Source organism: Callithrix jacchus, chromosome 1, assembly GCF_049354715.1.
Source record: "Callithrix jacchus isolate 240 chromosome 1, calJac240_pri, whole genome shotgun sequence".
In the NCBI taxonomy this organism is placed as follows: Eukaryota; Metazoa; Chordata; class Mammalia; order Primates; family Cebidae; genus Callithrix; species Callithrix jacchus.
The window spans coordinates 76,944,087-77,187,879 of NC_133502.1; the positions used below are offsets into that span (position 1 = coordinate 76,944,087).

The 243,793-nt window shown below is 41.9% G+C and overlaps 3 protein-coding genes and 6 pseudogenes across 22 annotated transcripts; 6 read left to right on the plus strand and 3 right to left on the minus strand.

Annotated features, from left to right (window-relative positions):
• Positions 1–107,134: 107,134 nt before the first annotated feature.
• LOC100386704 (TBC1 domain family member 2B pseudogene) lies at positions 107,135–107,880 on the plus strand (annotated as a pseudogene).
• Positions 107,881–116,373: 8,493 nt separating this feature from the next.
• Positions 116,374–134,363, plus strand: LOC128931746 (uncharacterized). Of its 2 annotated transcripts, XM_078348376.1 has the most exons (4): positions 116,377–116,724; positions 118,282–118,440; positions 131,709–131,764; positions 132,983–134,363. In XM_078348376.1, the coding sequence occupies exons 1-4, from the start codon at positions 116,424–116,426 to the stop codon at positions 133,058–133,060; spliced, it is 594 nt and encodes a 197-aa protein (XP_078204502.1). In that variant the 5' UTR covers positions 116,377–116,423; the 3' UTR covers positions 133,061–134,363. The 2 variants fall into 2 exon arrangements, with proteins under 2 accessions (XP_054109863.1, XP_078204502.1); XM_054253888.2 differs by lacking the exons at positions 131,709–131,764; positions 132,983–134,363 and having other exon boundaries at positions 116,374–116,724; positions 118,282–120,635.
• On the minus strand, positions 128,131–134,514 carry LOC100386349 (spermatogenesis-associated protein 31A6-like; annotated as a pseudogene). The gene is made up of 3 exons (XR_013526043.1): positions 134,276–134,514; positions 133,089–133,181; positions 128,131–131,725 (listed from the first exon to the last, which is right to left on the minus strand). The product of XR_013526043.1 is annotated as a spermatogenesis-associated protein 31A6-like (transcript).
• Positions 134,515–139,189: 4,675 nt separating this feature from the next.
• On the plus strand, positions 139,190–178,039 carry ZNF484 (zinc finger protein 484). 16 transcript variants are annotated; one of them, XM_035300156.3, is made up of 7 exons: positions 139,190–139,402; positions 139,822–139,897; positions 142,410–142,454; positions 145,918–145,968; positions 162,851–162,977; positions 163,265–163,357; positions 169,425–178,039. In XM_035300156.3, exons 3-7 carry the CDS (start codon positions 142,440–142,442, stop codon positions 171,746–171,748), a joined length of 2,610 nt encoding a protein of 869 aa, XP_035156047.2. In that variant the 5' UTR covers positions 139,190–139,402; positions 139,822–139,897; positions 142,410–142,439; the 3' UTR covers positions 171,749–178,039. The 16 variants fall into 16 exon arrangements, with proteins under 16 accessions (XP_035156047.2, XP_078221778.1, XP_078221779.1 ...); XM_078365652.1 differs by lacking the exon at positions 145,918–145,968 and adding an exon at positions 161,040–161,068; XM_078365653.1 differs by lacking the exon at positions 145,918–145,968 and adding an exon at positions 161,040–161,068 and having other exon boundaries at positions 163,265–163,318.
• Positions 178,040–186,477: 8,438 nt separating this feature from the next.
• LOC128931755 (cbp/p300-interacting transactivator 2-like) lies at positions 186,478–187,534 on the minus strand (annotated as a pseudogene).
• Positions 187,535–192,604: 5,070 nt separating this feature from the next.
• On the plus strand, positions 192,605–193,947 carry LOC100384909 (40-kDa huntingtin-associated protein-like; annotated as a pseudogene).
• Positions 193,948–199,709: 5,762 nt separating this feature from the next.
• LOC100894270 (cullin-3 pseudogene) lies at positions 199,710–201,430 on the minus strand (annotated as a pseudogene).
• An 18,481-nt stretch (positions 201,431–219,911) lies between these two features.
• Positions 219,912–231,100, plus strand: PRXL2C (peroxiredoxin like 2C). 3 transcript variants are annotated; one of them, XM_008992525.5, is made up of 6 exons: positions 219,912–220,137; positions 220,439–220,507; positions 223,811–223,864; positions 224,028–224,133; positions 226,189–226,320; positions 229,393–231,100. In XM_008992525.5, the coding sequence occupies exons 1-6, from the start codon at positions 219,946–219,948 to the stop codon at positions 229,518–229,520; spliced, it is 681 nt and encodes a 226-aa protein (XP_008990773.3). In that variant the 5' UTR covers positions 219,912–219,945; the 3' UTR covers positions 229,521–231,100. The 3 variants fall into 3 exon arrangements, with proteins under 3 accessions (XP_008990773.3, XP_035156130.1, XP_054109899.1); XM_035300239.3 differs by lacking the exon at positions 226,189–226,320; XM_054253924.2 differs by lacking the exon at positions 223,811–223,864.
• An 8,499-nt stretch (positions 231,101–239,599) lies between these two features.
• LOC100415046 (nuclear cap-binding protein subunit 3 pseudogene) lies at positions 239,600–242,617 on the plus strand (annotated as a pseudogene).
• Positions 242,618–243,793: the final 1,176 nt, after the last annotated feature.

Below are 243,793 nucleotides of genomic sequence, written 5' to 3' on the forward strand. Positions count from 1 at the left end.
TGAAAGACTTACACAAACAAAAATTGAGGAAATCTGTTGCCAAGTAGACCTGTCTTGCAAGAAATGTTTTGAAAAAGTTCTTAAAAGGATAGGAAAATCATATAAGCCTGAAACTTGGACCTACATAAAGAAAGGAAGAGCACTGAAGAAGGAATAAGAATTAAATGAAGGTAAAATAAACACTGTAATTTTCTTATTCTTAATCTGATAGATGATAGTTTGTTCAAAATAACAATAGCAACAATGTATTTAATTATATGTGTGTTTTTATGTTTATGTGTAAGTGAAATGAATGATAATGATACAGGGATGAGAGGGAGAAACTGAGATTATTTTATCATTATAAAGTACTTGCACTAACCGTGAAGCAGTGTAGTGTTATTTGAAAGTGCACTTGGTTTAACTGTAAATGTAAATTGCAAACTCCAGGGCAACTACTAAAAAAGGTAGAAAAGGACATACAACTGATATGCTGAGAAAGGAGACAAAATGGAATCATATAAAATGTTCAGTTAAAACCCCAGGAGTTTTAACTGAGGAAAACTCAGTTAAAAGGAGGTAAAAGAGTAGAAAATAAAAAAAGGAATAAATAGAAAACAGTAACTAATACAGTACATATTTATCCACTGATACAATTAATCACTTTGAACATCAGTGTTCTAAATGTATCAGTTAAAGAAAATGATTGTCAGAGTTGAGCAAAAAGCAAGACCCTGCTGTATATTGCCTATAAGAACACACTTTAAATATGAAGACACATATAGATGAAAAGTATACAGATGGATAAATATATATGTGCCAACCCTAATTTTTAAAATCTGGAGTAGCTATGTTAATTTTAGCAATAACAGGCTTCATCATACATAGAAATTTATTGGGGATAAAGAGTGGCATTAAATTATGATAAATGGGTTAATTTCTTAATGTGTATACACCTAATAACAGAGGTCAAAATATGTGCGACAAATCTGATAGAACTGCAAGTAGAAATAGATGAATCCACTATTATAGTTGGAGAATTCAATACCCCTCTTTCAGAAATGGACAGATCCAGCAAGCAGAAAATCAGTAAGGACATAGCTGAATTCAACACCACCACCATCGACCAACAGGATATTAATATAATAGGCATCTACAGACTGCTTCAATCAATGGCAGCAGAATACACATTTTTCTCAAGCCCACATGAAACATTCACTAAGATAGACCACATTCTGGGCCATAAAACACACCTTTTTTTTTTTTTTTTTTTTGAGACAGGGTCTTGCTCTGTCTCCCAGACTGGAGTACAGTGGTACGATCTCAGCTCACTGCAACCTCCACCTGCCAGGTTCAAGTGATTCCCCTGCCTCAGCCTCCCAAGTGCCTGGGAATACAAGTGCCTGCCACCATACCTGGATAATTTTTCTGTATTTTTAGTAGAGACCGGGTTTCACCATGTTGGCCAGACTGGTCTTGAACCCCTGACCTTAAGTGATCCACTCACCTTGGCCTCCAAAAGTGCTGGGATTACAGGCATGAATCACCATGCCCGGCCTACCTTAACATTTAAAATGATGGAAATCATGCAATGTCTGCTCTCAGACCATAATGGAATTAAACTAGAAATCAATAACAGAAATATAGCTGGAAAATCCTAAAATATTTGGAGATCAAACAACACACTTCTAAATAACTCAGAGGTCAAAGAAGAAATTTCAAGAGAAATTTTAAAATACTTTAAGCTGAATGAAAATGAAAACAGCTCATTAAAATGTGTGGGATAGAGTAGAAATTGTGCTTAAAGGGAAATTCATAGAATTGAATGAAAACATTAGAAAAGAAGAAAGATTTAAAATCAGTCATCTAAGTTTCCATCTTAGGAAACTAAAAAAAAAAAAGCAAATTAAATTCAATGTCAGCAGAAGAAATTAAATAACTTTGAAAAATGGAGCAGATATCAATAAAATTTTTAAAAGGCTGGGTGCTGTGGCTCACACCTATAATCCCAGCACTTTGGGAGGCTGAGGTGGGCCGATCATGAAGTCAAGAGATCAAGATCATCCTGGCCAACATGGTGAAATCCCGTCTCTACTAAAAAATACAAAAATTAGCTAGGTATGGTGGCGTACACCAGTAGTCCCAGCTACTGGAGAGGCTGAGGCAGGAGAATTGCTTGAACCCAGGAAGCAGAGATTGCAGTGAGCTGAGATTGCACCACTGCACTCCAGCCTGGCACCGGGCAACAGCACGAGACTCTGTCTCAAAAAAAAAAAGTTTTTAAGAAATTGATATAGAAAATCAATAAAATGTAAAAACTAGTTCTCTGAAAATAAATCAATAAAATCAATGTCTTTGGCCAGCTAACCAGGGAAAAAAAGAGGACAAAAATGACTAATATCAAAAATGAAAGAGGTGACATCATTACCAATCGCACGGACATTAAAAGGATAATAAAGGAATATTATAAGCAACTCTATGCCCAAATTTGATAACCTAGGTGAAATAAACCAATTTCCTGAAAGACCCAATTTTCTAAAACTCACACAAGAAAAAATAGACACTCTGAATAGATGTTTATTGATTGATTGATTGATTGATTGAGATGGAGTCTCCCTCTGTCACCCAGGCTGGAATGCAATGGTGCAATCTCAGCTCACTGCAACTTCCACCTCCTAGGTTCAAGTGATTCTCTAGTTTCCCAAGTAGCTAGGATTACAGGCATGTGCAACCATGCCCATCTAAAAAAATAGTCAAATGATTTATTTACTTTTTCTTTACATATATTTGTATTACCTCATTTGTGTCAGCATGCACATGTTACTTTCACAAACAGTAGCAGTAGCCATAATTGAAAATTAAAAATAAGACAGAGAACACTAATGAGGTGCCTGTGGAACTGAATCCATGGTTCAGATTTATGATTCATTATCTTCAAGTTTTGTTTCATGCATAGCCCTATGGGTTGACTGTCTAGACGTGAACACCCACCATATGCTAAGAGTGCTGCACAGAAATGGGAATTAGCTGTAAAACTGTATCAATAGCTTCTCAAAAGGGAACAATAAAAATAGTTTCATAACACTTGAGATAAGACTACTGGACAATTGCCTTTTATGTAAGTTCCTTGGGACAAAGAAGTCCAGAAGTATTTCATGTGCAGCTTAAAATGTGGGTTAGGAAATCAGCAAAGATAAGATTTTAGTTCTCTGGTGTATTCAATAGATTCCACTCATTCTCCCGAACTAAATTCCAGACATTTGCTTCAAGTCTGAAAGAAACTTAGAACAGCCTATGTTGTTTTTTAAGAAATTACTTTGTCCCCCCCCCAAAAAAAAAAAAAGAAATTACTTTGTGTGTGTGCTGCTTCTCCTGAGCACCCACAAACAGTAGCAGTATCGTAACTTGCAAGGCAGTATAATATCATGGTTAAAGGTACACTCTCTTTACACAAAATTCCTGTGTTCAAATCTCAGCTGTACCATTCACTGACTCAGAAAACTCACTCAACCTCCACACACAATAAGCTTCCCCATCTACAAGGGGGTGATCTATAATCACCTCTAGGGATGGTTATGAAGATGAAATGGGTTAATATAGGTAAGGCATTTGACATTGTGCCTGGCATTAAACCACTTAAGTTTTTGTGCATTAAAAACTTCTCATAGCCTTGGCACACTTTTTCAGAACTGAATATAATATGATTTTTCTCATTCACTCAACACGCATGTGTTGACTGAGTGCCTCCTGCCTGCCAGGCATTGTGCTGGGATTTAGAATAACAAATGAATGAATGAATAAAGCTCATCATCTCTGTGATGAACGGTCCATTGCACATTTCACAATGTGTAAAGAAGATCCTTTATAACTACCATCTCTTTTCAAAGCACAGGACAAATGGAAGCTTGTTATTATTATGTAATTAGTGGTGGAAGAATGCACAAGCCAGAAACAGGACAGCTCAAGCTGGGTTCTCAAGGAGGAATACCACTAATAGGAGTGTGGCCACAGGGCTTGACACCCTAACTCAGCATTGGTGGCGTTACCATAAATTATTGAGTCTAGAACCACGACAGTTTGATCCTGTTACCTTAGAAATGTGGTGAGTTCCTTCAATGCCTGGTCAAGTTTAGAGCGCTATGTCTGCAGGTAACCATGCAAATTCACACTGGCCCATTTGCATAGGCCTGAAAGAAATCAGATCTAACCTAGAAAGAACCAGAAAATAAATCTAACCAAAAACAAATGCTGAAGCATGCACCACTCTTTTTATACCTTTCTTTTGGGTTTCATGGGATAAAGAGGAGAACTCTTCCATGCATATAGTTTGTGATTTTTTAGCCTTTGGATAGGCAAAGAAAGAAAGAGATAACCATGGAAATGCTCATTGACCATTGAAAGCTTATGTCCTCTGCAGCGTTTTTGTGGCTCAATGATTATCCCAAATCCGTGAGTCTAAACGCAGTAGCTTTTCAAGCTGTGGTTTTGATGAGACTTGACAGTAATGCAGCAGTGTCCAAACAGTACAATGCTCAGTGGACCCCAAAAGCATGAAGGCCAATCCATTCATTCCTTCATTTATTCTTTCTGCACTTACAGCCCTTTCCATGTGATTGATAGGATGCTAAAAACTAGGGTGACAAAGATTGTTTCTAATTCAGAGGAAAACAAGAGACATACTAAACGGCATTCGTTTGTTCTTGGATTACTATAAAGAAATACGGGCAAGGCGTGGTGGCTCACGCCTGTAATCCCAGCACTTTGGGAGGCCGAAGCGGGTGGATCACGAGGTCAAGAGATCGAGACCATCCTGGTCAACAAGGTGAAACACCGTCTCTACTAAAAAATACAAAAATTATCTGGGCATGGTGGCGCGCGCCTGTAGTCCCAGCGACTCGGGAGGCTGAGGCAGGAGAATTGCCTGAACCCAGGAGACGGAGGTTGAGGTGAGCCGAGATCGTGCCATTGCACTCCAGCCTGGGTAACAAGAGTGAGACTCCGTCTCAAAAAAAAAAAGAAAGAAATACGGGGACTAGGTAATTTATAAAGAAAAGATGATTGATTGGCTCATCATTCTGCAAGCTGTACAATCATGGCTCAGGCATCTGCTTAGCTTCTAGAAAGGCTTCAGGGAGCTATTCCTCATGGTAGAAGTCAAAGCAGGAGCTTGCCCTTCACATGGCAAAAGCAGGAGCCAGAGGGAGGAGGAAGGTGCCACACTTTAGAACAACCAGATCTCCCAAGAACTCACATCACTAGGACAGCACCAAGAGGTCAGTGTTAAACACTCATAAGAAATCCGCCCCCGTGATCCAATCTGCTCTCCCGGGCTCCACACGAGATCTGGGCAAGGACAAATATACAAACCATATCATAATCTCAAACGTTTACAAGGGTTCAGTCACAAAAGAATTAAACTTTCTGGAAAAATAAATATGCAATTCTGTGTTGCTTTTATGTAGGGAATCACTGGCCTAATTAAAAGTCATTATGTCAATTGACCGCAATTTACGTGCTAATTTCTCAGAAGATGGTATAATCCAAAAGGGAAGTCTTGGGACACTAGTAGATAAGTAACTGAAGGTAATCTTTCCCCATCATTGTGCCTGAAGGAATGCTAGTCAAGATTATCCTTAGAAATGCTGCAGCAATTGAGGATGAATAAACAACACCTAGCTGGAAACACTGCGATAACAATATGCACCTTTGTGGTTTCTACAATGCCAAGTTCAGATGTAAGTAACACATTCCCCAGCAGGTACTCCTCTCAGCTGGTTTTTATCTGCTCTCCTGGGGGTGGCCCCCAGGAGCAAATTTCCTCATTCGAAGACATTTTCGTATGCCTAGGGGACTCAGAGTCATAGTGTCACAATACAACTTATAAAATTTTTATAACAGCAGGAATCTATTGACCAGTGAGTAAACCATAGATGCAGTAAAAATTCTGTGTGTCAGAATTTAGAAGCCAGGGCACAGCAGGTCGTGCCTGCTGCTCAGCTGCTGGTGTAGTTTCCTATGGCAGACCATCTTTTCATTAGTGCATTTCCACCTGTTCACTTACTGCCCCCAAGAAAGATGAATAAATAACCAACCAAAACGTTAAATGAAGACAGCCATTTTAAAAACTATTCCATCAAAATACAAAAATTAAAACGACAAAGAGGTCCTGTTTGTTTGAGAACTTAAAGGATCAAGATATAATCCTTGATCTGTCCAAGAAAGATGAAAATGGAGGGAGTTGGGATGTGGAAGGGAAATGAATTTATCTTGGTTACAAGACTGTGTGGGGAGGAGGAAGGGAGGGCCTCCTTTTCAATGCAGGATCACTTGTTTGCACGGTTGCATTGTGAAAACAACTGAGAATGCCCCACGTGGTCTAATTCTGCCATTCACAAAGAGGAGTTCTCTGAGGCTTGTCTAATAGTCCACCCATCCTAGGCTCACAGCCAGTCTAGCCCAAGCTGGGCATTATCAGGAACCTCTGGGTATTAGGAAAGAACCTGCTCTAACATGCCTAGCCTAGCAGGCGTGGTGTTACAAAAGATACAGGATGAAGAAAAGATGCTTCCTCCTCCAAGTTCTCCATTGATTATAACTAAGATAAGGAACACAACAGGTTCGGTGCACACCATTCCATCTGAGAGAGTGCTAACAGGGTGCTTTTCAAGCCCTTGAAAGCGAGAATCCATTTTCCCCAACTCCTCACTGAACAATGTCTGGGCTGGATGAAAGGGAAGCGGCGTTCTGCAGCTGTACTGCTCTGACGGTTCCCAATCAGCAAGTCAAGCCATGGCAGAAATCTCTGCCTGGTCTAATAGGACGCTAAGATGGCTGCCTCTGCCACACCCCTCTCCCAGGACTCTACTTGGCATGGAAGGATGATGACATTGGAGGTTTCCTCCTCCCAGCTCCCATGAAGGGTGCCCTGCCTACATAGAGGTATATTTCAGAGAAATGAAAGGTGATTACTCCTCACACAAGGGTTGGGAGTAATTGCTTCTAAGGAAACATAATACTCAGGAAAAAGAGGTGCCAAATGAGAACTGTGCCTAACCCCTGACCTCTGTGGGGAGCTGCAGGGCCACAGTGAGGCAGTGGTGCAGGGTGACCAGGCACACATGATGGGATACCTGCCCTAATTCATTCATTGAAAAAACACTTATCAAGCACCTGCCATATGCCTGACATCGCCAGTACTCAGTTTTCCTCACCAAACGTTTTAAGAACTGTTTCTCGAGTTATGAAGTGCTAACAAAGAAAAGCACAGGAATGACACAAAGTTGTGCAAGTTGTGACTGCACAAGGAGACCCAACCAGGGAAGGGAGCGGGAACTAAAATCCAACCCATGCTTCTCTTGCTAATGTAGCTACCCACACAGAGGGCTGTGTTTGTGCGGGGGATGCACCTTTTTCTAACGTGCAAAAAATACTGTGTAATCCAGCAGAGACCCTGTGCAGGAGATATGGCACACGGTCAGATGCCTGCAGGCTGCAGTTGCCCATTATTAACTCTTCCCCTAAGAACAGATGAATGAATATGTCATTGCCTCATTTTCCTCATCCGTAAGATGCAGGCAGTAGTGTTTGTCCATGCCTTATGCCTTGAGATAGTCATTGTAAGGAGCAGACTGAGCTCATTAGAAAGAAGATTCTTGGCTGGAGCAGTGGTTCATGCCTGTAATCTCGAGGTGTTGACCTTGAGAGGCCGAGGTGGGTGGATCACCTGAGGTCAGGAGTTTGATATGTTGACGGTTTCCTCCTCCCAGCTCCCATGAAGGGTGCCCTGCCTACATAGAGGTATATTTCACAGAAATGGCCAACATGGCAAAAGCTCATCTCTACTAAAAATACAAAAATTAGCTGGGAGTGGTGGTGTACTCCTCCAATCCCAGATGCCTGGGTGGCTGAGGTGGGAGAGTCACTTGATCCAAGAAGTGGAGGCTGCAGTGAGACAAGATTGTGCCACTGCACTCGAGCCTGGGTGACAGAGTGAGACCCTGTCTCAAAAAAAAAAATAAAAAACAAGAAAGAAGATTCTCAAAGAATATAATTATATTAAATAATATGTAACATATTATGTTAAATAACAGAATATATTTTCTTGATTTCTCCCAAGAGAGGGCTACCTATTAGCTATGGATCATCCTATAATCAGAAAAGAAACCCTATTGTGTAGTCCCTGCCAAGAAAAATTAGTGGAAACTCTTATTTTGCCAGGCAAGCAACGGAGCTGAAAAGACCTTAGCAAGGCACTAGCTACACTAGCCTATTCAGGGATCGAACTAAAACTTCAGTTCTTCATCAACCGTACTCTCAAATTTTATATGGAAACAAAGTTCACAAATAAGGTTACCAACTAACTTTTAGAAGGAGATGGAGAAGGGACTTTCATGCCTTCAGGGCTGACAATGTGTTTTTCTCGTCCTCGAATTTCAGGACCCACATTGAAATGTGAAAGCTCAATCAATGTCTGCTGGCATTTGTGGTGAGTGGTCAACATGCGCTTCCAAGTACCTGAACCTCTCACTTCCAAGGACATGTGGACTCAGATATGGGATTAGAAGAGCCCTGAATAATTCATACAAAAGAATCTAATTTGCTTAGGCCTGTGGAAGAGGAAATTCAATTCCCACGTTTAGAAACACTTTATATCTAACCTAAATCTTGCATGTTCTTCTTGTTCTAGTATGAATGGAGTAAAAAAAAAAATGCTATGAAATCATGACCCTGATTCTGCTTACCCAAGCTGTATAAATGGTCTCAGTCTATTTTCTATTGCTTATAACAAAATAACTGAAACTGGATAACTTTTTAAGAATGAGAATTTATTTCTTACAGTTATAAAGACCGAGAAGTCCAAGGTTGAGGGGCCTCATCAGGAGAGAGCCTCCCTGCTGGTGGTGAAGCAGGATAGTTCCCTGACCCCTTCACAGGACTCACAAAGGGGATGCCTCGTTTACTTGGCCTGCAGCTCTCAACTCCTCCCGTGCACACACACACACACACACACGAGAGAACGAGGTGGGAACTGGCATGTGCTGTGTGTGTCCCCTGGAACTAGCTGGCCGCTTCAGCACCAGCAGGGGTGAAGTCCACCTCTCAAGGGAGAGAGCACACAGGTGAGAAGGTGTAGGAGCTGGGGTGAGTGCCTTTGGGCACCAACAGGTGTGTAAACTCTGTGCCAACTCACGGCTATGTCTGGGGGGGGGGGGCGCGGTGCTCACCACCCCTGAAGCCCCAGAGGGAGTGTTACAGTGCTCTTTTAGCTTTGCCATCAGTGTGCAGCTTAAAATGTTAAAAGCTCAGGACCCTCTGCCTTTTCATTTAAAGTGGCTGCCTTCCGCCAGCAAGGGCAAAGGGTCAGCGTGACAGCCTTTTGCAGCCACACTCATGGCACCCAAGCTCTTGTCCAGCATCCAGGAGAAATGAGATAACACAAATGAATTGAAGAATGGTAAATGTGGGGGATTTTATTGCTGATGAAAGTGGCTTTCAGCGGGAAGGGGAGCTGAAAGGCGGATGGGAAGGGAAGGTCATCTTCCTCTGAAGTTCAGCTGTCTCTGGCTGAATTCTTCACTGTCAAGCTGTCACTCAGAAATCAAATCACTTCTCTCCAATGTCCAACTGTAGTCTCCAATGTCCAGCTGTTTCTCCTCTCTGCCAGCTGAGTTCTGGGGTTATGATAGGCACAGGATAAAGCACAGGGAAAGCCATGGGTGGCTTTCAGACAACATTTGAGCAGGGAAACAGGGGTATAAGTTCTCACTTTGGGCAGGGCAGTGGTTTCAGACTTTCTGGCTTGAGGGTGGGGCCCTGGCTGGGGACCCACCCTCTTCTGCCCAGAATTTCCCTGTCTCCTGGAAGTCCCCTATTAGTGGGGACTCTGCAGAGGCCCGATGCTGCACAGGGCATCACATAGTGAGGGTTGTTAGCTCATGTCTCTCTTCCTCTTCTTACTAAGAAGCTACCGGTCCCACTTTAATGACAACTTATTAATCCATTAATCCATGAATAAAATCCAGGCACCACGTAAAGGCCACACCTCTCAGTATTACCATATTGGAGCTTACATTTCAACATGAATTTTGGAGGGGACATTCAAATCATAGCATACAGAAACTAAAAGATTGACATGTGAAGCCGGTCTAATCTAACTACTCTAATATGCTGTCTCTGAATTACCAATGAATTTATCTTTCTGGGTAAAAATCTAAATAAACTAATACTACTGTCATTAGGCCACTCTGGCCACTTGCTACAAGGACACTGCTTCTGAATTTCTTTTTGCCCAACTTATCTTTCAGTTGATTGTATTTTCAGCCTTGAAAGCCAACAGGTTGGTTGACTTCTTATCTAATTTTAATAAAACCTACAGATTGTAGTAGAGAAAAAGTAGATTCTTAGGTCTCCAGCTCAAGGTCCCATTGTCATTTCCCTCCTGAGAGTTAAGGAAGGGGTTTACAGAGGAAAATTCTCATGAGCCATGCTCAGTCTTTAAATGTGTTTACTCTGGATTCAGCGGCGTCAATTCCCCCAGCACAAAGATTAGATACTACTTTGTCACTTCATTCTTTTCCCAAGCAGATGGCCTTAGGAATGTATTTACTGCCACCTTGTGGAATAGAAATAAACGTATTTGCAAAAGGCCTATTCTAGTCGATTTTTGGTCACAACTTGAGAAGAGTTTTCTCCTGTTTTGATCATTTTGCTTTCTCTGGGAAGGAGCCTCTGTGCTGACCTTGTTACAGGAGCCTGTTGTACCTGGTGGGAGGTGAGGGGAAAGACTCAGTCTTCTTCTTACACTGTCATTCTCTGTCAAAATGGAGCTATAGCATATGAAAATCAAAAGCTTTCAGTCCTTGGAAAACTCCTAAACCTCACTGACAGTGCCAGGAATTGAACCATAATCCCAGATAATTATATTTACAAGAAAAGGCCTCCCCCTAATCTCTACAAAAGATAATACTATTCACGTATGTTTTGTATAGAAATCCGCATATATTATCTTAGCGTGTTTGGATTTTGATCTTAGACTAGAAAATCAGCCTGACCTAACAGAAGTGTCTAAAATTGTCTGCCCTACAATATATCACTCCATTTGCTTTTCATGCTGTGCGTGGTCTGATTTATTTTCTATTGAATTTTTCTGTTGCAAAGACATTTCTATAGGTGTATGTATCTCTTGAGATGGCTCTAAAAAAAGGACTGACTTAAAAACAAGACTGTACCCATGTTGGGATAAACATATCTGTTTTACCTCAGAGTGAATTATCTCATTATAGGAAAGTGTACATCTCATTAAATATACACCAAATTTTTTGTTGGTGGTGGTTTGAGACTGGGTCTCACTCCATCATCCAGGCTTCAGTGCAGTGGCCAGATCATGGCTCACTGCAGCCTCAACCTCCTGGGCACAAGTGATCCTCCCATCTCAGCATCCCTAGTAGCTGGGACTACAGGCATGCACAACCACAGCCAGCTGATTACTTTGCATTTTGTAGAGCTATGGTTTCATCATCTTACCGAGGCTAGTCTTGAAGTCCTTCACTTCAAGCAATCCATCAATCTCAGCCTCCCAAAGTGCTGGGATTAGAGGCATGAGCCACTGCACCTGGCCTACATCAAAATGTTTTAAAGGTTTACTTATAAATAATGCATCTTTTAATTTTGAAAACACACAGTCTTTTCACTTGGAAGAAGATGGTTTTGTACAGCTCTTCTTCACAGTACCTGAGTAATAACTCATATTGCTCAGCTGTAGCCTGAACCATCACGTTAGTTATCATATTGCACAGCAAGGACATTAAAGCTAAACAGAGGAAAGGTAGGAAGTAGCTAAAACTATCCTGCAGCAAAACTTCTTCGTTCATGAAGTCTTTTTTTTCTCACCAAAAGAAGAAATGAACTCTACCTAGGGTTGTGATTTTTGCCACACAATTCTCTTTATGTGCCAAAAGTTTCTGGAGCTGAAAGTTCAGGGGAGGAGGGACAGGTGACTATGAGGCTCTCTAGGGAATGCCTGGGAGTCTGGAATCCTGAAGTATGAATATGTGGGAGAGAAAAGGTGTGACACAAGGCAGGACCCAGAAAGGGAGCCAAACCAGATTCTCCGAGAGCCATGTAAGTCCCCAGACTCAGGTTTTTGGAGTATTGTCAAAGCTAGAGGGAAACAGAAAGGGTCAGGAGTCGGAGGATACAGTGAACTATGATAATGCCACTGCACTCCAGCTTGGGCAACAGAGCAAGACCCTGTCTCTTCAAAATAAAAAAGAGGCCAGGCACAGTGGCTCACCCCTGTAATCCCAGCACTTTGGGAGGCTGAGACAGATGAATCACCTTAAGTCGGGAGTTCGAGACCAGCCTGACCAACATGGAGAAACCCCATCTCTACTAAAAATACAAAATTTGCCAGGCATGGCTGTACATGGCTGTAATTCCAGCTACATGGGAGGCTGAGGCAGGAGAATTGCTTGAATCTGGGAGGCAGAGGTTGCAGTGAGCCAAGATCACACCATTGCACTCCAGCCTGGGCAACAAGAGCAAAACTCTATCTCAAAAAAAAAGAAGGAAGTCAAGTCGGTCACCAAATATTTACTCAGAATGTTGGGTCACTGGTGTTGTTCACCAAATATGTCATCTCTCCCGCACTCAGGAGGAAATTGTACTTCCTGGTCCCCAGGTGCCTGAGCGGGGCCATGTGACTAGTTTTGATCAATGAGTAGAGAACAGAAATGACATGTGTCACTTCCAGGGCAGAACATTTGATTGTTGCAAGACTTAGAGTTCTTTATTGTCCATGGGGCAGTGGCCTGAAATTCATGGTGGCTCGGCTCACCTGGACTTCTGAGAGAATGCCATAGCACAGTATCTGTGCTGGGCATGTGATGTAAGTGAGAAACAAACTTTCATGGTTTAGGCCACTAACGTTTTGGAGATGTTTGTTACTGCAGCATGACAAGGCCAATCCTGAGACGTACCTGCGTTAGGGAGGCAGTATTGATTGTCTCTCTGAAGTATACAAAATAGTAACATGGTCCTTATGCTTGAGCTTTGAGTGGCTAAAGCTTGTAGTGGACGTGAAGAGAAGGTGTTAGATAGTGCCAAGAAAATCTTATATTTTAAAAGCAGTTTTCTGGCCAGGTGCAGTGGCTCACACCTGTAATCCCAACACTTTGGGAGGCTGATGCAGGCTGATTACTTGAGGCCAGGAGTATAAGACCAGCCCAGCCAACATGTTGAAACCCCATCTCTACTTAAAATACAAACATTAATAGGTTGTGGTGCCACATGCCTGTGATCCCAGTTACTTGGGAGGCTGAGGCAGGAGAATTGCTATAACTCAGGAGGCAGAGGTTACAGTAAGCCAAGATAGTGCCACTGCACTCCAGCCTGAGTGACAGAAAACTCCAACTCAAAAATAAATAAATAAAATAAAAATAAAAGCAATTTTTTGTCTTCTCAAAGGAACGTTGATTTCACCTTCCAGGCAAACATTTATTTGAGAACACCAGAATGTGCCCTTTGGTCATTAATGTGAATCAAGAATACTCACAAAGATTCTTAGCAGAGCGTGTGGAAGACCCCATGGATTAAATTTGGCTCTTTTAGAACAGGAGGCAAAGCCTTGACTTGGAAATGTAAATTGTTACATAGACTTGAGTCAGAGTTGTGGCTCAGGAGCTTTCTTGCTTTCTTGACCAAGGAAACATATCACTCTGTCTTGGTCTTGCTCAGATATTCTCAAGGGGTAGGCAGCTGAAAATGACCCTAAGGAGAGTCTGGGTCCCTGGGGTTGGAGCAGAACCGCTACAAAGAGCTACACAAGCCACTTTCTCTCTTGTTCATCTCTTGCTTTATTCCTGGGCCTCAATAAAGACCTATCAAAAGTTGTGCCCTGGCTTTCATTTTGTGGGGGTGAATGCAGGGAAGAGAAAATGAGATACAGTGGTAAGCAGGACTGTAGTGCCTGGCCTTTCAGGTCAAGGAATGATGCAAGGCCCACTGCCCATTAAAAAAAGCGCCATCTGGAGAGAAGTGGAGCTCATGCCAAGGAGGCTATAACAAGGAATATGAGGAACCTGATGCACCCACGTGTTAACATTGGTGATGATGATAGTTAATGTCATATAGTGCTTACCATGAGCCAGTTATTGTCCTAAGCAAAAATTTTAAAGGTATCCATACACACACAAAGTGTCACACGATGACACCATGTCCCACCATGTTGGCCAGGCTGGTCTCGAACTCCTGACCTCAACCTGACAGCAACCTGCAAGGCTTTCAGAAATACATTGGAAATACACTGTAGGAGTGGGTGGAGTTTGACTTCTACAACTCAGCAGAGAGGGACTGGGAGTAAGGGGTTAATGACTGTCTTTTGAAATAACATGCTGGCAGTATCTGGACACATCACATCCAACTGTTTAGTTGAGAACGTCTATAACTGTGCTTATATTATAAAAATCATAAGATGTTTGTTTTACTCATTGTCTTAGTCCTTTCCTCCTTCCATGATTACTCACAGTAGAGGAAGTCACTAACTCCCTAATAATTGATTAACTTTACGTCCTGACCTCCTGGAGGCTGCCTACAAGATTAATAAACTTGCTTTTTCCAAAGGACAATGATCCTTAGGTCATACAGAACTTCTTTGTTTTTCTTGAGACAGAGTCTTGCTCTGTCACCCAGACTGGAGTGCTATGGCACGATCTCAGCTCACTGCAACTTCCACTTCCCGGGTTCAAGAGATTCTCCTGCCTCAGCCTCCCAAGTAGCTGGGACTACAGGCACCTGCCACCGTGCCCAGCTAATTTTGGATTTTTTAAATTTTTTCGAGATGGAGTCTTGCTCTGTCACCCAGGCTGGAGTACAGTGATACTATCTCGGCTCACTGCAACCTCTTCCTCCCTGGTTCAAACAATTCTTCTGCCTCAGCCTCCTGAGTAGCTGGGACTACAGGCACTTGCCACCACACCCAGCTAGTTTTTGTGTTTTTAATAGAGACAAGGTTTCACCGTGTTAGCCAGGATGGTCTTGACCTCCTGACCTTGTGATCTGACTTCCTTGGCCTGCCAAAGTTCTGGGAATACAGGCATGAGCCACTGTGCCTGGCTCAATGTAAGCCACTTTACAGCATGAGCCACATTACTGTGTGAGCTACGTGCCGGCTCAATGTTCATATTTTTAGTAGAGATGGGGTTTCACCATGTTGGCCAGGCTGGTCTCAAACTCCTGACCTCAAATAATCCACCCACCTCGGCCTCCCAAAGTGCTGGGATTACAGGCATGAGCCACTGCGTCTGGCCCATACAGACCTTCCTGATGACGTCCAGAAGTTTGATTGGCTGTGGGACACAAGTAGCTTTGATCATCAGAGATCTCACCTCCCACATACCTGCCTTATTTCTTAAAGTCCTGTTATGTTCAAAGGCAGTTTGGATTTGAGAGATTGCCACTCCTGTGCTTACGCTTTGGCCAAATGGAAGAAACCATTTTCTGCCCCTAAGTACTGATATGTTCGTGTTTCATTTATGATGGATTGGATACCTGAACCTAGTTTTTGGAGTTTTACGACACTTCTACCGTAAAACAATCCTCTAATACAAGCAGTCCCCAACCTTTTTGGCACTGGGGACTGATTGCGTGGAAGATAATTTTTTCATGGACTATGGGATGGGAGTTGATTTCGAGATGATTTAAGTGTATTACATTTATTGTGCACTTTATTTCTGTTATTATTACATTGTAATATATAATGAAATAATTATACAACTCACCATAATGTGTACAATCAGTGGGAACCCTGAGCTTGTTTTCCTGCAACTAGACTGTCCCTTCTGGGAGTGATGGGAGACAGTGACAGATCATCAGGCATTAGATACTCATAAGGAGCACGCAACCCAGAGCCCTCACATGTGCAGTTCAAAACAGAGTTCACAATCCTATAAGAATCTAATGCCATTGCTGATCTGACGGGAGGTAGAGCTCAGGCAGTAATGCTCGCTGGCCCACCGCTCACCTCCTGCTGTGCGGCCCATTCCTCACAGGCCACGGACTTGTACTGGTCTGCAGCCAGGGACTTGGGGACCCCTGATCTACCACTTCCTGAGGGCTTACTGTGCACTGGGCACCATCATCCATTCAACAAATGCACTTTAATCCCCCACTAATGCCAGGACCTGGGAGGAGCCTTGGAGATGGAGCAGTGAATAAGGCGGATAAAGTCCTGTCCTGGCGGAGCTGCTCACTTTGTAGTGGGACAGAAAATAAACAAGTCAGTCAGTTAGTTAACTTTTACAAATAATGGCATAGGCTACGAAGGAAGCAAACAGCACGTGTGATAGAGAAAGACAGGGTGGCGCACAGAGTGTGCCTTAGCCACAACCTCTCTGAGGAGATGACTTGAGCTGAGATGTAAGAGAGAAGAAAGGGCCAAAGACCCTGGGGTCTCCGGGAATGGTGGCTTGTCCCACAGGACAAGGACAGTGAGGCTTGGTGAGGGAGGCCAGGCAGGGTGAGTTTCAATTTTACTTTAGCAACAATGGGACGTCTTTGAAGAGATTTAACCAGGAAAGCAAAGGGATCTCATTTACTTTTTTAAAAGATGATATGGCCTCTAAAGTGACCTGACATTTATTGAGTCCTTACTATGTGCCAGACAGTTCTAGGCACTTTGGGTTGTCATTTAATCCTCACTTCAATCCTAGGAAGTAAATTTTTATCCCACTTTATACACAATGACATTGTTTGCCTAAAGTGATGCAGCCAGTAAGCTGAGTAGATTTCACTCAGTGTACACATGAATGTGATGTCCTGCCAGCATAACTGCATCTCAGATAGAGTTGATGACTGTGTTTCCAAAAAGAGAGACCCCTGAGGGGCCCCAGAGGCCATGCACGGCACCTGAAATTCACAGGTACACCAAGTATCTTATGCAGACATATAAATACTATGCTGTGCTCATTTCATCAATGCTTATTACCAATAAGATATACATTCCTGAAAGAATCACTGAATTTACTGTACCTTTGTGTCATTTTGTGTCTCTTCATGCAACAGATATTGAGTATAAGCCACAGCATTTGAAGTTCATTAAATTGTCTGCCTTTGAAAAGGAGTCCTCTCTACAACCACTAAGGAACCCCTAGTGTTGAGCAGCAGTTTTCTGCTTTATTTCTTTCTTTTTTTTTTTTTGAGACAGAGTCTCACTCTGTCACCTAAGCTGGAGTGCAGTGGCACATTCTCAGCTCACTGCAACCTCTGCCTCGTGGGTTCAAGCGATTCTCCTGCCTCAACTTCCCAAGTAGCTGGGACTACATGTGCACACCACTATACCCTGCTAATTCTTTGTATTTTTAGTAGAGATAGGGTTTTGCCATATTGGCCAGGATAGACTCGAACTCCTGGTCTCAAGTGATCCACCCACCTCTGCCTCCCAAAATGCTGGAATTACAGGCGTGAGCCACCACACCCAGCCTTCTACTTTGTGTCTTGGATGCGAGGGTGCCAATGAAATCTTCTCTACAGTCACCACTCCTGCTCCACCCATTGCTGCAGTTCTGAATTCCCTGTCCTCACATCACTTAATATTGGCATGCACATGCATGCACAGTGCCGCATACAGGTTTATCTTAAAGGTGGACTTGAGATGACCCACAATGAGACAAAGTTGGAAGACCACAGGCAGGGTCACCATAGACAGACCAGCCCCTGGTAGGCACATTTGATAGTGAAGGTGCCACTTCAGTCTGATTCTTTCATTTCAAGGAATTCTACACCAAAAAAGCAAGGCTCCCAGTACCAACCCCAGCTAGCCACATGTGAGTGAATGAAAGTAAGAGTTTGGTTTACCACACTGTGTGAATGTGTTTAGAACTTGGCACCAGCAAATTATATTCTGCTTTCCCAACCCAGTCTGTAAAATATACTCTCTACTTGATCCAGAACGTAATGATATCTATGGCTAAAACTGCCAATGAGAGAAAGGTTTAAGGATTTCAGACATAAACAAGCTGTTGCTTTACTGGATTTTTGAATGTACTGCTTTGTTGTATTGGGTGCCTACCTCAGAATGGGCACTATTATTAAATGCCTTATCATTATTGCCTTTATTATTACACACAACAATCCTTATAAAGCATAAGATGTTATTGTCCCCATTTTATGAGGAAAATAGTACTAGAGAGGTTAAGTAAATTGCCTAAAGAAATGCAGCTAGTTAGCGTCCTGGCCAAGATTCAATGATAGGCCTATTTTTGAAGCCTGTGTATATGTTCATTCACACAATTCTACCTGACTCTCTTCTAAAAACTACGATCATCTGATTTGAGGCAACATGAAACAGATTTTGATTGTTTATAATATTTCTCATTTGCAAATAATGTTACTATTAGTGTCACCTTCAAATAAAGGAATGTCAGGGAAATTTGAATCCTGAAATTGCAGACTTAGAAAGGGACTTAGAACTGAACAGTGGTGGACTGGGATCACTGTGTAACCACGAGCGGTGGACTAGATGCAACTAAAGTCAGTGCAGCTGTCTCAACAAACCAGCAGATGACAGACACTCAAATAAGTGTTATCTACTAGGAAGCCATCATGTGACACTATACCCTAATTTCATTGGTGCTTCCAATACTCAGCACATATATGGAACATTATATTTAAAACTGCTTTAAACTTCATTTACAAGGCACCTAAGAAAAGATCTCGTTACGCTGTAATCACTCCCCTCTTTGTCGAAACACAGTATTATCAGGCTTGATTACCCTCTCATTTACCAAACTTGGTCCTAAATGAGTCTCGGTTCTTCTCAAAAAACTAAATAGGCTTCTAAATATGAAGACTGACCACCAATCAAGGATATTCTGTAGAAAAATGTAAAGAAGAAATACCAAAAATTCTTGGAACAAGTCTGCATTTTAAAATACACAAATGGTCTTCCAAGGTGCACATATATTTTTTCCAGCTGAATTGAGGTATAATTGACAAATAAAAACCGTATGTATTTACAGTGTACAATATGATATTTGCATATACATATACACCATTTCACATAGTTACTTATTTTGGTATGTGTGGTGAGAACACTTAAGATCCACCCTCTTAGCAAATTTCAAGTGAACAATACAGTATTTTTGTATTGTTGACTATAGTTACCATGCTGTTCATTAGATCGTTAAAATTTCATCAACATCGCCAAGCACAGTGGCTCACGCCTGTAATTCCAGCACTTTGGGAGGCTGAGGCAGGTGGATCACAAGGTCAGGAGTTCACGACCAGTCTGGCCAAGATGGTGAAACCCCGTCACTACCAAAAATACAAGAAATTAGCTGGGCATGGTGGCGGGTGCCTGAAGTCCCAACTACTCTGGAGGCTGAAGCAGAGAATTGCTTGAACCCGGGAGATGGAGGTTGCAGTAGTGAGCCGAGATAGCGCCACTGCACTCCAGCCTGGGCGACACAGTGAGACTCTATCTAAAAAAAAAAAAATTGATCAGCATCTCTTTTTGATGAACATTTCGCCATTTCCCCAATCCTCAGCCCTGGCAACCACCATTCTACTCTCTGTTTCCATGAGTTCAACTTTTTAGATTCTACATATAGGTAAGGTCATGTGATATCTGTCTTTCTGTGTCTTGCTTATCTCATTTAGCATAATGTCCTCCAGATTCACCCAAGTTATCACAAATGACAATATTTCCTCATCTGAATAATAGTCCATCATACATATACCACATTTTCATTGTCTCTCCATGTATCAACAGACACTTAGGTCATTTTCATATGTTGGCAATTATAAATAATGCTGAAATGAACATGGGAGTGCGGCTATCTCTTCAACATACTGATTTCACTACCATTGGACATATATACCCAGAAGTGGGATTGCTAGATGATTCAGTAGTTCTCCTTCCAGTTTTTCGAGGAGCCTCTATGCTGTTTTTTATAATTACTATACCAATTTACAGACCCACTTTTCTTGCCAACACTTACTGTCTTCTCTTTGTGATAATAGTCATCCTAATGGATATGAGATGATATCTCACTGTGGTTTTGATTTGCATTTCCCTGATGATTAGTAATACTGAGCACATTTTCATATACCTATTGGCCATCTGTATGGCTCCTTTGGAAAATGTCTATTCAGGTTCCCTTGCCTATTTTTAAATTGGATTCTTTGGGAGTTTTTTGCTACTGAGTTATATGATTCCTTATGTATTTTGGGTATTAACCCCTTATCAGATATATGCATTACAAATATATTCTCTCATTCCCTAGGTTGCCTTTTCACTCTAGATTGTTTCCTTTCTGTGCAGAGCTTTTTGGTTTGATGTGCTCCCACTTATTTATTTTTGCTTTTGTTGCCTAAACAAGCATTTTAATGTGTGAATTCTAGGGTGTTTATTTTTCAAACTAACCACTTTATCATCACGCCTTATATATGCCTTATAATTAATAAATCTAAATATCAATTAAGGAGTACAACTACATTACTAATTGTACCATTGCCAAGATAAAACAATCTTCATTTGAAAATTCTTTCCCATATTCATCTTACTTATTTTTTCAATGAATATAGTATTAAGTTTTTCAAAGTTGACATATATTTACATATGCTCATTTTATAAATATTTGATTTGGTGGACTTTCTTTTCTATTTTTACTGGTCAAGTTCATTTTAAAAATCACCAGGCAGTTTTCTATGTTTATCTTAGAAGTGCTAGACAACCCCCACACCACTGTGGTTATTCATCTACTAGACATTGGGTGTTTGACGGTTAATGGCCACATTTTGTAATAGTTGGCCCTCACGGCAGATTTCACATCTTTAACCGTCACCAATAGAAGTCTTAATGTGGTAAATACTTTTCAAATAAAAACTTACTATATTTTCTTCCTTTCTAAAAAAATAGCCATTTACTTTGAATTAATCAGTTAATCAATTTCTATTATTCTTACTCAAGTAATTAAAAAAGCAAAATTCACTAAATATTTGCAATAAAATGTGATCATCATTGTTTCATGCAGTCTCCACCAAGCAGTAAAAAATTACTCAGTATGTAAGCAAGTGAAAATATGAACAAATAAAGCCAAAATCTTAGATTTTATGCATTCAAAGTGTTTGTTAGAGAGCAAATCAGATGATACTAAACACAGCCTTCAGGTTAGAGATCCTAATTTTACAGATTAAATAGGCATACATAATTTCTCAAATTTTCTTCTCGAAACCTAAATTTAAGAAATGTGTTAATATATGTTACAATATCCAATTTTTCTCTTTTCTTGTGAATTCTATTCAGATATAACATACATAAAGGAAAGTACATTTTAAAAAGAAAAAGTACTTAAACCATAAGTATGACACTTCAGTGAAGACACTCGTGTAACTAGCAGATCATGAAACAGAACGTGACCAGGATCTCCAAAATCCCCTCATGAACCTTCCCGGTCACAGCCTTCCACAGTGACCACTAGGCTGACCTAAACCCATAGTTTAGTTTTGCCTCTTTATAAACTTCATATAAATGGATTCACACAGTATGCACTCTTTGTGGCTAGGACCTTCCTTCAATATTGTTTCTGAAATCCATTCCTATTGTTTCGTGTAGGTGCAATTTGTGTCTCCCCATTGCTGTAGGGTATTCTAGGGTATGAATATACTACAATTTATGTATCTACTATATTGCATGGGACATATGTACACTGAAACATTGTGTGTTGTTTATCTGAAATTCAAATTAAACTAAGATGCCTGTATTTCATCTGGCAATCCTAACTCTTGCCAACACTCAACATCATCTGTACAAGCACCTATTTTATGTTAAAAACAAAAATAAACAAATCAAAACCACTTGCCACACTTGCAAAAGTTGCATCTACAAAAATAAAAGTGAAGATTTAACAGTCATTCAGTCCCTCTGAATCCTGCAGAGAAACTGGCTCAAGAGCACCTCCTCCTCCAGGGGGAAAAAGTTCCCTTTATATAATGAACTATCTTTCAGCTGTTTACATTTATTAACTCACCTGGAACACGGCCAAATCTTCACTTTATTTTTGATGTGTAAATAGCCTCGATTGTCTTAATAGTTTGCTTACAAACACAGAAGTTGTAGTTATTATAATGTTTAGTATTTTTAAAGTCCTTTCATTCTTCAAAGCATATTACAAATTACAAATTAATTAAGCTCTATAATAGCCCTTCACTCCAGGGAAGAAACAAATTTCTATACTTCATTTAAAGCTCAGAATCCCAAAGTCAAGATAAGAACCAAGTGGCCGTGAACCACAGAGTAAATTTCAAACCTAAAAGTGAAGATCTTGGCTCCATGTTCCAAACACCAAGCTTACATCAAGGAAAACATTGACATTCTACCAAGAGAAAAACTGTTGCCATTCTTCTCCATCTAAAAATAGGAAGGAGAGTTGGGGGTTGAGGAATGCTGAACTTTGGACAAAGTGTGAATCTCCCTTCTCAGATATAAGCCTCATCAGTAAGATTTCAACCTCAGTAAAATTCTGATTTGTGTTTTTGATTCTAAAAATGAGTACTCATCAAGAACACAAGGTTCAGACAAATGATAACCACAGAAAGTCAGAAACATACAGAGTTAGGAAAATCTAGTGAGGTCCAGAGGAAATTCTAGGAGTAAATTCCAAATGATTATTTGCTGAGGATATCCTGAATTATAATTGTTCTGTTTTATCCTCGAATGTGATTCCTGAACTAGTACTGAAAATTACCGAACTAGTACAATAAAGCTGTTCTAAATTTCTCTCTTGACCTTTCCAGCCACAAAAATGTTGGCATGAGAGAATATTTGTTCTAAAATGGCTGTTGTCCAAGCCCAGTCCTGATTGAAAGTGAAGCTCTGAGGTTCTGTTGGGAAACAGCTGGGATATTTCTGTGGGAAGCATTTCAATCTAATTCTATATTTGTCTTCAAATATTAACCAATGATTTATGAAACCTTCCTTGACAATCAACATTTAAAGAAATAAAAATTGTGTTATTTTCCATAACAGCTTTCCCCCTGAATTATCCCCTTAGTACCTCCAGAAATGTCTCCATCAAATTGCTTACAGTTAAGATCTATGTTCCTTTATCTGCGCTTCCCTTCTATTGAATGAAGGACGTATAAAGTACCCTTGTCATCAGTAACCCCATCTTAGGAAAAGACTCCGTCTTACATTTCATAGGGCACTTTGCCAACAGAGGCAAGATGCTTTGCTTAATAAATAAATGAATAATAAAGACCCCATCCAACCAGATAAGGAAGCCAGCAAGCACATTCTTGCATAATCGGTCCTCACCAGAGGACTCTGTGGCCATAAAAAGAGAAGGGTTTCCGCAGCTCGAAGCAGCCATATTAGCTGACACTGTGTTGCTGTCACTCATGATGAGTACTTGACCTCTGCCACTGAAGACTCTGCCCACATCCAAGACCCTTCCATGCAAGGCAGTCCGACCACCTGGCTCACACCAGGAGATTCTTTTTGTCTTAGTCACTCTCCCCAATTAATGAAAAATGGTCCATTAACCATTTTTCTTGGCTCCATGTTTCATTAACCATTTTTTCCTATGTCTTTTTCTCTTGAAGTTAAATGTTACTTCATTTGTTGGGGAATATTTAATCTGTAATACAAGCATACAATTGTGTATGATTTGCAATATTGACTGACTGGTGGGATGGCTTGAGCCTGTGTGCCCACAGCTCTGCGTACTAAGTGAATGTGAAGTACTAAGGAGAACTGGCTTCTTAGGAACTCCATGTAGCTCATGGCTTTTGTGATTTAAATATCATCAATAAAAGTCTGACATTATGGAAAGATATAAATGTGTGTGGACCTGGTTACCTCTGACTTTGCACCACAGGAAATTTAAAAGTAAAAATGCAAATAGGGTTGGTGGCTATGTACTGAAAAATAAAAGTGTGGGGTCTAGAAAATACACTATTGGTGATGATAAAAGATGAAGTTCAGTTCACATGTGCAAAAAGTAAAAAAATACATTACTTAGGATGAACCAAAGATATACTACTGAAAACAGAACTCCTTAACAGATAAGGAAGAAAAGTTGGCAAAGAGTCATAAAATTAAAGAAGGAGCGGTTGTCTAAGTGACTGTCAATACACAACAGTCAACCGGAATACAACACAGACATAGAAAAATAACCTTGTCTTCAGGTAGAGAGTTATTTAGCTAAAAGGGGATTTTTAAGAGGTGAAGTAGTGATGTGTCTTCAAGTTCTTGAAGGTTTGAACCATTCCAATTTACCATAAAAACCTGGTCATCCTTGCCAGGCATGGTGGCTGACGCCTGTAATCCCAGCACTTTGGGAGGCAGAGATGCGTGGATCACCTGAGGTCAGGAGTTTGAGATCAGCCTGGCCAACATGGTGAAACCTGTCTCTACTAAAAATACAAAACATAGCTGAGCATGATGGTAGGTGCCTGTAATCCCAGCTCCTTAGGAAGCTGAGGCAGAACAACAGCTTGAATTGGAAGTGGAGGCTGGAGTGAGCTGAGATCACTCCTTTGTACACCAGCCTGGGCAATAAGAGTGAAACTGCATTTCAAACAAAAACAAAACAAACAAAAAAACCTAGTCATCCTCCCGGGCCCCAGCCCATCCTTATCTCAGTAAATCTCCCCACCCCAATTTCCTCACATCACAAACCCAGGAATCACTGTTAACGCCTTCCTTTCCCTCATTCCTCCTCTCATCCAGTCTGATACTGAACCAGGCTCGTTCTGCCCATGTACAGTCAACTAATCACTGTGATGATGAGTTTGGCAAAAAGAGAAAAAATGTATTCACAGAACAGCCCTTCAAGTGAAATACCCTAGCTTGGCTGTAATGAATACGTTTTTTTTTTTTTTTGAAATGGAGTTTCGCTCTTGTTACCCAGGCTGGAGTGCAATGGCACGATCTCGGCTCACCGCAACCTCCGCCTCCTGGGTTCAGGCCATTCTCCTGCCTCAGCCTCCTGAGTAGCTGGGATTACAGGCACGCGCCACCATGCCCAGCTAATTTTTGTATTTTTAGTAGAGACAGGGTTTCACCAAGTTGACCAGGATGGTCTGGATCTGTTGACCTCGTGATCCACCCGCCTCGGCCTCCCAAAGTGCTGGGATTACAGGCTTGAGCCACCAGGCCCGGCCTAAGTAGAACTTTTTTTGTTAGGCACCCCCGCTTCCCCAACCTGCTCCTTCTGTTTCTGTAATAATCTGTTTACCCCCTCGACCCTAAACTGGTATAAAAATGATGACCGCCCTTTGTTCGTGGCCGAGTGGTTTGCGCTCTAGCTGACTCTTGAACAGCAGCATTAAAAGTGGACTAAAAGTGGACTCTCGGCCCTGGCGCGGTGGCTCGCGGCTATAATCCCAGCACTTTGGGAGGCCGAGGCGGGTGAATCACGAGGTCAAGAGTTCGAGACCATCCTGGTCAACAAGGTGAAACCCCGTCTCTACTAAAAATACAAAAATTAGCTGGGCATGGTGGCGCACGCCTATAGTCCCACCTACTCGGGAGGCTGATACAGAAGGATTGCTTGAACCCAGGAGGCGGAGGTTGCAGTGAGCCGAGATCACTCCATTGCATTCCAGCCTGGGTAACAGGAGCGAAATTCCATCTCAAAAAAAAAAGTGGACTCTCGGTCGGGCGCGGTGGCTCACGCCTGTAATCCCAGCACTTTGGGAGGCCGAGGCGGGCGGATCACGAGGTCAAGAAAACGAGACCATCCTGGCCAACATGGTGAAACCCCATCTCTACTAAAAATACCAAAAAAATTAGCTGGGCGTGGTGGCGCGCACCTGTTGTCCCAGCTACTCGGGAGGCTGAGGCAGAAGGATTGCTCGAACCCAGGAGGCGGAGGTTGCAGTGAGCCGAGGTCGCACCACTGCACTCCAGTCTGGCGCCTGGTAGACTCTCAACAAACTCAGAGCCTGGCGCTCCTGTTTAAACTCACTCAGGTATAACACAAAGAGCCAGGAGAAGAGCTCTCAAATGGGCCTCCCTGAAGATCAGACTTAGGGACATTTATGGGTTAGAGAAGTTGGGTGGTCTAAGGCATGAGGAAAGACAATTTGCCGTGGGAAAAAATAAGGCAATTCATGATCTGTACAAGCATAGTCGGGGTCCATGGCTCTTCACAGGATGCATATTCAGAAAATGGCAGCGTTAGCATGATCTGACGGAGTTTGGGGCTCTCTGACCTCAAAAAGTTAATCATGCTGTTATAGTGAACCCCAAGTTTCTCTTCAAAGAATCAAAAGTGCTGGGATACAGGTGTGAGCCACTGCGCCCCGCCAAGCAAGTAATGGTTAAAGTTTTCATCTTGTTTTCAGTTACCCAGTGCTATGCCTGACATCCCAGATCCCCAGGAGGCTGAGGCGGGAGGACCTTTTGAATTCAGAAGGTCAAGATTGCAGTGTGTCATGATCACACCACTGCACTCCAGCCTAGGCAACAGAACAAGACCCTGTCACAAAAACAAAAACAAACCTCTAAGATCAAGTTACTCTTCCTTTCCATAATGTGTAAAGATATCCAAATTTCAAACATATTAAACTGGATTTTGATTGAGGAATTTGAATAGGAAATGTTTTGTCCTTTGAGAAGGACTTTCTGAACTATTAATATGGAATGGGTGAATATTTCACATTTATATACACAGCTCATTAAAGGGATCATCCTAATCACTATATTGATGTTTAGCCCAGGATTATCCAAGGAATAAAAGTTCATTTCCTCACTTAGTATTATCTTCCTTGTCATTGATTTTTAAATTCTATATACACTTTCCCATATATTTCTCCTCTGGTTGTTAGGGAAGGTCCATGTCTCTTTGAACACTTGAGAAGAAAATGTACCTTTTCATTTCATTTTAAATAAAATGTACATTCTACCTTACAATTTACAAATCATTGTTTATAAGAGTTTGCCCCATTTGGAATAGTTGTCTGTGAAGGTCAGAAACAGTCGAGGCTGGAAGTGGTAGCTCACACCTCTAATCCCAGCACTTTGGGAGGCCAAGGCAGGAGGATTGCTTGAGCCCAGGAGTTAAAGACCAGCCTAGGTAACTTAGTGAGATCCAGTGTCTATCAAAAAAAAAAAAAAAAAAAAAAAGCCAACTGGGCATGGTAGCACACACCTGTAGTCCCATGTACTCGGGAGGCTGAAACAAGAAGATTACTCGATCACTGAAGTACAGGAGTTTGAGGTTGCAGTAAGCCATGATTACACCACAGCATTCCAGCTTGGGTGACAGAACAAGACCCTGTCTCCAAAAAAAAAAAAAAGGTTGACTATTGAATATTGGTAATTTCATACACTTTTATGTAGTGTTGTCTCATTGCATCCTCACAATGACCTATGAGGCAGGCATTATTATTCCTGTTCTACAAATACTAAAACAGATTCAAAAGAGTCACTGGAATAACTGGCACAAAACCATTCAGTAAGTGCATGCCAGTACTTAGCGGCCAAATCTTCTGAATTTAAATCCTATTTCTTTTTCTTATTATAATGTGTTGAACTCAATACATAGTTCAGGGGTTCTGAGGGATCTTGTTTAGAATGTCCAGGATCTAAACAATATATTTTCCCTGAACACACTGAGGTATTAAAAGGAAGAGATGGAAACCCAAGAATTGCTGAGATTACCTTTATTTAAGCTCTGGAAAGCAAATTATGAGGATAAGGGAAAAAGAAGCAGAAGGAATAGAAAGGGTCCTATTGTACCTGATAGGCTGGGGCTATTAATTCATCTTTTATTAGAGAATTAATGCATGGGACTACATGGCCTCCCAGACTATCTGCTTTTCCTTTAATTTAAAGTGTTTCCCTTTTTCAAATCAGATTTTTTTTTCTAACTGATATACAAGGGTCAGTTCTTCATAGACAAAGAAAAGCCAGCATTACCTAATTCATAGCCTGGATCAAGCCACTGTGAATTTCACTGAAAAATTCTCACAGATCTTGACCCACGCATCACTGGCCCTCTCAGTGCTCTGAGAGTGACTGAGCAGTGCCAGTATTTATAACCTGGAAGGTAGCAACACCTGCTTTTGTAGACTGCCTCCCAAGATTCAGGACTCATGGGGAGCAACAAGCACCTGAGTGCTCAGAAACTGGAAAATAGGGGATCTGATTCAATCTGACATCCTTTTCATATGGCCGCCAAACTGTCAGCCTCTTCTCTAGTACATCTTCCGTACCAGAATTCCAGGATTGCACAGGAAACAAAAAGAAAGCTCTGATACATGTTATCTATCCTAACAAAAGACATCCTTATTGACCAGGCCGTTAAAAGCAAAATTTATGCCAAATTAAATTTAAAGGAGTTTAATTGAGCAATGAAAGATTCGTGAATTGGGCAGCCCCCCAGAATCACAGCAGATTCAGAGACTCCATGGATGCCTCATGGTCAGAACAAATTTATTGACAAAAAAAAAAGGAATTGATATACAGAAATCAGCAGCAAGGTATAGAAACAGCTGAATTGGTTCCAGACTGATGTTTGCCTTATTTGAACATAGTTTGAACACTTGGCAGTGTATGAAGGATTGAAGTATGGCTGCTAAGATTGGCCGAGACTCAGCTATTGTTACAGGGCATACTCCTAAATTAGGGTTTCAATCTTGTCAGCCTTTTAAGTTAGATTGCGGGTCTTCCACAAGGACTCAGATATAGAAATACGGAGTCCTTCTCAGACCATATTTAGTTCATTATGTGAATAACATACTGCATTCCATTAAGAGATCCGTGCTCTGAAGAAATTTTAAAAGTGAAAAAAACCTTTCACATCTGGACAGCACATCTTTGAAATGCAACGTGAGAGACTATTCCCCAGGAGACGGAAACATATTTATAATCTCCAAGTTATAGGTGAGTAAAGCAAGATAGGAAAGACCCAAATTCTCTTTGTAAACATAATTGGTAAAATATGTTCTATGGAGGTGGGGAGGAATAGTATATACACACATACTCCCTAAATCTTCTTGAACTTTCCAGGGTTGTTAAGGTGATAGAGTCAAGATACAGAGAGTGCTGATACATCGGAAGAGGAATGGTATAAGTACAATGGGTTCTATATCCAGTTTTCATTTTTAAAAATATCCTTGGCCTGGTTTTTTTTCAGATCTGTCTAAAATTGTCTTTGGGCCTGGATCCTGGGATGAGCACCAAATGTTCATGGCTGGATAAAGCAACTCTCTCTGTGTAGGACGTTTTTCCTATTTCTTATTTAAGGCACTAGTAATTAATCTGAACTGTGTTTTTTTAGACATCAAGAAACCAGATTTTTAAATTGTCTCCTTTCTTTTTCTGCCGTCTCCCCATCCTTTAAGGAGAAACAGGAAACATTTTTCCTGTCATCATAACCTTTTTGGAGGGTGGGTAGGGGATTGTATATTCTAACGAATCTGTTGCTAAGCTTCAGGCAGTTTGAGTTCTGAGGTATCTGAATGGAAGGAAGTGATTTGCCAACATTTATCCCCGGAGAATAAAGATTGGAACACAATAGTGATTTTAATACTATAAAAAGAGATTTTCTACATATAAATCACATTGACATATGTTTCTAGGTTAAATGTCCATAAGGTTCCAATTTGAGCTAGAAAGAAAAAAAAAATCATACTCAGCAATCTCATATTGTAGGTTTGATATGAAATGTGATTTTTACCAACAAAACTATTTACCTCTTTTTAAAAAAAGCAAAAAAAAAATCTAGCCTGAGTTGACTAAACCCAAAACAGTCATGTTGTCAAATAGTTAAAATATTTTCAAGGAAAAACTTTCAGGGGAAAAAAAGTATAAGAATTCTCTCATAAAACATTAATCTTAAGTTAATGCTAATTCATAGAGAGTTTGGCATTTAATAGGACATTTCTAATTTAGTGGCTTTACCAAAATCTCCCTCTTGCCAAATGTTCACAGATAATGTATTCTTTACTTCTTTGTCAAAGAAGGGAGGAAAGAAAAAAAATAAGTCTGGCATCTAGATTTTTTTCAAATTATTTCCTAAAAATGTTTAAGCACCTTTGACATTAAGGGACCTGAGTTCATTCATTCACTTATTAAGAAACATGCGAAATGAACCTACAAGATGTCAAAGACCAATCAGGCCCTGGCTGCCCTTAAGGAGTTCCCTGTCTAGTGGAAGAAAATGGCATGTAAGCACTTAGAGAAGAATGCATGAGTGCTATCACCAGTACCAAATTCTCCGCAAAAAAAAACTCCATTTATGACTGTTTTCATCCTTTCCGGGGACAAAGAGATTAATAGTAGGATCTCTATACAGAAAAAGCACAGGAATCTATCATAAGCACTTTATGATCCATCATAAGTGTTACATAAAGCCTAATTTTTGCAATTCACATAGGTATTATGTGCTTCATTAAGCAGATTAGGAACACTGGGGTTCGGAATGTTGAGGTCACATAGGTCACAAAGCTATTAGGCAGGAAAGCCACTCCCTGAAGCTCCTCTGGCTCCATGGTCCATGCTGCTTTAACTAAGCCCTGTGCTATCACCTCGTTGTAGATTAAATCAACCTTCATTAGTCCTTTGTTATACTACCGCAAACTAATATTGCTCCAATAAGAGAGGGAACCCCTTACTGAATTCTCAAGATAATTCAGTAAGGGATAATTTGGGAAATTATGACTTTCTATTCAGCCATGGTGTGAATTATAACAGAGGATATGGAGTCTGGAGACTGAAGAGCTTCATATTATTGTGAGAGCTAGAAGTAAAACGCTAAACATTTTGGAACGCCTAAGACATTTTTTTACCTTTTTCTAGAGTGGCTCACTTATACATCCTAGTACATCTAAAACCTCATAGAACCTTCTGTACTCACATAAAATTCTCCCTATAGAGCCCATCAGGGCTTGCAGTAGAAATTTAGGAGCTCGTTGGTTAGATTATCTAGTTAAATTAGATGTTCAATTGGATAAACTGTTAATTCACAGGCTCTAATGAAGAAAGTCTTTCCTCAATGGGTTTGTCTGCCACCCAATTCCACACTAAACCAAACTTACAGGCAAGACAGAGCCCACCATAACACCCTTGATATCCAATCCCAGAAAATGTGGAAGACTGTCCACAGCCTGCACCTCAGGGTGCCTGTTATGTCTTGGAGACTCAACTTCAGCTGACCAAGACAACAGTCAGCAAATAGTAGATTTATCTTCTATTTTAGCTGATTTGTTAAGGGGCATTTACAAATGAGTCACCTTTTCTTTTCAATACTATAACATGTTCTAAGTATAGAATGCAGAGAATGGTCACCATTTTTAACACAATTACACATAGTAATTTCCTTATTGTGTAGTAAATGGAAATTTACAGCACCCATAGCAAAGTCACAAAATCTGTACTCCCCAGTTGTACTTATTTTTAGAACAATATATTCTTTCTTCACATCCCAAATATGGCCAGATTAAAGCCTCCCTTGTTTTGGCTTTTGAAGATAATAGCAAACAACAGAAAAATCATTTCTACTGGTGTCATCCCATAAAATGTATAATGGAAATCTCTTCCTGTTGGGATAAGGAGTATTAGTAAAGTTTCTATATTATATATTATTAGATATATCTATTATTAAATACATCTATTAGTAGATATTATTTTTCAGGAAATTTTTTTTCCAAAGAAAAAAACAGATCCCATAATACTTACTCTTCTATCCCTCTTGACTGATGTAAGAATTATCAGAGATTTTGTGTTTGATTTTGTAATTGATTTGTCAGGTGTGCAGGGGTGAAAGGATGTAAGGATGATTCTAGCTCAGTAGCTTGGGTGGATGGTTCATTAATGGAAGCAGGAATTAGAGGGAACGATGAGAATCAGAAACATGGGAGAAAGATCTAGATAGTAATCATAGATTTGTGAGCTATTCCACAAAAGAATAGAAACAGGCTATAGAAATTTTATCCCACAAACAAACATAGGCCTGTCCTTGCCTATGGAGGTGAACCAAAGACCTCATTCCAACCAGTGTGTTGGACAAATTTGCAAAATGCCATGCTATTAGTTCACATTTGTGTCCTACATAGAATGAAGTCAAATGCACGCAGTCATGCTAATTGTACCCACCCTTAGACTCAGACATCTCTCAAGCATATCAGGCATACCTGGGCATGGCTGAGAACAGAGGCTGCACACACGAGGGACGAAAGAACCACCAGGGAAATAACCAAGGTTCATTGATGTAAGCCCCCTTCCAGGATAGCAAACCAAGGAAAGATTTCTGAATGGTACATGTACCTGTCACTCATCTTACCCACCGAGTCCTCAGAGACACAGCCCCATGTCTTCAATTGAGATGGCTTCATTAAAAAGAAGGAAACACAGATATTTCCATGGGGCTTCGATAGCAAGAGACAGAGCCACATTGGGACAATGGCTGTCTCCAAATACTCATGGCAGAGTGAACATCATGAACAAGAGCCTTGGTTCAAGAGACTTGGAGTGAGCTTTGCCAAGGCCTGGCCCCTCAGTGGGCATCCTGGTTGGCAGTGGTGTCTTGATGAGTGAGGATGCCAATGCCCCAATATCAGGTGCTAGGATCACCAGGAGACTAACTCCTCACCCTGTTGACTAACTTCCTATCCTCCTTAACTCAGCAAAAATGGACCACACTATAGTCCCATATAAACCACACCTGGAAAAGTGGAAAATGAAAGACGCCACACAGTGCCCAAGAAGCACATGTGAAATTGTTCCACATGTACTCCCAAAGCTATGTAGGAAGAATTCGAGAATCTAAAATTTCCACAGTTTGTAGAGGCAAAGCCATAGAAATACTACTGTCTGACTTATTTTCATCTTAATGTTTCCCATAGTCTAGAGTGACTTCAGAAACACAACGTGTACTGAAAAACAGGGTTATACAAGTAAGGAAAGAAAAAGAAAAGAAATGTATAATTCCCATCATTCCCTCATATGTGAAGATATGTCTGTATCCAAGCACTCCTCGTAAAGCAGAAGTTTCTGGATTTTTTCCTAAGAAAATATTTTTGAATTACACTGCAGTTCCCTTTTCAATCCCCGGCAGTAAAATGCTTACAGCAGCTATTCTTCTCTGAACCTCTCTTGTAGTCCTTTGGGCCTCTTTTGCTCCAATACAAGAAAGAAGAATGTGAGGGCTCCTACTTTCTAATATTCACAGAGATCAGAATGAATGTTTCTTTGGAAAATTCAAGGTAAACTTGAGACACAATAGCCGGCACTGTTCTCACAGCTAATTGGGGAACCTGGATGGTGCCCAGGTCTGAATCACACAGAAGTAATTATTCCTTTCCCTTCACAGATAACTTTGCAAAAGCATTCCCTTACATTCATGAACTTTTCCCACTGCAGCATGAGAAACACAGGAATGTAGCTCAGTCTGCCTTGCTCAGAGGAAGATCTGTTTCCCAAAACTGAATGCATTTGTTTAAGCCTGTTTCAAAAAGGAAAGTTGAAAGCTTACCTCAAGATTCCCTTTTGTGAAGGTGGATCGATGGAATTTTATCATATTACTAAGAGAGTAATGGTGAGTTTCTGCCAAAGAATCAAACTTCTTTCTTTTTCTTTAAAATGACAACATCAACAACAACAGCAAATCTCATGTGACTTTGCAGCGGGAAGCAGCCCACACAGCCAGTTAGCCAAGATGAAATGCAGTAGTTTGTCATTTCTAGAAATTCAATTCTCAGATTTTGAAAAATCTGAAGAAAACAAGAAATCTTATTGTTAAAGTGGAATAAATTAGCAGAGTGGCAGCAACCACTCTGTAAGAAATGCTGGTTTGCAAACAGGAAAGAACATTTGAAACAGAAATGTTGTCTGTAAAACAGCCATTTAAAATAACTATGTGGAGATCACCTCAAACATGCTAAGAAGCAGCGCAGCAACAAACGCCCAAATCAATACATGGAGAGAATTTCAAACATGGAGGAAGAGAAGCATGGCAATAAATGCCCAGTAGCAGGAATGAGAAGCTACACAAATGTCAGGAGGAAAGCACCCAGGTTCCTTTGACTGGGACTTTAAACAGAACCAGAACAGCAGACCAGGGTTAAAAATATACACCTATATATTAAAATTGGAAGCAAAAGAGTATCAGAAAAGAGAAAGCAAGGCTAGGCACAGTGTCTGTAATTCCAGCACTTTGGGAGGCCAAGGCAGGAGAATTGCTTGAGCCCAGGAATTCAAGACCAACTTGGACAATATAGAGAGAGCCTGTCTCTACCAAAAAAAAAAAAAAATTATAAAATTATCCAGGCACAGTGGTGCATGCCTGTTAACCCAGCTACTGGAGAGGCTGATGTGGGAGGATCACTTGAGCCTGGAGGTGGAGGTTCCAGTGAGCTGAGATGGGGCCACTGCATTCCAAACTGGATGACAGAGTGAGACCCTGTCTCAAAAAGAAAGAGAAAAGAGAAAGCAAAGTCTGGAACAGAAGACATGAGAGCCAAGCCATCAAGCCAAGATCAGGAAGACTCCAAGTCAGAGTGAAGAAACTGAAAATCACAGGAGTTCAGCTGACTTACTGAAAAGGGGCAAGGTTAACGAGACCAAGGAACACCCTAGCATAGGGCTCTTCAGACTTCTCCAGGGAACTCCCAGTGATAAAGGAGAGTAGCTCAAATCTACCCTTGAAGATTCGGAAGGCATGACTGAAAACAGGCAGGCACTGGGGCAGCATTTGTAAATATTATATACCTTAAAAACTAAAAGACAAGTTTGCATTTTGCTCTGAGGTAGCTTTGTTTTTTTCACAAATTATATAAGATGAGTTTCTCACCAGCAAGTAAAATGGACTGCTGAAGACGTAGCACCATATGCAAAAATACAGTCTAAACCCTAGCCTTGTGCAGGTGGGAGAATAGAAACTGTGTTTGAAAAGCCCCAGGCTCAACCATTACCTTGGTTGTACCTCCCTGGGATGTCGGACCCTTCCATCCCTAGGGACTCAGGATTAAATCCTGCTTCCCCCCACAGCCTTCAGGGTAGCCAGAAATTACAGACTCAAATGGAATTGCTTAAATTATTTGTCTCAAGACCAAGCATGTCTGATTATTACAGTATTTTTCAAAATGCTATGGAAGCCAAACAAGAGCCAAACAAAGCAAGACATGGGGCCATATGAAGCCCTAGCATCATCGTCATGGTCTGAATGTTTGTATCGTCCCCCACATTCCTCTGTTGAAATCCTAACCACCAAGGTGATGGTATTAGGAGGTGGGGCTTTAGGAGGTGATGAGGTCATGAGGATGCAGTCCTTGTAAAGAAGATCAGTGTCCTTATAAAAGAGGTTTCATCCATGTGCGCCAAAATGGCTGTTCTAAAAAGAGACCCCAGAAAGCTGCCTTGGTTGGCCCTTCTACCATGTGAGGACACAGAAAGAAGCAGCCCTCTCTGGACCAGAACAGGTCCTGACCAGACCCTGAATCTGCTGCCACCCTGATCTTGGATTTCCCAGCCTCCAGAACTTGAGAAATAAACTTCTGTTGTTTATAAGCCACCCAGTCTACTGTATTTTATTGTAGCAACATGAATGGACTAAGACAACTAGAGTTTACCAACTTCTAGCAGTCCATGCAGCTGTCCCTTAGTAAAAACTCAAGTATTTGAATGAAGGACATAGAAACTGAGAGCTAGGTAGCAGATTTCTAAAGGGAAAGAAACTGAGTGCAAGAAAGAGGAAGTAAAGTAAACAAAATTGTAACATATATTATCATTAAAAAGTCTATTTTTTGGCCAGGCACGGTAGCTCAAGCCTGTAATCCCAGCACTTTGGGAAGCCGAGGCAAGCAGTTCACGAGGTCAAGAGATTGAGACCATCCTAGCCAACATGGTGAAACCCCATCTCTACTAAAAATACAAAAAAATTATCTGGGCATGGTGGCGTGCGCCTGTAGTCCCAGCTATCCGGGAGGCTGAGGCAAGAGAATTGCTTGAACCCGGGAGGCGGAAGTTGCAGTGAGCCGAGATCGTGCCACTGCACTCCAGCCTGGTGCCTGGCAACAGAGCAAGACTCGGTCTCAAAAAAAAAAATCTATTTTTTGTGCAGATTATTCATTATAATAAAGGACAAAGTTAGGCTGAGTATGCAATGGAGTTTTGGTACAAGTTCCCCAGAAAGATTTAACCTAAACACAGGTCTCATTGTTCAAAAAGTTTACTGGGGAGTGTGATCCTAGGAGCAGGAAGGAGGGACAAGGGAACAAAACAGGGTCAGGGGAAGCATCAGTCCAAGGAGGCTTTGATGAGCTGGCCACCACTCCAGGGAACTAATTGCTTGATCTTGTAGGATTGTCTCAAGAGTTGTATGAAATGATCTTTCCAATACTGGGTTATGCAGCAGTGGCAGCTGAGTAGTTTTGTTGCTTTTTAAAAAGGAGAAAAGTGAGAAATTGTTGAGCTGCATAGGAGTGTAGCTGGCCAGAGGCACTGTGAAACTGACTGTTACTGGCATTGGTACATGAGGACTCTGAACTCAGAACTTCTGGGACACTAGGCCAGTATCCAATGTCTGGAGCAGAGAGGAACTGGGTGTGGCTAGAATGGAGAACTCTCCATTCTACATGAAAGCGGCAAATAGCATACCAGGTATAAAACTCCCCCTGAAAGTAAAAATACATAGATTATGAATTAGTAAAGAAAGAACAAGGGAGAAATGGGGAAAGGGAAGCACACGATAGCCAAATTTTTAAAAAAGTAACCAATAGAGTTTGTGTTCCTAAGATACCATTGATACATATTTACATGGGGTCCTGAAGAGCGACCATTCTGAGGTTTTATCCATCAAGATTAAAAAGCTACATCAGGGCCGGGCGCGGTGGCTCACGCCTGTAATCCCAGCACTTTGGGAGGCCGAGGCAGGTGGATCACGAGGTCAAGAGATCGAGACCATCCTGGTCAACATAGTGAAACCCCGTCTCTACTAAAAATACAAAAAATTAGCCAGGCATAGTGGCACGTGCCTGTAATCCCAGCTACTCAGGAGGCTGAGGCAGGAGAATGGCGTGAACCCAGGAGGCGGAGGTTGCAGTGAGCCGAGATTGCGCCATTGCATTCCAGCCTGGGTATACAAGAGCGAACTCCAGCTCAAAAAAAAAAAAAAAGCTACATCATAGTTATGTCTTTTTTTAAGATAGTGTTTTTCGGACTCTTCCAAAATAATATTCACACATTGCTACAGTTTGAATGTGTCCCTTCCAAAATTCATGTTGAAACTTAGTCCTCATTATAGTGCTATTGAGAGATGGAGCCTTTGGGGAAGTGAGGAAGTCATAATGGCTCTATCCTCATGAATAGATTTGTGCCTTATAAATGGGCTAGTGAGAACCAGCTTAGGCCTTTTTTGCCCTTCTACCTTCTGCCATTTGAGAACTCAACATTTGTCCCTTTCAAAGGATGCAGCAAAGGCACCATCTTGGAAGCTGAGGGTGGGCCTTCACCGAACACCAAACCTGATGCACCTTGATCTTGCACTTTCAGCATTCAGAATGGTGAGGAACAAATTTCTGTTCTTTATAAACTACCCAGTCTCAAGTCGTTTATTGTAGCAACACAAACAAACTGAGACACCCACTTATTCTTCAACATGATCATAAATCAGAACACACTCCTGAAATGTGTCTTTGGATAAAGCAATGTCTTCATTTGCTCTGGGTTCCATAAACAGAGTACAAAAATTTAGTTTTTCACCGTTCTAGAGGTTAGAAGTCCACAAATAAGATACTAGCATGGTCTGTTGCTGGCTTGCTGTCGATGGCTTCCATCTCTCTGCATGCTCATGACCTTTCCCCAGTGCCTGCATTCAGAATCAGAGAGACAGAGACAGAGGGACAGGCAGCACCAGTACCTCTTGGTTCAAGGGCACTAATTCCACCACACCAGAATCTCGCTTTCATGATTTCAACTAACCCTGACTACCTCCCAGAGGCCCTATCTCCAAATATGGTCACACTGAAGTTTAGGGTTTTAACATGATTGTGTTGGGGGGACACAAATATTCAGTCTACAGCAGGCATTAGTTTGTAAAATGAAAACCAGCATTTTAACTAAATCGCATTGAATCCATTTGGAAATTCTTTTTAGCCCACCTCTCAAGCATAACAACAAGCCAGTTTCCTGCATGGGCACAGGAAGCACTGAAGGTCACTTCATCTCTCAGTTAAACGTAGGTCTTTTATTGTATACAAGAGCAAAGGATATTTTATGCTGTGTCAGAAAATGCCAGTAAACATTCATTTAGTTCCCATAGCATACACAGCACATGGGAATTACAACGTGAAATTCAAACCAACATTTACTTTGGTGGTTTTTCATTCTTTTTTTTTCTTCCTCCCAACTCACTCTAGCCTCACCATTTGGTTCTCCTTATTCTTCATCGAGAAGTCAATTGCAAGAGATAGAAAACCCTACTTGAGAGAACTAAATATTAGAAAGCTGTGCTGAAAGGTGTTATGTGGTGTTTTTATTCCTTTGTGCTCCAAATAGAGACACCAATTGTGTTTATCCTGATTATCTTCTAGACCTGCAAGTTCCATCTGTCTCCCTTAGCAACTCAGAGACAATGGGGAAAAAATCTGAGCAGGAGATGCAGGAGATTTGTCATTGGATTGTATACCACTGGCAAATCCTAACCTCAAGAGCAAATTAAGACCAGGTAGGAATAATTTAAACTACTTTACTTATTTATTTATTTATTTATTTTACTTTTTCTTGAGATGGAATCTCATTCTTTCCCCCAGGCTGGAGTGAAGTGGCACCATCTTAGCTCACTGCAACCTCTGCCCCCTGGGTTCAAATGATTCTCCTGCCTCAGCCTCCCAAGTAGCTGGGATTACAGATGCCTGCCACCATGCCCAGCTAATTTTTGCATTTTTAGTAGAGATGTTGTTTCACTATGTTAGCCAGGCTGGTCTCAAACTCCTGACCTCAGGTGATCCACCCACCTCAGCTTCCCAAAGTGCTAGGATTACAGGCATGAGCCACCATGTCAGGCCAAACGATTTTTTTTTCTTTTTTTCCAAAACCCACTCAGAAAAACTATTTTTTATAACATACTTTAAAATATGAAGACAGCTGGAAAGATAGCAGCTTGAAGTCAGCATGTCCTTTAGTCTCCTTTCTAAAGTAATATAACAGCTTAAAGGGACAGAGCAATATGAGTTGCTATGACTCTTAGGGAAGACAATCTGCCACTCTCACACAGTAAAATGTACATGCCCTCTAACTCGGCAACCCCACTCAGAATAATGCAGCTGTAGATAGGATATATGCACTAGTATTTTGAATGCAGGTTATTTGTAGTGGTTTAAGTATTGTGAAAGGAAGAGCTAACCAAAGACACAGTCTATTGTCTCTCAGTTTATAGGAAAAAAAAGTTGTGTTTTATTTTAAATATGTGGTTTCAGAGGAAGAATTAAATGTTTTTTAAGATATTTGCTACAGCAAGTCAATATCAAAGTGCATTGTTCATTTTAACCCACCCAAGGCAAAATGAATGTCAATCTATTTTTAATACAATGGACTTCTAAGAAAAGTTTAGTAAGCTTTCTGATGAATCCTTTACTTTGGCTGTTACATTTTTAAATCACTATTAATTCTCACAACAACCATGCTTCTTGTATGACAATTGTCTAAACAGTGTTCCCAAAATATTTAAAACAACTAACCTCTGTAGAGAATCTATATGTACACAAGAGAAGCAGAGTCTACTAGCATTGAGAAAATTCTTGGCTGCTTCTTCTTGTATGTCAGGAGCTTGAGAACAAAGCTGAAATGCATTCATTTTTCAGATCCTCTTTAGTTTTGAAAATCTAGGGGGCAACAACTTTATTGTTTAGTAGTCAATCTTCCTTCTTAAAAAAAGAAAATTCATATCTCCGACCTCATATTTCCCCTAAAATGAGAAGAAAATATTCACTTTTTGTACAATGTCTATCAATTGGTTGAATACTTTGTGATACCCAAACAATATGAAATATTACACAGTTCTATTCTCAGATGCTTAATATTTTTATTGAATTAATTTTTTATAACTATACCGATTTAACCATTGACATTAACAGTAATAAATACAACCTTTGAGGGGAAAAAAAGGAATGCAACCATACTTCTTTTTATTTGTATTTTTAAAGAAATAAGAGGATTAGATAATGAGTTTTATTTTTGTACTGATACAAGTAAAAAGAAAACACTACTATAAGCATGCTTAGAAAATTTTCTGTCATTAGTATCTTCAATGACAAGTGTTGAACTTTAAATAATTGCTTAGAAGCAACTGCTTTAAAAAAAAAACACTTTATTTTTCATCAAAGCATAGCAAACTGGATAGTGGTTTTACTATTATCCTGGATCCCCAGACTTTCAGCCTGTGTCATCAAGATATGGCTCTGTTACTTCTTAATACACTTACTCTGTTTTTGTGAGACTGCAATTGGCAATCTATGTTTATTTATCTACGTGCGTTTCTGTTCAGTGTTAGCTTTAGATGTGCTTTCATTTGTTGCTTTGCTTGCATGTAATGAATACATCAAGCTACCTGAAGCAAAAAGTGGGCTTAATGTAAGCGTGAAAACACCGAAAAGTTCCATCTAATTCAGGCATCTCTGAACAGAGAAAAATGAAATATCTGAGCCACATTCTTAATTTCAAATTCCTGAGAAAAATATCTAATTGATTTAGTGATCCAGTCCATCTTTACATGAGGGGTCATACAATTTTGTCTGGTCTACTTATTGGCTACTTTTAGTCCAATCAACTGAACCTAGGGTGAATTGGTTTCTAATAAATAAAATATGCCTGTACAAAACTCACAATTGAGTTTTCCTTAGAGACGGATGTGAAAACATTTGATCTATAGTATATACGGAATATGGGAGGTGGCATTACTAATACTTGAGTACTTGTGGATATACTAATTTATTCATTCGTCTACTCCACAAATAGTTGTTGAATCCTCTTAGCAGACATTGCATTAGGCATTAGGAATGCATGACTAAGTAAAAGAAGACCAACTACCTACTTTTCATAACTCTTACAGTGTTGGGAAGGGAGAGATATCAACTGAAACTGTGAACAAGACAAACAAAAGAGAAGTTGTATAAAAAAATAAACAGAATAATATTATAAAGCAAGGATCAGCAAGCTTTTTCTTTAAAGGGTCAGATAGACAATACTTTAGGCATTCCAAGACATACTGTTATTGTTGTCACTACTTAACTCTGCCATCGTAGGATGAAAGCAGCCATAGGTAATATTGAACAAATGAGTGTGGCTATGTTTTGATAAAACTTTATTTACAAAACCAGGCAGTGGACAGGCAATGGGCTGGATTTAGCCTGAGGTTATAACGTGTTGACCTGTGTTATAGAGAATAAAAGAGTAATAGTGGATGGGCAAGTATATCACTGTAGATAGTATAGTCAGAAGAGACCTCTCTGAAGAAGTAACATTTGAACTAAGATGCAAAGGATCAGAATGAGCCAGGTATAGGTAGAACTGCAGAAACTGATTACCAGACAGACAGACTATCAAGCTCAAAGACTTTGAGGAGAAGGAGCTTGGAATATTCAGAAGAGAAAGGAGACTGAGAAGGCTGGAGGTTAATTAGAAACTGAGAAAACACTGTAACCAAGTTTTGAGTAGTAAATAGATGGCAGCTTATGTAGCTCATCAAACTGAATACGGAAATGAATAACTTGGAAGAATCAAAACAAGTCTGGTCAGAACTAATGAACAGTATGCATGGGGCATTAACATGAATTAGTCAACCATTCACTCTCTTCCTGTCCCTCCCCACAAATATTTAGATTTTTTGCAAAAAAAAAAAAACAGTTTTCATTGAGTATACATACTGATTTATACTCTACAAGACAGCATAGAATGGAAGAGAGGACATTTTTCAAAATGAAATTGACCTTCTATGACGAAAAGAAGGAACGATATATAATGAAGATGGAAGTATCCAGGTAGATACCCACTGCAATTATTCAGAGAGCTTCCAGAATGGTGAAGAAAACTTCAGTCCTCATTAGACTTACCTTAACTTTTGCTGATGGGCAGATGCAGCCAGAAAGATGATGACCTGAACCATTTTTTATTATGAAATGGCTTTCTTGATTCCTGAGTATATTCTTTGGTCTAAAATCATTTTACCTGAAATTACAGCCATTTTAGCTATCTTTTTGCCCATAGTAGCTTGGTATAACTTTTCTGTTTACTTTTTGCTTATTTGTGCCTTTATATTTAAAGGGTATATCTTGAAGACATTCTATAGTTGAGTGGTTTTTTTTTTTTTTTTTAGCCAGTCTTACAATCCCTGCCTTTTAATTGCTCAGTTTAGAGCATTTATATTTATGTAACTTTTTACTTATTTTTAATTGAAAAATAATAATGTACATATATGTGGGATATAATGTAATGTTTTGATCTATGTATGCATTGTAGAATGATTCAATCAAGATTGTTTTGGCTATTCATATCCATTGCCTCTCCAGCTTACCATTTTTTGTATTGAGAAGATTAAATATCTATTCTTTTAGCAATTTTGAAATATACCAAACATTAACTGTGGTCACCATGCAGTGCAGTAGATCACTAAAACTTGTTCTTCCAATCTAACTAAAAGTTTATATACTTTGATTAGCATCTTTCCTTTCCCCATTCTTCCTTTCCCACTCCTCCCAGCCTCTGATAACCACCTTTCTACTCGCTGTTTCTGTGAGATGAACTTGTTTAGATTCCACATATAAGTGGTATCATACTATATTTGCCTCTGTGCCAGGCTTAATATTATTAATATTATTATGCTTCGCATAATATTCTTCAGTTTCATTCATGTTGTTGAGAATGACAGAATTTCCTTCTTATTTAAGGCTGTGTAGTGTTCTGTGTATATATAACACATTTTCTTTATTCATTCACTGATAGACATGTAGGTTGCTTCTATATCTTGGCTATTGAGAATAATGCTGAAATGAACATGAAAGTGTAGATATCTCTCCTACATATAAATTACAATTCCTTTGAATGCATACAAAGAGGTGGAATTGCTGGATCATATGGTAATTCTATTTTTAGTTTTCTCAGAAATCTTCATATTTTCCAAATGTCTGCACTAATTTACATTCCCACCAACAGTTTATAAGTTTCCCTTTTCTCCACATCCTTGTTATCATTCATCTTTTTGATAGCCATTCTAACAGGTGTGAGGTGATAGCTAATTGTCATTTTAATTCCCTGATAATTAGAGAAGTTGGGCATTTTTTCATATATCTTTTGGCCATTTTTTATATATCTGTTGAACATTTGTATTCTTCTTTAGAGAAAAAAAAAGTTAACATCCTTTGCCCATTTTTCAACTGGATTATTTGTTATCATATTGAGTTGTTTGAGTTTCTTATATATTTTGGAGATTAGCCTCTTATCAGATGTATGCTTTGCAAATATTTTCTCCCATTCTGTGGCTTCTGTCTTGCCTCTGTTGATTGTTTCCTTAGTTGTACAGAAGCTTTTCAACTTTATGTAATCCCATTTGTCTATTTTTGTGTTTGTTATCTGTGCTTTTGGAGTCTTACCCAAGAAATTATTGCCCAGACCAATGTCAAATAGGTTTGCCCCTATGTTTTCCTCTAGTAGCTTTACATTTTCAGATCTTACATTTATGTCATTTTACCATTTTGAGTTGATTTTTATATATGGTGTGAAATAAAGGTCCAATTTCATTCTTTTGCATGTGGATACCTTGTTTTCCCAACACCATTTATTGAAGAGATTGTCCTTTCCCCATTGTTGTGTTCTCAGCATTTTTATCAAAAATCAATTGACTGTAAATACTTAGGTTTATTTCGGGCTATTTTGTTCCATTGGTTGATGTGTCTGTTTTCATGCCACTACCATGCTGTTTTGATTACAACAGCTTTATAACTAATTTTTGAAATTAGGGAATGTGATCCTTCCAGCCTTGTTCTTTTTGTTCAAGATTGTTGTGGCTATTCAGTGTATTTTCTGGTTCCATACAAATTTTAGAATCTTTTTCTATTTCTGTGAAAAATGATATTTGGAATTTTGACAGGAATTGCATTGAATCTTTGGATAGTATAAATATATTAACAAAAATAATTTTTGAACCCATGAACATGAGCTATCTTCCCATGTATTTGTATCTTCTTCAATTTCTTTCATCAGTGTTTTATAATCTTAGTGTACAAATATTTCTCCTCCTTGGTTAAATTTACCCATTAGCTTTTCTAATGCTGTTATAAGTGAGATTGTTTATTTAATTTATTTTTTGGATAGATTATTGTTAGTGTACAGAAATGTTACTGATTTTTGTATATTGATTTTGTAATCTGCATCTTTACTAAATTTGCTTATCAGTCCTAATGGCATTTTGGTGAAGTCTTTGGGGTTTTTTATATGTAAGATTATGTCATCAGCACACAGTCACAATTTCATTTTTTCCATTCTGGTTTGGATGACCTTTATTGCTGTTTTTTGCCTAATTGCTCTGGCTAGGACATTCAGAACTATGTTGAATAGAAATGGTGAGAGTGGGTGTCCTTATCTCATTCCTGATCTTAGAGAAAAAGCTTTCAACTTTTTGCCATTGACTATGATGTTACCTCTGGATTGGCATTTATGGTATTTATTGAGTTACATTTCTTCTATGCCAATTTAATTACCATTTTAAACATGAACAGATGTTCGATTTTAGTAAATGCTTATTCTGCATTTATTGAGATGACCATGTGGTTTTGGGCCTTCATTTTGTTCATTGGTGTATCACTTTTATTTACTTATGTATATTGACCCATCTTAATATCCCCAGAATAAATTTCACTTGATCATGATAATGCTTTTAATGTGCTGTTGAATCCATTTCCTAGTATTTTGCTGAGAATTTTTGCATCTGTGTTTATCAGGAATACTGGCCTATGGTTTTCTTTTCTTGTAGTGTCTTTTTGGTATCAGTGTTATGCTGGCCTTGTTAAATGAGTTTGGAAGTATTCCCTCCTTTCCATTTTTGGAAAATGTTTAAGATGACTTTGTATTCATTCTCCTTTAAAGCTTGGTAAAATTGAACAGTAAAGCCATCAGGTTCTAGGATTTTCTTTGATAAGAGAGACGTTCTATTACTGATTCAATCTCCTTATTCATTATCTGTCTGTGCAGATTTTCTGTTTCTTCCTGATTCAGTCTTTGTAGGTTGCATGTTTCTAGAAATTCAGCCATTGGATAAACAATTGTTGGTGTCTAGTTGTTCATTGTGGTCTCTTCTGGTCCTTTGTATTTCTGTGGTATCATATATAATGTTTCCTCTTTCATTTCTTATTTTGTTATTTGAGTCTTCTCTCTTTCTTTCTTTGTTAGTCTAGCTAAAGTCTTGTCAATTTTATCTTTTCAAAAAGCCAACATTTAGTCTTGTTGACCGTTCCCATTGGTTTTCTCTATTTTATTTATTTCTGCTCTGATCTTTGTTACTTTTTTCCTTCTGCTAAAATTTAGGCTTGCTTTGTCTTTGTTTTGTAGTTCCTTGTGGTGTACTATTAGGTTGCTTATCTGAGCTCTTGTTTGATATAGGTGTTTATTGCTATAAATTTTCATCTCAGGACTGCTTCTACTGGATCCCGATGTGTTGGGTTTCCATTTTTGTTTGTCTCGAGATATTTTTTGATTTCTCTTTTAACTTCTTCTTTGGCCCATTGGTTATTCAGGGGCCAAAGACCTAACATAACAAAGAATTTTGTTATTTAATTTCCCTGTGTTTGTGAATTTTCCTAGATTTCCTCGTGATTCATTTTTAGTCTCATGGCATTGTAGTAAGAATAGATACTCAACATGATTTCAATCTTTGCAAATTTGTCAAGACTTGTTTTGTGGCCTAACATACAAGCCATTATGGATAATGTTCCATGTGCCAATGAGATGAATGTGCATTTGTTGTGGTTGGATGAAATGTTCTGCTAATGTTTTAGGTACATTTGATCTAAAATATAGTTCAAGTCCAATGTTCTCTTATTGCTTTTCTGTCTAGTTGGTCTGTCCAGTGTTGAAAGTGGAATATTGAGCTTTGTGTGGTGGCCGCTGTCGGGCTTCGGCTTCCAGTCCACCAAAGGCAAGGCACTGTGGACAGCGGCCCCGGCATCCAGCGCCCAGCCTTCCGCAAGGCACGCGCCCCTTCGGTGCGCCCCGAACCCGCCGCTTCCCGTCTCAGTGCCCTGCCGCTGCCACGGCCCAGCGAGCGGCCCAGATGCAGGCCATCAGGTGTGTGGTGGTGGGAGACAGAGCTGTAGGTAAAACTTGCCTACTGATCAGTTACACAACGAATGCATTTCCTGGAGAATATATTCCTACTGTCTTTGACAATTATTCTGCCAATGTTATGGTAGATGGAAAACCGGTGAATCTGGGCTTATGGGATAGAGCTGGACATTTGACCAATACTGACCCTCTTGACCTCGCCCACGCGGACACACACCTCCTGTAGTTGCTTTGCCTAATGATGTTCCTTTGGGTCTGTGAGGTTCTGTAAACTGTGCTAGTGCTGACGATGTTCTGTACAACTTAACTCACTGGCAAGAATACAACATTGGACCTTTCAACCACTACATTTTTAAAATTGTCAGTTGCAGAATTGTGGAGTGTTTTTACATTGATCTTTTGCTAATGCAATTAGCACTATGTTTTGCATGTATGACTTAATAAATCCTTGAATCATAAAAAGAAAAAAGTGGAATATTGAAGTTTTCTATTATTGTGTTGCAATCTATCTCTTCAGATTTATTGGTATTTGCATTCTATATTTAGGTGTGCTGATGTTGGATGTGTGTGTGTGTGTGTGTGTGTGTGTATTTTAAATTGTTATAAATTATTGATGAATTGACACCTTTATCGTTATATAATGACCATCTTGTTCTCTTTTTACCCTTTTTTGCCTAAAGATTATTTTGGGTACCATAAATATGGATACTACTGCTCTCTTGTAGCTTCCATTTGTGTGAAATTTTTTTTCCATTCCTTTACTTTCATTCTGTGTGTCATCAGAGGTGAAGTGAGTCTCTTATAGGCAGCATGTAGTTGGGTCTTTATTTTTTTTAATCTAGTCAGTCAGTTAATGTCTTTTTATTGATAATTTAATCTATTTACATTCAAATCAATTATGCATATATTATGCATGCATTTTTTATTGTTTTCTGGCTAATTTGTATATCCTTTGTTCCTCTCTTCCTTTCTTGCTGTCTTCCTTTGTGATTTGATGATTTTCTGTAGTAGTATCCTTTGAATCCTTTCTTTTTATCTTTTGTGTGTCTGCTAAGAGTTTTGGGTTGTGGTTACTACCAGGCTTACATAAAACATCTTATACTAATAACAGGCTGATTTATTTAAGCTGCTAATTACTTAACTTTAATCACCTGCACAGACTCTGTACTTTACTCCCTTCCTCATTTGTTTTTGATATTTTGTATCCTTGATAGTCTGTATCTTTTGACAAATTATTATAGCTATAGTTGATTTTGATAGTTTTTTGACCTTCATACTAGAGCTGTAATTGATTTTCACACTACCATTACAGTATAAAAGTGTTCTGAGTTTGACTGTATACTTACTTTCACCAGTGAGTCTCTATTTTCATATATTTTTATGTTGCCACCTGGTGACATCTTAAGAGTTATGCCCAGGATGGTGTTAGTACACAAGTGTATCTTTACCTTTCCTACCAATTTTGATGTGGACATTTTCTCAGTCATCCAGTATGTAGGAGTCTTTCAACTGGATTCTGGCTTTCTGTTGAAATGTTGGTGTTTACTCTGTGTCTGTAGGAGGAGGGAAAGTCAGGAGCCTCCCATTCCATCATGTTACTAACCCACAACTTTATTTTTTTTAATGACTTTGGATCTATGACTATTATTCCAGGAGGAAACCTACATTATATAAAGTAAGAAAATAACTCTGCAGGCTGGACATGGTGGCTCATGCCTATCAACTCAGCACTATGGGAAGCGAAGGTGGGAGGACTGCTTAAGGCCAGGAGTTCAAGACCAGCCTGGGCAATGTAGTGAGACCCTGTCTCTACAAAATAATAACAATAATAATAATAACAATAACAATAATAAAAAAGAAAAGAAATTTACGGGATAGCCTGTGTATGTTAATCATAGTTTTACAAAAACAAATTACCAAAAATAACTCCCATGTAGGTGTACATAGAGCACATGTGGGTGCATATGTGTGTGTATTAGTATTCCCTGCTTTCTGATGCTTCCATAAGCCCCTCACAGAAAGGAGGAGAGAAATGGAAACATTTATTTTAGACCATTAACATTTATTTACTGCATACAGAGTTGGGGAACATCATTGACTTGTTCCTTATTTTTATGTTGTTATATTAGTTATAATGATTATGAATCCTCCTTGCAAATAACAACAATACAAAAAAGAATAAATAAAAGGAAAACAGAGAGGGAAAGGGGTACGATGGTGCTAAAAAGCTCTTCCCAAGTTTTAATTGCCAACCATTTAGTTCTAGTGACTTAAATTGTCTTATTGTTTTACTCTTTTTTTCTGCTGACAATTTAGTGAACTTTTTCTACCTTGAATTCTTTTCTAAGGAATATTTTTGAAAAATTAAATTTATCTAATTTAACAAGCAGTTACCAATTTTATAAAAATCATCTATACATATTCAGGAATAATGTAGCATTAAATAATGCTGTGTAAAAACGAAGAGCTGGGCTCATGTCTATAATCCCAGGACTTTGGGAGGCCAAGGCAGTTGGATCACCTGAGGTCAGGAGTTCGAGACCAGGCTGACCGACATGGAGAAACACTTTCTCTACTAAAAATACAAAAATTAGCTAGGCATGGTGGCGGGCATCTATAATCCCAGCTACTCAGGAGGCTGAGGCAGGAGACTCATTTGAATCCTGGAGACAGAGGTTACAGAGAGCCGAGATCGCACCACTGCACTCCAGCCTGGGTGACAGAGCAAGATCGTCTCAAAAAAAAAAAAAAAAGAAGAAGAGCTATGTAGTAGTAAGCCATCATAGTTTAAATGTTTCTGATGGGAAAGAGAGGACTTGAGAAAACAACACAAGACCTAGGGCTTTGACTTAATTAAGGGCATCTGTAACTTGCCAATGCCTTCAGACCAATCCTTGCAGGAATGTATCAAGCTGCTGAGATTCATCAAGTAAAATCACCCTCCAAAGTTCAAGTAAATATATATAAATGTGCCCTAGTGAAAAAATATCAAATAACACTTTGATAGGACTGTAGAAAAAAGTGAATACTACTTTAAGTACCATAGTTTGAAAGTGCATTCTTTGGAAGACTGACCTTGAATACTGGAGTAAAACAACATAGGAATAAGTGGAGATAAAGAGGCCTACGAACTTCAGCACCCTCTTTTTTTTATTATTAGTATTTTTTACTTTTTTAGATAGCATCTTGCTCTGTCTCCCAGGCTGGAGTGCAGTGGTGTGATCTTGGCTCACTGTAACCTCCTCCCAGGTTCATGTGATTCTCCTGCCTCAGCCTCCCAGGTAGCTGGGATTACAGGTGCCTACCATTATACCCGGCTAATCTTTTATATTTTTAGTAGAGACAGGGTTTCACCATGTTGGAGGCTGGTCTCAAACTCCCGATTTCAGACCACCTTGGCCCCCCAAAGTACTGGGATTATAGGCATGAGCCACTGTGCCCTGCCAGCACCCTCTATTTTATATATCCACATTACCTTTAGGCAGAGCACAAGCATAATTCTGACACCATGTTCTGCCACCTGCTCCAGGAGGCTGTGGTGTGCTGGTAAGAGCAGAGAAAGCAATCTAGCCACAGATTTCCTGGATGACCAGAACCATGGGTCAAAGACTCCGGACACCCGAGAGGGAATTTCTACATGTTCCCAGGCCCTAATTTCTTTCTGTTGAGTAGAACACACAAAACAATGTGGATAAATAACTCTATGACTTGATCAAAGGCAGTGAGAGCAATAACAGGAGCTCTCTGGGGCCTACAGCCTCAGGTCGACCCCCTTTTAATAAGTCAAATTCCTTCTCTTCATGATCTCCTTCTTTTTCTTTCTTTTTTTTTGAGACAGAGTTTTGCTCTCATTGCCCAGGCTTGAGTGCAATGGCGCTATCTCAGCTCACTGCAACCTCCATCTGCTGTGTTTAAGTGATTCTCCTGCCTCAGTCTCCCCAGTAGCTGGGATTACAGGCATGCACCACCATGCCCAGCTAATTTTGTATTTTTAGTAGAGATGGGATTTCTCCATGTTGGTCAGGCTGATCTCGAACTCCTGACATCAGGTGATCCGCCCACCTCGGCCTCCCAAAATGCTGGGATTACAGGCATGAGCCACTGCCCCCTGCACCTTCTTTAAGGAGCTAATCCTTCCAAACACCTCCCCAGAATTTTCTTCAAGGTGGAACTCACTAGACCACATATGGCTCTAGATCTGCATACAATATTTTCATGTGGTTTTACTCATTATACAATAATCCTATTTCCAGAATGAACTAAGGCAATCAGGGTCAGACAAAACACAAGCAGATGCTTAAGTCTACTTGGTCAGATATCTACCAGGTGAATGATAGGATGTAAACCAGTTCAGGCATCTGCCTAGTTTCTGTCTTTCTCCTTCACGCACACACAATACTAATAGAATCCTGATACACTGTCTATTATAATTCTCTATTCTATGTTACGTAAGACATCAACCGCACCTATTCCTTCTTCCTAAGGTGACATACATCCTCTAAATCAGACCCAACTGCTGTATCCATCAACCTAGTTTTGACTATTGTTGGTAATTCTGAGCTATCTCAAATTGTCCCATTTTTCTTAATGTTCCGTGTTTTGTGCTGCTTCTATCACCCCTTCATAGAATTATCTGGATGCATCGTTCAGGATCATCACTCCAAGTCCCAGTTGGTGTAGAATATTTCTCATAGCCCTGAAAGAAGCCCAAATCACAATTACACATCCCTGATGACTGGGTTTTATCTTTCCCCTATTCCATCTCAAGCCCGGTACCCATAAAGTGTCCGGTCCCAAATAGCACTGGTCATGCCTCAGGAAATACAGGGAATAGCCCAGGCCCATCAACCTCTGTCATATATAGGCCAACACCTAGTTACCTAAGAAGTGCATGCTGAGGACCACCCTGAGGAGCACAGTTGGGTAACATAAGCCATAGGAAGCACTATCACATTACCCAACACATAGCTGTTGTGTAACAGGGCTTTGGGATTCTCTTTGGGACAAATGGGAGCTTCCCCGTGCTCCATTTACTCACTAAAATGAGCTGTTCCATCGTATATGAAAGCCTACATTCCTAACTCGCTTTGCCATCTTCTCAGCATGGCTAGAAAGTGCTTACCAATCTAATACTTCTTCCTTTTGGAACAGACATGACTCCATTTTTTCCTTCAACTTTCCATGGACAACAAACGTCTTGAGCTGTTGCTATGCTAAGGAAGAAGTGATGTTGGCTTGGATTCTCTGCCATCCCCTCAAGAAAATGTGCCAGTATTCACAACAAACAAACAAATGTGGACGTATGTAAAATATTTGCCCATGTGTGGTTCATGCTTTCCTTTCCTCTGCAAATGGGAGCTGTCAAGAACAAATTAAGTAATGACATGATGTGGCTGCAGCTGTGTGTATCCTTCATCACTCTGTATGGCTGTGGTTAAGGGATGACTCTCTCCTGCCTAGTTTTAAAATATTTATAATGGAAGGTGGGTTGTCAGGGCATGCCCAACTGTTGCCAGAAAAAACAAAAAGTAAATGAAAATAACATCAATGGCACAGCACAACTCTGTGGACTGTGTGTATGTGCATGTACAGTGAATGTGCTGTTATCTTGGAAAAGTTATCTGTTAACTTTTTTTAACTGTTAATTATTTTTTTCTAATTAACAGAAAAATCCCATTACTATGCAAACAGAGTTTCTGCCAATTGTTAAATAATGAAAATAAAACATCCTTAGTACAAACAGAATTTAAATGACCATAATTTATCATTTCTTTTAAAAATTAGCAATCTTCCATCCTGGCCAACATGGTGAAACCCTGTCTCTACTAAAGATACACAAATTAGTGGGGCTTGGTAGTGGGTGCCTGCAGTCCCAGCTACTTGGGAGGCTGAGGCAGGAGAATCACTTGAACCCGGGAGGCAGTCATTGCAATGAGCTGAGATTGTGCCATTGCACTCCAGCCTGGGTGACAGGGTAAGACTCCATCACGAAAAAACAAAGGAAAGAAGGGAAAGAAGGGAGAGAGAAGGTGGGGGAGTTGAGGAAAGAAAGAAGCCAGTATAGCAATATTGGACAAAGAGACATTAAGACAAAAAAAAAATTATTATTATTACAGATTGAATAGGAGGGTCATTATTTAATGATAAATGAAACAATACAGCAGAAAACATCCTTGCTTTGAATCTGTATGCACCTAACCCTGTAGCCACAAAATACATTAAACCAATAGCTGTGAATAAACACAGTATAAACACAATTCTACTCAGATTACTTGTTCAGCCAATTTGCCCAATGCCTAAGGGTTTCTCTGATCATAATATTGTTAAGAGATTGGTTAATTTATGAAGGACTCCACTCTGTTGAACAAGCACCATGGGTTTGTTTACATATATTTGTTTCTCACTTTTACTTAGTACGATGATAGAGCTGACACCCACAAGTTGGAATAATAAAAGAATTACCTAAAGTTAAATATACACAGTCTCAAAACAATCAGATGTAATTGCCAAAGTGTGCATGTGGCCAATAGTTATAAAAATAATGATTTCATAATTACTGATTTGTTACATGAGAAGTGTAACTGAAAACTTGGGAGATTCACCATGGTTCATGATTTAAGCAGTATAAATAGCAGACAGCAGTTGGGCTCACGTTTTCATTTGTTTTACTCTACTAGGTAAACCATTGATTTACTTACAATTCTTCCTTTACTTACAATTCTTCTTTGTACTTATGTGTCTCTTTTGAGTCATATATTAGGACAATATAAAGATGTAAATTCTTAAATCTTCATGAAATGTTTCTCTTTTCATTAACTGCCAAAGTATACATAAAATATTCCAAAAGAATAAACCACCACAAAATTATTTTAGATATGGTCAAAATCTACTTGGCATAAGTTACCAGAAGAAATGTACTCACATGGCAAGTGATATTTAATTTACATCCTGAAATGTTTACAGAAACTATTAAGTATTGCTGATGAATAAGACTGCACTTACAAATTTCTGCCATAAATAATATGCACAGTTTAAGCCAGTATAAATACAATTTTAATGATTAGAAAGATTAAAGGATTGAGATTACATCTAATCCTTAAAAAAAGTCAACTTCATACACACACATAAAAAATTGTACTCTATTTGTTAGAAAGCTTACCTAAAATAGAAACAAGAGTTTCTAATTTGTAGAGCCCCATTCTGCTGTATGATGATGGTATGTCGAGTTCGAACTAGCACACCTGAACTAGCAGTCAATTCTAAAAGTCCATGGTTTTCTCATCAAAGGAGAGTGTCAAGGAACTCTGAGCTACATTCAGGAATCTATGTCCCCCAAAGATTCAGTATCTGATTGGAAAAGGCTTTCATTGGTGTACTAGGCCATTTTTGCATTGCCATAAAGAAATTCTTGAGAATAGGTAATTTAGAAAAGAGATTTCATTGGCTGGGTTCTGCAGGCTGTACTAGAAGCACGATGTCAGCATCTGCTTGGCTTCTAGGAAGGCGAACAGGGAGCAGGTGTGTCACATGGCAAGAGAGGGAGCAAGGGCAGTTGCAGCGGGGAGTGCCACATACTTTTAAACAACCAGATCTCGCAAGAACTCACGATCACCAGGACAGTACCAAGCCATTCATGAAGGATCCGCCCCATGACCCAAACATCTCCCACCAGGCCCCACCTCCAACACTGGGGACTTACATTTCAACATGAGACTTGGGGGAACAAATACCCAAACTATATCACTTGGGTTTAATTTTGTGATAATCAGAGCCTTGAAATCACTCACTTCTCCTTTGCTGGTTTTAATCAACTAAGTTCACCCAGAATCTCTGTACATATGTCACTTAACTTGCCAGCAACTCTTGATGGAAGGGAGTAGACTTCACAGAAGTTCTCTGTGCATCCCTAGTCATTGAGTTTCCACTTTCATGTCTGCAAGTGGGTGGTGGCCATGCAATAAGAAAGACAGGTGGTGGAGCCCAGGACCTGCCTGGTACAAAAGTGATGGAAGATCCCTGCTTGACACTGAGGCCCCAGTAACACCTGTCCTGGAAGGGAAAAAGAGGAAATGGCCTATCCTATCTATCCTATCCTATCCTATCCTATCCTATCCTATCCTATCCTATCCTATCCTATCCTTGATGCCAAAGGAAAGGAAGAGAAAGGAAAATCTCCTCTAAGAGCAAAGGGCCACGTGGCCCTCCTAGGGTCTATGGTACCAATTCAGAGTTTTGATAGTCCAAAATAGCTTCAGTGGAGAATTTGGATTAAAGTATTTGCAGAAGCAATTCTGAGAGATCATAAAGGAGACATTACTTAAACAGAAAATGACTGCATGATGGCTGTAGTTAACCTGAACCCAGAAAACCTGAGACAGGTCTCAGTTAATTTAGAAAGTTTATTTTGCCAACATTGAAGATGCACCCATGACACAGCCTCAGGAGGTCCTGAAGACAGGTACCCAAGGTGGTTGGGGCACAGCTTCATTTTATACATTTTAGGGAGACATGAGACATCAATCAATATATAAAAGAAGGACATTGGTTTGGTCTGGAAAGGCAGGACAAGTTGAAGCAAAGGCAGGAAGACTCAAAGCGGGAGGGGGTGCCAGGTCACAGATAGGTGAGAGAGGAACAGTTGCATTCTTTTGAGTTTCTGATTAGCCTTTCCAAAAGAGACAATCAGGTATGCATCTATCTCAGTGAGCAGAGGAGTGACTTTGAATAGAATGGGAGACAGGTTGGCCTTAAGCAGTTCCCAGCCGGACTTTTACCTTTAGCTTAGTGATTTGGGGACCCCAAGATTTATTTTCCTTTCACATTTATAATAATGTATCGTATACTTAAAAATTGCTGAGAGAGTACATCTTAAATGTTCTTGCCACAGAAAAAAAATGTGAGGTGAGGTGATGAATATGTTAACTAGTTTAATGGCACAAGGTATGCATATATTGAAACATCAGATTGTATACTATGAATATATGCAATTTTTATTTGTCATTTTTTAAAAGTTAAGAGTAAAAAAAAAACAAGAGAGATCATGGCTGAGATTTTTTTATAATTGCTGAAACATACCAATCCTCAAATTATTGCACTCCATGAAACCCAAAAATATGGGTACCCAAGATAGAAATAAATTTTCAGTGATGCAAAAGAAATAGCACTCCAATATAAATTTTCTCAGCAAGGCAATTTACTTCTATAGAAGGGCATACCCTTCTCACGGATGGAGCAATGGCAAAAGCACACCTGAATAAGGGAGGAGAAGGGGTTCCTTTTTTTTTTTTTTTTTTTTGGAGGCAAGAAGGAAAGGAAAAGACAGAAGAAAGAAGCTCCCCGCTACAGAGACAGTGGGAGGGGGTACTCCAAAGATGAAAGAGGAGGTCCTCTGGGTGCAGGTAGCCCCAACTGCTATGTTGTTCCCGTTGGCTGGGGTTGGGCTACACAGTCTAAGCTAATTCCAACTGGCTATTTTAAAGAGAAAAGGATATGCACCAGAGTGGCAGTGTGAACCATTTCAGCTAGAAAGATGGTTACAGAACAGATGACTAAAGGTGATTCAGGTCAGAGCAGGTGACCAGGGGCGACTCAGATCAGAGTAAGTGACCAGGGTTGACTAAGGTCAGAGCAGGTGACCAAGGGTGACTCAGGATGGAGCAGGTGACTAGGATGAGTCAGGACTCTAACTATGCAGGTTAGGAGGGGGACGTGCAGTTTCATCAAGAAGAATAGGTGCAGGTAACCAGGGAAACAGACATGAACACTGATTAGAGCTGGTGGGAAGGTTGTTTACTGAAACTAGGGGCAAGGAGACAAAGAGAATGAGGAAGTTAAACTTAAAAATGGAGAGCACAGAACAAGGAAACCAAACATACTAACATACTGATTCTTTAAAGAGAAACTTAAAACTCACTGTATTTAACACTAGACATAGCATAGTGAAACTAAAGAACATCAAAGAAAACAAAGTGCTTAACTCAGCCAGAGAGAAAAGACAGAACTACCCACAGAGAAATGAAAACAAGACTGATGGATTACTTCTTAACTGGACACCAGAAGAGATGAAGAACTAAAAGAAAGAAGATAACCAAAAACCTGGAACCCTACTCCTAGCAGCTATTATTTTCAAATTTAAGTGGTAGAAGCCACATGACAGGCACAGATGTGTTCACCATAAAACTCTTTCAATGTTGTTATATGTTTGAAATTTATTAAAATAAAATATCAAAAAACTTTCTTTTCAGGAATAAGGTGTAATAAGAACATTTTCAGGTAAACTAAAGCATTGTGAGGAGTGTACTTGGGGGAAGAGAATTAGATAAAATGGAAGAGTCTGTGAAAAAAATGAGCAAAGATACTGGAGTAGTAAATAGGTAAGTAAATCTAAACAAATTAAGTGTCTAAAACAATAATAATTATTTTTGGAGGGGAACATTCTAGAAATACAGCAGCAGTAGTGTATTTGGTAAAAGAGAAATGAGCAGAGTTTAAACACTGGACAGTCTTTGCATTTTATGAGAACAATAAGGATACTGGTTAATTCAAACTTTAAGTGTAGACTATATGTTAAACTAACTTTGCTAGTGACTAAAAGAGAGACAATGACTTTCAAACCAAAATAGAATTAGAAAATAAAATCTTAAAGCAAACAAATAAAAACTAAATCCAAAAGATGTCAAGAGGAAGCCTTTTCAAAAAAGAAAGGGAGAGGACTTTTTAAAAATGAGACAAAGGGGGAGAGATGGCGCTGTGAGAACAACCCAGGATTGAAGCTCATGGTCAATGTGCGGAAGGGGTGAGTCAGGGCCGCATTTCCAGACGGATCTTTGTTGCCCACAGAACGGGGAAATTCCTAGGTATAGAGGAGACGCGGGACGCCAGGCAGAGGTTTTGGCTGGCACAGCCGGCAGCCGGTGCGGCAGTGGCCCACGCTGTGGCGGCACTACACAGCGGTCCGGACAAAGCGCGCTCGTCTGGGTGCCCTGTTGGGCTGGCAACCTGAGACTTGGGTGGGCTGAACTTGAGACTGAATGGGACTTGGACAGTGAGCCAGCCCAGGAGATTCCAGGGTGACAGCGTTTGGGGTAGCGCAGTGGGACAAACAAAACGGCGATTCCAAACGCTCCCTGTGGAGGGGTTGCCTGAGGCCGCAGCTCCGTGGGGGAGGGGCGCCCGCCAATACCGAGGCAAACCGCCCCTACTGAGGTACACGCCCATTGCTGACGCAGCCTGCCGTTGCCGAGGCAACCCGCTACAACAGAGAGACTCCGCCACACGGCGTAGCCCATGGCAGCAGGGCGGAGACCACAACAGAAGGGCAGAGCCCGCAGCAACAGGGCGAACCTCACACCAGCAGGGCAGAGCCTTGGCAGGCAAATAGTGACTAGACTGCCTCCTAGCTGGGCAGGACAGCGAGGTGGACACTCACAAGGAAAGCCCCAACCCCCCCCCCCAGAAAGAGCATTTGAGAAAAAAAGGTTTTTTTAATGACCTCTGTTGCAGCAGAATCAAACATAGCAGCCTAACAGCCCTGAATGAACAACAGAGCTCACAGCTCAGCACTTGAGCTCCTAAAAAGAACAGACTGTCTCCTCAAGCAGCTCCCTGACCCCTTTATATCCAAAAGACTGACATTTGGCAGGCATCATTCTGGGACAAAGATAGCAGAAAAAGAAACTGGTAGCATCCCTCGCTGTTCCGCAGCTGCTATAGGTGCACCCCAGACAAGCAGGGCCTGGAGTGGACCTCAGCAGTCGTACAGCGAAGGGGCTAGACTGGTAGAAGAAAAACCAAGTAACAGAAATACTTCATCATCAACAATCTGGGCATCCACTCAGAGACCCAATCGAAAAGTCAGCAACTACACAGACGACAGGTGGATAAATTCACAAAGATGGGAAGAAACCAGAGCAAAAAGGAGGAAAACACCCGAAACCAGAACACCTCGCCTCCTAGGAAGGACCAAAACTCCTCACCAGCAAGGGAACAAAGCTGGATGGAGAATGACTGTGATGAAATGATGGAATTAGACTTCAGAAGGTGGATAATGAGAAACTTTTGTGAGCTAAAAGAACATGTTTTAAATCAATGCAAAGAAACTAAGACCCTTGAAAAAAGATTTGAGGAAATGATAACAAGAATGGATACCTTAGAGAGGAATATTAATGAATTAAAGGAGCTGAAAAACACAATATGAGAACTTCGCGAAGCATGCACAAGCTTCAATAGCCGATTGACCAAGCAGAAGAAAGAATATCAGAAGTCGAAGATCAACTCAATGAAATAAAACAAGAAACCAAGATTAGAGAAAAAAGCACAAAAAGGAATGAACAAAGTCTCCAAGAAATGTGGGACTATGTGAAGAGACCTAACCTATGTTTGATAGGCGTACCAGAATGTGACGAAGAGAATAAATCCAAGCTGGAAAATACTCTTCAGGACATTATCCAGGAAAATTTCCCCCACCTAGCAAGACAGGCCAACACTCAAATGCAGGAAATACAGAGAACACCACAAAGATATTCCACAAGAAGAGCAACCCCAAGGCACATAATCGTCAGATTCAACAAGGTTGAAATAAAGGAGAAAATACTAAGGGCAGCCAGAGAGAAAGGTCGGGTCACCCACAAAGGGAAGCCCATCAGACTCACAGCAGATCTCTCGGCAGAAACTCTACAAGCCAGAAGAGAGTGGGGGCCAATATTCAACATCCTTAAAGAAAAGAACTTTCAACCCAGAATTTCATATCCAGCCAAACTGAGCTTCAGAAGTGAAGGAAAAATAAAATCCTTTGCGAACAAGCAAGTACTCAGAGATTTTGTCACCACCAGGCCTGCTTTACAAGAGCTCCTGAAAGAGGCACTACACATAGAAAGGAACAACCAGTACCAGCCATTCCAAAATCACACTAAATGCTAAAGAGCATCAACACAATGAAGAATCTACAACAACTAACAGGCAAAACAGCCAGCTAGCATCAAAATGGCAGTATCAAATTCACACATAACAATATTAACCCTAAATGTAAATGGACTAAATGCACCAATCAAAAGACACAGACTGGCAAATTGGATAAAAATCCAAAGCCCATCAGTGTGCTGTATCCAGGAAACCCATCTCACATGCAAGGATACACAAAGGCTCAAAACAAAAGGATGGAGGAAGATTTACCAAGCAAATGGAGAGCAAAAGAAAGCAGGAGTTGCAATTCTCATCTCTGATAAAATAGACCTTAAAGCAACAAAGATCAAAAGAGACAAAGAAGGCCATTACATAATGGTAAAAGGATCGATACAACAAGAAGAGCTAATGATCCTAAACATATATGGACCCAATACAGGAGCACCCAGATACATAAGGCAAGTTCTTAATGACTTTCAAAGAGACCTAGACTCCCACACAATAATAGTGGGAGACTTTAACACTCCACTGTCAATATTAGACAGATCAACCAGACAGAAAATCAACAAGGATATCCAGGGCTTGAACTCAGACCTGGAGCAAGCAAACCTGATAGACATTTACAGAACTCTCCACCCCAAATCCAAGAATATACATTCTTCTCAGCACCACATCACACCTACTCTAAAATTGACCACATAATTGGAAGTAAAGCACTGCTCAGCTAATGCAAAACAACGGAAATCATAACAAACAGCCTCTCAGACCACAGTGCAATCAAGTTAGAACTCAGAATTCAGAAACCAACCCAGAACCGCACAGCTTCATGGAAACTGAACAACTGGCTCTTGAATGTTGACTGGATAAACAATGAAATGAAGGCAGAAATAAAGAAGTTCTTTGAAACCAATGAGAACGAACACACAACATGCCACAATCTCTGGGACACATTTAAAGCAGTCTCTAGAGGAAATATATAGCCCATATGAGAAGAATGGAGAGATCCAAAATTGACACCCTATCGTCAAAATTGAAAGAGCTAGAGGAGCAAGATCAAAAAAACTCAAAACCCAGCAGAAGACAAGAAATAACTAAGATCAGAGCTGAACTGAAGGAGATTGAGACACGAAAAACCCTCCAAAAAATCAATAAATCCAAGAGCTGGTTTTTTGAAAAGATCAACAAAATAGACAGACCACTAGCCAGACTGATTAAAAAAAACAGAGAGAACAACCAAATAGATGCAATAAAAAATGATAAAGGGGAAATCACCACATATTTTACAAAAATTCAAACCATCATCAGAGAATATTACAAACAACTCTATGCACATAAACTAGTAAACCTGGAAGAAATGGATAAATTCCTGGACTCCTGTGTCCTCCCAAGCCTAAACCCGGAGGAAGCTGAAACTATGAATAGACCAATAACAAGGTCAGAAGTCGAGGCAGCAATTAAGAGCCTACCACACAAAAAAAGCCCAGGTCCAGACGGGTTCACAGCCGAATTCTACCAGAAACACAAAGAGGAGCTGGTACCATTTCTTCTGAAACTATTCCAAATAATCCAAAAAGAAGGAATCCTTTCCAAATCATTCTATGAGACCAATATCATCCTGATACCAAAACCCGGCAGAGACCCAACAAGAAAAGAAAACTTCAGGCCAATATCCATGATGAACATAGATGCAAAAATCTTCAATAAAATTTTGGCAAGCCGATTGCAACAGCAAATCAAAAAACTTATCCATCATGATCAAGTAGGGTTCATCCCGGGGATGCAAGGCTGGTTCAACATACGCAAGTCTGTAAATGTAATTCACCACATACACAGAACCAAAAACAAAAAACCACATGATTATCTCAATTGACGCAGAGAAGGCATTTGACAAAATTCAACAGCCCTTTATGCTAAAAACCCTCAATAAACTCGGTATCGATGGAACGTATCTCAAAGTAATAAAAGCTATTTATGACAAACCAACAGCCAATATCATACTGAATGGGCAAAAACTGGAAGCATTCCCTTTGAAATCCGGCACTAGACAAGGATGCCCTCTTTCACCACTCCTATTCAATATAGTACTGGAAGTTCTAGCCACAGCAATCAGGCAAGAAAAAGAAATAAAGGGTATTCAAACTGGAAAGATGGAAGCCAAATTGTCTCTATTTGCAGACGACATGATAGTATACCTAGAAGACCCCATCGCCTCAGCCCAAAAACTCCTGAAACTGATAAGCAACTTCAGCAAAGTCTCAGGATATAAAATCAATGTGCAAAAATCACAAGCCTTCCTCTACAACAATAACAGACTTAAAGAAAGCCAGATCAAGAACGAACTGCCATTCACAATTGCTACAAAAAGAATAAAATACCTAGGAATACAACTCACAAGAAACGTAAGGGACCTCTTCAAGGAGAACTACAAACCACTGCTCAACGAAATCAGAGAGGACACAAACAGATGGAGAAACATTCCATGTTCATGGTTAGGAAGAATTAATATCGTGAAAATGGCTATACTGCCCAAAAGTAATTTACAGAATCAATGCTATCCCCATCAAGCTACCATTGACTTTCTTCATAGAACTGGAAAAAACCACCATGAACTTCATATGGAACCAAAAGAGAGCCCGCATAGCCAAGTCAATTCTAAGCAAAAAGAACACAGTGGGGGGCATCACACTACTGGATTTCAAACTATACTACAAGGCTACAGTAATCAAAACAGCATGGTACTGGTACCAAAACAGAGATATAGACCAATGGAACAGAACAGAGGCATCGGAGGCAACACAACATATCTACAACCACACAATCTTTGATAAACCCGACAAAAACAAGCAATGGGGAAAGGATTCCCTGTTCAACAAATGGTGTTGGTAAAACTGGCTAGCCATGTGCAGAAAGCAGAAACTGGATCCCTTCCTGACACCTTACACCAAAATTAACTCCAGATGGATTAAAGACTTAAACATAAGACCTGGCACCATAAAAACCCTAGAGGAAAATCTAGGCAAAACCATCCAAGACATAGGAGTAGGCAAGGACTTCATGAACAAAACACCGAAAGCATTGGCAACAAAGGCCAAAATAGACAAATGGGAGCTAATCAAACTCCACAGCTTCTGCATGGCAAAAGAACCAGTCACTAGAGTGAATCGGCAACCAACAGAATGGGGAAAAATTTTTGCAGTTTACCCATCTGACAAAGGGCTGATATCCAGAATTTACTAAGAACTCAAACAGATTTACAGGAAAAAAAACAAACAAGCCCATTCAAAATTGGGCAAAGGATATGAACAGACACTTTACGAAAGAAGGCATATATGAGGCCAACAATCATATGAAAAAATGCTCATCGTCACTGGTCATCAGAGAGATGCAAATCAAAACCACATTGAGATACCATCTCACGCCAGTTAGAATGGAGATCATTAAAAAATCTGGAGACAACAGATGCTGGAGAGGATGTGGAGAAAAAGGAACACTTTTACCCTGTCGGTGGGAGTGTAAATTAGTCCAACCATTGTGGAAGACAGTGTGGCGATTCTTCAAGGCCTTAGAAATAGAAATTCCATTTGACCCAGCAATCCCATTACTGGGTATATATCCAAAGGACTATAAATCGTTCTACTATAAGGACACATGCACACGAATGTTCATTGCAGCACTGTTTACAATAGCAAAGACCTGGAATCAACCAAAATGCCCATTGATGATAGACTGGATTGGGAAAATGTGGCACATATACACTATGGAATATTATGCAGCAATCAGAAATGATGAGTTTGTGTCGTTTGTAGGGACATGGATGAATGTGTAGAACATCATTCTCAGCAAACTGACACAAGAACAGAAAATGAAACACCGCATATTCCCACTCATAGGCGGGTGATGAAAAATGAGAACACATGGACACAAGGAGGGGAGTATTAAACACTGGGGTCTATTGGGGGGAAAAGGGGAGGGCTGGTGGGGGGGGAGGTGGGGAGGGATAGCCTGGAGAGAAATGCCAAATGTGGGTGAAGGGGAGAAAGGAAGCAAAACACACTGCCACGTGTGTACCTATGCAACTGTCTTGCATGTTCTGCACATGTACCCCCAAACCTAAAATGCAATAAAAAATTAAAAAAAAAAAAAATGAGACCAAGTTACAGTAAGGCTAAATGAGTCTACAATAGGGCTAAGTATAAAAGAAAATGAAAACAAAACTGTTTTTTTAAAAAGAAGAAGTGGTCAGGTTTACCTGAAACCAAAGCACAAACAACACCTGAAAAACATGGGAAAATATAGACTAAGCATGTACCAATGAAACAAATGGTAAAGTGGCTATAAAAATATCAGATAAAATAGTCACTAAGGCAATAGTAGGATCTCAATGCTTCATTGAAGTTATTTCACCAAACTTGAAACTCTCAAGTCAATATTAACGATTCTTCAGACATGGCACCTTCATCTTTTGTCCTCACTCTCCGTAACTCCTTAGACTTCTGTCTTCACTTTCCATGGGCATCAGCCACACTTGGAATCCACCTCCCATCATCCCATCCCTCATTCCAGGCTCTCTGCCTCAGTTCTTCCATCGCTAACCACAACAGCCTTAATCTTGGGCTTTCTCCACTCTGCTCACCAGACTTACCTGACCTCCCCAAATCCTCAAAACTCAACCTTTCCCATCTTATCTTGGCATTGAAGGGTTTGGGAGGCACCAATAAACAGTGCCTTCTTGATCTCTGAATAGAGCACAAAATAAGAGTAAAGCAAGTGAGTGCACAGACTAACACCTTTTTTTTTTTTTTTGAGATGGAGTCTTGCTCTGTCTCCAGGCTGGAGCACAGTGGCACAGTCTCAGCTCATTGCAACCTCCACCTCCCAGGTTAAACCGATCCTTCTGCTTCAGCCTCCCGAGTAGGCTGGGACTACAGGCACATGCCAAACGCCTGGCTAAATTTTGTATTTTTAGTAGAGATGGGGTTTCACCCTCCTGGCCAGGATGGTCTCGATCTCTTGACCTCGTGATCCACCCACCTCGGCCTCCCAAAGTGCTGGGATTATAGGCGTGAGCCACCACGCCCGGCCACTAACACCTTTTTAAAGGATAAAGCTGACTTTCCAAAATTCTTATATTTAGTATTTTTTCTGAATAAGGTAGGCAGAGGCATTCATAGTGATTTTATCACTGTAGCTATACTGTAGGAATGACCAACAGTCTCACTCACACAGAGTGTCACGTGAGTGATTAGTGATTGAGTATTGGAGCAAGCACACTGACCTGGAATAAGCATAGGGCAGATACTGACCTGCAAGAGAATGTGTCTCCCTCCTTTCAAAAAAGGCCTCAAGTGACAGTAAAAAAAAGAGCCAACAAGAACAAGGTAAAAGCAGAGTTTACTTACTTTTTAACCAAGATTGACTCTAAAAATGTTAAGGTATTATTGGAGTTGCACATTTACCAAAACCCGACATAGGAAAAAAGGAAATAAATCTCAAATAACAAATCCTTTTTCTTTCTTCATAAGAGTGGAAAAGGGAATTGCTGATTGGTCCTGAATTTCTTTTTTTTTTTTTTGAGACGGAGTTTCGCTCGTTACCCAGGCTGGAGTGCAATAGCGCGATCTCGGCTCACCACAACCTCCGCCTCCTGGGTTCAAGCAATGCTCCTGCCTCAGCCTCCCGAGTAGCTGGGACTACAGGCGAGCGCCACCATGCCCAGCAATTTTTTGTATTTTTAGTGGAGACAGGGTTTCACCATGTTGACCAGGATGGTCTCGATCTCTTCATCTCGTGATCCACCCGCCTCAGTCTCCCAAAGTGCTGGGATTAGAGGCGTGAGCCACCACGCCCGGCTTTGGTCCTGAATTTCTCTTTCTTTCTTCTCTAAAACACTTTCAGGCAAATGAGAATGGTCTTGACTGTTATGCAGATGACCAGGATCCTGAGTCAAAAGAGCTTCTTTTCAGCCACAGGTATTATTTCACATTCTAGCTGGAGAGAGTAAGGCATGAACAAAAACAACCTTAAAAGAAATGGAGGCCGGGCTCAGTGGCTTACACCTGTAATCCCAGCACTTTGGGAGGCTGAGGCAAGCAGATCACGAGGTCAGTAGTTGGAGACCAGCCTGACCAACATGGTAAAAGCCCGTCTTTACGAAAAATACAAAAATTAGCTGGGCGTGATGGCGGGTGCCTGTAATCCCAGCTACTCAGGAGGCTGAGGCAAGAGAATCTCTTGAACCCAGAAGGCTGAAGTGGCAGTGAACCAAGATTGCTCCACTGCACTCCAGCCTGGGCGAAAGAGACTCTGTCTTAAAAAAAAAAGAGAGAAAGAAAGAAAGAGAGAGAGAGAAAGAAAGAGAAAGAAAGAAAGAAAGAAAGAAAGAAAGAAAGAAAGAAAGAAAGAAAGAGAAAATGGAAAGATGTAAACACCCGTTGAAGAAATGGAAGAGATATCACAAGACCAAGAGCGGATATCAAAATTGAATACCAGGCTGGGTGTGGTGATTTACACCTGTAATCCCAGCACTCTGGGAGGTCGAGGCGGGCAGATCATGCGATCAGGAGTTTGAGACCAGCCTGGTCAACATGGTGAAAACTTGTCTCTAAAAATACAAAAATTAGCTGGGCGCAGTCCCAGCTGCTCCGGAGGCTGAGGCAGGAGAATTGCTTGAACCTGGGAAGCAGAGGTTGCAGTGAGCTGAGATCATGTCACTGCACTCCAGCCTCGGTGACAGAGTGAGACTCCACTCAAACAACAACAACAAAATTGAATACCAAAAAAAAAGTGCTTAGCAAAGATGGGCTGATAGTATTGCTAAAGCATTTGTTTAAATGGCAAAAGGTAAGTGAAGACAAAGAACGTCCACCTAAGCTATGAGTGGTAACTAGAAACATGGGGAGAATCCAACCGTGAAAAGACAAGTAAAATGTTAGATAAAGCAACAGTTGTAGAAAGGGTTGAGGGTAGGGTGGTGAGGCCTCCTTTGCTCAGCCATGGCCCTGTTGCTAAGGAAAAATAAACGTGGGGGTGAGTCAGATGAGATAGAACAGGAGGGGTCCTAGCTCTGCTAAATCGGCTGGGAAGACAGTGCAGGAGGGACGCTGGAGTCTTGTGGAATGGAAGCCAGTGAGTCAGGGAGGAAGAACTCATCCCAGCTCACTCTGCAGCCACATCAAAGGTTGCAGGGATTAGCGAAAATGCCCACCCGGTTGCGCAAGCTAGCCTGAATACCGAGAATCTAATCCACTTGATGAGTTTACTCAGCCAGCTTTTTGTGGACTTGATACAAAATGCTCAAATGACTTTTTAGCAAAGCAAGCGAAACGGAAGAACAGCACTCACGCAGCAACCTCATCAAAGCTCCTCAGTATAATAAAGCAACTCTGTAACTCTGCAATTCCCTAAAATAAAGCCATGATTTAAAAAAAAAAACATCGTATCCAGACTCCTCTCTCTGGATAAAATAGTCTTGGTTATCTGGACTGTGATTTAGTCCATCCAAGTAGCTGCAATTCCAGAAATTAAAGAATAGGTACACTGCTCCCTCTAATGGCCTTGTAGCTGCAGGTACAGATGAATTTAAACCAGAAAGCAGCCTTTTAGCCTTTAGCTTTCTAGCATTTTAGCTACAAAGTCTCTAATGCCCCAAAAAATAGAAGGGTGGTGCAAGTCTCTCAAAGTAAATCTTAAGTAAAGATATACAGTACCTGTTGTCAAAAGATCACATTAAAGAACGAAAAAAGTCTAACTTCTTAAAAATAAACTCTTCATGTGATAGTTCTTGAAACTATTGAAATTTTCTGAGGTTGACTACCATGAAGAGTCAACAATTAAATATAGGGGGGAAAAATAGACACAGGAAACTAAGGAAAATAATAAAACCATTTTAGATGTTTCACGTAATGTTTTTGATGCACTTCCTAGCATCTCTTCTCTCAGTATTTGAAGAACTTTTGTCACTCTGCTCTTCCATTACTGAAATGTACAAACTCATAGTGTCCCTATAAGTCCTTTTTCTCTGAACTCTCTGAAAAAGAGTATAGATGCATAGATTTTTAATTAAAGATGAAAACTAAGGCATACTCTGATTCTCAAAAACGAACAGGAATAATGACAGTGGCCGAATGTTACCAGCAATTGAACTCTTAAAAAGGAGCAAGCTGTGACTCAGATGACTTACCAGCTGTTTCCCCCTTATCGATCACCTAACAAATGGTCCAAAGCTCATGCTCCAGCATATATGTTCTCTCTTGCAAAGCTCCCATTCCACACCTAATTTATTTATTCAACCATATGTATTCATTTGATCATTTGATGAATTTTTTTTTTCATGTGTAAGGCAATGTTGTAGGTGCTGTGGATACAGAAGTAAACAGATGTCCTTACTGAAAAGTCAGAAGCTAGCTTGGTGAGTTCCCATTTATTTTCTTACATATCAATGAGTTTGTATACTTCCACAGACACTAAGATCAAATTCCCACTCTATGAAGTGTTTCTTGACTAACTTGGGCCACGGGTTTCACATCAACTGATCTGAAATATCCTGTCATGAAGCCACTACACATTTTCTGTCTAGAGTTGGTGGTACCTCATATCTGTCATTGCCTTGAATTAACATTTAAAGATTTGACTGGCATCTGACTTTTCACATGTTTGCTTTTCCCCTCAACTAAATTAGAAATTATTTGAAGTATGAAATACATGACCTAACACAGAATTTTATGAAAATTAGCTAAAAAGGTATAAAAAATAAATCATATTTAACAACCTAATTTTCTTGTAGTATTTTCATTAAATACAGTCTATCAGCAAAGTTTTATATACTATAAAATTTAATTCGTTTTAATCCAAACTATATTATAAATTCATATTAATTATAATCCTCAGTGCAACTTCTAATAATTCAAAAAATATAGCAAAGAATAGCAAGAGAATTAAAAGATATTTTTAAATATACCCTTAGTGATATATCCAAAATTGTGGATTCAAAAATTTTTAACACAAAAAAGGCAATAATGGAGAAATAGTGGAACAAAAAGGATAAAAGACATATAGAAAATATTTTAAATGAAAAGCATAAATCCTACCTTGTTAGTAATTATATTACATGTAAATGAATTAAACACTCCAATCAACAGTTATTGACAGAATGGGTTTTGTTTTGTTTGTTTTTGAGACAAAATCTCACTCTGTCGACCAGTCTGGAGTCGCTATCTTGGCTCACTGCAACCTCTGCCTCCTGGATTCAAATGAGTCTCCTGCCTCAGCCTCCTGAGTAGCTGGGACTACAGGTGCCCACCTCCACACCTGGCTAATTTTTGTATTTTTAGTAGAGACAGAGTTTCACCATGTTGGCCAGGCCAGTCCCTAACTCCTGGCCTCAAGTGATCTGCCCACCCTAGCCTCCAAAAGTGCTGGGATTACAGCCATGAGCCACCGTGTTTGACGGATTTTTTTAAAAGATCCAACTCTATTATGTCTACAAGATACACACTTATAGATTAACAATACAAAGCGGTTAAAAGTAAGAAGATGTAAAAGAAATACCATGCAACAGTAACCAAAAGGGAGCTGGAGACCCATATTAATAGAAGGCAAAATAGACTTTAAGACAAAGACGTTTTTATGAGATAAAAGACATAACAGTTATAAACATGTAAGCATCTAATACCAGAGTCCCAAAATCCATGATGCAAAAATTTGGACAATTCAGTAATCCTGGTTGGAGGTTTCAGTTACCCACTTTCAATAAGAAAATAGAAGACTTGAAAAATACTTCAATAAGTGAACATTTGTTTCCTCCCCAAATTTATATGTTGAAATTCTAAACCCTCATGTGATGGCATTAGGAGACGGGGCTTTAGGCAGGTAATTAGATGATGAGGGTGAGGTCCTCATGAATAGTATTAGTGCCATTATAAAAGGGATGCCAGACACTATGGCTCATGCCTATAATCCTAGCACTTTGGGAGGCCGAGACAGGTGGATCACCTGAGGTCAGGAGTTCAGGACCAGCCTAGCCAACATGGTGAAACTCTGTCTCTATTAAATATGCAAAAATTAGCCAGATGTGATGGTGGGCACCTGTAATCTCAGCGACTTGGAAGGCTGAGGCAGGAGAATTGCTGGAACCTGGGAGGCAGAGGTTGGCAAGCAGAGACTGTGCCATTGCACTCCCACCTGGGCTGACAACAACGAGACTCAAAGAAAAGTGGGGTGGGAGGTGGGAAGACACCAAAGAGAGCTCATTCTCCATCTTTCTGCCACGTGAGAGTACAGCAAGAAGTCAGCGTCTTCAACCTGGAAGAGAGCCCTCACCAGACTCAGTCAGGCTGGCACCCTAATCTCAGACTTCCAGCTTCCAGAACTGTGAGAAACATACTTCTGTTGAAAGGAGTTGAGAGTCCAGAAATAAAACCATACATCTATGGCCAATAGGCTTTAGTTTGACAAGGATGCCCAAGACAATCAGTGGAGAAAGAAGAGTCTCTTCAACAAATGTTCCTGGGACAACTGGAGTTCTAACTGCCAAAGAATAAAGTTGGACCCCTACCACACAGCATATGCAAAAATTAAAATGAATCATAAAAAGTTTTAATGTCATAAAGAAAAAATTAGAACAACAGGAGTGCTAATTTATAAAAATATAAATGGATCAATGACCTAAGAATAAGAGCTAAACTCATAGAACTCTTAGAAGAAAACTTAGGGGTAACTCTTCATGACCTCAAATTTGGCAATGACACCAAATGCACAAGCAACAAAATAAAAAAATAGATAAATTAGGCTTCTTCAAAATTAAAATATTTTGTGTATCAAGTACATTATCAAGAAAGTGGAAAAGCAGCCTACAGATTGGGAGAAACTATTTCCAAATCATATATCAAATAAGGGTTTAGCATCCAAAATAAATGAAGAATTCCCACAACTCAACAGTAAAAATACAAGCAACCGAATTAAAAAATGGGCAAAGGAAGCTGGTCACAGTGGCTCATACCTGTAATTCCAGCACTTTGGGATGCCAAAGCAGGTGGATCACAAGGTCAGGAGTTTGAGACCAGCCTGGCCAAGATGGTGAAACCCTGTCTCTACTAAAAAAAAAAAAAAAAAAAAAATTAGCCAGGTGTACTGGCAGGTGCCTGTATCTCAGCTACTCAGGAGGCTGAGGTAGGAGAATCGATTAAACCCAGGAAGTGGAGGTTGCAGTGAGCCGAGTTCACACCACTGCACTCCAGCCTGGGCAACAGAGCAAGACTCCTTCTCAAAAAAAAAAAAAATGGGCAAAAGGGTTAGAATAGATATTTCCTCCAGTGAGATACACAAATGACCAACAAGCAACTGAAAAGATGTTAACATCATTAAGCAAATCATCATGAGGAAATGCAAATTGAAACCACATTGAGTTACCACTTAGCATCCACTAGGACAGCTATAATGAAAAAGATGTAGAATAACAAGTGTTGGCAAGGATGCAAAGAAATTGGAACCATCCCTTATTGCTGGTGGCAAAGTAACAGTACAGTCACTTTTCAAAATGGTTTGACAGTTCCTCACAAAGTTACAGAGTTGCCATATAACCCAGCAATTCCACTCCCAGGTGGACTTTGATTTCTTAAGAGAATTCCGTTTCTTAAGAGAAATCAAAACCTATGTCCACACAAAAACTGATACATGAATGTTCATAGCAGCATTAGTCATAGTGAAAAAGTGAAAACAACTCAAATGTCCATCAACTGATGAATTCTATTATATGAATAATCAACAAAGTGTGATTATTCATATAATAGAATATTATTTGGCTCTATAAAGGAATGAAGCACTGACACGGGCTGGAATAGGAATAAATCTTAAAACATTATGCTCAGTGAAAGAAGCCAGTCATGAAAGGTCATACACTGCACTATTTAATTTACATGAAATGAACAGAATAGGCAAATCCATAGATACAGAAGGTAGAGTAATGATTGTCAGTAGTTCAGAAAGTTGTTATGCGGGGGACAAAAAAAGACTGCTAACAAGGATAGGATTTCCTTTTGGGGTAATGAAAATGTTCTAAAATTAGATAGTGGTGATGGTTGCACAAACTTGTGAAACAAAACCACCGAATTGTACAATGAATTGAAAAGGAAAAATGGTATAGTATCTGTATTACATCTCAATAAGCTTTTTTTTTTTTTTTTTTTAGAAAATCCAGTCTAAGCCTGGGTAACTTAGCAAGACCTTGTCTTTTTAAAAAAAAAAATTAACTGGGCATGGTTGTCATAGACTATGAGGACCTGGTCCTCATAGTCTCGGCTACTTGGGAAGTTGAGGCGGGAGGATCACTTGAGCCTGGTGGGCCAACGTTGCAGAGAGCTGTGATCATACCACTGCACTCCAGCTTGGACAACAGAGTGAGATCCTGTCTCAAAAGAAAGAGAAGGCCGGGCACGGTGGCTCACACCTATAATCCCAGCACTTTGGGAGACTGGGGCGGGTGGATCACGAGGTCAAGAGATCGAGACCATCCTGGTCAACAAGGTGAAACCCCGTCTCTACTAAAAATACAAAAATTAGCTGGGCATGGTGGTGCAAGCCTGTAGTCCCAGCTACTCGGGAGGCTGAGGCAGGAGAATTGCTTGAACCCAGAAGGTGGTGGTTGCGGTGAGCTGAGATCGTGCCATTGCACTCCAGTCTGGGTAACAACAGCGAAACTCTGTCTCAGAAAAAAAAAGAAAGAGAGAGTGGAGAGAGGGAGGGAAGGAAGAAGGAAGGAAGGGAGAAAGGGAGGGAAGGAAGAAGGAAGGAAGGGAGGGAGGGAGGGAGGGAGGGAGGGAGGGAAGGGAAGGAATCTATTTCATCCTAGAACACTAGGATGGTATAGTTAACTGTATTTATTTATCTTTTTAATCCCTCACAACATATAGCAAGATGCCTTGTACCCAGAGGCGCCAAAATATATAGAGAGAGTAGTTCCTAATACTTTACATCATTCACAAATCATTCCAAATAGTAGTTGAAGTTTCTCAAGTGGTTCACAAACTCCTTGAGGCAAAGTCCATGTCTTAGATTTCATATACATCCATCACGATTAAACATTGTACTGCAATTACACTGAGCCTTGAAATACAACGTAGAAATGCCTTCGTACCTTGATTAACCTGTAACTCTTTTTTTTTTAGACAGGGTCTCACTTGGTCACCCAGGCAGTGCAGTGGTGCAATCATAGCTCACTACAGCCTTGACCTCCTGGGCTCAAGCAATCTTCCTGCCTCGGCCTCTCAAATAGCTGGGCATATGCCACCATGCCCAGCTAATTTTTTAATTTTTTTTGTAGAGACAGGAGCTTCCTATGTTGCTGAGGCTGGTCTCCAACTCCTGCACTCAAGCAATCCTCCTTCCTCAGCCTCCCAAAGTACTGGCATTACAGGCATGGGCCACTGTCCCTGGCCTAATTCATAACTTGATTATTCAGGAGGCAGCACCACCCAGTAGTTAAGGGGGAGGATGCTGAGTCAGACTATCTAGGTTTAAATCCAATTTCTACAACTTATTAATAATATGACCTTGGTATCATTTCAATGATGCATTAAAAATAATCATAATAGTAATATGATCTGGACAAATGGCTTAACCTTTTTGAGCCTTGCTTTCCTCATCTGGAAGGACAGGACTAACAAGCGGTAACCACAGGCCAGGCCAAGTAAGTGCCTTATGCACCTTCTTTCTGCGTGAAGGTGGGTGATAGGCTGCGTGAAGGCTTAAATGAAGGAAGGTGTGTAAGGTACTTACTTGGCCTGGCCTGTGGTTACTGCTTGTTATTGACTTAACCAACATTTATTGAGCACTAATTTTAATTCTCTGTCTCAAGGGAGAAAGGTTGAGAAAAAAAAGACATGTAAACAAATCAGTACAGTAAAGGGGCTCTCTTGCTCTGAAAGACATCCAAAGATTGCCCAGGCGTGGGAAATCCTGTGTGTATGTGGGCTGGAGCAGGGCATAGAATATCAAGGGACATTTTATACACGTAAAGTACTGCTACAACACAGCGTTTACATTTTTTAAAAGTATTCATTCCCCTGGTGGAGAAAGAAGGGGAAATAAGGACATTCTGGGGGGAGCAGGTGATGAGAGGAAACCCTCATTTGTTCAGGAATCTAGGGTTAGCTCAGGAGGGCAGGAGCATACCTGAGGCTGAGGTGAGGCGCAGTCACAGGAGCCAAATCTTCACCAGGACTGATTGAATCACCAGACCCCAATGTGTGATGTTCCCCTCCCTGTGTCCATGTGTTCTCATTGTTCAACACCCACTTATAAGTGAGAACATGTGGTGTTTGGTTTTCTGTTCTTGTGTCAGTTTGCTGAGAATGATGGTTTCCAGCTTCATCCATGTCCCTGCGAAGGACATGAACTCATCCTTTTTTATGGCTGCATAGTATTCCATGGTATATATGTGCCACATTTTCTTTATCCAATCTATCATTGATGGACATTTGAGTTGGTTACAAGTCTTTGCTATTGTGAATAGTGCTGCAGTAAACATGTGCATATGTCTTTATAATAGAATGATTTATAATCCTTTGGGTATATACCCAATAATGGAATTGCTGAGTCAAATGGCATTTCTATTTCTAGATCCTTGAGGAATCGCCACACTGTCTTCCACAATGGTTTAACTAATTTACACTCCCACCAACAGCGTTAAAGTGTTAGTGGAGGCACTTTCTTTGGTTGGTTTTGTTTGTGGCATGTTTGTGTCCAAAGGCCATAGAGCAGAAGAGAGGAAAGACAGAACGAACTTTTGCCATGCTCCAGGTGGCTTGAATATTTCCAGAGTATTCTGGTCCTTTTACTGCTGGCAAGGCCCGCCCCTGTTCCCTTCTCAGTCATCACTGTGCACCCAGAGGCTACAGTACAACTGTTGGGAGTGACACATTTCCTTGATGAGTGCATCTGCATCTTGCACAAGCCCAGTTTCCCATGTGTGCTCCCAGCCCGCAGTATTCCCACACTGGGCACCAGACGGGCTGCAACAGGACGGCAGCTCCCAGAGGAGTCCCCTCAATTACCGACAATAAGCCTCTGTACATAAACCCTCATCAGAGGTGATTATGGCCGCAGGTTAATCTAGCGGTTCCTCCTAATTAATAGCCTGGAGTATGGAAGAAGCCAGAAGTGACCACAACACTCCAAGTTTTTGAAAAACCCCAGCTGGCTAAGTGTCAGCCTTCCTTTCGTCCAAACCTTGGTCTGTTGTTTAACCACATCACCCTTTCCTGGAATCCAGCCCTCTGGCTGACACCCTTGTGTGGAGACAGAGTGTCCCTCTGGCGGCTCAGAAATACCACTTAGGCGTTTTTCTGCCTCCACATTCTCATTCCTCGGTCTTTCAGCTTCTTCCAATCCATTCTTATCATCTCTCGAAAATATGCTACGTCCTTCCCACTCTTGTTTCAGTTTATTATCTCCAGGGGTGTTTTATTATTTATTTTCCTTCAAAAAACCTGAAGCACCTTTCTTTCCCCACTCCTTGATTTCTGTTTCTCTCTTTCCCTCTGCCCCCATCTCTCTTCTCCTACTCCGTTTTTTTTTTAGATTGGCCTCAGATGAAAACAAACAAATTAATCACATTGTGTGTGTCATGGCAGTCTCACTAGGTCCTATGCGTGGTCCTCTATCAGCTGGTTCATGTTTTTTTCTGATTTATTAATTTTAATTGTGTAATAAGCTTCCATGAATCTAACAACCACTGAAACAAAAATGAGGATCTCAACAATATCCTCCAGCAATCCATTTAGTGAATGGCTATCACACCCACAAGCGCCCCACCCAGAGTTAACCAGCGAGCTGATTCTTGGGTTTCGTGCCAAGACTCGTTACACAGCTTACTTCCAACTATTCTAACTTTCTATGTAAACTACTCTAGATTTTTAGGTTTGTAAAAAGGTATAGTGCTGTATGTACCCTTTTTCTTTGTTTCTAGTATTATTTTATGGATTACTTTTTACCTTTTATCTTCAAATAATTCAGGCCAGGCATGGTGGCTCACACCTGTCATCCCAGCACTTTGGGAGGCCGAGGTGAGTAAATCACCTAAGGTCAGGTGTTCAAGACCAGCCTGGCCACATGGTGAAACCCCGTCTCTACTAAAAATACAAAAATTAGCCAGGCGTGGTAGCACATGCCTGTAATCCCAGCTACTCAGGAGGCTGAGACAGGAGAATCGCTTGAACCCAGGGGCGGAGGTTGCAGTGAGACAAGATCACACCATTTCACTCCAGCCTGAGCAACAAAGTGAGACTCCATCTCAAAAAATAAAAATAAAATAATTTCAAACTTACAGAAAACTTGCAAGGATAATATAAACAACTCTGTAGTAGCTTCACCACAATGTACAATTATAATGTATGGTAAAATATTATAATATAATATAGTATTATAATATATGTCATAATTATTCATATTTATAATATATATTATTCTACAAATCATTTGAAAATAGGTTGCATATATGTTGCTTTTATACTCCTTAATATATCCATGTGTATTTCCTAAGAACGAGGAAATGCTTATATAACCACAAACGAGGAAATGTAACATGGATAGCATACTTACATCTTACATATAGTCCATGTGTACGTTTTGTCAATTATCACAATAATACTGTTTATAGCAATTTTATCAAGTACATAATCTGGTCCAGAATCACATACTGTGTTCAGTTGTTGTGCTCTTCAGTTTTCTTAATTTGAAACATTTCTCCAGCCTTTTTGTGACATTAACACTGTGAATTTCACGAGTTTTAACATGTCTGTGCCTGATTTTTTATTAATATGCCTCAATTTATGTCCTCCTGATGTTTCCTTTTGCTGGAAATCAGGTTGTACATTTCAGGCAGAAATACCACAGAAGTAGTGCTATGTTCTTCTTAGTGGATCACGTTTAGAGGCCCTTGCAGGTTGTATTAGCTTTGATCTCTTGGTTACAGTGTTACCTCGGGTCTCCAGACGGTAGGTTTGCACATGTTCTTGGGGGAGTTACTATTTCACTTAACATTACATTGATAAGATTTATCCATATTGTTACATGTCATTCTGTCTCCCTTAAGCACTCTCTCTCTCTCTCTCTCACACACACACACACACACATATACAAATTCACACACACGCCTACATTTTCTCATCTTTTTCTTTTTTCCTTATCTTGTTGCTATTGTTCAGATATTTGACCCCATCAAGTGTCATGTTGAAATCTGATCCTCAGTGTTGGAGGTGGGCCTGGTGGGAGGTGTCTGGATGATGGAAACGGATCCCTCATGAACGGATTCCATGGTGCCATCCTCATGGTAGTGAGTGAGTTCTCACTTTGTTAGTCCTCACAAGCACTGATTGTTGAAAAGAGCTGACACCATGCTTCTTGTAGAGGCTGCAGAACTGTAAGCCACAAAAGCATGCTTTCTTTATAAATTACCCAGCCTCATGCATTCCAACAACACAAAATGGGTGTGATGGCTCACGCCTATAATCTCAGCACTTTGGGAGGCCAAGGTGGGTGGATCACTTGAGGGCAGGAGTTCGAGACCAGACTTGCCAATATGGTGAAACCCCATCTCTATTAAAAATACAAAAAAATTAGCCAGATGTGGTAGCACATGCCTGTAATCCCAGCTACTCAGTAGGTTGAGGCAGGAGAATCACTTGGTTGCAGTGAGCCAAGATTATACCACTGCACTCCAGCCTGAGTGACAGAGCAAGACTCCATCTCAAAGAAAAAAAAAAAAATTCTACAGACTAGCTCTCCAAAAATTGATATATGATGTGCCAAGAATATATGGTGCTATGAAAATAGGTGGCCTAGCAAAAAAGCAGATATCAAAGAGATCAGAAAGAGATCCTTCAACTTTTACTCACTCAAGCTGTCAGTATTTATTAACTGAGTAACTATTATGCTCCTAGCACCTCACTTGGTTAGATTGGAGCATGATAAAGAACAAAACTACGAAGGGCTTACAAGCCCAAAGCTCTCCTTCCCAGCAGTGGACAGCCTTCTCATGATTCAAGGCACAGCTCAAATATCAACTCCTCTGTGAAGCTACTGTTCAAAACCTAAGTCTTTAACTGGGTACTTACTATCTTCCAAGCACAGCACTAGATGCTTTCATCACGGTTGTGCTGAAAGGTGGGTGTTACCATCTTCACTTCTTCAGTGAGTAGTTTGAGAATCAAAATTTTAAAGGACTTAGATGTAGCCATACACTTGTTAGGGGACAGCACCAAAATTGGCCCAGGCCTGACTTCCAGGTTGATTGGTTTTCTCATCGTTCCATGATAAGTACTAAGAGAGTTAAGTGCTTTTTCCCGAAAACTCATATAACATTTTGCTTATAGCTCAATTACAGTGGTTATTGCACTGAATTCTATTTAGGTATGTTCGTACCCTTCCTCTGAAATTGATTTTGAGCTGCTTGAGCATAAGAATTAAGTCTCGTTCGAGTTCCCAGAACCTAGCAAAGTAACTGCAAATATAGCCAAACCCTCATTATTCACAAATTCCATATTTGAGAACTCACCAAAATTGATTTCCCACTTTCAAATCCATATTTAGGGCACTTTTGTGGACATGTGCATGCACCTAGCCATGAAAAGTTGAGTCCCTCAATGTGCAAGTTTCCAGTGGACGTAAAGCAAGGCTTTGTTCTGCCTTGTTCAACTCTCATACCACAAACAAGGGTGCTTTCTGCAGTCTGTCTATTGCCATATTTTTTACATTTTGTGCTTTTGGTTGGTGATTTCACTATTTTAAATGTCCCTAAGTATAATACTGAAGTGTTGTCCAGCCTTCCTAAGCACAAGAAGGCTGTGATGTTATTTACAGAGAAAATACGCGTGTTGGACAAGCTTTGTTCAGGCACAAAGTTACAGCACTCCTGGCCATGAGTTCAATGACAGTAAATCAAACAAATATTAAGTGAGATGTCATTAAACAGAAACACAAATAAAACAAGGTTATGTATTGATTAGTTGACAAAAAAATGTGACCAGAGACTCAAAGAAACCTAACTTTGCATTTCTCCTGTGAGCAATTGTTTAGCATTCGCTCATAACTACTACAAATAAAATCAACTGTAGTGAGTGATCAATAAATGTATAATGAAAGAATGAAGGAAGAAAAGACACGTTTTAGAGAAATGACATTAACAAGTGAAAAGCTGCTTCATGAACTCATTATGAAGCCAAACAGAAAAATATAATTGTATATTGATATAACAAAGACGAGCTGCCGGGCACGGTGGCTCATGCCTGTAATCCCAACACTTTGGGAGGCCAAGGCGGGTGGATCATGAGGTCAAAAGATCGAGACCATCCTGGCCAACATGGTGAAACCCAATCTCTACTAAAAAATACAAAATTAGCTGTGCATGGTGGCTCATGCGTATAGTCCCAGCTACTCAGGAGGCTGAGGCAGGAGAATTGCTTAAACCTGGAAGGCAGAGGTTGCAGTGAGCTGAGATTGAGCCACCGCACTCCAGCCTAGTGAGAGAGCGAGACTCTGTCTCAAAAAAAAAAAAAGAGCCAAATTGCATAGCTTAGGCCAATATTATATTATCATAAAATAAGGATAACATACAAAGAATAATAAATATACACTTCCTACTCAATCAGAAGAAAATATTTTGCCACAACTTTTCAAAAAAATGAATTATTTTTATGCAAAATCAAGTACATCCTGCTGCTCTGGATTTAATATTTCATAGTAACTTTTCTGTTGATATCACATTGAGCATATTAAAAACCTATATGTTTTATATTTGTAAAAATATAGTACTACATTTTGAGCCATTAGAGTTCTCAAGGGCTCACTATCACACTTTTCCAAATGTTATATTATCAAATGTTTACTTACTAAATAGTTAACACAGCATGATTATCTCCACTTTATTATTATTTTTTTAAATAGAGACAGCTATTTTGCCCAGGCTAGTCTTGAACTCCTGGGCTCAAGCTATCCTCCTGCCTCAACCTCCCAAAGTGCTGGGATTACAGGCATGAGTGCTGCACCTGGCCCAATCACCACTTTTAAAAAAATGTGTTAGAATGTTTATCTTTGAGCTCTTCTTAAAGCAATGAAAAGAAACATATTGAATCTTTCCACTGACTTTATAAAACAGACTCTACACTGTAGCAAGCTGGGAGAGGGTCTGACCTGCCAGTTCCACAGCCATGTGATTGTGGTGAAAGCAGACATAACATTATGGCTCAAACAGAGCAAAGATGAGCTTACAAAGTACATGGTTTAAGTAGCTCCAGAGCTCTGGGACACAGATCTCTTTCTTCAAGACACGTATCTCATGTAACCATAATCATGATTGGTGGTGGGGAATTTTAAAAACAGAGTATCCCCAAAACCTTCCAGACTTAGTTATACCACAGCTAAATCAGGTGATTCCAACACATGATTCACATTCCACAAAAAACTGAAATGTTTACAAAAACAAGACTCCCAAAGGATAAAGTAACCTTTTCTCAAAATCCATTCAAAATTTAAGCCAATCGTTCTTTGTGTTTTGTTTGACAACTGCTGTTACTGATTCTAAAAAAGATTCATACATACGATTTTCACACACAAATACATATGCAATTTTTGCATCTAAGTTTCAGGGTTCTGACATATTTTAAATGCTGTTGTCTTAGTAAATGTGGGTCATAAATCAAGTCTATTATTATACTGATGTATACATACTTTATTATGGAATTTATAATCATACATCAAAATGGTAGAAAGAATAGTAAAACAAACTTCCAAGTATAAGCCACTCAGCTTTAAAAATTATCAGGGTTATTAGAGATTACTTTTTTTAATACAAAGAAAAGATTACACAACAACCCGAATTGTACTGCCAACATCTACAGCAAACTGTATTCACCACTCCCGGTATTAAATGCTTTATAGAATATGAGCTTTTTGACCTGAAAATACATTAAGTTTTCATTTGAAATGCCCATGGGATCAGCTGGTTAGAGCAGCTTTCCTAAATCCCTCAGATAATAAAATGGATGCTAAAAATTCATATTGATTATAAAAATGGCTTTTATTAAGAGATTTGTTATTTCTTATTATAAAGTTATGCGTTTCATTTTGTAAAATTTGCAAACACAATCACATAAATTTGCATATAGATGGGTATTTATGATATTGTGAAATCATAGTTCGTTTTCTTTGGTGTGATAGTGTTATAGTTAAGTGGGAATATTACTTTATTTTTAGGAGATACATAATGAAGTATTTGAGGTAGAAATATTATAATATTTGCAACCTGCTTTCAAATGGCTCAGTAAATTTTGGGAGGTGGGTGGGCATATGTGTGTAGATCAGAGATTAGCAAATTTTTGTAAAGGACCAGATGGTAAATATTTTAGGCTATGAAGATCAAGAAGCAAATTCAAAGCTATTTTGTAGGTACCTATACGACCAGTTAAAATGTTGCTGTTTCAAATGTAAAACTCCTTAATTAAGAGCTGTATGAAAACAAGTGATGGCCCAAATATGGCCTTGAACCATGATTTACCAACTCCCAATATGGATAGATGGATGGATGGATAGATGAGAGAGAGGGAGATGATAGACAGAGAAAGTATGAGATATGAGATCTTCTTGGGTCTATCTGGGCTGTTAAAAAAGTATTATGGGAAAACATTAACAATTGTTGAATCTAATTGGAGGGTATATGGATGTTTACCAGTCTTTCAAATTTTCTGTAGGTTTTTTATGTATTTGCAATTTCTCCATTTTCATAATAAAAACTGAATGCAAATACATAAAATTATAGTGAAAATAAGTATCATCCATAATACCGCATACTTAGAGATCAGCAACATTTGCATCTTGGCAAATTACCTTTTATTTTCAGTTCCTGTGGAATATGTTTTTCTTCCAACTATGATGAGATCCTACTCCATATAAAATTTTATAGCTTGACATTTTAACTTAATATTCATTCATAAGCATTTTCACCTGTCATCATTATGTTAATGGACACATAATATTCTACTAAACAAATGGTTAAAAAGTTTTAACTATTTCCCAATTTGTGGATGTTTAGTTTGTTTCCAATCCTTCACCCTTATAAATAAGTATTTCTTAATATGATTTTAATCTATTAATGTATTACCTTCTTAAGAAAAGGCTCTTGGTGATAATGAGTGTAGATAATGCTATTTTGTTGTGTCGGTATGTTTTTCTTTTGAGGGGAAGAAAGAGAAAACATGATAAAAACTGATGGTTAATATTGCTGGAAAAAGTATTTCATCCTTCAAGTCCTTGTAAATCAGTTACCTTGAAAGGATAAAGTAGATAATATGAATAAGAAAAATCAATGCAGTCTTTAGTTGTGTAAAATATGCATAACATAAACATTACCATTGTAACCATTTTAAATGTTCAATTTAATGGCATCAAGTACATTCACAGTGTTGTGCAACCATCACCACCATCCATCGGCAGAACTTTTTCACAACCCCAAATAGAAACTCTATACCCATTGAACACTGATCCCCACTGCCCACCTGTCAGCCCTTGGTAACCTCCATTCTACTCTCTGTCTCTACAAATTTGCCTATTCTGGGTACTTCTTATAAGGGGAATCATACAGTATTTGTCGTTTTGTGTCCAGCTTATTTCACTTAGAAAAATGTCTTCAAGTTTCCTCAATGTTGTAGCATGTATCAGAATTTCATTCCTTCTTAAGGCTCAATAATATTCTGCTGTATGTCTGTATCACCTTTTGCTTATCTACTTGTTCAGTGGACACTAGTTTGCTTTCTCCTTTAGGCTTTTGTGAATGATGCTGCTGTAAACGTGGTGTGCCAGTAATTGTGTGGGATGCTGCCTCTTTTGAGTATATATATCTAGAAGTGGAATTGCTGTTTAACTTTTCAAGAAACCACCAAACCATTTTCCAAACAAAGCTATGTGATAATAAATGGCAGGTATTAGTGATTCTTTTCTTTTCCATATGTGTTGACTTGCTGGCCCACACAGCCAGATTTGGGTCTAACGCTTGTCTGTCTTTAACTTCCACCTGACTCCTGCCCACACTTCATTGACGTCACACTCGCTGTTTGCCCATTTCTGGCTCTTCAGGCACATGCTTTGCTTGGAACATTCTTCCCAGATATGCACAAGGTCCACATACCTCACTTCTCAGGGCTCTGCTCCCATGTCCCCTCCTCAGAGAGGCTGTCCTACTTTCACCACCCTATCTAAAGTAAAAGTAATACCCTGTCACTCTCTATCTTAACTTCCTGCTTCTGTTTTCTTTCTAGTACTTATCACCACCCAATCTATTATATGTTTATTTGCCTTTTTCTCTCTTTCTCCTTTCATGTAAGGAAAGCAGAGACTTTGTCTACAATGTTCACTGCAGTAACCCCTTCTCATAGTCTCACACTTAGTAGTTTTTCCATAAATATCAGTTGGATGATGGAACGAATCCAGACCAGGGCCCAGTCACTAGTTGAGACATGGCTTTGACTTTCTAGAAAGACACATCTCATCCAAGACTCCTTAGACTCAAGGGTTTGGTGCATTTGCTGTCGTTGTGATTATGCTACACAATAATTCCTTCTCTACATCTATTGTGTTAAGCTACACATTCTGTGACTTGTTTCTATTTTCTATTTTGAAAAAAAACTAAAATTATGGAAAATGTTACGACAATAGTAGGATGAACACCATACACTTTTTACCCAGGCTCACCAATGTTAGCAGATGGACCCAGTTATATTATCTCCCCTACCCCATATAGTCATTATTGTTAGTGTTATTCTGAGAATCTTTACAACAGTACTCTTAAACTTCTTGCTAAAACATTTGAAAACCACCAAAGAGTTGACTTCTTCAGTTTCCAATCTTCACACTAAATGTCCTCTGAGACCTAACCAATCTTGAGTGGACCAGTTAAATGGCACCAAAAAAAGTTAACAAACCCAGAAGCTATTTTAAAGGATTAAGTTAAATTAATTTGGCCAGGTAAGGTGGTTCACGCTTGTAATCCCAGCACTTTGGGAGGCAGAGGCAGGTGGATCACCTGAGGTCAGGAGTTCGAGACCAGCCTGGCCAACATGGCAAAACCCCGTCTCTACTAAAACTACAAAAAATTAGCTGGGCATGGTGGTGCGCAGCTATAATCCCAACTACTCAGGAGGCTGAGGCAGGAGGATCGCTTGAACCCAGGAGGCGGAGGCTGCAGTGAGCCGAGATCATGCCATTGCACTCCAGCTTGGGCAACAAGAGTGAAATTCTGTTTCAAAAAAAAAGTAAAATTAACTTTTCACCACCCTAAAGTTAACATCATGTATTAGGAGTCAGAGTTAATGGTTCTCTAATGCTGTCTAGGCTTACCCTGTAAAGACACACAGGCAAAGAAAGACAGAGAGGGAGATAGAGTTCTGCCCCAAACATATTTTGCCAAAAGGAGCATGTGACATGTTAAAGTGTCATTTCACACCTTCATTGTAATTTAACTTTCTATTTATATGGCTTTCGCTCTGAACCTATCCTCCTTGCTACTTTAGGGGAAAAATCACCAAATCCCTATGAAGAGCTGCTGGGGTTTTTTCCTTTAACTCTACTGCCATCTAGTGTGGAGAAAAGAGAATTCTGGACTCTGCAAAACGAACAAATGTGTATATTTGCTTGTATATCTAGATTCGACACGTTTTATTGCAGAATAAACTTGGAAACTATATCTACCATGACTTTCTTGTTTTGTTTTGGATTCAGTAAAATTTCTTTTTTTTTCTTTATATTTATTTATTTATTTTTTTATTTTTTTTTCCCTTTTTTATTGCATTTTAGGTTTTGGGGTACATGTGCAGAACATGCAAAATAGTTGCATAGGTACACACATGGCAGTGTGTTTTGCTGCCTTCCTGCCCTTCACCCACATTTGGCATTTCTTCCCAGGCTATCCCTCCCCAGCTCCCCCTCCCCGCTGTCCCTCCCCATTCCCCTCAATAGACCCCAATGTGTAGTACTCCCTTCCCTGTGTCCATGTGTTCTCATTTTTCCTCACCTGCCTATGAGTGAGAATATGTGGTATTTCATTTTCTGTTCTTGTGTCAGTTTGCTGAGGATGATGTTCTCCAGATTCATCCATGTCCCTATAAAGTACATGAACTCATTATTTTTGATTGCTGCATAGTATTCCATGGTGTATAGGTGCCACATTTTCCCAGTCCAGTCTATCATCGATGGGCATTTGGGTTGCTTCCAGGTCTTTGCTATTGTAAACAGTGCTGCAATGAACATTCGTGTGCATGTGTCCTTATAGTAGAACAATTTATAGTCCTTTGGATATATACCCAGTAATGGGATTGCTGGGTCAAATGGAATTTCTATTTCTAGGTCCTTGAGGACTCGCCACACTGTCTTCCACAATGGTTGAACTAATTTACACTCCCACCAGCAGTGTAAAAGTGTTCCTATTTCTCCACATCCTCTCCAGCATCTGTTGTCTCCAGATTTTTTAATGATAGCCATTCTAACTGGTGTGAGATGGTATCTCAATGTGGTTTTGACTTGCATCTCTCTAATGACCAGTGATAATGAGCATTTTTTCATATGTTTGTTGGCCTCATGTATGTCTTCTTTTGAAAAGTGTCTGTTCATATCCTTTGCCCACTTTTGAATGGGCTTGTTTGTTTTTTTCCTGTAGATCTGTTTGAGTTCTTTGTAAATTCTGGATATCAGCCCTTTGTCAGATGGGTAACCTGCAAAAATTTTTTCCCATTCTGTTGGTTGCCGATTCACTCTAGTGACTGTTTCTTTTGCCGTGCAGAAGCTGTGGAGTTTGATTAGGTCCCGTTTGTCTATTTTGGCTTTTGGTGCCAATGCTTTTGGTGTTCTGGTCATGAAGTCCTTGCCTACTCCTTTGTCCTGAATGGTTTTGCCTAGATTTTCTTCTAGGGTTTTTATGGTGCCAGGTCTTATGTTTAAGTCTTTAATCCATCTGGAGTTAATTTTAGGGTAAGGTGTCAGGAAGGGGTCCAGTTTCTGCATTCTGCACATGGCTAGCCAGTTTTACCAACACCATTTATTAAACAGGGAATCCTTTCCCCATTGCTTGTTTTTGTCAGGTTTATCAAAGATTGTTTGGTTGTAGATATGTTGTGTTGCCTCCAATGCCTCTGTTCTGTTCCATTGGTCTATATCTCTGTTTTGGTACCAGTACCATGCTGTTTTGATTACTGTAGCCTTGTAGTATAGTTTGAAGTCCAGTAGTGTGATGCCTCCTGCTGTGTTCTTTTTGCTTAGAATTGACTTGGCTATGCGGGCTCTCTTTTGGTTCCATATGAAGTTCATGGTGGATTTTCCCAGTTCTGTGAAGAAAGTCAATGGTAGCTTGATGGGGATAGCGTTGATTCTGTAAATTACTTTGGGCAGTATAGCCATTTTCACAATATTGATTCTTCCTAACCATGAACATGGAATGTTTCTCCATCTGTTTGTGTCCTCTCTATTTCGTTGAGTAGTGGTTTGTAGTTTTCCTTGAAGAGGTCCCTTATGTTCTTTGTAAGTTGTATTCCTAGATATTTTATTGTTTTTGTAGCAATTGTGAATGGCAGTTCGTTCTTGATTTGGCTCTCTTTAAGTCTGTATAGGAATGCTTGTGATGTTTGCACATTGATTTTATATCCTGAGACTTTGCTGAAGTTGCCTATCAGTTTGAGGATTTTTTGGGGTGAGGCGATGGAGTCTTCTAGATATACTATCATGTCGTCTGCAAATAGAGACAATTTGGCTTCCTCCTTCCTATTTGAATACCCTTTATTTTTTTTTCTTGCCTGATTGCTCTGGCTAGAACTTCCAGTACTATATTGAATAGGAGTGGTGAAAGAGGGCATCCTTGCCTAGTGCAAGATTTCAAAGGGAATGCTTCCACTTTTTGTCCATTCAGTATGATATTGGCTGTTGGTTTGTCGTAAATAGCTTTTATTACTTTGAGATACGTTCCATCAATACTGAGTTTATTGAGGGTTTTTAGCATAAAGGGCTGTTGAATTTTTGTCAAATGCCTTCTCTGCGTCAATTGAGATAATCATGTGGTTTTTGTTTTTGGTTCTGTTTATATGGTGAATTACGTTTATAGACTTGCGTATGTTGAACCAGCCTTGCATCCCCGGGATGAATCCTACTTGATCATGATGCATACGTTTTTTGATGTGCTGTTGCAATCGGTTTGCCAGTATTTTATTGAAGATTTCTGCATCTATGTTCATCATGGATATTGGCCTGAAGTTTTCTTTTCTTGTTGAGTCTCTGCCGGGTTTTGATAGCAGGATGATGTTGGTCTCATAAAATGATTTGGGAAGGATTCCCTCTTTTTGGATTATTTGGAATAGTTTCAGAAGGAATGGTACCAGCTCCTCTTTGTGGGTCTGGTAGAATTCGGCTGTGAACCCATCTGGACCTGGGCTTTCTTTGTGTGGTAGGCTCTTAATTGCTGCCTTGACTTCAGACCTTGTTATTGGTCTATTCATAGTTTCGGCTTCCTCCTGGTTTAGACTTGGGAGGACACAGATGTCAAGGAATTTATCCACTTCTTCCAGGTTTACTAGTCTATGTGCATAGAGTTGTTTGTAGTATTCTCTGATGATGGTTTGAATTTCTGTGGAATCTGTGGTGATTTCCCCTTTATCGTTTTTTATTGCATCTATTTGGTTGTTCTCTCTTTTCTTTTTTATCAGTCTGGCTAGTGGTCTATTTTGTTGATCTTTTCAAAAAAAACAAGCTCTTGGATTTATTGATTTTTTGTTTTCGTGTCTCTATCTCCTTCAGTTCTGCTCTGATCTTAGTTATTTCTTGTCTTCTGCTAGATTTTGAGTTTTTTTGATCTTGCTTCTCTAGCTCTTTCAATTTTGACGATAGGGTGTCAATTTTGGATCTCTCCACTCTTCTCATGTGGGCACTTATTGCTATATATTTTCCTCTAGAGACTGCTTTAAATGTGTCCCAGAGATTCTGGTATGTTGTGTCTTCATTCTCGTTGGTTTCGAAGAACTTCTCTATTTCTGCCTTCATTTCATTTTTTTATCCAATCAACATTTAAGAGCCAGTTGTTCGGTTTCCATGAAGCTGTGCGGTTCTGAGTTAGTTTCTGAATTCTGAGTTCTAACTTGATTGCACTATGGTCTGAGAGACTGTTTGTTATTATGTCAGTTGTTCTGCATTTGCTGAGGAGTGCTTTACTTCCAATTATGTGGTCAATTTTAGAGTAGGTGTGATGTGGTGCTGAGAAGAATGTATATTCTGTGGATTTGGGGTGGAGAGTTTTGTAAATGTCTATCAGGTTTGCTTGTTCCAGGTCTGAGTTCAAGCCCTGGATATCCTTGTTAATTTTCTGTCTGGTTGATCTGTCTAATATTGACAGTGGAGTGTTAAAGTCCCCCACTATTATTGTGTGGGAGTCTAGGTCTCTTTGTAAGTCGTTAAGAACTTGCCTCATATATCTGGGTGTTCCTGTATTGGGTCCATATATATTTAGGATCATTAGCGCTTCTTGTTGTATTGATCCTTTTACCATTATGTAATGACCTTCTTTGTCTCTTTTGATCTTTGTTGCTTTAAAGTCTATTTTATCAGAGACGAGAATTGCAACTCCTGCTTTTTTTTTTTGCTCTCCATTTGCTTGGTAAATCTTCCTCCATCCCTTTATTTTGAGCCTTTGTGTATCCTTGCATGTGAGATGGGTTTCCTGGATACAGCACACCAATGGGTTTTGGATTTTTATCCATTTTGCCAGTCTGTGTCTTTTGATTGGTGCATTTAGCCCATTTACATTTAGGGTTAATATTCTTATGTGTGAATTTGATACTGCCATTTTGATGCTAGCTGGCTGTTTTGCCGGTTAGTTGATGCAGATTCTTCTTTTTGTTGATGCTCTTTAGCATTTGGTATGTTTTTAGAATGGCTGGTACTGGGTATTCCTTTCTATGTATAGTGCCTCTTTCAGGAGCTCTTGTAAAGCAGCCCTAGTGGTGACAAAAATCTCTGAGTACTTGCTTGTTTGCAAAGGATTTTATTTTTCCTTCACTTATGAAGCTCAGTTTGGCTGGATATGAAATTCTGGGTTGAAAGTTCTTTTCTTTAAGGATGTTGAATATTGGCCCTCACTCTCTTCTGGCTTGTAGAGTTTCTGCCGAGAGATCTGCTGTGAGTCTGATGGGCTTCCCTTTGTGGGTGACCCAACCTTTCTCTCTGGCTGCCCTTAGTATTTTCTCCTTCATTTCAACCCTGGTGAATCTGACAATTATGTGCCTTGGGGTTGCTCTTCTTGCGGAATATCTTTGTGGTGTTCTCTGTATTTCCTGGACTTGAATATTGGCCTGACTTGCTAGGTTGGGGAGATTTTCCTGGATAATATCCTGAAGAGTATTTTCCAGCTTGGATTCATTCTCTTCGTCACATTCTGGTACACCTACCAAATGTAGGTTAGGTCTCCTCACATAGTCCCACATTTCTTGGAGACTTTGGCTCATTCCTTTTTGCACTTTTTTCTCTAATCTTGGTTTCTTGTTTAATTTCATTGAGTTGATCTTCGACTTCTGATATTCTTTCTTCTGCTTGGTCAATTCAGCTGTTGAAACTTGTGCATGCTTCGTGAAGTTCTTGTGTTTTTCACCTCCTTCAATTCATTCATATTCCTCTCTAAGTTGTCCATTCTTGTTATCATTTCCTCAAATCTTTTTTTTCAAGGTTCTTAGTTTCTTTGCATTGATTTAGAACATGTTCTTTTAGCTCACAGAAGTTTCTCATTATCCACCTTCTGAAGTCTGATTCTGTCATTTTGTCACACTCATTCTCCGTCCAGCTTGGTTCCCTTGCTGGTGAGGAGTTTTGGTCCTTTGTAGGAGGTGAGGTGTTTTGGTTTTGGGTATTTTCCCCCTTTTTGCACTGGTTTCTTCCCATCTTTGTGGATTTATCCACCTGTCATCTGAGTAGTTGCTGGCTTTTCGATTGGGACTCTGAGTGTACACCCAGATTGTTGATGCTGAAGTATTTCTGTTACTTAGTTTTCCTTCTAACAGTCTAGCCCCTCTGCTGTACGACTGCTGAGGTCCACTCCAGTCCCTGCTGCTCGGATTCAGTAAAATTTCTAAGAAAAAAATCATACTTAAAATATTAGGCCATATTTCACATTGTCCTGAAGGCAAGGTGAATAATAAAGCTTGGTTTTCCCAGTGACCTTTTGGCCCATTTGGCCTCACAAAGGAGTTCCCGTCTTCCTTTGCTTCCAAGTTACTTACCTGGTTCTTTGGCATGACTTCTTTGTGATGCTTACTGTTCATTGGTTGTTCCTGTCACTTCTGCAGGAATGTGAGCTCCCAGAAGGCAGCAATTTTGCCTTTTTTTTTCTTCCCCATTTTGTTCACTGCTGTATCACAAATTACTACAACAAAACCTGTCACATACATGACAAGCATTTACTAATTATTTATACAACAAATAAACAAAGGAATAAATGAAGGAATGAAAGGAATAAACTCCAGAAGTGGGTGAAAAGGCATACTATGGGACTTCAAAAAGGCCATGGGTTCCAGGCATGGGGCCTCACACCTGTAATCCCAGTACTTTAGGAGGCTGATGTGGGATGATCACCTGAAATCAGGAGTTTGAGATCAGCCTGGCCAACATGCTGAGATCCCGTCTCTACTAAAAATACAAAAATTAGCCAGGTGTGGTGGTGCACACCTGTAATCCCAGCTACTCAGGAGGCTGAGGCAGGAGAATCACTTGAACCTGGGAGGCAGATGTTGCAGTGATCTAAGATCGTGCCATTATGCTCCAGCCTGAATGGCAGTGCTAGGCTGTCTCAAAAAAAAAAAAAGTTCATTGGAAAAAAATGTAATTAAAAGATAAAAATACCAGCCTGAGCAACACAGCGAAACGCCATCTCGACTAAAAGCACAAAAATTAGCTGGGTGTGGTTGTATGTGTCTGTAATCCCAGCTACTTGGGAGGCTGAGGCCTGAGAATTGCTTGAGCCCAGGAGGTGAAGATTGCAGTGAGCCAAGATCGTGCCACTGCACTCCCGCCTAGGTGACAGAGCCAGACTCTGTCTCAAAAAACAAAATTAAAAATAAAAAATATAAACTTTGTCAACATAACCTTCATCAAGTTCAAGACACTCTGTAAGTGATGATACCAACCATTTTGTTCATCCTTGAAGAACTGAGGAGCCTGGGAATTTGACCATGCTCACGTTGTCATTTTTACATTATTAACTGAAGAAAAATGGGTCCTCCATAAAGATTTTTTAAGAATAGAAAACAAAAAGAAGTCAAAAGGAGCCAAATCAGGACGGGAGGGTAGGTGCCTAATGATGTCTCATCAAAACTCTTGCAAATTGCCCGTTTGCTGAGAGGAATGAGCAGGAGCATTGTCATGGTAGAGAAGAATTCTCTGGTGCTTTTCCAGGAGTTTTTCCACTACAACTTTGGCTAGCTTTCTCCAGATGCTCTCATAACAGTCAGATGTTATTGTCCAGAACAGCAACAAGCAAAATACCTTAAGCATCCCACAAAACTGTTGCCATGATCCCTGCTCCTTTGCTTTGACTGGACCACTTTCACCTCTTGGTAGCCATTACTTTGATTGCACCTTGTCTTCAGGACCACACTGGTAAAGCCATGTTTCATCTCCTGTTACAAGTCTAAAGAAATGCTTCAGGATCTTGATCCTGTGTATTTAAAATTTCCACGGGAAGCTCTGGTCTTGTCCACAGCTGACCTGGGCACAACTGTTTTGGTACCCATTGAGTGGGAAGCTTGCTCAACTTTAATTTTTTAGTCAGAATTGTATAAGCTGAACAAATTGAGATGTCTAGGATGTTGGCTATTGTTTCTGCTGTTATTTGTAAGTCCTGATAATGATGTTGTCCTGCCTATGAGGGTTATTGTTTGTGTTATTAATTGGAGTATGAACAAGAAAAATTTTTCCTTGCAAATTGACGTGGATGGTCTGCTGCTGTGGTCTTCATCTTCAACAATGTTGTCCTTCTTTTTTCTTTTCCTTTTAAGAGACAGGGTCTCACTCTGTCACCATGGTGGAGTGCGGTGGCACCATCGTAACTCTCTGCAGCCTCAAACTCCTGGCCTTGAACAATCCTCTTGCCTCAGCCTCCCAAGTAGCTTGGACTACAGGCACGCACCAGGTAAATGTTCTATCTTTTTAAAAGAAAGGATCTCACTATGTTGCCCAGGCTGGTCTCAAACTCTTGGCCTCAAGCAATCATCCCACCTTGGCCTCCCAAAGTGCTGGGATTGTAAGCACAAGCCACCTCACCTGGGCCCCGTCTTTTCCTAAAACAAGTTATCCATTTGTAAAATGATCATTTGAGGAATTTTCCCCATAAACTTTTTGTAACGCATCAGTGACCTTACCATTCTTCCACCCTAGCTTCACTGTAAATGTGATAGCTGTTCTTGCTTGAATTTTAAGCAGAATCCATGTTTCTGTTTCTCTTACAAGAACTCTTTCCAAACTGATGCCTTATCCTTCTTAGTGCCTCAAACTAGACCCTGTTCAGACATATTATAATAAATTAGTACGTTTATCTTGGTGTAAAAAAAAATTGAAATCCATGCAGTTTTTTCATAATACATATTTTTCATGGACTTTTTGAAGACCCCTCGTATTTGCAGTGTTAGTTTCCTTTTGTGACTGACATCTTTTCTTGTAGGTAGAGCACATTTTCATTCACAGGCTACTCCTTGATCTTTAACTCATGATTCCCTCCTGGGGAGATAAGCACTGTCCATTCTTTGAAATCACTGACTATATTTCCACTCAAAAAAAAAATTGCTTCTGTTTCTCAAAAACAGAGATATGGACAGGAATCATGAATACTAGATATTACATGAGTAGACATTACAGCACATTATCTGTGCATCAAAAACAGAAATACCAATAGGAACCACATAACTTTAGAATCCAGTGATTTTTTAGAAGCCATAAAGCAAACCAGATAAGCTCTTGATTCTCACTTTCAGGCTAAATCTTGAAAATAATGTTCTAGGTTGGGTGCAGTGGCTCACACCTGTAATCCCAGAACTCTGGGAGGCTAAGGCAGGCAGATCACAAGGTCAGGAGATTGAGACCATCCTGGCTAACATGGTGAAACCCCACGTCTATTAAAAATACAAAAAATTAGCCAGGCGTAGTGGCACGCACCTATAATCCCAGCTGCTCAGGAGCCTGAGGTAGGAGAACCGCTTGAACTCAGGAGGCAGAGATTGCAGTGAGCCAAGACTGCACCACTGCACTCCAGCCTGGGTGATAGAGCAAGACTGTCAAAAAAAAAAAAGAAAAAAGAAAGAAAGAAAGAAAATACTGTTCTAAAGCAAGAAAAGCAAGTTATAAAGGTTTTGCTTTCTTTCTATTTAATATCTAGTTAAAATTTCTTATTTCTTTACATTTTCCTCCTTGTAAATTATACTAAATGTCTTTCCAATCCTTAGCTAAAACAGATAAAGTGATAACTTTGAATTTCTTAACTCCTACTTACGGTATAATGAAGAACTCTAGAGAACTCATTTAAAGAATTACTTGGGAATAGGAACATTACATGAGATGATATCAAAATCTTTAAAGGGAGATACTGAAAAAAAGCTTAAGGAAGACAGCTTCCCGTCTGAAATTGGAAAAATATCTTTGTGGAGTAGTAGAAAAATCTCAGTTCACTACTGAAAAATCAAGAAGATATTTTCTCCAGTACTGAATGGGTCAGTTTGCTTTGGATGGAGATACTAAGGCTGATGTGAAAACCTGGCCCATGAAGCATTAGAAAATGATGATGCTGATTCCACACTTGGCCTGCACAAGTTTGTCTCAGTAGCCTGCTGCTAACATTGCTTTCAGATTACACATCACAATTTTTCAAGTACCCGCATCTTGGTTAGCTAATTTGGTCCTCCTGAAATGCCCGTAGTGTAGATGAGACCAGGATTGTCCTTGACTGCACTGTTTTGTGGCTTTTGAGTAGGGAAGCTGGACTCATTTTACTTTCCTCTCTCCATCTCAGCCTGCCGGTGTCATGAACAAGGTAACTGTGCCAGCACAGCACAAGGGATCTCTCCCACCTTCCCCCAGACCACTGTAGGTCCTGGGGCATTTCACACCACTGCAAATCCTAGGAAGTGAATGTGGCAGGGGCCCTCATCTCAGCTGGAAGCTGCTAACAGGTTTGATGAAAACAGTTTGCAGCTCTGAGCACAGCTTGGTCACCATCTGTGCCCATGAGTAAGTTAACTCCCTGGGCTTCACATTCCTCTTTAAAAATGAGCACATAGATTTGCATGATCTTTAAGGCAGTGGTTTCCAGAAGATGAATCCATGGTTCATTTTGAAAAAAAATTAATTCTGGGAATTCACATGGGCTTGCCAATTCTTTGTTGTTTGAAACATGTTAAAGAGCTGGGCACGGTGGCTCATACCTGTAATCCCTGCACTATGGGAGGCTGAGGCAGGCAGATCACTTGAGGTCAGGAGTTCAAGACCAGCATAGCCAACATGGTGAAACCCCATCTCTACCAAAAATACAAAAATGAGCTGGGCATGGTGGCAGGTGCCTGTAATCCCAGCTACTCAGGAGGCTGAGGTGGGAGAATCGCTTGAACCCAGGAAGCAGAGGTGGCAATGAGCCAAGACTGCACCAGTGTGCTCCAGCCTGGGCAACAGAGCAAGACTCCATCTCAAAAAAAAAAAAAAAAGAAAAGAAAAGAAAAAAAGAGATACATTTAAGATAACAACTCTGATCAACCCTCCTCGGACCATGCTGGTTCCAACTAGTGGAGAACTGACACCGAGATCCAGATGAAATCAAAAAAACAACTTTATTAGTGGATTGGTCAAGTACCTAATGGCCACAGAGTAACAGAGGGTCTCTTAAGGCAGCGTAAAGAGACATTAGCTGGCATCTCTCCATCAGTGAGATTTAACAAACACACCTGAAGCCAGTGGGCAGAGTAATCTCAGAGAAGTGCCTCCTGACTACCACCTGAGTACCACCTCCACAGAGCTACTCCCATCCCATCCTACTCCTTCTGTCTGCTTCTGGGATCTGTAAAATGGGCAGCTCAGCTACTGCCCCAGAAGGCTCTGAAATCAGTAAGGACAGAATATTAAGATAACTTTGCTGGGCATGATGGTACATACCTGTCTGTAGTTTTAGCTACTCAGGAGGCTGAGGTGGGAGGATCACTTGAGCCCCGGAGTTTGAGACCAGCTGGGGCAACTTAGCAAGATTCTGTCTCTAAAAACTAAAATTAAAAAATTTTGGTTGCACACACTGAAGGCCAAAATTCATTGCTTTTTAAAATTTTCATTTCCAATTATACTCCACTTACTACCCAACCTAACACATGGCATTTTACAATAAACACCACATGAAAGTCTAAAGTGCTCCAAACGAGGCAAAGCCAGCCACACAAAAATGCCCAAATTTACCTAAACTCACATCAATGATAAGTTTCAAAGAAAGGCTGAAGTCTAAAGATGAAATCCTTTGACTTTGGTACATTAAAGTCTGAAGACATGAAGGTTCAACATTTTCTCTCACTTGATTTGGGGCATAGTAAAAACTTCTCAAGAACATAATCCTGACAGCAGAACTGTCTCTTTCATAAGTGCTGCAGACAGAGGATTGTAGGATCCCACCAGGACAAAAGGCATTTTCAAGAGCAAACCCAGTAGTCTGAGGTACAATCCACATATGAGCTTCCAGTGGGTGGGATCCTAAGCAAGGAGGCACTGAAATGGTCCCCAAGGACTGGGTACTTGATTGCAATCGCTGTTTCTCAGCAGAGATACAGAATTTACCCTAGGCCTCCACGCAGTCTCCAGCTCTGTGCTCAGGAAGATGTTAGAACTGCTCGTGCAACCTGAGGCCATTCCCAGAACTATTCATACTAACGTGACAGGTACTGGCTGCCATCTTGAGGATCTAGCTCAAATCCCTTAGAGAACAAAGTTAAATACACACAATAGAATATGGTTCAGCCTTTAAAAAGAAGGACATTCTAACAAATGCGACAACATCGATGAACCCTGAGGACTTAGGCTAAGTGAAATAAGCCAGATACTAAAAAATAAATACTGCCTAATTCCACTTAGATGAGGAACCTGAAGCAGGTTAGTCATAGAGATGGCTAGGCATGGTAGTATATGCCTATAACCCAGTACCTTGGGAGGCAGAGGCAGGTAGATTGCTCAAGCTCAGGAGATTGAGACCAGCCTGGGCAACATGGCAAGACCTCACCTCTACAAAAAATACAAAAATTAGCCAGGCATGGTGGCACATGCCAATAGTCCCTGCTACTCAGAAGGCTGAGGTGAGGATCACTTGCACCTGGAGGCTGAGGGTTCAGTGAGCCAAGATCATGCCACTGCACTCCAGCCTGGACGACAGAGTGAAACCCTGTCTCAAAAAAAAAAAAAAAATTCATAGAGACATGCAGAAGAATGGTGGTCAGGAACTGGGAGGAGGAGAGAATAAGGAGTTATTGTGTAATGAGCATAGAGTTTCAGTTTGGATACTGGCAATGATAGCACAACAATGTGAATGTACTTAGTGCCATTAAACTGTGGATTTAAAAATGATTAACATGGTAAATTTTATGTTGTGTGTATTTTACCACCATTTAACATTTTAACCTTCAATTTAAAAAAAAAAAAAAAAGTCCTTCTTAGCCTGACTGTGGAACCAAGAACACCTATGATTGTGTGCATAACTCTAAGCTACCCAATGCTGGCAGTTTGCAATGAATTTCAAGGCTTCTCAAGCCTCTTTTAGTAAATACCACAGCTTATCCAGCCCCCCTGCACTCCCCACGCTGATCCACGGAGGAAAGGTCTTCCTCTCACACTTCTACCTCTAGACCAGTGCTTGGAGGAGAGCTTCCACCCCACTTCCCTGCCATCCAAAGGGAAGAGAAGTACTGAATCTGATGGGTGAGGGCTGGCATCACAGGCCAGGGCTTCCCAGTGGACAAGGTTCAGGGTGAGTTTTACCTGTGACAGTCTTTATCTTTGTGTGCCCAGCAAACTGAGCAGGGCCCACCTCAGCAAATGCATAATTCACTTCCTGCTCCACCCTCTCTGCTTATAACCAGGGATGAGTCAGAATGGCCTCCTAGCAGGGACCTGTCTGAAACTGGTTTCAGGGGAAGGTAGAAGGCCCCCTCAAGACTGCCAACTGAAAGTCCATATCTCAGCTTCGCGATAGCTGGCCTGGACACAGGGCTTAACTAGGTCAAAAATGGGACTTTGATTCCCATCTGGATGTCAGTTTCTTGAGCTTCTTCTCCTCTGGCAGGAAAGGGAGCAGAATGAGAGGGTAAAGGAGAATGGTCTTATTCCCCTCAAATCACCATGAAACTGTCTTTTAAAAATAAGAAGGACAGACATTCTAAAGAAAAAAAAAAATTCTTTTTGACTGAACACATTTAGCTTTATAGAAAGCTCACCTTGTTTGTCTTTAGTTTTGTCTAAACTGTTAATTTCACAATTATCACTAGTCCATGAACCTGCATTTGAGAAATCTTTGAGGAGCATTCCTCTGAAGCAGTTTTTTGCTGTCAAATTCTACGACACTAATAACTATCCATTACCCCTCCCAGAACCCCAGAACCCCCAGAACTACAATTTATTGCCTTACAGAATGCTTTGTACAAATAAATACTCAACAAATTTTTTAAATACAGCCTGTCCCCTGTGTTGGGGTGACTCAGGAACCTATCTGACCTAAAGTTCCATCTGTTTATCTAAATCCAGAGTCCAGACACTCATGAAGATGAAAAAAAAGTATCAGGAGTGGCACATCACCGAGCCAAACTGCACCAAAGATGATTTCACAATAGGTACCCAGTTTATTTTTGCTTTATGAGGCTGCCTGCAAATTCAGGTTTCTCTGGTTCATCGCCTTTGGATTAGTGTGTTTTAATTAAAGTGAAATTAGCACATCTTCCTGAAGCTCTTGCCAGTCCTTGGTATACACACCAGGACTAACAGTAAGCTGTCTTCACTCCGTGCTTTCTAGGCACCAGGGCTCTTCAAGACTCATATTTTTTCTCTGAGAATTATTATCTCATTCTGCCTACCATGCTCCCCAGCAGAGAGGGAAGAAGAGAACTCTCTGTGTCCCCCACTCCCACACAAAAAGCCATTTTCTTTGCAAGCAGCTAGTACATGTTTTCAGCTGACATGTCCTAGATTGTTATAAAAAGAGCAGCGGCAAGAGAAACTGCAAGAACAGATGATTCAAAGACTCCCTGGGAACTGCCACAGCCAGCTCATAATTACAAACACAGGGTAGGCGGAACATCTGTATCCTGAGTCATTCTGCTTTTCTAAAAGGGAGAATATCATTAGCCCTCCTGCTGCAGGAAGCTTTGAGATCTGTAAGTAGGCTCCAGAACTGGTTGACAGTGTGCTGTGTCCTCTTGAGACTGCAAGTGACCATCTCCACTCCCGTACAAATTTAACATATGTTGAAGTTATTATAATTAATTATCAACTGAGGGTAGCCCAGAGAGCTTTTAAGTCTATATTTTGAACAATAACTCTGCAAAGGTAATGTGCATGTGTTTTAGGGGAGAATTATACCCTTAAAATCTTACAAACGTTTCTGATCTTGGTTGTCTAATGCCTGAAATGATACAAATTTAGGGGCATTGCCTTTTGTGGGAAGAGATACTAGGAAAAAGTGTAAAGGGAAATTCTTCTTATAGTTTCTGGAAAACTGTAAGAACAATTATCTTAAACAAGAGCTGGTTGAGGCTCTGGGCTTAATGAATAACAAAAAAGATGATGACAAAAGAAACAGAAGATATTGATAACTGAAAACAAGGCTTAATAATTTGGCAGAGCCAAGTTTACCAGTGTGTTGGCAGGAGTTATTGTTCCTTCTTGTGTGACTTCGTTGGGGACATTTCACTGTTTATACAGAAAGTGTAAACATAGCTGTTGATTTAACAAAACACTGTTTTTTATTCACTGTCTCCCCCAGCCATGGTAAATAGCCCAACATTTAAGCTCACAAGGCTTTGATGTGAGTTAAGGTAAGATTCGGTTGTGCTGGTCATAGCTGTGTACCTTAGGACAAACTTCCTACCCTCTCTGGGTCCAGTTTCCAGATCTCTATAGGAATCACAATCCTATCAGTCTCAAAAAGCAATTTTGAGAATACAATGAGGCAATGTGTATAACCACCAGAGCATAATTTTGGGACACAGCAAATCCTTAATGAATGTCAGGGTAGAATGGGGTGGCACTTTGCTGTTGTCAATCTATCTAAATAAAATCCCCACTTACAAATACCTGGTACAGAATAAAATGAACCGTCTCCAGGGTCAGTGCTAAAACCTCAAACTCTGAACAAGTATCACACAAAATGCTTGCGTAAGGTAGCTTTCCATAAAGAAATGTGACAAACCTTGAAAGAAAAACTGAGGATAACAGAAATGTCCACTTAAGACAGTTAGACAGACATACTCAAGTGTTTGTGAAGGGAAGATGACATATTACCGTCAGGTCTTTTTGAGCTGGTGGCAGGTTCTATCTGAGGATTCTAGAAATTCAAATGGCCTGACATGAGTTTGAATTTGCCAAACCATCCTCATAGGACCTCTTGAGAATGTAATCAAAGACTCCCTGGGAGCTGCCACAGCCAGCTCAAAATTACAAATGCAGGGTAGGCAGAACATCCCCTTGTTTCCCCATTTCTACTCTCAGAGTAGAAACAAGGGGAAGCTGGAAAGTGATTGTAGGAAGGTCCCATAACAGGACCATGGTAGGAGGAATGTGTCTCAGGACGGATGAAAAAGTTATTCTACTTCCTCTCATCCTTCTCTTCACCAACCTCTCCCCGGATAGCATGGGCTAGGGCAGTGGACATCCTCCAAACTTGACCAGTTATATGACATCACTCTAATATAACATAATGTTCTTAGTCTATTTTGGTTGCTATAACAAAATACTATAAACTGGTTGACTTATAAACAGGAATTTATTTCTTACCGTTCTGGAGGCTGGACTGTCCCAGGTCAAGGCGCTAATAGATTCCATGTCTGGTGAGGGCCTGCTTCCTGGTTCTTCTCACTGTGTCTCACATAGTGAGGGCGTTCTATGAAGTGTCTTTTAAAAGGGTACTACTCCCATTCAAGAGGTCTTGTTATTGCTTAATCGCCTCCCAAATCCTCTACCTCCTAATACCATCACCTTGGGAGTTAGGATTTCGACATACCCATTTTAGAGGTACATAACATTCAGCCCATAGCAATGATGAAATTGTATCCTTTTAGCAGCAGGTACAAGATCCATTACCATTGGGAAAAGACCCTGGGTCAGCCCACTTTCGCCAGGGAAGTACCCATGTGGTCATGGATGCTGGCTTCCACAAAATTATCCTGTGAAGGGTGAGATGTCTGCGACACTCCTGAAGTGAAGGAGGAAGAAGAAGAGACAGGAGGAAAGAGAAAGTTAAAAGAGCAAGAAAAAAAGAAGAGTCAATGCAGTAATGGAGAAGACAGCCCCTCAAATTCTCACCAAAGCCACTACACCCATAAAGGCTTAGAAGTGGATTAAGAATATGAGTGGTATTCATGTCCAGGTTGACAGATCACAAAACAGAAAAAAATACAGGCAGAAGTAGAGCTAGAAGGCAATGTGACCTCAGCTGCTAGCTGCGTTACATAAACTATCATATGATTAAACATGCAGTAAGTCCTCCTTTAACACTGTTGATAGGCTCTTGGAAACTGCAACTTTAAGCAGAACTATGAGCAGCAGGTCCTCAAACGACATCATTTCATTCAATATGGTTTTATTATAACATTGACTAAAAAATTGGCTTTTCTCACACATCATTTTGCTTAAAGTCATAGTTTCCAAGCATCGATTGAGGACATTAAGTGAGAATTTATTGTATATATTTTTACTAAGGGCCAAAAATATTAAGGTGAATAAAGATCTCGAGGTGAGACGGTGTATAAGTGGCATGCCAAGCAGAGGGAACCCCCATGCAGATGCACAGAAACTACCATGCACGGAGTCACGCACCCATCAATATTTGTTGGACTCCTGCCATGTGCAAAGGAATTATATCAGGCTGTGGAGCCCCATGTTGAGCAAAACCAGAGTCCTGGCATTCACACACCAATGAGAAAGATAAACGCTAATCAAGTCATTGCACAAAAGTCTGTAGAATGACAGTAGTCAGGAGGGCTATGAAGAAGGGTCACATGGTAAAATGAGAGAATGAACAGGGAGACTGGCCTCATCAGGGGGATCAGAGACCTCTTCCCCAAATAAGCAATGCTTGGCCTGAGAACTGAATGATGAGACCTTAACTAGGTGAAGAAAATAGAGCAAAGAATCCCAGGAAGAGGAATATGGGTGGCAAATTGCAGGACTGAAAGAATGCAACGTGTGTTTAGGGCAAAGAGACCCCTAGAGAGAATGAGCAGCATGAAGCCAGAAGGCTGGAAGGAGCAAGCTTCTCAGGGGCTGCAGACCATGTTACTAGTTTAGTCTTTACCTGCAGGGAGAGAGGAAGTCACCGACAGGAAAATTACAGGAACACCCAAGAAAGTCTGAAAATGGCAGATGAGTTCTCTGTGTATGCATAAAGTGTGTCTCCACTTTACTTAGCATCTCAATAAACTATATATTTGGGTTACCCTGAGTAGCTGGGCATGCCCCAAATGAGAGAAAATATTTAATTAACATCATTAACTTAGGTTGGGCACGGTGGCTCACAACTGTAATCCCACGATTTTGGGAGGCCGTGGTAAGTGGATCACTTGAGCTCATGAGTTTCAGACCAGCCTGGGAAACATGGCAAAATCCCATTTCTACTAAAAATACAAAAATCCTGGTGCATGCTTGTAGTCCCAGCTACTTGGGGGGCTGAGGTGGAAGGATCTCTTGAACCTGGTAGGTGGAGGTTGCAGTAAACTGAGATTATGCCACTGCATTCCAGCCAGCCTGGGTGACAGAGCATGACTCCACCAACAAACAAACAAGCAAACAACAAAAAAAAGACAAAAAGTAATAAAAGAAAAAGCATGTTATCTTAGTAATTGCATTCCCATAATCAGTATTTTTAAAATGAATTTTCTATCAACACATAAGAAAAACCTCTAAATTCTGAACTACTACTGAAACGTAAATGCCCGGGATATAAATTCACAATTCAATGTTCAATTTTTAGTGACTTGAAGAATACTGGTCAAACAGCGGAGTTCTTTTTTTTCTTTTTTTTTTTTTTGAGACAGAGTTTTGCTCTTGTTACCCAGGCCAGAAGGCAGTAGTGCAATCTTGGCTCACTACAACCTCTTTCTCCCAGGTTCAAGCAATTCTCCTGCCTTGGCCTTCTAAGTAGCTGGGATTACAAGCACCCACTACCACACCCAGCTAAATTTTTTGTATTTTTAGTAGAGATGAGGTTTCACCATGTCAGCCAAGCTGGTCTTGAACTGCTGACCTCAGGTAATCCACCCTCCTTGGCCTCCCAAAGTGCTGGGATTAAGGCATGAGCCAACACGCCCAGTCCAGAGTTCTAATTCTGACTCTCTCTTATTAGTCATATGGCCTTGCACAAGTCTCCAAATTCATTGTGCTATTATCTGTAATAGAAAAATATTAGAAACACCCTAAAGGCCCATACATCGGAGTTTGGTTGATAAACTCTGGTACAAATACAAAAAAGATTTCTGTTAAACTATATAAAGTGATATCCGGACCATATTACTAAGTAAAAAAAAAAAAAGGACGATATATAGTATGCTACATTTTGTGTGATAAAGACAAAGTGTTGAGATTCACTGAGGGTGGTTGGCAAAATATTAAGGAAATTATTAGGGAAAGTTATAAGATTATAGTCTCAAACCTTTTGGAAGGCTGAAAGGTTTTCATAAACTTGTAATAATGGAACAGACTGAAGGCAGCCAGTTCTCACCTTAGAGCATTAGGTCATAGGATGAAGATTAGGGATAATAGAAGCTTCCCCAGTTAAGTCTGTTTACCCCACATTCCTTTGTCTCTACTCTAATTGTTTACTCATGTAAAGTTTGTGCTGGACAGTCCTCTTAGGGGAAGGTTGAAGAGGGATTACCCATTAATGGTGTTTGTTCTGGGCCCTGGAACCAAAGGTCTTATCATTTATAAAACCACTTTTAACCATGTTAATTATTCATAAGTGTGTTGACTTAGAACCTCTGTCATTAAATCTATACTAAATAAATGCAAGGAGGAACAGCTAGTAGGGGGTCGGATAGCTGTAACTGCCCTCTGAGAGTAGCTGACGACCTCCCTAGCCCACTCATTCACTGTACTCGGTGTGTGAGTGCATTTTATTCATTTGTCGTGGAGTCAGAGTTTGCTGGACAGACCCCCCACAGGTGATGATCAACATCTCAACAAAATATATATTCATTCATTTATTTAAAAAAGAGAAATACAGAATATATGATGAATGAATATATATTCATTTATTTATTTTTTAAAAAGAAATTCAGAAAGGATAAATAAGAAATAAATGAATTTGGTTACACAAAGAGGGTTAATAAGGAGATGGAATGGAAAAAAATAAAAAGGGGATGGGACCTGACTTGGTGTAACTTTCCTATTGTTTTGAATTTGAACCATGTTGGTATTTTACATATTCAAAAAATAAAGTTAAATCAACAAGAATGGGGGAACAGAGACTTGAAAGTGAAAGAAATGAATAAACTTGATTATAATCAAATTGGTAACACAATTGGAAAGAAAAAATAATCCAAACAACTTTTGGACACAGCAACAAAGTATTCTAAGTTATACACTTTCAGTGTAATAGAGTCTGAGAGTCTAAGACCACCCCCGTCCCCCCCAGAAAAAGAATCTTAAACTTACTTGCTAGGTTTGCTTTTGGTAATGGTGTTGGTGAGGCAGTTCTGGAACTATTTTGTGTATATTGCAAGACTGAGCAAATGAGTGAACGTCTATTGACATTTTGAGGTAGCAGGGATTTCACTGTGGGAGAAAAAAGATTCTATATTATTGGATTGGGTATCAGTTGGTGGTATCATTAAGAATTCATGATTTTGATGAAGTATTTTCCTCTTCTGTCCATTGAAAGACCCTAAAAACAATTTTGCCACAGAGTAGTGAGCACACACCACACCCATATCTTGCTTTCTAAATACCATTCACCAGACTCTTTGGAAGCATAGATCATTTCAAGGTGAGCCTGCAACATCTTGTTGTGCCAGAAATGACAAAAGTGCTCAATAACTGAGGAAGATGTGTCAAAGAGATACAAGAACCAGTTTAAGGGAGCTCCCACTCATTAAATTTAGGGCAATGCATACTCAGCAAAATAGAATTCATGAGTTCATATTGAAATTAAAAAGAATTTATTTTTGAGACACAGTCTCGCTCTGTTACCCAGGCTGGAGTGCAATGGTACAATCTCAGCTTCCTGCAACCTCCACCTCCTGGGTTCAAGCGATTCTTCTGCCTCAGCCTCCCAAGTAGCTGGGATTACAGATGCATACCCAGCTCCTTTTTTTTTTTTTTTTTTTTTTTTTTCTTTGTATTTTGTATTTCACTATGTTGCTCAGGCTGATCTCGAACTCCTAAGCTCAGTCAATCCACCTGCCTTGGCCTCCCGAAGTGCTAGGATTATAGGCGTGAGCCACCACACCTGGCCAAAAAGAAATTTTATAGGGATTAGGAAGAGAAGGGAAGCCTTTTTAGAGAAAAATGCCAACTAATAAACATAGACAAAATGACAGAAATACAAAATGGCCAGTCAGGCAAGGTGGTTCACACCTGTAATCCCAACACTTTGGGAGTCCTGAAGCAGGCAGATCACTTAAGTTCAGGAATTCGAAACCAGCCTCGTCAACATGATGAAATCCCCATCTCTAATAAAAATACAAAAAAAAAAAAAAAAAAAGCTTGGCATGGTGGTGCACACCTGTAATCGCAGCTGATCAGGAAGCTGAGGCAGGAAAATCAGGACCCAGGAGGTGGAGGTTGCAGTGAGCCAAGATCAAGCCACTGTACTCCGGCCTGGGTAGCAGAGCAAGACTCTGTCTCAAAAAAAGAAAAGAAAAGAAAAAGAATAAAAAATTGACATTTCAATGGCCTGGCACTATGGTTCACACCTGTAATCCCAATACTTTGGGAGGCCAAGGCAGGTAGATCACTTGAGGTCAGGAGTTTTGAGAACAGCCTGGCCGATATGGTGAAACCCTGTCTCTACTAAAAATACATAAATTAGCCAGGCAGCCTGGTGGCAGGTGCCTGTAATCCCAGCTACTTGGGAGGCTAAGGCCGGAGAATCACTTGAACCCAGGAGGCAGAGGTTGCAGTGAGCCTAGATGGCACCACTGCACTCCAACCTGGGCAACAGAGCGAGACTGTCTCAAAAAAAAAAAAGGAAAAAAATATTGCCATTTTATAACTACCATAGTAATGTTTGATTCACGAAGGAATCATCTGTGGATACTAAAACCACTGGGAGAAAGTTGGGGAAAAAGGTATTCACACAGTCTCAAAGTAGCACGTCCCAAGTTATATTTTAATTACAAAGAAAAGGAATAAGTATGACAAAGAAATCCAGTAGATACCACCTTAATTAAGAACAAATTCAACATCACCAATTTTTAAAACAATTCATATAAGGTGCTAAGCCCTATGACACAACCACACCCTATGCAATATTCTTGCCAATAATGTTTAACCAAAGTCTAGTCATGAGAAAACAATCAGACATCTGCAGAAGAACTGGCCTGAACTCTTCAAAGATGTCAATATCATGAACAAATTTTAAAAGGCTGGCAAACTGTTTTAAAGAACACTGAAGAGACATAAAAATAAATGCAAGGTCTACCATTGCTCAAATCTTGAAATAAAAAACAAAAACTGACCTGAGCATGGCAGCACGAACCTGTGTTTCCAGCTGCTCAGGTGGCGAAGATGGGAGGAACGCCTGAGCCCAGGAGTTCGATACCAGACCAGGCAACAGGATGAGACCTAGTCTCTAAAAGTATGAATTAAAAATTAAAATTAAAAACCATGCTGGAAAACATTATTGGGCCAATTGCAGAAATTTAAATATAGACTTCATATTAGAAAATAGTATTTTGTGAATGTTAAATATGACCAGAGTATCATCTTTGCATCATGCTTATATATAGGAAAAAGTTCTAATTTTTGAGAGAGTCATGCAGTATGTTTTGGGGCTTGGGTGTCACGATATTTGTAATTCTCAAATGGTTCAGCTAAGGATATACACATACAAAGGGAGAGAAAAGAAGAAAATGTGCCAAAAATGGTAAAATTAGTGACATTTAAATAGCATATGAATGTTCATTGCACATTTTTCACAAATGTTCTGTAAGTGTGACATTTTTCAAAGTAAAATATTGGGGATAAGAAAAAGAGGAAGGTGGTTTTTTTTTTTTTTTGTTTTTTTGCAGTCATGACAAGATGAGAGCATAGTTAGGCAATCTGAGAACCAGTATATATTCCTCTGGGCTGATGCTTTCCCAGAGTGCAAGCCCTCACCGAGAAATTAAGCAAAAACAGAAGTGGCGGGTGGTAAAGGTGATTGAGGGTTTCTCCATCTTTCCTCCCTCCCTCCTTCCTAGTCTGGGCACCAGGGCCTGTGACCACTTTGTTAGCAGAGAGGTAGCTGCCAGTCAGCTTCAGTAGGCCTGTGCCCCCTGCCATTCTGGCGGCCTCCATGCTGAGCTCCCGGCTCACGCAGAGAGGGACGCGCAGTGACGAGCAGCCGAAGCAGCTTTGCAAATAAGCGGCATTTGGATGACCAGGAGTCACTGGTGTATGCAGCCCAGCAGCGTCAAATCCCTGGCAGCAAAGAGGCTTTTCCTCACCGGCACCGGGTGCTTGCCCCCACCCCTCCTATATATGAAGTAGTGTCAGAGACCATGCAGTCAGCCCCGGGAATTCAGTACTCTAACACCCAGCTACCAGGTTTCAGTCATGCCACAGAGCTCTGGCAGTCATGGGCCCACCATACCATCAGTTCATAGCAGCCATCATCACCCAACAGCTGGGCAGCCCCACAGAGGCCAGGTGGTCCAAGGTCATGCTCCTCCAGCCCCACCAGTTTCATTAGTGCCAGGACAGCAACAGTTTCAGAGGCTGAAGAGCAGAGAAATGCCAAGGCACCTGGAGGAAACTACACTTCAGCGTTGATGGAGCAGGCAGTGTATGCCCAGGTGGCTCGTCTCTTTAAAAACCAGGAAGATTTGTTGTCAGAATTTGGACAGTTCCTACCAGATGCCAGCAGCTCCACACTTTTAAGCAAAACAACTGCTGAGAAGGTCGATTCTGGGAGAAATGATCATGGAGGCACTGTCAAGAAGCCCCAACTGAACAACAGACTGCAAAGGCCTAGGCAGAATGGCTGCCAAATCCGCAGACACCCTACAGAAACCACCCCTCCAGTGAAGCTTGATGTAGTTTTAGAAACCAATCTGTCAACAATCTGGGTTCTGGAAGCAATACAGAAACTTTCCCACTTGTCTGCTGAGAAACAAGCCAAATTTTGCTTGGACAACACCCTTGGGGGCACATCAGAAGTCACTCAGAGAAAAGCACTCCAGAGGATATATGCTGATAAGCAGCTGACATCATGGATGGTCTGAGAAAGAATCCCTCCATTGCAGTTGTCCTTAAAAGCTTAAAGATGAAAGAGGAAGAATGGTGAGAGCCTCAGAGAGGCTTTAACAAAGCACAGCGAGAACAAAATGAAATACTACTTGTAGTCTCTGGACCACCAGTGGATCAACTTTAAGCAGAATGACACCAAGTCCTGAGGTCTAAGAGCTTACTCAGTGAGATTGAGAGAGTATCTGGGACTAGGGACTTGGATGAATGGAAACCATCATTCTCAGCAAACTGACACAAGATCAGAAAATCAAACACCGCATGTTCTCACTCATAGCGGATGTTGATGTAGAAGATTATTACCCAGCTTCCCTGGACATGGTGCAGAGCCTGCTAGATGGCGGCATAGACTCATCACAGTATAAAGAGTCACCGAGAGAGATGCTCACCATTCATGCCTACGTTGCCTTTACCATGGACACTGATCCAGAGCATTGTCAGACAGTGAATACGATATTTATGGGATCAAGACTGTACCTGAGAATGAAGAGGAAGAGACACTGGTCACCAAGGTCCGTGCGTTGGACCTGAAGACTCTATTCCTCGCAGGAAACCAGAAGTCCCCACTGGGGTCAAGTGGGAAAACTATTTTGCAAGTACAGGGAACAGGGAGGTGATGTGCTCTCTAGAATTAAAATTAAAAACCTGATCCATGCAGGCATTTCCCATAAGCAGCATTCCAAGGTGTGGAAATGGTGCGTGAACCAACACACCAGGAAGTTCAAGGCCAACGCTGGGCCTGGACACTTCCAGACATTGCTGTAGACGGTGCTGGAGAAACAGAACCCAGCCTCCAAACAGATTGAGCTGGATTTGCTGCGAACTCTGCCCAATAACAAACATTACTCTGCCCCTCCTCAGAAGGCATACGGAAGTTACACAACATCCTCCTCACCTTCTCCTGGCAGAATCCAGATAGCAGATACTGCCAAGACCTAAACAGGTGGGTGTGTGGCATAAAATGTTCCCATTTGCCGTTAGGCAACTTATAGGCCCAGGTGCTGCCTGGCAGCTCCCTCCATTCCCGGTTGACCAAGAAAAGTCAATATTTTAAGAGAAAAAGTAGTTACAGCAAGCCAGCATTCATGACACAATACCCCCATTTCTAGAAGAACTGAGAGAAACAACATGCTTTCAGAAAGTTTTAAGAAAACAAGAGCTAAATTCATTTGAAACACTCGGAGTCTCATTTTTTCTGTTTGCCCTCATGACACGGGTTTTGATCAGAAGTTGGATTTTTTTAGTTTATAATGCATGGAATAGAAATTGGTGGTCATCCCTAGTTTATACAGTATACAGGATCTTTTTGTGAATCAAGAAGTTGCCCGAAACAATTATTCAACCGATTGAAACTTAGCCCTTGATGGATTTAAACTTGTTTCCTTTTCAACTAGAATCTTGAACAGGTCTTGCATACTTTCATACTTTCATAGGCAGAGGATGCTGAAAAGCCTGTCACGTTTTCTTGGTGATCCAGGCTCATTCTCCTGAGCTGTGCAGGGATGGGATAAGGCCTCTGGAGGACTCAGGTCTGCTCCTCATGAACTCTTCCCATCACTGCACTTTGCTCTGACTGCTTCTTACCTGGCTGGCACGCTTTCTGCTTACTGCTGTCCTTACAGTTCATTTATATTCCTCTCTGAGTAATGAAAATAGGTAACCAAGCTTGTTAGAAATATGGATAAAAACATGCACACAAATGTTCACTGTGGCACTGTTTACAATAGCAAAAACCTGGAACCAACCCAAATGGCCATCGATGATAGACTGGCCAGGGAAAATATGGCACATATACACCATGGAATACTATGCAGCTATCAAAAAGAATGAGTTCCTGTCCTTTGTAGAGACATGGATAAACCTGGAAACCATCATTCTCAGCAAATTGACACAAGAACAGAAAATCAAACACTGCATGTTTTCACTCATAGGTGGGTGTTGAACAATGAGAACACATGGACACAGGGAGGGGAGCATCACACACTGAGGTCTGTGGGAGGGAACTAGGGGAGGGACAGCAGGGGGTGGAGAGATGGGGATGGATAACATGGGGAGAAATGCCAGATATAGGTGACTGAGAGGAAGGCGGCACATCACAGTGCCAGGTGTGTACCTATGCAACTATCTTACATGTTCTTCACATGTACCCCAAAACCTAAAATGCAATAAAATAAAAAAAGAAATATGGATTAAAAAAAAAAATTAAGCAAAAACAGAATCAGTAAATGAATACGAAGCATCCAGTGAGATTTGAATTTCAGATAAGCAACGAACAATTTTTTGGTATAAGAATGTTCCACCAGGCAGGGTGGCTCACGCCTGTAATCCTAGCACTTTGGGAGGCCGAGGCAGACGCATCGCCCGAGGTCAGGAGTTTGAGACCAGCCTAACCAACATGGAGAAACCCTGTCTCTACGGAAAAAAAAGAAAAAGAAAAAAAAATTAGCTGGGCATAGTGGCTCATGTCTGTAATTCTAGCTACTCGGGAGGCTGAGGCAGGAGAATCGCTTGAACCCAGGAGGTAGAGGTTACGGTGAGCCAAGATGGCACCATTGCACTCCAGCCTGGGTAACAAAAGCAAAACACAGTCTCAAAAAAAAAAAAAAAAAGAATATTCTAAATAGTGTGTGGGACTCACTTTACTTGCTCTGGCAACCCCACTGAGAGGCACTTTGGTCTGTTCCATGTCCAAGGCATAAAGCATGCCATTTCAGGAACCAGGACAGTTCAAGGTCAGGTCTATTTATCTCTTTTATTTACTGTTTTTATTTAATGGACCTCTATTTTCTTGAATGAAGACCACTCCTCGGGCTGTATTTTGTCCTTACATATTGGCATTGTAACTATCTTAGGCTCAATTTTTTCTTACTGAATTTCCAAGCTCTTTTCTACTCCTACCACCTTTGGCTACCCAGTCCTTCCCAGTTCTCATTCTCTTCACTGCTTTTTCCCTTTTCAACTTCCATCTCTTTGGCCCAGGAGGGAATATCGTACCTCCAAAACAATGAATGATCACTAGCAAGGATTGCTTCTGGAAATGTGAATGATTGAATTAATGCCACCCAACATCATTATTTAAATGCTTTGACATAGGCTGACCTGGGTCTCTCCTCTCCCAAAAGAAACCCTAGATGTCTTGACATAGCTTTTTTGATACATTTGGCAACCATCAGGTTCAGAGCAGGTTAGCATAAGAACTAATTAATGTGTTACACTCTTAATTTTCCTCTTACCACTCAAGCCCCTTCTTTTTTGGTCTTCTTTTTCCAGTTCCTCTTATTTTTCTTAAGGTCTAAGTGTTAGACAGTATCACTATTAAATCCTGGGCCTTTTCTCGTCTCTCTCTCAGACCTCATACTTCTCAAAGTTCAATCAGATAATTATCAACTTCATGATTTTTGCCATCTCTGGATAATTATTTACTTATTAATAATTTTCTGTAAATAGATTTTACTTTTAAAAATGTACACATTTTAAAAGAAAGCTTTATGTCACAACTCTAATTGAAAATCCAGTTTCACAAATAGAAGATAAATCTAAACATAAAAACAACAAACAAAAAAAATATATAATTTAACTTTTTACTTAAATTTCAAATAATCAGTAAGAACAAATCATTACAAATACAAAAATTTATAAAAATACACACCCCAATGAGAAAAATTGAACTGTTCCTGATTCATTAAGAACAATAGATGTTTGGCGTCATGTTCTTTGACTCTTGCTTACAGGTAGGGAAGCTGAAGCCCACAAGGGCAAACAACTTGCCTAAGATCAAAGCAAAATGCAGGCAGAGCTGGAACCATGGTCTTGAGACCACTGAGTCCCAGCTGCAGATAGTGGTCACACAATTCAGAAAGGAACAGTAGCTCTTTGAGGTATAAGGATTCAGTCAGGGAACAGGATCTTGGTACATGGCGTAGTGAAAAGAATATAAACCTTGAAGTCAGAAAGACCTTGGTGAAGTCTTAAATAGACCAGTAAAATCATGCTACCGTCTGCCTGTGATTGTGATTTTGCCAGTTTAAGCCTTTGTTTTCTTTCCTTCCTTCCTTCCTTCTTTTTCTTTCCTTCCTTCCTTCTTTCTCTTTCTTTCCTTCCTTCCTTCCTTCTTTCTTTTTTGAGATGGAGTCTTGCTCTGTCACCCAGGCTGGAGTGCAGTGGAGCAATCTCAGCTCACTGCAAAATCTGCCGCCTGGGTTCAAGAAATTCTGTCTCAGCCTCCTAAGTAGCTGGGACTACAGGCACTCACCACCATGCGGGGCTAATTTTTGTATTTTATTCGAGATGGGGTTTCACCATATTGGTCAGGCTGGTCTCAAACTCCTGACCCAGGTGATCTACCCACCTCAGCCTCCCAAAGTGCTGGGATTATAGGCGTGAGCCACCATGCCTGATTGAAGCCTTCATTTTCTAGCATAACTCACAAATTGTATAATTTTAAGAGGACAATCAGACATATGTACTTAGTTTTCAGCCCAGTGGTTATCCAATCAGTAGAAATTTCTTTCCTTCCTCTCCTGCTTTTATATCACCCACACAGCTCAGATGTGCCCAACACCAGCTCTATTTCCTTTTGAAAGAGATACAGATTCTTTGAAGAATCTGTATTTATTTCCATTGTATCTCTGTGTCCAGGACTAGGAGAAGGGCCTCTATCTGTGCAAGGCTGATTGGTAAGGTGACAGGCACCAGTTTCTTGGCTTCTGCTGCAGGGTGAGTCTTTAAAGATGAAGATGGCCTAAAGATGAGTCTGAAAGCCAGAGGATAACCCCAGCTTTCAGCAGTGATGGGTGATCTACAGGCTATAAAGAAGTAGCCCTGTGGCCCAGGAATAGACTCAGCTTCCAGATCCAGTGAATGCACAGAGACTTCTAGAAAAGTCTAACCCTGGGAAAGCCCTAAGGTCAGCGTTATGGTTAGCAAGAAATCTACATCATTTGATGAGTGTGAAGAGAAGAGAGCTATTCCCATGGAGACAGTTTGAGAGGCATAGCTGTGGGATCTAAGAAACAGCTGGGAGTTGAGTATTCAATGTCCACAGAAGAAGATGTGGCTGAGACTTAGAAGTGGGGAGAAGAGGGAAGGACAGGGTGGCTGGTCTTCATGGCACAGGAAGGAAAGCAGAACTTCCATTCATCACTTTGGGGGTGAGATTAGTTGAGGGCAAATTGTAAAGCATGTAACCCATCCATAGAATGGAATCTGGGGGAAGTTGATCACCTAATGGAAATGTTTAATGGTTTCAGCATTGTAAAAATAATAGGAAACAGGGCCGGGCGCAGTGGCTCAAGCCTGTAATCCCAGCACTTTGGGAGGCCGAGGCGGGTGGATCACGAGGTCAACAGATCGAGACCATCCTGGTCAACATGGTGAAACCCCATCTCTACTAAAAATACAAAAAATTAGCTGGGCATGGTGGCGCGTGCCTGTAATCCCAGCTACTCAGGAGGCTGAGGCAGGAGAATTGCCTGAACCCAGGGGGCGGAGGTTGCGGTGAGCCGAGATCGCGCCATTGCACTCCAGCCTGGGTAACAAGAGCGAAACTCCGTCTCAAAAAATAATAATAATAATAATAGGAAACAATAAAAAGGAGAAAACCAAAATTGGGACTTTCAGGCATACTTGAGATTCCATGTGTTCTTGGAAGGAATCCAGGTGGGTCTGGATTCTTTATGGTGCCATGGAAGACAGGTGGCAAAGTAACCAAGAGATTGCCACAACTAGGCGTGGACCACCCATTCTGAAAGTGGGCCTGGAAGTACAGGGTGGGTCAAAAGGAGCAAATCACTGGAGATGAACTAAGGGAAGAAAACATGCCATGAGTTCACGAGTCTTAAACCTCAGCATCGGATGCCAACAAGACGGCTAAGGAGAGAGACTGGAAAGACCAGAAAAGCAAGAGGACTTCTCTAAGACCTTGTGGATATGTGTTCAGGGATCTTTTTTACCAATCATACAACTGTAGCTCATCTAATCCTCCTCAGAGGGCATCCAAAGGGAGTGAAGAAGGAAATCTGAACGATGGGGCATATATCCAAAGAAGGTGGAACCAGAGAAGAGGTTATTTAAATTTGAAAAGATTGAGATAAACTAACTGGCAAGTTCAAAAGTTGTTTCCATAGTTCCTAGAGGCGAGTAGAGTGTCAGAGCAAGAATAGATCAGTTTCAGAGGAGAAAGTGCATTCATCTGAGTCAGATCATCAGTGTTCAATTTCAGAACATATGTTGCCTTTACGAGATATTCAACACTGCAAGAACTGGGACTTCGTTTTCCTCACATCACAGGCACATATCAGGCATTCAACATTTGCTGAATACATAAAATGAATGAATAAATAAATGACTCATTCTAGAATAGCAAAGCTTAGGTTTTAATTATTATGAGTATGCTACCTCACTGATTTTCCTAAGATTTAAAAACATGCTCTGGAAATAAAAATTTTTTGCTTTACACAACATATCTGGAATAATTTAAACTAAGAGACTCTTTGGCAGGGAGAATCAGGATATCCTGATAGCTCTTTGCTATTCCTCAAGTCACAGAAGTCAGAAAAGTCCAGTCGAAGCCTTATGTAAATAAAAGGTCTTTGCAAAGACTGCTTAAGTAGAGTTTCCCAAGGACACTTGGGAAGGTTGCCTCTTTCCCAATACAACATTGTAGCTCTTCTCTCTCCATCTTCCATCAACCATGGGGCAAAAGAAAGATCATCTGTCTCCTTTGATATTCTAAAGAGGTTGATGTCTGACTGGAAGTTCTTCTCTGCCCAAACATCAAAATTCTAAACATATTTTTCAATTTTCCCACATATAGCCTGATTTACAGGAAAGCTGAAATATGTTCCAGATCTGGAGACATACTTGATTAATGAAGGTATAATGAGCATTGTTGGCTGCCATCCATTCTCACCTTTCTCCTTCAGAATAGGACCCAGATTTTATTCAGTATCTCACTCTCCCTCGTGTAACTCAAGTGCCCCTAAAGCAAGCTGGCCCATGCCCCTAGCTCCCAGGATAGACCTGATGGTCTAAGGCAGTAGTTCTCAGATTGGGAGTTGATTTTGCTCTTCACAGATATTTGGTAATGCCTAAAATGTGACATTTTTTAGTGTCACAGTGTGGGGGGAGGCATCTAGTGAGCAGAGGCCAGAAATGCTGCTAAACATCCTACCATGCACAGGTCAAGCCACAACAAAGAATTGTCCAACCCAAAAAGAGAATAGTCCTGAGGTAGAAAACCCTGGTTAAAGGGTTATGGTATCCCACTTACAAGTGAGTGATTTAAGAAGAAGACTTTTCAGTTAGGAAAACAATCTGCAAAATGGCTGCCAAGAGACACCAGACATTTACAACCTCACCCACCCACCTCAGCAAGAAAAGACCAAGGCAATAACTACAGAGCTAAGATTTGAATGGAGTGTCGAAGGGAAAGTGCTAGAATGCAGTGGGGAAGCAGAGGTGCAGCTGTGATGATTAGAAGTCTAGGTGGGCAGCCTGGAGGCACCTGGACTCTGCAGCATTGTTTCCTCCACATGGATCACATCTGCCTGGAGTCAGAAGGGACTCCACATTGTAGGGAAAGGTCAAGCAGAAGAGCCGCACCTGCCCCCATTGCTGCCACAAACATCTACAAGTCCTTTCATCAGAAGAATCTCACAATCTTTTTAAGACCTGAATCCAGTTTGGAAAGCTGGTGGGAATTCACACAGCTGCACTGCCCCAGATTAGTAGAATAAGGTGCACTATCTAACCACCTCCCACCTGCTGTGTGCCAAGCTGCTATAACACAGCACCATCTTGAGACTAGAGCCTGCTCTGAAGTGGTCCCTGCTCTGGGGGCCAGTAGCCACTGCAGCACTGGGGCTCCATCCTCATTCCACCATGCCCGCATAGGTGGCTGAATGTCATACCCTAGATGTACAGAGCATGATCCTAGGATTAGCTGTGACTCTTGTCCCATGCAACAGGGAAACCAACTCCCCTTAACCTCACCAAACTTCCAGCTGGAGGAACAATTGGCCGGTACCATCCAGGGCAAATCTACCCTTGAGGTGGCCAAATCACTGCCAATTATCCTTCCCCAAGCAGGATAGGACATAGAGCCTCCAAAACTCCAAAATATCCTTGGGCCAGTGGGATGTCTATATACATGTACGCAAAACCTGGCAAAGCTGCTCTGCCATCACCACAGACTCTCTCATTGCAGGCCACTGAGAAACACGAACACCACTAGTGTGGATTACAACTGAGTAAATTACATAGACTACACTACTGAATCAACCTCGAACCAAGGCCAATACACCCACCAAACACTCTAAGACCCATTCATCTGAACAAAACTTTTCATACAAAACCTACTCTGTAAAATACAAAGAGGCTACTTTTCCTTAAGATGCATAGAAATCAACATAAGGGCACATCAACAATGAAAAAGCAAGGAAACATGTCACCACCAAAGGAAAATAATAATTCTCCAGTAACAAGCCCCAATCATAAGGACATGTATGAAATGCCAGAAAATAATTCAATATACGCTATGAAAGAAACAGAGGTGATGAAATAAAAAATAATGTCAAGGATGTATTTTGGATGGGATTTTTATGGAAGGCCTCTGTATATAAAAGTAATATTGAAGCTGAAACCTAAAGATGATAAGGAGATAAGCATGTCAAGAAAATTCCAGACAGAGGGGCTAGACTGTGCAAAGGTTCTGAATAGGAGTGAACTTAGCATGTTTAAGAAGCTGGAATATTAGGGCGGATGGAGTATAGTGAGCAAGGAGCACAGAGACACAACACAAAGTTGGACAGAACCAGATTGTGTAGGTCAGAATAAAAAGTACACATTTATCCTGAGAGCGGTGAGGAGCCACTGCAGGATCTCAAATAGGAGCCCCACTGCTGCTGGCAGTACCGCTTGGGACAGGCCCCATCCCAGCCCCCAGCAATGGGAGCACACCCCAGGAAAGGGCCCCCAACCCTCTCCCCTACGCAGGCTGTGGCGCCTCAAATAACCCCCCCCCCACCAGCCCCCGCAACACCAGCAGTGACACCCTGGAGAGTGCCCACTGCCCATGGCAGGTCACTCCCAAGTCGTCCCATGCCTAAGGCTGTGCGGGCCAAGACGGTGAACCTATCCCGCCATCTTACATTTCTAGCTGCGCTGTAGTCTCCATCAGTGCCAACAACCACAACAGCAAGGCGAGGCAAGCAGATCCAATCCGGCAGACTCTAGCCTCCAACATGGGCGGTGGCCGGCTACTCCCACTTCTCCACAAAGCCAGCTATGAGCACGTGGGCCCACGTCTGAAATGATGAAACTCCCGCTTGCCATCCTTTATATACGGTGGGGGGGGGGGGGTGGGAGGGGGTTCCTAGACTACATGTTCGGATTGGATGAGAGCAAACTTCAAGGTGTACTCTAATTGGGCTTTATTTCTATGGTCTGATTGGCTAACCTAAAACTTGTTCTCTCATCCAACCCGAAGCTATTCTAGCCAGGCTGAGCTGCAGCCCCTTTAAGACGGTGTGGTGCTTCAGCCTTGAGGCGAATGCCTGTCAGCGTGCCTGCTCCTACGGAAGCCCACACGGCCAGGCCAGAGAGAAGGCAGCGGCGGAGACGGCGACGGCGGCCGGCCCCAGCCAGCTTGGCCCAGCCACAGGGAAGTCAGTGGCAGCGATGGCAGCCCCAGCCCGGCCGGAGGGAAGTCGGTGTAGTCGGTGGAGGCCCCTGCTGGATCCGGCCGGAGGGAAGTCCGCATAGGCGGCGGCAGCGGCGCGGTCAGAGCGAATTTCTTTGGAGAAGCCGTGGCAGCTTCAACATGACTGTGGAGGACGAGACAGGTCTCTGCGGTAAGTGGCGGGGACTTGTACCCCATCGGGAATCCTCCAGACCTCCCTGCTCCTTCTCCGCGGCTCCCTGCTTTGTCTGGGATGGGTTGGTGACATTATGGGGTGCAACACTGCCAGTGGCGAGGGATGGGTTCGGGGTGCTGTCAGGTGTTACGTTGCCCCAGTTGGGGGGGGTGTGTGAGATCCACGACATCATTGTCTGTGTCTGGGAGCTGGTTGGGGGCACTATCCAAGGCTGCATCGCCCACATGGGGAGTGGGTTGGGGGCACTGTCTGGGGCTGCAGTGCTGGCGGTGGAAGATGGTTTAGGGGGTGCTACACTGCTGGTGGGGGGGAGCGGTGGTGTTAAAGGCATCATGGGGACTACACTGAGACAGAGGTTGGGGGGCTTGTTGGGAGAGCTACACAGGGTTGGACTGCCTGTGGAGTGGGCTAGAGGGTTGGTGGGGGACTCTTGGGGCTGGATACACAGCCTGAGTGGTGGGGAGGCGGCGGGTAGGTCAGGTGCTCTCAGGGATCTGCGCTGCCTGGTAAAGAGCGGGTGAGTGTGCTATTCCGGGCTGCGTGGGTTGTGGCAGGGGCAGGTTGGGTGCACTATCAGGCTACTCAAGCTAGCCATGGGGGTACTTCCCAAGGTGGAGAGGGAGTTTGGAGTGCTATCGGTGGCTGCAGTGCCCGAGGCAGGGAGTTGGTTGGGGGTGCTATCCAGGGCCGCACTGTTCCCTACGGGGAGTGAGTTAGGGCACTCACTTTTCAGGATTGCAGCGCCCGCAGTGGGGGGTGGTTTGGGTGCCATATGGGGGCATCACTACCTGTGGTGGGGGTCTGCTTGGGGATGCTATCTGTGGCTACACTGCCCACCCCGGGGAGCCAGTTGGGGTGCTATCCCAGGCTGTGCTGCCCATGGTAGCAGGGTGGTTTGCGGGTGCCATTGAGTGCTGCAGTGTCTAAGGCAGGGGCAGGTTAGGGGCTGCCATGACGTGCTACACTGCTGGTGGTGGGGGATGGGGTGTTGGCGCTATCCTGGGGCTACACTGCCGGTGGTAGCGGGTTAGGGGCTCTGTCGGAAGCTGCACTGCCGGTGGCAGGTGATGGAGGTTTCAGTGACTGCTGTGGTCTCTGAGAGAGGAGTGGTCCTCCTCTCCCTGGACTCTAAACTCTAAAGGGCCATCTCCTACTGCGTGGCGGGCACACATTTCTGTAGTAGGCACCGTGGGGTGACAGGGCTCTGTGGGTGGAGGTCTCAGGAATGGGAACCAGCACAAAGGTGGGGAGGGCTGGCTGGGGCCTAGTTTCTGTTCCTCCTTCTTCCCGAACACAGCCTGGGTGGTCCCAGTTGTTCCTATGGAGCGGGAAGCCCAGGCACCATGGTATCTCCAGTCTCTAATCCCTAGCCAGTTTGGGCCAAAAAGAGATGCTGTGGCCTTTGGAGGGTGGGTGTGAGTGCCTTCACTGAAATTGGCCCATGCCGCCCAGTGGCCAGCATGACAAGGTGGGGGTCTAATGCTACCATTCTCTTGTGTCCCATTCTGGGCTTTTCTGGCTTTGCCTGCCCAGCTGCTCCCATTCTAGGCTTTTCTGGCTTTGCCAGCCCAGCTGCTCCATGCCACAAGAAGGAAGAGCTATCTGCTGCATGCTGGAGGCTGGAGCCTGTGGCACCACAGCTCGCCTCGCTGCAGTGGGTGACAGCGATGGAGACTGCAGAGCGCTGGAGAGGTAGGAGCATGGCTGGCTGCCACCAGGGCAGGGACGGGTGCAGAGGTGGCCAGGTGGCAGCCTCTGAGGTGGCCTTGGTCCCTGGGTCTCCCCCCTGCTGTTTATGGCAGGCAGAGCTGGGGTTGCCACTGCTTCTGATGTACCGTGTGCAGGTGGCAGCTACAGTTGAGCTGTAGGGTGGCAGTGCTGGTTCCCATTCTTCTGTTCCTTTTTGTCCCTGGTCCAGGGCACTGGTCGCAGGTGCTGGTTACCCTACAGCCACTGGGATGGGGCTGGATGCCAGTTCCAGTCCTCTTCCTTCTGCGGAGCCTGATTTAGGCGCCGCAGCAGGGTCTGGCCCTTAGGTCCGCGTTACTGGAGGAAGCAGGCAGATCAGGGGTTGCCACCATGCTACCAAATGCCATCTATAAGTGGCAGGTGCAGCAGAATGCACGGGAGGCTGCAGGACTGGTCTCAGACAGCCTGGGAGTCGCCCAGGGCACCTCCCCCTGCCCTAAGATCCATGCTTCCTTGGCCCAAGCCCAGAGTGTGGAGTCATGGGCTCTGGGCCCACTGCAGCACCCAGGATGAGTCTGAGCGCCGGTTTCCATCACCTTGTAGCTGCGCTGCCAGCCACCTAAATTAGGCACCATGGTCACATCTGGCCCTGGGATTCCTGCTGCTGGTGGGGGAGGACAGGGCCAGGGGTTGCCACTGATGCTGACTTGCACCATTTCCAGGTTGCAGCTGTGGCTGAGCCCATGGCAGATTCTTGCGGGGCCGCTCCCCGAGGGCATGGGGGTCGGGAAGTGTACCGCCATCCTACCCTAGGGTTCACTTTTCCTGAGGCCTGGCCCAGAGCACAGGTTTGCAGGCGCTGGGCACTGTGCAGCCACAGAGTTGTTACTGAGTGCCTCCTGCCCTCCCGCACCTGCGGGCTGACTGTGGCAGTATCTGGTCCTGGGTTCCATGCTACTGGGGTCAGTGTCCAGGGATGCCACCGCTGCTGCTCCATGCCATGTGTAGGCTGCTGTGGCGGCTGATCCCAGAGCAGAGGCTGTCAGAGCTGGTCCCAGATAGCCTGAAGGTCGCCTAGTGCACCAGCCAAAGGGTCCGTTCTTTCTTGGCCCACACCCAGAGTGAGGATTGCAGGCTCTGGGCACTGCACCACTGGGCATGGGGAGACAAGTGGTGGGGGTCTCCCTTACCTGCTCCACATAAAGCCTATGTTGTCAGGAGTCAGCTCTCTCTCCAGCATGCCTCAGTCTCATCCTTGGTAAGTCCAGAGCACAGAGGCCCACTCAGACCTGGCTCCATATCTTGTGCCAGGCAGGCACAGAGGCACAGAGCCTCAGCAGCTTTGTCTGTGGCTGGGCTAAACTGGTGCCCGCCTCATCTTGACCATCTGTCCAAGTGGGCACAGCCTCCAGCATTGCTTCCCAGGCAGCACATCTGTTGCCTGTGGGGCACTTACTGCTTGGCCTCCCAAAGTCCTGGGATTACAGGCGTGAGCCTCTGCGCCCAGCCTGTGGGAACTGTTTTAAATGTCGGCTGAGAAGAGGAAACATTGAAAAGTGGCAGGGAAACAGCATTTCCTGACCGCACATACCACACCAGGCATGTATCAAAAGCTCCGCTAGGAAAACATATTCAGAGAGATCTGGTAACTTGCCTCAGGTCACACAGCAAGTGAGACGCAGAGTGGTAGGCAAACCCAGGCCTGCTGGGCTAGTTTCTCCCTGTCACGTGGCCCTGGGCCACCTCTCAGGAACAGCAGAAACCCACCCAGGAAGACAAACCTCGAGGGCTGACAAGTTTGGAAAGTTGGAAAATCTCTCGTGCAAGGCTGAGACCTTTGACGCCCCTGGGGGAGTGGACTAGGGGAACTGGGCCATGCATGTGAACACCAGGCTGATGACATTTACCAGCTGCCTCCTAATGAAACCCACCCCAGGGCCTTTTCCCCAGCTACCTGCTCACCACAATCACCCCAGGGCCTTTGCCCCAGCTGCCTCCTCACAACACCCACCCCAGAGCCTTTGCCTCTGCTGCTTCCTCACTGCACCCACCCCAGGACCTTTGCCCCAGCTGCCTCCTCACAACACCCACCCCAGGGCCTTTGCCCCTGCTGCCTCCTCACCACATCCACCCCAGGGCCTTTGCCTCTGCTGCCTCCTCACCACACCCACCCCAGGGCCTTTGCCTCTGCTGCCTCCTCACCACACCCACCCCAGGGCCTTTGCCCCTGCTGCCTCCTCACCACACCCACCCCAAGGCCTTTGCCCCTGCTGCCTCCTCACCACACTCACCCCAGGGCCTTTGCCCCTGCTGCCTCCTCACCACACCCACTCCAGGGCCTTTGCCCCTGCTGCCTCCTCACCACACTCACCCCAGGGCCTTTGCCCCTGCTGCCTCCTCACCACACCCACTCCAGGGCCTTTGCCCCTGCTGCCTCCTCACCACACTCACCCCAATCAAATGGTATTTCTGGTTTTAGATCCTTGATGAACTGTCACACTGTCTTCCATAATGGTTGAACTAAAGTAATCTTTTTCTTAAGCTGCTTATTGGTGATATGTACTCTCAAAGCAGAAACAGCCAAGTATGTTATTTTCACAGATGGCAGACTACACAAGTGTGTTTCCAAAATCTCTGGTTACTTGGGTTTCTAACCCTTCCCCTCAACTATGTAGATATTAGTCTAGTGTTTCCCTGAATTTTCTATCACAGAGGAAAAGCCAGGGTCAGCCTGATTTTCATTCATTTCTAAGTACTTTTCTCAGATCCCGGAATGGTTTAAAGTTTTCCAGCATTTCAATACATATTCTGCCAGGATATGTCTATGTTAGGATTTCTTTTTATGGAACACGATTTTTTTAAAGGTCAAGAAAAAATGTTCTCTTTGTTGTTTTTTTCATTAGTTTGTTGTTCTACTCTATTCTGAAAATTTTATTGTATTAATCTTGGAGTTTTAAAATTGGGTTTCACGGAGCTCTCGTCGTCATCACTTTCATTCTGTTACCCTTTTCCTCTACATTCTTGGAGGACTTCTCCAATGTATTCTTAATATCACTGATTTGATTTTCTTTTCTTTGCGGTATCAGTCTTGCTGATGAATAGCTTCATGTGGATATTTAAATGCTCTTTGATTCCTTGCAAATCTCTATGTTTTTTTAATTGTACTTTAGGTTCTGGGTTACATTTGCAGATCATGCAGGATTGTTGCATAGGTACATACATGGGAATGTGGTTTGCTGCCTCCATCCCCCTGTCACCCACATCTGGCATTTCTCCCCATGTTATCCCTCCCCAACCTCCCCATCCTCCCCTGCTGTCCCTCCCTTTGCCCCCACAACAGACCCCAGTGTGTGATGTTCCCCTCCCTATGTCCATGTGTTCTCATTGTTCAGCACCTGCCTATGAGTGAGAACATGTGGTGTTTGATTTTCTGGTCTTGTGTCAGTTTGCTGAGAATGCTGGTTTTCCAGATTCATCCACGTCCCTACAGATGACATGAACTCATCATTTCCTATGGCTGCATAGTATTCCATGGTGCATATGTGCCACATTTTCCTTGTCCAGTCTTTCGTCGATGGGCATTTGGTTTGGTTCCAGGTATTTGCTATTGTAAACAGCGCTGTTATGAACATTTGTGTGCATGTGTCCTTATAATAGAATGATTTATAATCCTCTGCGTGTATTACTCAGTAATGGGATTGCTGGGTCAAATGGAATTTCTATTTCTAGGTCCTTGAGGAAGTGACACACTGTCTTCCACAATGGTTGACCTAGTTTACACTCCCACCAGCAGTGTTAAAGTGTTCCTATTTCTCCACATCCTCTCCAGTATCTGTTGTCTCCAGATTTTTTTAATGATTGCCATTCTGACTGGCTTGAGATGATATCTCAATGTGGTTTTGATTTGCATTTCTCTAATAATCAGTGATGATGAGCATTTTTTCATATGTTTGTTGGTCTCATATATGCCTTCTTTTGAAAAGTGTTCTGTCCATATCTTTCTCCCACTTTTGGATGGGTTTGTATGCTTTTTACTTGTATATCTGTTTTAGTTCTTTGTAGATTCTGGATATTAACCCTTTGTCAGATGGGTAGATTGCAAAATTTTTTCCCATTCTGTTGGTTTCTGGTTCACTCTGTTGATTGTTTCTTTTGCTGCACAGAAGCTCTGGAGTTTAATTAGGTCCCAGTTGTCTATTTTGGCTTTTGTTGCCAATGATTTTGGTGTTTTAGTCATGAAGTCCTTGCCTATGTTACATATATTCCTTTTCATCTCCTTCCATTTCTTTTTTTTTTTTTTTCTTTTTTTTTTCTTTTTCGTGAGACAGAGCCTTGCTCTGTTGCGTAGGCTGGCGTGCAGTGGAACTATCTCAGCTCACTGCAAGCTTTGCCTCCTGGATTCAAGCACTTTTCTGTCTTTGCTTCCTGAGTAGCTGGAATTACAGGTGCCCACCACCACTCCTAGCTATTTTTTGTATTTGGGAAGTAATTGGGTCCCGAGAGCAGGAACCTACATCACAGGGCTGTTTCCTAAATGCCAGGGCCAGTTTAATTCTCACAAGCTCTCATTTTGCAGAGGAGGAATTCCCACCTGAAGGTCCCACCACCAGGATGTGGAAAAGCTGAAACCTGAGCTCAGGTCATGCCAACTAAATCCAGGTTTCCATCACCCCATGACGCAGCTTTCAAGCCCCTTCCCCCTGGAATGATGACATAGCGGTGGGCTTGGCCATGCACTGCCTGACCCTGGCCGGCAGTGAACCGAGGAGATCACCCAGCTGGGACCCAGGGAGGAGGCAAAGAGGAGACCCCTCAGCAGGGTCTGTTTCTCCTGCCTGGGCTTGTCCTGCACCCAGGGCCAATGTGGTCCTAGGGGGTATCCAGAACCCTCCCTTCCTCTTCCAGGTGTTCCCAGAGCTTCAGAAAAGTCCGTGCTTAAATAAAGATTCAATGAAATCATTTTCAAAAAGGATACATACATACATGCATACATACATACAGAAGCAGGAGTGTACAAGCCTGGGCAACATAGCAAGACCCCACCTCTACCAAAAAACAAATTAGCCAGGCATGGGGATGCATGCTTGTTGTCCCAGCTACTCAGGAGGCTGAGTCAGGAGGATCGCTTGAGCCTAGGAGTTCAAGGCTGCAGTGATCTGTGATTGTGCCGTTGCACTCCAGCCTGGGTGACAGAGCAAGATTGTGCCTCTAAAAATAACAAATTTTTAAAAGGAAGTATGACTGTGTGTCTCTGTGTCAGAGCATGCAAATTTGACAGGTGTGTGTGTATGAGAGAGAAAAGACCACACACACACGCGATGGAAAGAATGAGGACAGTTGAAGGAGAGACACACATACACCCTCAGCCAGAGTGACACTGAGAGGCCTGGCCCACTGGCTGGGGGGCGCTCAGTTGTTTGAAGTGGCTTGGGTTGAACCAAATAAATAAGTGTCACAGCTCTAGAACTGGCACACCCAGCACCCCATTGAATTTTCAGTTTTGTTTTGTTTTGTTTTTAACAAAAACAGGGTCTCACTGTTCCCAGGCTAGTCTCAAACTCCTGGGCTCAAGTGATCTAATCACCTTGGCCTCCCAAAGCGCTGGGATTACAAGCATGAGCCACCATGTTTCACCTACTGAATTTTCAGAAAAGCGCCATGAGGTCGCTTTTCTAATCCATGTTACATCTGTTGGGGCTAAGGCTCGGGAGGGAAAGCCTGCTGCTCAGGGTTACTTGTGACACTTGACGAGTCGCCTGTGAGCCAATTCATTCTAAGCCCAAGCCCTTCTCCCATGCACCAGCATGTCCAGGTCCCTCAGCAGCAAGGACACAACGTGGGGCCCCCTCAACTGGGGGTCTCTTCAGGCCTCTTCACGCCCCACAAGTGGCATGTTCATACATTGGCTCTTTCCTTTGTGTGCATTCATTCATTTGTGTGCATTCATTCATTCATTCTTTGGTGTGTGCATTCATTCACTCATTTCTTGGTTTGGGCATTCATTCACTCATTCCTTTGTATGTGCAGTCATTCATTGCCCCCTTCCTCCCTTGCTCCCTCACTTCCTTCCTGCCTGCCTCCCTCCTTCCCTTTGGTGCCTCCATTCCTCCCTCCTTCCTTCCCTCCCTCCCTCCCTCCCTCCCTTTCTTCCTCACACACTTTTGACCCCTCAGGGCTATGCTCATTCCATGTGCTTATTGGCTCCCATCTAGGTCATACTGGGTCAGAACAGAGAGGACACTTCTGCCGGGCCATTGGCTGGGACCTAGTCCAAGGCAGTGAGCTGTAAGTGGGAAAGGACCACCATGCAAGAGCTCAGCAGGACATGGAGGCCTGTCAAGGCTGGGGGGTGGGAGGAACACATCCTGGGTACCTTCCCCAGCCTCCCCTCCCGACCCCTACTCATTCACTCAACACCTATCAGGGGCTTCTCAGGGCCTGGCCCCGCCTGCCCTCCTCCAGCTCACAGGGCCAGGGTGCCCAGAGAGAATTACAGGACCAGTCTGGGTGCGGTGGTTCATGCCTATAATCCCAGTACCTTGGGAGGCCATGGCGGGTGAATCACTTGAGGTCAGGAGTTTGAGACCAGCCTGGCCAACATGGTAAAAACCCATCTCTATTAAAAATACCAAAAATTAGCTTGGCCCACGTGGTGGTGCATACCTGTATCCCAGCTACTAGGGAGGCTGAGGCAGGAGAATGACTTGAACCTGGGAGTTGGAGCTTGCAGTGAGCTGAGATCATGCCACTGCATTCCAGCCTGAGTGAAAGAGCAAGACTCCAACTTAAAAAAAAAAAAAGAGAGGCTGGGTGAGGTGACTCATGCCTGTAATCCCAGCACTTTGGGAGGCTGAGGCAGGCAGATCATGAGGTGAGCTGCATGAGTCTTTGCATGAGTTCCCTGTTTTATGATTCTGTGTAAAGTCTCTGAGGCCTTTGTCAGGTGTGAGGCCTCTGTGTGAGAACCAAGGAAGGTCTCTGAAATTTGCAGGAGGTCTCTGTGGGACTGAATGAAGTCTCTCAGTGTGGTCTCTGTGGGGTTCTCTGAAAGGGTCTGTGTGAGGACTCTGGAAATATCAGTGCTGTGTCTCTGTGGGACACCATGAGGTCTCTGAGAGCTCTGTGGGGTCTCTGGAGGCCACAGTGTGTCTCTCTCTGTGGCAGTGAGTGGTCCCGGTGGGCTCTCTGTATGAGATATCTCTGTGAAGTTTCTGTGGGAGATCTCTGTGGTCTCCACTGCTGGCCTCGCTGCACCCCATGGGAGACTGAGTAGCAGAGGGGTAAGGGCTTGTGCCTTCCTATGTTCTTGTTGGTTGGCCAGCATTTCCTGTGGCGCTTTTCCTGGCCTGAGCCGTGGGGTCCACACGTCCAGCTCCTCCATGTCCCAGAACTCGCCTATCAGTTTCCTGAGGGAACCCAGCAGCAGCCAGGCATGTCCCATCCTCAGCAGTCAGGTCCCAGCTCTGTGACTCTCTCTCCTGAGCTCCCCAGGGGGACCGGAGCTGATCTCTGCTCCAGGTCCCAGCCCCTCCTGCTGGTCCTGGTTCTGCTGTCACTGCTGGGTCCACCTTGGAGGCTGCCTCAGTCATCTGGGCCCCAGACAGACCTGGCCCCAGGACAGGCCACATGGTGGGGACTGTTGCTTACTGCCCCCTTTACCCCAAGTGCCAACCAGTCCTACAAGCTGGGGGCAGGGCCATTTCCATTTTCATCTAAATCAGTGGCACCACCTGGCACGGTCCTCTCCACCATGGAAACGAGGCCCCTGGAACTGGGTCTCCTGCCCACCTATATGTGCACAAGGCATGGAAACTCCCTTTAGAGACCTCACACTCCTCTCCCTGATTTGTGGGGACCTCCTGCTTTCCCGTACGGAGAGGGCCCAGAGAGGAGGAAGCTGTGCTGAAAGCAGAGGGAGACAAAGCGGGGACAGCTCCTGCCCTGCCCACCCCCCCTGCCCATTCTGGACAGGTCAATTCCAGCTGCCTTGTGTGTTCAAATCCTGCCTGCCTGCCTGCCTGCCTCTTCCCCTGCTGGTCTGTGGGTCAAGAAAGGACCTCAGGAGCTGGGGGAGATTCGCTGTGTGACCCCAGCTCAGCTGCTGGGGTCCTTCTAAGTCACCACTTCTCCCCTGGGGAGGAGTGTATGTTAAAGGTTACCAGACTCCTGGGGCTGTGTGTATGTTAAAGGTTACCAGACTCCTGAGTCATGCCTGGGGTTCTCTAGTCCTTGCTTTTTCACCTATCGTCAACACATCCTTTTAAAAATTCAATAGGTAGGCTAGGTGCGGTGGCTCATGCCTGTAATCCTAGCACTTTGGGAGGCCAAGGCTGGTAGATCACTGGAGGTCAGGAGTTTGAGACCAGCCTGGCCAACATGGCAAAACCCCATCTCTATTAAAAATGTAAAAAATTAGCCAGGTGTGGTGGTGGGTGCCTATAATCTCAGCTACTTGGAAAACTGAGGCAGGAGAATCACTTGAACCCAGGGGCTGGAGGTTGCAGTGAACCGAGATTATAACACTGCACTCCAGCCTGGGCAAAAGAGTAAAACTCTGTCTCTGTCTCAAAAAAAAAAAAAAAATTCAGTAGGTTACTATGTGCAAGCTTATTAAAGACGTTAAGAAATTCATCTTCCCTTATTCACTTTGCCTTCTCACTGGTCTGGCCCTCTGTGTTGGGGGTAAATGCGTTTTTAGGTCTGTGGTCTGGGAGCTGGAACAGGGACAGACCCTGGGGTGGGGCCAGGATGAGCCATAGGCCCCTCTATGCCTGTGGAAGGGGTTGGAATGTCAGAGACTCCCAGGTCATGGCACCGCTTACGGAGCCCTCACACCACTTTGCCTCCTTTTCAATTCTTTGTCTGCATCAGGCTGTAGTTCTACAGAGTCCCACCATCGGAAGCCTCTGCACACACAGACATGCCCTGCCCCATTCACCCAGAACTACTTCTCTGAAGCTGAGATACACAAAGGTGAGACAGACAAAGGCAGTTGACCCAGGAGCAGGGTCATTTACTCATTTCAGGCAGGGGAGCTCACAGTCCTCAGCAGCCTCCGTGAAGGCCTCCCCCCAACCCCCACTTTTACATCCACAGTGCTGGAAGTCCTGTCCCCACCCCCCCTCAGAGGGCAAGAAAGGAAGAGGCAGTGGGATGGGGACTCTGCTTTGTATGTAGGCTGAGCTAAGAGGGCCCATCTCCATCCCAGCCTTTGCGAGGGAGAGAAGGGGCTTCCCAAGGGCAGGCATTATCTACTCTCCCCCAGGATATCCAGGGTCAAGACTTCCCTGGCTTCTGAACTCAGGGCCCACACTCTCCCACCCAAGCTTCCACTATTTTGTGACACATGAAGCTACTTGACCGTGGCAGTTCCTGGAGCCTGCATGGAGATATTCAGTCCTATGACATCTCTGCAAACCTTCTTCCTACAGCTGCATAAAGTTTGAGGTAGAGAGTAAGTAGTAGAAAGATGAGTTGAACCATATCTTTGAGTGGGATCTTCGTAGGTGTTCTCATCTTGTTTTTAGAATTTTTTGTTGTTTGTGTAAAGACAGTATTATTGAAACCTAAGTTTCAGTGAAGGAACTCAGGACGAATGTGGGCTTACAACACCACTCTCAGAATCCCTCCATGTCCTGTCACTTCTAGAAAACAAGCCCACACCAAGCACGACACAAATAAAAGCCATTATCCTTTTATGGGGGAAAAAAAGGAGATATTTATTTATTTTGGAATATTAAAAGTTCTGTGTCTTCACAGAACTTTTAAGAAGGCTGGGGAGACAGCCTTCTTGGGGAGCAAGAGTTGGGGCTGTCCTGGCCCTGTTGCTCATTGTTGTGCCGGACACTTTTCAAGGACTGTTGATCTCTGATATGCTTCTCTTTGTTGGGGCAATTCTGGTTCTTGAGAGTGGCTTGTTGACTGCTGGCTGCATAGCCCAGCATTCTGCTGTGTTCCAGGTGGAAGAGGTGCCTGCGGTTGCAGGGAAACCCACAGACTGCAGCTTGGAACTCCTGTTTGTGCTGATTTATGTTAGAGGCACGATGCTCACGGCAAAGTGTCATTTTTTTCTCCAGCATGTGTCCAGCTGCTGCCGTGAGCCCCTCAGCTTCAGCACAGCTGCTGTACACATGTGATCTGTTTTTCACTATTTTCTGGCTCTTGGCAGTGACTGGTACTGGCTTGCTTTTTTTCACTGAAAAGATCTGCTGAAAAAATTGTTTGATGTTTTTTCCGAAGTCGCTTATTGAAGGAGGCTGTTTCTTTGATGGCAACTACTGGAGGCCTGCATCCTGACGGGTTTGTTCTGTTTTCCTGACTGGGGTGAGTTGGGGAGTCCTCAGTTCTTCAAGCCTTTCTTCACGTTTTTCTAAGTTGGGCTTCATTGGGTTCTCACTCTTGTGAGTAGGGGTAAACATCCAGCTCTGGCTCTTGCATGAGCCTTGACATTTTGGGTTCTTGGGCTCCTTGTACCCCAGGTTGCTCCTTCCGGCTGCCATAAGGTCATGTTTCTCCCGGGAAGCCTGCATGTTCCTGGTAGGCATGCTCTGGAGACGGCCGTGGCGCACTTGAGAAGCCAAACTCTCTGTAGCAACGGGAATGTCAGTAAAACCATCTGGAGGGAGCACAACGGCGCCACAAACTTGAGGCTGGGTCTCTGAGTTAGGGAGTTGAGAGCCTTTACTGGTCCATGGAGCCTCTGAACCACTCACATCCTTACGTGTGGCTTGGAGGTTTGCCAGCATAAAAGTTCCCAAGGGAACTCTGGGTTGTGGCGCTGCCTCCATGGTCTCTCCAGCCCTTGAAGATTGGGCTCCTAAGCGCCCACTCTGCTGGGCGCTGCCTGTGAGGCTGCATGTGAGGGACTTAGAAGGCCACCTGTCCTCCTGTCCAGCTGGAGGAGGCTTCAAGGGCCCATGGGCATTCTAAGACAGGATCCCTTGTGGGGCCATCTGGAACTTTGTAAATGTGGTGAAGACACCAGAAGACTGTCTGGCATCTGAACAGATGCTTTGGTCAGCACCTGCTTTCTCAGATCTGCCGGTGGTGATTCTCTTAGGAACGTGGCTTTCTCAACTTTTGAGCTAGGCTTAGATTCATAGGTGGCTGAGGAGGGACCGGCAAGCTGTGTGACGGAGAAGGATGAAACTTTTTCCAGTTTAAAGAGCTTAATGGGCTTGAGGACCCTGAGGGGTAGACTCCAGTTGTGTTTGGCCCAAAACCTCACAATATGGTGTCCCAGCACCTGTTGAGTGCACGGATTGAGGAAGGAAAGCTCCTGGGATGTGTTCACACTGGCTCTTTCACTTTTCGGGGGTGTTAGATTGCTGGTCTTCATGTGGGTGTTGGACATGGAAAAAGCCTGGTTGACAGCAAGCTAGGATCGACGCACATGAATGGGGATAAAGCCCTCATTGATCTGGCCCAACTTTATGCCCACGTGGGCTTTCAGGATGTTTTCTATACGATTTCTCTCTGTGCATCTTAATAAATCACTTTCCGAGTCTCTCCTCAAGGGCATCTTCAAGTCTCTTTCCGATTCCTCAGAGACTTGAGGTTCTGCCCCCAGAACCTTCCCTGGGAAGCTTTCCATGCAGCTGGCTAGATTTTGCGGGGTCTGTCCCTGAATTTGTCCCGGAGGTGTGCACGGATTACTCTCTAGCGGGAACGTCACCTTCTGTATGTCCTTGCTGCTTTCGCTCATGGTCTTGGAGAACTGCAAGGGTCTGAGTTTGCCCCTGGCCTGACTTGTCCCTGGCAATTTCTCCTGAGGCTGCATCAGATCCGGAGACTCTTGGGTCGTTCCCAGGTTGCTCCGGAGTTCAGGACTGACTGGAAAGTTCTCAGGAATGATTGCTGTCAAGCTGCTCGGGAAGGTTAGGAGTGGAGGCGTTAAAGACATCCTGAGGTTTTTGGGCCCTAAAGGGTAAAGCCAACCCACCTTCTGGTTGTTTAGAAGACCATTCAGGGCACTGCATTTCAGGTAAGGTGAGAGCTTGCATCTTATTCTGCAACGCAGGGCAAGCTACTCCAGAATTATTAATCGGGGATGCAAGAGCAGGAGATTGGACTGGGAAAGAGGATTGAAGACGGGCCTGAACCTCCACCTGAGCCATGTGTGAGATCTGGAATTGGGGTGTGGGCGAAATAAAGGGTTGGGACTCAGGCCTCAGATGGGACAGGCGCTGGGCCTGGTAAAGCAGTGGAGACATTGTAGTCTCTCTTTGAACTGGGGGGGCATTGGGAATGCCATTGAACAAGAAAGGAGGAGACTGTAAAGTATAAGATCTCTCAGACACCCAGGCATTAGCCACCAGGGATTCGCTGTGCAGAGAGGGGAGGCCCCCAGAAAAGCTGGCTATAATTCTTCTGAAAATGTTCCTTCAGGATTCCAGGATCCGAGAGCTTCTAGGACTGTACGATTGTTTCAAGTTTTCCATGTCCCAGACAGGTTTTAGGGTTGTGGTGTCCTGCTCAGCATTCAATGATTTCTCCAAATTCCCCAAAGAATTCAAGTGCTTTTCTGTGTTCATTTGTTTTAGAAATGATCCATCTTTTTCTTTTTCCTCCTGAATGTTGATCCTGGCTCTTTCTGTGACTTGTATTCCCACGACATTCTGGCCATCAGAGCTGAGCAAAAAGGGGCTACCAGCTTCCATATGACTGTTTGTGGGGTCTCCGAGGACGAGGTTACTGGTGGGTGGCCGGAAAGATGATCTTGCTGGACCGATGGGTTGGAGACGGGCCAGGTTCTGGTAGTTTCCTGACACCAGAATGCAGGCACAGAGACATGACTGCTTGAGCCATGAAGGCTTGAGATGGCTGGGCCAGAAGTCGCCAAATCCTCACACAGAGATGAGCTTTGATGGATGGTGCCCAGTGGAAGCGCCACTGAGTCGTCAGAGTGGAGTCCTGCAGGGGAGGCGCAATGAAGCCTTTTGGAGGAGGCGGAGAGCAGGCCAGAGGATCAGGGGTGTGTGGTGGGTTAGGGAAAAGCACAAGTGGCTCGGGTGAAGGGTGTTCCAGGGGAAGGGAAGGTGGTTGGGAGGCACTCAGAGGGGAGACTGAGGTGGCCATTGGGCCTGGCGATGGGGTGGAAACCAGAGACGAAGGATGCTGGGTTTGAGGATCCAGGGAAGCTAATGGGGAAAGCACGGGAGCAGCATCTTCCATTGGCTCTTGAGGGGACTCAGAGGCTCCATCAGGAGCTCTTTTGCACTCCTCACCTGGGATATCTGGACCAGAGAGCTGACCAAAGTCGCCTTTCTCAGGATGCGGCCCCAGGATGCTGCAGGAGACAGGAGGCACAAGCTGCAGCCAGGAGCAGGTAGGGCCATAGGGCAGAGTGGCCGCGTGGGCCCTGGCCCCTCCACCGCCCCACACCCAGACCCCTCAATTCTCCTATGCCCCTCCACCACCCCACACCCAGACTCCCCACTTCTCCTCCTATTCCCCTCCACCACCCCACACGCTGACTGCCCAATTCTTTTCCTATGCCCCTCCACCACCCCACACCCAGACCCCCCACTTCTCCTCCTATGCTCCTCCACCGCCCCACACCCAGACTCCCCACTTCTCCTCCTATTCCCCTCCACCACCCCACACCCAGACTCCCCACTTCTCCTCCTATGCCCCTCCACCACCCCACACCCAGACCCCCCACTTCTCCTCCTATGCTCCTCCACCGCCCCACACCCAGACTCCCCACTTCTCCTCCTATTCCCTTCCACCACCCCACATGCTGACTGCCCAATTCTCCTCCTGTGCCCCTCCACCGCCCCACACCGACCCCCCAACTTCTCCCATGCTCTCCACCGCCCCACACCCAGACTCCCCACTTATCCTCCTATGCCCCTCCACCGCGCTGCACCCAGACTCCCCAATTCTTCTCCTACCCCTTGCTCCAGGGTTTTACTCCCATCCTCTGTCCCCCTGGTCTCCCCATCCCAGGTCAGCTCCAGACTGCTATAAGGCCCTGGGGTCGAATCCCAGCCTGGTAAGAAGGATGCAGGGAAGGGGAAGTGCCTCACAGCTACAGTTGTGAAAGCAAGTCCAGAGTCCCCTCCAGGCCTGTCAGGTGGTCTCTAGAAGCTGGAAATCAGGAGACCGGGTTAGGGCAGTGAGGGAGGTTAGGGCAGCCTCCTCACAGGAGGCTGAGTGGATGTTTCTTTAGGGAAGACTATGGGGAGTCAGATCCTGGAAACCACATGTCTGTGTCCAAGGCCACATGGCCTAGACAGTGATAGCGAGGCACCGAGGGCAAGGCTTTGTTGTCCACAAAGGGCTTCCACACACAGACCCCCCATCCCCATAGTTCTCACAGCTGCCCTGTGGGGAGAAAGGACTGGGGTGGTCTCAAAGAGGAATCAGCCTTAGCAGAGTTGAACAGCTGTCCTCAGTCCCCTCACCCCCCTCCTGATTCAGACAGGCATTGGTCTCCTCCTCCTACACTGTGCCCTCCTGGGAACACCCAGTCCTTGGCCCACCATGGTTTCACGCCAGCATGGAATCTGAGAGGGACCCGGGGTTCTGATTTCCTTCCTAGGAGCCCCCACCTCAGGCTTCTTCAATTGACTTCCTCAGACAGAGTCGCTTCTTTCCGGGGACAGACGAGATCAAATGAACTCTAGTGTGCCCCGGCAGAGCCTTACCTTTCAGACTGTTTTCTTCCTGCCTTTGGGCCTCCCCCGCCGCTGACCTCGACACTGGGAGATAAGAAGTTTACACTGGGACAGAAGATGACCCTGGGAGACAAGAAAGGGTGAGGGGCTGAGACCAGCTCTCGCTCTCCGCTCCCAGTCCAGCCGCGGCGCTCACAAACTGCACAGCTGTCTCATCTTGCTCAGGGAGCAGTGTGCTTCCTGCCACTCAGTTTAAGTGGAGATAAATTGCTTTTCTTCTTAGAAAAACACGAAAAGGGGGCCAGACACGGTGGCTCACGCCTGTAATCCAAGCGTTTGGGGAAGCCAAGAAGGGTGGATCACCTGAGACCAGAAGTTTGAGACCAGCCTTGCCAGCATAGTGAAACCCTGTCTCTACTAAAAATAACAAAAATTAGCCGGTCGTGGTGGCACGTGCCTGTAATCTCAGCTACTCCGGAGGCTGAGGCAGGAGAACTGCTTGAACCTGGGAAGCAGAGACTGCAGTGAGCTGAGATCGCCATTGCACTCCAGCCAGGGTGACAAGAGTGAGACTCCATCTCAAAAAACAAACAAGAAAACCCACCACAGAGGGATTTACTATATGAGGAAATATATATATATTTATATATTTTTTATATGTAAACTATAATATACATAACGTATAATATATAATATATGATATAATGTAAGTAACGGTAGAGGTGCTCCTCTACTCGAAGAACACCCAGGCTCAGGCCCGCTGGCACACTTGAGCTGTCATGTAGGATTCTGCTTCTCAGGAGATCAGAGGAGACTCCAGGTTCAGGTGGGAGGCCCTCGGAGGCTCAGCACAGCCCCCAGATCACCCCACACAGACGAGGCTGTGCCCCCAGCCACCTGCCCCAGGAAGGGGCTTATGAGCACCCCCCCCAGACCTCCCCTATGTCCTGACTGGTCCTCACCACTGAGTCCAGGGGTTTGGTTTTGCCCTGACGCCTCCTGTGCTCCCCCACAGATGGACTGAGAGCTTGGGATGGAAATCCCAGTCCCTACTAACAACCCCTGGCTACTCTGCCTCTCCCTGGAAGGACCATGTTCTGGTCTCTCCTGACACTTCCCATTGCGGAAGTCTCTCCACTAGATTTGGAAAAGTAAAGCTAATAATAGAAAGAAAGGAGAGAATTGTGCTGTGTGGGTCCAGCCTGAGGGCTCCTTACCATTCTCTTCTCCCCGGGTGAGGGTGGATCACGATGGAAGTAAGAGAGGTTAGGGGGCTAATAGGAAATATAACTCCATGGCAAATACCAGGGTGAGGAAGATATCCAACACCCATGGTGTAAAGCTGGGGGTGTTTATCCACAAATCACTAAGAAATTTTAGAGGAAACGGAATATTTGCCATCTGAATAGGTATGCTGCCTTCAAGCAACTGAGCTCTGGGCATTCCCTTGCAGACTAGGGACTGGGGCCCAGGCTTGCGTCACAGAGCTGGGGCGTTCACATCACAAAGGGCCCCTGATGGGGTAGGGGCAGTGAGAGGGGGAGGCTGAAGCACAGCCCCTCCCCACCCCGCAAGCCCAGGATCCCTCCACCCTCCCATCTTCCAGATTCCGCCTTTCCACTAAGTTTTGTCAGTGACAGAACTCAGCCAATTTTCCGTTCTTTCTCCCTAGAACACAGATATTATCTGGTTCCTTTTATCTGTTGGAGACAGTGGTATGAGGTTATCTATTTTATAATCCTTGAAAATCTGAAGTTGACTCTGAAACTTTGACTATGTACCAGGGATTTTTATTCTTAGAATCTCATTCGTCCTCAACTCCAGCTTTCCCACACAATGTTTTTGTCTTATATCAATCCAGGTACAAAATGTAAATTTGTTTTACTATTACTTTGTTTTGTAATTTTGAATAGTAAGATTGTTGTTTTTTTTAATTATTTCCATTTCACTTTCAATCAAAGGGACCTACCCACATACAATTAAAATAATTTTTAAATTTTTTAAAATTTTATTTGTGTGTTTATTTTCTTTATAGTTCTCGGGTACAGGTGCAGCAGGCAGTTTTCTTACACAGGTAAGTTTGCTGCAATCATGTAGCATGTAGTTTGCTGCATCTATCACCCCATCACCTAGGTATTAAACTCAGCATGCATTAGCCATTTTTCCTGATGCGCTCCCTACTACCGGCCCTCCCCCAACAGGTGCCAGTGTGTGTTGTTCTCCTGCCTGTGTCCACGTGGTCCTGTTGTTCAGCTCCCACTTATTAGTGAGAACATGTAGTATTTGCTTTTCTGTCCCTGTGTTAGTTTGCTGAGGATAGTGGCTTCCAGCTTCATCTACGCGTCTGAAAAAGACATGATCTGATTCATTTTCATGGCTGCATGGTGCTCCATGGTGTATATATACCACATTTTCTTTATCGAGTCTACCATTGATGAGCATTTGGGTTGATTCCATGTCTTTGCTGTTGTGAACAGTGCTGCAGTGAACATACACATGCATGTATTTCTGTAATAGAATGATTTATATTCCTTTGGATATATAATAATGATATAAATACCATTATATATAACATATAATGTAATATATAATACATATTATAGCTGATATATTCTAGCTAATGCGTATATAGTATATAATATATAACATATAATATAATATATTTAAAAATACATCCAAACCAAATATAATATATATGGTTTGGATTTGCATTTCTCTAATCATCAGAAGTGTTGAGCTTTTTAAAATACATTTGTATATGTATTTAAAACATATATAATGTGTATATATATAGTATATATACATATATAATATACTTTATATATGTATATATAGTGTGTGTATATATATATGTTATATATTTTATATATAAATATACTATATATACACATATGGCATATATATGTATATATAGTATAAATAAGAGCCCAACCTCACTCTTTGCATGTGGATATATACATAAACTAACTCAAACTGGATCAAAGGTCTAAACATAAGACTTAAAACTATAAAGGTCTTAGAAGAAAGCATAAAGGGAAAGTTTCGTGATTTGGGTTTTGCAATGGTTTCTTGGATCAAAGACACCAAAAGCACAGCCAATAAGAGAATAGATAGATTTAATCAAAATAGAAGTGTTTTGTGCCTCAAAAGGCACTATCAGTAGAGTGAAAAAGCAACTCACAGATTGCAAGAAAATATTTGCAGATAATACATACATATATAAGATTAATATTGAGAATATGTAAAAAACTGCCACAACTTGACAACAACAAAAGATTCAAACAAGATGATTCAAAACTGGGCAAAAGATTTAAATAGATATTTCTTCAAAGAAGATACATAAATGCACAAGATGCTCCACATCACTAATCACTAGGGAAATTTAAATCAAAGCCACAATAAGATATCATTTCACATCCATTTTTTAATGTGTATTATCCAAAAAAAATAAGTAACAAATGTTAATGAGGTTGTGGAGAAGTTGGAACACTTATGCCTTGCTGGTGGGAATGTAAAATAGTGCAGCTGCTGTGGAAAACAGTTTGGCAGTTCCTCAGAAATTTAAAAATCAAATTACTGTATGATCCAGCAAAATTCCACTTCTAGATAGGTATATACCTCCAAAGAACTGAAAGAAGGGACTCAAACTATTACTAGCGCATCAATGTTTACAGCAGCATTTCACAGTAACTAGAAGGTAGAAACAATCCAAACATCCGTCTATGGCAAATGGACTAACAAAAGTGGATCTATAAATACTAGGGAACAGCACTCAGCCTTAGAAAGGAATAAAGTTCTGATACATGCTACAATATTAACGAATCTTGAAGAAACTGTACGGAGTAAAATAAGCCAGATACAGAAAGTGATACTTTAGTAGATACTTTGTGATACTTCAGTAGAATCAAAGTGATACTTTGTGATACTTTAGTAGAATCACAAAGTGTAATGATGGTTGCCAGGTCTGGGCATAAAAGGATTGGGGAATTATTGCTTAATAGGTATAGATTCAGTTGGTAACATGAAAAAATTCCATTGGGAAGATGAAAAACTGTCTGGGACACAGATGGTGGTGATGGTTTCACAACAATGTTAATGTGTTAAGACAATACCACTGAACCATATACTTTAAAATGGCTAAAATGGTATATTTTAGTTCAGTAAGAAAGCCAGAATTATTAATGCCCCAAATAGAGAGATGAAGTAGAGGGTGCCTCCCATATTAACCAAAATGATTTTTCTTTTAAGCAAAAAGGATAAGCATTTTCTTATGAGAGTTTTTAGTTTGTTTTTGTTATGTCAAGTCTCTTTAAATGTTTGGCAAAATGTTGAAGTTCATACGATGGGATAATTTTTTCAGTCAATTTTTGGTTTTCATGCATTATTTGCAACTTCTGGCTTTAGGCCGTCAAGAAAAATTTCCAAGGGGCACTAGGACTGTCAACACTGGGAGCTAATTCTGAATATTGTCTAAAGATGTTGTTTAGGGGGATAGTTTCTTGGATATAGTCCACAGTTATTATACTGGAGCCCTGCTGAGGTGATGGTAAGGCAGTGTAAAGGGAAAGCAGTGTATAATCTAAGATTACATATCCATTGCAGGTCTTGCTTAAAGAGAACCCAATGTTCTAGTTGTATTTCGAGTGGTTACTTTCCCTCTCTCCCTGCCAGGTGCACAAAGGAATTTACTTTCTGTTCACAATGACAAGCTGGTGGGGCTCCTGGAGGTAAAATTCATATAAGTGTGAGAGAATCCAGGCTCTTTACATGTGGGAGTGGAACCAGATCTTTTAATGTGCCTATTTTTGTTTACCTAAAAGTGAGAGGTTGGGCTGGGCACTGTGGCTCACACCTGTAATCCCAGCATTTTGGGAGGCCAAAGCAGGAGGATTGCTTGAGGCCAGGAATTCAAGACCAGCCTGGACAACAGAGACCTCCATTACTACAAATAATAATAATAATAATTAGCCAGGCACGGTGGTGCATGCTATAATCCTAGCTAATTGGGAAACTGAGGTGAGAGGATCACTTGATCCTAGGAGATCAAGGTTATAGTGAGCTTTGATTGCACCACTGCACTCTAGTCTTCCAGCCTGAGCCACAGAGCAGGATCCTGTCTCTCCAACAACAACAAATGAAAGTGACAACAGCTGCCCAAAGGACTCAGACCCAAGAAACCCTGGATATGAACTCATATGGCCTTTATTAAAAGCAAAAAAGGGAGACAAGGAGTGAGCTGATACAAAGTTATTTGTCAGGAATTCTCATTTGTTATAGAAATAACATTGATTAGTGAGTCACTCTACATTGTTAAGTCTAGGGTGTGGGTTATCATGTCCAGTATGACATTATTAAGTTAATTTATAGCTACTTGTGGCAATAGCAAGCAGTTTCAAGAGATGAAAACGTAGCTCAAAATGACTGCTGTCTCATTTTAATGTCTCTCTGGGCTTGATAATTTAAAAGGACTGGCAGTCCTCTGTTAAAAGTTACTTTATTTTCTCATTTTCTATCAATATATCCTGTTCAGTGAAATATCCTTTCATTTCTTTAGCCCATTTTCTAATTGGATTGTTTTGTTGTTGTTGCTGTTGACTTTTGAAAATGTTAAGAATATTCTAGACATGAGCTCCTTGTCAGATATGGTTTATAAGGTGCGGTTTGCAGTTTTCTCCTAGTTTTTATTTTGCCTTTTCATTATGTTAACAGGCTCTCATGCAGAGCAAGTTTTAAATTTTGATAAAATCCAATTGCTAAATTATTATAATTGATTCTGCTTTTTGGTGTCACGTCTAAGAATTATTCATCAAGTCCTAGGTCCTGAAGAATTTTTCATTAAATTTCATATTTTTACATTGAGATCTATGATCCTTTTTTGAATAAAGACATGAGGTTAGACAGGCTTTGATTATGTCCTCGCTTAGTGTGACGGGAGACACCTCCGCTTGCTTCCTTTCCTCTGGACAGCCCTCAGCCCCTCAGTCTCTACATCATCTCAACATGGCCGCCCACAGGCCAGAGTGTCTACATGGGCGCCGCCATACTAGCAGCCCCCGTAAGCCACTGAAAAGGGAGTGTGTTTGGCAAAGCGCCATGTTGACTACTGGCAACCTTCCGCCAAGAAGACTGCTGAGCGTGCGCACACCCAGGCCGCGCTGTAAGAAGTCCTGCTGGGCCTGGGAGGCATTCAGAAAAAGGAAGTGGGTCCAGTTCTCGTTCTTGCGACTGTAGTCACCTCCCGAGCAAATGACCACTGTCCTGGGAAAACGTGGGTGAGAGGCAGGTGAGTGGAGGAGGGATGGCAGCATCTGTGGACTGAGCAAGAAGAATCTCTGATGTCTGTGGTGAGTCATCCGGGCAGTGATGGGGACTGTCAATGGATGGGAATAGTGGGAGTCTGAGCGATCTCTGAGGGTGGATCTGAGGGAGGAGTGAGGGTGGACTGGGGGGTCTCTGGTGGTGGATCTGCGGGCGGAATGAGGGCAGACTATGGGGTTGTGGGGGAGGATGACAGGGGACTCAGGAGGGATATGAAGAATGAATGATGTACATCTCAGTTTCCTCTTTTATATTACCAATCTGTTTACAGTTTCGTTTCTGTTTCGTTATCATGATATATTTTGCTAAAGATTTAAAGAATGTATTACCATAGAATTGCATGTTTTCATTTCCATTTTGTTCTGTTTCATATCCAGACTAGTAGCTCATTTATCATTACAGTTATTATATTTATATATCATTCATTCTTTCGCCCTCGTTTTAGAAAGAAGCGGGCCGGGCGTGGTGGCTCACTCCTGTAATCCCAGCATTTTGGGCGGCCGAGGCGGGTGAATCACAAGGTCAGGAGTTTGAAACCAGCCTGGTCAAAATGGTGAAACCCCTGTCTCTACTAAAAATACAAATAGCTGGGCGTGGTGGCGGGCACCTGTAACCCTAGCTACTCAGGAGGCTGAGGCAGGAGAATCGTTTGAACCCAAGAGGTGGAAGTTGCAGTGAGCCCAGATCGCGCCATTGCAGGCCAGCCTGGGCGACAGTGTGAGACTACGTCTCAAAAAAAGCGTCTGAAAGGTTTATCTATTTACTGGACATTTTGAAATACCGACTCTTGGTTCTTTAATAATCCTACTCTTTTAATATTAAGTTTTTTCTCTTTTTCTTTTTAGGTACTTTCTATTTTTCCCCACATTTTGATGTAATTTGCTGTTCTTTCCCTTATTTTCTTAAGTTTTATGCTGGATACAGTTAATGTTATAACGTTTCTTTCACTACATCTTTATGAAATGTATAAACTCATCTTGATGTTTCCCTTTGATCCTTAGTTATTTAGGAGAGTTTCTTCATTCCCAAATTATTAAAATATGTTTTAGCTGTTTATTTTTTTATTGTATTGTATTGTATTGTATTGTCAGAAAATGCAGACTATCAAGTCTCAGCTTTTAACAATTTATCAAGATTTTCCTTGAAGCCAAGTTACTCAATGAACTTTGTTCAACAGATACAAGAGGAAAAGTATGTTTTGTTATATGGGGCAAAATTCTCTTTAATTAAGTCTTGGTTGTTTGTATTCTTCAAATCTTTATCTTTCCTAATTTTGATCTACTTGTTTCATACTCTGGAAGAGATACAATAAAAATCTCTTACTTTAACAGTTCACTTGGCAGTTATATGAGCTTTTTTGCTAATTTTGTGTGTCTGAGGGACAGGCATACATACACCTAACGGTTAATGGACTTTTTAATCCTTTTGCATTTATTAAATGCTATTATTATTGTAGGATCCCTTTTTTCAACCAAAAAGAAAAAAGAAAAACACTTTTTAACGTCGAATTCCACGTTGATACTTAGCCACCTGTTTTTACTTTTATTGCCTTTGGATGATGTGTCTTTGCCCAGAGCTTTATGTTGTATCCATATCTGTTTCTATGTTACATTACCTATTTGTTTACAATAGATACCTTTGTTTTTTCAAATCCAACTTAATAGTCTCTGTTGATAGAATTTTACTTCTATTTATTGTAATAATGATTTATCTGATTGTATGTCTTCCATTTGATGTTCACTATTTAGTTCTTTTTATTTTCTGCCTTTTCTTTATATATTTTGATTGGATGGATGAAATTTCTGCTCATTGTTTCCATTCTGGACCCCATTTTTTCTGTTTTTTCCTGAGATTATTAGGAATGTTTTATCATAGGACATTATTAATTTTCTCTGTAGTGGCCTCTTTATCACATTGTCACATCCTTTTTTGTAATTATATATATTTTGCAAGAATTATTACTGAACAGTATTTTCCTATTGAAGATTTCTCATGAGATTCATTTTACATTTATTTGGACTACTTCTTTCGGTATTTCTCTCAAAGATGGAGATACTCTCTGCAAGTGCTTTTATTTCTGAAAATGTCTCTCTCACCCTGACAGAAAAGCGGTCTTTTAGTTGCTATTTCTGACATCATTTCACTTTCAGTACTGCAAATGAAGTGGTTTCTTATTTTCTTCATTCTTTCTCTGTGAATACTCTGGTTTTTCACACTTAGATTAGAAGTGTTTTTCATTTACAGATTTATCCTATACATTCAATAATTTCCCCAGATTTGTTCATTGATTTAGTTCCTGTTTGTGTGTGTGGAGGAGTTTATGGCCTAGTTTTGTCAGCGGTGGGAGATGTGTTTGTGTGCTAAGGCCCCAGTGCAGGTACAGGTGTGCCTAGGATTGGGACTCTTAGGATGTCTGATGGAGATACAGGCATGGAGGCTAGTCATGGGGACATGGGATTGATTGGTAGGGAGCCAGGACCATTAGAGTAGAGAAATTGAAGGCTCTCTGATCAGGAATTGTAGGATAAATGATTCAGGGCTCATAGGCAGCAAGGCATGGGAATCAGTGAATCTGAAATTTCAGTAATGGCTTTGGGAGTAGAGTCACTGGGTAGCAATTGACACGTAGAGCAGATTAAAGAGTGAGAATGAAGAGTTAGGTACCAGGGTTGGTGATAACTTAAAGGGTCTGTGAAATCAGATAGTATGATAATGTAATAGAACAGTATGTCCTTTGGATATTTTATAAAATATTTAAGCAATCCACAATTTTTGGATATTTAAATGTTTCTAATTTTTTTTTTACAACCATTATGTTGGATGATCTAATCTTTTTTATTAACCATGTTATGGTAAAACTTTTGCACTTAAATCTTTGTGCAACATGCAAAAGATGGGATGATATTTTAATGTTGTAGCTCTAGAAATAAATTTTTGAGTAAGGTACATGGGCACTAACTGATGTATGTGTCCATGGGTGACACTGGCACATTTCCTTCTCTGATCTGTACCTCTGCCCATCTGTTTTCTCAGATCTCTGCCCCTTTGTCCGAAGAGCCAAAAATGACCAAGTCCTTGGTGAGTTCTTGTTTGTTCATCTATTTATTTGTTACTTCTTTTACATTTAGTGGATTTAGGCGGCATCTAACAATCCCTATAGTAAGATGACAAGACTAGATAAATAAAAACTAAGTTCAGAGAAAATGAAGAGACTGTCAATCCCAGGTCAAGTTTAGAATATATGGTCTGACACGGTTGTGAACTTTGAACTGTTAAATTGTCTCTGATCTTCCTGAAAGACATAGCAATAATGGAAATTGGATACATGGTTTATATTATTAACAAGTGATTTATCATGGTTCTTGATGTTTGAGAAATTTTTTGAGAGATCTTCAGATGGATAATGACAGAATAGTCTTCAACAGTAACCCTGTTGAAAGTGCACCAACAGTCCATACTCGGTGGCTCACACCTGTAATCCCAGCACTTTGGGAGGCTAAGGTGGGTGGATCGCCTGAGGTTGGGAGTTTGAGACCAACCTGGCCAACATGGTGAAACCCTGTCTCCACTAAAAATACAAAATGTAACCAGGCGTGGTGGCGGGTACCTGTAATCCCAGGTACTCAGAAGGCTGAGGCAGGATAATGTCTTGAACCTGGAAGTTGGAGGTTGTAATGAGCCAAGATCGTGCCATTGCACTCCAGCCTGGGTGACAAGAGCAAAACTCTGTCTCAAGAGGTGGGCGGGGGGGACGAGAGAGAGAGAGAGAAAGAAAGAGAAAGCAAGTGCACTAACAGTTTTTTTGTTTTTATCTTAGAGAAAAATGCTTCTGACACTTTACTTGCATTTGAATTCAGATTCTGATTTAATAGATATGGGATTGAATATGAGAATTTTTATTTCTCACAAATTTCCACAGAATATCAGTGCTCCTTGTCCAAAGACTACTTTCTGAAACAATCTTGTTGAGGTTTTATCATGAATGGGAGTTGAATTTTGTTAAATTCTTTTTCTGTACCAACTGATGTGATCATGTGATTTTACTTATTGAATCTGTTGGTTTGGTAGATTATATTGATTGATTTTTGAATATTGAACCAGCCTTGCATCTGTGGAATAAATTCCACTTGATTGTGGTATATACTTTTAAATTATTTATATTTGCTAATATTTTGTTAAGGATTTTTGTATTATATTTATGAAGGGTATCTTTTTTCTCTTTCTTTTCTTTCTTTCTCTTTCTTTCTTTTTTTCTTTCTTCTTTTGGTACTATTTATGGTTTAGGTATCAGGATAACCCTGGCCTCATAAGTTGGAATGTGTTCTTTTATATTGATTATTCTGCCAGAAATTGTGGATAGTTTGTGTTTTCTTTTTTTATACTTTGTCCAATTTTTGTATCAGGGAAATCATAGCCTCTCATAAAAAACTGGGAAGTATTCCCTTTTCTTCTCTTTCCTGGGGAAAAAATTATATAAAATTGATGTTAATTATGTTAATTCTTTAAATAGTTGGTAGAATTCTCCAGATAAACTATCTGGGCCTAGAGATTTCTTTTGGAGGTTTTAAGATTAAAAACTCAGTTTCTTTGTGAGTTATAGGGCTATTCATATTGTCTATGTAATACTGAGAGGGTTGTGGTAGTTTGTGTGTTTTCAGGAACTGGTCTCTTTTATCTAAGCTATCAAATTTATATGTGCAGAGTTGTTGGTGGCTGTCTTAGTCAGCTCAGGCTGCCATAACGGAGTACCATAGATTGTGTGGACTAAACAACAAAAATTTGTTGGGAGGCTGGAACTCAGAAATCAGGGTGCAAGCATGGTCAGGTTCTGATGAGGGCTTTCTTCCTGGCTTGTAGATGGAAACCTCACTGTATGCTCACAGGCCTTTCCCCAGTGACTGCCTGCCTGCCTATGGAGAGAGAATCTCTCTCTATAAGGCCACCTGTCTTATCAGATTAGGACATCTACCTCATTTAACCTTAATTACTTCTTAAAAGCCCTATCTCCAAATATAGTCACATTAGGAGTTAGGGCCTAAACATGAATTTTTGGAGGACACACCTCAGTCCATGTGTTCTTTTATATTGATTATTCTGCCAGATATTATGTATAGTTTATGTTTTCTCAGCAGTAAGATATAGCAGTAAAATCTTTTCTATTTACCAATATTTTTATTCTTTCTATTGTTCTTTCTTCCTGATGTGACAGATTCTTTTATCATTTTTGTTTGATTACTGCATGTTAATTTTCTATTGCTGCTGTAATAAATTATCACAAATTTAGTTGCTTAAAATAAGACACTATTTTTTACAGTTCTATATTTTAGAAAGCCAACATGGGTCTCACTGAGCTAAAATCAAGGTGTCAAGAGGACGGTAGTCCTTTCTACAGGGTGTAAGAAGGAATCTGTCTATTTCTATTTTCTATGGCTTTTCTAGCATATAGTGGGTGCTCACATTTCACAGTTTGTGGCCCCTTCCTCCAACTTCAAAACCATCAAAATTGTATCTCTCTGACTACTCTTTCATAATCGCATCTTTCTATGACTCTCCTTTATTGCCTCCTGCTTTAACTTTAAAGAAAATTTGTAATTATATTCAGCCCACCCAGATAATCCAAGATAATCAATCTCCCTATTTTAAGGACAGCAGATTAGCCACCTAGATTCGATCTGAAACCTGAATTCTCTTTCGCCATGTAACCTAACATATTCACAATTTCTGGGAATTAGGATGTGAACATCTTTGGGGAGCCATTGTTCTTAGTATCACACACTGTCATTCAAATTGTTTTTCTCCCATAGGTGATGTGTAGTTTCTCTCTGAATGCTTTCTGCTTTCAGCATTTTCTTTGTCTGTAGTTTTCAAATGTTTACTATGATTCTTTCTTAATGTGAATTTCTTTGATTTTATCCTTTTTAGAATTTGCTCAGCTTCTATCTATAAGTGTATATCTTTTTGGAAGTTTCAGAAATTTTCATTCATTATTTCTTCAAATTCTTGTTCAGCCCCCATTCCTTTCTCTTCTTTTTCTGGAACTCCACTAAGACAAATGTTAGATTTTTTTGTTATTGTCCCATATGTTTCTAAGGTTCTGTTCATTTTTTTCTCAGTCTGTTTTCTCTCCATTCTTTAGATTAGATCATTTCTATTTTATTTTCAGGTACTCATAATAGTTCTTCTGTTGTCTCCATTATTTTGAGCCCATCTATTGAGTTTTAATTCTGGTTACTTTTTTTTTTAATTCTAAAATTTTCATTTAGTTTCTTCACCTCTTCTCTTTTTTTGTTGAAATTTTTTCCAATTGTTTCAAGTGTGTTCATATGCTTGTTAAAACATTTTTATGAGGACTACTTTAAAATCCTTATGAAGTAATTCCAATACATGCATCACTTCAGTTTTAGCATCTGTTGACTGGTGATTTCCTTATTCAAGTTGAGGTTTTTCTGGTTCTTGGTTATACAGATGATTTTCTAATGTCTTGTGGAAATCTTGGGCATTATGAGACTCTAGATCTTATTTGAGTCTTTTCTTTTATCAGGCATCCTCTGGGCCAGTGGGGAATTGGGGAGCCTTGCTGTATTACTGCCAGGTGGGTGTGAATTTACAGGTTCCCTGCTTGAACTCTATCGACAGTCATTAGGGAGAGAGACACCTCATTACTGCTAGGTGGGACTGCCAGTTCGGGCACCCCAGTAAGCTTCTGGTGACATCACCTTGTCTGAAAGAAGGAGAGGGTACCTTGTTTCTGCTCTTCATGCTGTCTTCTCTGATATTGTTAGGGTGGATAGGGCCTAAGTAACTCTCAGAGGGATGAAGGTCTTGGATTTTCACTTGGCCTCCTCTCACACCATACCTGTGGTGATGGGAAGAGTGTCTCATTACTGCTAGGTAGGAATGGAAGTCCAGCCCTGACGTGGCTCACACTGGCATGGCGTGAAAGCTACCCAGTACCAGTTGCACAAATAAAAGTCCCAGCTCCCCATTTGGCTTTTTCTCATACTGCCCTATTGCAGTGGAGGAGCATCCCCAGACAGCCAGGCAAATACGGGACTCTAGGCTACCCACTGAGTCTTTGCTGATGAGAGAGGAATCAGTAAAACACTTTTTGTTGTTTTATGATCTGTGGTGTTTGGATGGAGTAGATTTTGTCTAAAAGTTTTTTTATTTTTCTCTGTCGCCCCTTTCCTGGTTTTGGGCTAAAGACAACACTTTCTTCCAGGCCTTTTTGTATACACTTGGTGTTTCTGCATTGCAGGTTTATCGAATACCTGGTCAAGGCTATCTATATGAGGCTGAAAGATACAGAGAACTCATTACTGTTTAGTTCCCTGGTTCCTGAGGCCCCTAGCCAGGGTGCCTTTTTTTATTTACCGTTCAGAGTCTCCATATGTTGGTTTGATGAATAATGTCTATGGTTTGTAGATAAACTTAACAGGATGAGTCAAGACAACTGCATCTACTCTGTCTTTCCAGGAGTGGAATCCAGTTTATTGATTGTTAACAGAGGACTTCATACATTAAGCATAGTCTTATATGTTTTGTTCAAGTATAACTGCCTCTTTGTCCTTTGCATTTTAACTTTTAAAAGTAAGTATTTCATTTTGAATGTCTTGAAGGTTTTACTTATATTTACTTAGTCAAATTGTTTTTTGGGGCTTTTTAGAAAAAAAAGTTGTCTCTCTTCACCTCAAATTTCAGCTTCTCGAAGGTAATCACTTTGAACTCAGTTTAGCATCTTTTGCTGTTTTCTTTCATATGTCTGAATAGCATGTTTGTATTACTATTTCTAGGCTTTCAGTTTTAAGTTTATCTACAGACAACAGAATGGAAAATAAGGAATTATCTCTCTTTCAGACACGCAGGCCCTCAGTACTCATGTGCACATTTCTCATGTACCCTCCTTCTAATAGGGTTATTTTATTTATTTATTTAGTAGTGATAGGATTCCATCATGTTGCCAGGCTGGTCTAGAACTCCTGGGCTCAAGCGATCCCACCCACCTTGACCTCCCTAAGTGCTGGAATTACAGGCATGAGCCATCACACCTGGCCTAATATGGGTATATCATAATTTGGGGTAAATCAATAAGCTGTATTTTATTATGATGATTATTTTAACAATATTCACAAGTGAGCCATTTACTTTTTATGCAGTGCTTTTTGTTTTACCTGAAATTAATAAGTGTCTGGCTTAATTTTTTTTTGTTTTTCATATATACATGTACAATATATATTATACATATCACTAATTCATCTCTTTTCTTCCCAGGTATATAAATATCTTCTCAATATATCATAAAGTAATACAAACATTAATAAAGTGGTTACTATATGCCAGGCAGTATTAGCATTCTTTCTCTATTAACTAATTCAGTCACAACCCCTGTGAGTTATTGCTATGGTTTGGATATTTATTCTCTCCAAATCTTATGCTGAAATTTGATCCCCAGAACCAGGCATGGTGGCTTGTGTGTAATTCCAGCTACTCAGGAAGCCAAGGTAGGAGGATCACTTGAGGCCAGGAGTTTGAGATCAGCCTAGGTAATATAGCAAGATCTTGTCTCTTAAATAAATAAATAAATAATTTTTTTAATGAAAGAGAAGTTTGATCCCAGTGTGGAGGTAGGGCAGAATGGGAAGTATTTGGGTCATGACAGATCCCTAATGAGTAGATTAATGCCCTCTCTGAGGAGGTGGTGGGTTCTCAATCTTATGAGGTGTCCATGAGGGTTGGTTGTTGAGAAGACCCTGCTGTTGGGAACCAACCCAACCCTGTATATGGGTGCCCCATGTCCTGGCGGTGACCAGGGAGTGAGAAAAGAAGTAAGACAGAGACAAGAATTGAAGTTCACAGCTTGCGTCCAGGGATCCAATGCATTCTCAAACAGGGTGATCCGAATTGGCATGGAGCTCTGGGCTCCACACACTTTTTATTGGGTGCATTATTTTGTTAATCTTGCAGGCTGTGGGGAAGGGGGTTGAGAAGGAAGATAGCCAGGGGAAGAACATGTGTCTAAAGCATTCAATAGCAAATGTGGTTCTTCTAAGAAATACTAAGGACACTGAGTTTTTACCACCCATTGTCTATCCGCGTACATTGGCAAAGAGGCATAGTGGATAAGGCACCATAAGGTCTGACCACACACAATGCATCAAAGGGTTTTTACCTCCCAAGCATTGTGGACACAGAGCAATCAGAATTACTCCATATTCTGAGAACATAGGCAGAACATGTGGCATTCCGGTGATCTCTGCCCTGCAAAACTTTCCTGTCCTGCAAGCTCCCATCTGCAGAGACCCTCCCAAGTCTTGTGAGCAGAGTTGCATTCCTTCCCAGAGTTCTTGTACGAGCCCTCATGCAAACTCAGTGTTGGGAAGAGATGTGGGACCAACGCAGTTTATCCTGCTCTGCAACCACACCACAGCATTCTGTGGTTTAAAGTGCTCTCAGATGGTCTTTACTACACATCTTTTCCTACACCCTGCTACCTCCCATTCGCTCTCTCTTTCTTCCTCTCTTACCATATGATCTCTGCACACACCAGCTTCTCTTCCCCTTATGCCATAAATGGAAGCCGCTTGAAGGCCCTCCCCGGGTGCAGATGCTAATGCCGTACTTCTTGCACAGCCTGCAGAAGCATGAACCAAATAAACGTCTTTTTTAAATAAATTACCCAGGCTCACGTATTCTTTCATAGCAATGCTAAACAGAGACAGCTATCTATAATGATTATTCTCATTTCACAGAGGAGGAAATCTGTTGAGAGGTAATTGCCCAAGATCACATAGCTCCTCAATGACAAAGCCAGGAATAAGACCCAGGCAGTTGGCTCTAGATTACATGCTATTCATTTCAGCTCTTTAAAGAAAGTGTTCTTGGATTTGTCAACTTGCTCGTATTCTCTACCTGAAACTCAGCTACTGGCATGGGCTATTCCTTCCACATGATACTGGGAATTCTCTTCATGTTTCTCAAATGTTAGATCTCTTGGGTCCCAAGAAGCCAGGTAAGACATGGAAATGGATTGTCCTATAGAGTCTCCAGAAAGAATCTTGATTTTAGGCCAGTAGGACCCTTTTTGGACATATGACCTCCAGAACAGTGACAAATTTGTGTTGTTTTAAGGCCAACGAATATAGGTGGCCTATAGAAGCTGGAAAAATCAAGGAAATTGATATTCCCTTAGGACCTCCAGAAGGAATACAGCCCTACTGACACCCAGATACGAGCCTAAGTATAAATCATTTAGGTGTCTCTAAGACTACCCTCACTTATGACAGAAACTGCAAGCTCGGGAGTCTCCAAGATCACCCTCAGTTTCAATAATTCATGAGAAGGACTTACACAACTTAGGAAAGCCATTATACTCATGCTTACAGTTCATTACAGAAAGAGGACATGTATTAAAATCATCCCAGGAAGAAGTGCATCAGTGTAGTATCAAGGAAAGTTTCAGGTTATTGAGTTTCTTATTAGTATTGCATTTTTAACTTCAAGGACACTTTTTTTTCTCCAAGGTGGAGTTTCACTCTTGTTGCCCAGGCTGGAGTACAATGGTGCAATCTTGGCTCACCCCAACCTCCACCTCCTGCCTCAGCCTCCCAAGTAGCTGGAATTACAGGCATGCGCCACCACATCGGGCTAATTTTCTATTTTCAGTAGAGACAGGGTTTCTCCATATTGGTCAGGCTGATCTCAAACTCCCAACCTCAGGCGATCTGCCCACCTCGGCCTCCCAAAGTGCTTGGATTACAGATGTGAGCCACTGTGCCCAGCCCCCATCATCTAGGTTTTAAGCCCCATATGCATTAACTATTTGTCCTATTGTTTTTCCTCCCCTCACCTGCCACCCCTCAACAGGCCTCAGTATGTCTTTTTCCCCTCCCTGTGTCTCTGTGTTCTCATTGTTCAACTCCCACTTCTGAGTGTGAACATGTAGTGTTTGGTTTTCTGTTCCTGTGTTAGTTTGCTGAGAATGATGGCTTCCAGTTTCATCCATGTACCTGCAAAGGACATGAACTCATTCCTTTTTATGGCAGTATAGTGTTCCTTGTTGTATATATACCACATTTTCTTCATCCAGTCTATCATTGATTGGCATTTGGGTTGGCTCCATGTCTTTGCTCTTGTAAATAGTACTGCAATAAACATACATGTGCATGTGTCTTTATAGTAGAATGATTTATATTCCTTTGGGTATATACCAGTAATGGGATTGCTGAGTCAAATGATATTTTTGGTTCTAGATCCTTGAGGAATCCCCACACTGTCTTGCATAATGGTTGAACTAATTTACATGCCCACCAACAGTGCAAAAGTGTTCCTATTTCCCCATAACCTCGCCTGCATCTTCTTGGTAGTCTTAAACACAAATCTGATCATCTTTTCTCTCTATATAAAATACTTTAATGGCAACCCATTATCTATTAGGGGAAGGAAGATAGTTGCATAATCTCATGCCAGCATACCTCTACTGAAATTTCCTCATAAACACCTTTCCTTCACTGCATACAGGCTTCCCATTATGCAGACTAATATGTAGTTCCCTGAATTTATCATGTATTTTCCTGCCTTTATACCATTGCTCATGCTGCGCCCTTCTAAAAATCACTTTGCCTCCTCTGCTTGCATTAAACATGTCATCTCCCAAGACTAAACTTAAGTTTAATCAACTTTACAGAACTTAGTCTTACACTCCATGTGGAATTTTCTTCTCTCCATTTGGGGTCATGCTATACTTTGCACATCTATTATGCTCTATATAATATCTTAGAAAATTGTTGTAAGTTATTCAATATCTTGAAGCATATTGTGTCAAGTTGTGAAGATGTTCATTACATTAAAGTTAGTAAGTATATGACAGGTAATCCTCAGAATTACCTAAGTAATTATGCTTAGTAAATATATGGCAGTTAATTCCTTTTTCTTTTTTCTTTTTTTTTTTTTTCGGACTTCTTTCTTAACTACCAATGACAGGTAATCCCTCAGAATTCAGTTTCAGAGAACTTAATCAGAGCCTATTTTATTTTCACTGGATACCGAATTCAATATTGACAGCTCTTTCCCTTCAGCACTTGAAAAATATGGACCACTTCCTTTTGATATCTGTGGTTTTTAATGAGAAATTCACTCTTGCTCAAATTGCCCTTTCCCTACAGGTAATGTGTCATTTCTCTCTACTGTTTTCAGGTTCTATTCTTGAATCTGGATATTATAAATTTTATAATATATCTAGACATGGATTTATTTGAGGTTTTCCATTCGGAGATTTGGTCAGCTACTTGAATCTGTACATTTATGCCTTTTACCAAATTTGGGAGGTTTTCAGCTATTATTTCTTCATATCTTTTTCCGATCTCCCATCCTACTTTTTCATCCTTCTAGGACTGATGAAATGATTGTTGGCTGTTCTGTTATTGTCCCACTGGGTCCCTTAGGCTATATTCAGCCTAAGAGAATTGATGAAACAATCATTTCATCAATTATTTATTCTATTGTTCAGATTGGATTATTTCTATTTATGTATCTTACAGGTAACTGAGGTAACTGATTCTTTTCTTTGGATCTCCATTCTGCTGTTGAAGTCATCCAGTGAGGTTTTTAATTTCACTTACTGTATTTTTTGGTTCTAAAATTTTCATTTTGTTCTTCCTTATGCCTTCTGTTTCTTTGCTGAGAATGTATATATTTCTACTTGATTCAAGACTATTTATAGTTGCTTGTTGCAACACTTTTAGTTGGCTACTTTAAATCCTTGTCAAATAATTCCAATATCTGATTTATCTCAGTGTTGCTATCTGTTGATGCTCTTTTCTTACTTGATTTGAGCTCTTCTTGGTTCTTAAGATGATGAATAATTTTGGATTTATTCGGGACATTCTGAATATTATGAGATTTGGTTTTCTCTTTAAATCTTCTATTTTAGCCATTGTTAACATATTTAGGTTTAGAGTGCATGTCTTAAGTCTATTTTTATGGGCTGTAGTTAAAATTCAACTTAGTTATGAAAGTCATTGCAGTTCTAATCTGGTCTCTTTCATTTTTATGCTACCCAGAAGCCAATTTGAAACCTGGAGAGTACTCCACAACCTGAAAGCTTTTTCTTGTTGATTTTGATAGATTTTATACATGGGCTGCTCATAGGTGTGCCCAGGGCATCATACACATATTTAAAGGACCCTTTTTTATATAGCTTTCTCCATAATCCCCCCTCCATTTTCTATTGGAAGGAGAAAGTGGGAACTTCTTTGCTGTCATTCACTTAATTTGGGGTAGGGTTAGTCAATGCAGTCTCTACAATGCCTGCTGGAGAGGTAAGGGGGTGCTATACCTCTCTTTGAGCTAATACAGTTGGGATGGTTGAGAGAGCTCCACTCCACCATCTCAGCAGTCACATTGTTTAGTGAAGAAGGTAAAGGATGCATCTTCTTTCATAGTTTTCACCTCGAGTGTACTGTGGTACAGTAAAGGATTAACTTTGCCCAGAGAGAGATTTGGCTTTTATATGCATCTCCTGGGAGGTAACCTCTAAATCTTTGGAATGTCCTGCAGGCCTTGCTTGGGCCATGCAAGATAATATATAACAACAATATGATTTATGGTTGGAGCTTTAGGCCGCACTGAGTATTCTATGCCAACATGTGGTTTATAGTGGGGTACCTTTGGTCATGCAGTATCAGCTCTGCAGGGGCAGGAGACTAAAATCAGCCACAGTGGGAGTCATTCATGTCTACATAGTCAAGTCTCAGTAAAAACTCTGGGCATCAAAGCTCAAGTGAACTTCCCTAGTTGCCAATACTCCATGCGTATTATCATCACACATCATTGCTGGGAGAAATAAGTGCTGTCCATATGGCTTCACTGGGAGAAAACCACTGGAATTCACACCTGGAACTCTCCTTGACCCTGCACTAAGCACATCTTCCCTTGGCTGATTTTAATCTGTATCCTTTCATTGTAAAACTAATGTATAACGCCATAGCCATGAGTTTAATGGCTTTTCTAATTTCTGTGAGTTCCAGTGAATTATGGAAACTGAGGGTGGTCTTGAGGACCCTTGACTTGGAATTGGTGTCAGAAGTACAGGTGATCCTGGGAAATTCCTCTGCTTGTAGTAGTTGTCAGAAGTGAGGGTGCTCCTGGGTACTTCTGAACTTAGTAGGTGTATATAGTCAAAAGGTCCCAGCCTGCATTGCTGCTCTATTCCAAATTATTTGGCTAGAATGTGTGTGCTTTGGGGAGGCCTTTTTTTGTCTGTGCCCATTGATTTTTTTCAGGTTGCAAGCTGCTGTAGTGTTCATTTGGCAGTATGTAGGAGCTCCCTCTCTCCCTGTAAGCAATCCTAGGGAACTCACTACTGTGTTGTTTTTTAAGTCCTTAGGTTCTACTTTCTTTTCTCCACCAGTGAGTCTTCTGATACATGCTTTATGTATTTTTCTAGATTTTTAGGTAATTAGCAGGAGGAATGGGGTGGAATGCACTCTTTTTTTTTAAATTTTTTATTGCATTTTAGGTTTTGGGGTACATGTGCAGAACATGCAAGACAGTTGCATAGGTACACACGTGGCAGTGTGTTTTGCTTCCTTTCTCCCCTTCACCCACATTTGGCATTTCTCCCCAGGCTATCCTTCCCCACCTCCCCCTCCCACTGGCCCTCCCCTTTTCCCCCCAATAGACCCCAGTGTTTAGTACTCCCCTCTCTGTGTCCATGCGTTCTCATTTTTCATCACCCGCCTATGAGTGAGAATATGCGGTGTTCACTTTCTGTTCTTGTGTCAGTTTGCTGAGGATGATGTCCTCCAGATTCATCCATGTCCCTGCAAGCGACACAAACTCATCATTTCTGATTGCTGCATAATATCCCATGGTGTATAAGTGCCACATTTTTCCAATCCAGTCTATCATCAATGGGCATTTGGGTTGATTCCAGGTCTTTGCTATTGTAAACAGTGCTGCAATGAACATTCGAGTGCATGTGTCCTTATAGTAGAACGATTTATAGTCCTTTGGATATATACCCAGTAATGGGATTGCTGGGTAAAATGAAATTTCTATTTCTAAGGCCTTGAGGAATCGCCACACTGTCTTCCACAATGGTTGAACTAATTTACACGCCTACCAACAGTGTAAAAGTGTTCCTTTTTCTCCACATCCTCTCCAGCATCTGTTGTCTCCAGATTTTTTAATGATCGCCATTCTAACTGGCGTGAGCTGGTATCTCAATGTGGTTTTGATTTGCATCTCTCTGATGACCAGTGACGATGAGCATTTTTTCATATGATTCTTGGCCTCATATATGTCTTTTTTGTAAAGTGTCTGTTCATATCCTTTGCCCAATTTTGAATGCGCTTGTTTGTTTTTTTCCTGTAAATCTGTTTGAGTTCTTTGTAAATTCTGGATATCAGCCCTTTGTCAGATGGGTAAACTGCAAAAATTTTTTCCCATTCTGTTGGTTGCCGATTCACTCTATTGACTGTTTCTTTTGCCGTGCAGAAGCTGTGGAGTTTCATTAGGTCCCATTTGTCTATTTTGGCTTTTGTTGCCAATGCTTTTAGTGTTTTGTTCATGAAGTCCTTGCCTACTCCTATGTCCTGGATGGTTTTGCCTAGATTTCCTTCTAGGGTTTTTATGGTGCCAGGTCTTATCTTTAAGTCTTTAATCCATCTGGAGTTAATTTTAGTGTAAGGTGTCAGGAAGGGGTCCAGTTTCTGCTTTCTGCACATGGCTAGACAGTTTTCCCAACACCATTTGTTAAACAGGAAATCCTTTCCCCATTGCTTGTTTTTGTCAGGTTTATCAAAGATTGTATGGTTGTAGATATGTTGTATTGCCTCTGATGCCTCTGTTTTGTTCCATTGGTCTATATCTCTGTTTTGGTACCAGTACCATGCTGTTTTGATTACTGTAGCCTTGTAGTATAGTTTGAAGTCCAGTAGTGTGATGCCCCCCGCTGTGTTCTTTTTGCTTAGAATTGACTTGGCTATGCGGGCTCTCTTTTGGTTCCATATGAAGTTCGTGGTGGTTTTTTCCAGTTCTGTGAAGAAAGTCAATGGTAGCTTGATGGGGATAGCATTGATTCTGTAAATTACTTTGGGCAGTATAGCCATTTTCACGATGTAGATTCTTCCTAACCATGAACATGGACTGTTTCTTCATCTGTTTGTGTCCTCTCTTATTTAGTTGAGCAGTGGTTTGTAGTTTTCCTTGAGGAGGTCCCTTACGTTCCTTGTGAGTTGTATTCCTAGGTATTTTATTCTTTTTGTAGCAATTGTGAATGGCAGTTCGTTCTTGATTTGGCTTTCTTTAAGTCTGTTATTGGTGTAGACGAATGCTTGTGATTTTTGCACATTGATTTTATATCCTGAGACTTTGCTGAAGTTGCTTATCAGTTTCAGGAGTTTTTGGGCTGAGGCGATGGGGTCTTCTAGGTATACTATCATGTCGTCTGCAAATAGAGACAGTTTGACTTCCACCTTTCCAATTTGAATACCCTTTATTTCTTTTTCTTGCCTGATTGCTATGGCTAGAATTTCCAGTACTATATTGAATAGGAGTGGTGAGAGATGGCACCCTTGTCTAGTGCCGTATTTCAAAGGGAATGCTTCCAGTTTTTGCCCATTCAGTATGATATTGGCTGTTGGTTTGTCATAAATAGCTTTTATTACTTTGAGATATGTTCCATCGATACCGAGTTTATTGAGGGTTTTTAGCATAAAGGGCTGTTGAATTTTGTCAAATGCCTCCTCTGCGTCAATTGAGATAATCATGTGGTTTTTGTTTTTGGTTCTGTTTATGTGGTGAATTACGTTTACAGACTTGCGTATGTTGAACCAGCCTTGCATCCCCGGGATGAATCCTACTTGATCATGATGGATAAGTTTTTTGATTTGCTGTTGCAATTGGCTTGCCAAAATTTTATTGAAGATTTTTGCATCTATGTTCATCATGGATATTGGCCTGAAGTTTTCTTTTCTTGTTGGGTCTCTGCCGGGTTTCGGTATCAGGATGATATTGGTCTCATAAAATGATTTGGGAAGGATTCCCTCTTTTTGGATTATTTGGAATAGTTTCAGAAGGAATGGTACCAGCTCCTCTTTGTGTGTCTGGTAGAATTCGGCTGTGAACCCATCTGGAACTGGGCTTTTTTTGTGTGGTAGGCTCTTAATTGCTGCCTCGACTTCTGACCTTGTTATTGGTCTATTCATAGTTTCAGCTTCCTCCTGGTGTAGGCTTGGGAGGACAGAGGAGTCCAGGAATTTATCCATTTCTTCCAGGTTTATTAGTTTATGTGCATAGAGTTGTTTGTAATATTCTCTGATGATGGTTTGAATTTCTGTGGAATCTGTGGTGATTTCCCCTTTATCATTTTTTATTGCATCTAATTGGTTGTTCTCTCCTTTCTTTTTAATCAGTCTGGCTAGTGGTCTATTTTGTTATCTTTTCAAAAAACCAGCTCTTGAATTTATTGATTTTTTGAAGGGTTTTTCGTGTCTCAATCTCCTTCAGTTTAGCTCTGATCTTAGTTATTTCTTGTCTTCTGCTGGGTTTTGAGTTTTTTTGATCTTGCTCCTCTAGCTCTTTCAATTTTGACGATAGGGTGTCAATTTTGGATCTCTCCATTCTCCTCATATGGGCACTTATTGCTATATACTTTCCTCTAGAGACTGCTTTAAATGTGTCCCAGAGATTGTGGCATGTTGTGTCTTCGTTCTCATTGGTTTCGAAGAACTTCTTTATTTCTGCCTTCATTTCATTGTTTATCCAGTCAACATTCAAGAGCCAGTTGTTCAGTTTCCATGAAGCTGTGCAGTTCTGGGTTGGTTTCTGAATTCTGAGTTCTAACTTGATTGCACTATGGTCTGAGAGGCTGTTTGTTATGACTTCAGTTGTTTTGCATTTGCTGAGGAGTGCTTTACTTCCAATTATGTGGTCAATTTTAGAGTAGGTGTGATGTGGTGCTGAGAAGAATGTATATTCTGTGGATTTGGGGTGGAGAGTTCTGTAAATGTCTATCAGGTTTGCTTGTTCCAGGTCTGAGTTCAAGCCCTGGATATCCTTGTTGATTTTCTGTCTGGTTGATCTGTCTAATATTGACAGTGGAGTGTTAAAGTCTCCCACTATTATTGTGTGGGAGTCTAAGTCTTTTTGTAGGTCATTAAGAACTTGCCTTATGTATCTGGGTGCTCCTGTATTGGGTCCATATATGTTTAGGATCGTTAGCTCTTCTTGTTGTATCGATCCTTTTACCATTATGTAATGGCCTTCTTTGTCTCTTTTGATCTTTGTTGCTTTAATGTCTATTTTATCAGAGATGAGAATTGCAGCTCCTGCTTTCTTTTGCTCTCCATTTGCTTGGTAAATCTTCCTCCATCCCTTTATTTTGAGCCTCTGTGTATCCTTGCATGTGAGATGGGTTTCCTGGATATAGCACACCGATGGGTTTTGGATTTTTATCCAATTTGCTAGTCTGTGTCTTTTGATTGGTGCATTTAGTCGATTTACATTTAGGGTTAATATTCTTATGTGTGAATTTGATACTGCCATTTTGATGCTAGCTGGCTGTTTTGCCCATTAGTTGTTGTAGATTCTTCATTGTGTTGATGCTCTTTAGCATTTAGTGTGATTTTGGAATGGCTCGTACTGGTTGTTCCTTTCTATGTGTAGTGCCTCTTTCAGGAGCTCTTGTAAAGCAGGCCTGGTGGTGACAAAATCTCTGAGTACTTGCTTGTTCGCAAAGGATTTTATTTTTCCTTCACTTATGAAGCTCAGTTTGGCTGGATATGAAATTCTGGGTTAAAAGTTCTTTTCTTTAAGGATGTTGAATATTGGCCCCCACTCTCTTCTGGCTTGTAGTGTTTCTGCTGAGAGATCTGCTGTGAGTCTGATGGGCTTCCCTTTGTGGGTGACCCGACCTTTCTCTCTGGCTGCCCTTAGTATTTTCTCCTTTATTTCAACCTTGTTGAATCTGACAATTATGTGCCTTGGGGTTGCTCTTCTTGCGGAATATCTTTGTGGTGTTCTCTGTATTTCCTGCATTTGAGTGTTGGCCTGTCTTGCTAGGTGGGGGAAATTTTCCTGGATGATGTCCTGAAGAGTATTTTCCAGCTTGGATTCATTCTCTTCGTCACATTCTGGTACTCCTATCAAACGTAGGTTGGGTCTCTTCACATAGTTCCACATTTCTTGGAGACTTTGTTCATTCCTTTTTGCGCTTTTTTCTCTGATCTTGGTTTCTCATTTTATTTCATTGAGTTGGTCTTCGACTTCAGATATTCTTTCTTCTGCTTGGTCAATTCGGCTATTGAAACTTGTGCATGCCTCGCAAAGTTCTCGTATTGTGTTTTTCAGCTCCTTTAATTCATTCATATTCCTCTCTAAGTTATCCATTCTTGTTATCGTTTCCTTGAATCTTTTTTCATATTTTTTTTAAGGTTCTTAGTTTCTTTGCGTTGATTTAAAACATGTTCTTTTAGCTCACAAAAGTTTCTCATTACCCACCTTCTAAAGTCTAATTCCGTCATTTCGTCACAGTCATTCTCCGTCCAGCTTTGTTCCCTTGCTGGTGAGGAGTTTTTGTCCTTTCTAGGAGGTGAGATGTTCTGGTTTTGGGTGTTTTCCTCCATTTTGCGCTGGTTTCTTCCCATCTTTGTGGATTTATCCACCTATCATCTGTGTAGTTGCTGACTTTTCAATTGGGTCTCTGAATGGACACCCAGATTGTTGATGATGAAGTATTTCTGTTGCTTGGTTTTCCTTCTACCAGTCTAGCCCCTTCTCTGTATGACTGCTGAGATCCACTCCAGGCCCTGCTTGTCTGCGGTGCACCTATAGCAGCTGCGGAACAGTGAGGGATGCTACCAGTTTCTTTTTCTTCTATCTTTGTCCCAGAATGATGCCTGCCAAATGTCAGTCTTTTGGATATAGAGGGGTCAGGGAGCTGCTTGGGGAGACAGTCTGTACTTTATAGGAGCTCAATTGCTGAGCTGTGAGCTCTGTTGTTCATTCAGGGCTGTTAGGCTGGTATTTTTAATTCTGCTGCAACAGAACTCATTAAAAAAAACCTTTTTTTCTCAGATGCTTTGTTTGGGGGGGGTTGGGCTTTATTTTTGAGTGTCCATTGTGCTGTTCTGCTCAGCTAGGAGGCAGTCTAGTCACTATTTGCCTGCCGAGGCTCCGCCCTGCTGGTGTGAGGTTTGCCCTGTTGCTGCAGGCTCTGCCCTTCTGCTGCAGTCTCCGCCCTGCTGTCACGGGCTACGCCCTGCGGCGGAGTCTCTCTGTTTTAGCGGGTTGCCTCGGCAATGGCAGGCTGCATCAGCAATGGGCGTGTACCTCAGTAGGGGTGGGTTGCCTCGGTAATGGCAGACGCCCATCCCCCACAGAGCTGCGCTCTCTGGGAACCTCTCCACCAGGAGCGTTTGGAATCGCTGTTTTGTTTGTCACACTGCACTACCCCAAACGCTGTGTCCCTGGAATCTCCTGGGCTGGCTCACTGTCCAAGTCCCGTTCAGTCTCAAGTTCAGCCCTCTCAAGTCTCAGGTTGCCAGTTCAACAGGGCACCTGGACCAGTTCGCTTTGTGTGGAGCACTGTGTAGCGCTGCTGCACTAAGGCGCGGGCCGCCGCCACACCAGCTGCCGGCTACACCAGCCAAAACCTCTCCCTGGCATCCCGCATCTCTTTTGTACCTGGGAATCTCCTTGTTCTGTGGGCAACAAATATCCGTCTGGAAATGCGGCCCTGACTCACCCTCTTTGCGCATGCACCGAGAGCTTCAATCCTGGGTTGTTCTCACAGCGCCATCTTGAGTCCTCCTCCTGGACTCTTTTTTTGTTTTGTTTTTTTGTTAGAACCAGAAATCTCAATCCTTGCTTTTAACTTGAATATTTAATGCATTTACACTTAATGTAATTACTAATATGCTTGAATTTATATATACTACCTTTCTATTAGTTTTTACCTATTTTTTCATTTTTTTCTTGACTTTATATATTACATAATTTTTTTACTTTTTTTCCTTTGTTTATTTGTTACAATTCTTCTACTATTTATTTCTTACCCTAGGTATTAAAACATCCATCTTTAACTTATTTTATCTCCCTAATAATGCTAGGATACTAAAATACTTTAATTCTATTTATTGCCTCCCACTTTTGCATTATTATTTCCATGAATGTAATTTTTGCATATATTTTAAACCTCCCAGAATAGTACTGTTGCTGTTTTGCATAGTCAGTATTTGCACTTTTGTAAAGAGGTATTTGAAGAGCTTCTTGAATCCTAAGAGTTGATGTCATTCATAGCTATTACTTCTTCAAATATTGCTTCTTCCTTGCCCTCTCCTCTTTAACTCCTCAGACTCTGATAGTTTATGCCTATTTACTATGTCACACATGTTCCTAATGTTCCTGTGGTTTTTTTTTCTTTTAAAAAAAAAAATCTCTGCTTCAGTTTGGATATTTTCTATTTACTTGTCTTCCATTTTAGTAATTCTGCATTTTGCTGTTAAACCTGTATAAGGACTTCTTAATTTTAGATACTGGATTTTTCAACTTTTGAACTTTGGTTTGATTCTTTATTATAAAAACCAATTATCGAAAGATATTCATCTTCTCATCTAACTCCAATTCTCTGTGTAACTGTTCCTTTTTTTTTTTTTTTTTTAGAAAAATATGTTTCGTTGAAACCTAACAAGGTAATTTACATGGAGAGATACTTGTTTCTCTTTTGAATTATCGTTAGGTTAAAACATAAAATTACTAAGAAAAATTTAGATGCTCATCGTTCCCATCTTAGATTTACTTTCACTATGAACTTTATACATTCTTTTATTTTGAGACAGAGTCTCACTCTGTTTCCCAGGCTGGAGTGCAGTGTCTCGAACTTGGCTCACTGCAGCCTCTGCATCTCAGGTTCAAGTGTTTCTCCTGCCTCAGCTTCCTGAGTGGCTGAGACTATAGGTGTGCACTACCACGCCTGGCAAATTTTTTTTAGAAATAGAAAAACTGTTTCTATTGAATTTTTCTTTCTCTGATTTTGGATATGTGGTCCTATATTTCTGTATGTATAGGATTTGTTTGTTTCAAACACCACGTATAAAAAGTGGTAGGCAGGGCTTATACCTGGGAGACTGAGGTGGGCAGATCACTTGAGCTCAAGAGTTCAAGACCAGTCTGGGCAACATGGTGAAACCCATCTCTGCAAAAGATAAAGAAATTAGCTGGGCATGGTAGCATGTGCCTGCAGTCCCAGCTACTTGGGGGTGCTGAGACAGGATGATCACTTGAGTCCAGGTTGAGGCTACAGCGAGCCATGTGCATGCCACTGCACTCCATCCTGGATGACAGAGCAAGACCTTGTCTCAGAAAAAAAAGAAAGAAAAGATGCAGAGGATCTGAATGGTGTTATCTTTCTCCACAGAGGATTCATCTTTTCTTATGTCAGCAAATGGAGGGAAGGGAGAACATGTACATCCAGTCAGGCACAGTGTTGAATCAAGGCCAGGTTGAAGCTCTGCTAAGATTCCATTTACCTCTGGATCACCCTGACTACTGAGAATCTTCAGCTGAGAGCCCTTCTGTCCTCTAGAGACCCTCCTCCTGATAGATGCCCAACTGTTTTCTTAAAGATACTAGGCTTTTGCTTTGCTCTTCAAAGGCTATTTGCTTACATTTTTAGTCTTCTGCCCTGTATGCCCTAGAATTCAGCAAATATCCAGAGAAGAAAACTGCCATGTTCTTGAGTTACATTGGTTTCTCTGTCACCCAGCTGCAGCCTTCTACTGCATTCTCCAGTAGATAGGACAAAATGAGAATCCAGGACAAAAGCTGGATTCTCCTCACCTTTTGTCCACACCCAGAATTGGTAAATGCTCCACTGTCAAATGGCTGCACTAATCAGCCTCAGTCTTGAGTATCCTCTCCAGTCTTAGCCCCTACATTTCTTGTTACCTCGGCAGCTTTCCAGTGCTTTAAAACAGATTATTTCAGTATTGCATCTGGCATTTACTGTTCATTCTTGAAAGAAGCACTGGACTACCAAGCTACTGTATCCCATCTGGAAATGGCAGTGCCAGAAAACAACCCTCCCCTTCATACATCACACAGTTTACCGTTTAAAGTGTGCCATGTATTGATTGTTAGTATATTCAATCAGTTGTACAACCATCATTATAATCAATATGAGACATTTTCTTTATCATCCTGATGGGTGTGAGGTAATACCTTATAGCTTTAATTTGTATTTCCCTAGAGACTAATGATGTTGAGCATCTTTTCGTGTGCTTATTGACTATCAGAATATCTTCCTTGGAGAAATGTCTGTTTAAGCTTTTTACCCATTTTTAAAATAATGTTGTTGTTGTTGAATTGTAGAAGTTCTTTACAGTATACTGTTTCACAGTAAAAATAAAGGCCTATCTTATTTCCATTCTGTAATCTCTATCCTTCACATTGAATAGTTTTGTTTTGTTTTACAGGAATCAGTTTCATTCAAGGATGTAACTGTGGACTTCAGCAGAGATGAGTGGCAACGATTAAACATTGCTCAGAAAAGTCTGTACAGAGATGTGATGCTGGAAAACTATTTCAACTTGATCTCAGTGGGTAAGCACAGCTCTGCTGGGTATACAGTAGGCTGCAGCTAATTGAGTATTATTTTTTTCTCAGTAGAATTGCTGAAGTCTGTGTTTTCTGAGGTATGTGGGACTTCTAAAGACTACAGGACATCTAAAATGTGTAATGGTTTTGTCCTTATTTCGTCCCATGTTCTTAATTTTTTTTGGGTAGCGTGAATATTCCTCTGTTCCCAGTGAACTTTTCTAGAAAGCAAATGGAATGCTTCATTGTGTATGGCCTCTGAAACCAAGTCCTCTATCATCTCCTGTTAACAGGGTGTCAAGTTCCCAAACCAGAAGTCATCTTCAACTTGGAACAAGAAGAGCCATGTATGTTGAATGGTGGGATCTCCAGTCAGAGCTGTCCAGGTTAGACGGGAACCAAGAACATGGTAGACAGTATGACTCAGCTGCATTTGTACTGGGAGAGGCTATGCACAACTTTGCACAACTTTGATATGTCATTAATATGACTTTTAGAACTGCTTTGATAGAGCAGTTATTGGACAAGGACCCTTGGATATCTAAATGCTAACCCCACTTAAGACCCCTTCTCATATCAATGCCTTCTTTGCTTGGCTTTTTAGGAGAGAATGTGCCACAATTACCGGTTCTCTTGATCATGTCACAACCTACTTTCTAGAGTCCTGCTTTTTTGCTTCTCTCTTTCCCTAGAAAAGTTTTATTCTTTTTTTATTCCATCAGAGTCTTAGATCATTTCCTTTTGCATTCAAATACTCACAGATCTACTTTCTTAAAAAATTATTGTGCATATCATCATCAATGTGTTTATGGCTCCCCACTTATTTATTCTTTTCAATCCTTACTCTCCATACTCATTTTTATCCTCCCAAGAGGCAACTGTTCTCATATACATGACATGTTATGCCACTTATCCTTGAATTTGTGGGCTATTTGTAAAATCTGAGTTGTTGGTATTGTGAATTACAATATCCTAATCAGTTTTTTTTCTCAAATTGGTCCATGTTGCAATGTATTTTTCTAATTGCTACATATCATCTGTATTGCACATATATACCACGTTTTACTTGTCCAGTTTTTCAGCTACTACAAACAGTACTGCAATACATTTTTTCATGAATTATTCTTATTGGAGATGAGACTGTCTTAAGGAAGAGGAGTGGGATTACTTTATCGCTGAGTATACTAATACTTAATATGATGAGATACAAGCACATCATTTTCCAGATTGGCTGTGTCACTCTACAATACCTGGAACTTTGTACAAGGGTATTAGGTTCCCCACATCCCTACCCATACATACCTGGTATTATCCAAATTTTTAATAATTTAGCTAATCTGATGGGTTTTACATTCTAATTATTATTTAATTTGTATTTCCATATAAAATACTTTGAACATCTCATTCTGTATCATTCCTTTTTGATGTTCAACTGCTGACATTTTCTAAGCCTCACCCTTCTCTTTTTCTGCCCCACACCTGGACAAACTGAGACAAAAGCCCATGTGTTCGTTCCATTGATGCTCGTGGGAAATTCCAACTACATAAGGGAATAATCAGCCCAGCCCCACCCCACCCCCTGCCATAAACCCCCCAAGACAGTCCTTTCCTTGCTTACTCTAGCCCCATTGGGAATTGATTGGAGCTGTCCCCAGAAAGCCTCATTATGTGAGTAATAAGTCTTTTTATACCCTCTTACTGTGTGTGTCTTATCATCACTCTTGACATCTGAACCAGGTTTGAGGTCAGGTCCATTTCTCCTTTGCAGGTCATTTACAGCTGGGACAGTGAGCAGAATGTCCAGCCAATGACCACCCTCACAGCTAGCTCTTCCTAGCTGGTTATACTGCCTTCTGGCAAGTGTGCACTTCTCCTCTGTCCTATACATAACCAACTGACATTAGAAGTTATCATGGACATTTAGAGACAGGTGTAAGGGCTTTGGGCCCTCCTTAAAGTTGCCCTGGGCCATGTGTCTCAGCCTAGACCTATCTGTGTCTCAGATTATGTGTCTCAGCTGCAGCATAAGCGCTGAGTGATAATTGGCTCATGGGAACAACTTTTACTCTGTCACTGTTCTTTGTGTATCTCAGTCAGGCATTGGCCCTGTTGTATATAGCATTCAGGAGAAAGACCAATACCTTGTGCATATCAGCTTCTGGCTGTTTGTGTGAAGGAAGACAAGATACAATGTAGCATGCTAAAAGCAGGTGGCTTGTTTTTCAAAATGTTGTCATCCTTTCTTGTAGTTTTTTACTTTTCCCTCTAATCTGTCTTCTCAGATCATTCATTCTGCTCGTCTACTTACTATTCTCATTTAGAAAACACCACTTACCTCCCAGTCATATCACCTACAACCATGTCTATTTTCTCATGCCTGGATTATTCTAATCCTATTTGTATGTGATAATCCCATTTTTTTCTTTTTCAATATTTCATCTCAGATGCTACTGATAGATTTCATTACTTAAAACATTGTGTGCTGTGTTTATCCTGTCATTGCTACATGGAACAAAACTAAAGTTACTACTTACTAGCTAACATGTGACAGATTCTCCTCTCAGTAGGTTTGTAATCTAGAGAAAGAATGTGGCCTTATCTTTGCAACTCACATTTGTCCCTGTTTTCTGTGACCATTTCTACCCCATTTTAACATTTTCTTTAATGCTCCCTCTTCATTGAACCCTTTGATTATTTGCAATATATCTGCCTATTCAAATTTTACACATATTTTGACCAGGCATGGTGGCTCATGCCTGTAATACCAGCACTTTGGGAGGCCAGGGCAGGCAAATCACCTGAGGTCAGGAGTTCAAGACCAGCTTGGCCAACATGGTGAAACTCTGGCTCTACTAAAAGTAAAAAAATTAGCCAGGCGTGGTGACATGTGCCTGTTATCCCAGCTACCCAGGAGGCTGAGGCAGGAGAATCGCTTGAACCTAGAAGGCAGAGGTTGCAGTGAGCCAAGACTGCACCACTGCACTCCAGTCTGGGCAGCAAGAGCAAGACTCCATCTCAAAACAAAAAAAAAAACAAAAAAAGACAAATAATACACAAATTTTGTGCTCAGCTTTCACTTACTCCTTGACTTGGACCTATTGCAGCATACAACCTCCAGAAATTCAGAGAAACCTACATTAAATTATATAATAACTGAGCCTTTTACCCTTGTACATTAAAAAACAAAGTTTCTGTAGAAAATAGTGAAATTATATTCTTGAATTTGTGTTATAGGCAGAGGAGGTCATTTTGCTCTATTTCAGAAAAATTTTTAAATTTTTCTTCTAGGAGCAATTCAAAGGGCTAGGGAAACTAATTGGAAAGAGAGAATAACTGCATGAAATCTTGAAAATTTCAGTCTTTGTGCATTATACATTTGCTAACATGCACATCTATGCCAATTCAAGTATAAATATGAGTGGTTCAGAGTATCTTTTTGTTGTTTTTTTTTTTTTAAGTTAAAAGAGAGAGCCTCTCTAGAGTTGTGGTGAAATTTGAAATTAGTTTTTAAAGCAGAGAACCCCAGATGATTAATGAAGAACAATGAATTTTGAATAGAAACAAAAGATCAGAAAAAGGAAGATTAAATGAAGAAAATGAAAAGACTATATATTTAGATTCGGTAACAAAATAGATTGCAGTGTTCGTCCCTTTTCTATGGCCATAATGCCAGGCAACTCTGTTTCCATGGCCATTCAGGGACAAAGTTTCTAGAAAGTCATTGTACCACCATCCCCTAGGGCAGGGGCTGACAAATTTTTTGTAAAGGCACAAAAGTAAATAGGCTTTGTGGATCATATGGCTGCTGTTACAACTACTCATTTCTGCAGCTGTAGTCCTGAAAAAGCTAGAAAATATATCAATGAATGTGTGTGGCTGTGTTCCAGTAAAAACTCTGTAGACACTAAAATTTAAATTTCATATAATTTTCACATCATGAAGTAGTATCCTTTTGATAAATTTTTTGGCCATTAAATGTAAAATCTATTCTTAGGTCTCATGTAGGGACCTGGATTTGGCCCAAGGGCTTCAGTTTGCTGACCCCTGCTTTAGGGCATTGCCAGCTTCGCAGAACTGGTTGCTGCCAACTTGGAATATACTGGTGGGAAAAGAAGAGGTTTGTGGGAGACAAACCCACTTTCTTGAGACATTGGCCTTATCACAACAGATACGATTTTTACTCCCACTGATTAGTGAAAAAGTGTTACTTAGTCCTACCTAGTGACAAATGAAGCTGGACAAACCTAGTGTTGTGAGGCAGCCATGTACTTTGCTACAAGCTTAAGATTGAAGGAAGGACATAGGTTTGATAGACAACTTCTCTTCCTCTGATGTCTGGTTCTTTCCTATTACATCTTCTACTAGATGCATTTATCATATCAGTACCCCAAACTAGGGATGAAGATTTGAACCATAGGCCAGGTACAGTGGCTCATACCTGTAATCCCAGCACTTTGGGAGGCTGAGGCAGACAGATCACTTGAGGTCAGGAGTTTGAGACCAGCCTGGCCAACATGGTGAAACCCCATCTCTACTAAAAATACAAAAATTAGTATTTTTACAAATACATGTATGGGGTCACACACTGGTAGTCCTACTTACTCATGTGGCTGAGGCAGGAGAATTGCTTAAATACAGGAGGCGGAGGTTGCAGTAAACCAAGATCACACCATTGCAGTCTAGCCACTCCAGCCTGGCTGACAGTGAGGCTCCATCTCAAAAGAAAATAGACCAATTGATATATAGAGTTGATTCAAGCAAACAGAAAAATGAGAGAGTCTATATGAATATAACAAATATTCAGATGAGACTTTGGACTGATAATTTAAAAAAGAAATATAACAAATATATATATATACATTTTACTGTTTACTGTTTGGCTAACTTAGGATGATTAAGCTATCATGATTTTACTATAAGCACTAATAAATTGGTATTTAGGGCACAGTGGATCATAGAGAAAATGCAAAACAGGAAGATTGTGAGGGCTTACAGATTAAAGATAAGAATCTAGACTCAGAAATACTTCTTTTAAGCCACAGAGTTTGTTCTTCTGAAACCTCACTCACTATGCAGTTCTACTACACTTGCACCAAATTGAAATTTCTTCCCCAATTACTAAACATTTGATTTAGGCAAATTACTGAATTCTTCTATGGCTCAGTTTCCTCATCTGTAAACTAGAAACAATAATAATACCAACAGCAAAGCGTTGCAATAAAGTGCTTTTTGTTTTTGTTTTTAAGAGACAGGGTCTCAGCTGGGCCTGGTGGCTTACACCTGTAATCCCAGCACTTTGAGAGGTCAAGGCGGACAGATCATTTGAGGTCAAGAGTTCGAGACCAGCCTGGCCAATATGGTGAATCCTTGTTTCTACTAAAAATATAAAAATTGGCCAGGAATGGTGGCATGCACCTGTAGTTCCAGCTGCTCAGGAGGCTGAGGCACAAGAATCCCTTGAACTCAGGAGGTGGAGATTGCAGTGAGCCACGATCTCGCCATTACACTTCAGAGCCTGGGCAACAGTGAGACCCTGTCTCAAAAAAAGGAAAAGAAAACAGAGAGACAAGGTCTCACTCTGTTTCCCAGGCTGGAGTGTAATGGTGCAAACGTAGCTTAATGCAGCTTCAGACACCTGGGTTCAAGTGATCCTCCTGCTTCAGCCTCCTGAGTAGCTGGGACTATAAGCACATGCCACTGTACCCCGCTAATTTTTTGTTTTATCTGTAAAGATGGGGGTATCACTATGTTACCCAGGTTGGTCTCATACTCCTGGACTCAAGCAATCCTCTCATCTCAACTTCCCAAGTCCTGGGATTACAGGCATGAGCCAGCAACGACATCTGGCTGGGATAAAATTTAGGTCAATTAATATAGAACTTAGAACAGCATATCTAAATGGTATTGTTTATCATGTCATAAATGTATTAATATTATTACTGTATATCATTGTATTTATTATATAAATAGATTATTATACCTATATATTTATGTATATTTTATATGTTCATGTACATTTGTTATACTTACATAGCCTGTCTCATTTCCCTGTTTTTGCCTTGGATCAACTGTGTGTATCAGTTAGTCTTATTTTTTTGTGTGTGTGGAAACAGTTTTGCTCTGTCACCCAGGCGAGAGTACGGTGGCACAATTTCAGCTCACTGCAGCCTCTGCCTTCAAGCCATTCTCTTGCCTCAGCCACTCAAGTAGCTAGGATTACAGGCATGCGGCACCACACCTGAATAATTTTTAGTAGAGACAGTATCTGAGTATCTGTAGTGTTTTTGTAGAGACAGAGTTTGCCATGTTGCCCAGGCTGGTCTCAAACTCCTGGCTTCAACTAATCTGTCCACCTCAGCCTACCAAAATGCTGAAATTACAGGAGTGAGCCACCACACCTGGCCTTATTTTCTGTTAATTATTCTTTCTATCAGTCTTTTCTTTCTTTTTTAGATGGGAAAATTGGTTTTGAACCTTTACAACAGAGAATGTCTGAAGAAGTTTCTTTCCAGTCTGAGAGAATTAATCTCTTCACAAGAGATGACCCATATTCCATTTTAGAAAAGTTGTGTAAAGATGATGAACACACGAGAAGATGTGGAGAAAACCAGAACAAACCTTTAAGTCGTGTTGCCTTCATTCACAAGAAAACACTAGCTAATGACAGGGTCTGTGACTATAAGGTTATTGGGGAAATAGTTCATGTAAACACACACCTGGTTTCCTCAAGAAAAAGACTCCATAACTGTAACTCATTTGGAAAGAATTTGGAGCCTATTATAACCTTATATAATGGAAATCCAACAGATGATTCTGATGAGATTATTGGAGATGGTGATATTTTTACTCATATGAATTCTCATATAGTAGTGACTGCTTGTGAATGTAATCAATGTAGGAAACCTGTCCATCATAAGCAAGCTCTCATTCAACATCAGAAAATTCATACTAGAGACAGCCTCTATTTGTTTTCTGACTGTGTAAATGTTTTCTCCCAGAATTCACATGCCTTTGCACATGAGAGTATTTGTACTGAAGAAAAGCAGCATAAATGCCATGAATGTGAGGCAGTCTTCACTGAGAAGTCTCAACTTGATGGCCATCAGAGGGTTTATGCAGGAGAGAAACCTTGTGTATGCAGTGAATATGAGAAGGATTTTTTCCTCAAGTCAAACATTCAGAAAACGCCTAATGAGGAGAATTACTATAAATGCAATGACTATGGGAGAGCCTTTATCCAGAAGTCAGATCTGTTCAGATGCCAGAGAATTCATTCTGGAGAAAAACCCTATGTGAACAGCGAATCTGAGAAAACCTTCTCTCAGAATTCAAACCTTAATAAAAAAATTCATACTGGAGGGAAACACTTTGAATGTACTGAATGTGGAAAAGCCTTCACAAGGAAATCAACACTAAGTATGCATCAGAAAATCCATACAGGAGAAAAACCCTATGTGTGTACTGAATGTGGGAAGGCCTTTATCCGGAAGTCACATTTTATCACACATGAAAGAATTCATACTGGGGAAAAACCCTATGAATGCCGTGACTGTGGGAAATCCTTTATTAAAAAATCACAACTCCATGTGCATCAGCGAATTCACACAGGAGAGAATCCCTTTATATGTTCAGAATGTGGGAAGGTTTTCACTCACAAGACAAATCTCATTATACACCAGAAAATTCATACTGGAGAAAGACCCTATATATGTACTGAATGTGGTAAGGCCTTTACTGACAGGTCAAATCTCATTAAGCACCAAAAAATTCATACTGGAGAGAAACCTTATAAATGCAGCGACTGTGGAAAATCATTCACCTGGAAGTCACGGCTCAGGATACATCAGAAGTGTCATACCGGAGAGAGACATTATGAATGCAGTGAATGTGGGAAAGCATTCATTCAGAAGTCAACACTAAGTATGCACCAGAGAATTCATAGAGGAGAAAAACCATATGTTTGCACTGAATGTGGTAAGGCCTTCTTCCACAAATCACATTTTATTACACATGAAAGAATTCATACTGGAGAGAAACCCTATGAATGCAGTATTTGTGGGAAATCCTTCACTAAGAAATCACAACTCCATGTACATCAGCAAATTCACACAGGAGAGAAACCCTATAGATGTGCTGAATGTGGAAAGGCTTTTACTGACAGATCAAATCTTTTTACACACCAGAAAATTCACACTGGAGAAAAACCTTATAAATGCAGTGACTGTGGGAAAGCCTTCACTCGGAAGTCAGGTCTCCATATACATCAGCAATCCCATACTGGAGAAAGGCATTATGAGTGCAGTGAATGTGGGAAAGCCTTTGCAAGAAAATCAACACTTATCATGCATCAGAGAATTCATACAGGAGAGAAGCCCTATATTTGTACTGAATGTGGGAAATCCTTCATCCAGAAGTCACACTTAAATAGACACAGGAGAATTCATACTGGAGAGAAACCCTATAAATGCAGTGACTGTGGGAAATCTTTCATTAAGAAGTCACAACTCCATGAGCATCATCGAATTCACACAGGAGAGAAACCATATATATGTGCTGAGTGTGGAAAGGCCTTCACCATCAGATCAAATCTTATTAAACACCAGAAAATTCATACTAAACAGAAACCCTATAAGTGCAATGACTTGGGGAAAATCTTAAACTGGAAGCCGCAACTCAGTATGCCTCAGAAATCTGACACTGGGAAAGCAGAGTGCCCAATGCCACAATTATGGTATAGGGACTCAGGAGGTGACCAAGGCCAGCTTTCTTCTATCTAGTTGGAATTATGAACATCTGGATTATATAGCTGATACCCAGTTACACATATGGGGAGATACTCTCAGTAGTATTTAAGCAATGTATAGTGGCCATATTTACTTACTTAACAGACATTGGTGTTATCAAGCTCCTGCAAATAATACTAAATGTGCAAGGAAATGACTTGCATTCTTGTTTCACTTTTTGGGCAAACAGTTTTATAAATTCAGGGCTGTTGAGTTTTTCATGTTCTGGGTACTATTCAGTATTGACACAATAAAATTCATAATGAGTAGAGTGATAATTTTACATTGTCTAAGCAGCTTAAGGACACTGAGATCAAGACAAAAGGAGGGCAATTCAGGTCTATACTGAAAATAGATCAGCAGTTTTTGTGAAAATTGACACTAAAGACAGAAAGAGAGGACTCTACTTTTTTTCTCTTTTCTTTGGGAAGTCACCATTATATATTGTTATATGTGTTGGTATATGCCAAGACAGCAGGTACCAAGGAGGTCTGAAATTGCTCCTGGCCTATTTATCAAAAGCCTATTTTCCTAATGATGTACAGTCCTCTAACTCCTTATCACCTTGGAACTGGCCCTAAGATCGTGGAACATAGCTACAGGGACCCAACTCTAGATAGCAGCACTTTAGATCCTCAGCTTTGATCACAGAAACCTGCACTTTGTGGATATTGTTGTTACCAATTCCTGTTTGAAAAATAGGACAAATTAAGAAAATGGATGTCAAACCCTAAAATTTTTTTTGATTTTCTTAGTACATTCTGTACATACATATTCGTTACTTGCTAGATTACCATGAGTTTGTTTCATTAGGAGATAAAATGTAGTTGAACATTTGGAAGACTTCTCCTTTTATCTCCTGGCAATCTTTACAAACTAATCTTAATTAATTTTGTTTTTCAAATTCTCTGTATTTGAATAGATGTTTTTTGTCTTCTATCAGATACTGAAAGAAGTGTGTTGTAATTTTACAAATAATTGTGAATATGTCTACTTTAGAGCTACTAATTTTTGCTTTATGTATTTTGTCTTTGATTTTACATACAATTTAGAATTGTTGCAATCTTCCTAGTTAATTGACACATTATCATTATTAGATGTTTCTTTTTATCGCTAGTAATTTTTTGCCTTAAATATACTATATCAGATACTTATATAATATCTGTACTGATTAAAAGCTAATGTAAATTAGTACTAACAATATTTCTGGACAAGGGGAAAAGTTATAACATTTATTCCATTTATCTGTCCCTCATATGGTATTGATGTTGTATATTTGGATTCTGTATATGGTGGACATAGCCAATCATTATTTGAGTCAATATCCGTTTAAATTAATCCACATATTTATCATTTTCATTACTTTTTTATTCCTTCCTGTCCCTTAAGTTTTTCTTTAAAAATTTTTTGTTTTCTTACTGAAAAACACCCTTTAGTATTTCTCTTACTGTGAGTCTGCTGGTGACAAATTGTTTTTCGTTTGTTGGCAATGTTTTATTTTGCCTTCATTTTTGAAGGATACTTTTATTGAATATGGAATTCTAAGTTGAAAGTTATTTTCTATTAGTATTTTGATGATATTTTCTTTTGGTCTGTCTTTTATTGTTTTATTGAGAAGTAAGCTTTATACAATTACCTTTGTAAGAAATCTGCTTTTCTGTCTTCTTTGAAATTTATCTATTTGTCTTTTTAACAGTTGCACATTGATATGCCTAGGTGTAATTTCTCTATGTATTTATCCTCCTTGGAGTTTATAATGATTTTTAAATTTGTGGCTTAGTAGTTTTTGGGGTGTGTGTGTTGTGTGCTTGCATGTGTGTGCAAACACATGCATTTTGGGAAATTCCTAGCTATTATCTATTTATGCATCTGCCTCATTTTCTCTCTTTCTTTTAGGGATAGCCTTCTTACCTAGCTCTCCTGTTGGCCTATTTCTAATGGTTGGTATTTTTCTCCAGTTTTGCTGATGTCCTATCTCTTTATATCATGATTTTTTTATATCACTTGCCAGACAATATATATTAAAATTGTAGAGGTAATAAGATGGTCTGGATAATACCTTCTTCCACAGAAGATTTACCATAGCTTCTAACAGGTGATTAGGCTAGGTCACTAGTAATTCCTGATTGCCTTTATCCAGTCACGTATTGAGATCATTTGAAACTGGGCTTGAGTCTGAAAGACTTCTCTTATTTTATTATATGTTCAAAATGTGAACATATAAACCTTATTTCTAGGATAATTTTAGGACTTAGGACTTTTGGAGGTATGTCAGGCCCTTCTTCTTTGGAAAGACTTGAATTCTAGTATTTGTCCTTCAGACACTTGAATTTGTCAAAAATTCTCTCCAGCCTCTCTTGCCCAGTATTTGCCTTCAGAACTAGCAAATACCTCTTAACTATAAACAGTCCCAAATTTCAGGCACTATGTCTTGTCTCTATTTTATTCCTGCAGTTTCTCACTGCTGTGATAACTTTCTTATGCCTTCAAGAAATTAAATGTGTTTAATATTTTCATCCACCTTTTTTAGTTCTCAAAGGAAGTACTAGTCTGTACCACCTATTTTGCCACTGGCACAAGTTTTCAACTCATTGAGATAGCTGTTTCTATTGAAGAAGTATCAAGACCAAAAATCTATTTTCTAAATTACCAAAATTACTGACTTGTAAATGAAAATGCTTAGATTTGCAGTATTACTTTATTCCAGTCTTTTGTTGCTAAAAGTCTTAAGGCATTCGCTCATTTGTTAAAACCTTTACAAACTTTGATACGTAAGAGAAAATTACCTCTGGTGGTTTCAGTTTTTTTTTTTTTTGGTACCTGCCAAATTTTAGCAAATGGAAGAGATTGACTAAAAGCTTCTCGCGCGCGATGTCTTTTTTAATACTATGATTTTTCCTTTGTATAATTAGTAGAAAATGGGGTTAATGAAGACTGGTATAGAGTACCAAGTTTTGAAAAATTAACTTTGTAGGATTACTGAGCTAGCGATTCTCAACCTTTATTCTCAAGCACATATTTAGAAAATAGATTTTTACACTCCCAAGGAAAAGAAAAAAAGTATAAAAGAGCTACTTGACCTTTTGTCAACACAGGATTGAGCTCCAGAAGAAAGAAAGACTTTCTTGTATCTCAAGGAGCACTTGTGAATTGATTGAGGAATAAATTATCTAAAACTTTGAGTGAATTGGGAGAGCTAAATGTTAAGTAGAACTCAAAGGTTAGTATAGTTTGGAGGCTTGTGGAATATAGACTTTACTAGGGAAAACACTGTGTTAGCCGTATCTCCTCTTTTTTCTTTTTTTCTTTTTTTTTTTTTTTCTGTGATAGAGTATTGATCTATCACCCAGGCTGGAGTGCACTTTCGCAGTCTTGGCTCACTGCAAGCTCCTGGGTTCAAGCGATTCTCATGCCTCAACCTCCCAAGTAGCTGGGATTACAGTCATGGACCACCACACCCAGTGAATTTTTGTATATTTAGGGAAGATGGGATTTCACTATGTTGGCCAGGCTGGTCTTGAACTCCTGGTTTAAGTGATCCACCTACCTGGTCCTCCCAAAGTGCTAGGATTACAGGCGTGAACCACTATGCCAAGCCAACCATTTCTTTTTATGCCAGCACTCTATTATAATTCATCTGTATTTACAGAAAACTATTTTAAGAGAGTTTTACAGTTAAATGTTTTAATAAAAATGCATTTTGTTCTATTTTATTAATTTCAATGTTTTTTTAAATTTAGTGACAGGGTCTGTCTCTGTCACCCAGGGTGGAGTGCAGTGGTATGATCATAGCTCACTGTAGACTTCAACTCATAGGCTCAAGCAACCCTCCTGCCTTACCCTTCCAAGTAGCTCAGACCACAAGCTTGTGCTACTACACCTGGCTTTTTTTTTGAAGTGGGGGTGCAGGGAGAGATGAGACCTTGCTTTGTTGCCCAGGCTTCAAGCAGTCCTCCCACCTTGGCCTCCCAAAGTGCTAGGATTACAGATGTGAGCCACTGAACCTAGCCAAAAATGCATTTTAAATTAATTTTTTAAAAATGAATCATACTGCAAATTCAGAAAATATAAGAAAACATATACTCAAACATTTAATTATGCATTGATAATTCATGGGGAGAGTAATTTTCTGTTTGTACTGAATGTGGGTAGGGTTTTCTTTAAAAGTCATACTTAATTATAGATCAGAAAATGTATGCTGGAGAGAAACTTTATGAATATGATGACTAGGGAATCTTCCACTGAAAAGTTAACAACCTGAACATAGTAAATTCACACATGAGAAAAAGCAATAATTCAAATCCCATTATACATTAAAAACAATTCGGAGAACAAAGCCTATAAGAACAGTGACTGAAGACACTTCACCTGGAATTTATCAGAATGTTTCCATCAGAAGGAGACAACAAAAGAGCAAATGTGAGAGTAGCTTCACACGGAAATCAGTTCTCAGTATTCTTGAGCATTTACACATGCGTAAAAGTGTATTTATTGAAAGTGAAAAAGTCTTCACGGAACTCAGAACCAATTTTAAGTTATTCATACTACAGAGAAGCCCTGTGACTACTGTACAATATATATTGTATATGGAAAAATCTTTGTCCATGAGTCACACCTCACTGTATACCAGACAAGTAATTGAGAAGAATACGTCTTCTAAGAATACATCATTTTATTAAATGCTATAAAATTCAAGTAGAAAAGAAAATCTATTTGATACATTGCAAAAAGTCTTCCTATAGAAGCAGATTTCATAATGAATATAATTCATTTTGTTCACTGATTTAACTTCAAGCCCATGTCTCAAACCAGTGGAGAAAAACAGACCATCCAACACTTGCCTATCCTTTTGTTAAAATAAATATTTACATATACACACACATACATACATATATATATAACTTGGCATAAGTGTGACTTTATTTACTTTAGAGACAGGATTTCAATCTTTTGCCCAGGCACCCAGGTGGGAGTCTAGTAGCACAATCCTGGCTCACTGCAGCCTCGACCCCCTGAGCTCAAGTGAACCTCCTGCCTTAGCCTGTTGAGTAGCTGGGACCATGGGCACACACCACAATACCTACTAATTTTTTTAGTTTTTATAGAGATGGAGTCTTGCTATGTTTCCCAGGTTGGTCTCAAACTCCTAGCCTCAAGCAGTTCTTTTGCCTCAGCCTCCCAAAGTGCTGAGATTACAGGCATGAGTTACCACCCCTGGCCTAACTGTAACTTTTATATTTTATGTCTTCTCAATTTTTGTGCCTCCATTCAAAGCAACTCCAATAGTCTGTCAACAGATAATTAAAGCTAATCCACTTTACATTTTTGTATATATTCACAATCACAGTCGCATTAATGTCATCTGTAACATATATTAATGTTTGTGTTTTCATTGTCATACATAAGAGAGATTATATACTCATTTTTGCACCCTTTACATTTAATGATTTTTAACTAGCTGAAGAGAGTCCATGGTGTGGACGTACTACAGTTTTTTTTACCATATTGCCACTGGTTATTCACATTTTTGTCATAAAGAAAAATGATCTTTTATAACTCCCTGAGAAATTATTGGATAAGTACAATCATGCTCTTACCAATGGGAGATTACTTTTTTCTGTAGCATATGCTTCTAGTAATGGGATTGATCAAATGGTACATGTTATTTTAACAGATGTTGCCGGATTCCTTTGTCCTAAGACTAGCTTTTTATATTTTGAATATTAGTGTATAAATGTACATCTTTCCCCCTACTAAAAGTAGCTGTTGCTCTTCCCCCCTTCTGCCCCCCCAAGACTGAGTCTCTATTGCCCAGGCTGGAGTGCAGAGGCACCATGTTGGCTCACTGCAACCTCTGCCTCCTGGGTTCAAGCGATTCTCGTGCCTCAACCTCCCAAGTGGCTGGGATTACAGGTTTCCACCACCACACCCGGCTATTTTTTGTATTTTTAGTAGAGTTGGGGATTCACCATATTGATCAGGCTGGTCTCAAACTCCTGAAATCAAATGATCCACCAGCCCCAGCCTCCCAAAGTGCTGGGATTACAGGCATGAGCTACCATGCCTGGCCGCTGTTACTCTTTAACCTTGAGAAGTTTTACAGTTCCAAGTGACCTCTAATTATAATTTGTGTATTAACATGCCTCTAAATGTGTCTTGGCCATTTGAATTTGCTATTGTGTAAATTGCCTTTATAAACTATATATTTTTCTTTTTTGATTGTTTAGCTTATTAATTTATAACAGCTTTTTATGTTAAAGGGAGTAAAACCTTTTTTGGAAAACATCTACTCCTTGTCTCGACTTTGTATATGATATTATTCCATTCACATAATTTTATTTTCTACATGTTTAAATGTATCTCTATTCTTTTACAGCTTCTGAATTTTTAATCTTAAGATTTAAGCTTCACATATAATATTTTAAGTGTTCTTCTGTATAGTTTGTATATCTTTTGGGAAAATGATTCATTGCTTTTCTTGCACATGGATAGCCACAGTGGCAGATTCTGTTGCTTTTCTGAACCAGTATGCAATCCCCAAACTCCTCTATCACTGCTTACTTTACCTTTTTTTAAAATTTAACTTTTATTTTAAGTTCAGTGGTACATATGCAGATTTGTTACACAGATGTCATGGAAGTTTGTTGTACAGATTATTTCATCACCCAAAACCCATTAGTTATTTTTCCTGATCCTCTCCTTCCTCCCACTCTTCACCCTCCAATAGGCCCCAGTGTGTCTATGTCCATGTGTTCTCATCATTTAGCTCCCACTTATAAGTAAGAACATGTGATGTTTGGTTTTCTGTTCCTATATTAGTTTGCTAAGGATAATGGCCTTCAACTCCATCCATATCCCTGCCAAGGACATGCTCTCATTTTTTATGGCTTCATAGTATTCCATGATGTATATGTACCACATTTTCTTTATCCAGTCTACTATTGATGAGCATTTAGGTTGATTCCATGTCTTTGCTATTGTGAGTAGTGCTGCAACATCATCATCTTCTGAAACTGGTAGTGGCCAAATGACTTGCTTCAGCCCAAGAGAAGCAAAACACTGGTAGATGTATCGGGAATACCTTTATTTCCTAAGAAAAGAGACAGACTTAGCTGTAACCATCAATTCCATCCCTTTTCCTGCCTGGTATATTATGCCTCCAGCAGTGGTGGTCTTCTTTCAACCATTGGGGAAAGGCCAAAAGATTCACTGACACTGGTCCTGATGTTACTGAGTCAAAAGTAGCAGCAACTTAACTACAGACTTCAGCTATGTGGTAAAAATAAACACGTTTTGACATAAACCATTCCATTTTATTGTTCTTTTGTTGTGCCCAAAACCATACATAAACTTACCCAGGCAATGAAATTTATAAAATAATCTATCCTTTTCCTATTAAAATGAATATGAAAATACTTTAAAACCTTAGTAAACTAAATATCTCACACAAACCCAAATAAGGCAAAGAGATAGCAAAATTATACAAGATTTGTAATGAGTAAAAGACATGGATATTGAATCAATTCATAGGATCAGAAGAGAATGCTACCTACAGTAAATGGATGATTTCCTAGTGAGACACAATTGGTCAAAATTAATGAAAAACTGAAAAAAATTAATAATCCTGTTATAAATATCATTTACAGAGCTATTATTTAAAATTTACCAGAACTATAGGAAAAGATTTTTTTAGGTAGTATGCATAAATAATGAACTATAAAAGAAAGAAATCATAATTTGGAAGTTTCAAAATTAAAAACACTTGTCCTTTGAAAGCACTTAAGAAGACTCAGAATGGGTAGAAATAGTTACAACAGATTTCTGTCAAAAGATTTGTTTCTGAAAATATAGAATTTATAACCCAATTGTAAAAGGACAACTCAATAAAAATGACAATAGACTTCAACAGAGATATTCATAAAATAAGATACGAAATGGTCAATAGAGACAAGAAAGGATTTCAACGTAAGCCACCAGGGAAATACAAATCGAAGCCACAATAAGACACTTCTACACACTCATTAAAATTACGAAAATTAAAATGATTGACAGGACCAAGTGTTGAAAGATGTAGAGCAACTGGAACTCGTGTGGCAGGTAGGGATGTAAAATGGCACAAAGACTTTGGAAAATTCTTTTTTTTTTTTTTTTTTTTAACTAGAGAACACCATCATCTTCCATTATTTTATTATTTATATACGTATGTGTGTGTGTGTACATATATACATATATATACATGTATATATGCGCATATCTGTTTTATGTACAATTGGTTCTATCAAATAATCGAACAAAGGCATTCTACGGGTAATTTGCCCCAAATCAATTCAGGTAAAATTAAGATATTTATGCACTTCACGGGCTACCAAAACTTGAGACTTCATTATCTATTTCAGTTCTGAGGCCATACACACAATTCAAAATATACGTTAACTAGGTTAAGGCGATAAGAGTGGGCTGAAAGAAACCTTGGATTCAGAACAATGAAACTGTATTTTGCTTGCATACGTCATAATATGAACAGAAAGTATTGTGCGTGTCTCATAACTCTTCAGTGTAGAGGGAGCAGCTTCTGAACAGCTAAGGTGATTGCACAGCTGGTGTAACCCGCTGGAGGCTTCGCCCAGGGAGGGCTCATTTCTTCTCTGCCTCTCCTTTTTTGTGTTCTTGTTTCAATCAGCCAGGGCGGCCTTGATTGCATCTTCAGCCAGCATGGAGCAGTGCAGTTTCACGGGAGGAAGGCAGAGCTCCTTGGCGATATCTGTATTTTTGATAGTCAAGGCTTCCTCCACCGTCTTTCCTTTCACCCATTCAGTGGCTAATGAGCTGGAGGCAATTGCAGAACCACAGCCAAATGTTTTAAACTTAGCATCCACAATCTTTCCCTTTTCATCCACTTGAATCTGTAATTTCATTACATTACCACGTGCTGGAGCCCCGACCAATCCAGTTCCAACATTTTTAGATGTCTTGTCAAGGGACCCCACGTTTCTAGGATTTTCTTTTCTTTTTTTTTCTTTTTTTTTCTTTTTTTTTCTTTTTTGAGGCGGAGTTTCGCTCTTGTTATCCAGGCCGGAGTGCAATGGCGCGATCTCGGCTCACCACAACCTCCGCCTCCTGGGTTCAGGCAATTCTCCTGCCTCAGCCTCCTGAGTAGCTGGGATTACAGGCACGCGCCACCATGCCCAGCTAATTTTTTGTATTTTTAGTAGAGACGGGGTTTCACCTCGTTGACCAGGATGGTCTCAATCTCTTGACCTCGTGATCCACCCGCCTTGGCCTCCCAAGGGTTGGGATTACAGGCGTGAGCCACCGCGCCCGGCCAAGATTTTTTTTTTTTTTTTTTTTTTTTGAGACGGAGTTTCGCTCTTGTTACACAGGCTGGAGTGCAATGGCACGATCTCGGCTCACCGTAACCTCCGCCTTCTCGGTTCAAGCAATTCTCCTGCCTCAGCCTCCCGAGTAGCTGGGACTACAGGTGAGCACCACCATGCCCAGCTAATTTTTGTATTTTTAGTAGAGGCAGGGTTTCACCTTGTTGATCACGATGGTCTCGATCTCTTGACCTCATGATCCACCCGCCTCGGCCTCCCAAAGTGCTGGGATTATAGGCGGGAGCCACCACGCCCGGCCTCAAGATTTTCATAATGATCAACAACCTTCTTGTGATAGAGCCAGGCCGGGCCGACAGCTCCCGGGCAGGCAGGCGGGCGCTCTGGAGCAGCAGGGCCAAAGCCACCGCCATCTTGCTGGCCGGCAAATTCTTAAAAAGTTAAACACATAGGCAGAGGCGGGTGGATCACGAGGTCAAGAAATCGAGACCATCCTGGTCAACGAGGTGAAACCCCGTCTCTACTAAAAATACAAAAAATTAGCTGGGCATGGTGGCGCTTGCCTGTAATCCCAGCTACTCAGGAGGCTGAGGCAGGAGAATTGCCTGAACCCAGGAGGCGGAGGTTGTGGTGAGCCGAGATCGCGCCATTGCACTCCGGCCTGGGTAACAAGAGCGAAACTCCGTCTCAAAAAAAAAAAAACACAAACTGTCCCTTCATGGAAGCCATCTTTCTCTCTTGGATTTCCCCTCAGGAGTCCTCTTCCACACACACTCGTGGAAGCCTGTCTTCCATCTCTCTCTATGCCCTTTCACTCAGTGTGGAAGCTGCTTTCCTCTCCTGGATTCCGTCTTTTTGGATTCTCACTCAGTGTAAGAGTTAGCGGGTTCTTTCTCTCTCCTGTTTCTCTCTCTCTCTCTCTCTCTTTCTCTCTAAATAAATAAATAAATAAGTAAGTCACTTTCTACACACACACAAAACCCCACTTATTGTCTAACGTTTTAATCTTTAGAATTTATTGGAGTTTCTTTATGACCTAAAACATGGGTTATCTTTTTAAAGGTTCCACATACATTTGAAAACAATGTGTAGAATACAATCCTTGGATGTAGTGTTCTACATATATTAAGTCAAATTGGTTGACAGCATTTTTAAAGTCTTCTACCATCCTACTGGATTTATTTTTTGTCAAGCTTGTTCTCTCAATTACTGTGGAAGATATCAAATCTCCAAGCAAGATTGTGGATTTGGCTCTCTTTTTAGTTATATCAGTTTTTGCATAGTGTATTTTGAAGCTTTCTCTCAATCTTTCATCTTTAAATTAGAGACAGGGTCTTGATATGTCACCCAGACTACAGTGCAAGTGACATGATCATAGTTCAGTGAAGCCTTGGAATCCTAGGCTCAAGCCATCCTCCTGCCCCAGACTCCCTAGCAGCTGCTGCGCCTAGTTTATATTTTGAAGCTCTTTTATTTGGTACACACATATTTATCATTGTTACATCTTCCTGATAAATTGACCCTTGTTAACATCTTGAATTGTCTTTTTAAAAAAATCTCTGACAGGCTGTGCACGGTGGCTCATGTCTGTAATCCCAGCACTTTGGGAGGCCAAGGTGGGTGGATCACAAGGTCAGGAGTTCAAGACCAGTCTGGCCAAGATGATGAAGCCCCATCTCTATGAAAAATACAAAAAATTAGCTGGGTGTGGTGGCATGTGCCTGTAATCCCAGCTAATCGGGAGACTGAGGTGGAGAATTGCTTAAACCTGGGAGGTGGAGGTTGCAGTGAGCCCAGATCGCACCACTGCACTCCAGCCTGGGCAACAGAGTGGGACTCTGTCTCAGAAAAACTCTGGCAATATCCGCTGTACTGAGTTCATGTTAGTAACACATATTATATTTGTTGTTTGCAGGTACACTTCTTACCACCCTTTTACTGTTAATCAATCTGTATTTTTACCGTTAAAGCATATCTCTTTTAGATAATATACAGTTGGATCATGCTTTTTTATCCAGCTTGAAAGTCTCCATTTTTAAATTTCAGGTTTAAGTTCATTTAATGTAATTACTAATAGAGTAGGGCTTAAATCTGCTCCTTTGTTATTCATTTTCCAGTATGCTCATTTGTTTTTGTTGCTTAATAGTTTCGTTCCTGTGTTCCATTTTTTATTGTCAGCTTTTAAATTAATCAAATGTTTTTAGAATTCCATTTTTATTCCTTTATTGGATATTTACCTGTAATTCCCCATATTACTTTTAGGGGTTGGTTTATAAATCAACATGGTCTTTCTTAATTTATCATAATATACTTAGAGTTAAGATTGTACTACTTCTCAAAAAATTTAAAATCCTTTCAACAATAAAATTATACTTGTGCCCTGTCCTTTTGGCTACTGTCATATACTTATAGCAACATATGTAAGAAACCTGTTATATAATATTATTTTTGCTTTAAAGACTAAGTTATCATTCCAAAATTTGAAAAGACAGATAAAGGAAAGTATTTTCCACCTGTCTCCATATTTAGGATTTCTGGATTCTTTTAGTGAATTCAGATTGCTATTACGTGGTTTCCTCTTGTCTACTGGCAACAAATTCTCTCAATTTTTGTTTGTTCATTTTTCCTTCAATTTTGAAGCACAATTTGACAGGATATAGAATTCTCAGTTGATAGGTTTTTTTTTCCTCACAACACTTTAAATATTTCACTCCACTCTCTTCTTGCTGGCATGGTTTTTCAGAAGTCAGGTATAATTCTTATCTCTCCTCCTCTATGAGTGTTTTTCTCCTCTGGCTTCTTTCAAGATTTTGTTTTTCTTTTTCTCTTTTTTTTTTTTCTTTTTTGAGACAAAAATTAGCCAGGCATGGTAATCTCACTCTGTCACCCAGGCTGGAGTGCAGTAGCACAATCTCAGCTCCCTGCAACCTCTGCCTCCTGGGTTGAAGGGATCCTTATGCCTCAGCCTCCCCAGTAGCTCGGACTACAGGTGCGTGCCACCACGCCTGGCTAACTTTTTGTATTTTTGTAGAGACAGGGTTTCATCATGTTAGCCAGGATGGTCTTGATCTCCTGACCTCGTGATCCACCCACCTTGGCCTTCTAAAGTGCTGGGATTACAGGCATGAGCCACCATGCCCAGACTTACTTTTTTTTTTTTTTTTTTTTTTTTGATACAGGGTCTTTCCCTGTCAACCCAGGCTACAATGCAGTGGCACTATCTCAGCTCACTGCAACATCAATCTCCCAGTCTCAAGCGGTCCTCCCACTTCAGCCTTCCAAGTAACTGGGAGTACAAGCCCACGCCACCACACCCAGCTAAGTTTTGCATTTTTTGTATAGACAGGATTTCACCATGTTGCCCAGGCTGGTCTTAAACTCCTGGGCTCAAGCAGCCCACCCACCTCAGCTTCCCAAAGTGCTGGGATTAAGGTGTGAATGTGTGGGTCCATTTATACATGGATTTTTTTCAATAGAATATTGGGAAATTTTTGGAGATTTGTGACAATTTGAAAAAAGATGGGCCAGGCACAGTGACTCATGCCTGTAATCCCAGCACTCTGGGTGGCCGAGGTGGGTGAATCCCGAGGTCAGGATTTTGAGACCATCCTGGCCAACATGGTGAAATCCTGTCCCTACTAAAAATACAAAAATTAGTCGGGCGTGGTAGTGCATGCCTATAATCCCAGCTACTCAGGAGGCTGAGGCAGAAGAATCGCTTGAACTCGGGAGGCGGAGGTTGCAGTGAGTCAAGATCACGCCACTGCACTTCAGTCTGGACGACAGAGTGAGACTCCATCTCAAAAAAAAAAAATAAAAGAGAGAGAGATAAACCTTAGAAATACCATCACTTTTGGAGGGCTGAGGCAGGAGGATCACATGAGTCCAGGAGTTCAAGGCTGCAGTGATCTGTGATGACACCACCGCACTCCAGCCTGGGTAACAGAGCGAGACCTTGTCTTTATTAAAAAATAATAACAAAATAAATTTTAAAAAAGAAAAAATCTGCTGGGCTCAGTGGCTCACACCTGTAATCCCAGCACTTTGGGAGGCTGAGGTGGGTGAATCACCTGAGGTCAGGAGTTCGAGACTAGCCTGACCAACATGGTGAAACTCCACCTCTACTAAAAATACAAAAAAATTAGCTGAGTGTGGTGGCACATGTCTGTAGTCCCAGCTACTTGGGAGGCTGAGGCAGGAGAATCGCTTGAGCCCGGGAGGCATAGGTTGCAGTGAGCCAAGATTGCGCCATTGCACTCCAGCCTGGGCAACAAGAGCAAAACTCCATCTCAAAAATTAAATAAATAAATACATAATATATATATATATGTATATATAAGAAAAAATCATAACTGCATGAAATTAACTGTACTACATACGGTAGTACTATAATAATTTTGTAGCCACATTCTGTTGCTACAGTGGTGAGCTCAAGTGTTGTGTGTAGTCACTTGAAATGTCATGTGACACTAGTCATGTTTGCATGGGCATTTTGTCTCCAGTAAATTGTAAATCACAGTAAAAAGTGATCTCTCTTAGTTCTCAAAAATATATGCTGCTCACAACACTTAGAGGTACTTCATATGGGTCCCATGGGGTTTTTTAAAGTTTTTTTTTTTTCTTGAGACGGAGTTTTGCTCTTGTTTGCCCAGGCTGGAGTGCAATGGCGTGATCTCGGCTCACCGCAACCTCCGCCTCCTGGGTTCAGGCAATTCTCCTGTCTCAGCCTCCTGAGTAGCTGGGATTACAGGCACGCACCACTATGCCCGGCTAATTTTTTTTTTTTTTTTTTGTATTTTTAGTAGAGACGGGGTTTCACCTCGTTGACCAGGATGGTCTTGATCTCTTGACCTCGTGATCCACCCGCCTCGGCCTCCCAAAGTGCTGGGATTACAGGCATGAGCCACGGCGCCCGGTGGGTTTTTAAAGATTTACAGTAAACATGCTATACTTGCTATACTGTAAACCTTTAATAACTCCATAGGACCCATTTGAAGTGCCACCAATAATGTCGTAAGTGCTCCCAAGAAGCAGAGAAAAGTCATAATATTATAAGAAAAAGTTAAATTTTTTTGATATGTACCATAGATTGAGGTCTGCAGCTGCAGTTGCCTGCCATTTCAGACAAATGATTCATCTTGTAAACAGATGATGTCAACTTATGGTATTGATAAATACAGTGCAGTATTGTAAATGTATTTTCTCTTCTTTATAATCCTTTTTTTAATTTTTTAGAGACAGAATCTAATTTTGTCGCCCAGGCTGGAGTGCACTGGCACAGTCATAGATCACTGCGGTCTGAAACTCCTGGGCTCAGGCGATCCTCCCACTTCAGCCTCCCAAGTAGCTGGGACTATTGGCACATGCCACCATACTTGACTAATTTTTAAAGTTTTTTACAGAGATAAGGTCTCACTTTGTTGCCCAAACTGGTCTCCAACTCCTGACTTCAAGTGACCCTCCTGCCTCAGGTTTCCAAAGTTCTGGGGCTGTAAGTGTGAGCCACCATGCCTGGCCCTTACGATTTTCTTAACATTTTCGGTCTATGACATTGGGCGGCAGCATTGCAGCAGGGACGTGGGCCACGGAGGCGGGCATGTTGCTGCTGCAGCTGCCGCCGCCACTGTTGCTGCTGCCCGTGCCGCTTCCCGTGCCGCCGGGGTGCTGCTGCTGCCGCCTGAGCCGCCACCGGAGCCGCCGCCCTAGCCACCGGTGTGCTGCTGCCGCCGCTGTGCTCGGAGTTGCAATCTCGGAAGTGCTGGTTTGTCCAGTTCATCTGGTGGCCTGCAAATCCGGCATATAGTGGTTGTGGGGGTTAGGGGTGATGGTTGAAATACTGGTTATTGAGCTTCTGCAGCTGCATGCTGGCCAGCAGGGAGCCTCCCTGGCTGGCCACCAGGGAGGTCATGAACTGGGAGTTGTTAAACCTGGCTGCGGGGGCCAGTGCGCTCCGGGGGGTGCCCTCCATTCATAGTCCCCGGCCCCATGGTGTGCCTGATGCCGCTCGTGGCATTCACGTTGCCCGCGCCATAGTGTATGTGCTTGCCCATGAGGGCGTTGAAGGCGTGCTGGGGCTGCTGCTGCTGGTGTGATGGGGGCTTGGGAACTGCCCCATGACCATGCGGTGGGCAGGGTGGTGATGCAGCCCATTGGTGCCATCAGGGAAGCGCCCGTGGTTCATGGCCATCATATGGTGTGCCATTTCCAGTCCTTCCGTTTTTGCGATTTCTGCTTGGAAGACGGAGGGCGGGATCGTCGGGTCCAGGATCGGCTCAGCAGCATATAGAGGGGGGCCTTCCTGGCGTGCAGGGCGATTCGGTGTCACTATGTCGGCCCCGAGGTCTTGCAGCGGCTGCTGGGGCAGATTCGGAGCTGTTCCCTTTTATTTCCCCTCCGCTGCTCTCACAGCTCGGTAGGAGCACCCGGCAGCTGCCAACAATGAGCTGTCTTTACAGAGATTTTCAAATGAGTATTATCTCTTAGGGGCCTCTCGCAGGGCAATAGAGGCTTTATGTAGTTTAAGGACACCAGGCTTTATTTAGGTTTAAACTAATACTTTTGCTGTGCTACGAGGATTCCATGGGGTTGTCCCTGATAACCTGGACGATCAGAGTCTTTACTGAGTTACAGGCATGGGCAGCAGCAGTAGCAGCAGAGGTACTTAATGGTCCTAGTGAGTAGGGACCTTAGGACACCATGAAATGGCAACTTCCTCACCCTCTCTCTCCTCTTTCTTTCTCTTTTCCAAATGACCACTCTTTCAGGAATAACCATCTGATGGGCTCAAAAGCTACACAGAATAAAATATCACAACAAGCTCCCAGCCCCAGACCTGTAGATTAAGCCCATGCCCAGCACCAGTGACAGCTTCATTCTGAAATACTGAGATAGGCCCCAACCAAAACTCGAACCAGAGCCACTTTATGGAGCACCCCAATCTCATGCTACTGCTCACAAATGACAAGGAATTATGCAAACTGGTGACTTTTCTCAGCTGAATCTAGAACTGAGACCTGCTAGACTTCAACTATGCAACACAGCAACAAGCAGCAGCTCAGGGTGCATGCTGACCATCAAGCAGCAGAGCAGGTTAGCACCCCAGAGCACGAGAACATAGCCCCTGGCATGGGGATGGTGCCAATTGTTGTGGTCACCTGAAAAAGTGTGGTTCTGATGTTGACACTGATGGCTATGTGGCACATACACACCGAGAGCATATGAAAAAGCTTATTTAACATTTAGTTGAGGTTTCAAGGAGACCAGGACAGGCCTAGCATTAGACAACAAAGCCAGGTTAGATTTATTCTTGGAATGTGAGGATGGTTCCATATATGAAAATCAATGTCATAGACCATATTAATGAAATGATAGAAAAAATCATTTCAATTGAAACAAAAATTGACAAAATTCTACACCCATTTACAATGAAAGTTGGTTTTTTTTTTTTTTGAGACAGATCCTTACTCTGTTGTCCAGGCTGGAGAGTGCAGTAGTGTGATCTTGGCTCACTACAACCTCCACCCTCCACCTTCCGGGCTCAAGTGATTCTCTTGCCTCAACTTCTGAGTAGCTGGGATTACAGGCACGTGCCACCACACCAGACGAAAGCAGATTAAAGTTGTACACTACTCAGAATGGCTCACACTACTCAGAATGACTATTAATAAAAAGCAAATAAGAAACCCATAGACATTGGTGATAATCCAGAGAAAAGTAAAAGTGAATGCTTATACACTGTTGGTTGGAACATAAATTAGTACAGCCTCTACAGAAAACACTATGGAGATTTCTCAAAGAACTAAAAACAGAGCTACCATTTGACCAAGCAAACCCACTACTGGGCATCTACTCAAAGAAAAAGAACTTGCTATATCAAAAAGATACCTGTTCTTATATGTTTATCTCAGCACTATCTATAATGGCAGAGTCGTGGTATCAACCTAAGTGTTTATCCCCAGATAACTGGATAAACAAAATGTGGTACATATACACCATGAAATATTATACAGCCATAAAAAGGAATAAATCATTTCTTTTGCAGCAACACAGATGGAGCTGGAGACCATGACCCTGAGTAAAATAACTTGGAGAGAAAAAAAATCAAATACAGCATGTTCTTACTCATAAGTGGGAGCTAAACAATGGGTACACATGGACATGCAGAAGGAAACAACAGAACCTGGGAATTCCAAAGGGGGGAGCGTGAGCAGAGAAGTGTTGAGAAACTACCTATTGGGCAGTGTTTAGTATTTGGGTGATGGATACACTGGAAGCCCAAACCGCACCATTATGAAATAGATCCAAGTACAAAACCTGCAATGTACCCCTGAATCTATAAAAATAAATTTTAAAAAGTTTAAAAAAAAATTTTTCTTTTCCTAGCTTACTTTATTATAAGACTACAGAATACAATACACCTAACATAGAAAATGTGTGTTAATCCCTGTGTTATCAGTGAGGCTTCTGATCAACAATAGACTTATGTTTTTGGGAAGTCAAAAGTTACACATAGATTTTCAACTGTGCAGAAGCTTGGTACCCCTAATTCCTGCATTGTTCAAGGGTCGGCTATACTTTTTAATATATATTAACAGCCCTTATAGTATTTTTGTTTTTGTTTCAGACAAAGCCTCGCTCTTTTGCATAGGCTGGAGTACAGTGAGTGGTGCAATCTCGGCTCACTGCAACCTTGGCTCACTGCAACCTCCGAGTTGTTCAAACAATTCTCAATGTTTGAAAATGTTCAAACAATTCTCATGTCTCAGCCTCCAAAATAGCTGGGATTACAGGCACCTGTCACCATGCCTGGCTAATTTTTGTATTTTTAGTAGAGACGGGGGTTTCACCATGTTGGCCAGGCTGGTCTCAAACTCCTGACCTCAAGTGATCCACCCACCACAGCCTCACAAAGTGCTGGGATTACAGGCATGAGCCACCGCGCCTGGCCAGCCATAGTTTGAATCTGACTCTAACCAGTATGTGATTAATTGCTTCATAATTGGTCTTGGCCACTCACTAAGCATGTAAGTACTTGAATGTCCCTTGTTTCCCAGGTATACGTTGAGCAGTTTGAGTTCTATATAAGGACATCATCCCTGTTTGCTTTAGCAGTAACTCCTAAGCCTGTTGCAGTAGTGGAGCACCATGAACTGTGTGATGTTTATCAGCAATAACTGGGCCCCACTTAAACCGTATCAATGTGTTAATTCACACTTATAAGCTATGGTATCATGAATGCTCAAAGCTCTATAAAGACATTTTCATTTATCATGCATCTAATAATTTTTATAAATAATATTTGTAAATGATGGCAGAAAATCAAATCTTAAGGTTTGTAAGTCTTTACATATTGATAGATTAGAATTCCAATCTTAATCAGTATTGACTTTTTTTAATAAGATGACCTCGATAAGGTTAAATTTGCTTTATTCTAGTTATTTATTTTTTGAGACAGAGTCTCACTCTGTCTCAAATCATGAAAGCCCAAAGCTCTGTAAATGTATTTTCGTTTATTGTGCATCTAATAATTTTTTACTATCGATAAAAATAATTTTTGTGAATGATGGCAGAAAAACATACCTTAAGTCTTCACATATTGATACATTAGAATTCCAATCTTAATCAGCATTGACTTCTTTTTATAAGATAACCTTGATGAGGTTAAATTTGCTTTATTTTATTTTATTTATCTATTTTGAGACAGAGTCTCGCTCTGTCGCTCAGATTGGAGTGCAGTGGTGCCTTCTTGTCTCACTGCAACCTCTGCCTCCCAGATTCAAGTGATTCTGCTGCCTCAGCCTCCCAAGTAGCTGGGATTAGAGGTGCCCGCCACCTCGCCAGGCCAATTTTTTTGTATTTTTAGTAGAGATGGGGTTTCACCATGTTGGCCAGGCTGGTCTCAAACTCCCGACCTCAGGTAATCCACCCTCCTCAGCCCTTCAAAGTGCTGGGATTACGGGAGTTAGCCACCACACCCAGCCATGTTTTATTTTAGGATTTCAGGATTGGTCACCTTCATGTTAAATGTGGCTTTCAAGCAGTGTTAATGAAACTGCTCAGGAAGACAGATGAGGCAGGTGTGTTATCTGTACCCAAACAAACCTAGAGAATATTGGGCATTGGCCTTGTTTTAAGCAAATATGCAGTTCAGCTCAAACTTAATACACTCGGGTGTGTCCCCCAGCCCCAATCCCACCCAGGCCAATCTCCCAGGATTGTAGGGAAGGCTTTCACTCCTGGAGATGAGATAAAGAACCACTGGATGTGTCACTGACCCACAGGAACAGTGAGGCAGTGGGGAGGAAAGCTGCAAGGCACTGATGATTAGTAGCTTTATGGACAGCAGTTACTGGATAGATCATCAAGCCCCACAAGTGTTTGATGGGTTTTCCTGTCTGCACTGTTGGCAGGACTTTTGTGTATTGATATGTTCAGTTATATGTGATAGTTGTAAGCCTTCAGTAGAGTATAAAGAATTTATTTATCATAAATGGCACCACAGAGAATTTCACCAATAAATTTTGTGCAGTAACCAAGACACGGAAAGAGTATCTCTTTCATTGCTTCCAACAAAGCCTCTGTTGTTCCCAGACTGATTTTAGCATAGGATTTAATGTGGTAACAGAAGTGTCTATGCTTATCAGATACAGCTGTTTATCAGTGTGTAGCAGGTTAGGCATCTATTTGGTTTCTGGCAAAAAAAAAAGGAACATCTTCAACAAGGAATATCATCAGCTCTTTACATTTATAACAAGGATTTACTGTTTGTAATACTTACGTTTAAGGGAAACTGATAGAGTAATAATGTATCCAAATCTACCTGTGTGTCTTCAGAACAGGACAAATTGCTTACCAGTGTTCTTTCTACATTTACTTTTCAGTTTATATAAAAGTAATATGGCCAGGCGAAGTGGCTCAAGCCTGTAATTCCAGCACTTTGGGAGGCTAAGGTGGGTAAATCACCCGAGGTCAGGAGTTCGAAACCAGCCTGACCAATAAGGTGAAACCTCATCTCTACTAACTATACAAAAAAGTTAGCCAGGCGTGGTGGCAGGCGCCTGCATCTCAGCTACTCAGCTACTCTGAAGGCTGAGACAGGAGAACTGCTTGAACCTGGGAGGCCGAGGTTGCAGTGAGCCGAGATCATGCCACTGCACTCTAGCCTGGGCAACACAGCAAGCTTCCATCTCAAAAAATAATAATAATATGCAAAGGAGAATAATAGTAAAGAATTTGAAAGCCATGAACTTACAAACATTGTTCTGTAAGAATCACTGTTTTGTTATTGAGTATCTTTAGATTGTTCTGTAATCTAAAGTTTTCCAGGACTTTTGTGTGCTAGCTTTTCCTAATTAGAAAAAGCTACATTTCATGACTACTTCATTGCCATACAATTCACATAGGCTAATGTTCACCTTTTTAAAATGAATGATTCCACATTTAAAGTTTTCCGTATATTCACCAAGTTGTGCTCTGATCACCACTGTGCAATTTCACATTTTATCATTGTCTTAGTCTTAGCTTATGCAAGAGGAGGAACTGAGCAGCTGCAGATGTGACTGAATCCAACGTGCCCTAGTGTCTTTTCTGTTGTTATAACGGAATATTTGAGACTGGGTAATTTATTTGAAAAGTAAATTTATGGGAAGGGCTTGGGGCAGCGAATATGGCTGCGGTGGCGGCGGCCGCCGGCCTGGGTAGTGGCGGTGGCGCCGGCCCGGGACCCGAGGCCGGAGACTTCCTGGCCGGCTACCGGCTTGTATCAAACAAGCTGAAGAAGCTGTTTCTGCGGAAGCTGAACGTGGCGGAGGCCGGCGAGCAGTTCGGACAGCTGGGCCGTGAGCTGCGCGCTCAGGAGTATCTGCCGTAAGCGGCCTGGTGCCAGCTGGCGGTGGCGCGCTGCCAGCAGGCGCTCTTCCACGGGCTCGGGGAGGCGCTGGCCCTCACTGAGGCCGCCCGCCTCTTCCTGCGACAGGAGCGCGAAGCGCGCCAGCGCCTGGTCTGCCTCGCCGCCTACGGGGAGCCGCTGCAGGCCGCCGCCAGCGCCCTGGGCGCCGCGGTGCGCCTGCACCTCGAGCTGGGCCAGCCGACCCCCGCGGCGGGTCACTGCCAGCGCGCCGCCCAGCTCCAGCGCCGCGATGCATGCGCTCGGTGAGGCAGCCTCCTGCCAGCTGCTGGCGCGCGATTACACCGGCGCCCTGGCGCTCTTGACGCGCATGCAGCGCCTGGCGCGGGAGCACGGCAGCCACCCCGTGCAGCCGCAGCCGCTGCCGCCGCCCCCGCCGGCGGGGCCGCAGTTCGGGCCCGGGGCGACGCCCGCCCTACCGGCCGCACTGCTTGCTCCAAACGCCGGCTCCGCGGCGCCTTCTCCCGCCGCCCTGGGCACCTTCTCGGACCTACTGGTCCGCTGCGAGGTGTCCCGCGTTCTGCTGACGCTCCTCCTGCAACCACCGTCCGCCAAGCTGCTGCCGGAGCACGCCCAGACCCTGGAGAAGTACTCGTGGGAGGCTTTTGACAGCCACGGGCAGGAGAGCAGCGGCCAGCTTCCCGAGGAGCTCTTTCTGCTGCTCCAGTCTTTGGTCATGTCTACCCACGAAAAGGACACGGAAGCCATCAAGTCGCTGCAAGTGGAGATGTGACCACTGTTGACTGTTGAGCAGAACCACCTCCTTCACCTCGTTCTTCAAGAAACCATCTCCCCCGCAGGACAGGGGATCTGACCCATCCCACTCACCCGATGGCTTTTTGCCCGGACGGGGAGGGTATTCCCATCAATCCCGTTAACCATATGACTTTTTGCCTGTTACCAAACCTCACGCATCCACGTTTGCGTCTGGGGAGACATAAAAAGACACACCGTCCCAGCCTCTGCGTTTTATGTTATTCCTGTTGCCGCCATAGGAATTACCTCGTTGACTGAACGCTGCCTGCATCACAAACTCCTGTTTCCGTAGCAGAGCGAGAGCAACACATTTTCATGGAACCGGAGTAGAGGACATGGCTCACTTCCAAAAAGCCATGACACGAAAATGACAGCCCCTTTCGTCTCCTTCCTCCGCTTCTTCCACCGAACGCAGCCTCCTGCCTCCACCTTTGTTTCATAGTGAGGATTTCATTTTGCGGCGGCTCCCTCCCTCTAAACACCCGCCGTAGATGATTTCATCCTGCCCCTCATTTCTTAACGTATTTCTGTGTCTTTGTAATGGCCAAATTTCTCCTGCCACTCGTCGGCACAGTACGTCTTCATGGGAGTCATTTTATTCCTTCCAGCTTCCTTGTAACCACAGCCCTGAATCCATGACAAAGCCACTCCTGTTAAAAAAAAAAAAAAAGAAAGAAAGAAAGAAAGAAAAAGAAAAGTAAGTTTGTTACAGTTTGGGATTCTGAGAAATCTCCGGTCAAGGAGCCACAACTGGTCAACTTCTGGTGAGGGCCACATGCTGTGTCTTACCGTGGCAGAAGATATTGCATGCCAAGAGAGAGCCAAACTGGCTTCTATAACAGACCCAGTCTCTTGGTAACCAACCCATTCCCATGAAACCCCATTCATCCATTAAGCCCTCCATGGATTAACTCATTCATGAGAGCAAAGCCCTCAAGACCCAGATACCTCTTAAAGGCCCCACCTCTTAATATTGTTACACTGAGGATTAAGTTTCAACCTGAGTTTTGGAAGGGACAAGCATTCAAACCACAGCCATCATCCCAAAAAGAAATGCCCTAGCCATTAGCAGTCACTCACCATTGCCCTCTACCCTTAGATAACCACTAATCCTTCTTTCCCTATGAATTTTTTTCAGCTTTGACTTAGCATAATGTTTTTAGGGTTCATCCATGTTACAACTTGTATCAGAACATCATTGCTTTATAGGGCCAAGTAATATTTCATTGTACAGATATCCACATTTTGTTTATCCATTCACAGTGGATGGACCTTTGGGTTGTTCCCACTGTTTGGCCATTGTGAATAATGCTGCTGTTAACACGTGCCTGGAAGCTTTTGACAGTGTGTTCTCCATTCTCTTGTATATATACCTACGAGTGGTGTTGCTGGGTCATTAAGCATGTAACTCTATGCTTAATTTTTTTAGGAACTCCCAAGCTATTTTTCAATGTAACTTTACCATTTTACATTCCTACCGGCCAGCATAAGAGAGCTCCAGTTTTTCTACCTTCTTACCAGCACTTTTTACTGTCCATCTTTTTTATTATAGCTTTCCAAGTGCATATGAAGTGATACCTCATTGTCAATTCAATTGGTATTTCCTTAATGATTAATCATTTTAAGTAGTGCTCATAGGCCATTTGTAGATCTTCTTTGGAAAAATGTCCATTCAGATCCATTGTTCCACTTTTTAACTGGATTGTCTCTTTGTCATTGAATTGTACACGTTTCTTACGTATTCTGGATATAAGGCCCTTACAAAAGATATGATTTCTATAGATTTATGCATTATTTTAACAGTTGTATAGTTTTCACTCTTATTTAGGTCCCTGATTTGTTTTGAGTAGATTTTTGCATATGGTATAATGTAGGGGTCCAAATTCATTTGATTGGAGATAGCTAGTTCTCCTATCACCAGTTGTTGAAAAGATTATTCTTTCCAGGCCGGGCGTGGTGGCTCAACCCTGTAATCCCAGCACTTTGGGAGGCCGAGGCGGGTGGATCACGATGTCAAGAGATCAAGACTATCCTGGTCAACATGGTGAAATCCCATCTCTACTAAAAATACAAAAAATTAGTTGGGCATGGTGGTGCATGCCTGTAATCCTAGCTACTCAGGAGGCTGAGGCAGAAGAATTGCCTGAACCCAGGAGGCGGAGGTTGCAGTGAGCCGAGATCACACCATTGCACTCCAGCCTGGGTAACCAGAGTGAAACTCCCATCTCAAAAAAAAAAAAAAGATTATTCTTTCCCTATCAAGTTGTCTTGGCATACTTGTCAAAAATCAACTGACCATGCATGTAATGGTTTATTTCTGGACTCCTAGTTTTTCTCTGTTGATGTAGAGCTGTCTGCCCTTGTACTGGTATCACTCTGACTATCTTGAATACTGTATCTTCATAGTTAGCTATGAAATTGGGAAATGTTCTTTTTCAAGATTGTTTTGGCTATTCTTGGCCTCTTGAGTTTTCATATGAATTTTAAGATCAGCTTATCCATTTCTAAACTAGCTGAGATTCTTATATGTATTGCGTCAAATCAATCTGGAGACCATTGCCATCTATAAAATACTATTTCTTCTGATCTATGAACATGGGATATCTTTCCATTTATTTGGATCTTCTTTAATTTCTTGAAATATTTTGTAGTTTTTTGCATACAAGTTTTGCACTTATTTTATTTTATTTTTTTTTTTTTTTTTTGACACAGAGTCTCACTCTGTTGCCCAAGCTGGAGTGCAATGGCACAAACATGGCTCACTGTAACCTCAGCCTCCAGGACTCAAGTGATCCTTCTGCCTCAGCCTCCTGAGTAGCTGGCACCACAGGCGTGTGCCATGCCTGGCTAACTTTTATTTTATTTATTTTTTTAAATTGAGACAGAGTCCCATTCTGTCACCCAGGCTGGGGTGCAGTTGCACAATCTTGGCTCACTGCAACCTCTGCCTCCTGGGTTCAAACAATTCTCCTGCCTCAGCCTCCCAAGTAGCTGGGATTAGCCCACCACCATGCCTGCCAATTTTTTTTTTTTTTATTAGAGACAGAGTTTCATCGTGTTGGCCAGGCTGGTTTTGAACTCCTGACCTTAAGTGATCTGTCCACCTCAGCCTCCCAAAGTGCTAAGACTACAGACATGAGGCATTGCACCTGGCCAAACTATTTTTATTGTTACTTTTTGTAGAAGCAGGGTCTTATTACATTGCCCAGGCTGGTCTCAAACTCCTGGGCTGAAGCTATCCTCTCACTTCAGCCTCCCAAAGTACTGGGATTATAGGCAGAAGCCACTGTGCCTGGCCTATTCCTGAGTATTTTGTTCTTTTTTACACTATTATATATGAACTTGTTCTCTTAAGTTTGTTTTTGGATTGTTCTTTTTTAGTGTATGGAAATACAGTTGATCTTTGTATGTTGATTTTATGTCCTGCAACTTCTAAATTCATGTATTGGCTTTAGTGGTGTGTGTGTGTGTGTGTGTGTGTGTGTGTGTGTGTGTGTGCTTCCTTAACATTTTCTACCAGTAAGATCATGTCTTCTGTAAATAGAGGAGTTTTATTCATTTTAGATGGTTTATCTAAGGAAGGAAAGAATGCTCCTCAAATTGAGATAGACTCTAAGAAAGAAGAAAGCAGATACTTTGTAGCTATTACTTTAAATTCAGACCTAGTACTTTTAATTTGTCCAGCTCCATAAGGAGAGCCTTATATAAAATGTGTTTAATCATTTATTAGTTATATTTTTATTTTTCTTGGCAGAAGGAAAAATTAAGGCATAAAGATTTTATATTTTTAAATCATGACTCAGCCATGAGTCAGGAACTGCTTATGTTCAAACACTGCCTCCTTCATTTGTTAGCTAACCTTAACTACTTTGTACTTAATTTTCTTACCTTTAAAATGAGAATGATATGAGAATCTACTTTTAAGGTTGTTATGAAGATTAAATGAGTTCATATATGATTCTTAGTATCTGGCTGTATTAATGGGAGCTCTTGTTGTTGGTATTAGTTGAGCAACAACCAGACCAACTATCGTTTTGTTGCCTTTCTTAGTGACTATGCCAACTTAGAGAAAACTTGGTAGAGCTTATTGTGATGGTAGCTATGATTCATTACTTAATGGCACTCCTATCGCCTTCTAGTCTCAGTAGGGATCACCAGGGTCAAGAAATAGCAGTAGCTGGAGTTGTCAGATTGGAGTCTCAATGTAATGGAATGCATATTGCTTGTTGGCAATCATTAAACACCAGAAATATCTGTTTTATTTTGGTTTGGGTTGGGTTTTTTGTTTTTTAGTTTTTTTTTTTAAGACTGAGTCTCACTCTGTCACTAGGCTCAAGTGCAGTGGTGCGATCTCTGCTTACTGCAACCTCCAACTTCTGATTCAAGCAATTCTCCTGCCTCTGCCTCCCAAGTAGCTGGGGTTACAGGCACATGCCACCATGTCCATCTTACTTTTGTATTTTTTGTAGAGACAAGGTTTCACCATGTTGGCCAGGATGGTCTCCATCTCCTGACCTTAGGTGATCCTCCCGCCTCAACCTCCCAAAGTACTGGGATTATAGGCGTGAGCCACTGCACCCAACCCTGTTTTCTGTTTTAACTACTAAAAGTACAAATGGACTTGAGAAACTTTGGGGTTTGTTAGTAAAGGCCATTCTTTTCATTCAGAAGAGCCCCAGCACATGCTGACTGGGCTATGAATTAATAAGGGGGATCCTGAGAGTCAGAATTATAAGAGAAATTGCTGTTATAAATGTGCTTATCATCATTCTCTGAGCATCCGTAGTTCACTGGCGTAGGATAAGAAATGGAGTCAGGATGGGAGCAGCCTCCAGTTTCCCTTGCCAGCCACTTTTTGTTTCAGGCATACATTTTCTATTAAGAGAGAGAAAGCAAATTTTGAGAATTCTTCAGCAGTTGGGAATACTGAAAACTAACTTTTCAACTGAGAAAAATTCCCATAATCATGCCCTTTATTTGCAAGCATAAAGGTGTATAAAGGATAGATAAAGCATGGATTTTGCCATTCTTAGATGTTATTTCTTGGCTGAATAAAATTTGTGTGATTATCTGCACCCTTAGGAGCCCTTGTCCCTTTCAAAGCCTGAACACAATGACCCAGAGGAGAAGGAGCTGCCTGTGCATCAGCCTATGTCCTCCTCTGACACTGAGACATCCAGCAGTGACAATGAGGTGGGTGTGGAGGAGCCAGATTCCAGGTAGGGCTGGGCGTCCAAGAGTCTCAGATGCAGGTGAATCTACAATGAACTCAAACAAAACTTTGAGTTGGAAATTTGCTCAAGTCATTTTTATTTAGTCAGTGAACAGCTATATTTTCCCCCTTGAAAGTATCTCAGCTTAAGAAACAGTACACATCTGCTCTTCATTTCCATAATTACATCAGTCGAAGAATAACAAAGTGAAATCATACAACATGTAATCTTTGGAATTAATTTTTTTCACTTGGCGTAATTCTCAGGAGCTTAGTCCAGGTTGGGCGTGTCAGTCATTTGTTTTGTTCTTTTTTATTATTGTTATTAACAGCAGAATAATTCTCTTTATTAAATTGTCAGTGTATTCCTTTCAAGTGGGGAGCAGAAACTGAATTTTAAAATAATAAGGCCAGGCGCGGTGGCTCATGCCTATAATCCCAGCACTTCGGGAGGCCAAGGCGGGTGGATCACGAGGTCAAGAGATCGAGACCATCCTGGCCAACAAGGTGAAACCCTGTCTCTACTAAAAATACAAAAATTAGCTGAGCATGGTGGTGCGCACCTGTAGTCCCAGCTGCTCGGGAGGCTGAGGCAGGAGAATTGCTTGAACCCAGGAGGCGGAGGTTGTGGTGAGCCGAGATCCTGCCATTGCACTACAGTCTGGGTAACAACAGTGAAACTCCGTCTAAATAATAATAATAATAATAAGTTTTAACATAAACAGAACTAGGAAACGTGAAGAAAAATAATTCAGTACTCACAGACGTATGTTGTCACTAATGACTTTTAATGAAATGATTGTCATCTGCTAAATGGATGAAAATGCCCATTATAAAAGACTTTACATGAATATCTAAGTAGAAATTAATGCAGAATCTTACACCAGTTGCCTGTAGATGTTGCCTGAATTCATCCATCGTTGTTTGATATGCTCATATCCCTAAAAATTCTTCCAGTTTTGATGTGAACTGACATACACATTCAGTCTTTAACTTAGATATCATGTTTTTTCAGAGTCATCAGAAACACTTTTATTTGTGAGAAGTCTCCTTGCCAAGTGTTGTTTATAATAACGTTCAAATACATCTTTTTCTTGCATAAACCTAAAAAGGACCACTGCCTTATCCATTGCTGTTTCTACTTCTTGTTCTGTTAGCCCTTTGACTCCCTTTTTCAGCTTATCATCAATAAATAATGAGAGGTATTCAGGAGACCTGGAGTTGAGGTTGAGAAAATACTCAAAGTCACCCGCAATAGTTTGTTTAAAGAGCCAGTCATTGTTGAATGATTCTAGAAGGAAGCGATCAAACCTACTCTTCAGATCCAATAAGCCCTGGATATAGTCAACTGGATTCTTTCCTTCTCCTTCTTCAGAAACAAGAGCTTTACCTTGCTCCTTCAAACAGGAACTCATACACTCACACATTGTTTTCAAACCATTTGGCACACGACTAAATAACTTGTACATGCAAGCAAGGTCTTCTGTCTTTCCATTTTTCATCATATGTACTAGCCCAGAATTCTCCATTTCTACTACAGTGTTCATGTGCTTGGAAATGAGTTCCCTCTCAACCACCTTTACAATTGGTTCTTCCATTGATTTGTCAAGGCAGTGCATCACGCGTTCTATTTCTTCATTAATACTAGCTTCTACTTTCTTTATATATACTGAAGCACTATTTTCTGCTAAAAATTTCTGGCTTTCCATCTGAAAAAATTCTGCAGACATTTCCAAAAAAGGAGCCTCAAAATCTTCTTCATACACTGATCTTCCTTCACGATCTAAAATCATTAACATCTGGCAAGCATTTCTTATTGCGTCTTTGTCTACAACTTCTCCTTTCCGCTCTCTTGCAATCATATCCAACAGAGTTTGCCGCAGATGATCCCTAATACACCCATAACGTACAACTTGATCTCAAAAAATAATCCCAAATTGTAAACATTCTCCACATTATTTTGTTGTACATATACATGGTCCATGTACATTAGTATGTCTCTAATCATCACCATAGCTGTTTGATGATCATTCCAAGCTTGATTTAGCGTTTGAAGAAAGTTGTTATTCAATGAATTTAGTACATCTTCTCGCACCTCATTTATGAGATGTTCGGTAAGGACTTCTCTTAGTCCAGTGGAGAGCTTTTCTCCATGTTTATGCAAAACCATTGTATATGCATTTCTATACAGCTCCTCAAAACTAAGACCACTGTTATTTTTACGCTGGATTTCTTGAATTGCATTTTTCAGAAGATCCCAAATGCTGTTTACATATTTTTCATCCATAGTCATCGGAAAGGCACGGATCCGCATCTTGGTGTCCTTCCGGCTGCCGGTGCCTTTGCTCAGATTCGACATGGTGCTCGTCTCCTCCCGGCAGCGGCTTCAGGTCGCGCTCCGCGGCGCCAGTGTCACATTTAAGGAGGGCGGGCAGATGAGAGGCGACGCTGGGGGCGGCGGTGGAGCGGCCCCCAGGCAGGGCTAGGGAGCTGGCCGGCCCCTGGGCAGCCAAGGCGGCGGCGGGGGCGGCGGCGGCTCTGGCCCCGGTGGCTCCGACGCGGCTGGGGTGCTGCGCTGGCGCGGCGGCTTCACGGGGTCCCCCTCAGGCCCAGCTCCGCTCCCTTTATCGCGCTCCTCCGCGATGGCGGCGGTGGCGACCGACAAACATCTCACTGCGCAGGCAGAAAGTCGTCCTCCTCCTCCACCTCCTTTTCCTCCGCCTGAGAGAGACCAGATCCAGCCCAGAGGATGGAGAGGGGAGGAGGGAGGGAGGAGAGCCGGAGAGTGAGAGATGCCGGGGGAGAGAGGCGGGAGGACGGGAGGGGGAAGCGGGCAACCTGTTTTGTTCTTTTTTATTGCAGAGTAGTATTCCACAGTGTGAGGGTACCACAGTTTGCTTAACCCTCACCTATTCAAAGACATCTGGATTGTTTCCAGTCTTCGACTATTAGGAATAAAGCTGCTATCAATCTTCATTTACAGGTTTTTGTGTGAACATAGTCTTCATTTCTCTGAAATAAATACCTAGGAGTTCAGTTGTTTGGTCCTATGGTAGTTGCATATTCAATTTATTAAGGAACCATTAAGCCTTTCTGGAGTGGCCACACAATCTTGCATTCCCACTAACAGTATAGGAATGATTCATTTCTGCACATCTTTGTCGGCTTTTAGTGGTGACATGATTCGTTTTAGCCCTTCTGATGGGTATGTACTGTATATCTCCTCGTGTATACTTCATTGAGGTTTTAATCTGCATTTTCCTGAGGCCGAATGTTGAACATCTTTTCATGCGCTTCTTTGCTATCTATGTATTTTCTTCAGTGAATTATTTCTTCGTGTTTTTACCCTATATTCTAACTAGATTGTTTGCTTTTTGAGTCAAGTTTGAAGTGTTTTTTTTATAAACTCTAGGTAGCACTTGTTGGTCGTGTGGTTTGTAAACATGTTCTCCTTCTCTGTACATTGTTGTTTCATCCTCTTAATGTGGTTCCTTGCCAAGCGAAGATTTTTAATTATGGTAAAGTCCAATTTGTCTATTTTTCCTTTTATGACTCTTGTTTTCAGTGTCAACTCTTCAACTCTTTTTTTTTTTTTTTTTTTTTTTTTGAAACAGTCTAGCTCTGTCACCCAGGCTGGCATGCAGTGGCACAATCTCAGCTCATTGCAACCTCTGCCTCCCGGGTTCAAGTGATTCTCCTGCCTCAGCCTCCCAAGTAGCTGGGATTACAGGCACCTGCCACCATGCCCAACCAATTTTTGTATTTTTAGTAGAGACAGGGTTTCACTGTGTTGCCCAGGCTGGTCTCGAACTCCTGACCTCAGGTGATCCATCTGCCTCGGCCTCACAAAGTGCTGGGATTACAGGTGTGAGCCACCGCATCCGGCCTGGTGTCAACTCTTAAGAACTCTTTGCCTAGCGCTAGATCCTAAAGATTTTCTTGGAATGTTATTTTCTAAAAGTTATATATTATATATAAGTTCATGGTCCATTTTGAGTTAACTTTTATATAAGGTATGATCCTTAGGTCAGGGTTCATTTTCTTGCCTGTAGATGTCCAATGTCAACAGATGTTCCAACACCATTTGTTGAAAAATCTATCTTTATTGAATTACTTCTGTTATTTTCTCAAAAATCAGTGTATAGTTCCATTTCTGTGTTCTCTACTCTCTTCCACTGATCTTTGTGTGTCTCTCTCCTCCAGTACCACGTAGTTGTGATATGCAGCTGTATAATGTCTTGGGTAGACTGATTTCTTTCACTTTATTCTTATTCAAAATTGTTTTAACCATTCTAGTTCCTTTGCCTTTTCATATAAATTTTAGAATTACTTTTGCTGTATATATACAAAAATCTTGCTGGGATTTTGGTAGGAATTGGGTTAAACCTATATGTTAGTTTGAGGAGAACTGGCATCTTTACCATGTGGAGTCTTCCAATCAGAGAATATGGTATGTCTTTTCATTTAGATAGCTCTTCTTTGATTTTCTTCATCAATATTGCATAGTTTTCAACATACAAATACTACACATGCTGCTATGTTCCAAATGTCGGTGTCCCCCAGAATTCCAGTGTGAGAATCTAATACCCAGTGTGATAGTATTAAGAGGTGGGACCTTTGGGGATGTGATTAAGTCCTGAGATCTCCAACCTCATGAATGGGATTAGTGCCCTTATGAAAGAGGTTGAAGGAAACAGCCTTGCCCCTTCCACCATGTGAGGATGCAGCAAGGAGACACCATCTTTAAAGCAAAGAGAAAGCTCCCACCTGATGCCGAATCTGCTGCCACCTTGTTCTTGGAATCCCCAGCCTCCAGAACTGTGGCAATAAATTTCTGTTGTTTATAAATTACTCAGTTTATGGTATTTTGTATAACAGACTGAATAGACTAAGACACTTGTCTTGTTAGAATTACATGGAAGTATCGACTAGGCACAGAGGCTCACGCCTGTAATCCCTGCACTTTGGGAGACCAAGGCAGGTGGATCACTTAAGGTCAAGAGTTCAAGAACAGCCTGGCCAACATGGTGAAACACATCTCTACTAAAAATACAAAAATTAGCTACACTTTTGGGATTGGCCTCCCAAAATCCTGGGATTACAGGGATGAGCCACTGCGCCTGGCCTACTAGAACTTTTTTAAAGGGATTTTTAGACTTTTTCCTGTAGAGTTCTTTGAACTCCTTATATTTTCTGGTTATTAATCCTTTGTCACATGGATAATTTGCAAATATTTTCTCCCATTGTGTGGGTTGTCTCTTCAAGCATCCTTCTACATTAATCTTAATATTTCTTCGATTATTTGAATGTAATTAATTTTTATTCTGACTTCTGATAAATTTCATTTTTTATTTTACTCAAATTATAGTTGCTCACTTAAGTTTCATTTCAGTATTTGTGTTGTAAGAAGTACCAAGTTGGGCCAGGTGCAGTGGCTCACGTCTGTAATCCCAGCACTTTGGGAGGCTGAGGTGGGCAGATCACCAGGTCAAGAGACCAAGACCATCCTGGTCAATATGGTGAAATCCCATCTCTACTAAAAAAATATAAATATTAGCTGGGTGTGGTGACGTGCGCCTGTAGTCCCAGCTACTCTGGAGGCTGAGGCAGGAGAATTGCTTGAACCCGGAAGGCAGAGATTACAGTGAGCCAAGATTGTGCCACTGCACTCCAGCCTGGCGCCTGGTGACAGAGCAAGACTCTGTCTCAAAAAAAAGAAAGAAGTACCAAATTGGACACATCTTTGTAGTAATGTGTAAGAAAAAAAAGTACCAAGGAACTATGTGATTTTTTATGTTGCCAAGATGAGAAAGGAGTGGACAGGATAGGAGAAAGGGACAGAGGTGAAAGCACAAAGGGATAAGAGAAAGCTGAGGTGGGCCACGTCCTTCTGGCTGGGGCAGTGTCCTGGAACACATAATTCTGGATCATATCCTCTTGTTTGCTCCACATCATTGCGATTTTCATTAATTGACGACAAGATACAGTTGATCGACAAGAAGGCCGGGCACTGTGTCTCACCCCTGTAATCCCAGTACTTTGGGAAGCTGAGGTAGGCGGATCACCTGAGGTCGGGAATTCAAGACCAGCCTGGCCAACATGGCAAAACCCCGTCTCCATTAAAAATACAAAAATTAGGCCGGGCACAGTGGCTCACGCCTATAATCCCAGCACTTTGGGAGGCCGAGGCAGGTGGATCACCTAATGTCAGGAGTTGGAGACCAGCCTGGCCAACATGGTGAAATTCTGTCTCTACTAAAAAAAAAAATACAAAAATTAGCTGGGCATGGTGGCATGCACCTGTAATCCCAGCTACTCTGGAGGCTGAGGCAGGAGAATCCCTGGAACCCGGAAGGCAGAGGTTGCAGTGAGCCAAGATCACACCACTGCCCTCCAACCTGGGAGAGTGAGACTTCGTCTCAAAAAACAAAACAAAACAAAAATTAGCTGGGCATGTTGGTGCATACCTGTAGTCCCAGCTACTCAGGAGGTTGAGGCAGGAGAATTGCTTGAACCTGGGAGGCAGCAGTTGCAGTGAGCCAAGAATGTGCCACTGCACTCCAGCCTGGACAGCAGAGCAAGATGCCAGCTAAAACAAAAACAAAACAAAAAAACTAGGATGCCAGGTTCGGTGGCTCATGCCTATAATGCAAGTACTACTTTGGGAGGCCAAAGCAGGAGGATCACTTGAGCCTAGGTTCAAGACCCAGTTTGAACTGGGCAGCATAGGGAGACTCCATCTCTACCAAAAAAATTATTTTAAATTAGCCAGGCATGGTAGCACAAGTCTGTTATCCCAGCTCACTTGGAAGCTGCGGTGGGAGGACTATCTGAGCCCAGGAGGTTGGGGTTGCAGTGAACCATGATCACATTGCTACACTCCACCCTGGGCAACAGAGCAAGACCCTCTCCAAAAATATATAAAAAGACTGGGAAAAGCAAAGGCGGAATGAAGGTTAGAGATGGCGTGATCTCCTCGTCTCAAAAGCTCCCTGCAGAAAGAAGCATGTGGTTATATATGAGTACTTCTTAATCCTTCAAATCTAGAATGTTACTTTATCTGGTAAAAGGAACGTTGCAGTTGTGATTAAGTTAAGGACTTCAAGACAGGGAGGTTAGCATGGATTATGCAGGTGGGCCTGTGTAATCATGAAGATCTTTATGAAGGAAGGCAGGAGATCACAGTGAACAGTGGGAGATATGACAGTGATGAAAGCAAAAGTTGTAGTGATGTAGCAAAGGGGTCACAAGCCAAGGAATGAAGGTGGCCACTAGAAGCTGAAAAAGCAAGGTAATCAATTCTCCCCTCATAGCCCCTGGGGCACCAGCCCTGCCAACACTTGGACTTTAGCCCAAAGGAAACTGATCTCAGACTTCTGCCCTCTAGAACTCTAAGAACAAATTTGTGTTGTTTTAAGCCACTGGGTTTGGGTAGTTTGTTGCAACAGCACTGGACATTAATGCTCTATCTTTGAGGACAAACAGAACTGACCAAAACTTCACCAAACTGCAAGGAAGCTCAGGGCCCTGTAGGGGGCTTGAGTGAGAGCACTGTGAGACTCCAGTCTCCGTGCCTCCTCCCTCAGACATGGTCCCTCAGGGTAGACAGCACCACAGGGCACGCAGTGGGGGATGGGGGAGGGAATCCTCCCACTTCAGCAGGAATTAATTGGGCTTGTTCGGTGTGTAAGGAACAGTTACACTCAGGTGATGGTCCATCACAGTACATGTGGATGGGAGGAGGCCTCAGAAGTTCATTCAAGGCAGGGCACGGTGGTTCACACCTGTAATCCCAGCACTTCAGGAGGACGAGGCCAGTGGATCACTTGAGGTCAGGAGTTTGAGGCCAGCCTGGCCAACATGGGGAAACCCTGTCGCTATTAAAAATACAAAAATTAGCTGGATGTGGTAATGTGCACCTGTAATCCCAACTACTCGAGAGGCTGAGGCAGGAGAATCACTGGAACCTGGGAGGCAGAGGTTGGGGAGAGCTGAGATCATGCCACTGTGCTCCAGCCTGGGTGACAGAGCAAGACTCAGTCTCAAAAAAAAAAGTTCATTCGAAGAACTCAGCAGCAGTCACTTGGATTAGGACTTTGTGAAGATATTCAGGAGACATCACAGAAAATATGAACAATGATGGTTTGACCCATGACCTGCCCTTTCTTGGATAACCTGTACTCGCCATAAATAGAACCTACACTTGCCATAAATAGAACCTACACTTGCCATAAATAGAACCTATACTTCCCAAGAATTCTAGGAGATGGGAGTGGGTCCATGCAGAGAACTCTTATGGGGCAGAGGTTTATCCCCAAGCAGAGTGAAGATGGTTGTCCCCTTCAGAATCACTTGACACAGGGCTCCCTTTGAATCCAGCTCAGTCCCCAGGCAGGGCAGTGGGACTGGATTTGTTGAATGGCCAGGGCAGGAGTGAGCCATTTGGGCAGGCATTCCTCAGAAGGGCACGCGGTTGGAGTGTGCCTTGAGAGCCTCACAACGCCACTCCAGAACAAGCAGTAAGAACAGAACTGGAGCATATGAAGAGACAGATGGCAGAAGTGTCATCCCTTCCTTTATTCCTTGTTAAATGTAGTCTTGTGTCACTCATGTACTACCCACTGCCCCTGCAGGGAATCCCAGTGGCCACCTGGAGTTGCTGGACGGGATGACCCCAGCTCCAGCTGCCTTGGCTGTGGAGATTCAGAGTTCAGATGGGAACATATCTTTTTTTCTCACTCAGATATGCAAAAGTGGACCCTGACATGGAGATGGGTGGATTCCGGAGATTCAAATGCCCCCATTCCCTGATAGGCCCCAATATCTCCACTAAGAGTCTACAGTTACTACTTCCAGCAGGCCAGGATGGATACCAAAGCCCTTTATATAAAATATCCTGGCCACTTCTAGTCTTACACAACTCCACAAGGCAATGATGCCTTCTTTTTAATTGTTATTTATTTATTTTTATTTATTTTTTTTTTTTTTGAGACTGAGTCTCACTCTGTCACCCTGGCTGGAGTGCAGTGGCGCAGAGACTGAGTCTCACGCTGTCGCTTGGCTCACTGCAACCTCTGCCTCCCGGGTTCAAGCGATTCTCCTACCTCAGTCTCCCAAGTAGCACCCGCCAGCATGCCTGGCTAATTTTTGTATTTTTATTAGAGAGAGCATTTCACCAAGTTGGCCAGGATGGTCTCGATGCCTTCTTTAATAAATAAATGTTTAATACTGCCACTTTCATGCTGACCATGAGAAGGCGCTGTTCCCCCACTCATGCATGGAAAAGTCTCTGGTTTCTTACGAAATGCAGTGACATAGCTGAAACTGAGCTGAGACCTACAAATGGAGATTTGCTAAAATCTTTGAGAAAAGGAAAGGAAAACAAATGTTGAGACTGTCACAGTCCAGTTAATCCTGTGCGCTCAGAAGGGACCATCTTTACCCTCACCACCAAGGAAACTTCTTAGGGGACACCCCTAACCCCTAATGTCCAGCTCCAAGAAAGAGAGGCAAAGAGAGGTTGACGCATCCCTTCTCCAGCCTACTGTCAGGAAGACAGTCCTCCCAAGACTGAAAGACCCCAGCTCACTCTCAGTAACTACCAGCAGCAGCCATGCTCCCTAAATATTCTGCCTCGCAGTCTGGCACATGGCTCACGCCTGTAATCCCAGCACTTTGGGAGGCCAAGGCAGGCAGATCATGAGGTCAGAAGTTCAAGACCAGATGACCAATATGGTGAAACCCCATCTCTATTAAAAATACAAAAATTAGCCGGGTGTGGTGGCATGCACCTGCAGTCCAGCTATTCAGGAGGCTGAGGCAGGAGAATCCCATAAACCTGGGAGGCAAAGGTTGCAGCAAGCCAAGATCGCACCACTGCACTCCAGCCTAGATGACAGAGCAAGACTCTTTGTCTCGAAAAAAAAAAAAAAAAATTCTGCCTTGCCTGGCAAGGCCTCACTCTTCTAGTGTGGTCTCTAAAGTCCCAGAATATTTCTGGGATGTTCTGGAACATTCCTGTCAAAGCATATGTAACTGGGCAGGCACCAACTCCCACGTACTCCCTCTGAAGCCCAGTACTTCAGTTCCCATCTTCCCACCTTCCTTCTCAGGAGGGTTTCCTGTCTGAGGATCACACCCTTCCTGGGGGTCGGCCCTGAATGCTCCTCTGCAGCAGCGTTTCCCATGGTGGGTGAGGAGGACTACAGATTGTTCAGCCTGGTGAGCCACACCACTCTGAGGAAATAGGGCTTCCAAGAGGTAAGCAGGCATGCCAGTGAGAAAGGTTTATTACTAGAATCTGACCTGGGTGGCGGAGGCACACATGATAGCATCAGGATCATATTGTCCGGGGATAATGAGGCTATCAGGCTCTCGTGACCATTTTGCCAGCAGATCGAGTGAAGATGTTGGATAATATTATATGTCTGCCAAAATGGGAATGACTGCCAGAGCTAAGAAAGGAGGTCTCCTCAAGAATCCTCTTTTGGATTTCCTTCTCCTACTGAAAACAAAGTGCAAATAAGCTCCCAACGTCCTCCTACTAGGCAGGTGAAGTGGCTCCCACTTGTAAGGGTATCGCTTGAAACCTAGAGTTCCAGACCAACCTGGGCAACAGACTGAGACTCTATCTCTACAAATAAAATAAAAAATCGGCCGGGCATGGTGGCTCATGCCTGTAATTCAAGCACTTTGGAGACCAAGGCGGGCGGATCACCTGAGGTCGGGAGATCAAGACCAGCCTGACCAATATGGTGAAACCCCATCTTTAAAAAAAAAAAATTTAGCCAGGCATGGTGTTGCACATCTGTGGTCTCAGCTACCTGGGAGGCTGAGGTGGGAGGATCACTTGAGCCCAGGAGTTTGAGGCTGCAGTGAACCATGATCACATCAGTGCACTTCAGCCTGGGTGACAGAGCGAGATCCTAACTCTAAAAGTAAATAAAATAAAAATAAAGCGGCCATGAAAAACTAAAATAAAATCATGTCCTTTGCAACAATATGGATGGAGCTGGCCAATATCCTAAGTAAACTAACTCAAACAGAAAATCAGATACCACATGTTCTCATTTACACTTAGTGAGCTTAAACTTACAAGGGAGCCAAAGCGTAAGTAGAAACTTATAAATGAGCTAAACGATGGGGACACATGGACATAAAGATGGAAATAATAGACACTGGGACTCCAAATGCCGGGAGAGTGGGTGCGGAGCAAGGACTGAAAATCACTTATTGGGTCCACTGTACTGTTTGGGTAATGGGTTTACTAGAAGACCAGTCTCCACCAGTACACAATGTACCTGAGACTCCAGCTCAAAAAATAAAATAAAGTTTAGGTCCTCCTGTTTGTAATGTGTATACAGGCAGTACTGCCTCGTATATGCCTCTTGTAATGTCTCCAAATAAAATCCTTTATTTGTACAATATCTGCCAGTTCTTCTAGATAAAAAATTCTTTATAATTTGCTTTTTGTCTTGTTTAAGGAGCCGATCTGATATATGAAATATGAGAATTCTAATTCATCTTTTCCTGACCTGCCAGGATAGTTCACAAAAATTCATGTACTATTAGGTTTGATTTCAGTTTTAAGCCATTTCTAGATGTTTGTTTTCAACAACCAAAAAAAGAGATGGCAAGCTGTGACTTCACTTTGTCCTAACATGTGTCAGGTATCTTTAGGAAGAACTCAGTCGCAAGTGCAGGGGTTACAGAGAAGAATGCATACGACAGGATCTCCTTAGGCTCCAAAGTCACCATCATCCATAGAATCAGCATAATTTCTGCAGTTAGTTGAAACACTTGGTTACAAGTAGGAGAACAGCTTAAGATAAACATAAAGTCACAGAGGGAAATTTGTTATCAGGATTTAAAGGTGACTCAGAGAACCAGAGGCAGAGATGCATCCGGGGCTCAATGACGGACTGGAAGTGAAGGCTCGGTGGCACTGGGAACTCTCTCCTCCAGGACTCTTCCTGTGTGCTTTGCTCTCTTTCCTTTCTCAGCAGGCTGGATTTCTGTGATCCCCAGGCAACATAGCAGAATGTGTCTACTCCCAAATCATGGGTTTACATCTGTCCTATTTACAAGACAGCCAGACTGAGGTTGGAAAGAGGGAGTGAGAGATGAGAACCAGCCCAGTAAGTCATGTTCCCTATAGTCGGCATTTTTGAGATCATCTAGTCTAGAAGTTTCTCTCTCTCCCTCTCTCTCTCTCTGTCTCACCCTCTAACTTTCTTTCACTCTCTGTTTCTCAGTTTATATGTTAGACATACTCTTATGGTCAAATATTCATGTAATCCATAAGTAATATGGAGGAAAACACCAGAGGCCTCTTATAACCTCACTTCCCTCTTCACAGGGTTAGCAACTGTTAACCAGTATATATGTTTCCAGTTCATTTTCTGTGCATCCATATCAATATAATGACATGTATATATCAGTTTTCTTTATTTCCCTTAAAGTGAATTGTGCTATATGCATCGTTTTGATACTTGCCTTTTTTACTAAATATGAATTGAAAATCTTTCCATGTCAGTACGTACAAATCTACTTCATTCTTTCTATAAATCATAATGAATATGGCCTAATTTAGGAAACCAGTTTGTGTTGATGAATACTTAAGTTGATTCTATTTGACGATGGTTAACTTATGTGCCCACTTGGCTAAACTGGTGCCCAGTGGTTTAATCAAACAGCAGTCTACAGATTGCTGTAAAGGGTTTTTTTTGTTTTGTTTTGTTTTCTGTGATTAATATGTAATGATTGCTTCTCTGAAAATCAAACCTAAAGCTTCATCCTCAGAGTAGCTGAATTACAACACAAATAGGACAATACAAGTCAGAACCTGGAGGGAACACGATTGGAAAACTGGTGATAAGGCGGTCTGGGGAACAAGTGAATGAACCCACCTCTCTGAATGAATGAAAAACGAAAACATTTGTATTCCATATCGAATACATCAAAGGGTGACCTCAGCAGAGGAGGATTTTAATAATCAAGTGGATAGGTTGACTTTTGTATGGATACTAGTCAGACTTTTTCCATAACCCAAAGTGCATGGCAGTGGTGAAGGTATGCATGAGCTCAGCAACACGGACTTTGACCAGCCAGGGCCAAGCTGGCCACAGCCGCTGCTGAGTGCCTCATCTGCCAGAAACAGAAACCGACACTGTACTCCCAAAGTGGCGCCCTTCCTCAGGGTGATTAGCCAGCTACCTGGTGGCAGGTTCGTTATATTGGACCACTAACCTTATGGAAGCGGGACCATTTTGTTCTTACTGGAACAGACACTCATTCTACAAAAGGATTTGCCTTCCCAGTACACAGAACTTCTGCCAAAACTATCACCTGTGAACTTACAGCATGCCTCATCTACTGTCGTGGTATTCCACACAGCACTGCTTCTGTTCAAGGAATTCACTTCAAAGCAAATGAAGTGCATCAGTGGGCCTGTGCTCATGGAATTCACTGGTGTTACCATATTCCCCAACATCTTGAAGCAGCTGCTTGACAGAACAGTGGAATGGCCTTTTCAAAATTCAGTTACAGCAGCAGTGAGGTGACCATACCTTGCAGGGCTGAGGCAAGGCTCCCCAAGAAGTCATGTATTCTCTAAATCAGTTCCCAATACATGATACTATTTCTCTGATAGGCAGAATTTACAGGGCCAGGAATCCAGGGATAGAAATGAGAGTGGCACTATGCAATATTGCCCCTACTGAGCTAATAGCAAAGCTTTCACTTCCTGTTCTCATGACCACGTGCTCTGTTGGTCTGCAGGTCTTAGTTCCAAAAGGAGGAATGCTTCCAGCAGGTCACACAACAACTTCATTGAACTGGACAATAAGACAACCACCCAGCCCTGGCAGGCTCTGCATGCCTCTGAGTCACAGGTAAAAAAGGGAGTTACTGTACTACCTGGGGTGATTTTTTTCCTAATTATGAATGGTCATTGGACTTCACAATAGAGGTAAGGAAAAATATGTCTGGGATATAGAACATCCCTTGGGGTGTCTCTTAGAACTACCATACCCTAGCCAGGCACGGTGGCTCACACCTGTAATCCCAGCACTTTGGGAGGCTGAGGTTGGTGGTCATGAGGTCAGGTGTTCGAGACCAGCCTGGCCAACATGGTGAAACACCATCCTACTAAAATTACAAAAAATAAGCCTGGTGTGATGGCACTCACCTGTAATCCCATCTTCTCAGAAGGCTGAGGCAGGAGAATCGCTTGAACCTGAGAGGAAGAGGTTGCAGTGAGCTGAGATCATGCCATTGAGCTCCAGCCTGGCTGAGAGAGTGAGACTCCGTCTCAAAATATAAAAAAAAAAGAAAGAAAGAAAACAACTACTATACCCTCTGATTAAAGTCAATGGAAAACTACAACAACCTGATTTAGGCAGGACTACGAATGGCTCAGCCACTTCAGGAATGAAGGCTTGGGTCATCCCACCAGGCAAAAAAACCACACAACCAGCTCAAGTCCTTGCTGTGGACAAGGAATACGGAATGAGTAATAGAAGAAGATATTTATAAATATCAGGTATCATAAACACATGACCAGTTGTTTAAATGAGAATAGTAGTTGCTGTGAATATCTCTTATTTTTTTAGGAATATGTTTGTGTGTGTGCATGTCTACGTGTGTAAAATCGTTTTCTGTTTTCTTTTATCCCCTTGTATACTGTAAGATGTATTTACTTTACACCAGAATATTTAAATATTCTTAACTTTTTATCATAGTATTTTAAGTTATAGAATATTAAGAAAAGTGAACATTACCCAAGGACTTTGGATCCTTTTCTGGGGAAAAGTTAATACATTTTCAGTTTGTTTTTTTTGTTGTTGTTGTTTTTTATCTTTTGAGACAGAGTCTCACTCTGTTGCCCAGGCTGGAGTACAATGGCACAATCTCGGCTGACTGCAACCTCCACTTCCCAGGTTCAAGCAATTCTCTTGCCCAGCCTCCCAAATTGCTGGGATTACAGGCATCTGCCACCACACCTGGCTAATTTTTGTCTGTTTAATAGAGACGAGGTTTCACCATGTTGGCCAGGCTGGTCTCGAACTCCTGATCTCAGGTGATCCACCCACCTTGGCCTCCCAGAGCCCTGGGATTGTAGGCCTGAACCACTGCAGCCAGCCATTGCATTTTCAGTTCTATGCCAGATACTTGTATCATGTTAGGCAGAAGTATGACTTTGTTATTATCTTTATATGAGATTAAGTATGGTTTTAAGGGGATGTGTATGGGTGCCAAGTTGACAAGGCATAGACTGATGATCAATTTTATGTGTCAACTTGACTAGGACAGGATACCGAGTCATTGTGTTAAACACAAGTCTAAGTATTGTTATAAAGGTATTTCTTAGATATGATTAACATTGAAATCAATAGACTTTGAGTAAAACAGATTACCCTCCATAATGTGGGTGAGTTTCATCCAATCAGAGAAGGCTTAAGCAAAGACAGATTTCCTGAAAAAGAAGCACTTCTCAAAACTACAAGATATTTGAAGCTAATTGCTGTGCAAAATTAGGACTCAAGACTGCAACATTAATTCCTTTCCAGCCTGCTCACCTGCTCTACTCAGGAGGCTGAGGCAGGAGAATTGCTTGAACCTGGGAGGCAGAGGTTGCAGTGAGCTGAGACCTTGCCATTGCACTCTAGCCTGAGAGACAGAGGAAAACTCCATCTCAAAAAAAAAACTGTAAAATTAATTCACTCTCTTTCTCTCTATGAGATTTATATATATGGACAGTGGGATATATATACACATCTATATGGAGAGATTTATAGATTTACATATCTATATAAAGATATTTATAGATATATATAACTATATATGGTGTGGTTCTCTTCTGGAGACCCCTAATACAACATTCAAAAAATTAATGAACTGTACACCCACATAGCCAGTAGCTTTACTCACAATAGCCAAAGGATGGACACAACCCACATGTCCATCAACAGATGAATGAAGAAAATGCAGTAGATACATACAATGGAATATTATTCAGGCTTAAAAAGGAAGGAAATCCTGTCACATGCTGCAACAAGAATGAACCTGGAAGACATTGTGCCAAGTGAAGTAAGTTAATCACAAATGGATAAATACTGTATGATTCCACTTATATAAGATAACTGGAGTAATCAAACTCATAGAGAAAAAAAGTAGAATGATGGTTGCCAGAGGCTAGGTAGAGCAGGGAATGGGGAATTGGTGTTTAATGGTTATGGAGTTACAGTTCGAGATGATGAAAAACTTCGGAGAGATGATAGTGCAGGCACGACAATGTGAATATACTTCATGCCAATGAATTATACACTTAAAAATGGTCAATGTGGGAAATTTTATGTCATATATATTTTACCACAAAAAGGGGAAAGATTTTTTTAAATTAACAAATTAAGAAAAACAAGCTGGGCACAGTGGCTCAAACCTGTAATCCCAGCACTTTGGGAGGCCAAGGGGGAGGATCACAAGGTCAGGAGATCGAGATCATCTTCACAAAATGGTGAAACCCAGTCTCTACTAAAAATACAAAAATTAGCTGGGTGTGGTTGCTGGGGCAAGTCCTAACATATGGATTGTATTGAACGACAGTAAGGAAAACCAAGCCAGCCCCCCAAGTGGAAAACTGCTCAAGGCATTCTAAAATACTAAATAGTATATGTATATCACACACCAGTTAAACTAGTTCTTTAAACATGGGATATGTGACCCTGTCCCCATTGCTCCCTCATGGAGAATGCTTTTTAGATTGTCTTTGATCAGTAGTTCGCAGGACCAGCTGCCCACCTAGTTTAACTTTGTTCTGTGAGAAAACACAGAACACCTGCTTATTAATAATAATCACCTATTCAGAGAGAATAAATACATGGGTCGGCGTCTGCTCAAGGCTCTCAGCTTGGAAGGCTGTTAGCCATACTATCGCACCTTTCTGTTCAATCTTTGTGTTCATTTCTTAATTCCTTCAGCACCACCGGGTTGGGGTCTCCACGACCGAGCTGGTCTTGGCATGTGGTGGCGTGTGCCTGTAGTCCCAGCTACTCAAGCTGAGGCAGGAGAATCACTTGAACCCAGGAGGCATAGGTGGCAGTAAGATTGCTCCACTGCACTCCAGCTCGGCGACAGAGCAAAACTCGTCTCAAAAAAAATAAAAAGGCCGGGCGCGGTGGCTCACACCTATAATCCCAGCACTTTGGGAGGCCGAGGTGGGTGGATCATGAGGTCAAGAGATCGAGACCATACTGGTCCACAAGGTGAAACCCCGTCCCTACTAAAAATACAAAAATTAGCTGGGAATGGTGGTGCGCACCTGTAGTCCCAGCTACTCGGGAGGCTGAAGCAGGAGAATTGCTTGAACCCGGGAGGCGGAGGTTGCGGTGAGCCGTGATCATACCATTGCACTCCAGTCTGGGTAACAACAGCGAAACTCCGTCTCAAAAAAAAAAAAAAAGAAAAGAAAAACTATACACACTGTATTGTCCCCTCAGAGCTATATTCTTGGCAGTTGAATCTCTAGTTAGACTTGTCAGAAGATATTTTGGAGGAGGCTTTCTTGGCCAACATAGAGTTTACATTGGCAACTCTACACACATGTAGTGCTCTCTCTGTATTTTTCAATGTTCTTTGATTCGTTTTAAACCATGGACATATGAACTGCTTGTACCTATGCAGTTATATCACCGTATATTCACAGTTCATTCCTAAATAATAATGGAATAGAAACGGTAAGAGTTTGCATTTACTTTTCCTTAATCATAGTATCTAAGGGTGCTGTATTAGTCTGGGTCCAATAATGAGATTGAAACCACGCTGCAGGTTAAACAGGGAAAGTTTAATGTAATGAATGACTAAACTCTGATCAGTTAGGCATGTGACATGCACCTGTAGTCTCAGCTACTCAGGAGGCTGAGGCAGGAGGATTGCTTGAGGCCAGGAGTACGAGACTGTAGTGTGCTACAATCATAGCACCTGTGAACAGTGAGACTCCATCTCTGAAAAAATGTGTCTAGAAAATATTAAGAAAATCATGGCTGAGGACAAATAAATACTCAAAGAAGACAAACTCGAAAGGGACCCCTTTCCCAAATCTGGGTTTCAGATCTGACTGGAGCAGGTGTAGGTCAGCCTACTGGATAGCTACTGGGCAGAAGTTTGGTGGCTTGCCCAGGCCGGATCTGGTGTGCAGTCAAGGGGAAGGCAGGAAACAACCCACTAAAATGCAGGCAGGGCATATGTCATCAGCAAGCAGTGGTATGAGCGCCAAGGGAACGGTGCTGGGTACACAGGTGAGCCAATAGCTCTATAGAGAGTGGTGACTCAATGGGTACGTGAGGAATTGGGGGTGCAGGTGAGAAACTGGGGGTGCAGGTGAGGAATTGGGGTGCAGGTGAGGAATTGGGGGTGCAGGCAAGGAATTGGGGTGCAGGTGAGGAATTGGGGGTGCAGTCCTCACTTCTGATGGAGTGAGGACTGTTTTCAAGTTCCAGTTTTCATATCAATGAGGTGCTACAAGGTTATTGCTTAGAACAGCCAATGACAGCAATGTTGCCAAGGAAGTGTGTATCCCGGTAAAGTGCCAGAGGCAGAGCTCCACCCACTATCCTCAGAGGGCTATTTGAAATCCCCTTCCTCCTGCAAAGTCCCACCAACACTGTCTACTGAAAATGCTTACTATATCGCTCATTGCAAAGGTTAGATGCTTGGAGGAAATCTGTCCATTGTCAAAGAGCATATAGTGAAGGGTTAATTTGGAATTGAGAAGCAATAAGTTGATACCTGCTACATGCACTTCGTCTCAGTGTCTCATTCAGTCATGTACTGATGCTCCCTAGACAATACCTTCTAATTTCTGCATTTCTGCCTGGCTACTATTCCTCCTACAAAACTATTTTTTGATGATGTCTGAGTTTATCACTCTGCAAAACAAAGTCATATGGCTCTTTGTATTTGAAAATGAAATCATCTAACCTGTAATTTTTATTTCATGTGAAATATGACACTGAGAGCAGTAATGTCAAAGAAAACTTTTTGTTTGTTGATGTCAGCCCTTAATTAGAGCTGCCAAAATACCACCACTCTTATCTGTATATCAATTTCTGCTTACCAAAACACTGCTTACAACAAATTGGTCACATCTGGCAAACTGCCTGTTGCCAATGCTGTTTATCAGCCTGTTACTGTATTCTGGTCATACATTTATTTCCAAAAAATCATAAAGCTCCTCGCCAGGCCAAGTGGCTCATGCCTGTAACCCCAGGACTTCAATAGGCCAGGGCAAGATGATTGCTTGAGCCCAAGTTCAAAACCAGACTGGGCAACATAGGGAGACTCCTGTCTCTATAAAAAATAAAATTTTTAACAATTGCCAGGCATAGTGGTACATTCCTGTGATCACAGCTACTCGGGAGGCTGAGGCAGGAGGACTGCTTGGGCCCAGGAGGTGGAGGCTGCAGTGAGCCATGATCATGCCACTGCACTCCAGTCTGGGTGACAGAGCAACACCCTGTCTCAGAAAGAAACTATCCTGAATTAAACGCACTGCAGAGCTTCTCAAACAGAGCACTTAATGTGTCCTCAACAAAGTATAAGATCTTCACACAAGTGAAAGCCAGAGGATGCAGAATCAGCGTTTCCTGTACTTTATGGCTGAGTCACATCAGTCACTTAGACCTGCCTGGCACTCCACCCCAAAAATATTCTTCAACTCGACAAATCCATAAAGGATGTACTTTCTGAACCCCAAATCCATACACGAGGGTGAGTAAACTTATGAAGACAAAGAGCCTGAATGTTATCTGGTCCTGCTCTGGAACTCTTGAACACATGGTTAGCACCCATGAAAAACCCGAGAGAAAGACCAGCCTCTAAACCTGGGGCCAGTTTGGTCTCACAAAGGCTGAGGAGATCCCCAGATTTTTCTGTGCCTGCCTACCTGAACCAGGAAAAACTGAATTGCAAGTGTGGGATTTCTACAAAACAGATGCTAAGCCCTCTAACTTCATCATCCTCATCCCTCCCAGATCACCTTTTATTTATTTATTTATTATTATTTTTTTGAGACGGAGTTTCACTCTCGTTAGCCAGGCTGGAGTGCAGTGGCGCGATCTTGGCTCATTGCAACCTCCGCCTCCTGGGTTCCAGCGATTCTCCTGCCTCAGCCTCCCGAGTAGCTGGGACTACAGGCGCGCACCACCACGACCAGCCAATTTTTGTTTTGTTTTTTTTTTGAGACGGAGTTTCGCTCGTTACCCAGGCTGGAGTGCAAAGGCGCCATCTCGGCTCACCGCAACCTCTGCCTCCTGGGTTCAGGCAATTCTCCTGCCTCAGCCTCCCGAGTAGCTGGGATTACAGGCACGCGCCACCATGCCCAGCTAATTTTTTGTATTTTCAGTAGAGACGAGGTTTCACCATGTTGACCAGGATGGTCCCGATCTCTTGACCTCGTGATCCACCCGCCTCGGCTTCCCAAAATGCTGGGATTATACGCGTGAGCCACCGCGCCCAGCTTATTTATTAAAAAAAAAAAAGAGAGAGAGATGGCGGGGGGGTCTCCCTCTGTTACCCAGGCTGGTCTCGAACTCTTGGCCTCAAGTGATCCTCCCTCCTCGGCCAACTAAACCGCTAGGATTACAGGCCCGACCTGTGTCGGTACAAAAGGTTGCCACGTCCGTAGCCCACCTTTTATACATATACCCGTTAGTTCTCGAATAGGGAACATCCGCCCAGGTGGCTACGGAGGGCGCGGGAGGCTTCCTTCCTCAGTAACGCTGGCTTGTCCTGGACAGACCTTACTTTCTGTCCCCTACCCAGAGAGCTGAGTCAGAACCTCGCGCTGGGCTCCCTTAGGGAGCTCTCAGGCCCGCGCAGCGCCGCGAAAAAGGAGACTGGCCAGGCCCCGCCTCTGCGCGTCCCGCCTTCCGCGCACCGTCCCGCCCCGCCCTCGCGGAGCGGCCCGGGCCCTCGGCCTCCCCGCGCCATGGCCGCGCCCGGCCCGGTCACGCGGCAGGTTAGCGGCGGCGCCGCCCCGGTCCCGGCCCCAAGCGGCCCCGAGCGCGGGCAGTCCCTGGCGGCCGCCGTGGCCGAGCTGCCAGTGCTAGACGCCCGCGGGCAGCGGGTGCCGTTCGGCGCGCTGTTCCGGGAGCGCCGCGCAGTGGTGGTGTTCGTGCGGGTGAGCGGGCGGCGGGGCGGGAGGGAGCGGGGTCCAGGCCAGGCGGCTGGGATGCGAGCCGCGCCTCCTGCTTCTTGGGACGGGAACCGGAAGGCAGCCCGCCCAGCCGCGGCCGCTTCCCAGCCCGCGCGGGGCAGGGCGAGGGCGAGGCCCGTTTCCCACGCGCCGGGCGCCCGGGCTGCCAGTCCCCGCCCCGCGGGCGTCGCCTCTGCTCGGGTCGCGCACGGCGAAGTACGGGGCTCCTTCGGGGCCTAAGGGCGCTGCGTTTCTAACTTGCCCTTTCTGCCGACTTGGATTCCAGCATTTCCTGTGTTACATCTGCAAGGAATACGTGGAGGATCTGGCCAGAATCCCCAAGAGTTTCTTACAAGTGAGTTTCCGAGCGTGGGCGGCACAGCTCAGGCTTCTGGCGACCTTGCGAGCGGGGCGGGGGAGGACAAGGCTCCAGCGCGGCGCTGGCAACCCGGATACCCCCTTCTCGCACCTCTCTCCACTCTCGCCCCTCCAAAGGGAGAAACATTAGAGATCTATTTCTGCCCTAACTCACTGGCTGCTGCCTGCTGGTGAAGGTACTAACAATTGTGGTATCTGGTAACCTGGTGTCTGTTCTAAAATGTTGACTGATAATGCCCTGAAACAAATGCTGGGAATGGTTATTTTCTTCCCTTGATTTTTTATTACACTCCAAAGAGCTGCTCCTTATGGGAAAATACTGAGAAATCGTAAAGGTGCAAATTTTTATATTAATAGGCTGCAAGTTCCATGTCTCTAAGACAACCACAGATGTGTTTTTCTTCAGGCACAGATAGATTTATGCCCAAGTGAGCTTTTTGAGTGAAGGTATTGGTCAGCCTTTATAAAACAGATGTTTTTTTAGCAGACTTTATCAATTAGGATGTGAAAAAAACATTGTTAATTAAATAACTGTACTACAGAGTTATTTAAAAAAATGGCCGGAGGGCCGGGCACGGTGGCTCAAGCCTGTAATCCCAGCACTTTGGGAGGCCGAGGCGGGTGGATCACGAGGTCAAGAGATCGAGAGCATCCTGGTCAACATGGTGAAACCACGTCTCTACTAAAAATACAAAAAATTAGCTGGGCACGGCGGCGCGTGCCTGTAGTCCCAGCTACTCAGGAGGCTGAGGGAGAAGAATTGCCTGAACCCAGGAGGCAGAGGTTGCGGTGAGCCGAGATCGTGTCATTGCACTCCAGCCTGGGTAACAAGAGCGAAACTCCGTCTCAAAAAAAAAAAAAAAATGGCCCGGCACGGTGGTTCAAGCCTGTAATCCCCGCACTTTGGGAGGCGGAGGCGGGTGGATCACGAGGTCAAGAGATCGAGACCATCCCCAGTCAACATGGTGAAACCCCGTCTCTACTAAAAATACGAAAAATTAGCTGGGCATGGTGGTGTGTGCCTGTAATCCCAGCTACTCAGGAGGCTGAGTCAGGAGAATTGCCTGAACCAGGAGGTGGAGGTTGCGGTGAGCCGAGATGGGGCCATTGCACTCCAGCCTGGGTAACAAGAGTGAAACTCTGTTTCAAAAAAAAAAAAATGTCTATCTTTGGGAAGGATATAGAGAAGTATTGACTATATCATTTGGAAAACAATGTTTTGACTGTTCCTCTGCATATCCTTTTATTCTCTTTTTAAAAATTGACATACATAATTGTATATGTTTATGACATACAGTGTAATATTTGGATATGCATTTACTTTGTGGAATGATTAAATCGAGATAACTAATATATCCATCATGTCAGATAGTTATTTTGTGGTGAGAACATGTAAAAACTAGTCTTTGAGCAATTTTAAGTATATAATATATTATTAACTATAGTTGCCATGCTGTGCAGTAAGTAGATCTCCAAAAGTTCTTCCTCTTTAACTGAAACTTTGCACCCTTTGAACATCTCCCTATTTCTCATTCCTGAGTAACGAGTTTTCTGGTAACCATCATCCTACTCCTTTTTTCAATTCCATATCTAAGTGAGATCGTGCTGTTTTCCTTTCTGTGCCTGGCTTATTTCACTTAGATGATGTCCTCCAGGTGCATCCAGTGTTGTCACAAATAACAGAAAAATGTCTTTTCTTTTTTATGACCAAATAATATTACGTTGTATTACATTGTGCTACCCCATTTTCTTTGTATTTATCCGTTGTTGAACACTTGAGTTTGCTTCTGTATCTTGACTATTATGAATAATGCTGTAATAAAACATGGGAGTGCAGATATCTCTTCAGCATACTGATTTAATTTCCTTTGGATAAATGCCCAGTAGTGGGATTGCTGGATCATAGTTCTAGTTTTAATTTTTTTAGTAACTTCCAGACTCTTTTCCATAATGGCATAATTTACATTCCTAACAGCAATGTACAAAACTTCCTTTTTCGGCCGGGCACAGTGGCTTAAGCCTGTAATCCCAGCACTTTGGGAGGCCAAGGCAAGTGGATCACGAGGTCAAGAGATCGAGACCATCCTGGTCAACATGGTGAAACCCTGTCTCTACTAAAAATGTAAAAAAAATAAGCTGGGCACAGTGGTGGGTGCCTGTAATCCCAGCTACTCAGGAGGCTTAGGCAGGAGAATTGCCTGAACCCAGGAGGCGGAGGTTGCGGTGAGCTGAGGTCGCGCCATTGCACTCCAGCCTGGGTAACAAGAGCGAAACTTCGTCTCAAAAAAAAAACTTCCTTTTTCTCCACATCCTCGCCAACACTTATCTCGGATCTTAGTGATGGCCACTTACCAAGTGCGAAGTGATACCTCATTGTAGTTTTATTTTGTATTTCCCTGATGACTACTGCTTTTGAGCATCTTTTCATGTATCTCTTGGCCATTTGTATGTCTTTTGAGAACTGTCTATTCATATCCTTTGTCCATTAAGACAGAGTCTCACTCTACCCCTCAGGCTAGAGAGCAGTGGCACAGTCCTGGCTCACTGCAACCTCAGCCTTCTGGGTTCAAGTGATTCTCCTGCCTCGGCCTCCTGAGTAGCTGAGATTACAGGCATGTACCACCATGCCCAGCTCATTTTTGTATTTTCAGTAGGGATGGGGTTTCGCCATGCTGGCCAGGCTGGTCTCAAACGCCTGACCTCGGTTGATTCACCTGCCTCTGCCTCCCAAAGGGAAGGGATTACAGACATTAGCCACCATGCCTGGCCTTTTGTCCATTTTTTAATCAGGCTGTTGATTCTTGCTAAGTTGTTTGAGTTTCTTTTATATTTTGGGTATTTGCCCCTTATCAGATGTCTAGTTTGCAGATATTTTCTCTCAATCTGTGAGTTGTCTCTTTTCTGTTGTTTCCTTGTCTGTGCAGAAGCTTTTTAGTTTGCTATAGTCCCATTTGTCTATTTTTGCTTTTGTTGCCTGTATTTTTGAGGTCATATTCCAGAAATCATTGTTTAAATCCACATCATGTAGTAGTTTTCTTCCAGTCGTTTTATACTTTTAGGTCTTACATGTAAGTCTTGAAACTCCTACTTAGCAAAAGCATCTGAATTAATATTTTACCATGCATTTCTTTGCATTGGCTCACCCAATTTTGCTGTTTATTCCATTCCTCTAGAACCCTATAGGTGGCATTAGAATGAAACAGAAGAGTTGGATTAGAGGATGTTGTATAAAACATGCATGATTTCTAATGATGTATACACATCCTTTTTTTCTCCTAAGGAAGCAAATGTCACCTTGATAGTGATTGGACAGTCATCCTACCATCATATTGAGGTAAATAACTGGTACATTGGGAGACGAATGAATAAAATCTGTTAAAGACATAAAAATCACATTATTTAAGCCACTAAATGTAGGCTAACTTGACTGAAGTTAAATTGTCATTACTTTTCTCTCATTTGTTCTTGTAAAAATTCCAACTATTCTCTCTTTTCAGTCTTTTTGCAAACTGACTGGATATTCTCATGAAATCTATGTCGATCCTGAGAGAGAAATTTATAAAAGATTGGGAATGAAAAGAGGTGAAGAAATTGCCTCCTCAGGTAAGACATAACATGTCTCAAATAGAAAACACTGATGGTGTATTTTTATATTTGTGTATATATGCATAGGGAAACATGGTCAGTTCATAAATTGGGCTTTTTTTTTTTTTTTGAAACAGAGTTTTACTCTGTCACCAGGGCTGGAGTGCAGTGGAGTGATGTCAGCTCACTGCAACCTCCACCTCCCAGATTCAAGCGATTCTCCTGCATTGGCCTCCTGAGTAGCTGGGATTACAGGTGCCTGCCACTATGCCTGGATAACTTTTTTTTATTTCTAGTAGAGACGGGGTTTTACCATGCTGGCCAGGCTGGTCTTGAACTCCTGACCTCGTAATTCACTCACCTCAGCCTCCCAAAATTCTGGGATTACAGGCATGAGCCATCGTGCCCAGCCTTTGCCTGTTTTTATTACTCTAATAAGTGATCTACATACACCAGACTCCAAAAGATTCATTTTCTGGGTGTAATGACATGGAAGGCTGTTAGTAAAGCACTATTGAATGAAAATAAGTTGCAGAAGTATTTTCATTATGGTTTCATTTTTGTGAAAACAAAAATGATTTTCATAAATACCGTGTGTGTGTGTGTAATGAAATGGGGGTTTTGTTTTTTTTTTTGAGACGGAGTTTCGCTGTTGTTACCCAGATTGGAGTGCAATGGCGTGATCTTGGCTCACTGCAACCTCCGCCTCCTGGGTTCATACAATTCTCCTGCCTCAGCCTCCTGCGTAGTTGGGACTACAGGCACGTGCCACCATGCCCAGCTAATTTTTTGTCTTTTTAGTAGAGATGAGATTTCACCATGTTGACCAGGATGGTCTCGATCTCTTGACCACGTGATCCACCTGCCTTGGCCTCCCAAAGTGCTGGGATTACAGGCTTGAGCCACCGCACCCGGCCGAAATAGGTTTTAAAAGATATGGTAGTGTTTACCCCAAGGAGGGGAGTGAGAAAATTGGCTTTTGTATTTTTTACAAGTACATTTTACTTTTGTAATTAAACAGAAAGTAATATTAGGTTCACATATTTTTATACCTCAGTACCATGGCGTTAAATACTCCATCTCCTTTAATTGAGAAAATCCCACTTTCCATTTGAAATCACTTAACTCACAGTGGCTCTGAGACACTCTTCACGCAGAAGCCATTGCTTACCTGTGCGTCCCTGTATACTCTTGTGTTGCACTTAAGGGGGCCAGATAGTCTAGTTAGTTGGAGAGTTTCATGTTTATTTTCTATGTTCTCTGTATATTTCTGTGTTCTCTGCCCTTGCCACAATTCCTTGTAATTATCAGAACTTAGAAAACTTTATCTGCAGGCTGGGTGCGGTGGCTCACGCCTATAATCCCAGCACTTTGGGAGGCCGAGGCGGGTGGATCACGAGGTCAAGAGATCGAGACCATCCTGGTAAAAATACAAAAATTAGCTGGGCATGGTGGTGCGCACCTGTAGTCCCAGCTACTCGGGAGGCTGAGGCAGGAGAATTGCTTGAACCCAGGAGGCGGAGGTTGCAGTGAGCCAAGATCTTGCCATTGCACTCCAGTCTGGGTAACAACAGCGAAACTCTCTCAAAAAAAAAAACAAAGAAAGAAAGAAAAGGAGTGTAGCTGCCTATTAATAAGTGAGAGACTAAACAGAGTATAAATGGGGAACTAAAATGGAAAGCACTGCTAATTTGAGAAGACTGTAGTTGACATTTTTCTGTGGCAGAAAGTGATCTGGGTCCATCATCACTTTTTCCTTTAAAGCAGTAGTTCTTAACTGGGACATTTACTCCTCTCTCCTCTGGGAGACATTTGGCACTGTCTGAAGACATTTTTGGTTGTTTACAACTTGGTAAACGGTGCCTCTAGTATTTAGTGGGTATAGAAGGCAGTGATGTTGCAGAACACCCTGTATCACACAGGACAAAGAATGATCTGAGCCAAATGTTAGTAGTAAATGGTTGAGAAACCATTCTTTGAAGAAAGATAGAGAATGTTTTCTAGAAATACATTATATTCTTAATATTGAATTGAATATAAAATGACATCTAAAGACAATTTTCAACATTTCAGGACAGAGCCCCCACGTAAAGTCAAATCTACTCTCAGGAAGCCTTCAGAGCCTGTGGCGGGCAGTGACCGGCCCTCTCTTTGATTTTCAAGGAGACCCAGCTCAGCAAGGTGGGACCCTCATTTTAGGTCCAGGTGAGCATCAGAGCCCCAAGTTCGGCAGTAGGCATCTTGTGCCTTTTACGAGTTCAGAGGCCAGCACTTTCTTCATAAAGCAGACACCATGTACAAATGGACATCTCGACATTATAGTCAGGAGTGCTTTTGTAGGAGGGCATGTTTTGTTTTCAAAGGTTTCTGTGTATTTTGATGTTTATGCATTTGATGAGTGTGCCCATCATCCCATGCCTGGATGATTTCCCACAATCACCTGTGGGTTGGTGATCTGTATATGGCTATGACACTCCCCTATTTAAAAATGTTCAGTGGAGACGAACATTTCCGAATAGGGGAAAATCATCACACACTTTTTTTGTCAACAAAAGAATTCTTGTAGTTATTTATACCTAAAAGAACTGGCTCAATGTCAGCAAGCAAATCAGTGCTAGGGACGGCTTATCCCATAAAAATGGGATTGAGCTGGGCATGGTGGCTCTTGCCTATAATCCCAGCCCTTTGGGAGGCTGACGCGGGCAGATCACCTGAGGTTGAGAGTTCAAGACCAGTCTGACCAACATGGAGAAACCCCATCTCTACTAAAAATACAAAATTAGCCAGGCGGGGTGTGCATGCCTATAATCCCAGCTACTGAGGCAGAAAAATCGCTTGAACCCGGGAGGCGGAGGTTGCAGTCAGCTGAGATTGTGCCATTGCACTCCAGCCTGGGCAACAAGAGCAAAACTCCGCCTCAGAAAAAAAAAAAATGGGATTGAGCCCGGGCATGGTGGCTCACATCTGTAATCCCAGCATTTTGGGAGGCTGAGCCAGGTGGATCACTTGAGGCCAGGAGTTCGATACCAGCCTGGTCAATATGGTGAAACTTGTCTCTACTAAAAACACAAGAAATTAACTGGGTATGGTGGCACATGCTTGTTATCCCAGCTACTTGGGAGGCTAAGGCAGGAGAATCACTTGAACCTGGGAGGCAGAGGTTGCAGTGAGCTGAGATAATGTTACTGCACTCCAGCCTGTGTGACAAGAAGGAAACTCCATATTTAAAAAAGAATGGGCTTGAGGTCCAACTATAAGTCACACACTATTAACAACTTTATTGATGGATGTGGACCACCTGAGATGGCTTTGGCTCATGTCTGGTAAGTGTTAAGTGTTTGATCTCTACTCTGTTCCAGCATTGTAGCAAAGTACAAACACCTATATCAGACAGAGCCAAAAAGCCTAAATCACTGTGTTATGTCATCTTTTTCCTTTTTCTTCCTCCTTAAAATTCTTTTTTTTGAAACGGAGTTTTGCTGTTGTTACCCAGACTGGAGTGCAATGGCATGATCTCGGCTCACCGCGACCTCTACCTCTGGGTTCAAGCAATTCTCCTGCCTCAGCCTCCTGAGTAGCTGGGACTAAAACTGTCTTAATGAGCATAGTTATAAAATTAATATTTACTTTCATAAATACCATATTTTTTTAGAATGAGGATTTTGACTGAATAATAGGACTTTTGGGCTTTTGGCAGCTGGAATATTATAGCCAAAATCTCCCTTTCCCTTCCTCATGAATTTACACCAGTTAGATTAGTTATAAAAAGAGGCCCTGGGCCGGGCGCGGTGGCTCAAGCCTGTAATCCCAGCACTTTGGGAGGCCAAGGCGGGTGGATCACGAGGTCAAGAGATTGAGACCATCCTGGTCAACAAGGTGAAAGCCCGTCTCTACTAAAAATACAAAAATTAGCTGGGTATGGCGGCGCGTGCCTGTAGTCCCAGCTACTCAGGAGGCTGAGGCAGGAGAATTGCCTGAACCCAGGAGGCAGAGGTTGTGGTGAGCCAAGATCGTGCCATTGCACTCCAGTCTGGGTAACAAGAATGAAACTCCGTCTCAAAAAAAAAAAAAAAAAAAAGAGGCCCCGATAAATGAGATTGAGTCCTATGCATTAGCCCAGAATGACATTAGCCGTATTTCTGGATGACTTATTTCCATCCTCAGACCCAAAAGGGGATGTTTTGAGTCCCTAATCTTCATGTCTCTGAATCATTTGTCCACACCTTCTGTTGTGTAAGAATAAAGAGCACATGGAGAGCATCATGTGTGTGCCAACCTGGGACCATACAGTCATCCCTCGGCATCCACGGGGGATTGGTTCCAGGACCTGCAGTGAATACCAGAATCTGAGATGCTCAAGTGTCTTTCATAAATGCTGTAGTATTTGCATATAAGCTATGCACGTTCTCCCCTGCATTTTAAGTCATCTTTACTTATAATTCCAAATGGAACGTAAGTAGTTGTTGTACTGTATTGTATAGGGAATAATGACAAAGAAAAAGTCTGTACATGTTCAGTACACATAAGCTATCCTTTTTTTCCTAAATTTCAATCTATGGTTTGCTGAATGAGGATGTGGTACCCATGGATGCAGAGGGCCAGCTGTGCTTAGGAAACACGTCTCATGTGATACTTACTTAAGCTGATGGTTTAAGTTAAAATTCTGGTCTGTGGTCCAAGACTCAAACAAACTACATTGTAAATTTATGGTTATAAATTATAAAATCTGTATTTGAACAGATATAAGGATTGTGGACATCTAAGTGTATTGTAACTGGTTGTCTTCTAAGACCTTATTTTAGAGCCTCTTTTGGGCTATGGTTATAGTACAGATAGCCTGTTAAATCAATATTTAGAAGTGAATTTTTTGAAGTGAGTGATTTGTTCCCTTATTATATTTATTCTATTATTAGATTTAAGAAACAGATGTGATTTTCCAGCTTGATACCTATGTGAGTTCCGTGTTCTGCCTGCCTGACAGGACATTTTATTTAATTATATTTAATAAAACCTAACAAGTTTATAATTTAAAAATCTTTCCCCTTGGATCTCATAAAACATTAAGTATCACTCTTATTTAACCATAATCCTTGTCATACTTTATTACCATGATTAAAAATTATTATGCCATTATATAGAGAATTTAATGTACTCCAGGTAATTAATTTTTCCCTTTGGACTAATTAAAGGTTGAAAAGCTTCCTTGATTTTAGTAAGCAGTAAATCTAATGAATAATACTTACTATGCCTCAGCGTTTTATTCTTATTCTCTTCTAGGTAACAACATCCATTTTATACACCGCGATAAGAATAGATTGGATCACAAACCTATCAACTCTGTTTTACAGCTTGTAGGAGTTCAGCATGTGAACTTTACAAACAGGCCTTCAGTCATCCATGTGTGACTTAAAATGGAATCAGTCAGTTTCAACTGGACCTTTTGGAATGTGACCTTCAATGCTGGGGTGTAATATCCTTGTGCAATGTCTAACCTGCTGTCCCTTCCCAGCCTTTGAGGACTTAGGGGAGCATAACGAGGCCTTGAGCTAGTGAACTGCATGCTCAAGAAGCATCAGTTGTGAAAAATGTGATACATACTTCCATCCTGTATAAAATTTTACACAAAATAACAAAAATGAATATACAAAATATAACCTTAAAAGCTTATAAAATTTTATAAATCTTATAAAAAGATTTATAAAATCATAAATACCATTTAAATTATTTTACATTATAATATATTCAGTCAATGAAAGATTTATTTGGCAATTAATATAACTTCTGATGAAGAATATATAAAGGGAAGGGAGAGCAGCACAAGACCATTGTAGCAGTGAAGAAAGCAAAATATCAGATTCTGTCAACAATATAACTGCGTTTTTATATGTACATATTTGTATTTTTGTATCCTTAGGAAAAAGACAAGAAATGAACACCAAAATGTTGCCAGTAGGTATCTCTGTGTTAAGATTACAGTGTTATTATTTTCTTTTCTGTATTTTTCTCTATTTTCCAACTGTTCTATAATGAGCATGATTAATATTGTAGGGCCAGGAAAAGGTCTTTAGACATTATATGACAAATTTATGGCTACATAACAAGCTTCACAACAGTGCAAATTATATAGGCTCTAGTCCACGTTTCCGTCCTAATTGCTTTACTCAGAGGAAGTGTGGCAATCGGAACATCTCCCATATAGCCAGTGTCCATAGCACCTTCTCATTACACTCTTGCCATCCATTTTCACTAGGATTTTTGTGAATTGGGGGAGCTATTGAGAAAAAAATTTGTTCTAGATTTTTTTTTTTGTTTTTTTTTTTTGTTTGTTTGTTTTTGAGACAGAGTTTCACTGTTGTTACCCAGACTGGAGTGCAATGGCACAATCTCGGCTCACCGCAACCTCCGCCTCATGGGTTCAAGCAGTTTTCCTGCCTCAGCCTCCTGAGTAGCTGGAACTACAGGTGCACACCACCACGCCCAGCTAATTTTTGTATTTTTAGTAGAGACGGGGTTTCATCTTGTTGACCAGGATGGTCTCGATCTCTTGACCTCGTGATCCACCCACGTCTGCCTCCCAAAGTGCTAAAATTACAGGCGTGAGCCACCATGCCTGGCCAAGAATTGTTTGAAGTTTTAAAAACTTTGTAACTTAAATGTGTCCTGTGGTTTAGTTGTGCATTCCGAGAGAACTGCTATTTCTCACCCTCAAATTGCTCTTATTTGGAAGACTGTTGTCAGCTTTTATTTTTATAGAATCTTAATATGTTTAGTTGGGAAGTGTCCCAGAAATCCTGATGAAAAGTAGAGCAAAATCAGAATTTTGGTAATTATTACCAAGCATAATACTGCTTTGAACTCAATACTTTTATATAAAGCATATGAAGTTGCAAAAAAATTTAATGTATTCAAATATTTGAATACATTTTCATGTTTGTATAATCATGTTTTTATTCAATAAAAATGAAATGTCTCATTTAAAATTAAACTTTTGTGCTTTTTTTTTTAATAGTAAAGGAAGACTGGTGACCCACTTTTGCTGATTTTAGACTTAAAACTGCTGCATCACAAGCTTACACAAAAATTACATACCCTTGAGCAACATAGGTTCAAACTACTCTGGTCCAATTATCTGTAGTTTTTTTTTTTAAAGTCATACTAAGTGTGCCTGCCTCCCTGCCACCTCTTCCGCCTCTGCGTCACCCGAGACAGCAAGACCAAGCCCTCCTTCTGCTCCTCAGCCTACTCCAGGTGAGGACCAGACAGAAGACCTTTTTTTTTCCTTTCTTACCACATCATGTCCACTACCAAGAAATTACAAGGCATATGAAAAGACAAAACCAATTTGAAAAGGCAGAACGAGCACTAGAACCAGATTCAGATACGGCAAGAATGTTGGAATTTATCAAACCAATAATTTTTTTAAAACTATAATTAATGTGCTAAAGGCTTTAAAGGAGAAAGACAACATTCAAGAACAAATGGATAATATAAGCAGAAAGATGGAAATTGTAAGAAAGAATCAAGAAATGCTAGCAGTTAACAACATTGGAATAGAAATGAAGAATGCCTTTAATGGGCTCATTACTACACTGGATGTGACTGAGGAAAGAATCGCTGAACTTGAGGATATGACTGTAGAAACTTTGAAAACTGAAAAGCAAAGACAAAATATCCAAGAATTCAGAGACTACTGCAAAAGATGTAAGATGAATCATGGGAAATCAGAAGAAAGAAACAAACGGAAAAAATACTAGAAGCAATAACGACTGAAAATTTCCCCAAATTAATGTCAAACATCAGACTGTAGATACAAGAAATTCAGAGAACAGCAAACATAGTAAATGCCAAAAAAAGACACCTGGGCATATCGTAGTCAAACTTCAGAAAATCAAAGATAAAAATCTTGGCCAGTCTCAGTGGCTCACACATGTAATCCCAGCACTTTAGGAGACCAAGGCAGGTAGATCACTTGAGGTCAGGAGTTTGACCCCCGCCTGGCCAATGTGGTGAAACCACATCTCTACTAAAAATATAAAAATTAGCCAGGTGTGATGGCACATTCCTGTAATTCCAACATTTTGTGGGCTGAGGCAGGCAGATCACCGGAGGTCGGGAGACCAGCCCCGCCAACATGGTAAAACCCTGTCTCTACTAAAAATACAAAAATTAGTTGGGCATCGTGGCATGTGCCTGTAATCCCAGCTACTTGAGGGTAAGGCACGAGAATCTCTTGAACCTGGAGGCAGAGGTTGTAGTGAGCCAAGATTGCACACTGCACTCCAGCCTGAGTAACAGTGAGACTGTCTCAAAAAAAAAAAAAGGAAAACTTGAAGGAAGCCAAAGGGAAATAAACCACCTTACCTACTGAAGAGCAAAAATAAGAATTACATCCTACTTCCCCTCAGAAACCATGCAAGCAAGAAGAGAGTGGAGTGAAATATTTAAAGTATTAAGAAGAAAAAGTCACCAACCTAGAATTCAGTACTGTACAAAATTATCCTCTAATAACTTTCTAACAGAAGGAAAAAAAATTACCCTTCAAAAGTGAAGGATAACAAAGGACATTCTTCAGACAAAAAATGAGGGACATTGTTGCCAATAGACCTGTCATGCAAGAAATATTTAAACAAGTTTCTCAGAAAAGGAAAGTGATACAGATTAGAAACTCAGATGTACATTTTTTTTTTAAAAAGGGCATTGGAGAATAAGTGAAGGTAAAATAAATATTTTTATTTGTCTTACTCTTAGTTGATCTAACAGATAACAGTTCAAAATAATAGCAATAATGTATGTGTGTTTATGTATACACAGATAGATAGATATGCTTACATATGCTTATATATAAGTGAAATGAATGACACCAAAGATACAAAGAGACAAGATTAGGGAATTAGAAATATTTTGTCATTATAAAGCATTACACTACCTGTGAAATTGATTCGTTGTAAATGGATATTGCAAATCCTAGGGCAACCAATACAATACAAAAAGTTTTTTAAAATAAATATGATGTTCGTTGTTGGCAAAATTAAAAAAATTTTAAAAATAAAATACAACTGACATGCTAAGAGGTAGAGATAAATGGAATCACATAAAATGTCAAAACGGCCAGGCGCGGTGGCTTATGCCTGTAATCCCAGCACTTTGGGAGGCCAAGGCGGGTGGATCACGAGCTTAAGAGATCGAGACCATCCTGGTCAACATGGTGAAACCCCATCTCTACTAAAAATACAAAAAATTAGTTGGGCATGATGGTGCGTGCCTGTAATCCCAGCTGCTCAGGAGGCTGAGGTAGGAGAATTGCCTGAACCCAGGAGGCGGAGGTTGCCGTGAGCCGAGATGGTGCCATTGCACTCCAGCCTCGGTAAACCATCCTGGCCAACATGGCGAAACCTCGTCTCTACTAAAAATCCAAAAAATATTAGCCAGGCATGGGGGCACACGCCTGTGGTACCAGGAGGCTGAGGCAGAAGAATCGCTTGAACCCAGGAGGTGGAGGTTGCAGTGAGCTGAGATTGCGCCACTGCACTCCAGCCTGGCAACAGAGCAAGATTCCGTCTCATTAAAAAAAAAAAAATTGTCAAAACCACAAAAGGGAGAGAAAGAATGAAAAGCCTCATCAGGAACAAATAACAAGGGCAACAAATAGAAAACAGTAACAAATGTGGTAGATATTAACCCAATGATATCAATAATCACTTTGAATGTCAATGGTCTAAATGTGCCAATTAAAAGATTGTCAAGAGTGGATCAAAAAAGCAAGACCCAACAGCATGTTGTTTACAAGAAATGCACTTAAAATATACACGCGTAAGGTTAAAAGTAAATGAACAGAGAAAGATTTAATGTGCTAACACTAATAGAAAGTGGGAATAGTTACAGTGATCTCAGACAAAGCTAAGTTTAGAGCAACGAAAATTATCAAGGATGAAGGGAGCCATTACATAATGATGAAGTTATCAGGGGTTAGTTTCTCCTAAAGACATAATAATTCTTGATATGTATGCTCCTTACAACAGAGTAAAACCTGACAGAAATGCAAAGAGAAATACATGAATTCACTATTAGGTAGAGACCTCAACACTCCTCTATCAGATGGACAGGTTCAGCAGGCAGAAAATCACTAAGCACATAGTTGAACTCAACAGCACCATCACTAAGCTGGATATAATTGACATTTCCAGATTACTTCTTCCAGCAGCAGAATAGCACACATTCTTCTCAAGCTCACACACAACATTCACTAAGATAGACTGCATTCTGAACCCTAAAACACACCTTAAATTGTAAAATAATAGAACTCATGCCATGCCTGCTCCCAGACCGAAGTGGAATTATACTCAAAAGCAACAACTGGAAAAATCCCCAAATACTTGGAAATTAAAAACCTACTTCTATGGCCGGGCACGCACTTTAGGAGGCCAAGATGGATGGATCACCTGAGATCAGGAGTTCAAGATCAGCCTGACCAACAATGGAGAAACCCTGTCTACTAAAAATACAAAATTAGCCAGGTGTGGTGATGTGAGCTTGTAATCTCGGCTACTCGAGAGGCTGAGGCAGGAGAATCGCTTCAACTTGTGAGGCGGAGGTTGCAGTGAGCCAAGATCATGCCATGGGCAACAAAAGCAAAACCCCATCTAAAAAAAAAGACCTATATAACACATGGGTCAAAGAAAAAAAAAAATCTCAGCAGGGTGTGGGATCTCACACCTGTAATCCCAGCACTTTTGAAGCCTGAGGTGGGCAGATCACTTGAAGCGAGGAGTTTGAGACCAGCCTGGCCAACACGGCAAAACCCCGTCTCTGCTAAGAATGCAAAAATTAGCTGGGTGTGGTGGTACACACCTGTAATCCCAGGTACTTGGGAGGCTGAGGCAAGAGAATGGGCTTGAACTAGGGAGGCAGAGGTTGCAGTGAGCTGAGATCATGCCACTGCACTCCAGCCTGGGTGACAGAGCAAGACTGACACAGGAAAAACAGAGAATGAAGACCTTTATGATGTTCCACTTCCACTTAATGAGGAGTAAATATATTTTCTGTTCTTCATGATTTTCGTAATAGCATTTTCTTTTCTCCAGCTTACTTTATTGTAAGAATACAAATATATAATAAATATAACATATAAAATATGCTATTGATAGTTTATATTATTGGTAAGGCTTCCGGTCAAGAGTAGACTATTAGTAGTTAAGTTTTTGGGAGGTCAGAAGTTATATGCACATTTTTGACTGTGTAGGGGATTGGCACCCCTACCCCCAACATTGTTTAAGGGTCAACTGTATTTATAAACATGCAACACATTTTTCTAAGATAAATACCTGTTCATGATGTTGCTTCAGGATGGTACAGGTGCAAAAGTGTAGTGTAGTGGCAAATTGCCCACCCAAATTTTTTAAACATAAAATTACCTATATGCCAGGTGCGGTGGCTCACGCCTGTAATCCCAGCACTTTGGGAGGCTGAGGCGGGCAGATCACCTGAGGTCAGGAGTTCAAGACCAGCCCAGCCAACATCGGAAAACCCCTTCTCTACTAAAAATAAAAAATTAACTGAGTGTGGTGGTGCATGCCAATAATCTCAGCTACTTGGGAGCCTGAAGCAGGAGAATTGCTTGAACCCGGGAGGCAGAGGTTGCAGTGAGTCAAAATTGTGCCATTGCACTCCAGCCTGGGCAGCAGAGTGAGACGTCATCTAAAAAAAAAATTACCTGTAACATGTACTATTAACTTTATAAACATACCTCCACATCCAGTCATACTCTGGACTTGAAATTCTGAAAAACCTTTCTCATAAAAACATGGAAACATTGAATAAAAATAAATAATATAGGGCCGGGCGCGGTGCCTCACGCCTGTAATCCCAGCACTTTGGGAGGCCAAGGCAGGTGGATCACGAGGTCAAGAGATGGAGACCATCCTGGTCAACGTGGTGAAACTCCGTCTCTACTAAAAATACAAAAAATTAGCCGGGCGTAGTGGCCCGTGCCTGTAATCCCAGCTACTCAGGAGGCTGAGGCAGGAGAATTGCCTGAACCCAGAAGGCGGAGGTTGCGGTGAGCCGAGATCGCGCCAATGTACTGCAGCCTGGGTAGGTAACAAGAGCGAAACGCCGTCTCAATAAATAAATAAATAAATAAATAAATAATAAATAAATAAATAAATAAATATAAAATCACACATGTTATGGTCGTAATGATTTGTTAGGTACTATTCCAAGGGCTTTACATTCATTTAACTCTATGGAACTGATATTATCATCATCATCACCATTTTGCAGAGAAGAAACAATATGTTTTTTCAAGTTGAGCTTACAACAAAATGAAGAAGAAACCACTAGGGCCGAAAGCTAGCAGAAACTAGGCTGAAGAGCATGCTTGGAAGCCATGGACTGCACTGCAGAGCAGGAAGGCTTGGCCAACTCAAAAACCTGGTTCACTATAGAATTAAAACTAAGACTAGTGTAAAGTAGGACTTAAGACCTGTGCCTGAGACTGGGAACATTTTTTTTTGAGACGGAGTTTCGCTCTTGTTACCCAGGCTGGAGTGCAATGGCGTGATCTCGGCTCACCGCAACCTCCGCCTCCTGGGTTCAGGCAATTCTCCTGCCTCAGCCTCCTGAGTAGCTGGCATTACAGGCACGCGCCACCATGCCCAGCTAATTGTTGTGTTTTTAGTAGAGACGGGGTTTCACCTTGTTAACCAGGATGGTCTTCATCTCTTGACATCGTGATCCACCCGCCTCGGCCTCCCAAAGTGCTGGAATTATAGGCGTGAGACTGGGAACTTTTAAAGGGCTAAAACCTTATGAGAATTATAAGGTCAAATCCATCCACTTCCAAGAAAACCTAGTTAGGAAATTAATAGTATGGCTTGTGTGATGAACTGCTATGGAAACAAGAATTTCAATAAAATGAAAAGGTATGGTTAATTTTTTTTTTTTTTTTTTTTTTTTAGACAGAGTTTCGCTCTTGTTACCCAGACTGGAGTGCAATAGCGCGATCTCGGCTCACCGCTACGTCCACCTCCTTGGTTCAGGTAATTTTCCTGCCTCAGCCTCCCGAGTAGCTGGGATTACAGGCACACACCACCATGCCCAGCTAATTTTTGTATTTTTAGTAGAGACGGGATTTCACCATGTTGACCAGGATGGTCTCCATCTCTTGACCTCGTGATCCACCCGCCTTGGCCTCCCAAAGTGCTGGGATTACAGGCGTGAGCCACCGCGCCCGGCCCGGTTAAATTTTTTAAATCAATTTTTTTTTTGTTTAGCAACGTGCAAAAATGTTTGTTCACATTATCATTTACCATGGGGGACAAAGATGTATCACCACATGAAAACGAAGACACACTATCTAAAGAAGTAAATCTTCGGATACATTTACTTCAAAGTTAATGGCTACTTTAAATTAAGAAGATAATTTAAGATACGCAGTTGAAGAACGTACATAGACACATCATTCTGTGGAGAATCATTTTTATTTAGATCAAAGAATGATTTTTATTTATTTTTATTCAGAGTTTTTTATTTTGTTGCTTTCTTACTCTGTCACCCAGGCTTGGTGTGCAGTGGTGCGATCTCCACTCAATGCAACCTCGACTCCCGGGTTGAAGTGATTCTCATGCCTCAGCCTCCCAAGTAGCTGGAATTGCAGGTGCGTGGCACCACGCCCGGCTAATTTTTTTATTTTTAGTACAGATGGGGTTTCACCAGGCTGGTCTCAAACTCCTGACCTTAAGAGATCTGCCTCCTTTGGCCTCCCAAAGTGCTGGGATCACAGGCATGAACCACCATGCCCGGCATATATATATACACACACACACACACACACACACACATATACACACATATGTATATATACACACACATATATATATGCACAATGCGTATAACTACAAAAAATATTAATACCAAAAATATATCAGAACTTCTACAAGTCAATTTTTTAAAATAAGACAACATAATAGGATAAATGGGCAAAAGAAATAAACCATTGCAAAGTTAGAGGGTACAATGCACAAGCCCACCCCCATTTCTGACACCAACTACAGATGGTTTCCAAAACCACACTCAGGTTTGATAATTTGCTATAAGGACTCACAAACATGCTGAGAGCTGTTATACTCACAGTTACAGATTACTACAGGGAAAAGATTCAAATCAACAGACTTTTGAAATCTTTGAAAGGAGCCAGGCACAGTGGCTCACACCTATAATCCCAGCACTTTGGGAGGCCAAGGCGGCAGATCACCTGAAGTTGGGAGTTTGAGACCAGCCTGATAAACATGGAGAAACCCCGACTCTACCAAAATACAAAATTAGATGGGCATGGTGGCGCATGCCTGTAATCCTAGCGACTCGGGAGGCTAAGGCAGGAGAATTGTTTGAACCAGGCAGGCGGAGGTTGCGATGAGCCAAGATCACACCATTGCACTGCATCCTGGGCAACAAGAGTGAAACTCCGTCTCCAATAAAAGAAAAGAAAAAATGGCCGGGCGCGGTGGCTCATGCCTGTAATCACAGCACTTTGGGAGGCCGAGGCAGGTGGATCACAAGGTCAAGAGATCGAGACCATCCTGGTCAACATGGTGAAACCCCGTCTCTACCAAAAATACAAAAAAAAATTAGCTGGGCATAGTGGCACTTGCCTGCAATCCCAGCTACTCAGGAGGCTGAGGCAGGAGAATTGCCTGAACCCAGGAGGCGGAGGTTGCGGTGAGCCGAGATTGAGCCATTGCACTCCAGCCTGGGTAACAAGAGCGAAACTCCGTCTCAAAAAAAAAAAAAAAAAAGAAAAAAAAAATTGAAAGGTTAAAATAAGGCTGGGGGCGAAGGACTACACCTGTAGTCCCAGCACTTTGGGAGGCAAAGGCAGGAGAATTGCTTGAGTCCAGGAGTTCAAGACCAGCCTAGGCTATGTAGCAAGATCCGGTTTCTAAAAAACTAAAAATTAAAAAAAAAAAAAAAGGTCAGGTGTGGTGGTGTGCCTTTAGTCCCAGCTACTTGGGAGGCTGAGGACTCCATTGAAGCCTGGGTGACAGAGTAAGACCCTGTCTTTGAAACATAAACAAGCAGCCAGGCACGGTGGCTCACGCCTATAACCCCAGCACTTTGGGAGGCCGAGGCGAGTGGATCACAAGGTCAAGAGATCGAGACCATCCTGGTCAACATGATGAAACCCCGTCTCTACTAAAAATACAAAAATTAGCTGGGCATGGTGGTGAGCGCCTGTAGTCCCAGCTACTCAAGAGGCCGAGGCAGGAGAATTGCTTGAACCCAGAAGGCGGAGGTCGCGGTGAGCCGAGATTGTGCCATTGCACTCCAGTCTGGGTAACAACAGCAAAACTCCGCCTCAAAAAAAAAGAAACATAAACAAGCAAAAAAAAATAGCATGCAGCTTTACTAAGGTCTACTTTCGGTTCCCCAGCCAGAGTGCTACAGTATTATCTTTCTTGTTTGAGGTCTGTACTGTCAGCCTGCAGTGATGGCGTCTGTGAGGGGCCGGCTAGCGAAGTCAGAGGCCCCGGTGGGACTGGCCGCCCCGGGGCTCCCGTCCGCTGAGGCGGAGTCCAGTGTAGACCATGGCAAACCGGAGCCCATGGAGGTGGAGGAGGGTGAGCTGGAGATCCTGCTGGTGCAGTGCTCACTGAAGGAACTAATCCCAGACACAAGCAGAAGATAAGAAAATAAGGCTGGCAGCTTCATCACTGGGATTGATATCACCTCCAAGGAAGCAATTGAAGAGAAAGAACAGCTAGCCAAGGGCTTCCATTTTCGATCAGAAGTAAACCTTGCCCAAAAAAATGTAGCCTTGGACCAAGACATGATGAAGAAAGCAATCCCCAAAGTGAGACTGGAGACAATCTATATTTGCGGAGTAGATGAGATGAGCACCCAAGATGTCTTTTCCTATTTTAAAGAATACCCTCAGCTGGGTGCGGTGGCTCAGGCCTGTAATCCAGCACTTTGAGAGATCCAGGCGGGCGGATCACCAGGTCAAGAGATCGAGACCATCCCAGCCAACACGGTGAAACCCTGTCTCTACTAAAAATGCAAAAAAGTTAGGCAGGCGTGGTGGCACACACCTGTGGTCCTGTTGTATCGGACCGAGCACAGAAAGTCAACACCAAGACAAAAGTATGCCAAATTGCAGGGTTTATTGCCGGCGACCACGGAGGACTCACGTCTCTCCAACCCGTGGCAGAGAAAGAAGGGTGACAAGACCTTTTTATACCCACAAAACCACCTTGGGAGTGAGGATGAAGAGTGGAGATAGGAATGAAAGTCTGTAAATTACCTCTGGGCAGCGAGGAGGGTGAGGGGGCTCCGGACATTCCAAGGGCCTGGGGACTGCTTGACACTTAAGAGATTTACAGAAGTTAAGATAACCATTTGCTTACACATCGTCTGGGTAGGGGTTACTTGGCGCCAGAATGGAATTATCTGGGGGTGCTTACTCTGGTCATTACCGGTGATCAAAGGCCAGCAATTCTGGCAGTTACAGATAAGAGAAAGTATGCAGGTTTACCTTTTGGCATTTTAGCAGTTTTACAGAGGCGGAGGTTAGCATTCATTGTGAGGAGAATGGAAGCAGTTTTGTCCTTTATAAAATGGCAGTGTACAGGTTCTAACTCTAGGCTAGCTATATCACAGTCCCAGCTACTCGGGAGGCTGAGGCGGAAGAATCGCTGGAACCCAGGAGGCGGACGTTGCAGTGAGCCGAGATTGCACCACTGCACTCCAGCCTGGCGACAGAGCAAGACTCCATCTCAAAAACAAAACAAAACAAAAAGAATATCCTCCAGCTCCATCGAATGGTTAGATGATACCTCCTGTAATGTAGTTTGACTGGATGAAATGACAGCTACACGAGCCCTTATCAATATGAGCTCTCTGTCTGCACAGGATAAGAATCAAGGATGCCAGTGAGAACAAGTCATCTGAGAAAAGTAAAAACGACAAGCAGGAAGACAGTTCAGATGATGATGAAGCTGAAGAAGGAGAGGTTGAAGATGAGAACTCAAGTGATGTAGGGTTGGACACGTTGTCTCAGGTAGAAAAGGAGTCTTTGTTAAGAAACGATCTTCCTCCCGCTAACAAACTTGCTAAAAGAAATAGCTTATTCATGAGATTTGCTGAAAAAGATGACAAAAAGGAACTTGGAGCAGCCAGAAGAAGTCTGTATTACATGAAATATGGGAATCCAAATTACGGAGGCATGAAAGGAATTCTTATGAATTCATGGAAGCGAAGATACCGTTCCCGTCGTATTCAGCTGGACGTGACCAAGAAGAGAGCCCTGATTGGCTTTGGCTTGACATCGTATTAACAACATAGTTCTGGACTAGTGAATGTGCCTGAGGAACCCACTGAAGAGGAGGAAGAGGAGGAGGAGGAAGAAGCGGAAGAGGAGGAAGAGGACCGGGACATGAATGCAGGTGATAAAGTGGTGGTAGAGTACCACCAGGAGTCCCGGGAATGGAGCGCATCTAGATGATCCAGTACCAGCAGCTCAGACTCAGATGAAATGGACTATAATCTAGAACTGAAGATGATTTCCACTCCTTCAGTTTTCCACTAGAGAAAAGCATGAAAATGACTATGTATGCTGATGAAGTGGAATCTCAGTTGAAAAACATTAGGAACTCCATGAGGGCAGATAGCTTATCTTCAAGTAATATCAAAAAACGAATTGGTAAGAAACCGCCACCTGATAGGCCGGGCGCGGTGGCTCACGCCTGTAATCCCAGCACTTTGGGAGGCCGAGGAGGGTGGATCACGAGGTCAAGAGATCGAGACCATCCTGGTCAACATGGTGAAACTCCGTCTCTCTAAAAATACAAAAAATTAGCTGGGCATGGTGGCGTGTGCCTGTAATCCCAGCTACTCAGGATGCTGAGGCAGGAGAATTGCCTGAACCCAGGAGGCGGAGGTTGCCGTGAGCCGAGATCGCTCCATTGCACTCCAGCCTAGGTAATAAGAGCAAAACTCCATCTCAAAAGAAAAGAAACCGCCACTTGAGAAATTTGCAGATGTCCGGCATCTATTAGATGAAAAACGCCAGCCCTCGTGTCCACAGCCAACGGTCAGCAACACTAAATCAGATATACGCCAGCGGTTAGGAAAAAGACCATATTCTCCAGAAAAGCCTTTTAGTAGTAACCTAGCGGTTCGGAGAGAGCCCTCTTCTGATGTTCATAGTAGGATGGGTGTTCTCAGGCATGATATTAAAGGCCTCTACTCTGATACTCGGGAGAAGAAATCAGGTAATTTATGGACTCGTTTTGGATCTGCACCCAAGACCAAAGAAAAGAATACGAAGAACGGGGATCACAGGGCACCTAGCGCTGAGGAACACAACTCCGAGCTACAAAGGGCGTGGGCAGCTCTGATTAAGGAGAAAGAGCAGTCTTGCCAAAAAAAGAGGCTGTTAGATAACTCACCATCTCTCCAGACTGAAGTTAGTCGGGAAAGCAGCTCTGGTTCAGAGGCAGAGCCCTGATGCCCCCGGGGCCTGTGGCAGCTGCTCTAAAGCCTGACATTCTGGCACGGGATGGGGCGCAGGAGCAACCTCTCCCGCAGGAGATGGCCCCTTCTAGCTCCTGCTCACACAGTCACCCTCAGCTCTCGCTGCTTCGGCAAGGCATCTTAAGAATGTGACACGTTTTGGCCGGGCGTGGTGGCTCACGCCTATAATTCCAGCACTTTGGGAGGCCGAGGCGGGTGGATCACGAGGTCAAGAGATCGAGACCATCCTGGTCAACACGGTGAAACCCCGTCTCTACTAAAAATACAAAAAAAAAAAAAAAAAATTTAGCTGGGCACAATGGCACGTGCCTGTAATCCCAGTTATTCAGGAGGCTGAGGCAGGAGAATTGCCTGAACCCAGGAGGCGGAGGTTGCGGTGAGCCGAGATCGCGCCATTGCATTCCAGCCTGAGACTCCGTCTCAAAAAAAAAAAAAGAATGTGACACGTTTTGGCCAGGCGCGGTGCTCACGCCTATAATCCCAGCACTTTGGGAGGCCGAGGCGGGTGGATGATGAGGTCAAGAGATTGAGACCATCCTGGTCAACAAGGTGAAACCCCGTCTCTACTAAAAATGCAAAAATTAGGCCGGGCGCGGTGGCTCACGCCTGTAATCCCAGCATTTTGGGAGGCCGACGCGGGTGGATCACGAGGTCAAGAGATCAAGACCATCCTGGTCAACGTGGTGAAACCACGTTTCTACTAAAAATACAAAAAATTAGCTGGGCATGGTGGCACGTGCCTGTAATCCCAGCTACTCGGGAGGCTGAGGCAGGAGAATTGCCTGAACCCAGGAGGCGGAGGTTGCGGTGAGCTGAGATCGCGCCATTGCACTCCAGCCTGGGTAACAAGAGCGAAACTCCGTCTCAAAAAAACAAAAACAAAAAAAAGATAAGAAAAATGGCATCTCACTGATTTAATTTACATTTTCCTGATGACCAATGTGAGCCCTTCCAGGGCCCTAGTGTGGAGGCAAATCTCAGGGACCTGACCTCAGAGGCACACTAGTGCCGCCAGGTAGCTAAGAGACGGAGCATTCATTCTGCTTCCGTTCCGCGCTTGGGATTGCTCGTTAGGGGCCTTTCACTTGCTGTCAGCCTGACGTGAAGATCAAGTTCAGTGCTGTGGAATTTTTAGGAACAAAAAACTGTG

Excerpts from the sequence above, each read along its gene's own strand:
- LOC128931746 (XM_054253888.2), top strand. The coding sequence starts at position 116,424 with ATGCCTGTCAGCGTGCCTGCTCCTACGGAAGCCCACACGGCCAGGCCA. Across the intron at positions 116,725-118,281 it reads GGACGAGACAGGTCTCTGCG|CTGCTCCCATTCTAGGCTTT; the intron begins GTAAGTGGCGGG and ends TTGCCTGCCCAG.
- ZNF484 (XM_078365652.1), top strand. Across the intron at positions 161,069-162,850 it reads TTTCGTTGAAACCTAACAAG|GAATCAGTTTCATTCAAGGA; the intron begins GTAATTTACATG and ends TTTGTTTTACAG. Across the intron at positions 163,358-169,424 it reads CTCCAGTCAGAGCTGTCCAG|ATGGGAAAATTGGTTTTGAA; the intron begins GTTAGACGGGAA and ends TTTCTTTTTTAG.
- PRXL2C (XM_008992525.5), top strand. The coding sequence starts at position 219,946 with ATGGCCGCGCCCGGCCCGGTCACGCGGCAGGTTAGCGGCGGCGCCGCC. Across the intron at positions 224,134-226,188 it reads TGAAGAAATTGCCTCCTCAG|GACAGAGCCCCCACGTAAAG; the intron begins GTAAGACATAAC and ends TCAACATTTCAG. Across the intron at positions 226,321-229,392 it reads GACCCTCATTTTAGGTCCAG|GTAACAACATCCATTTTATA; the intron begins GTGAGCATCAGA and ends ATTCTCTTCTAG.